Source organism: Tachypleus tridentatus, chromosome 11 (assembly GCF_004210375.1).
Source record: "Tachypleus tridentatus isolate NWPU-2018 chromosome 11, ASM421037v1, whole genome shotgun sequence".
NCBI lineage: Eukaryota > Metazoa > Arthropoda > Merostomata > Xiphosura > Limulidae > Tachypleus > Tachypleus tridentatus.
The window spans coordinates 91,744,831-92,033,188 of NC_134835.1; the positions used below are offsets into that span (position 1 = coordinate 91,744,831).

General features: G+C 32.6%; 5 protein-coding genes across 9 annotated transcripts; all 5 read right to left on the reverse strand.

Annotated features, from left to right (window-relative positions):
* Nucleotides 1-46,034: 46,034 nt before the first annotated feature.
* Nucleotides 46,035-53,381, reverse strand: LOC143232755 (uncharacterized). The gene is made up of 2 exons (XM_076468565.1): nt 53,187-53,381; nt 46,035-48,892 (listed from the first exon to the last, which is right to left on the reverse strand). The coding sequence occupies exon 2, from the start codon at nt 48,888-48,890 to the stop codon at nt 48,354-48,356; it is 537 nt and encodes a 178-aa protein (XP_076324680.1). The 5' UTR covers nt 48,891-48,892; nt 53,187-53,381; the 3' UTR covers nt 46,035-48,353.
* A 12,155-nt stretch (nt 53,382-65,536) lies between these two features.
* LOC143232756 (uncharacterized) lies at nt 65,537-118,251 on the reverse strand. Of its 2 annotated transcripts, none has more exons than XM_076468567.1 (2): nt 117,689-118,251; nt 65,537-66,359 (listed from the first exon to the last, which is right to left on the reverse strand). In XM_076468567.1, exon 2 carries the CDS (start codon nt 66,355-66,357, stop codon nt 65,788-65,790), a length of 570 nt encoding a protein of 189 aa, XP_076324682.1. In that variant the 5' UTR covers nt 66,358-66,359; nt 117,689-118,251; the 3' UTR covers nt 65,537-65,787. The 2 variants fall into 2 exon arrangements, with proteins under 2 accessions (XP_076324682.1, XP_076324681.1); XM_076468566.1 differs by lacking the exon at nt 117,689-118,251 and adding an exon at nt 84,392-84,619.
* Nucleotides 118,252-134,841: 16,590 nt separating this feature from the next.
* On the reverse strand, nt 134,842-196,094 carry LOC143232757 (exportin-6-like). The gene is given in 27 exon segments (XM_076468568.1): nt 134,842-140,930; nt 141,800-142,030; nt 142,336-142,434; nt 145,175-145,333; nt 145,778-145,889; nt 147,024-147,086; nt 147,564-147,678; nt 148,580-148,735; nt 149,038-149,227; nt 151,318-151,464; nt 158,717-158,867; nt 160,313-160,405; nt 161,447-161,682; nt 164,838-164,930; nt 167,694-167,802; nt 176,812-176,921; nt 177,444-177,570; nt 179,388-179,641; nt 180,179-180,402; nt 181,527-181,652; nt 181,988-182,147; nt 184,879-184,911; nt 184,913-185,077; nt 185,231-185,343; nt 188,942-189,032; nt 190,076-190,208; nt 195,885-196,094. Coding segments are annotated over 26 exon segments (3,462 nt in total). The 5' UTR covers nt 190,079-190,208; nt 195,885-196,094; the 3' UTR covers nt 134,842-140,828.
* A 10,281-nt stretch (nt 196,095-206,375) lies between these two features.
* LOC143232758 (uncharacterized) lies at nt 206,376-226,625 on the reverse strand. Of its 2 annotated transcripts, none has more exons than XM_076468569.1 (7): nt 226,304-226,625; nt 219,534-220,716; nt 214,835-215,041; nt 213,753-213,800; nt 213,269-213,344; nt 209,036-209,106; nt 206,376-206,684 (listed from the first exon to the last, which is right to left on the reverse strand). In XM_076468569.1, exons 2-7 carry the CDS (start codon nt 220,548-220,550, stop codon nt 206,634-206,636), a joined length of 1,470 nt encoding a protein of 489 aa, XP_076324684.1. In that variant the 5' UTR covers nt 220,551-220,716; nt 226,304-226,625; the 3' UTR covers nt 206,376-206,633. The 2 variants fall into 2 exon arrangements, with proteins under 2 accessions (XP_076324684.1, XP_076324685.1); XM_076468570.1 differs by having other exon boundaries at nt 213,269-213,340; nt 213,749-213,800.
* An 8,204-nt stretch (nt 226,626-234,829) lies between these two features.
* Nucleotides 234,830-262,135, reverse strand: LOC143232759 (2-oxoglutarate and iron-dependent oxygenase domain-containing protein 3-like). Of its 3 annotated transcripts, XM_076468572.1 has the most exons (9): nt 262,087-262,135; nt 260,453-260,621; nt 250,977-251,185; nt 249,376-249,451; nt 247,653-247,760; nt 246,409-246,468; nt 241,627-241,780; nt 239,468-239,591; nt 234,830-238,544 (listed from the first exon to the last, which is right to left on the reverse strand). In XM_076468572.1, exons 2-9 carry the CDS (start codon nt 260,536-260,538, stop codon nt 238,387-238,389), a joined length of 975 nt encoding a protein of 324 aa, XP_076324687.1. In that variant the 5' UTR covers nt 260,539-260,621; nt 262,087-262,135; the 3' UTR covers nt 234,830-238,386. The 3 variants fall into 3 exon arrangements, with proteins under 3 accessions (XP_076324687.1, XP_076324688.1, XP_076324686.1); XM_076468573.1 differs by lacking the exon at nt 262,087-262,135 and having other exon boundaries at nt 239,468-239,533; nt 260,453-260,980; XM_076468571.1 differs by lacking the exon at nt 262,087-262,135 and having other exon boundaries at nt 260,453-260,980.
* Nucleotides 262,136-288,358: the final 26,223 nt, after the last annotated feature.

Genomic DNA, 288,358 nt, shown 5'->3' on the forward strand with positions numbered 1-288,358 from the left:
CAAACAAATGAATGCGAATAGAACATGCCACGTCCTGGAAGGTTATTAGAAGTTATACCTTGTTACGTTTCATGTCATGTCCTCTAAGGTTAGCAGTTACATCTTGTTACATGACTATTACGAATCTGAAACTATTTTCTCAGTTTGTTTAACATGACATTTCCGGGTAAGTACTGACTGCCCTTTGTCTTATTCAGTTTATACTAAAATATGATAATCAATACATTTCTACCTCTATATGTTTATTATCACTAATACAAGGCTTTAAAACGTACATATTTCTACACTGTACCTTTAAAATTAATATATCTCTATAATGGATCTTACTTTTTTACAAGGTTAAGTGGCAATTGCATAACAGAGTTTATTACGAAATGAAATATTATTTAGCTTGCTTTTGTTTGTACTTCACTTATTGAAGAGACACAACTGGTCAGAGAGTACAAAGAAACTACGTTAACTATATAAACATAAATGGAATCACTTCTTTAACTCACCTGTTACAAACAAGTTTCAAAGAGTTAATATAACAGTTAGTTTCAGAATGATTTACTTGGCACAACATAATACACTAATACCGAGACAAACGTGATCTTATGGTATCATTTGTCAGTGTCTAAAGTATTTTAATAAAACGTTTGTGTGTTTTTGAATTTCAAACAAAGCTACACGAGGGTTATCTGCACTAGCCATCACTAATTTTGCATTATAAGACTAGAAGGAAGGCAGCTAGTCATCACCACCCACCACCAACTCTTTGGGCTACTCTTTTTACCAACGAATTCTGGAATTGACCGTCACATTATAACGTCCCCATGTTTGGTGCGATGGGGAGTTTTATAAAAAAACAGTAAATTATACCTCTGAAAAGTAATGAAACAATACACTCAAAGTGAATTCATAATGTTTGATTAGCGATTCGTTTGAACTAATATCACAGAAATATTTATTAAAGATTAACTATTGTCTTACAAAAAACAAAGTTATTGCTAGCTAACAAATATTAACCCAAGAAGCCATTCTACAAATCTCGAATACGAAATAAAATTAAAATAACTAACTTTTTGATAGCGTCATGCATCTTGTAAAAGGTTCAGTAAAATTGTTTAATGGTGATTCCCAAAACAATGAAAAATAACTGTCTGGAGGCTTGGAACGTGATCTACGTCACTAAAATAACTTTTAAACAGTGATCGTTGCTTAGCATTTCTTCTAGTTCCTTAATGTGTTCCATCAGAATATTACTGTGGAAATGACTTAGAAACAATGATAAACATACTGTAACATATATATATTTGTATATAATTATTTAATTACATTAACTAGATTTCTTTTGTGTTTATTCAGATGTTATAGCTTTAAAAAACACAACACGTGCTGAAATATATTAACATTTACCGTCTTTGTTGTTGTTATTAAATGTGTATTGAATTAACTCAGGTTGCCAGGGGTTGAACTGTGAGATCGTAACGTAAGTAGAATTTTAATATAAAGCTCATATTTAAAATGGTGTTGATCAGTTTTCCCATAGTGTGTCAACCACATCTTTAACACTAAACCATTGAATAACATTCTTGACATACCCTATATATACTTATAAATTCGATAAAAAGTGACGGATGGAAACCATTGTTTAAAATGTCTTAACTCTTTTTCAAGTAAGTTTCATTTAGGGTTACCCAAACCCAACCTACTTAAAAGAGAACATTATTTTAAATACTATGTATTCGTAATAAGGTAGGGTATTTGTATTAATTAAAATTGCTATTATGAGTTTATTATTAAGTTGAAATAGTTAATTATTTTAGGTATTAGTTGTTTACACGAATAGATATTACAGAGAACGACATGTGTGTGTGTTTTCTTATAGCAAAGCCACTTCGGGCTACCTGCGGAGCCCACCGAGGAGAATCGAACCCCTAATATTAGCATTGCAAATCTGTCCACTTACCGCTGTACTAACGGGTGTCGAGGAATGACCTAAAGAAACTTATGATAATGTGTCATCCATATCATATTTCAGATAATTAATTACATTTATTTACATATTTCGGTAGTTTTAGAAATCAATCAGTAGAGTAACCATAGACATAAATGTTCAATGGATTCTGATAATATTCTCTATCTCTTACTATAACATTGGTTTTCTTTTACCGTAAAGCTATTCATGCGCTACCTGATGGTTCAACTAAAAAGCCTAAGAGCTTATAACACTATAAACCTGGTTTTCATATTCGTGTTGTGTCCACGTAGACAACTTACAAGAGGTGAATACTCAACATACAACAAGTTATAAGTAGCAAAGAATTATCATTGAAATAAATATTTTCATTTCAATGAAAACATAAACATCTATCGTTCTTTTAAAAATAAATAAAGATGAAATTGAACAAGCATTTAACATGTTTTGTGAGATTCTTTAACATTTTAGTCCTACAGGCAATGATCTAAATGTTTAAACGTTCTTATTAAATGTTTGTTGTATTTAAATAATCGTCCTTTTCTTTAAAAAAAAAAGAAAAATTGACCTTTCTTCTAAGGTTTCTTAAAATGTTTTAATGCTAGCTATTCCAACGACAATGATTAATTCATTATCTTTATAAAATCGCAAATTCGTGGCAGATGCGCGTGTGATAGACACGAATAAATATTTGGAGAAGCTGAACAGCCATATAGAAAACACGAGCTCCTGACAACGTTGACACAAGACTTTCAGGTAGCACTGACCACATGTTATTTTACAATACACGAACTTGAGCTCCTCAGAATTAACAATATTCCTAATTTATTTGCCTTAAGGTCAAAACACATCCACTTTTATGAGTTCAAATACTTTATATGAAGAAAAGTTACAATCCTTTTACCTCTAGTAACTTGGCTCTGGACTATTAACGTTTCTTCTTAGATTAAAACAACAACAGCAGACAATTATGACTGATGAAGTCAAAAACATGGTCAATCTTTTCTGGGAAAATACTCTTTCGTCTACGATTAAAATACAAAGGGTCTATGAAGTAATATAATTACTACGATCTATGCTTAACTCTACAGCTGCAGCCAATTTTTTTCTGATTCGTGTTTAATAAAAAAGATGGTTCTTTTGGACTCATTCTAGATTAAATCACCTGTGCATTTCCTATCGATAGAAAAAGTTCGCAGAACAACAAAGTTTTACACCGAAGAAAATATTGAGTATTCTTTTTCTAATTTCTCGAATAAATATGATAAATGTACCTTAACATTAGTTTTCTCCAATTTTAGCTTTTATAATATAAAACAGTAACGACAGTGCTGTAACGTCTTAACTGTTCCGAAAATATAAAGTTAGCCTCATTGTCGTATGTAGCAAATATTTTTGTTATATATATATATATATGTTATTCTATTGTTTTTGTGATTTTAACGTTCAATGCAAAAGCAAGCTGTATAAATATTACTAAAACGTTTTAATGTGTTTCCCTCCTTTAACTCGCATTGTGATTACAAATTAGAATTTCTTAACACAGAAAGGTAAATATACGAAATATTTAGAGTCGGTAAATAAAATAAGATTTACCTATTGGAACAGTGACGTTTTAAGTACAACTCGTTTACAGGATTCCTAGCATAACGTTGTTAAGCTTATTTAATACATGTTGGTCATTGGCTCAAATGTTGTTTGGTTTCTTAAAATGCTGAGTTCACGGGTTGTTTATTCTAATTAATCATAAATACATTCTTCTATAAGGCGTAATGTATAGTCAACCTAAAAACGTTTTATTATATTTGAAATCTCAAAAAACAGTGATGCAACGTATCCTTGATAAGCATGTTTGGTTGGTATGATTCACCTTCCAATTATACTATGCCTGAGTGCCCTCTAGACTAAATTTTTGTGACTAAACATTGGAAGCTTTGCTGGTCTATAACATCTCAAAATTAAGTTCTTAATGGAGACAAAAAATGTTGGTCTGTAATAATTTTCTTCAGTAACAGAGGACAAAGCGATAAAATCAAAGCCTTGTTGTTACAACAAACACTATTTTTTCGAAATACAAAAAGTTATAAATAGTTTCGAAAACATTGTAAAAGGATAACAAGTAAATCTATTATTTATTCTTTTCTAAGAACGATTAACATAAAATGTTTACTGCAGTTTCACAAGAAATGGAAAAGTTTTAAATATCATACAACAATAAAATAACTGGAAATGGTATATCTGACTTTTAATCATTGCATTATTCTGTTTATTCGTACATCTCCACTTGCGCAATTGATTAGCGCACGGTACTTCTAAGGCACTAATTGTGAGATATGCCGGTGTTGTGAGGTCGTGCCTCACTTGGGGAATTTAGGATTTGGCCCGGCATAGCCAAGCGTGTTAAGGAGTGCGACTCGTACTCTGAGGGTCATGGGTTCTCATCCCCGTCGCGCCAAACATGCTCGACCTTTCAGCCGTGGGGGCGTTATAATGATAAGGTCAATCCCACTATTCGTTGGTGAAAGAGTAGCCCAAGAGTTGGCGGTGGGTGGTGATGACTAGTTGCCTTCCCTCTATCTTTACACCACTAAATTAGGGACGGCTAGCGCAAATAGCCCTCGAGTAACTTTGTGCGAAATTCAAAAAACAAACAAACTGTTTGTTTGTAATAATGAAACTTGTAGACTTGATGTTGTTCTTGTTTAAATTAGAGCATTATTTTGTTTAATAAACAAGTATCAAAACTTTCCGTTATTTTACTTGGATTAATAACTTATAAAATGACAGGACTGTTTTAGGGTTATTAGTGCAGATTTATAGCTCTATAGTGTGTTGCGGCTTAAAACTGCTCAAAACATACTCAGATCAGGAATTTAAAATTTCAAATATAAGAATATCAATTGATCTTGAAGGCATTGGAAAATAAAGGAATGTAAATCACACTAGGTAAACATACAATACCATACGAAGTGATCTAAAATCAAATTTAGATCTAGTTTTACGGAACACAAAGCGACACTCTTACGTGCTCTTTTCAGTACAACTTTTGTTCACACAAAGTTAATATACACATAGCTTATTTTGTATCGAAAATCCCAAGTTGTCTTAGGGCATAATACGTCAAAAAGTAGCTAGCTTAAAGTTACCTTGGGAATGTGACGGATTTACTATTATATATCTATTTCAATATCGACGTTTGTTTAAGTTAAATTTATATTAGAAATACACGTAACGAAAATTCTGAAGTATAAGAATCAACAATATATGTGATTACATAAACGACGGTGTATCATCTATAGTGTTTTGCAGACTGATATTTCTAGAAACTTTCCTCACGCCTATAAATGTAATCAACATGACGCGCCAAGAGATAGTATATATTCAGTGATGACGAGAAAACCCACTTGTAGAGAAAAATGTATATGTAAAAACGGTTGGTTTGGATTGAGAAAATGTTTATGTAGAGAAGCGAACAACGTTTCGACCTTTTTTCGGTCATCGTCATGTTCACAAAGAAAGAAAGTGGTAACTGACTGATAGCTGACCACATATTTGAAGGGGTTTGTGTAACTGAGTGTATGAATGTAGAGGGTGTGCTTAAATGTTGAATTATATTTATCAGTATAAAGGTGTTCCTTTGTATTGGTTTTTTTGGGGTTCAGTTGTTGTATAAGTAAAGCTTCTTTAATTTTGCGTTTATTTATGTTTGTTTCTTTGTTTAGTATTTGGGTGTTTGCTATGGTTATGTTGTGTTTATTTGATTTGCAGTGTTCAAAAACGTGTTTGCAAAATATATTTGTATTAAAAAACTGTATGTAACAATTTTGTTGGCAAGTATCATAAATTGGATCCATAACGACATTTATTTAACTTCTAAATCCAAATTACAACTTAACTCAGATTTAGGCTAGTTGAAACTGTAATACGTAACCCGGCATGACCAGGTTGGATAAGGCGTTCGACTCGTAATCTGAGGGTCGCGGGTTCGAATACCGGTTGCACCAAACATGCTAGCTCATTCCGCCGTGGGGGGCGTTATAATGTGACGGTCAATCCCACTATTCATTAATAAAAGAGTAGCCCAAGAGTTGGCGGTGGATGGTGATGACTAGCTACCTTTTCTCTAGTCTTACACTGCAAAATTAGGTACGGCTAGCGCAGGTAGTCCTTGAGTAGCTTTGTGCGAAATCCAAAACAAAAAAACAAATAATACCTAACAGGAGGTGTTTAAGTTGGCAATCTTTAAATTAGCGAACTTTCCACAGTAATTTGTTAGACATAATATTTTATTTATGTATTACATTGGCTGGTTTCCAGTTGGCGTGATTGTACAGATTTTTCAAGTGTTGAAAAATAACATCAGTCGACTAGTTCTTTTATGTTCTGCGAGTCTTGTATATACATTTCTTCCCGTTTCACCAACATGTACTTTTTTCACAGAACTGGCAGGGTACTACATAACACTCCTTGTCGTAAGGTGTAGCCTTGTTTGAGGATAAGACATTTTATCTGCCTTTATAAAACTTTGAAATTGTAGTTCCTCAGACATTTTTCTAAAGCCACAATACTAAAATTGCAGTTGAATCTAAGTGTTGTTGTTTTTTGTTCACACATATATATTGTTCTTCGTTGGTTATTTCTTGCCCCTTGATGGACATGTTTAATAAAGCCTGCAGGGTATTGTAGCCACCAAGAAATTGTACAAATGGGGTTTATTTCTACATGAATAGTCCTGTGGTGGCATATTTTATAAACCCTTACAAACGCTTGTGTTATAAATGATGTATTATGTGAGTTATGTTGAAAACAAAGAAATTAAACATGGCTTAAACAGTTTGTCAATTTTCAAGCTAGAAATAACGAGTCCTACTTCTACAATACTTACGAGAACGTATAGAAAAAGACCTGTAATAAATCGTATCTCAGCCATGGTAAGGAAAGTGTGGCATTTTGTAACGAGTAAGGATTCACAAACTTAAAAATCCATAGTAATGGTCATCTACGTGTCCCAAGCACCAGTTTGCAATATAATGAAGAAGAGCCTACATCTATAAATCCATTACAAGTCACGTGCATACAAACTGTTTTCATGACATACCATTTCAACCATCGCATACCTCAAGTAACTGAAAAATGAAACAAGTATTCATACTATTCCGTATGACAACATATTGGTCAAGTCATTAGAATCTTTGGGCACTATGACTATTGAAATAGGGCACTACAGTACCATTGTTGTCCTCGTACGCTAGATGGATTATGGAAATCAACAAGAAAGAGTGGGGAATTTACACATGATGAGGCTCTTATTCAATGCAGAACTATTGTCAAAATATACAGTTTCGACATCGTGAGTCTCTAAAGTTGTTTTAATATAACGTATCCAACACCTGTGTGTTATAAGGATCACAATTTAATTAATACATTATTCACTATCTTTTCGTACTTGAATGTGTATAGAGACAATCTTATATATATTCCAAACCTCGGTGTCTTCTCCTGTTTACGGCAAACATTTCCCGTGCTGCGCTTGAAAGTCTGCACATGCAATTAAAGCTCAACATTCGCTTGACGGACGAACAGACATGAGTAGCACTGATGCCAAATTTTAGTTCACAAACAGGTTATTCTACACTAAACTGTTATGACTTAATCACACTATCATTCACATTTCAAAATGTGACGTAACTTACAGAATATTAATATAGATTTACTTATGTTACTGCTGAGCCACTCTTAGCATGACTGAAATGCTCTACAATTACTTTTCGCGGTGGGCGGTTTAAGTAGCACAGAGCTTTGACTGTGAGCAAAACCAAGAATTAACACAATTAACCTTTTCAAATTATGAGAAATAATTTAAATTGATAGATTAACTTAAAGTTTTCCCACTTTTACTTGTAGTTTATTACATTCAATGAACTAAGACGTAAAAAAAAGTCGATTTTTCATTTCCGCCTAGTTACTCCTATATATCCTTCAGTATCTTACCAGTTCGTGGTGAAACCAGTTTTACTGTTTGTTTGTTTTGGAATTTCGCACAAAGCTACTCGAGGGCTATCTGTGCTAGCCGTCCCTAATTTAGCAGTGTAAGACTAGAGGGAAGGCAGCTAGTCATCACCACCCACCGCCAACTCTTGGGCTACTCTTTTACCAACGAATAGTGAGATTGATCGTAACATTATAACACCCTCACGGATGGGAGGGCGAGCATGTTTAGCGCGACAGGGATGCGAACCCGCGACCCTCGGATTACGGGTCGCACGCCTTACGCGCTTGGCCATGCCGGGCCGAAACCAATTTTACACTGGGGAGAGTTGTAAGGAGCTGCTGATTTCTGGCGTTATAAGCTCTCAAGTTTACTATTGACCCACCAAATTAGCGATCTTCTCACACCTTAGTTAGCGAGAATCTGATGACTAGAGGTCAAACGTGCTCAAAAATTAAAGCTTGGCATCTGATCAAATATTAACCGAAGATTCAAGTAAGTGATTCGCGCTGCGACATATTGAAACTTCTCGCAGCCACAAAGAAAAAAAGATACTGTGTTCTTGCCAGTACAAAACTTTTGTTTGTGTTCTTATTGATTGTGCTCAGCGCTCTTGATACTTGGAGCCATTTCTAAAGGAGCTCTAAGAATATAAAAAAATTCATCAACAGATGTATACATAGTTTATTATCTTCTAGCCAACAGTTTATCTTTACTGACACACGCACATTAACACTTTGTGACCATGATTCAATCCCAGCTTGCTTGACACAATAACTAAATAATTCAAGGTTTACGAGAAACAAGCAGGTAGCAGATTTCTGTGCTAATCCTGTGTATGACGCAACCATTACGGGAAAATTATCTTTAATATTCTACACAATAACCTGGAATCACGATGGTTTGGTATCCTTATTGGCCTCTTTTTGCTGCTTTTCGAAAGAAAAAAAAAAGGTTTTTATGGTAGTTTCATTTTACGCAATACACTGTCCTTAGATGAAGTACTACAAGGAGAAATCTAAAGATAGCTTTCTGAATTTTGTCTCTTAAAATACATTTCACTGCACTACAGTAGTCATGTTTAGATTAGTTATATGATACAAAAGTAAAGCAAATTTAGAGAATTTATTTGACTGAGAGATTCTTTATAAAACTGAGTTTTTATTTTATGAAATGGCCCGGCATGGCCAAGCATGTTAATGCGTGCGACTTGTAATCTGAGGGACGCAGGTTCGCATCCCCGTCGCGCCAAACATGCTCGCCCTCCCAGCTATGGGGGCGTTATAATGATAAGGTCAATCCCACTATTCGTTGGTGAAAGAGTAGCCCAAGAGTTGGCGGTGGGTGGTGATGACTAGTTGCCTTCCCTCTATCTTTACACTACTAAATTAGGGACGGCTAGCGCAAATAGCCCTCGAGTAACTTTGTGCGAAATTCAAAAAACAAACAAACTGTTTGTTTGTAATAATGAAACTTGTAGACTTGATGTTGTTCTTGTTTAAATTAGAGCATTATTTTGTTTAATAAACAAGTATCAAAACTTTCCGTTATTTTACTTGGATTAATAACTTATAAAATGACAGGACTGTTTTAGGGTTATTAGTGCAGATTTATAGCTCTATAGTGTGTTGACTCTTAAAACTGCTCAAAACATACTCAGATCAGGAATTTAAAATTTCAAATATAAGAATATCAGTTGATCTTGAAGGCATTGGAAAATAAAGGAATGTAAATCACACTAGGTAAACATACAATACCATACGAAGTGATCTAAAATCAAATTTAGATCTAGTTTTACGGAACACAAAGCGACACTCTTACGTGCTCTTTTCAGTACAACTTTTGTTCACACAAAGTTAATATACACATAGCTTATTTTGTATCGAAAATCCCAAGTTGTCTTAGGGCATAATACGTCAAAAAGTAGCTAGCTTAAAGTTACCTTGGGAATGTGACGGATTTACTATTATATATCTATTTCAATATCGACGTTTGTTTAAGTTAAATTTATATTAGAAATACACGTAACGAAAATTCTGAAGTGTAAGAATCAACAATATATGTGATTACATAAACGACGGTGTATCATCTATAGTGTTTTGCAGACTGATATTTCTAGAAACTTTCCTCACGCCTATAAATGTAATCAACATGACGCGCCAAGAGATAGTATATATTCAGTGATGACGAGAAAACCCACTTGTAGAGAAAAATGTATATGTAAAAACGGTTGGTTTGGATTGAGAAAATGTTTATGTAGAGAAGCGAACAACGTTTCGACCTTTTTCGGTCATCGTCATGTTCACAAAGAAAGAAAGTGGTAACTGACTGATAGCTGACCACATATTTGAAGGGGTTTGTGTAACTGAGTGTATGAATGTAGAGGGTGTGCTTAAATGTTGAATTATATTTATCAGTATAAAGGTGTTCCTTTGTATTGGTTTTTTTGGGGTTCAGTTGTTGTATAAGTAAAGCTTCTTTAATTTTGCGTTTATTTATGTTTGTTTCTTTGTTTAGTATTTGGGTGTTTGCTATGGTTATGTTGTGTTTATTTGATTTGCAGTGTTCAAAACGTGTTTGCAAAATATATTTGTATTAAAAAACTGTATGTAACAATTTTGTTGGCAAGTATCATAAATTGGATCCATAACGACATTTATTTAACTTCTAAATCCAAATTACAACTTAACTCAGATTTAGGCTAGTTGAAACTGTAATACGTAACCCGGCATGACCAGGTTGGATAAGGCGTTCGACTCGTAATCTGAGGGTCGCGGGTTCGAATACCGGTTGCACCAAACATGCTAGCTCATTCCGCCGTGGGGGCGTTATAATGTGACGGTCAATCCCACTATTCATTAATAAAAGAGTAGCCCAAGAGTTGGCGGTGGATGGTGATGACTAGCTACCTTTTCTCTAGTCTTACACTGCAAAATTAGGTACGGCTAGCGCAGGTAGTCCTTGAGTAGCTTTGTGCGAAATCCAAAACAAAAAAAAACAAATAATACCTAACAGGAGGTGTTTAAGTTGGCAATCTTTAAATTAGCGAACTTTCCACAGTAATTTGTTAGACATAATATTTTATTTATGTATTACATTGGCTGGTTTCCAGTTGGCGTGATTGTACAGATTTTTCAAGTGTTGAAAAATAACATCAGTCGACTAGTTCTTTTATGTTCTGCGAGTCTTGTGTATACATTTCTTCCCGTTTCACCAACATGTACTTTTTTCACAGAACTGGCAGGGTACTACATAACACTCCTTGTCGTAAGGTGTAGCCTTGTTTGAGGATAAGACATTTTATCTGCCTTTATAAAACTTTGAAATTGTAGTTCCTCAGACATTTTTCTAAAGCCACAATACTAAAATTGCAGTTGAATCTAAGTGTTGTTGTTTTTTGTTCACACATATATATTGTTCTTCGTTGGTTATTTCTTGCCCCTTGATGGACATGTTTAATAAAGCCTGCAGGGTATTGTAGCCACCAAGAAATTGTACAAATGGGGTTTATTTCTACATGAATAGTCCTGTGGTGGCATATTTTATAAACCCTTACAAACGCTTGTGTTATAAATGATGTATTATGTGAGTTATGTTGAAAACAAAGAAATTAAACATGGCTTAAACAGTTTGTCAATTTTCAAGCTAGAAATAACGAGTCCTACTTCTACAATACTTACGAGAACGTATAGAAAAAGACCTGTAATAAATCGTATCTCAGCCATGGTAAGGAAAGTGTGGCATTTTGTAACGAGTAAGGATCCACAAACTTAAAAATCCATAGTAATGGTCATCTACGTGTCCCAAGCACCAGTTTGCAATATAATGAAGAAGAGCCTACATCTATAAATCCATTACAAGTCACGTGCATACAAACTGTTTTCATGACATACCATTTCAACCATCGCATACCTCAAGTAACTGAAAAATGAAACAAGTATTCATACTATTCCGTATGACAACATATTGGTCAAGTCATTAGAATCTTTGGGCACTATGACTATTGAAATAGGGCACTACAGTACCATTGTTGTCCTCGTACGCTAGATGGATTATGGAAATCAACAAGAAAGAGTGGGGAATTTACACATGATGAGGCTCTTATTCAATGCAGAACTATTGTCAAAATATACAGTTTCGACATCGTGAGTCTCTAAAGTTGTTTTAATATAACGTATCCAACACCTGTGTGTTATAAGGATCACAATTTAATTAATACATTATTCACTATCTTTTCGTACTTGAATGTGTATAGAGACAATCTTATATATATTCCAAACCTCGGTGTCTTCTCCTGTTTACGGCAAACATTTCCCGCGCTGCGCTTGAAAGTCTGCACATGCAATTAAAGCTCAACATTCGCTTGACGGAAGAACAGACATGAGTAGCACTGATGCCAAATTTTAGTTCACAAACAGGTTATTCTACACTAAACTGTTATGACTTAATCACACTATCATTCACATTTCAAAATGTGACGTAACTTACAGAATATTAATATAGATTTACTTATGTTACTGCTGAGCCACTCTTAGCATGACTGAAATGCTCTACAATTACTTTTCGCGGTGGGCGGTTTAAGTAGCACAGAGCTTTGACTGTGAGCAAAACCAAGAATTAACACAATTAACCTTTTCAAATTATGAGAAATAATTTAAATTGATAGATTAACTTAAAGTTTTCCCACTTTTACTTGTAGTTTATTACATTCAATGAACTAAGACGTAAAAAAAAGTCGATTCTTCATTTCCGCCTAGTTACTCCTATATATCCTTCAGTACCTTACCAGTTCGTGGTGAAACCAGTTTTACTGTTTGTTTGTTTTGGAATTTCGCACAAAGCTACTCGAGGGCTATCTGTGCTAGCCGTCCCTAATTTAGCAGTGTGAGACTAGAGGGAAGGCAGCTAGTCATCACCACCCACCGCCAACTCTTGGGCTACTCTTTTACCAACGAATAGTGGGATTGACCGTCACATTATACACCCCCACGGCTGGGAGGGCGAGCATGTTTAGCGCGACGTGGACGCGAACCCGCGACCCTCGGATTACGAGTCGCACGCCTTACGCGCTTGGCCATGAAGAATTTTTTATGAAAATGAGTGAAAGTGTAGATTTTAATTCTTTCTCAGCAACTTATTGTACTAGTTGTGATGTTTAGGGCACAAAATGGAGAAGCTATTGATAAATGAAAGATGTTTTTCGTTCTCCTTCCCTATAATATTCCATTTAATCTAAATTTTGAACAAGAAGGAATGGAAATTGCAATCTTCAACCTATGTTGAATCCTATTTTTGAGCCTTTGTTATTAGGCTTTTTAAATTAAATAAACATGTTGGCTGTCACTTCTATAACGTGTCCATAGCTGTAAATGCGTAGAATATCCATCGGCATCACACAAAGGCATGTATTATAAATATATATATATATATATATCACATTTTGTACCACGGACTCTTTGCTTCGCAGCTCGACACCTTAACCATTGAGCCACACCCGTCCGTCTAAAATGACACAAATGAAGAAAAGTTTCAAATGTGAAATAATGACGTGATACGAATCGAGTAGATGATTTTCATGATATTTATGAGTATGTTCCAAAAACTGTAAAATACGTGGAATAAAAGTAGTATAGCATAGCGTGACTTCAAAGTCGGTAATAAGTATATTGGCTAAGTTGAGAACAACTAAGTTACGACCCATGTGACCGCATGCTGTCTTACGTCTTTTAAACTTAACGTATACCAGTAATTTGACAAAACGGTAGGTAGCTAATGTTAAACTTTACTAAGTTTAAGTAATGTAAGAACTGTTTATCTTGGCAAATATTAATAATGTATTTATTAAGTAAAGGCTTAGGAGAGAGAAAAATAAAATATATGAACAAATATTTAATTAATTAATTTTTGTTGTTTGTTATAAAGCACGAAGCTAAACAAAGGACTATTTGTGTTCTGCTCAACACGTGTATCAAAACCCGGTTTCTCGCAGTTTTAGTCCGCAAACATACCGCTGTACCACTGGGCGGTATAAATTTATCTTACAACAGTTATCTGCTAATCTAACATGACTGCCGATATAACATTAAGTTATATGTGACAATAATTATATATACACACATTTAAATATATATGAATATTATGATAGAGAAACAAACTCTTGCTCTATAAAACATAGTACTATGGCCCGTAATTTGCGGTTTTGAAATCTTTAAATGTGAATATTACATTGCCCTTTGAAAACCTAAAATAAGTTACACAAAAAGACCTCATTTAGAACATGAAATTACAAAAAGTATGTAAAGTCAACACATCATGTTGTTTGTAACATTGCTCGCTTCTACATTTGATAAAATAAATAATTGGGTCTTATAAGTATAGAATCGTTACATGGGGCAAAACTTTATCGTATTCTTACGTCACAACAAAGAAACGTTTCTAACTCTAAACAGTGATTTATAATAGTACTTACTGTAACTCTAGTGTTGCAGCATTGTTAGAACAGTGATTTATGATAGTACTTACTGTAACTCTAGTGTTGCAGCATTGTTAGAATGGTGATTTATAATAGTACTTACTGTAACTCTAGTGTTGCAGCATTGTTAGAATAGTGATTTATAATAGTACTTACTGTAACTCTAGTGTTGCAGCATTGTTAGAATAGTGATTTATAATAGTACTTACTGTAACTCTAGTGTTGCAGCATTGTTAGAATAGTGATTTATAATAGTACTTGCTGCTGAACTTAATGGCATCCTCTTTATTTAATTGAATAAGAACTTAATTGTTTAGTTGTGAAACGTCAGAACGTTTACTGGTGGCCAATGTTATAATTCCATCTCTTTCAAGGATTAGTTGTATATTCTTATAATACCTGTAGTCGCTATCTGCTTTGATAACCTACTGTGTTAATTTTTATATTTTTCTTATTTGTACGTGACTCTACTAATGTGTTATCTTACATTTTATTAATATTTCTGGAATTAGTTTTAACTAATCTTGCGTATTAACTTATACATACATCAGCAGCAGACTGTTAACCCTTGCAAGATCCTTAAACCGAATTGCTGGATGTTAATAAAAACATTTCCTTCTGAACTTTCTTTTTATATTTATAAAACTTCTAATTTCCAGCTGAACATATAACCCCTAATAATTTGAATGTGTTGTACTCTTTGTTGTTCATCATCTTTTTGGCTCATTCCTTACAGTTTGTTTGTTTGTTTTTTGAATTTCACATAAAAGTACACGAAGGCTATTTGCGTTAGCCGTCTCTGATTTAACAGTGTAAGACTAGAGGGAAAGCAGCTAGTCATTATCATCCACCGCCAATTCTTGGGAGACTCTTCTACCAACGAATAGTGGAATTGACCGTCAGATAGCGTTCCACGGCTGAAAAGGTAAGCATGTTTGGTGTGACGGGGATTCAAACCCGCAACCCTCAGATTACGAGTCGAGCACCCTAATCACCTGGCCATGCCGGGCCCATTTCTTACGGCATGCTGTTTATAATTTCTTTAACGTTTACACACTAATTTTTCGCTAAATTATTATATTACTTTTTGGATCGTTTTTTAGGCTGATTATTTATGACGTGTTATTTTATTTTTCTCTAATGCTTTTACTCTGAATTTTTACAAATCTAGTTTGGAAACTTTTATAATTCACAAGGATTTTCTTTGTAAATTATATTTATATGTCGTTATCTCTCTCTGACTGTATGTATGTAGAAAAATTATAGTATTATTATGGCTATCAAAATAGGATTTATATATATAATATTTTTATTTCATTTATTTTTTGGCCCGGCATGGCCAGGTGGGTTAAGGAGTGCGACTCGTAATCTGAGGGTCGCGGGTTTGCATCCTTGTCGCGCCAACCGTGCTCGCCCTTTTAGCCGTAGTGGCGTTATAATGTTACGCTCAATCCCACTATTCGTTGGTAAAAGAGTATCCCAAGAGTTGGCGGTGGATGGTGATGACTTGCTGCCTTCCCTCTAGTCTTACACTGCAAAATTAGGGTCAGCTAGCGCAGATATCCCTCGAGTAGCTTTGCGCAAATTTAAAAAAAAAACAATCATTTATTTATTTATATTCGAACAAATCAGCAAGTTCACACGGAGTTTTGTACAGTTACGACAGAAGTGTTCGTACTCCTGCGTCGTGAGTAGTTTCTTCCTTATAACTTAAAAAGTATCACGATTAGGATAATGAAAGTACAGTGTATTATAAATATTATACTAACACACATCTATATAAATTTTTATGTAAATTTGACGACAAATAAACTGTTTATAAACAAATAACCAAACATAGGAGAGGCAGAAAGTGTTCGTGCGTCAACTTTAATGGTGCCCCCCGCTAGTACAGCGGTAGGTCTCCGGATTTACAACGCTAAAATCAGGGGTTCGATTCCCTTCGGTGGGCTGAGCAGATAGCCCCCTGTGGCTTTGCTATAAGAAAACACACAATACTTTAATGGTCAGTTGTGTAGCCTTTCAGGTGAATTACTTGACGCAATCTCTCCTCATAGCCCTCCATGATCGTTTGATAGTACTCAACTGGTATTTTCTTCCATTCTTTTTTAAAGAAGGCCTCCAACTCTTGCACGTTTTTTGGATGACGCTGATGAACCCTGGTCTTCAACTCATGTCAAACGTTTACAATTGGGTTGAGATCGGGTGATTGCGATATATCAACCAGGATTGCACATATTTCGATGTGTGCTGAGGGTTATTGTCGTGCTGGAAGATCCAACGACGACCAAGCCGCAAGTTCCGAGCATCATTCTTGATATAAGTGACTAATATATCAACGTACTCTTCTTTTTTCATGATTCCGTTGACGCGGTGAAGGCTGCCTACACCAGAAGAGCTGAAGGAACCCCATAGCATGATCGAGCCATCTCCGTGTTTGAGATCCCCGTGTAGGGACGGGGTTCTTTGGTAGATTTCGTTCCCCCTTCTTACGGAAAATATTGCGAACATCACTTTTGTGGCCGAAAAGCTCGATTTTAGTCTCGTCTTACCAAAGAATACTCTTCCAGTAAGTAAAGGGTTTATCTACGTGCTTTCTTGTATACCTCAATCGTGCTTCTAGGTGAACAGGCTTTAAATATGGAGTTCTACGAAGACGGCATGCTTTAAACCCAGAAGAGCGTAACATGTTCGTAACTGTAGAGGTGCTTACTTCAATCCCAGTTTCCCTTACCAGTTTCTGTATGTCATTACGTGTTAAACGAGAGTTCCTACTAACTTCCCTGAGAACCTTCCTCTTGGTTCTCTCTGGAATTTTGTTGGGACGTCCGGAACGAGGAAGGTTAACAGTTAATCCCGTAAGCTTAAACTTGGCAATTATGCTTTGAACAGTAGATTTCGGCACATTAGGTTGTGTAGCAATACCGGAAAGAGACACACGAGACTTGTATTTTACAATAATTCGGTTTTTTAAATCACTGGACAGTTGTTTCCTATTCGCCATGATGACCAAGCAGATAATGACGGAGACGGCGCTAAATTGGCGGAAGTACAATTTTTTGCTGGCTAAATTCCAATAATTATGAACCTAGTGTCTAGTTCTGGAATGATATGATGTAGTTCATTCGCCAAACTAAACAAAATTTTTACGGGAATATCAGTTTTTACACACGTTCTGAGCTGTACGAACATTTTCTGCTCCTCCTATTTTTGGTTATTTGTTTATAAACAGTTTATTTGTCGTTTTATTTACATACAAATTTATGTAGATGTGTGTTAGTATAATATTTATAATATATTATACTTGTATTAGCCTGCTCGTGATACTTTTTTTAAGTTATGAGCAAAAAAAACCACTCGGGACGCAGGTGTACGAACACTTTCTGTCATAACTGTAGATTAACAGTGTAAGTTTGTTCGTTTTTTAATTTCGCGCGTAATTACATGAGAGCTATCTGCGCTAGCCGACCCTGATTTAACAGTGTAAGACTAGATGAAAGCCAGCTAGCCATCAGAACCCACCGCCAACTCTCGGGTTACTCTTTTACCACTGAATAGTGGGATTGATTATAACATATAATAACGTCCTCACGGCTGAAACAAAAAAGAAACTTCGGAAAGTAAAGGCCTCTGGATTAAGAAAAAAATTAGTCCAAATGTTATGCTTGATAGATCTTGCTTATATTATTTAATTTATTTACCAAAATCTATGTAGCACATTTGAACGATTTAGACTGCTAAATCTTCGAAAATTTTATAGTGTTCATAAAACTGAGAAATTAAATCGATTCTAATGAGGAATAAAAATTCTTTTTTTTTATCTCACTATAACGTTTGAATAAATACGTAAAATCTGAGCCTTATTACTTATCAAATCAATAACAACTATCAAAGCCAACATTGCCGAAACGTGACTACAGCGCCATCACGTTCAGTTCGATATGGAACAACAAATAGTTCAGTCTTTGATCTATCCGACAGGAAACAAAAGTCGTATAATATTTTTCAGTACTATATTAACTAATGTAAGTAAATGTTCTTCATATCTTCACAAATCTTACTTAAATCTTACAGAAAATCTAATTACATATAGAAAAATTACCAACTTTACTTTCTAATTATCAGATGAAATGCTCATTGCAAAGGTACAGCCACAGGATACAAATATCTAATTGCATAAGGATAAATGTTGTAACGAAAGGGGGTTTGCCTCTGACGTTTCTGCAATAGTAGAGACAATAGCAGTCACTCGCTATGATAATTATAAGTTTATCGAGACAACAATTAACTGTAGTTTACGTGTTAGGTGTTAATGAGTCAAGGGAATAAATGGGAAACTGAACAAGTACTTGAATATTTAATATTGTCAGAAACAAAATGTAACATAAAACTTTAACGGTTTTAATCTGTATATTTTAGTAGTAACAGTTGCATATCTTTCTCATTTGCTTATGCAGGCAGTAATTTTAATTTATATTAATTCTAAACATTTTAATATTGCATTGTACACCTAGTTGTGTAACACAGTACGATGCTGTTGGTGTCTGTAAAACGTTGTAGGCTTTATGTCAACATTGAGGAAGTAATATAAAGAGTTACTTCGTTTCATTTCAGTTGAAATGTTTTCCTAAACATTTAAATTAAATGGATTGAATTCCCGATCAGTGGGTATTATACTATACTGTTTGTTATTAATTTCGACATAAGTATCATATATTATATTGTCAATGAAGTGAGGTTGGGTACAATAAAATTACAACACCACCTGTAATTTTTTTTCCTCTTTGTTAATAATGACGTTGTTAAAGGAAACAACACTGAAGATATGCTTTTGCTAGATTGTATAAATAAAGATTTTTTTTGTTTATAAGCGCGCCTTTTTAAAAGTATACTGTTTACTTGTATGTATTCATATTTTTTATACTTTTGGTTGCTTGTGGTTCTATGGTTCTAAGAGAGACTGTGGTTAACAAATCATCCTATTCATTCCCACTGTCCCTATCTACTATCTAGCGAAACCACAGCCAAGGGAACGGGCTTGGAGAAATTAGTTTATTTGTCATTAAACTAATGGTTTCACAAGAAACGGTTGATTTAACCCTTAGTTCTTATATACAGTAAATCGTTGTATATGTTAAACAAAATGGCTGTTCTGTGATAATGAAGTGATAGAAGTCAGAAATTGATTTTTTAAATTCCAAACAGATTCGTTTCCAGCATAAGCTGAAAGTAATTTAAGCGAACATTCACCTTTCTTTAAAGAACATTTATTGTTACCTCTAGCGTCCTCTATATAAAAAATATCCGACTTCTAAGGTCGATATTAGACAATATCACGTGCTACCTTTAACTACGCACAAGAGCATGATCAACCATTAAAAAAATATAAAGAACTATTGTTATCAGCTACAGAAGTTTTACAAAAATGGTTGGTTTGTGATACAGGTAAAACAATGGAAAGCCATCCATGGTGCTTTCTCTAATCGAACCTCTTTGAAAGGTGAATGCATGTTTTGTTTTTTACACACTTAGTTTTATCACCTCGTAAATAATAGTGGATTGTTGTTGTTGTTTCAGTGCAAAGCTTTGCAATTGGATATGTGCACTCTGTTCACTATGGCGAATCGAGCCTCAAATTTTAGCTCGTAAATTCGTAAGCTTATCACTAACCGCCGGGAGATAAAAAGTTTTCTTCTTTGTTTAGCATAGGTTACACAATGGGCTATAAACTCTATGACTACCGCGGAGATCGAACCCGGATTTTAGTACTCGAAATTCTTTAGTTTACCGCTCACCCATCTAGGAATTATAATAATTGAGATAAACGTTTTATAAGCGAAAAATAAAGTACAAAACAATTAAATTGCACTGATAATTTCCTTGTATTTTAATTTTTACCAAAGTTTGCATGCAACAGTCAGCCATTCATCATTTTGATAACAAAGTACAAACATTGAAATTTAGGACAAATGAACTAAACTGAACACTTTGTTCATAAAAAGATAAAAAGACAAATGTTATTAAAATTATTATGAACAGTTTTCTAGATATAAACCTTGATCAGCCACACAACTAATGAATACTATACATGAAATCCATCTTTTTCTGAATATTCACTCAGAGTTTGTTTATAAATATCCGTTCGTATTATAATTGAGTTACACAAAGGAGATATATTCAACCCTTATTATCTGTTAACATTCTTTCAAAGAACTTTGTTAGCCTATGAAAAACAATAAAATTGACGAACCATTTATAGTTGGCTTACTGAAAAACACTACCTGATATGGGTTTATTCGTCTTAGAAATTTTGCGCAAAGCTACAAAGAAGGCTACTACGCACAACCGGTCGTAATTTGAATTGATAGATTAAATGGAAGGCAGAGCAGCTAATCAATAGCATTCATTGCCAACTCTTGGGCAACATTCATCTGCCCGAATTCTGCCTCAACTTTCGCTGTTATAGCGCACCTACTGACTCAAAGTACGAATTCACGTTCCAGACACAACAATCACTAGAGTGTACCTGATCAAGTTCGTGTCAGCAAACAGATAAAGAAATAAGGCAGAATCTCGACGTACTAATTAGTACGTAGTAAAACATATGTCTTGTTAGAACAAACTTTATGTTCGGAACATAGCTAACTTTTGTATTGTTATTTAAAAAAACAACAACAAAGAAATTAAAAAATAAAGACAAATCAGAACTATGTTGCGGTTTCAAGCGTATTATAGTTAACCGAAACACCAATTTATCAAACAACACAGTTTCTACTCACATTAATCAATGCTTTGAAAGTTTTGTTTTGTTTTGCAGAAATAAACTGATTGATCCTGTCGCTATATTACTCATTATTTCTGTTTTTTCTAACTTTCTTCAGTATATCATTCTCTCATTAAGCACTAGTTCTGTTAGCAACTACTAAAATTTAATTTCCTTTTTTTTTGGAAGTTTACTTATTGTCAACAGTACAATTATATATTTGACACAAGTGATTACTCAAGGTATTATACAAACATGTAGTGACTCTGAATCTGAAGGTACATGGTTTACCTCTCCTTGTTGCATATCGCTTCTCCAGACTTTGGGGTCTTGGATGGGTTATTAATTACACAGTCAAACCCATGTATTTTATTAGAGTAGCTTAAATGTAAGAGATGTGTGTTGTTGACTAGCTGCTTTTATGTACATGAGGATTTATGGGAATTTCCGAAACAAAACAAACAAAGCTGAATGTCAGGTAGAGATTTTTCTACAATATGTAACTTTGTTTAGTTTTATATCAATCTCTGTTATTCTAAAGTTCGCAGGAAACTGTTGTTTTTTCTTCTCCCAAATTTGCAATATTGTCATATTTTGCTTGAACTGTCTGGTATTATTTATATTCCAAATTTCATTTATATATTCACTACTTTAGTCCCCCAGGTGGCACAGCGGAATGTCTGCGGACTCACACCTCTAGAAACTCCATTCAAATTATCGTGGTGGACAGAGCATAGGTAACCCATTGTATAGCTCTATGCTTAGTTTCAAACAAACAAAACTACTTTAGCGTTTGTGTGTGTTATAGAAATAGATTATCCACATGAAACGTTCTTATATTGCTAAACGATATAACTTAGTAAACACACATTACAATATTGGTAATAACGTAGAACACCTAAAAGTCTCCTTTAAAGCATGTTTCTTAGTTTCATGTTCCTAGCACAGTCACAAGAAGTTTAATTTGTAAGTGGTAAAATAGAGTTAAACTTTTATTTTTCTAAATGTATTTACAAAGTCACATCTGAACATATATTTTATTGTAACATTATTGCTCTACTTAAGTCCCACTATAAGCGACACATGATACGTAGGTCTATTCGAAGTAATCTATGTAATTTAAATGACTAATAAATGTTACAATTTAGCCTGCTGCCGTTCTTATTGGTTGGTATACTTCTGTAATTTGTAGCATTATATAAATGACATTACATAATGGTAACACGCAATGTTAAGCTACAACCTTCCTAGCTACTTAAACGAAAAGAAAACTTTGAAGTCAATAAATAACCAACCACAGACCTAATTCCTAAGTTTGTATGTTTCACCATGTATTTCACAGTCCATGAGCGTCTCCCAGGCGCTGTCAACATATAAATTTATGCTAATATAAAAAAAAGCGATAATGACGAGGCAAGTAGAATATATGACACAGATCATCAGGTACAGAAATATACCTTAGGTTTCTCATTTCAAACAAGTCTTATTTTTGGCTTAAGCAGATATAGCAAATTCACCTTGTTACACCATAAAATTAATGTTGCGTATACAGATCTTGGCAATAGATATTTTTTTAGAAACGCTGACCACTGCTATTTCTAGACAATAGTAAGTTCAGATTGTTATTACTAAGGAAAACATATACGTAATTATTTTCACTAGTAGCTGTAAATCAAGTTATTTTATACTTTTAAATAAACGACCCTTTCTGTGAATCTAAGGTTCACGGATCTTCTCTGTCCTTGATACACCTGTATTTTTCTAAAGAAGTATTATATGATATCTGTTAATGTCAAGGTCATCATTATATCTGTCTAGAAAAATTTATCTCAATATAGTTACAATAATAAATTAATATCATAGACTTTAAATCAAGTTTAGTTTCTACATACAACAGACAATTAAATCTGGTGATATAAAACTCACTAAACTACTGACTTAAAAGGATCTCTATACTTACTTTGCAGCTTTTCCTTAAGTTTAAAACGCTACTTCTGGTAACTTTTCGATTTTTCAGTACAAACATAGAGTTACAAAAAATAATTGGCCATTGTTCAGGTTCCTTGGCATTAATTCTCTGTTTTGTTACCGAATTTACTTTCTTATATTGTTGTTTTTCCACCTGACATTTTTCCATAGCAGTGCTTCCCAAACTGTTTCCCGCCGAATCTTTGCAATTATCAATCAATTTCTGTTTAGTAATGTATTTTTATTATTTATTTGATACTTTTTTAAATTTAAAATTTTAGGGTGCTCGACTCGTAATCTGTCTATTGAAAGTTTAATGTTTAAATAGAATCTCAGCTTTCAACATTATGCCTTTTCTTTAGTTAATTTTAGAATATTACTTTTATGATTATACTGCAATAGAGTAACATTTTACTGTAAATTCCGGTTCTATTTGTTTTGCAAATGATGAATCCAGTACTGTTTGGACTTTATTCTGCATGAGAAGTCGAAACACCTTAGTCTGCTATGTGATCATCAGCCGGATCAAATGATATATCCACTTGATTCATTGTCTGGAATTAAGTACAAAGCTACACAAAGGGCAATCTGTGTTCTGCTCATCAAGGGTTTGAAAACTCGATTTTTAGCGGTGTAAGACCGCAAGCATCTCGTTTAAAATATTTTTTCAAGTTCAGTAGTCATAGCCTTTTATTTAGCAATATTTTTTTCCTAAAAGTTGTTTGTTTACTTTTTTATAAGCTGGTGTATGTAGGTTACTAGGTTATAAAGTGTGTTCTTAAGCCTTACAGGTTTTGCATTGAATAATAAAAAATAGATAGCCAAAGATCGTAGATCTAATAAATTACCGTTACTACCAAAAGAAGGTAGACGCTAAGCCTGTTGGATAAAAATGATGATGAACGAAATTAAGAAATCTTAGTTTTGGCTGTTTATCAGTTTTCAACAGACGCTCTGAATAAATAAAAAGCGGCACATACTCCAGAGATAGAGTGATTATACTAATTAATTCTTCATAACCAGTTTCTTATTATCTTATTTATTTTTATTTGTTTGTTTGTTTTCGAATTTCGCACAAAACTACTCGAGGGCTATCTGTGCTAGCCGTCCCTAATTTAGCAGTGTAAGAAGGGAAGGCAGCTAGTCATCACCACCCACCGTCAACTCTTGGGCTACTCTTTTACCAACGAATAGTGAGATTGACCGTAACATTATAACGCCCTTACGGCTGAAAAGGCGAGCATGTTTGGTGCGACGGGGATGCGAACCCGCAACCCTCAGATTACGAGTCGCACGCCTTAACACGCTTGGCCATGCCGGGCCTTATTTATTTTTACTCTTTTACTTCATACATAATATGTTAGTTTGCTCCTTGAAGACACCGATTGTGTAACATACAAAGCACTGAGTATTATACATGCTAGAGTCATTTAATGTTCATATATTATTGCCTGTTAATTCCTGTTTCACCCTGTATGCGTAAGATTCTCTTTTAAAGGCACACAATATTTCTTTAAAAAAACTTCAAAGGGTTATAATATCGTTTACAGTGTAATTTTGTTTTTTCGATTCTGCATAAAATAATAATTTACTGGACAATCAAAGATCGTGAAGATTATATTGCCCTATCAAATAATGACAAAATTATAGTTACTGTTGGAACTAGGTAGACGTTAGGCCTGTTGATGAAAGATTATGGTGAACGAAAATAAGAAATTCAGTTTTGGCTATTCGCCGGTTTTCAAGTTTGGGACCCATTGGGTAGCTGAAAAGAACAAATACACCGAAGATGGAGCGACATCGCCAGTTAGCTGTTCATATCGAGCTTCTGACGACCTGGTGAAACTCCAGATGACGTATTCTTTGTTTTAATACAAGCGCTTGTACCACCCCTACATAAATAGTGCTAGCGCACTGTCTAATATCGAATTCTTGCACATTTTGTATTCGCCCTAGTTTGGTCAGTCATAGAACACCTAATACTATTACATCATATAGCTGCAAGGCACTTTGACCTCAGCTTTTGTTCATGAGTAACATTTCCAGTAGTCTCTAAATTGATTGATCAGCTATTAACTCTAATCTATAATTTATTTGCTGTCACATAAAAAAACAACAATGACCTCATTCGCTCCTATTTCCAAGTTTAATTAGGAGTACATTCTAAACGTAGCAATCAATCAGAATCCTAAGTGCAAGTTGACCATACTCTGTATCGGAGTTTTTTATAATGATTAAAAAATATTTAACCAAAAAATATTTCAATAAAAATCTATTGAATTAAAAATATATTGAATTACTCTGGAAAATTATTGATTTTATTTCCTTCGGAAAAAGCACTTAGCTGATTGCCATCTCTTGTCTCATTAAGATTCCACCACTGGATGTTTTAAGACAAGAATGTTAATGACGAAAGAGCTAGATAAAGCAAAATAGATTTAAATTGTTTATAAAAACAAGTAAAGGCTAAACATGCTTGCTTTAATTGAACTGATTTTATGTATTACTACACCTGACTTTATTCTGGTCTTAATATTAACTACAAAACATTGAAGTGTATATCAGTTGTAGCTCTGTATGACTAGGTCATCTTTGATAAAGTATCACAAATATGTTGTGATGTATTGTGCTGTGATCAACTAAAAGTACGTTATTATTTAGCATACTTATAATTGGTACCTAAATTATAAATTCGTGTGGATTTTTAAGAGTTATACATATAGTATTGTTTTGTGTGTTTAAAGTTTTTGTAACAAAACATTTTTTTGCTCCATGATAATTTTTGTTCACTTGTTCGGCAAAAAGAACTTCAGTACAGACAAACATTACAAAAGCTGGCCAGACTTGGTTGTCACGAAGAAGAATATAAAGTGAAGCTTATGAAAGAAACAGAAGATATGTTTGTTTTTATCAGATCGTTATTTCATATCATGCACTATTTGCACGAATAAGAACCATCTTTTAAGAAACGCAACTATGATACCTCAGGATTATAGGCACGATTTCAGGAATATTCAGAAATAATCGTGACAAAAACACTCTTAGTTGATATCCCTTAAGCCGTGGATCGTCCAGAATATCCTATTAATCCCATTATACAATTCAGCTATTTTCATTGGTGTTCATTTCTTCTTTATTTTCAACAGTGTGACTTTTCTTTACACCCCAGATTAATCGAGAACGCGAAATGAATAATTATTTCTGCTGACACCCAAAAGTTCTTTCTGTTATCGAAGAAGTAAGCATACTGAATAATAAGGATTCATTTATATTGATTCTTTGTTATTACGGACCCAATAATTGGGATGTACCCTCAGCAGGAACCAATCCCTGATTATTGACATTGCAATCCCTCAAGCTTAACAACGATTCATTGGTGAGACTTATAAAAATGCAGTAATATATAATCACTGTATGAATTTTTCATCTTTTGTAATCTATACTTTTGAATACTATGTGACATAGACTCGTATATGATAAAACAAATGGTGTTCATATTTTAAAACAATTACAATTGGATTAGACCTTGAGACTCTGTGTGCTCGTTTTGACATCATCAGATCTGGTAGAAATGAAATTTTTCATGAGTTAATTATTTCTTGGAAGTTTATCAGTGGAAACGAATATTTTCGTATCTTTCACATGAAGTAAAGACACGTCAGGAAGCAAGTACGAACATCTTAATGCATAAATATAGAGATATGTCAGTATAAAAAAATAACTGGAACTTGACAACCTTCTTGTCAAAAGTACCCACCGGCTCTGATTTATTGTCGATGTAGGTGGCGCTCGAGTTATATGCTAATTTATGGCAAAACGTTATAATCTCCATCTCCAGAAAAGACGACATTAGTATCACGATATTGACGGAAAAGGTAGATTATTTCTAACCAAGAATAAAATGGTTTGTCAACTTTTCTCTAAGCTAAATGAATTTAATCATTAAAAATGGAAAGTGAAATAAAAAATAAAACTGTTTGAACAAATACGTAAGGCCTGCATGGCCAGGTTGTTAGGGCTCTTCGAATCGTAATCTGAGGGTTGCTGGTTCGAATCTCCGTCACACCAAAAATGCTTGCTCTTTTAGCCGTAGGGGCGTTATTTAGTGACGGTCCAATCGTTGGTAAAATAATAGCCTAAGAGTTGGCGGTGAGTGGTGATGACTAGCTGCATTCCCTACAGTCTTACACTGCAAAATTAGAGATAGCTAACGCAGATAGTCGTGGTGTAACTTTGTGCGTTTTCAAAAAACAACAAAAAATACGTGAAACAGGTTACACATAAATTAAGTTCGCAAACTATACAACTACAAGGAACAAATCTGTTAATACAGAAAATTAACGAATATTGAAGCTTAAGAAATATTAATTTGTTACTTTAAAGTGAACATATATGCATGTGGTATTTGAAAAATACTATATCTTTTTTTCTTTCAGGTTAAAAAACAAGGAGTGTATCACTTGTTTACCAGAAATTACGAAATATTTCAACAATACAAGAGTTAGGAGCAACATTTAGGTAGGAACATTTGCGCTACAACCACACATTGTTATAGGTCATTTCCCTTTTGGGTATTGTTAAATTTTCCGACGTACTTTGTTGCTGGATAATTCTTTAGATTTGCACTAATGCAGTGATTCTGATTTTTTTTTCCTTGTCTGTGCGAACTACAATGATATATATACATAATGATATATGCAGCTGCGTTCTTTCTGTAATCACATAAGCTTTCTATGGACCAGTGGTGGTCCGAAAACCACAGATTGTGACCCGCTGCGCTAATGGATTCTATAATGGCATTGGTTATTTGGAAATTAATAACTGTTTGAATACCGTATCCCTAGTATTTGTATGTCATATCTCTCGTATTGGAATATCATATTCCTCGAATTTCAGTTTATAGGACGAGCAAACGACAAGGGTGGCAAAGTTACTCTGGAAGAATTGCCCTTATTGTGATAAGTTTTCTCAATTTAGCTCAGAACTTTATATCTTTCTGTGAACTGTTAATACGTAACTAGAGCCTAATGCTGTTCTGTGTTTTGTGTCCTAATCCTGCGAAGAGTTATAAGTTGAATTGTGATAATATAAATAAACCATTTTTACATTTGTCTAATCTCTTTTCTTCAGCTCAGGAATTTAGTTGAACTCTGCATTACGATATTTGTTATATCAAGATTTTTCTATTTCAGTTCTGAACTGAAAGTTATCGATGTGCCTGGGAATGCCACATTATAAAATGTGTTTGTTTTCCTAATAATAGTGTGCGTTTTTTTTCACCAAGTCTTTGTTCATATTTTAAACAGTTTTACATCAAAACAGTTCTTTAAAGTATAGCAGTTAAGAAACGATTAAGCAGGTCACATTTAAAATTACGTTCTTATCATACTTTTTGAAAGCAGAAAAAGATATGTCACAGTGAAGTCTTTTTACTGTTTCTATTCTAAAGAACCTGTTCTTATTAACCAGTCCCACGGTGGAGCAGCAGTAAGTATTCAGATTTACAACGCTAAAATCGGGGGGTTTGGTTCCTCTCGGTGGACACAGTAGACAACCCCTTGTGGTTTTACTATAACAAAACACACACACACATACTTATTAACCAGAATTGTAGGGGTATGATAATTACACTTAGCCACTAAAAGTAAATCATTAGCAGCCCTCAATGTCTGCACCGAACAGATATATTTTATAACATCAAAAAAATCAGTTTCTTTTCAATTTCGTGCAAAGCTAAATAAAGGATATCTGTGCTGACCGCCCATAACTGAGCAGTGTAAGACTAGATGAAAGCCAGCTAGTCATCACTACTCGATACCAATTCTTGGACTACTCTTTTACCAACAAATAGCAGGTGTGACCGAACATTATAACGTCCTCACAGCTGAAAGGACGAGCATGTTTCGTGTGACGGAGATTCGAACCCGCCACCCTCAGATTACGAATTTAGCACCCAAATCACCAGGCCATACCGGGCCGCGAAAGAAATTAATATAAAATTACATCGTTACAGAGTTTATATTTTTATTATTCTGGTGAATTATAATAATTAATATCGTGATCTTATAAGTCTTAAGTTTGCCTCATTGAGAATAATACAGTATGTGACGTTAAATAATACAATCTGTGACGTTAAGTAATTTAATTTGAAACGAAAAAAATTTAAAAAACGTCTAGAAATAATTGATATTGATAACTATGATATAAAACTGACGAAGCTGATAAGAAATAAAAGCATCAGATATTAGTTATTATATGACACTTTTGATGCCACGCTTTGCAGACATAAACTATTCAAGAGTGTCTTTTATTCAAAATTATCCCTTAATTTTGAAACTTTAGATTAAATCTCAGATCTTACAGAAGGCGCATTTACTGAATGTCTAAAACTGCATCCTGAATGTTAGGAATTTTATTTGTATATTGTATACAATATACAACAAATATTGTTGTATTACACACAAATTTAATACAATTTTTGATTGTATTATGTAATCAATATTACAATAATATTGTACTTTTACAATAAAAGTACACTTAGGTGAACTTTATCACCTAATGCTTGGTGATTAAGCATCAGTGAACGTTGCTTCACTGGTATTGAAGCAATATTAATTGCTTATTATTGTCACAGTGTGACAATTTCAAGTAAAGTGAAATATTACTTCAAAAATTATACCATATCATTTTCTGCGTGTGATCACTGCTGTCAGCACTAACATAGTTGAAGAATGAGACAGCGAGCTCAGTTGTACCTCTGTAGTAACCGTTTGTAATTCACTACGTACTATGTTTTAAGAATATCGAAAAGGGAAATGGATACTGTAATTACATTTCCAATTAAGTTAATGTTGTTTTATTTTTTATATCAATAAAAATTTCGAAATTAGTTTTCATGAGTCGTTAGATATCATTGTAATAAATACTACCAGCAAGCGGGTCAACATGTCTTATCATATAAATCCGTATGATACTTGTAGACAATGCTTAATTACTCGAGTTTCTTTACAGTACTTATGCTCACGATGTTTTACGAACTAATGACTGCACAGTTCTTGACCTAGTTACATGTTTTAAATGTAATTTGGGTGAGGAAGCAAATTCATTTGTAAAGGGAGGTTAGATATTTTAATACATTCTTTTGGAAACGTGTATAGGTTGCTGTTTGGTGGAATTAATATCTCACGAACAGAATACTAGTAATTGCAAACTTACAAAAGCTTCCTTGGTGGTCAGTAGAAAAAATTCCCTGGCGGGACAGAGTTAAGTCTTCGGATTTATAACGCTAAAATTAGGAGGCTCGATTCCCCTTGATGGACACAGAAGATAGGTGTATGCAGATTTGCTATCAGAAGACACACACACCGCCGAAAAAGTCGATATATTTAATATTTTTTTCTTTCTTACATCTTAAAGAAAAAGCTAAACTATCTGAGCTGTCTAGAGTATGGAGCACCGATTTTGAGCGTTGTAAACTTACTGCTGAGTCACGGGGGTAAGGGAAGAAGAGTTTTACTTCAAAATATGTGCGTAATTGTGATTTAAGAAAGAAAACTTTGAGTTCATTGAAATTGAAATCGTATATACTAAAAAAAAGAATTCCATTATGTTACGATATGGTTCATATGGTTATGAAGTCCATGTAATAAAAATTGCATAAGTTTGTGTGAACCACAAACAACGGATCCCAACAAAGTGGATAAATTAAACATGTCTTTCTTTTTTCGTTTGGTTCCATTAAATACAAACAGATGAAACATGGTAATTATACCATAACTATTATTCAAAATAAGTTCATAGATAACTTTAAGCTATATATTATAAATTCGGATGTTTATACCATTGTCGCAAACGCAAACTAACGGGGCAGGGAGAAAGAAATCTGAAGAATTCTCTCTCTAACTGGGGTGGCCAGGAACGTTGTGCTTCCTCTTCGTCCCCTTTCGTGATAGATTATTGAAATTAGCAGGGGTTTTTGTTTTTCTTTTATTTTGACTCTTGGGTGGAAGAGTGAGGTTGGTCATAATATTGATGAGCGAGACAAAGGTAGCACCGGAGAAACCAGTCAGACCAGATCCCGAAAAGTAGATATCAAAGTAAATATGAACATGAACAAAAACGCGAAACGACCGATTCAGGTCATGGCAATAAAGTTGCCTTGGCTGGGATCTAAAGATCCAATGCCTAAGATTTGGCTGTGGGGGGAAACGGGAGTGCCCCGAGTAAACCCACTTTCACAGGACAGGCGCCGAAAAAGAGACCTGAAAAAGAAATACATATTATATACGTGAGGTTTGTCCTTTATATAATTTGTTGCGTGATTTGTAATTGCTGAAATATGTTGTATGGTGAAATATATTTGGTTGGTGCCCTGGCTAATTTACAGAGTGATGCAGTTAGTTTGTTTCTGTGTTCTGCTTTTAAATAATATTTGTATGACATTTCTGTTAGTCTGTTTTTAAGAGTTGGTAAGTTACTGATTTGGTGCATATAGTTTACGGGAGTGTATGGTGGTAGTCTTTATGCTGCTCTTAGTATTTTGTTTTGTTGTACTTGGATTTTCTGAATTGTGTTATTTGACATATTATATGTTATACCATTGTCATGTGATCTATGTACTACTATATCTCACGGGAGTGTATGGTGGTAGTCTGTATGCTGCTCTTAGTATTTTGTTTTGTTGTACTTGGATTTTCTGAAGTGTGTTATTTGACATATTATATGTTATACCATTGCCATGTGATCTACGTACTTTTATTAAGCTTGCGACGATCGGATCTGAGCCGCTGAGTCTGATTGTTAATTAGTAAATGTTTATTAACAAAAATATTACTAATTCATAATTAGACTTGGATGGGCAATACTTAATTTATCACCATTATACAAATACAGATATTTTCAGTGATGGATATACCTATATATAATTGTGGTTGTTCGCAATTATTAGAATCACTGTAACAAATATTCAACAATGTTCATTTCATCATAATACCAAACACAAGATAAACTTCCAGTCTTAATTGATGAAAAATTACATTATTTTATCAGTTCCTACTTAATACGTAAAATGTGTAGAAACCGAAAATAGTTCATTTACAAGAGCAACATAAACTCAGCTTGTGCTTTTAACTTAATATACCTCATCAGCATTAGCTATGTCCGTGTACTGGAAACCTAGTGGTGAACACACTGAAGCCACTCCGATTATATACATATACTGGAAACCTAGAACCGTTCGTGCTTTTTAGCAGTCTTGATATAATTACATTCATACGAGTACATGTAAAAAAGTTAAAGTTCTTTATGCTCTGTAAATATACATTAACCTATATATATAAAGTACAGTAATTATTGCATTTAGAATAACACGAAAAGTGTGCTGAAAATGGTTCAGTAAGTTTTATGAAAGGATTCAGAAAGGTCATTACAATTTGATTTTGTTTATTCAACATAAAAACTTACTCTTAAGTAAAATGGTGTTTCAAAATTACAAATACTGTTAGAACATATTCAGAACATTGACAATAACTATGATAAGAAACACAAACTAACGTTTCCATTATCTATTGTTGGACAATCTCAAATGAGCTCTAAAAATATTTAAACGATTTTGAAGCAACACTTTAATGGCAAATGTTTTTTAAATTTATTTGTCATTATTTTGTCATTTAATGCAAATTGTTAGACTAAGGCTTGACTTAACTCTCTTCTAAGAAAAAAAACTGTCTACTTTTTCCTCTTATGTACTATCCTCTCTAATTTGTGAATATTTACTATTCTGCCCTGCGTAATTACAATTTCCACCAATTTTGATTAATTAGCCTAGTTGTAGATGGCTCTACCAGACCCTCTTCAAAAGAGCCTCCGTCCTCCTGCTATAACTGTATAACCGCAATGAGCAATGTTAAACCTAACGAGGCTTATTACATCGGCATGGCTTGTATGAATTTTATATAATTTTATTGTGTTGCTTTTCAAAATATTGTGAAGAAATACAAAAATATTTCCGCTTAATCTTGGCTATCAGTTTCTAAGAGAATAAAAAAGAAATGATTCGGTGAAATGGAACAAATACGTGTACAAATAAAAGACTTAACGTTCAAAAGATTCTTTTCCTAGGAATACCTTTATCTCTTAAACTAGTTAATGGCTTGTAAAAACCAGTTACTAAAGGAAGTCAATTATCTCAAAGCATACAGTGTGGAAGCAGTCGTGATCCAAGGTGGTGAGATAGAGAAATGAATTAACATGACTCGTGATTTTACATAATTTAAGGTCTATTTGCATAGTCACTTCCGTTTTTATGTAATTTCCTGTATATGCTTTAGTTTTGAGTTTTTACTTTCTTCAAAAATTTAATATAGGACAGAATTTTCTTAGAAAACCTTTATCAATTTTCTTCTCTCTATTTTTGCTGGGAGTGGGGTAGTTAATGAGTTATTTTTCTTCAAAGTAAAAGCTATTTTTTACATTTCCAAAGTAAAGTTTAACTATTCAAGTCACGAATTAGTCTTTATTAACATACTTAATCAGTGAATATTAAAAAATATTTTACTCATAGTAAATCAATATGGAAGTGTTTGTATGTATTAATGGACAAACTTTTATTACTTTTGTTTTAATTTTGGTTAAATATTTTCTATGAAATTAATCGGAATTAAACATTTCTCGAATTTTTCAATCAACTAGATGTTTGGAAATTTTGACCAAACCAATGCAACTATTTAGGGCAAATATCTAACCACCGTATTACCTAGATTTTTACTTTAATCGTACCTTATACAAGCCTTGCATAACATAAAAACACGAGATTCAGTATTTATAAATGCTGAGACAGATGTCATTGTTAAAATTTAGTTGGTATTACACTAATAAAATAATAACAAGCTACTGGAAAAAAAATCTTGATTTCTACAAACATGAACTCCTGCACTTAGCATACATAAATCTTGCATCCTATGAGACTATGTTACACACCTTTTAATTTTCGCATAACACGAAGGAAACGCCCGAATTTTATGCAGGAATGTACCAATATGGGTAAACTGATAATCGTACAAATAGATAGGCTGAACCCTTTAAAATACCATATTTTAACTACACAGGTAGACTGATAGGTAACTGGACGGATAGACCGGTTGGCAAAAAGTTTTTCAGTATATTTATATCAGAATAAATGTAAACGTTCCATACAAAAATTTAAAGAACTTCAGCTTTATACAATGGCAAGAATTTATTGTTGTTGCTTTGTTCATCTATTCATTCTATTGAAAAGTTTAACATAAGAGTAAGGCGATATTTGTTGTTGTTGGAGCTTTATTCAAATATTGTGTGCCTAAAAGACGCTAAGAAAAGTTTAAATATAAAAGCAAGACGATACTTGTTGTTGTTGGAGCTTTATTCAGATATTGTGTGCCTAAAACACGCTAAGAAAAGTTTCACGCAACGGCAATACAATATTCGATTTTGTATACGTTGTCAGTATTTCGTTTTCTTCTCTACATAAAAATAAATAACTAAAACACCTTTTTTAAAAGAAGGAAACCTGTACAGGCAGCTTCACTGTCTCATATTGCACTAATGTGTATTTAGTGATACAATCTTTATAAGTATATGTTACAGTGTGCCTTTTCAATGAGAACCAGTTTAAATACGATAAATTAAGCACGACATTAAGACTCCCACGTTGTATTCTGGCTAAAAAGGAGTAGCATTTGTGAAGAAGGTCAGAGGTTTTTAAAATATGGGAGTTCACTGGTATAAGTTTATACTTGTCATAGAAGTCGTGATCGCTTTTGACCTAGGATCATGAAGGAAAGGGCGTTTTAAGCTATTTTGTAAAACACGTTCTTTATATCAAAGTAATTTCAGTGCAGCCTTGTGAATGATGAAATAGTCAATATAATACAAATATGGCAAACATATATTGTCGATCGATTGTTTAAGTGTAATTGCTTATTTCACTGAATAAATAATCATTTGAAATAAAAGGTCTAGGCACGTCTCGTGAGGTTTGTCAAAACTTCCATATTCAAACCAAGTAACCAAAACTCTCTGAAGAATACTTATTTGTATCAATCTAATGTTTCTTTAATTATCTATTTATACTTCAAATATAACTTTGTATACATTGTTAACTGTAAGACTCGAGTTAGTGTGTGTTTACACGTTAACATCCACACTGACATGGCAGTATTAAAAACATTAGTTGACTGTTTTATCTCAATTAATGATTGTTTAGTAGTCTGAACGTCTAACAGTTAATAAGGTAGATAACAGTTGCGTAAAAATCGAGATGAAACATTTTTAATAAAACAAGATCTATTTCAGTAAGCTATACATACATCTATTATCTTAAAATAATAAAAAGAAAGATTCAGTGCAGGAGCACATGATGACTAACATATCATGATAATTCTTGATTCTTATCAATAAAAGTGTTAATACCCATACCAGCCGTTCTGAGATACATAGCAAGAGAATACTTTTTCGATATCACTGTTGGCAGAAGAAAAAGTGCGAAACCTAACTATTTATTTTAAGTATTATTAACAAATAACTTATTATATAAGCATGAGCACATACATATAAATAACCACAAATGTAAGCTAGTAAGAATTATTTACGAAGGTTAAGAATGGACTTGGTGAAAATATATACCCGTTTATGAATATATATTATTTCATTCATGCATTTATTGACTCATTGTAAAATCATCCAGCCGCAAGCCCTAAATTACCCTAGATTTTAAGAGCAATTAAAACTTAAAAAGATGTAGATGTTAAATAAAATTAAACCATGATTATGAAGGTTTTTCAGAAAAGATTAGTTTACTTTTCTGGATAAGCACATCAAATACCTTTTGGATTAAGTGACTATCACTCAGAAAGACTGACTTAATATTTATACAACAGGTAAATACTGAAGATTTAATAGATCTAAACTATCTACAAGATCAAATATCTATTGTAGTCATCCAATTATATATATAATATGTAAACACTACAATTTTTTGAGTGTCATTAATATCAAAACCATTTTCACTTTTTACGTTTCTTACTCTGATATGATCTAATATGTTGCCAAGTTACTGTACTTTAACTATTGTCTTCTGAAAATGTGTCTTATTTTGACTTAAATATATCTATCAGGTCATTCCATAAGTAATGTCCGAAAATTTAATACAAAAAATGCATCATCATTTCTTTCTTTGTAGAAGGCTTTAATGACTAAAATATGTAATAGGACTGTGTATAAAAATGTTCAGACAAATAAAAGACACTAACCCAACTCCACTTTTCCAGATCATTAATCAAATAAACCCTTACCAAGATGGATGTATCTGAGGAGCACATTAGGCATATAATGCTTTATGAGTTTAAAAAAAGTCAGTTAGTGCAGCAGAAACTACATGAAACATTCAAGGTGTTTATGGTGCAGAATCTCTCAGTGAAAGAAAATGTCGAAGTTCAGATCAGATGACTACAGCTTAAGTGATGCGTTGAGGTCGTCCTGTTGAATTTAATGATGACTTGATGCTAGCTGCACTTGATGAAGATTGTACTGTAACAGTTGAAGAACTAGCACAGAAGCTTAATTCAACCCATTCAACAGTTCACCGTAATCTGCAACAGCTTGGAAAGGTGATTTGACAGAAACCAACCTCAGAGCAAGAGTAGACATTTGCACTTCTCTGCACTCTTGGGAAGGTAACTCACCTCTTTTGGACAGGTTAGTGACTGAAGATGAAAAAGGGATATATTATAAAAATGCTAAGCAGCGCAAACAATAACTCAATGCAGGTAAACTGGCTAAAGCACAGCCCAAAATGGACCTCCACCCTAGGAAATTCTTATTAAGTGTTTGGTGAGATTTCTTGGTGTGATCCACTTTGAGTTGCTGCCACTCAATGTAACGATTACATCGGGCTTCTATTGTCAACAGTTAGAGCACTTGAATGTTGCACTGAAAGAAAAGAGGCCTGCTTTGATCAGTCGTAAAGGTGTTGTGTTAGAACAGGCTAATACATGGCCCCATACAGTAAGGATCACATCTGTAAAGATTGAAAAAACTAGACTGGGAAAAACTTCCACATCCTCCTTATTCTCCAGACCTTGCCCCATCTGATTATCATCTATTTCGAAGTTTGCAGAACTATCTTGATGGAAAAGAGCTTGGAACACATGAAGACATCAAAAACTACCTTCTTTACATTCTTTTCCTACAAACCCCAAGAATTTTATAGAACTGGCATTCAGAAGCTTGTGAATCGTTGGCAGGAAGTAATTAATAATAATGGAACATACATTATTGATTAAATAAAATGTTTGAAATCCTTTCTCTTCTTCTGAACCCAAAATAGGACCTTACTTAAGGGATGACCTCGTATATACAGACATATTTTAAAATCCACTTGGAAATATTGAACTCAATATTTCCCATTTTAGGCGTGTCGTTCATGGTTAGCACACATTACTGGTCCATTTCCTTGTAAATTGTCAAATTAGGTTTCGGTTTGTATTCACTTTAAAGACACTTTCAGGTTTGAGACACGTGGCCTATTAACACTCTCCTTTCAATTGGATACAATCAATGAATACGTAAAAAAATCTAAAAAACATGCTATGGCGCGCACTTTCTCAATTTTTTTAAATTTGTATACATTCATATGACCTATATCAATAGCAAATTATTGTGTTTCTAGGAAAAAAAAGCTGTATAAAAGCATTTAAGATAAATATGTAAGACGAATAACCTTCAGAATAATAAAATGAGGCCGTTTTATGTCATTGTCGCATTCACACTTTACCAACGGACTATAGTCATTCATCACCATACAGTTTTTCTTTGCACATTCTCTGAATTTATTTAAAGTGTCAGTTGATGTTTCATTAGTGTAAATTATTAATTACTATATTTTCGTTTGAAGGCAGAACATTACTGAAAAAAGTTCCTTAACTCGATAAAATTAGTCATTGCTGATGGTACTAGTAGCGCTACCTATTGGCCAACCTAGATAAATTTCATGATTGAAATTCATTTATATTAGATATATTTGCAGTTTTAGTTGGATGTTTAAATTCATTTTGTGGTAAAACAAATTTAAACATTAAACTAAAACTGCAAATATATCTAATTTTAAACGAACTAAAATAAATAAATCGTATCTATATTTATCAAACTCTTGTCGAAAGATAAAGTACTGTGTTCGTACACTGCAATATAGGTATTTCTGAAAATAAAGCTTAAAATTCTATTTTTTTTTTGCGATATTGATCGGAACTCTTCATAGTAGGTATTATACCTTGTATTGTTATTATACAGTAGCACAGAATTATTACATGTAGAACAAACTTAATAACAAATTTAATGTTACGTTTTCAGCTGCTATGAAACCAAGAACACATAATCCACGTTATGGTTTCTGTTTTTATAAGGGAATAAGTGACTGCTGTTGTTGTATCTAAGCAACGTGTGATACGTTATATTAAAAACATAAAAACATAGCAACAATAAAAATATATAACAAGAGACAAGGAAAATGAATGGCAAGACAATGGGTGGAAGGAAAGAAGCGTTAGAAGAAAAATAAATATTTTGGAAAATATACTGAGAAATTAAGAAAACAAAATAATTTTAAAGTGAAATATTTATAATTCCTCAGGATATACATGAAATATATATTAATACAATCGACTGAATAAGATATTATTACTTCACTATTTTTATTTCTCAGCTTTTATCTTCAATAGCTTCATTAGTTTCAGAATAAAGAGATCCAGACAGTTGAAATGTTTGCAGTTCAGAATTGAACAGAACCTTAGCAGATATAATAGTCATTTTATATTTATTTATTTGAATCAAAGATATGATCTTTCAAGACACCTTTTTCAGCTATAGAATTAATTATTATCGCCACATCTCATCAAAACATCCGTAAATAGAAATTGAAATATTTAAATTTTCACTTTCTAAAAGGGTCTTTGTTAACAGTTCGTCTGTACATTTGTTTGTTTGTTTTGGAATTTCGCACAAAGCTACTCGAGGGCTATCTGTGCTAGCCGTCCCTAATTTTGCAGTGTAAAACTAGAGGGAAGGCAGCTAGTCATCACCACCCACCGCCAACTCTTGGGCTACTCTTTTACCAACGAATAGTGGGATTGACCGTCACATTATAACGCCCCCACGGCTGGGAAGGCGAGCATGTTTGGCGCAACGCGGGCGCGAACCCGTGACCCTCGCATTACGAGTCGCACGCCTTACGCGCTAGGCCATGCCAGGCCCTCTCCTGTACACTCGCGTGACAAAATAATGCTATCTAAAATAGTTCTCGTTTTCCAATAAATATTATGTTTATATCGAAGGAACTGAATGGTGACAGACATTTATATTGCAAAGTGAGAGTTTTGGAAAAGTGAGTTTCATCAGAATATTCCAGATGTTTCAGAAAAAAGTGTGAAAATTTTGCGATCAGAACATAAAACACGTTTGCTTTGGTATTAACATTCTTGGTTGTATTTTATTTCATTGGTAAAATAAATATTTCAGATTATTCCAGCGTGTTAATGGTTGTATCAATGTAAGTAAGATATTAGTGTACATGAAATCGATCAATTTTACCACATACCATAAAGTATTTTTTTTTTAAATAACGCTCGCTCTTCTTTTAAACCTCAAAAAACTTGTAGCTTAAACAATGCTGTTGAAATAACAGCACACTTGATTATATTTGTTCCACACAAAAATTCATGTACGACATATAGTGCACACAATATAGTGCTACACATATTAGATAAACTGGCCGTCCCTCACATAAAACAGCCCGGCATGGCCAGGTGTGTGTGTTTTTTTCTTATAGCAAAGCCACATTGGGTTATCTGCTGAGCCCACCGAGGGGAATCGAACCCCTGATTTTAGCGTTGTAAATCCGGAGACATACCGCTGTACTAGCGGGAGGCTAGGCCAGGTGGGTTAAGATGTTAAGATCGCTAATTTCGTGGGTCAATAGTAAACTTGAGAGCTTATAACGCCAGAAATCAGCAGCTCCTTACAACTCTCCCCAGTGTAAAATTGGTTTCGGCCCGGCATGGCCAAGCGCGTAAGGCGTGCGACCCGTAATCCGAGGGTCGTGGGTTCGGATCCCCCTCGTACACGTAAATTTTCGTGTAGGAATATTAACAGTAATAGCATCTTGAAAAACAAACATATTTAACTGAAGTTCGTAAAACTTACCACTAGAAAAGACTCTATAATGTTCTCAGTTAATACCTAAACTAACAAAGCCCCAACCAGCTCGCTCTCTGTGGGAAGGGAAGGATTAAACTCTCTGGTACTTAAAGGGTAAATTTAAAACATTTTATTACTTTTATAATTCATTAGGTTTGTGAAATGAAAAATAAATATTCCTCAGCATAATAAATCTTACTGTAGGCGTTCTTTCGTGTGTTTATCTGTGACTGATAAATTATGAAAGATTATTGATGTGTTATAAGACAAATTTTGTGTTTTATTGTCATATTTCAACAATGGAGTAGGTGCACTCTTACTAAGTTTGTTATTTTTATTATTAATGAGATTTTCCAAATGAAAGTGTTTTAAAGTATATGTGGATATATATATTGTCATTAGAGTTATTTCACATGTTGGTGATCACTTCCTACGACTTTTCTGTAGCTAAATATATAACTTACATATAAACTTGTTATCCTAGCTAGTTACTAAATAACTGGGACTGCAATCTAACAAAAATATTAGTTATATTTTAATAGCAGATGCTCACTCTGTTAAATACTACAGGTCTGCAATGGTTTTATTGTCCTAATTTTGTTACATATTTTACAGTAATTCCTATACTTTGAGTCTGAAAAAGGGTTCCCATTTTTCTCCATCACATACATATTTTTCACAAAACCTCACATGTACATAAGTGAATCAATTTCGTTGAAATCGACCCACATTTTGTTATGCTTAAAATGTTGAAAACCACTAACTATAAATTTCTCTAGACCAATTGCAACGTCAGAGTCCTATCGAACGTATTAGAACCCACGAGAAACACACCGCCAATAAATGAACGGTTAGCAGACCGCATGATGTATAATTTCTGGATAATATTTGTTTGCGCAAGTACTTTGCCATTATTGTTTTTTCTTTAAAATATTATTTATTCGTTGTAAATCACCCAAATACATTCTGTTATATTTGTGGTAAAGTTGTTTTAAATTTGATCTAAGTAACAGTTTTGTTTCTTTCCAATTTGTAAAAAGCATTTACATGATAGAAAAAATTAATACTATTTTCGAAATTTGCGTAGCTGAATTATAGGAAATCCGTTATGAAAAGCAAAACAACTTTTATGAAGTTTAAATTCGCAGGCCTGTATCATCGCAATAACTTTACACACTAATCTCCGCCAAAAAGGAATTAAGCGAATAACACTGATTCTTTTCTTCTACCTAGAATAAATCGAGAACAAAGGCTTTTACACGAATTAAACGTGATATATAGATCCTCTATTACATGTGAAGTGAACATGAAATAAACGTGAAACATACACTACGAGGGCTGTTCAAAAAATACGCGGACTGACGTCATAAAACAAAATGTACTTTAATTAGAAGTTACAGGTCTGGGACCCCTTCAAAGTACTCTCCTCCCCAACGCACACACTTATCCAAACGGTGTTTCCACTTGTTGAAACAGTCCTGGTACGCTTCTTTTGTAATGTCCTCCAGCTCCTTCGTCGCATTTGCCTTAATCTCGGGAATCGTCTCAAATCTTCTTCCTTTCAAGGGTCTTTTGACTTTGGGGAACAAGAAAATATCTCAAGGAGCAAGGTCAGGTGAGTAGGGGGGGTGGGGAAGAACAGTGATCGAGTGTTTGGCCAAAAACTCACGAGTTCTGAGGGCTGAATTTCGCAGCAACGCGGTGCATCTTCAATTTTTCGGTCAAAATCTCGTAACAAGATCCAACTGATATCCCACACTCTTCAGCAAGCTCCCTGACAGTCAGACGTCGATTTGCCCGCACGAAGGTGTTGATTTTGTTGACGTGGAAGGACGCCCAGGACGCTCATCATCTTCAATGGACTGTCGACCATCCTTAAAACGTTCATGCCACTTGAAACATGCCGTACGCTTCATAGCAACATCACCGAAAGCCGTGTTAAGCATAGCAAAAGTTTCAGTCGCAGAGTTTCCAAGTTTAACACAAAATTTCACAGTGAGTCGTTGCTCCTTCAGGTCATTCATTCTGAAATCCGCCAAACGAAAAAATCGCACTTCACTTAAAACCGCGTAGCTAATACACAAATGAAGATATCTGCAATCGAGAAATGGCGTCGTAATCAGCTGATCTGTGCGAAAAAATAAAGATGGAGAATTAATGAGACATCATACAGTCACCGGTAACGTTAGTAAAGGAACTCTTTTCTACCTCGTAGGAAGAAATCGGTCTCCACATAAGGGATTGTCACTTAATGCAAGTCAACTCATATAGTTTTTGTTTTAATTTTTATGAGTTATGAATTAAGTCTTTCTAACCTTATCAAGAATAATCGATCTGTCTGATGTTAAATTTTCTTTTAGCTTCAATATCTTGTATAAAAAACTATTTATATATTTATGACACATTCTGATCATATTTGGTAGTAATAAACAGTTACATTTGTCTTAATGATTACATATTCCCACTGGTTTCGATAAAATCATATATGTACCATCCATGATATAATTACTTGAAGCTTTATGAATAGCTTTCTTTGTAATTACCTCGAGTGACATATTTAGTATGGTTTAACAAAGCTTCTGGGAATTATGTCTTGATAATGGTAGTGGTATTGCTACCAGCTTTGAGAGACTCTGTCTTTCCTTTCTTGGTGTTCGCTGTTTCCGTAATTTCCCAACTTCATCTCATCTTTATAAAGTATAACGGAGGAAAGAATTATGGAAGTTCAAAGGTGATTTATCAACAGTAGTTTAAAATGATCAGTAACAGCATGTAAATGGTCAATTTTTCATTAATACAATACAAAAAGACAGAAAGAATTATAAAGAGCAGTAAACCTTGACCCTATACTGTCGCGTTTATCAATGTATGATTAAGAAATAAATGTCTTGTGTTGTCACTGGACCTTTCCAGTTTTCACATAAACCTTTTAATAATATTCGAAAGACAAATTTATCCAGGCCAAGACATTACATGTTTTGCTTCCTTTCAGATATTCTGTCACCACAGAAGATGTGTCTTAATGATGTGGTGGATAAGACAATGCTGAAGGAAACATATTATACTGGTCTCCAAGCATGCTTCTTTGTTGATGTTGTAATATTGGCATCATACCAATTTTCTGTCTCTGCCATCAAACAAACTGTCGCTGAATGTTGGTTAACAGTTTGAAGTTGGATTTATCTGTAAACAGTGTCCTTCTCTAGATATATTCATCATATTTCTTGAGGCCTGGCGCTCGTTTCACTCTTTTTGGTTTGGCATCTCTCCTAGACAATGCATTTTTTAACAGGTACACATCCATTCACGTGACTTTGTTATAATACATATCATACCATTCTGGAGATAATATACACTTGTACTTACATTTGCGTCACTGGCAAGATCTTTACTATATAATCGAGTTACATGTTAAATAACACATAGTGACTTACTTAACATCACACGTGGAGAACTTGAGCTCCATTTTTCGACCAACCCTAATCAACAGTACTAGTTTCATGTACATTTCTCAGAGTTTCGACACATTCTCCAAGTGAAACAGGAAAGTTCGGCTCAGTCTCTGACATGGAATACTCTTCGATAACTAAACCTTAGTTTTACAAGTTTGTCTCGTAATATGTCAATTTTGTGAACCGCATTCACTACATTAATACTACTAGGAGTAGTATGATTCCCTATTCTTTTGTAATCATTGTACTGGCGTGGTACTGTCTGTTTGAGTTTGATTGGATGGCTACTAATAACAACGAAGAATGTGAACATATAGCTGCATCCCGGAGCGGGGATAGGAACAATCCCATAATACTTCCATTATCTACAAGTATTGTTTTAAATATTTCCGATAGTATAAAACGCTTATTTCTTGTTGTTGAGTGTGTGATTAATATATACATATAAGGATAATATCTGGTATAATGACTTGATAAACGAATAAATGGTTTTATTATCGGGGAAAAAAAACTTGCATGTCCTCTTTATCCTAAATAAATTATGATTTTTTCTTTATTCCTTTTTCGTTAGGAGTATTTCGACACACAACACATCATCGCTAAGTCATATCAAGTATTTGAAGTGATATAAAATATTTTCATAGTGTACGAGTAAAAACAGCTAAACAAAGGATTCCAGCTGCCAATTGTCACGAAGCTAATGATTATTTAATGACATAGCTGCTTACTATTGCGTTATTAGAAACGTCGTTTGTGGATCGAACACTAGACTAGAAGTGAGATTAAAGTCGCATTACTAGTCACGCCTTATCTCAATATTCGAGTTACTTCCTCGCCAATACAAGCTGTGGCTTTTTATAATATGGCAATTTATAAAGATAAACAAACTTTGATTTTAGTTTAAAGTAGCTTGCAATAAAACAGCTCAGATTTTAATATTGATAAAATAATATCTATATTAATAGGCAAATGTGAATTTGTTGGGTTCTTTCGATTTGATATGGATAGTACACACACATATATATACGTATATATAATCTATGTAAAGATATGTCTGATCCATCTGAGTTTTCAACTCAATTACCCACACATTAATGGATATACATACATACATATCTATATGGTATATGTTTATACTTTCAAAAAGTATTAACAATTTAGAAATGTACAGTTACGAAAACCTCGTTTACTAATTACAATAACAATACGTTCAGTGAACAAACTCTTCTAACATGTGATTCTCGTCATTATGTGTTGCTAAGCCATGTGCTGTTTTCACACATTCTGTACAAACGAATGTTCGTCACACTCATATTTATGTATATGTGTGCGCGGGTATGTCTATATGGTATAAAGGGACGAATGGCAGAGTACAAACAGTGAAAACAGCATAAAAACAACAACAAAATCCACTATATACGTCATAGAAGGAGACACTTGTAGGTTTCCTTCTCGTCACTGAGATTTCATCATTTCTGTTCAATCACAAAACAGAACGCATTCATAAAGACTGTAGATAGGAGTTCGATAAAGTTAGCAATTCTTGATGGCGAGAAACCAACTTGAAATAAAAATGTATCTCAGAACGGCTAATATGGGTTTTAATGCTTTTATTGATAAGCAGAAAAAAACGTTTCGACCTTCCCAGGTCACCTTCAGAGAATTCTTAAGAAAATTTATATGCAAAAACGGCTCGTTTGGGTTGAGAAAATATTTTACATAGAAGTTTAAGAAAATTTGCAAGTGGCCATTGCCGGTGAATTAACTTCGGACATTAGTATTTCGACAAAGACTTTAGATATTGTCTTCGGGAAAAAACTTGTATGTGAAGAGAAAAGCTAGCTAGCATTCCCGTCAAGTAAAGTATATATATGTATCAACATAAAATTAGTTCGCTCGTCATGCACCTGGACCGTCGATAAAATATTCTGTTCCAGACGAGATAGAAAACTGAATATTGTTTGTGAGTCCGTAAAACTCTTGTATATAAACCGATATTTTTAATAACTATTTGTAATAACCGTTGTTATAAATTGTATTGTTGTTTGTATATTAAAACATATTTGTGTTAGGAAAGAAAACTGTGCATCAGTCTTGTTTGCAAATATCATAAATTTAATATATATTGACATTTAATTAAGTTCTAAATTAAAATTAAAAGTTCCGGCTATTTGAAATCTTAATACATAGTCTACGTAGCATAATAAATTGAAAACTCGTCCGAGATAAATTATAATATGTAATATTTTTAACACCACAAAAATAAGCTTTAGTTACATACTTTCTTACTGCCCAATGTGGGATCTCACGTATGTATTATTGTTTATATACAATATTTTCATTCTGTAAGAGTTTGAACACAGAATCAAAGAACAAAAAGGTTGTGCAGTACATAACCATATAATTATGTGATTCCATGGTGTAAAGTTAGCATGTTATTGAAACGTTATATAACAGAAGAAAAAAAAAACACTTTAGACTCAACAAATTCTAGATTTAATAATAATTCAATATCAAACTTTTCACAAACAGTGTAGAAAGCCAAGTACCAGTCGGTCAATATACATCTGATGACACTTCAAGAATAACACCTTCCAATGTCAGTGTTAGAGCTGAAATAACAGTTTTTAATAGATAGATATAAAAATCATTCGCGACTAAGTGTGAGAGTAAAGACTTTTAAAAAGTAGATTTCAAAAATATTTTAAGACAAAAACATTCAAATTACTATTGAGAATCAAATAACGATTTGCAAAACGTATGTTCAAAAACACTTAGAAACATTTACAGTTAGGACAAACAGTGAAATACAACTTGAAAACACTTCCAGTAAGTATCATTAACACTTCGTGAGGGAAATGAACCAATATATTTTCTAAGATAAACCCAGTAATATTTCATGTTTAAAATATTTTGTAGTTAGTATTGTAACATTACAATATTTCTCAACCAGCGTTAAAAATAAAGTAGCAACTTGTAAAATAGAAGTATTTATATGAATAAAAAATTAACTTGTTTGCAACAAAAAGATTATTCATAACACTCATCTAGTCCTCACACATATAGAGAAGTAATATAGAAAACTGATAAAATCTGAAACAAATGGTTCATTTACACGTTTTATTCACAAGTATATATATTTATTCATCACACTTCAAAAAGTTGGGTTTTTATTGTGCTATCGAAAAGTACTTTGTACACGTTTAAGTTTCTTTAGACTTAAATCTCAATTAGTACCAGTCAACAATGTTTTTTAATACAAATTTTAAGGTTTCTTTGTTTGCGTTGCTTATGGTAAGTTGCTAACGCCACATGTTTTCAGAAAAAAAAATTAAGTTAATCATAATTATTCGCAGAAGAAGAAATTCTGAACACCTTCAGTGAATATGTTCAGAACACGTTTTAGTTTCTTACTTTTCATAATGAACGTTATATGGATTTCACTAATGTTATTTGTACATAAACTCTTCACGTCATTCAAGTGTTATCATTTTAATTGTTTAATTTATTTATGTTTGGTGACTTTTTTACATAGTTTTTATCTATAATCCTAAACAATGAGAATATACAGCTATTTGAAGAAGAATGCTTTATACAGCATGACTTTGATCTCAAGTTCTTGTAGCAACCTATGAATAAATAGAGAGAATGCAAAATGTTTCCATTTATTAGAGTCTTTTAATTATGTACACATTATTAATTTTCATTAGCTTTAACTTTGAGCCTACAAATCTAATTTACTTCATCATTTATTCCTCAAAAACATTATAGGTTCCAAAACAAATCTTGCTAAGATCAACACCACTGTAATTATTTCGCGCCTTTTATGTTGCTTATTTTTCAAGTATCTTTGCATAATCAAAGTATCTGAGGAAAAAATCACTTTGTCCTCTATATGCATGAAGCACTTAACTCATTCGCTCCACGTTCAGTCTCTGGGAGATAGTATTCATCTGAATTCATTTTATTTATACTAGGTTATAATAATGATTATCTTGTGTTGTAGCTCATAACGTTGGTTGGTGAACTAAAAGGTGAAGCCATAAGCGGAAAGAGTGTGACCCCACTAAAATTCCCAACGAAACCTTTAAACACACCTTAGAATTCTGTGCAAACTTGTAAAAGAAAAGGAATTCACTCTCAGATATTTGCGTGTTTCAGAGAATATAGCAAAGATGTTTTTTTTCACGGTGTTTTATTCGTATCACTGTGGATCAAAAACGTAACGATATTTTTAAATCTTGTAATTTTACTGATAACTGTTACTTTTAATTAGGAGAATAATTTCAACTTTGGTCATCAAATCTTTATATTTATACCTTGATTTAAAATTCTAAATATATGACTTTTGATTTTTGTTGTTTCTATTTTGGCCTTTTCCCTTGTTAGTTTTGGTTTTTCTAAAATGAAAATGCCCAATTATTTCTTTCTGATAAATAGAAAACATTAATTTTAGGCCAAGAATTAAATCTTAGTTGTTCTTTAAAGGTTACTTTTATGTATTAAATGTTTTACAAGGCACTTTAACATGATAAAGAGGAAGGGTCAAGAACCACGGGATTTGTTGGTTCCACTGTAATAGTCGACTGCCTTAATTGGTCAGGAATTTCGAATTCCGTTGCAAGCGCACCCTGATTGGTGGTTTGTTTACAAACATCTTGTTGACTCCACCCGTTTAGTTTGGAATTTCTAGGAGCCTCGTCTTCAGAGTCTGAGTCCTCAGAAGGTGCCACCTTTCGGAGTTTAACGATGATTTCAATAGACAGCAGTAGTACCAAGACACCTACTATGATGAGGGTCGGACCGGTTACTATCCAAGGAGTCTTGTTGTCACGGAACTCTGGCAGTAGTACACCAACACATATAACAGCAATACCCGCCATGACAAGGAACGAACCACAAACATAGATGCACACGAGTATTCCACAAGCGGCTGCGTTTCGGTTACTTGCTGCCACTTCTTTGAAGACCCGCCCGTTACGTCGTATGTTAATTTTTTCTACATTATGAGCCTGTTTATCTTCAGCTTGCCTTTGTCCCATACGCAACAGTTGTAGCATGACTAAAAAATATTGTAATCAAACTCTTAATTACATGTTTAAAACACAGTGAATAAGATACATTTATCTGAGGATTATCAATAATATCACGAACATTATGACTGCGCTTAAGGCACACCGTTGAAAAAATGCAAAGGCTGGACAAAGTAGAGGAAACACCTGTTAGTTTTTAAATGTTGTTTACTAATATGGAGTTATTTCTGCACAAATAAGCAGTACAGCCTTAATACAACGTAAAATTGATGAAATAAGATGCTTCGTCTAAGTACGACTAAGTACCAAGCGTACTGTACTGTTTTTATTGTTTTAATATATTAATTATACAAACTTTTGCTACTGAGTGCCACTCGTACTGTACTGTTTTTATTGTTGTAATATATTAATTATATAAACCTTTACCTACCGAGTTCTACTCGTATTGTGCTGTTTTTGTTGTTGTAACGTATTAATTATATAAACCTTTACCTACTGAATACCACTCGTATTGTATTGTTTTTATTGTTGTAATATATTAATTATATAAACCTTTACACCCTGAGTACCACTCGTGTTGCACTGTTTTTATTTTTATAATGTATTAATTATGTAAATTTTTACCCGCTGAGTACTTACTGTTTTTATTGTTATAATATGGAGTTTACCCACTGAGTACCACTCGTGAATAACTGTTTTTATTATTGTAATATATTAAATATACAAACCTTTACCTACTGAGTGCCACTCGTGATATACTGTTTTATTATTGTAATATATTAATTACATAGACCTTTACCCATTGAGTGCCAAGTTCACAGGGTATTCAGTCTTTAGAACCTAAACCATGAACAGTTTTTTCTCGCAGTTTTTCAATACTGCAGTCCATTACTGAGCACAGAAAATGGACTGAAAGAGCTCAGTGTTCGGGATAACTTTGCACGGATGACATTTGCAATTTCATGAACAAATTTTCTAGCTCTGTTACTGTGCTCTGTTCCTTAAATTAACTTGACTCCATTTGCTTTCATAAAAGTCTTGAAAGTGAATAGTGGTGATCCGTTAACAGCCATGAGGTAGGCTGTTCTCAGGACCTTTCTATAACCATGTTGGTGGAAATCTGCTCCAAAACTTGGTTTTAAAAAATGATCATAGAGTGTCAGAAAGCTTTAAACCTGGTAAATGTGGTATCCAAGTTAGTATCTAAGCCTTTTCTTATGTTCCTTGCACCAATAATTGATAACTTCAGCACCGTAAATCATTCATTGCATTGTATTCTGAAAACAGACCAGCTCCACTTGTGAATAAAGTATTCATTATAGGGTGACCCCGGCTTGCAATAAGGTTTAATTTAACATTTTTTTGTTGGCCTTAAACTAATCCAAAGAAAAAGTTGCCTATACCATAATAGGGCTTCTACCATGCTTAACTGATGGCAAAGACATTCAGGATTGTAAGTTTTTGTAGATTTTCACAGCATATGAAAGTAAGTTAGTTTAATGGGGAAGATACAAAAGATGGTTTATCTGATCAAGTCACATTCTTCTGTTGTTCGTTAATCCAATGTTTATATTTTACACCGTTTTCCCTTTTGTTGGTCTGTTTTTTACAGAACTTAGTTATTATTGACTAATATTAAGTTATTAAATAGTTTTTATTGACTAACATTAAGTTCTGAGCACACTTTTGACACTACATTCTTGTTTTCGTCTTGCAACTCATCCATCAATACTTCTCAACTTTGTCTAACAACCACTATTATATTTATTAATACGAGTTTATTTTTCGAGATCCATGCTGATATCACTTTTTACTCGGATACTCAAGATACATTCCTTGTTTCAAGTGTTCGTGTTTCTGAGTAATCACCTAGACGTCTATCTACAATTATGCTTCTTTGAAAACCTCACAGATATTTTTAAATCGATATTTTTAGAGCTTTTCTTTAAAAAACCATGTGCTATTCATCAACAAACAAATTCGAAGGTATAAAATAATTTACTGCAAAATTAAATCATAATATTATTAAATTCCCTTCTTTTAGGTAAAAAAAATTTGTAGTTAGAAAAATGAGGTGTTTTCAATATTTTGTCAACAATTGTGCAAACAGTTAAGATATTAATTATACTGTCTTTGAATAGGAAGTAATAATAAGCTGATATGTGAAGGTAAAGAAGTTCTCAATTTCCAAGTCTTGAATCAGTCATTATTCATTTTGTCTTTGAAACGTGACGGAAAAGTGAGTTTTTTATTGTTTGCTAGCTTCTGTTGTATCCCAAACGATCAGTGTTCGAAGGATCATAGTGTACTAACAATATGTTATTATTAGCACAGTATTGGCTAAAATGTTTGCACATTTTGTATCACAAAAGATCATTATTATTAAGATGGAATGCAAATAAACTGAGCGTTATCAAATAAAGAAGTGTATGTTATATTAAATATTTGCATGTGTAATTTGTATGATGAGCTAGGTTCTATGGACACAATAAATGATTTATTAGAACAGCAAACAATTTGTAATTCAGCGTTTCACCTATCACGACAAAACTTTACCACAGAATATATAAAATGACAAAACATAACATAGAATTGTTTAAAATAGTGCTTTTTAGCTTTAATAATTTCGTATTAGACATTCAATAATTGATTGGTCCTCCTCGTACTATAATAACTACCGCACAATGGCGTGGGATGTCGTCGATGACGTTACTGTAAATCAATTACAGTAACTAGTTTAGGGTTGTCGTCACAAATTTTCCGGCTTATTTCTGGCAAACAGTTTTCAGTGAGATTTCAATCTGGCCACATCAATCTTGTAATGTCCTCCTGGTCGAGATAATTCTGTACAATAAGTGCGCTGCAGGCAAAGATATTGTTAAACTGAAACACAAAGTTATTACCAAACCCTTCCCTAGCATATGGCAGAAATATAGTCTCCATGTGGTGCCTGTAGGAGGCACCATTAACGTTTCCCTTGAGAATATGAAGAACAGTTTTTCCGTTATGAAAAAATAGGCGTTCATACTTGTACTGCACCATCTCCTGTGTGTTCCTTATAGGAAAGACAGTATGCCTTCATCTGTTCTCCAGAAAACCGACGAACACGAATCCTATCGCAAGGTTTAACAAGCCATAAAAAGATTCATTTGAAAAACGATATATCGCCATTGTCCTAAACATAAGTTAGCATGTTGTTAATGACAGTGAATTCTGGTTAATATCGATTTACAGATAGTCCTTCTTGCAAAATAACCTTGTTTGATCAGTTTCCTATTCACTCTTTTTCTTGATATCCTGGGATGAATATGTTTGTGTCATTCTTTTCGTAAGGTGTTGCAATACTTCTTTCCTCCTTAACATGTTAACTTGATCAAAGTACGGTCATTTCGGACAGTAGTTTTCGACGTCTGCCAGAAAGCTTTCCTGGAACAACTTTTCCTGTATGTCCGATGACATTTCAGAATTCTGGATACAGTACACTTGGAACACTACTATCTGGCAACGTCCATTTGCTCCATACTGTTTATGGATAATAAAACTATTTGACACAATCTAACTTTTGGCACGTGACATGACTATTTGGACAAATTGTTGATTTGTGTCGAAAACGAATATACTAAAAGCTCACCCTTTTTGTGTGTGTGTGTTTACAAAGAAATGCTCAAAACAACTTGTTTGTTCAATCATACGCAGGTACATTTACTCAATAACTACTCCATGCATGTAGACAAATAAAATCAAAATAGAACAATATGCAAATATTTTGGTCAAGACTGTATTACTAGTAGCAATCTAAACTGCATATATAAAATAAAAATGTCATGCTTTGAAGTATGAAACAGAACGGAAAAAAATTAAGTTATATTGAAACTTTTTGACATTGGCATTGAGACACTTTTGAAAAACTGGCTGATGAATATTTGAGATTATATCTTATCTTATCATATCCACAAAAGGTTTTTATTCAATATAATATGACCTTTTATCTACAGTTATTCTGCAATAATATGCATAATTACTTCCATGAACCACGCGTATGAAATACATCAGCAAACCGTTAGCCACTAAAGTAGTTTTTAAAAGATGACTTGTTATGAAACTATTAATTATCAAGTCAGAAGTCACAAAAATGCATTTACTTGCAAAAAAAAAAAACAATTTCAAATCAGTTAAACCCAAATCCTTATCAAAGAATAATTTGTTTTTGATAGAATAACAGTTTGAAATGTACGTGGCAGTAGCGTCATCAACTCTTTAGTTAACCGATATCTTGTAAGTCCCTTTCATGTGTATTTAAAAAACCATTTATAATTGACTTACCTAAGCTTGATAGTTTCTGAGTTTTAAGGACATATAGAATAAGACAACCCTTTCTGAGTGAAACATTTCAGAATAAAAAAATGGAACTGATTTACTTTCGTTGTTCTGCATGGAAACATCCAAATAAACTGGTATTCCATTTTACTATATAGGAGCGTGTGTAGTGATCTTCGTTTGACGGTCGTTGTTTAGCAACAATATTTAGGTTTCTACGCTGATCTCCCATAGAAACAAACAACACAGCAATCGATAAGCAGCTTAAAAAACTAGTTATTCGATTAGCACCTCTTGTCTGCCTTTCGTGTCAGAAATAATGGTTTAGTTCAAGTATCGACACAGGAAGCATGCGCTGTTTGAAGTAGAAAGTTCCCTGATTTTACAGGCCGTATTTAGTAAACCATGAAGATAAACTCAGAGTGTACACATGATGAAAGTGCCTCCAATATTTACCGATATGACATTTGAGATATTAATGCACATAAATCCAGCATGTTTTACATAGCGTTCAATAGAAAATCTTTACACACTTCGGTGATATAAAGATGGAATCAGAGATTACGTTCTATTCTTCGTCGTCAAATTATATCAGTGAAGACGTAACTAGTCATTGTTCGTATATTTTATAATCTCGTTTAAGGGTAAAAAAAAAAATTAGTTTTTTTTTTTCACTTCCTCTGTAGTCTAGAACGGAAAGGTTTCTGAAACTATATTTGAAAGCAAAAGCAATGTTACTGCAAGCTTCCATTGACATGTTAGTTAGTTTACTTAAACTATATCGCTACAGACGCCACGGTACTCATTTTAAGTAAAAACATCTAACATTCGTATGTGTTGCAGTTTGAGATCATGCAAAACGATAAAAATAAAAAGTCGTAAACGCAACTGAAAGACAACTATTCGCTTTTAGTTTTCTCTCACGATTTTAGATATTCTGTTATTTATGGTTAATAAATACTGTTTCTTTTTTTTATTTATTGGTTGCTTCTCGCTCACTGACTCGCTCTCCGAAACGTTATCTCAATTACTTGATACCAGATTTTATTTGTTAAATAATTTTAATGCGAGAAAAATAAGTTGCACCTTTTTCTTCCTGGATTTTTATATATGTGTAGTAAAGTTTATCGTACAATATAAAAGTAAACAACCTCTAACGACGACCAAGATAGATATTGGATTTTTATCATCGAAGTGTAATTTTAGCTAATTATTATTGTGGATAAAATTTTGTTAGAAGCTAGAGACACTTCCAAACTAGTGAACTGAAAAGATAAATGCTTTATTAAAATAAAAGTTGTATACTAAGCGGATACATTTATTGAATTATTAAAAAAAAAATCGATTATTGTCACGTGTCATTCTCTTTTCCAATATAAAACAACTGTGTCACGAAAATGTTATAATCAAGTTTTAACAGATTAATTTCAAGTAGACTTAACGTCAATTATTTTCCCAAAGGGGGCCAAGGGACGCTAAAGAGAGGTCACCTGTTTTAAAAACACGCGGCGCCACTATACAGTAGTGTGTTTTCTCCCAGTCACTCAGTGTACACTAAAATGACGTTATAAAAAAAAAACTCTTAATTTTGTAATTGTGCTGTCGTGAAGTGAGTAAAACGTGCGCATGCCATGAATCATGAGAAGAATTGTACACTCTGTATGCTACAACACATCATGACATATGAACTTCAAAAGCAAAAAATAACATATTTTTTACTCTTACTTTTTGTTTTATTTATTCTTGAAACAGAACAATTTCGGGGACTTTGAAAAAGAACATCTAATTTTAACATATTATTTCGCTCAAGAATGATAAAAATATTGTTCACTTATAGTCCAACACACACACATACAGATATATATATATATACTCTGACGAGTAAACACAACTGTTAGCAGATGCTATATTATCTTGTAAACTGTGAAAATCACAAAATGAATATTTATACTATAAAAATAGTATTTAAAGTATAAAAGTATTAATTGTGTAATGCAATGAAATATAATGGCAAAAACTTGACCATCTTATTGTTATATTTTCTTCTACATCTTCAATGTGTGCACAGGACCAATAATGTAGCACATGTAGGTACTTATATAAACAGCAAAAGAACACAAAAAGTCATCTTCACACGTTTTCAAACACTGCAAATCAAATAAACACAACATAATCATAAAAACACCCAAATACTAAATAAAGAAACAAACATAAACAAACGCAAAATTAAAGAAGCCTTACTTATACAACAACTCAAGCCCAAAATAAACCAATACAAAGAAATACCTTTATACCTATATTAATAAATATAATCGAACATCTAAGCACGCCCTCTACATTCCTACACTCAATTACACAATCCCTTCAAACATGTGGTTCTTTTTTTGTTAACTATACATAAATATTTTCAGCAAAAGATTACGTTTCGTCATAAATAAAAATACAACTGGAATTGTTGAACTAACATTTTATACACGAAGAATTAAAGTGTTACTTAACTTTTAAAACAATGTTTTTCTATAAATAATTTCAATTTTAACCTGAACCACTATAAAATCTGTACATATACTAATCAAGCCTCGCTATCTGAAGAATACCATAATGAAAAACTATACATTATGTAATCGAGGCGTGAAATCCGTTACAGAGTATAAAAACAACCTGTACATTTAGATTTAACCTTAGAATCCACCATATATCATAACAGGAAGCTGCAAATATTGTAAGTGAACGATGAAATCCATCATATATAACAATGGTCGATTCGTAATATCGTAGTTCTGACGTAGTCGTGGGGCGTCGGCACAATCGAGAGGATTCAAGCGCCATATTTGTCTAGTTGTTTTCAGTGTTTGACAGTGTCAGTTTAACAGAAAACAACAGTATACCGCAAAGAGGATGTTGTGTTCCTTTGTGCAAAAATCGTGGTGGGCACAGACACAGATTTCCGTCTAATACGAGTAAGAAAAGAGAGAGTGTTTGAAAACGCTGGATTCTGGCTATCAGAAGAGTTTATCCTAAGGACAAGTTTCGTGTGTGGGAGCCTGGATCAAGCTGTGTCGTGTGCCATAATCACTTCGTACCGACAGATTACTACAGTGAAACATCTTTTGGTAATTATCATTACAGTATTTAAAAAAAACAAACACCCACTACTTCCCCTGTTACCTCAACCACCACAGGGGCCGAGGAACATAAAATAAAATTTAACTTTCAACTAATGAACAACAGCACAAATTTTTCATGGACATCTTGTAAGTTCTATTCATTAGAAATAAAAATATTTTATGACTAAAAACGCATAAACTGGTAATTTTGTACGCTGTATTATACTTATTTTAGCACTACCGAAGTAAATTCTGAAAATAGTGATTCATACGTTTATTTTCATATATTTTGAAAATATAACACTTTCGAAACATTTAAAGCTATTTTAATCCTGTAAAATATGTTACTAACATGTACTACATATTATTTTTAAATCAATAAGCTTGGTTAGTATCATTAATGTCGAACTACAAAATATGTCCATGGATTATTTAACATTTAGTCTGAGAAACAATAAATAAGATAAAAAAGTGAAAAAACAATAACATAAAAAATAAAGTGATAAAGATTACCTTGACAGAATTATTAATATCCTTGTATGCAGTGCGAGGTGGAGTCTGGATGTTGTACTGGTTCTCGTCATCTTGTACAGTCCTGTCAATGTTGCTGTTCTGATGATAGAACTCCAATCCATCAGTAATGCAAAAATAAATTACATTCATCTTAGACATTATTATGTAATATTATACCGCATGAAAGACTGGCGTCATTAAATATAATATAACAGCCACAAATAGGCAAAACATAACTAATTTCAGGTATGTCATCAACATATCAACTGTTTGACTTCTGATTTTTTATTAATGACTACTTTATCATGCACATTTTCTACAGGAAGAAAAGGTTGATATTTAATATTTGATATATACAAAACAATATCATCAGTACATTTATCTCTTTACAAGATCTGCCTTCTTTCCTGACTTTCTAGCTCCTCTCTTTCCAAGCTCCTCTTTCAACTGGGCCAGTGTCCATTGTCCATAATCTGTCCCCGGCATGCTACAATGAATCAATCATTTTCGTAATTAAAATACTCATTTATGACAAAATCGTAGCCTTAGTAAGCATAAAAATCATGGAATGTCACAAGCTTACTATCACCATAAAACTGACATTGTTTTGTTTCGTCATGCACCTACTTTATACTTGTTTTTTTAGCCCTGGATGATACTAAAATCAATAACAAGGCCTATACTATCGCCCATTTAAAAGTTCATGATTCACCTGAGAAAAAGAAAATTTGTCGTAATATATAAATACATTGTATGCATTGTTCCTAAATAAGTTACATGCAACATATAAGGAACAAACGTTGTGTACTTACACGGTAATAGTCCGCGTCCAGAGAAGGAAACAACAAACAAGGTGAAGGGCCCTGACGATTGTTCTGCTACCGTGCGAAAGCGGAAACGCGCTAGTTACGAGCTTACCATTAAAACTGTACATAACTAAGTCTACCTTGAAATCCGTCATATTCCATTATGAATATTGGAGATGAACTGTAAAATTCGTTATAATGTTGTAAACTAACTACTTTTATAACCAGTAAATATTTACAGAGTTTGGGATACTACAGAAACTGAAGGAACAAAGAAACGTCTTCCAAGCAACAGCTGTGTCTGGCAGGATTAGTTAAAATCACTACAGTTTACACCACATTAATAAAGCGTATCCAAACACTTGACAAGCAAAATAACTGCAATTTATTCTTCCATTAGCAACAGTTATTTATTCTGTTATCATTACAATCATCCTTCCGTTAGTAATAATTATTTATTTTGTTATAATTGCAATCATGATTCCTCTAGTAACTGTTATTTATTCTACTGTAGTAACAATCATTCTTCCGTTAGTAACGGTTATTTATTTTGTTATAATTACAATCATTGTTCAGTTAGTAACGGTACTTTATTCTGTTATAGTTACAAAAATTCTTCTGCTATTAATGGTTATTTACTCTACTGTAGTTACAATCATTCTTTCATTATTAAGGTTATATATTCTCTTATTGTTAGAATCATTCTTCAGTTAGTAACTCTTATTTATTCTGTTATAGTTACAATCATTCTTCAGTTGGTAACGATTATTTGTGGTATAGTTGCAATCACTCTTCTATTAGTAACGGTTATTTATTCTACTGTAATTGCAATCATTCTTCCGTTAGTAACGGTTATTTATCCTACTGTAATTAGAATCATTCTTCCGTTATTAAAGGTTATTTATTCTGTTATAGTTACAATCACTCTCCATTAGAAACGGTAACTTTTTGTTATTGTTACAATCATTCTTCAGTTAGTAACGGTTATTTATTTTATTATACTGACAATAATTCTTCCGCTAGTAACGGTTATTTATTTTACTGTAGTTACAATCATTTCTCCTTTATTAACGGTTATGTATTCTATTACAGTTACGGTTATTTATTCTGTTATAGTTACAATAATTCCTTAATAACTAACTATTATTCATTCTGTTATAGTTTGAATCATTCTTCTATTAGTGACAGTTATTTATTCTATTCCAGTTACAATCATTTTTCCGCTAGTAACAGTTATTTATTGTACTATAGTTACATTCATTCTTCAACTATTACGGTTATTTATTCTGTTATAATCACAGTCATTCTTCCGTTAGTTAAGATTATTTATTCTGTTACAGTTATACTCATTCTTCCGTCAGTAACGGTTAGTTATTCTGCTATTGTTTCATTCTCTCTTTCTTTAGTAACCGTTATTTATTTTGTTATAGGTACAACCATTCTTCAGTTAATAACGGTAATTTATTCTATTATAGTTTCAATCATATTTTCGTTAGTAACAGTTATTTATTTTTTTATAATTACAATCATTCTTATGTTAGTAACGGTTATTTATTCTACTATAGTTACAATCATTCTTCCGTTAGTAATGGTTATTTATTCCGTTACAGTTACCATATTTTTTCATTTAGTACTTTTTTCTACGAAGTTATTGAATTATGTTACAGTGAATAAAATATACATCATTGTTGACTAAAGTTTCATCACGAGCTAATCCGTGGATTGATTTCATGGTTAAGATTTGGACATTAGCTTTTCTATGATTTTATTCAATTATTTAATAACTAATAAATCCTACAAAGTCTCTGCAGTCATAGCCAGTCCATTTTTTTATATTTACGCTAAAACAAGCAAACAAAGAAAAAAATAACAAATATTTGAGATTTAAAGGAAAAGTAAATGTGACTGGCACTTCAACGAATTAAATCGTTAAATGAATAGTCCGAGTCACAAGATCCAGGTAACATAAAGAACTGTTTCTAGTCTTGACATTCTTTAACACCAAAACAACTTTTAATATGTTGACACACATGTTTTTATGTCTGTACATACTTTCCTTCAATATTTAAAACAGATTAGTTAATGTTATCACAATATTGTGATTTTTTTATCTTTGTATATATATTTAATAAATAAGGTTACATCCTGATCTTTGTTACCAGTATTCAATTGCCACGGCTCTTTATTTTCATTCAGTTGGATATTTTATATTCCATTAAGGTTTAACACCACCACTCATGAAACTGTGTCACACTTCGATAGAGACTCCTGGTTAATTGTGACTAAAAGATTTGTTGAATAATAAACATTATTAAGCGATTTTCGATAATTAGGCAAAGTTTCGGTAGTTTACTAAAGGAAAATTATAGATAATTTATACTATGTAATTATAAGTTTATGTGTTAATTTAAAAAAATATGTTTAAATTAATGTCATTTAATAGTGTAATCTTAGGCAAAAATGAAGATGGTGTTTGAACACTAATTGGAATTTCCTATGATATCTGTTTAACTGTCAGATGTGACCAATACGAGACAAGCTCTTACGAACATGCTTAAGATATTAATATATATTTTAATCATTTGGCAAGTTTTAGTTAAATTATATTACAGTATTTTTTTTAAAATTCTGACACTGTGAATGTGTTATAAGGAAACAAAAACTTTCATCTCAACTTTATGTTTTTACCACATTAGAAGTGTAGTCACGTAGTTCTTTGATTCTCCGTTGTGCTGAACTTGTTTTAAAGTATAATAAGTATCTTATTGAGTTGGCAGGCTCTATGAACGATGTTAGAATATTTTGGAAGCTCTGACGCTAATGAAGCAAACCTTTTATTTGAGCTTTTACGTTTTCATCACATTAGAAGTGTGGACACGTGGATGTTTGACTAACTTGCGGAACGATGTTGTCCCCCGCTTCGCTTCTATTGTTTCTTTGTCCCTATTGTACAAGAAAGGTATGTGTGTATAAATGCTCCGTGTAACGTAAACTGAAATGGAACAAAGATAATTTTTCTGCTGATTTATAAATAATAAACATTATTTTTATTTGTTATCAAACCTAGAGGCTGTAGCTATGTCCTCGTGTTGTAATTAATGTGTATTATTATTATCAACTTCAAATGTTTTTTTTAAAACACATCAATAAAAGTGTATAAAATGAAAAGTTTAACCACAGTTAGTTCTTAAATTTTATATTAATTTATTTTATACCATATGGTACTAGACCTGTATCACGTAAATCTTGTAGCTTGGAATATTCTTGTACTGGTGTCTTGAGTAACACAGTTTCTGTCTATCGCTGAAGTTATTTTACAAATGTTTTTCACTAATGAAACTTATAAACTATTTATATGGGAATTCTAAAGTTCCTCTCTATTAATAAGCCCCGGCGTAGCCAAGAGGTTAAGGCGCCAGACTCTTAATCTTTCCTCTAGTCTTACAGTACTAATTTAGGGAAGACTAGCGCAGATAGCCCTCGTGTAGCTTTGCGCGAAATTTCGAAAAAATTAACAATTGTGTTAATAAAGGACGGATATCTTTCGAAGATGGTAAAAATATTAATACTATTATCATTCGTTGTGGAATAAAACTATGAGGAGTTAGTTTGTTTGTTTTAGTGCAAAGCTACATATTAAACTATATGTGTTCTTCCCACCGTGGATAATTGAACACTGTATTTTAGCTTTATGAACCCATAAACTTACGGCTGAAACATTAGGGAATATAGGATATTTATTTGCATCCTAATGGTTTCGTCAGTTTTTGTTCCATAGATTGTAGCATGTCAAGAAAGCCCTAAAAAAATAATAATAATTCCTTGCAACTTGATATCAAGAATTGTTAGAAATGTAAATTTTTATCAGTCACCAAAATACTGAAACACTTTTACTGCTAATGGCATGCATTTTAAACAAACAGATTATCAGTGTGATATGTTGCAGCTAAAGGAACATAAAACTGATTTAATGTTTTTCAACAGCTAATTTTACTCTATCAAAATTAAGTGAGCACGTGGATAAAACATCCCATATGACACATGACATTGAAATCAAAACTGCCAGAAAATAATAAAATGATAATTATAAAGTAAGTACACAAGCAGGACATATAGGTAAGTAAATTCTTTACATTTGATGTAATTATGTACAAATTCTGCCAAAAAAAAACTTCGTAATTACAGTGTTGTAATGACTTTATATGTAAAGTGCAATAAATAGGTCAGCAAAACTATAATTTTATTCTAAATCAAAGATTTTATTTCAACCTCAATTATAAAATGTACTCAAATAAAATAACATATTTTGTTGATAAAAAAACAATAAATATTTATTTGGTAGCCAGAAACTTAATTGCTTTAGAAATATTTCAAATGCTAGTGTAAGTGTTGCTATAAACAGCCAATTCTGATGCAAAGAGTCTTGAAAATAATTTATCAAGGACTGTTTTCAAAATGGTAGCTTACGTTAATTAACATAGTTATAATTTCTCAAATAAGGTATTGAACATTCCAGTGAAACATATTCTGATATTTTCTATCTAACGATAATACAACGAAACTAATCTTTAAAGCAACTCTTATTTTGAATAAATTGTACAGTCATGTGAAAAAATTAGGGCACTCTATGAAAGCCTGTGTATATATATAACAATTTTGGATAAATGGATATGTAATCTCAATTGTAACAATACTGAGAGATTAAAATAATATACCTAAACAATTACAACTGAAGAAAAGACTTTCAAGATCTTCTGTAAAACGTAATTCGACAAAAATGCATATTCTAACTGAGGAAACAGTTAAGACACCCCCACATTTAAACCCACATAAAATGGCTCAACTCACACACAGGTGTATCACACCAGGTGCACGTGATTAGAAGATCGTCAAATAGTCAACAAGTGGAGGGCTTTCAAAACAACCGCCAACATGCCCAGGTCTGGTCGTCCAAGCAAGTTCACCCCGAGAGCAGACCGCAAGATGCTAAAAGAGATCTCCAAACACCCTAACATGTCATCACAGGACCTACAGCAGGCTCTAGCTACTGTAGATGTGAAAGTGCATGCCTCTACAATCAGAAAGAGACTGCACAAGTTTAACTTGCATGGGAAGTGTGCAAGGAGGAAACCTTTGCTCTCTAAGAGAAACATCAAGACCAGACTGAAGTTTGCCAGAAAAAATTTAGACAAAGACCAGGACTTTTGGAATAATGTTCTTTGGACAGATGAGTCCAAAATTGAATTATTTGGACACCAGAACAGAGGACATTTTTGGCGTAAACCAAATACAGCATTCCAGGAAAAGAACCTCATACCAACTGTGAAGCATGGAGTTGAAAATGTCATGGATTGGGGCTGCTTTGCTGCAGCAGAACCTGGACAGCTCACAATCATAGAATCCACCATGAATTCTACTGTGTATCAGAGGGTGCTTGAGGATCATGTGAGACCATCTGTAAGAAAAGTAAATCTGAAGTGGAACTGGACTCCGTAACACGACAATGACCCAAAACATACCAGTAAATCCACCAAGGACTGGCTGAAAACTAAGAAATGGAGAGTCCTAGAATGGTCGAGTCAAAGCCCAGATCTTAATCCCATTAAGATGCTGTGGGGTGACTTGAAACTAGCTGTACATGCAAAAAAAAAACCTCAAACATCTCACAGCTGAAAGAATTCTGCATTGAGAAGTGGGGAAAACTTTCTTCAGACCGATGTCAGAGACTGGTAGATGGCTACAAGAAGCGTCTCATTGCAGTTATTTCAGCCAAAGGGGGTAACACCAGCTATTAGGGGGTAGGGTGTTCTAACTTTTTCCTCAGTTCGAATATGCATTTTTGTAGCATGACATTTACAGAAGATCTTGAAAAGTCGTTTCTTTAGTTTTAATTGTTTAGTTATATTCCCATAATCTCTCAGTATTGTTGAAATTGAGATTAAATATCTATATATCCCAAAATGTTACAAAAATACACAGGCTTTAATAGAGTGTCGTAATTTTTTCACATGACTATCTATACGGTGTCAGTCTCACGGATTATTTTAATTATGAATTAAAATTAACTACAATGACTAATAACAATAGGATTTATGCAGATGACGTCATCACACAATAAAAGCATTCATCTTAACCAGGCGTCTAAAATTACATGTTGGCTTTTATTGGAAATAATTTACCTAATTTGGACGTTTTGACAACGTTCATTAGTCGTATATACCTGCTTAGATGTTAGTTATTAATTACAAATACAGTTATGAAAACTTGAATAAGTGTCGTTTCTCTTATAGCAAAGCCACATCGGGCTATCTGCTGTATCCACCAGGTGTAATTGAACCCCTGATTTGAGCGTTGTAAATCCGAAGACTTACCCTTGTTCCGCCGGGGGACCTTAAATAAGTTAAGCAGCACTAAAAGTAGGAAAATAATAGATTGAAAGAATTATCATTTGTAAGCTTATTGAATTAAGTGGTATTTGATAAATAAAACTCAGTGTGACGAAATGTAAAAATACGAAAAAACGGTTAAAATCGCTTTAAAGGAAAAGTGATTATGTGACTAGTGTTTCGGTCAAACAACTGTTATCAGATGTGTGGTGGGTAGAGTAGCCATCCTAAATTCCATTTCCTGGTAGATAGAATAGTCATCCTGACTTCATGTTTGTGGTAGGTAGATTAGCCATCCTAAATTCCAGTTTGAGTAAATCACAGAAATAAAACGTTAATTCATCTACATCTCAAATTCAAGTATTCTATGGTTATCTGGCAAGGTTAACGAAGAAGTATTTTTCATGAAATATTTGTAACATTTGACCAGAATTTTGATAGTCATGTATGCGATAACTCGATGTTTTGCAGCATCTGTTGCTAATAGCACCGTTATACGGTGTGGTTGCACTATTTAGATATACTTACCTCTTTGTAAGCACTGTCACACCCTAGACAATCATAGCACAATATGTTCCAAGTGACAATAGTGTGATATTAACTTACTGGCTGTTGGCTGTTCGAATTTTTGTTCAATAGAAAAAATTAAATTTCTTGACTTTTAGTTGAAACCTTCAGCTCTAATAACATAAGCTAATCCTTTATCCCACATTGTTTTTTGTTTGTTTTGTTTCGAATTTTGCACAAAGCTAAACAAGGACCTTCTGCTTTAGTCGTCCCTAATTTAACAGTGTAAGACTAGAGGGAAGCAGCTCGTCATCACCACCCACCGCCAACTCTTGGGCTACTATTTTACCAACGAATAGTGGGATTGACCGTCACGTTATAACGCCTCCACAGCTGAAAGGGTGAGCATGTTTGGTGTGACGGGGATTCGAACCAGCGACCCTCAGATTACGAGTTGGGTGCCTTAACCACCTGGCCATGCCGAGCTCCCACATTGTTCAATCGAGTACAAATGTCAATCAAAGAAGTTACCATAGAAACTATTAATTAATAATTAGATCACGTAGCAGGTCATCAAATTACATTGAAACTCTAGAGAACTAGATTAAGAATGAAACTTGTGGCTTTGATTCCATGTAGTTTTATGACCGAAATTACGTCCTTATATTTTCTTGTTTTGGAGCTTAAAAAAAGATTCCATAAAAACAATTAAATTTTCCCGATTAGTCAATTTATTTTGTCCAAATGAACTTTCATCAAGATTAGACAGTAGATCCTTGACAACTAGCTTTAGTGGATTATCTCGTAATAACGCAGATAATCCTCCTATAGCTTTGAGCGAAATTACAAAACAAACAAACAATCGAGTCCCCATGATGAGCACAACAGACAGCCAAATGTGGCTTTGCTCTACAAATGTGGTGTATATCCTCCTATCACGTGACAGAACAAATCGTACGACATCTGAATGTAAATAAAATCCATTACAATGTTTATTGACATTTATTCCAACAACATGATAATTTTTTCATGTTTGGAGTTAAATCTTAATAATTTAAATACATTAGTGTAGCGACATAACGCAAGGGCATTTCCCAATTAAAACAATAACTTCAGACTATTTTTTTGCAATGTATATTTACCTAAAAGAGGAAAAAAATCACTTTGAGGTTTTTATGACGGGAAAAAATCGGAGCACAATAAAGTTGTGGTATTTTTAAAACAGCACCGATAACACATATAATATATTCATTTTGTATTAAGATTTACTTAAAACGGCATGCTGATTTTATGGATTTGAAGCTTGTTCCAAAAGGGTTGGGTTCAGAACGAGGGATAGAACACACTTTTGCTCCGACTGCAACTTGTTGTCTTGTTCTATAGAAGTTGGCGCTACCTCTTTATCATTTATAGAACTATGTTCCTGTCCTATCCATCCTCTTGCTAGCTTGCGCTTATGTCTATACTTCGAGCCCTCAACCTCTGAATCCGAATCGTCTGATGTGCTTCCAACTTTACGTCGTTTGATAATTATTTCAATGGACAAAAAAAGCACTAAAACACCTACCACAATAAATGTTGGTCCCGTCACCAACCACGGCATTTTTTTATTTTGAAACTGTGAAGCGAAAACGCCTGTGCAAGTCAAACCTACTCCAAGTAGCACCAGCATAGAACCACTCACAAAAATATATATAAGAGTTCCACAGGTTGCCGCTTGGCGGCGTTTTTCTGCAAGCTCTCTTTGTACAGCTCGTTTTTTCATGGTTCGCTCCATGGCGTTGTTATCATAATTTTCCAAACTGTTGTGTTCAGTTTCTTCTCGACGTTGCTGATAATATCTGGCTAGAATGAACATTTCTGTAAAATAAAATGATATTTTTTTTACTTTAGTTTTGAGTTTCCAATCCGTATACCCTAAAATTGATTACTTTCTTTTACATAATATATAATATAATATAATATAATATAATATAATATAATATAATATAATATAATATAATATAATATAATATAATATAATATAATATAATATAATATAATATAATATAGGACACACGAATACGTTTCGCTATTACCTCAAACAACCAACTATTTGCAAACGTTCTGTGGGCCTTAATGGAATACAAAATTATAATAACTGGAAAACATGTTAATATTCGACAAAATAACACATTGAAAAATGCATTAAAGTGTTAATAATCTTTATACTTTAACAGTTTCTTATTTTGATACATTACAAGCGGCAGCTAACAGAATCAGGTTTATTGTAGTAAGAAATTAGTATACCATGCAACATTAACCTTCATCAGTACACCTGGAGACCATATGAGCCCCGACGATAAATATTTGTAATACTTTTTCACTGACCAGTTATATTTTATTTATTTTTATGTAATTGTCACGTTATCTTCCTCTGACACAAAAATAATAAATCTTTAGATGTTTTGTAGTCGAATACTTTTTGTGAATAAAAAGTTGCATGTGGTATACAGATTTGGAGCTCTGTCTCTTTATCAGGCATTGTGTATATGGACTCACAGAGGTTATCCATTTTGATACACAGTGATTACGTACGTAGATCTCTCCTTGAGTGAAGTAATGCGCACAACTTACTTCAGAGATGTCTCCAGAATCCCCGTGCAATGCAGAAAGGCCTCAAATCTGCCTTTGTAGATCTAGCATTGCTTGACAGAAGACAACATGCTGGTCAAGGTGTTCCAGCAACAACAAAAAAACAATGTTATCTTTACCCAAGAATCGTGGACAGGGAAGTCCGTCAAACCTGTACAGCATTTGGAAACCGTGTCTGTACTGATCACTCCACACCCAGTGTACGGTGTGACGAGTTTGCAAAATGACTGGTAAAAGATATTAGAAACACTTTATGTTCACTCAGAATAAGTTTTGCTTAGATGTTTTCCAAAATTTGGTAATAGTTTAGCTCTGAAACAAAATTTAATGTGGTTCGATCCCCTTGGGTTCGTTTGGACCCCAAGCACATTTTCGCACAATTTGGTGTGTTTTTTTGTTACATATTCGAGAAATATGTTTCTTCATTCAGTAGTTTATTAGTTTTAATTGTGAAATGTCGATCAAAGAAGAAGTGGTCCCATATTATCGAAACATATGTCAATGATAGCAATATTTTGTCTAAATATGATAAAATGGATATAAGTAAAATTCATATTTTGTAATAATAAATCACATATTATATACGTATAGTACTCAGTCTTTCTTACAGTTTATCTGCACAATACTATGAGAAGCCAGTATGCTAACTTTTCAAAATCTAAATCATCGCTTTAACATTATGATCATTAAATATATGCGGGATCAGAATAGACCCCAGGTGTACTGAAAGGTAGATATTTTAACGTGTACTGATGAACGTTAAGATTATTTTGTCTTATAGAAAAAACAAAATTTTTATTCCAAAATGTTATTGTTGCTTACATATATTTAAATAAACGTCCAAATAACACAGTGAATGCAGTTTTGTCCTTTAGAAACAGATTCGTTTCTGATTTGAAACGGTCAAATTTTTCGTATTAGATTTTGTCTTCATTCGTGCCTCTTTTACTGACCTACTAATAATGTGTAACTGAATTTTGTTTCTGATACCATTATTTTGTTTTTAGATACAATTGCCTGTCATTTACTTTACATTTTTATCCATTTATTTTAATTTAAGTCATAATCATGCCCGCAAAAATCGGATTTCGATACCCGTGATGGGCACAGTACAAACAGGTTATTGAGTAGCTTTGCGCTTAACAGCAAACAAACAAATCTTGTAACCTTATTTTTACTTTTGAAAATATTCTTTTACATATGTCCAAGAAACGTTCCATTTGACTTAATTAAATGATATATACCTTTTATAAATCTAAAGCAAATTTTGATGTCATTCGGTGAACAATTTCGAAAACTTATGATCAATGAACTTCTTGTATTTTGTTCCTGTCTTATACGTTACAGTAATTTTTTGTTCTGAGTAATAAAGTAAGCCTAAAATAGGCTTAGATTAAATAATGCTGATATCCGTTTTTAATACCTGTATAATTTCTAAACGTAATACTGGCTTAGTAAGTATGACTAATTTCATATCGGTTTGGTTTGTTTTGAATTTCGCGCAAAGCTACACAAAAGCTATCTGCGCTAGCCGTCCCTAATTTAGCAGTGTAAGACTAGAGGGAAGGCAGCTAGTCATCACCACTCACAGCCACACCTGAGGCTACTCTTTTACAACGAATAGGGTGATTGACCGTCACATTATAACACCCCCACGGCTGAAAGGACGAGCATGTTTGGTGCAACGGGGATTCGAGCCCGCGACCCTCGGGTTACAAGTCGAACGCCTTAACCCACCTGGCCATGCCAAGCCATCGTTAACTGAACGCTAGGAAAAACCGCTAGCGAATTGAACGTTTTTTGACAGTTCTTTTTTCTATAAGAAATGCTAAAGGGAAAATATTAATTTCAGTTTAAACTAATTTTTTCGATATGGTACATTAACATAACGTGTGTGTATAATACCGACAAGTTAAAATAAGAGGGTGTCCTCTTTAGCAACGACGATAATTAAATCTCAGATAGTTCAAGAGATGAAGCCATAAGTTGAAAGTCTGTGTTTTTTAAAAAAGGAACGATTCTATGAGCCTCCATGCCTCGACTGAGAAATATATACATGACCAAAAATAAATATATAGTCGAACACGTTCCTCTCTCTTCACGCGTCTTTTTTGTCAATAGTCCTATCTTCAAAATACTTCTTTCAATCAGTCTGTAATGTTTAATTGAAAATAAACATTTTGACATTTGTTTTCTACGATGAACTGTTCAGAATATACAAAGTGTGACGACAGACAGACATTTGACTGTTGTATGTAGATATACTGTAGATTGTTTACTTACACTGGAGATCACTATGATTTTCTTTAAGTTTGTTTGTTTGTTTTTTTTTAATTTCGCACAAAGCTACTCGAGGGCTATCTGTGCTTGCCGTCCCTAATTTAGCAGTGTAAGACTAGAGGGAAGGCAGCTAGTCATCACCACCCAGCCAACTCTTGGGCTACTCTTTTACCAACGAATAGTGGGATTGACCGTCACATTATAACGCCCCCACGGCTGGGAGGGGGAGCATGTTTGGCGCGACTCGGGCGCGAACCCGCGACCCTCAGAGTACGAAGCGCACGCCTTAACGCGCTAGGCCATGCCAGGCCCTTTCTTTAAGTATTATTTGAATTAATTATCAGTGAAATAGTAGAACATCCAGATTTATGAAATATTTCTGCTTCTGAAATATTAAAATGGTATAATTACCATTATACTATATGGTAACAGTAATAAAAAAGTAGTGTTTTACATTTTGAAGGTTTTGATTCATATTAGAAACGTAGAGTTGCTTCGAAATGACATTACATAAAAAAGCAAGAAATGTTTCCGTCTTACAAAACGTTTATAATTACTCAGAGATTTCTTGAAAGTATCCTCAGTGTAATTCACTTATTAACATGAATAATACCCCCCCCCCAAACTGACAGAGGATTTATACTACTTATGCATAGGTTACTTTGATTTTTGATGTAGACCAACGAAAACTGTGTAAAATCAACACCTTTTAAAATAATAATTACGATAGGTATATGAACCAAATTCTCTCGCCAGAAACATTTGTTATTGTGAATAAATTCCATTAAATTGGAAATAATAATTAATTATAAAGTATACGTATATATTTTTTGTGAACTCATTTCCTGTTGAAGTGATTCAACATAATGGTTTGTATGTACGTGAAAAATTTGGTCTCTCATTAGACTGGGTTGAAACTCTGAAGGAATAAAAGCAAAAGCTTAGTTCAAGTGAAACTCGTGTTAATTGACTTTTAAACAAACACGTGCAAATTTTACCTATGTATGTAAGCATACCTTTTTGATATGTAATGAACTTATTACATTGTACAGTGGCAACATGACAAACTAGAATAGATTTTATAAAATGACAAAAAGTTTATCATCTGTAATTAAGCCTATTATTTAAATTGCATGATATGTGGATAGGAAATAACATGAATAGAACAAAAGCTATTCATTTTTGAAAAGTTAAGTGATTGAAATGTTTTAATTTGTAGTTCTGATATTAAAAAGTTGGTTTTACTAAACAAATGTGTTATGTAAGTAAACATTAAAACATTTTTTTAGAAATTATAGACTTGTAGGTGAATGTCAGAGTCCCTCCCTTTAAGAAAGAAGAGGTAAACAGTTCTATTAGCATGTGTTTAGCCCTGCATGGCCAGATGGTTAAGGCGCTCAACTCTTAATCTGAGGATCGCAGGTTCGAATCCCCGTCACACCAAATATGCTCGCCCTTTCAGCCGTAGAGGCATTATTATGTGACGGTCAATCCCATTATTCATTGGTAAAAGAGTAGCCCAAGAGTTTGTGGTGCGTGATGATGACTAACTGCTTTCCTTCTAGTCTTATTACACTGCTAAATTAGTGACGGCTAGAGCAGATAGCCATCGTGTAGCTTTGCGCAAAATTCAAACCAAACAAATGTTCGGCATTTACAATTATCCTAGACATTTCTTTGGTCATCATCCAACCGAACACGTGCAAAAATTATCTTTATATCTTTGTAAAAGTTATTATTCAATGAAAACCCAACGTGACCAATAGGTTAGCGTGCCCGAATTGAGGATCCGAGAATTTGTTTTTCGTGTCTCATTACTGCAAGAACGTGTTTCGCATTTCTTAAGCCAGTGGGAGCTATTGACTAGCTTCCTTACCTGATCTTTAATCAGTTGAAGTATGAAAACGACTAGGTACAGGTAGCTCTTGTGTAGCTATGTGCGAAAATCCTAAAACAAAACAAATAATCCTTAAACCAGTCACCTATAATAATTATTTTTATGGCGAATACGGCATAGCCAATTATTATATGTAAAAAATGTATTTCGGAATCTCAACATGCTGATAATTTATCCACAATCAAAACATAACTCTTAGATTCAGCAACCTGAGTACACACGTAAAGTCAAAGCATAACTTGTAAGTTTAATTGCTGTTATTAGTTGGTTTTTAGCGCAAAGTTATCTGCGTTCTTTCAACAGATTCGAACCTGCATTTTATAAATCTGTTTATATTTAGCACGTTAATCATATATTCATTACTAAAGCATAAAATGTAGTTTAACAGGGAAAATAATAGCAGTTTATAAGAATAATGCTGGAGGTCCCATGTTACCATTGGAACCATTTCTTCCTCGTCGATAGTGCCAAGACCGGTGACCACGATTTCACACTACTGCCTGAAACAATAACTTCTATTGCAATAAGTTTCTACCAGGAATGACATCTTAGACCTTATGCACATTCTGACATATTTTACCCCCTCTGTACGCATACGCTCACTTCCGAACACATGTTTAAGTACATTAAAGCCATAAAAGTATGTGGAAACTGCAACAAATATTTGGCACGTATGTATGTGGTTGAATTGGATTGTTGTGATTTCTTGAGAACTTTTATTTTTTTCTTTTCTTTCTGATCCTTCGTCGACTTTATTTTCTTGCTTTTGTTATCTTATTAACGATATCAGGACACATGTCCAGCATACCAGAACACATGTCCAGCATACCAGGATACATGTCCAGCATACCAGGACACATGTCCAGCATACCAGGATACATGTCCAGCATACCAGGATACATGTTCAGCATACCAGGACACATGTCCAGCATACCAGGATACATGTCCAGCTTTACAACATTAGCTTTTGAAGTCAAAGAGGTTTTCTACTTCAACTGTAGCCATTATTTTGAAAATGCTGATCTTTACTTCAGAATCAGATGGTATATGCTTTCAAAACCCTCTAATGTCCCAAAAAGCTATATATACCAGGTTTTCAGTTGCTAAAGATAACATTTACGATTTCATATACGGCAACAACCCACTTCATTACGAATTCTAAATGACACTAAACATTCATCTACTGCCAAAACATAGTTTGTATGTTTAATACACTAAACATATATCTAATACTAAAACATAACTTGTATATTTAATACATTTAACGTATGTCTATTACAGAAACATAGTTTGTACAATTAATACACCAAACATACATCTAATACCAAAATATGTCTTGCACATTTAATATACTGAACATATTATCCCCAAACATAACTTGTATGTTTAACACATTGAACATACCGCTATCATTAAAACATTGTTGACTATTATATATGTACTATCAGAAAACTCTCTAAGTTTGCAGATGACTGATTAGATTCATGTAACCCAGATTTTTTTTAATTTACGTGCAATAAAACACATTTATCAGAGTTTTTTGCATGTTTTCGCAAGTGTATTCCAGTTTCAATTTTCACTTTTAACAATAATAGGCTTGAGATAATCTACACTAAGTGTTTGAAATGTATGATAATACATAACGTAGATGAAACGTTTAATTTATGTAATCAATACGGCGACTTACATTCAAAATGTGTGTCTTAAAGAAGTGGCTCGTATCTTAAAACTAGTATTCTATTAAATAAATAGACTGTCGGTTCTAACATTTGTTGCCACAATGGTCAAAATTTTAGATTGTGAATTTGTGGATACATCATTTACGTCTGGTTATCGAAATAATAAAAATAAAAATCGCGCTCCACGCTTTGAGCTGTGGGTGTGTTATATATATCATGGTCATATCCACTATTCACTCAAACAAAAGTAGTGCAGGTGCTTTAACTTCTCTCTAGTTTAACAGTTCAAAATATTACACGCATTCATATTTGATAAATAAACTGCAAAAGGTATTTCTGTAAAAGTACAAACTGCAATACAAATAGAAATAAGACCACAAAGGGATTTTTGTTTTGGGTTTGTTTGTTTTCCTTTTTACATTAGTATTTCTAACAAAGTACTTTTACGTTGCTTAGTGATAATTTGTAATATTTTATATTTAACAAATTACAAATTTTACTGTCTATTTTATTAACATGTAAATAAAACATATATTTAATAACATTGTGTCTTTATCTTCGTATTGAAACATTTGTGTATTTACTTTAAGTCAGCCTGTTGCTGGGTGACCAAGGGTTCAAACTATTGTAAACGTACAAAAGTTTCATACAGAAATGGTCTCCAAATACTTCATAGCATTAATATTTATTTTGCTTCTTGTCATTTTTCATCCATGAAGGAAGAGAAAGATTAATAATATTGCATATAGCATAGCTAAATTAAATCATATCCGAAGTAAAAGTAAAAACGAAATTATGTGATGATAAATGAAACTAGTGAAAAGAGAAAAAAACGAGTATAACGTTCTATGGTGCCCTATTATAATATGGACAATACAGATGTGTTTGTAATTAAAGCTCATAGAACGCCGTTCGTATCGATTTCCATTCCGTAAATGAGCATGCTGTTACTTGCTTTGAATGTCGTTCCTAATATCTGTATTTAAAGGTTAATATAGCATTCACGAATTTTCACGTGTATTAATTCTTTGCACTTTAAACGTCAGAAAAAATACATAGAGGTTTTTAACAATAGAAATGTCTTCTTCAAGACGGTCTTAATTCTCTTGCGTGCTCTATCCTAAAGATTCTTCACGTTCATTTAAACAACTCCAGCGTATCACACAACTGACGTTAATTTCGCTATCTCTACAAAACTATTGCTTAATCACAGTATTTTAGCTCACAAAGAACAAAGGTGTATTAAATTACTGTTATTAAGTTTTTCGTGTCTTTCTCTAAACTCTGAATGATTAGAATTTGTTACACCCATCTTTTACAGGCTCCTCACGAACCAGTGGGAGATATTCTGGTTTATGAAAAACTACCTAATCCATTTTTCTTCATTTCAACTGAAATTTTTTGAACATGTATATTGAATAAAAAGAAGTCATTTCTTACACTCTTTCAGCACTGTGGCTGCGAAAAGTGATTTGAAGTGGTGAACTGACTGAAATCTGTCAGCACGTCACGAGCTTAACGGCAAAATCCAATAAACATGAAAGTATCCAAATGGCACGCAGAGGTATTCAGGAATCGTTTAGAACCATCTTGGTAGATATTCTGCAGTAAGCCTGGTACAATGTTATGCCTATAGCTGCTTTCAAAGTGTTGCTATATGCTTATCCTACTTCTAACTATAATGATGCTTCGACCTTCCCTACCGAATCGTAGGTTAAGTTATTTGTATCTGAATTGAAAGCTAAACATAAAAACTTAGCAGTTGCTTAATTAACGATGCTGAAAATGTGGCTTTATTGATATATAACAAACAGAAACCTGAATCGTGCAGATAGTCCGAAACCACCCTCTTTAGGAGTTTCTGTAATATAAAAACACCCCTTGACTTGGCTCTTGAGGAACATTGTCAAAATATAAAAACTAGTGCCATTTTGCTATATAGTGACCTGTTTAGAAAAAAGTCTGAAATCATTTTTACTCGTATTTGTAGCGCAATAAGCATTTCTCCTCTACACTCTTGTATTATTACTGTTCTACATTAATTACATCAAATAATAACTTAATATAAACACATAGTCTCCAAAATACAGAGTTAGCAGAAAGCACAGAACCGCCCCTCAGTGGCACAGCGATATGTCTGTTGACTCACACCGTTAGAAATCGGGTTTCAATACATGTGGGAGGCAGAGCACAGATAGCTCATTTTGTAATTTTGTGCTTAATCACAAATAAAGCACAAGACTGCATGAAACAAGTGTTGTAATTTCACTATTTAATTTAAGCAGTGGTTGAAAGCAAATACCTACGTAGGTCTTAGGTTTTTTGGTAAAAATTGAAAAGAGACCATTTAAGGTTAAAAATAAATGTATATAAAAAATAAAATAAAATCTGTAAGATAGCCACAACAATTTTATTTTAATTAAAATAAAGTGAAACCGTAGCTGAAGTTAACTTGTTCTATATGGTTTTTGTAGCCAAGCAGAAGGCTTTCTGTGTTGTAGCTATTGTAAGCCACCATAATTGAAACCTGCTCCTTAGCGTTAGAAGTCCAAAGAGTTATATCTCAGCTATTGGAAATGCCTAAGTATTATACTCCATTCACTTTATTAAGTTGTAGTAAATATTTAAAAAAAAAACAACATTATACATTGTTTCTAAACGTGTTTACTGATGTTTATAACATTACTCAAATTTCTATGCCTCACATATTTTTGGACTGGCCTCACATTAGCTAAACACAGATTTTGCAATACGTTAAATTTATCTCACATTTCCGCAATAGGATATATACTTTATTTATGAAACAATCTGATGACAGCTTAATAAATAAAAACATTCTAATACAACATTAATCATTTTTTTGCAATATGAAACAATCTGGTGACAGCTTAATAAATAAAAACATTCTAATACAACATTAATCATTTTTCTGCAATATGAAACTATCTGGTAACAGCTTAATAAATAAAAACATTCTAATACAACATTAATCATTTTTCTGCAATACTGAAAAAAATACATACAACATAAACATATTTTACTGGGATATTTATATTGTTTGGTGTCATATTTACACGAAACGTTTACGAAAAAATATGATAAAATTTAAATTACAGTCCAAACAGATAAAACATTTTTTATGTGCGGAAACTTCCAGTATCAGGAACATCGTGAATTTTTCAAAGTGAGAACGAAACATACTGGTTAAAAATAAAAATTCTTTGCTCAAAGAAAACCACCAGCTTATCCTAACACTGAAAGCTTCGCTTTGGCTTCAGTAAATGTTACTAGAAACAATGACCTCAGTAGATAGTACTGAAAACAATGAACTGCTTAAATATTACTTGAAGCAATGCCCTCAGTAAATAGCACCAGAAACAATTACCTCAGTAAATGGTACTTGAAACAATGGCCTCCGTATGCGGTTGTTGAAACAATGGCTAAAGTAAATGATCTTCTGAAAAATGGCCTCACTAAATAGTACATAATACGAGGGCTGTTCAAAAAATACGCGGACTGACGTCATAAAACAAAATGTACTTTATTTAAAAGTTACAGGTCTGAGATCCCTTCAAAGTACTCTCCTCCCCAACGCACACACTTATCCCAACGGTATTTCCACTTGTTGAAACAGTCCTGGTACGCTTCTTTTGTAATGTCCTCCAGCTCCTTCGTCGCATTTGCCTTAATCTCGGGAATCGTCTCAAATCTTCTTCCTTTCAAGGGTCTTTTGAGTTTGGGGAACAAGAAAAAATCGCAAGGAGCAAGGTCAGGTGAGTAGGGGGGGTGGGGAAGAACAGTGATCGAGTGTTTGGCCAAAAACTCACGAGTTCTGAGGGCTGAATTTCGCAGCAACGCGGTGCATCTTCAATTTTTCGGTCAAAATCTCGTAACAAGATCCAACTGATATCCCACACTCTTCAGCAAGCTCCCTGACAGTCAGACGTCGATTTGCCCGCACGAAGGTGTTGATTTTGTTGACGTGGAAGGACGCCCAGGACGCTCATCATCTTCAATGGACTGTCGACCATCCTTAAAACGTTCATGCCACTTGAAACATGCCGTACGCTTTATAGCAACATCACCGTAAGCCGTGTTAAGCATAGCAAAAGTTTCAGTTGCAGATTTTCCAAGTTTAACACAAAGTTTCACAACAAATCGTTGCTCCTTCAGGTCATTCATTCTGAAATCCGCTAAACGAAAAAATCGCACTTCACTTAAAACCGCGTAGCTAATACACAAATGAAGATATCTGCAATCGAGAAATGGCGTCGTAATCAGCTGATCTGTGCGAACCTAGCGACACCAAGCGGATTCCCCTGGAACCAACTGGAGCCGCGCAATTCAAACAGTCCGCGTATTTTTTAACAGCCCTCGTATATACAGTCATCCCCGAAAAAACTTATTACTTTCAACTTAGTTGTTCCTAGGTTCCACTTCTAATCTTAGTTAGTTATCACCATTAGATTCCATCTAGGAACATAGGGCCGCAATCGCTTGCGGATTCTTCAACAAGTATTTAAGTGAGTATGTTGTTAGCCAACTGGACCGAGCCGTCCCTAATTTTGCAGTGTAAGACTAGAGAGAAGGCAGCTAGTCATCACCACCCAGCCAACTCTTGGACTACTCTTTTACCAACGAATAGTGGGATTGACCGTCACATTATAACGCCCCCACGGCTGGGAGGGCGAGCATATTTGGCGCGACGCGCGCCCGAACCCGCGACCCTCGGATTACGAGTCGCACGCCTTACGCGCTTGGCCATGCCAGGCCCACTTGTAATCTTGCTTTTTATTTTATTTTAACAAAACTTATGTTACTAACATGTGTTTTAATTTACAAAAAGTGCAAACTTTGTGTTAAGATATATCTAATAAATTCTATTCAATTGTTTAGTGTCAAAAAATAATAACATGCCGCTTTCCAACACACAATCTATTCACAAGAGCGTAAACATTGCATCAATCTTTGAACGACTGAAGACGGTTATATTTTTTACACCTTTTTCACTCTGAGTATTATCATCGAAATATAAAAGCATAAACTGTACGATGAACATTTACATTAGTCAGGTTTTGTGAATACTTTACTCTACCCTGCATATTATCAATGTATTATAAAAACATAATGTATGCAATGAAAGACTGTAGTTAGTGAGGTTGTGAAAATATACTCTTCAAAAAAAGAAACGCAAAAGGCAAAATATGAGATAAATTGTTAACAAGTTTATTCCGGGTAGTTCTATACGACATGTGTGTAACTTTGCACATTCACTGCTGAACATCCAAAGTCTGCAAAGGCGACGTCCACGCTCACTAGTTGAAGTTTAACGTCAGTCAACGTCAATAACGAGTATGCCCCCCGTGAGCATCAATAACTGCTTGGCATCTCCTGCCCATGGAAGCGATGAGATGATTCTGTGGAATGGCTGTCCACTTAGCCTGCAAAGCTGCTGCAAGCTGAGGTAGAGTCTGCAGTTGAGGTTGTCGCCGTCGCAGACGTCGGTCCAACTCGTCCCAAAGATGTTCGATGGGGTTTAAATCTGGTGATCTGGAGGGCCAGGGAAGAACGTTGATATTGTGGTGTCTCAAGAAGACAGTGGTGAGTCGGGCTGTGTGAGGACGCGCGTTGTCATGTTGAAAAACGTCGTTGACGTTCACCATGATGGGTTGCACATGGGGCCTAAGAATCTCGTCGACGGTTGCGTACGGTCTGATCGAAAATCCTATGCAGCCCCGGTATGGTTGAGGCAGCAGACGTCGCAGTGGTGGTCCTATCCCGAAGGTGACGTAACCGGATGTTGCAATCTTGTGCGGGCGTGGTCACACGAGGTCTGCCAGATTGTGGACGGTCACGAGTTGATCCATATTGTTTGTGACGATTCCATAGCCTTGTGATGGTGCTTGGGTGGACATTCACAGCTCTGGCAACATCTGATCGAGATTCGCCTGCTTCCAAGCGACCAATGGCGTTGTTGCGTTGTGCTTCAGTCAGTCTTGGCGTAACTGTATTGCGTGTCGGTGGTTTAACACTGAGCTATGGAAACCGAGAACCCGTCACTTTTATAGGGATTTTGCACATGTTGCACTTGCAGAACATGCAGATCTCTCAAACAAGTTTATTGGACACGTATGCGTTTTAGCGAAAAATTCGATGTTTTCCTCCGTTTTCAAAGTGCACAACTTTTATTGTCATTTTGGTCTGACAATCAGTGCCTTGACACGTGTAACATCACATACTCTGAGCTTGTAACGTTACTACATATATTTCTTTTTAAAATAAAAAAAAATATCCCTTTTGCGTTTCTTGTTTTGAAGAGTATACTTTGATACTTTGTACAATATAAAACATTACCTTTGAAATACAAAGGTACAGGATGAATCATTGAGAGGTGTCACACTGATTTCTTATGGGAATAATATAACACACTAAAGTTTTAAATAATCATACATTGTGTTGATTTTAGGTGAAACGTTGATAGAATGGCTCCATAGCTAACACTGGAGAAAAATATTCTGATACTGTGACAAGTCGAGGCTCGATTTCAGTGACGTACGTTTGTGTCATTAGTGTATTATATTCTTTTCATAAGAGATCAGTAGGATATCAGCAGTATGTATATGAGATTTCTGATTCACCTACAGGATATAAATCCGGGTTTCCCTTTTTACTGACGTGCTATAATAATGAAATCTTGTATCCTCATATTTTTTATAAACATTTGTATATTTCCGAAAGGGATTTGGATAACAGGCTATTCTAAACTAAGAGAAAATTATTTAATAAAGTTCTTTATTCGTAAGATTCAAAGAAAAATATTTTCTAAAAAATACAAGTTTCATAAATATTTAACTGCTACTCCAAGAAACTTAAGCAGAAAGAATAAAATGCAATGAATGTCAAAAATATCACAAAACATCTTGTAAGAATTCTCATATCGAAAGTAAAGAGCATAGGGAAGCAATACATAAAAACGAAATTATTCAAGAAATAGAAACAGCTTGCAAAGGATAATAGAAACGTATTTACTAAAAATCTTAAAAATTATACTAATGAATATAGAAATATTGTTCTTTCTAAAATTGATGAAGTAAGAAAATATAAGGATTTAAAAGTTAACGTTAAATTGTTTTGTGTTTACAAAGGCGAGAAGAAACAGAAGAACTTTTTTTTTAAAGTAAAAATGAAATAATTCTAAAGTCGACTGATTTATAAGATTATGACAGAGGTGTCGCTTACATATTTTTAAGGGAAATGACTGAGTTTGATGTAAGAGGTTTAGTTTTATTTGTTTTGAAATTCGTGCAAAGCTACTCGAAGACTATCTGCTTTAGCCGTCCCTAATTTAGCAGTGTTAGATGGCAGCTAGTCATCACCACCCACTCTTGGGCTTCTCTTTTACCAACAAATAGTGGGATTGACCGTCAAATTATAACCCCTCTCTACGGCTGAAAGGTCGAGTATGTTTCGTATGAGGGGGATTCGAACCCGCAACCCTTAGATTACGACTCAAGTGCCTTAATCACCTGGCCATGCCGGGCCATTGATGCAAGAGGACCTGGATGGACCTTTAAAAGGATAGTAAGTTTATTATTTCGAATCAATAAATATAACCCATTAAGAGACTCATCATGTATTGAATTACCTAAAAAGATACAAATTAAATATTAAAAATGATGATAGGAAATATTTCATGTATTGTATATGCGCATTTTGCTTCCAATAGATAGAAAGAAAATGAAAATCCTGAACGAGTTTAATTATAACAAAAATAACAACTGAAAAATATTAATTAGTCACTTAAAGTAATTAATTCCACAGTTTCTATAACTGCTATTTCAAATTTTGAAAATAAGATCAATACGCTATCAGTAAATGTCTACAGTTACGATGAAAACTTTAATATTTACGATCGTACTTAAAAAAGTATGTATTTAGCTTATAAGATACTTATAATCTACATGAATGGAAAATGAGTCAACATTTACGTTATGGAGAACTTAAATGGAGTGGTAAAATACTGGTGTTGTGAAAGTATGTAATTTTTCTGAAATATATTATATTTCAGAAGTAGATTTACAATATCAAAACAAACTCCGTGACAATCATTTAAATACACCTTTATCACCAGTAAACGGAATAGTAACTAAGGAAATGGAGCTAATGGTAATGTTGTGTGATAAAAATAATTATGTGCTTTATTATAGAAATCTGAAACAATATTTATCATCAGGAATGAAACTAAATAAAAATTGCAGAGTATTAGAGATGAAGCTATGTCATTGACTTACAAATATATTAATCTGAATACACAAATGAAAATTATAACTACTAATGATTCTGAAAAATATTTTTTGAACTCTTAAATAATTCTGTATTTGGAAAGACTGTGATGACTTAAAATTGTTATACCAAGATACTGATTTTTATCCAATGAACAATCTTTATTTTATTCCGTTAGCAAACAAAAAAGTATGGAATTAAATGAAAGACAAGAATAATGAAAATATAATGACTGAATTTGTTTAGGGACTATATCTAAAATGTACACTTTAATAGAGAAGACCTGGTTAATAAGAAGTCTAAAAGAGAAAAAGAGATGTGTTTGAAAAATAAAAGTATATTCGAAGAAAGATTGTTTATTTGACCAGAAAAATATATACTCTTCAAAACAAGAAACGCAAAAGGGATATTTTTTTATTTTAAAGAGAAATATATGTAATAACGTTGCAAGCTCAGAGTATGTGATGTTACACGTGTTAATGCACTGATTGTCAGACCAAAATGACAATAAAAGTTGTGCACTTTGAAAACGGAGGAAAACATTGGATTTTTCGCCAAAACGCATGCGTGTCCAATAAATTTGTTTGAGAGATCTGCATGTTCTGCAAGTGCAACATGTGCAAAATCCCTATAAAAGTGACGGGTTCTCGGTTTCCATAGCTCAGTGTTAAACCACCGACACGCAATACAGTTACGCCAAGACTGACTGAAGCACAACGCAACAACGCCATTGGTCGCTTGGAAGCAGGCGAATCTCGATAAGATGTTGCCAGAGCTGTGAATGTCCACCCAAGCACCATCACAAGGCTATGGAATCGTCACAAACAATATGGATCAACTCGTGACCGTCCACAATCTGGCAGACCTCGTGTGACCACGCCCGCACAAGATTGCAACATCCGGTTACGTCACCTTCGGGATAGGACCACCACTGCGACGTCTACTGCCTCAACCATACCGGGGCTGCGTAGGATTTTCGATCAGACCGTACGCAACCGTCGACGAGATTCTTAGGCCCCATGTGCAACCCATCATGGTGAACGTCAACGACGTTTTTCAACATGACAACGTCCGTCCTCACACAGCCCGACTCACCACTGTCTTCTTGAGACACCACAACATCAACGTTCTTCCCTGACCCTCCAGATCACCAGATTTAAACCCCATCGAACATCTTTGGGACGAGTTGGACCGACGTCTGCGACGGCGACAACCTCAACTGCAGACTCTACCTCAGCTTGCAGCAGCTTTGCAGGCTGAGTGGACAGCCATTCCACAGGATGTGATTCGTCATCTCATCACTTCCATGGGCAGGAGATGCCAAGCTGTTATTGATGCTCACGGGGGGCATACTCGTTATTGACGTTGCGTGACGTTAAACTTCAACTAGTGAGCGTGGACGTCGGCTTTACAGACTTTGGATGTTCAGCAGTGAATGTGCAAAGTTACACACATGTCGTACAGAACTACCCGGAATAAACTTGTTAACAATTTATCTCATATTTTGCCTTTTGCGTTTCTTTTTTTGAAGAGTATATTTAAAAGTATGAATATAATAACAAGTAAAAAGCATGAAATATATTATGCTAATAAAAAAGCATTAAGCCCCAATGATAACAAAAAATATGTATTACCGAATGGTATTAATACATTAGTCTTAGGTCACTATATAACTGGAAATAATCAGTAAATTTAATGTTTATAAGCTGGTAGAAAGTGGTAGATATATGGGGTCCTTAATATTTTCATCTTAGGTTGGTATACAATTGACTTAAATTAATTAATGTACTAAAGAAATTATGCGCTATTGGTCAATTTAATGTTGAAAGTCATAGCTTGAGTGAGCTAAACCAAAGTGATGAATATTTTGTCTCAAGTCTAAAGTGAAATGAAAACTCGGTTTAACGATAAAATTGTTGCTTTACTAGTGAGCAACGAATGGAATGAATTCCAAGTATTCTTACATGATCTACTTGTTTAAAAGTTAACCGATAAAGCCATTGAGAATATGAATGAAATGGAAAATCTTTTCCTTGTTTATTACTATAAGGAATGAAAATTCATGAAAATAAAAGAATTCGTATAATTAAATTTATGATGTAATATTTTTGGGGTATTTTTGAGATGTGTATTAAAGAGGTAAGTCTCTATCTGACCCTTTATATTTCTAAGTGCTTTTTATTTTAGAATTTTTTGCGTCCAGCTCTATGCCTCTGGTGAAAATTTGTTTGTTTGTTTAATTTCGCGCAGAGCTACACGAGGGCTATCTGCGCTAGCCGTCCCTAGTTTAGCAGTGTAAGACTATAGGGAAAGCAGCTAGTCATCATCACCCAACTTTTGGGCTACTCTTTTACCAACGAATAGTGGGATTGACCGTCACATTATAAGGTTCCCACGGCTGAAAGGGCGAATATGTTTGATGCAACGGGGATTTGAACCCTCGGTCCTCATATTATGAATCGAACACCATAACCCATCTAGCCATGTCGGGCCCTCTGATAAGGAGAGGACAAAATTAGATAAGGGCAACGAGATGGATTTTTAAATAATTTTTCGATATTTTTGGTTATTTTTTGTAATTTCCGATGATGTTAGTTATTTTTTGATGATTTTTGGTTAATTACGTTCTATGTTAAATATTATAGTAGTATAAGGGGTTTTGCGATTCCTGGAGGGAAACAAACTAGGATTTTATTTCAGCCAAAATTCTTAGAAAAATTCTTAAATTTTTAATTTTTTGCCTTTTCATTTACATTAATTACATACATACAATAGCTAATGTGTTCTCATATGACAAAAAAGAAAGATATGTGAGAGAAAAGTTACGAATATCTTTCATTTGAGTCCTTTTGATAACGATTATTTGGAATTAAGCATAAAGCTACACCATGGGATATCTGTGCTGTGCCCATCACGGGTCTCAAAACCCAGTTTCTAGCGCTGTGAGTCCGCAAAAATACCGCTGTACCACTGGGAGGTTTGGTAACCCCTTGATATATGTATGCTAAAAAGAGTTGACTTGATATTCAGTAAACAAGCTGGACAGACAAAACCTGAAGGTTCAGCATACGACAGAATATAGGATCTTAGAAAAACTATTCCAAAATATTAAGTCTTACCTATCAAAACAGTAACGGCAAATGTCTTCCAGAATGTCTATTTCTTGACTGTCCATTATCACCTGATACCATGATATTAACCAAGACAAAGACAAAGTTTAGTAAGCTTATCTATCTAAATCTATTTTATTCTAACTTTCAGTTAATACCCAAACCACCGAACTTAGTTAAAGTCGTCAGACAATATCACTGTAGCTTCGCTACGTGTGACAGTATAATAATATTCCCACGTGACTTTTACTACCTGTAGAGCCTGGCATGGTATGGTCTATCGCCATGGCAACTTTCCAGGATTTATCAGGCAGCACGCTTGTTTCTAAACCAATAGAGTGATGGAACACGCGTTAATAAATGAAAATAAAAACATTGAAGGTTAACTTTTAATATAAGCCCTTAATTTACAAGGATGAATTATTTGGTTGACGTATTATATTGTGTTCTGTTTCTTGAATAAACTACTATAAGCTTTTAGTTACATTTAGTCAAATGTTTATAAGGAGGATGGAAACAGTCTTCCTACATGGTCCGTTCCACCGAAACCCTGTTTGTCGTTATTTTCCACACCATATTTGCTCTCCTATATTCACTGTGTTACGGCTTCACTATGCAAACCTCATAAACTGGTTCTGTTACGTCGACTGTTTGAAGCTACGTTGGGAATTTACTGTTATTTTCAGTTATTAAAGTTTAAACAAGTCAGATTGAAAATTAAAATACTAAAAAACATACTGACTTAAACTATAAAATTATACTACTAACTCGGGATTTAGAAAAAATATATACTGATATATATATTCTCCAACTACATAAAACCAGCGTCTCGTTCCAAGAACCGTTTCAGTTCTTCGGGTAAGCAAAAAAATATAAAAAATAAGAAGTTTTGTATTTTCAAGTTCGCCGAGAACTTAGCAGAATTAGGTTACTCAACTAAAAAGAGTTATTTTGACAAAGTTATAAATTCTCTATAGTTTATCATAGAAAAAGCTCTTTAACAGAGTTGGGTGCATTCGTAATTCCGTACATTCCTTAACAACGTTTTCCTTACCAAAATCTGACTTTTCTTTATATCTCTAACCTTCATTCACTAATATTTGTTTTCATTTCTCGATAGTAGGTGTAAAGAGTATAAATATATGCGTGTCATCTCATACGTTCCAAAATTGTGCTTGTACCAGTTTCAAATTTTCCCAAAAGCTTCACACATGCACGTAGTTATCCCATGGATTCTGTAACAAAATCATTAAATCTTAAGAACCGTCAGTGCAACCATCAAAGCTCAAAATAATCTTTTCCCGCCTTTTGTCTTATGCATGTTTTCACTTCAAATAAAAAGTTACTACAGAAAATAAAGAACAATAGTATTGTTCTTTTAAAGTAAAATACAGGAAGAAATAATACTTTTCTTCATTGTAGAAGAGAAGACACACTAGTGTCGTTCTTTCATTGTAGAAGAGACGAACCACTAGTGTCGCTCTTTCATTGTAGACGAAAGGAAACAATAGTATTGTTCTTTTAAAGTAAAATACAGGAAGAAATAATACTTTTCTTCATTGTAGAAGAGAAGACACACTAGTGTCGTTCTTTCATTGTAGAAGAGACGAACCACTAGTGTCGCTCTTTCATTGTAGACGAATAGTGTTCTTTAAAGTAAAATACAGGAAGAAATAATACTTTTCTTCATTGTAGAAGAGAAGACACACTAGTGTCGTTCTTTCATTGTAGAAGAGACGAACCACTAGTGTCGCTCTTTCATTGTAGACAATAGTGTCGTTCTTTTAAAGTAGAATACAGGAAGATATAATACTTTTCTTCATTGTAGAAGAGAAGACACGCTAGTGTCATTTTTTCATTGTAGAAAAGACGAACCACTAGTGTCGCTCATTCATTGTAGACGAAAGGAAACAATAGCGTCGTTCTTCATTGTACACGAGAGGAAGAACTAATGTCTTCCGTCATTGTAGAAGAAAGGAAACAATAATGTTTCTCTTTCATTGTAAAGGAGAGGAAAAATTAGTGTTATTCTTAGAAGAGAGAAAACAGTAGTGTCAAATCCTTTTTTCATTTGTACAGTGCGAACTTCAACTTTAAGCTAAAGGTTTATTCGAAACTAACTAGGTACATAATACCAAAGTGGGGACTTCTCCTGGACGTTTAAAATTCTAAGTACATGTGTGTGTTTTAAATAATTACCTGAAAACTCATCTTTACAAAAAAAATAACTATGGTTGTGAATAATTTTAAACAATTATTATATCTTGGACGTCTAGCCAAAAATTGATGTAATGATTTAACATTCTGAGCAATTTGAATAATGATATTTATACTGGAGTGAAATCTCTATGGCCTAATTTCTAGACATTTTATTATCGTTCTTATAAAGGTGGAAAGTAAATTGACTCACGACTTAACATTATTATCTCATTAATCAAGATGTTTATGAGGGCGTTAAATCATAATTTTCTTGTATTTTTCATACATTGAGTGTGCACTTCAATATTGGTTTTCACAAGAAAATGTTCTTCCTCCAACTGAAAACAAAGTTAGAATTTGTAAAGACAGGTGACCTTTACAATGATAAATCACGTTTCCAGAATGTTGGTAAGTTTCATATAATTTGAAACAAAAAAAACTGTCAAAAACTGTTTGTTAACTCATTGTAATACTTACATCTCATTACAAGTCCTAATTTAAATTCAAATAAATGTATGTAAATATAGGAATAACTAATATCAATCGTTCAAAAACAATGGAAACTAGATAGTAGGGATGACATTTGTATCATCACTACATAATATAACAAACACTCGGTGTAGTACGATGTTAACAGACAACAATAAGACAAATTAAATTTGTAGCTATATGTGTTGCTACATGACAATTATTACCTGTGCAATTACGTAGGAATGATGCAAATGCCATCCCTACTACCTTGTTTACCGTTTTTGAAGGCTTGATATTTGCCATCCCTACATAAACTTGTTTTTTTGAAAATATTTTTCTTTAGTTGTTTTTCATGCAGTGTTTCAATAGACAAGGAAGGTTGTATTTATAATCAAGTTCTAAAGACAGTGATGTTTCATCTGTAGTATTTATTGTTTATCTATTATTGGCTGGCAATTCCTGTTTCACACTGTAGTTAAGTTTTTCAGATGGACACAAAATTTCTGTAAAAAAAAGCTAACTTAAATGGGCAATGATAACATCGTTTACACTAAAATTATGACTTTTTACAGTTAATACTAATTATTAATAATACATTTTGCTGTGATATCTATAGACATTCTCAAAACTTGTGACTCAGTCATTATTTATGTTATAAAAGGAAACAGTATAGTATTGTAAAATTCTGATGACCTATTGGAGATAATTAAAATGCCATTTAGATGAACAATCCGAGCCACCCCTACATAGGCAGTGCTACTGCTTACGTGATGAAGTAACGTGCATTACTGGTAATTTTAATTCGTCATCACTCAAGCTGCGTCCAATATGATACAGGAGTTTGATTCCTCCCGTTACCCAGCTGAGTCGTCTGTGTCTCAGGAAGTTTCACACTTTTTTACACTAAGTAAATTTATTTTATACCTAAATAAAGCATTTTCTATCACTCTATTCTCAAAGACCAAGCTTAATAATAAATAGTGAATTAAAATATCTTATTACTGGACAAGTACTTAATCTACAGTAAATGTGCTTTAGCACGTATTAATAGCCTACTTTTTATTGTGACAAAAGTATATACACTTTTCTGGTGTCATTATTTTACACTCATGATTTTTAGCTTTTCCTAAAACCTGATCAATAATTCATTGTATTTTATGATGTTGTGTGTGATTTGTTTGTGAAAAGTAATTATCTTTGTGGTTGTATTATTTTCGAATCATCGAGTTTGTCGCATTTGTTTGTTTTATTTCGCTGAAATTTTAAATTCGTGTGGAAACTTGTAAGTAAATTTAAATAAAACTCTAAATGGCGGTGAAAGTTTTACATTAAACTTAGTTGATTTGCAGTATTTTGGTATTTTGAATGTCTGATTCATTATAGAAATTATGTCACAAGGCTATTATGTAGAAATTACGGTTAATGTCGTAGGAAAATATATTACTGTTAAAATGTATTTACTTATATGTCACAAAATGTTTTCATCTACATATTTAAATACCAATTCGAAAGCTCTGAACGAGTATGTTAAAGTTAACATTAATTTCATAAAACTATTCCTTTATGTTTCTTCTATTTATTTTTAATATAAATATTATTTTTCGTTTTTTGGGGAAATTTATAAGCTTAATTATTTGTTCACCTAAACAACACCTCATCATTAAATTGTAGGATCAGAGACCTCTATATTTCAGGCTTAGCTGTATCTATGAAATACAGGATAAAAAGAAGACAACTAGCCAACAGCACCCGCTGCTTGAAACAGCCATCTTTAACCGAATAGCGAGATTAAGTGACACTAACAACGAACGTAAAGTTGAATGTTTTGCCAGTTTCATACTATAAGTACTAGAGCTCTCTTGAGCCGATAATTTTAAGATCTACTAGATATATATATATATATATATTTATAATAAGTGTAAAATATGTTACTCGATTTCTTAAAACTGAAATGTTTCTTAAATTGCTTTATATAAAGATTTATTCTTTCCTCTGTTAACTCAGAACTGTGAGCTACTCTTTTATATATGCTAAGAAATAATACACCGACGACTCAGTTGTAACTTATTACGCTAAAGATCAGAGTTCGCTACTCGAGACTGGTACACTGCAGATAAATTATTGTGTAGCTTAACACTTAAAATTAAACAAATAAACTAAGGAATAAAAATGAAATATTTCAAAAGCATAACTTTCATAAAAAAAACATTTTGTAAGGTTTTCCTTTTCATCAGATTTCACTCGGTTTGTTGTTTTTTAGCACAAGGAATCGACCTCGGATTTCGGCATATTAATTCTGAAAACTTACCCACTGACCCACCGTAAACTTTCGCTAAATTGTCAAAATCCATCAGTCATAGTATATATGTATAATATAAGTATATTATATATACTTGAAATGCAGTTAAAGTATGAAACGTTTCTGTTTGAGTATTCATTGATCCAAAACCGTATTTTACCATTTCACAAATGTCATATATTTGAGAATAGTGTTTATTGAATTATAATAAGTGAATATGAAATCCTATTTAATTGTGATGAAATGGTCGGAGTAAAGTTTACGGTAGAATTTAAAATGCTAAAATTATGGGTTCGATTCTCCGTGGTAGACAGAGTACAAATAGCTCATTGTGTAGCTTTGAACTAAAAAACAACAACAATGAAGGATTGAAGAATAATAACGTGTTTAACCTAATGTTTTTTAACGTGTTCAACCTTATGTTTTTTTTAACTGAAACCTATATTCCTGAAAGAAATAAACACTGTTACTTATAGTGGTAGAGAAACAAGATTGCTGTACGATGAATCATCATATCTTCTACACCTTAACGCAGCTTTGATGGGTGTAGAACATTGTTATACAATATTCAGAAAAGGTAGTCCACGTTTTATTTAAAGCTACATACGGCTATGTGTTGTGTCCACCGAGGGGAATCGAACCCCCGATTCTAGCATTATAAATTCGAAAACTTACAGCTGTCCCACTAGGAGACCAATAGCAGTCTTCCTTGTGTTCGGGGCCCGGCATGGCCAGGTGGGTTAAAACGTTCGACTCGTAATCTTAGGGTCGCAGGTTCGAATCCCGTCACACCAAACATGCTCGCCCTTTCAGCCGTGGGTATGTTTTAATGTGACGGTCAATCCCACTATTCATTGGTAAAAGAGTAGCCCAAGAGTTGGCGGTGGGTGGTGATGACTAGCTGTCTTCCCTCTAGTCTTACACTGCTAAATTAGGGAGGGCTAGCGCAGATAGCCCTTGAGTAGCTTTGCGCGGAATTCAAAAACAATCCTTGCGTTCCTAGTGTCAGCACTTTAAGCTATTAACTCGAAAATGTTAACGCAATTTTCTTGTGGGTAAATAGCCCCAGTAACTTCAAATTTTCTTTTTTGCTACTTTCTGCATCTTTTATGGTTATTAAACGAGTTTATTCCTCAACATCTACACATGTGCTGTCATTTATTTTCTAACATTTTTTTTAATTTTTTTTCAAAACAAAATTTGTGTAGTGCAAAAAATTCGTTAAAACACAATAAAAAACTCAAAACATAAAAGATAACTTTTGAATTTTCTACTTAAAAAAAGAGAAGAAATATAAAGACACAATTCATTTCATAACGTAAATCCCAAGTCCAGCCTTACTAAATTAAATTAAATAAAGTAAAAACAGTTAATCTTAGATACTAAAGCCCACTAGACCCACGAGATGCAATCACCCTTTATTAATGTGTTTTTGTGTGTTTTTTCTTATAGAAAAGCCACATCGGGATATCTGCTGAGTTCACCGAGGGGAATCAAACCCCTAATTATAGCTGTACCAGCGGGAGACCCCTTCGTTAATACTGACTCAAAGAAACCAAAGAGACGCATACTGCAAAACGTACAACTAAGGAAACAGACGTTTTTATTACCCAATTTATATCTGCTGAGTCCACCGAGGGGAATCAAACCCCTAATTTTAGCGTTGTAAATCCTTAGATTTACTGCTGTACCAGCGGAAGACCCCTTCATTAATACTGACTCAAAGAAACCACATAGACGTATACTGCAAAACCTACAACTAAGGAAACAGACGTTTTTATTACCCAATTTATACAAACTATGATTGTTTTTAGAGATAATATCCCTGATAAAATACCTTTAACATGATACTACCTTTGTTTGTTTTTGATTGTAGTAACATTGCTTTCGTGATAAAAATACGAATTTACGAAAGTTAGTTTTCACTTTGTATTTATTTTATATTTAAAATTTGTTTATTTTATTTCCACGCAACATATCGGATAGCATGACTAACTTTTAATTCACATCACATCTGACGTCATGGTAACAAGGAGTTAAAGTAAACACAATTTTTGTGTGCTTATTTGTCTAGCTAGAAAAGATTAATTGAAAAAAAAAAAAAGAGCTGAAATTTTTCAAAATAAAAGTCAACGTTTTATATAGTTATTTAAAATCATTAAGGTTAACATTTAAGGAGAACATCATAATAGTTAATTAAATTATTCGTTTCGTTTACTGGCATAAATATTATTTGATTGTATAATTGTTCTATCCATTCACACAGATCAAGGCTGAAACATTAATTTCCTACAAAACATAATCCTCTTAAGTATCACGCGTATCTAAAAGTAAACACAAACAAACTTCCCACTTTCGTACATACAAGTTAACATTCATTACATAAAAACTTATTAATTTGCTTTAGTTTCTTTATTAAGTCACTTTTTTTCGCCAAGACAGTCTAACACATCGTGATTAAGCTCATGATACACGAATTTGATTGTTAGTTACTACTGCTTATTGTGTATTATGATTAGTCTACATGTGAACAAAATACGGGAAAAGAGCAAGAGAACTTTGTTGAGTAAAAATTTATAATTACAAGCACACTGTATCTTGTAACATAGTTGTAGCAATAGACGGAATAGCCCAAGTGTTGGTGGCGGGTGGTGACGACTAGCTGCCTTCTTTCTAGTCTTTCACTACTAAATTATAGACGGTTTGTTTGTATTTGTTTTCTTATAACAAAGCCACATCGGGTTATCTGCTGAGCCAACCGAAAGGAATCGAACTCTTGATTTTAGCGTTGTAAATCCATAGACTTACCGCTGTACTAGCGGGGGCCATTACAGACAGCTAGCGCAAATATTCCTCATATAGTTTGACGTGAAATTTAAAACAAACCAATGAAGTTTGTGATTTAAACATGGCTCTAGTTCGTTTTGTTATAAAAGGTGTAGATTCATTTCTAAGTATTGTACTTCGTTTTTAATACATTAATATTTTCGTGTATATAATTCTTAGGTTTAAAAGATCTGAAATACAATGTAGTACGTTGTGCTTCAATATAAAAAAAAATTCTACATATTGGTAAAGATGTATTTATACTTACATAAACTATAACATTATTTCTATAGCCAGGTGATTATATCAATAGATTTTCACAATTATCTCGGTCAGAATTAGCATAATTTTTTTGGTAAAATTCAACAGGTTCCTCAAGAGCCAAATGATGTATTTACACAACACTTTGTTGAATATTTAAACTAAGTTCAATCCAGAAACTTATAAATAGGGTGATTTTGGACGTATCTTTACAAGATAAGTTTTATCTGTTAATTGATAAATTTTAAAGTGAAATAGAGCATCTTCAAGCCTAAATGATAACTAGTCTATCAGCTAGCAGCAAATTTAGTATATATCAATAAAGCCACATTACCAGCATGATTAACTAAGCAATTGCTAACCTTTCATGCTTCTGCTATCACCTTTTTATGTTTAGCTTTAAATTGAAATACAATTGAGTTCATCTTGGAAGGTCGAATTATCACGAAAGTTAGAAGTAGGATAAGCAGACAGGAACACTTTAAAAGCAGCTACAGGTATAATATCGCACTGGATTAACTCCACAGTATCTACCAAGGTGGTTCTAAACGGTTTATGAATACCTCTGCGTGTCGTTTGGAGACTTCCATATTTCTTGTCTTTGGCTGTTAAGGTCGTGATGTGCTGACGGATTTCAGTCACCTTACCATTTCAAATCACTTTTCCTAGCTCCAATGCTAAAAGAGCACATGAAATACCTTTTTTTTTTAGACAGTATACATGTTCAAAGAACTACAGTTCAAATGAATAAAAACTGGAGTGGACTGGTTTGTTTGTTTTTCTCAACATTAATGTTCCCCACTGGTTCGTGAAGTGCGTGCTAATATCTTATAAACCTATATACCAGCACCACTAATGTTTGTAAGAAAATAAATTACTATAAATGTATAATTATAGATCTGAGTATTATAACAGATTTTATCATTAAGTGTGATTTCAAACAGTTATAAAGTCAGGCAAAACAAACATTTGTAAGAAATTATTTTATTTTATCATATGTACTTATTTTAGAAAGATCCTTATGTTAAAATCAATAATTAAGATATTTTTAGTTTTCTTAATTAACACTAATCTAGTCGATTGTTGTTGTTTGTAATTAACCACAAAGCTACACAAAGAGCTACCTGTGCTCTGCTCACCATGGGTATCGAAACCCAGTGTTTAGGATTGTACGTCCCTAGACATTCTGCTGTGCCACTGGGGGCACTAGTCTAGTAAATGGCTCATTTGGATAACATTTACTTGAATAACTAGGAATATTAAATCTATATCTTAATTTTTTTTTAATTGACATAAAATTATGATACTGCGTAAGACAGGGTCAATAAATCGATTCTTTCGACACAATATGCCGACTAATTTATCATCATCAAACTCATCAAATAGAAAAAAAAATGTGATTTATGCAATTTCGATATTTCTAATTTCCAGCTATATTCTAATATTTAACATAGTTCAGATGTTTTTCGTTTGTAATTTATATGGCACCAACTATGTCAAATGGTATTTTGACTTTTTCACAAGAAGCAGTGCACAGAATACATGGATATTCAATCGCTAAACAAGCCTTGTATTACACCAGATCTCCTAAACCGATAAATAATAAATGTTAATGTACACAGTTTCATATTTGCATGAAAATAAACTGAGGAAAAGTGTATTTAAGATATACTTCAATAAACTTTTCCACGTTCACGAAGTTGCTAAACGTAAATATCGTGAAGAAAAACAAACAGAAACATTAATAATATATGATAGTAAGTTGACAGAAATATTAACAGTAGAATTAAGATAAGAAACAATCTACTGAATCATTGAATAAAGACGGTATATATAATAACACAATAACTGATACTGATGAAGTCTGTGATACATCTAAAAATTGTTTTTCTTAACATTGGTCTTAACATAAGGTTCGTAATACAAATATATCTTTCAGAAATTACTTGAATGATGCAGAAGAGAAATAAATAGTTTCAGTCACCATTTTTCCAGGAAATAATCAATATTATAGAACTTTAAGTTTAATAAGTGCTTCTATATTTCTACTAACTTAATGAAATAAACTGGTGATATAATTGTTCCCATGTTGTGATATATATATACATATACATTGCTGGCCAAAATCTTAAGGCCAGTGAACATAAAGAACAAATATGCATTTTGCGTTGTTAGACTCAACCACTTATTTGAGTAAAGCTTCTCAAGATTAAAATAAGAAAAGGGAAAATAAAAATAAAAAAACTTTTTGAGCATTTAACAGTGGAAATGTGAACACTATGAAATTAGCCTAAATACTAGCTGGTCAAAAGTTAAGACCATACCAAAAACAAGTCCTAAACATGGTAGGAAATGCCCAACAAGAGGTCTCAGTAGTGAGTTGCACGGCTGTCATTGCGAATAACTTCAAACATTCGCTTTGGCATGGTCAATATAAGCGTTTGCAGAAGGCGGGCTGGAATATCATTTCAATTGATGAAGATGGCTTCACGAAGATCATGCACTATTTGCAACTGACGTCCATTTCTATAGACTTCCCTTGCCATCCACCCCCAAACATTTTCAATGGGGTTCAGTTCGGGCGAACACGCAGGATGGTCCAAAAGGATCACGTTATTCGCCATGAAAAAGTCCTTTGTCCTGTGAGTATTGTGGATTGCAGCGTTGTCCTGCTAAAAGATCCAGTCATTTCCACACAAGCGAGGGCCTTCATTCAATAAGGATGCTCTCTCCAACATGCCAATGTAGTCAGCTGCTGTTTGACGCCCCTGTATAACCTGAAGCTCTACTGTTCTATGAAGGTAGAAAGCACCCTAGATCATGATGGAACCTCCTCCACTGTATCGTGTAGAAAATGTCTCCGGTGGGATATCCTTATCGTGCCAGTAACGTTGGAAGCCATCTGAACCGTCCAAGTTAATTTTTTTTTCTCATCAGAGAACACAACCTTCATCCACTTTTCTATGTCCCATGTTTGGTGCTTCTCAGCAAAGTTTAACCGAGCTGTTTTGTGGTGTGGAAGGAGGCGTGGCCTTTGAGGACGTTTACAGTTTTTATAGCCGTAAGGGTCCTAATCTGGTTCGACGATCGACTGGTGTCTTGTCGGACAACCCATCGAATCCTCCTGCTCAACACCGGCGAAATTTTCTTGGGCCGACCACTTGAAATTTTCGTTCCGTATCCCTCAGGGTCTTTTAAGAAATTTGCAACAGCAGTTTTACTACGCCTAATCTCACCAGCAATGGCACGTTGAGAGGGACCTTGCTTTTGCAGCTCGACAATTCTGCCACGTTCAAGCTCTGTCAACTTTTTAGCCTTTGCCATGTTTTTACTAAATGTAACACAGGTGATGTCAGTGGGAGATGTTGACAACGCTAATGTTTGAACACAAATGACTAAATTTCGTTACGTGTTTACCGATTAACGCTTCGTTTCAGTATGGTCTTAAACTTTTGACCAGCTAGTATTTAGGCTAATTTCATAGGGTTCACATTTTCCCTAATAAATGCTAAAAAAGGTTTTTATTTTTATTTTCCCTTTTCTTATTTTTATCTTTCGAAGCTCTACTCAAATAAGTGGTTGAGTCTAACAACGCAAAATGCATATTTTTTCTTTATGTTCATTGGCCTTAAGATTTTGGCCAGCAGTGTATAAGTACTGTACGTTAGTAATGAAGTATCCAACTTACCTAAATGTTTCTAAAGTTATTATAATATATTAACCAGTTAATATAACTATAGACCAATGGCATTTTTGTCGCATTCTCAGTAGTAACACCGAAAACTTATAACGCTAAAAATCTGGTTTCGATACCCCGAAGGGCACAGCACAGATATCTCATTGCGTAGCTTTGCGCTAAATAAACTCTATTCTGAAAAATGCCCAAAAAACATATTTATACTTGGTTAGAATGGTTTTCTAACCCATTGTAATCTATTACCCAAACACCAATTACGACTTCAAAATTTTCATTTTACATTTTTGACAATATCAGAAACTTGTGATAGACTACCTAATTATGCAGATAAGCGTAAAATTACATTCGAAATTTTTGTTCAATTATCGAAACTATTTGATACAGTACATCATCTTAACGACAAAAATTTATTATTATGAAATAAGGAGAATTTCTCTTGAACAGATCTCAATACACAAGTGGTAATGGATATAACTCAGGATAATTAGATATTTCTGCCTGAATAGTGCAGAAAGCTTTTCTTGGATCTTTGTAATCAGCCACGGCGTAGCAGCTCATAGAAATGGTCTGAGTTTTCTCGTTTGTTGTTGTTGTTTTTTTCAAGTACAAACTCTAATTGATGGCTCCATCATTTCTCGATCGATTTGAGATCTAATTACAGTTCTAGACTCAGAGGGTCAAATCCTTTCGATTGATGCAATTGACCGAATCCAAGATCTCATAAAATAATTTAATCTGATTCTGCCTAAAATAATTTCGATTTGAAGGTAGGCTGGTATAAATCTTTATGAGTAATAAAATCTAATCGAGTGTAAGCTCACCACATGCTTGGTATTGCTGGCGCACTAAAACATAGCTAATAAAAAGGAAAAAAGAAGATTTCATTGATTAATTTACTCTAACCCTGCCTTAAAAAATTTCAAGTGCCGTGACTATTGAGGATTCCATCCTATTTTTATTTTATATTAACGATTTATCCGAAGCTTCCCTGCTTAATATACGTGTGTTTGCTGGCGATATTAGTTTATTTTGTTGATAGTTTGAAGCATTTGGAAAACGTTTAAATACTGAGCTCAAGAAATGTGATGAATTAAGAGCAACAAACTAGATCGCAGTAAACCAAATACACTTTATTATAATACATAAAATAAAGGACTGAAGTTATACGACTTTAAAATTATTTTTGATAATAATACACTTAATCTAACTAATCTTATTAAAAATCTTAGTCTAATGTTTAACAATAACCTGAAATTATCTTTTCATATTAAATGTATTGGTAGAAAACTAGAGAAAGCAGCCTCTAATAAAGATACCTTTTGATTCTGCTCTGCTTTCCGTTGTTCTTATATTAATTAATGTATACTGAATTACGTATATGGTTAAGTAAATATGTCACACGTTTTAAACATAATTTTTACAGTATCTAATAACTAAGTTATACTGGTTTAAAACTTGCTAAGATATGCCAGATGAATTTACAGGCCCCCCACTGGCTCAGCGGTACGTTTGCGGACTTTCAACGCTAAAAACCGGGTTTCGATACCCGTGGTGGGCAGAGCACAGATAGCCCATTGTGTAGCTTTGTGCTTAATTCAAAACAACAATAAATTTACAGTTAAACAAAAACGTGGACATCAACAACTCACGCATATCTATAGGATTTATACACAAGAAAACATGAGTTTTATATTCCTAATTACTTTCCTATTTAATAATTGTATCATTTTGTATTTAATTTGTTTCATGTAATAGTTGTAAAATTTAAATTACAATTTGTTAGGTTTGTTTGTTTTTTAATTTCGCGCAAAGCTACTCAACGGCTATCTGCTCTAGCCGTCCCTAATTTAGCAGTGTAAGACTAGAGTGAAAGCAGCTAGTCATCACCACCCACCGCCAACTCTTGGGCTACTCTTTTACCAATGAATAGTGGGATTGACCGTCACACTATAACGCCCCCACGGCTGAAAGGGCGAGCAAGTTTGGTGCGACCGCGATTCGAACCCGCGACCCTCGGATTACGAGTCGAACGCCTTAACCACCTAGCCATGCCGAGCCGTTTTGTAAGAAGTATGGTAGACTAGGTAGTTATATGGCGCCTGTGCTATAATAAAAATTAATTCTTGTAATATTTTATATTTTCATTTTATATATTTCCTGAGAGCACAAATAAAAAATATTGAGTTGAGAGATATGACGTAGTTGTCATAAAAAGTACGGAAGCCACTAACTAAAATCTGTGGTCAGGTTAGAAAATAAACACACAGGAATCGATCAAATTCTGTTAAGTAAATGCAAAGCAAGAAATGCGTTAGCCGTAATAAATAACACACAGTTTTAGGAAACAAAAGGTCGCCAAGCAATGGTTACTCTCCTGTAACATTTACATCCTAAAGAGACCCAAGATCGCTGCATACTTTAGGGGAACGTGATAAAACATTGTTCATAATGGCGACAGGAACACTGAGATGTAAATACAGGAAATGAAAACAAGGGCAAACAGTGATAGATCGTAGTGTTACAAAAGAATTGACATGGACATAGAAACCTGAAACATTAACGACATATATATTAAATTATCTGGCAGATTAGAAAATTATGGTGCACATATAGGGATATAAAACACAGTCAACACTACATGTGGGTGGATTACTGTTGCTGGTAGGAAAATAAACATGTAGCACATATCGTAGAGCTTTTATTGTTTAACTGTATGCTGTTTCCCGTTTCGTGGCCTGGCATGGCCAAGCATGTAAGGCGTGCGACTCGTAATCCGAGGGTCGCGGGTTCGCGCCAGCGTCGCACTAAACATGCTCGCCCTCCCAGCCGTGGAGGCGTCTAATGGATCGGTCAATCCCACTATTCGTTGGTAAAAGAGTAGCCCAAGAGTTGGCGGTAGGTGGTGATGACTAGCTGCCTTCCTCTAGTCTTACACTGCTAAATTAGGGACGGCTAGCACAGATAGCCATCGAGTAGCTTTGTGCGAAATTCCAAAACAAACAAACAAACAATGTTTCCCCTTTCAGCAATTTAATTTTCGCCTCAAGGGTTTTATACAAAAAATATTACTAAAAATAAAATTCGTTCACTAAATCAGTAGACCAAATATTGTATAACAGTATTAGATATTGTGTACTTAGGTTCAAATTATTACTGACTTGTTAACACTCACACCGAGCATCACATTGACACATCTGTTTGATTAGGAGGTTTGCCTTGACTCATTTTTCTTCTTTCTGCATATGATGTATGGTAATTGCACTTTATCAGTTCATGGTAACCTATTGACGTCTCTTGTAGGACGTTACATAATGGAACTTGCATCTTCTGAAACCATCCAACCACAATCAGATGATATGGCAACCCTGGATTATTTTGTTTGTTCCCATACGTGACTGGCCTGCTGGACAGCTCTTATGATTTACTGAATTAATGCACACTGAAGGAGTAAGTTATCGATTTGTTAACTTCCATATGTAAACGTATGTTTATGTGTGCTTCATTTGCGTCTCAAAAGACAAATGAGTCTTTGGACACAAGAAAGCCACAAATTACTATTGACATATCATAATCAGTTGTGCATTCTTAGGCTTATGATAAACTCTGAAAGAGGGTGTTTGATTCATGATGATATCTTCACATGTCAAAAGTGTCTCATCTAGAGACAGCAGGATAAAATGGAAGGCCCGTAAGTGTTTTAGCACAACCAAAAGTAAACACGCAATTGCTATTGTTAAAACATCAGTATCAGTTGAAATGTCGTCTGTTCTTTGCACATATTATAACAATTTTTCTGTCGTGAAACACTATAAATTTTCAAAGGTTCAAAAAATGCCATTTTCATCATTAAGCCCATTCAAATTAAACTCAAACTGCAAAAATATAACACTTTTAATGTATTTAAATATCTGGAGGTTAATTCATATCCACTTTCGTGGGATGACGTTTTTGTCTGCGATGAAGTAACTGATGAAGAATCCGATTGTGTTTGGCATATAACACAAGCAACAAGTCAGTTTTTCTCATCTTGGTTTGGATGACCCACTGCAAGAGATTCACACCACTTTTCTGGACATTATTAATGTTCAAATATTGTTATTTTTAAATATTACAACAACTGCTACCACAAGACTTTTACTATTCTATTGCTGTAAGTTATATTTTAAATATTGTAGTTTGGTTGTTTACCGAAGGGAGCGAGCTACTGGTCGGGACGATAGCGCTAGCTCTATAGGGTTCATGGGGATAGTTCTGGATGGTTCCACCTCATTACTAGGAATGGAAATGTTAACTGTAGATGTAAGTGACTGGTGAGAAAATATTCAATGAGAATTCAGCAAAATAGTCAGTCAGTGTTTCAGTTTTATTCTGTTGTTCATTTCCTCGATGCGTTACGATCGCATCTAACTAAATAACTAAATAACTTTTTCTATCAGAGTTATTTATACTTCTCGCAGCTTATACCGAAATGTTGTATTTGAAGTTAGGCTTATTTTCAGTTGCGGAGCTTATGTTGAAAAGTGACTACGAAATTAGGTCTAAAAGTAAACGTAAATGGTTTACATAATGTTGTAAATGTTGTAAACATAGCCTGTATTACAAATAAGAGACTTGACATGAGAACATATAAGGTACAGTTAATACTTACATTGCAAGAAATATTACTCCTTTCTCTAAAAGGCTTAATAGAAGTAAAACTAATTTACACACATTTATATGTAAAACCTGTACTTTTCTACTATCAGTTTCCAAACCAAGATGTTCTTTTCAATAATACAGCATACGTTCAGCAAGCGACCATGATAATGTTTTTACATCGTGTTTTTTTGTATTGTTAAAACACAATAACGTTAAATCAAGAATACAGCGTCTGTTCAGCAAGCTGCCATGGCAATGTTTTACATCGTTTTTCTTTTGCATTATTGTAACACAATAAAGTTAAATCAAGAATGTACGGCGTGTGTTTAGAAGCTACCGTGGAAGCGATATTTACATCGTTTTAGTGTATTATTTGTAATGTAATAAAGTTAAGTGCTTTTATCGTTTTAAACACCAAAGAATTACATTATTTTGAAGAAAAATATTTCTATCGTGGGTGTACCTAAAGCATTTCAACTCAACCAGAATCAGAAATATGCTAAACCATATCTAACACAATATAACTTACGTTTACCAAATTTTAAAGAAACTGTAAAATACAGACAGCTTTGTAGATTTCATAAACATGCACATAATTGTCAGAACAAAGGTATGACTAATAATTATTTGTTCTTCTACTTAGTAGTATTATACCTTCAAAATCTTATGTTGTTTAATAATGTTTCTCACGATTTGTATTACTCATTAACTTATATGTTACATAAGTGTGTCTATGTTGTTTTTTTTACATGCCAACATCCTAATCAATAAAATTAACTAATGACTGAAAATTTAACATCACTTTAACAGTTATGTTATTCATGCTTTTTACTGCCATCTATGGACAACTTTAAAAATATAGCAACTTTTGAACATTAAATTTTCAGTTTAAGAACAAAATTCAAAATGAATTTTTCATGAGCAAGTAACTTTGATTGACAATTAATTGTATGCTATTCAAACGAAAGAAAGATTTCGAAGTATAGAAGAACATAGCCTGTATTACAAATAAGAGACTTAATTTACACATTAACCAACAACTAATAAGATTTCAACCCATGTAAGTTATGTGGTTTTACTAGAATCATTAACAATTAGCTTTTATTGCACAAATCTCGTACGATAGAGACGTGCTAAATCTCAAATGAAAACCAATCGTAGTTTTTCAAATCAACAATCAGAGAATTGTCTCGAAACAAGACAGTGACCGACTACAATTTTATAACAGAATGTATAAAACAAAATGGGTATCATCTATATTTCTGTAGAGAATAATCATGCTTAAAATACGGAAATAATATAACTGAATAAGTCTACGATTGTAATGTTATATGAACACCAAGTCACTGCTTAAATTCAGTCTAGCCATATGATAATTGATTTACAACACGAAATCCTCAAGGGAAACTGTATTAACACAATACTTAAGACAGTTCTGTTGAGTTCTTTTCGAATAGTCATGAACAATGAAAAATACAAGCCAGTTAAGAACAAGTTGCGTTAGAAACATTCCAAGACACTGCTGTATTACAGCACAAGTTCAGCTCAGAAAATCATATTTTATATCCACGAGTTGCATTAGAAACTTTTCAAGACTTTGTTATATTACGACACAGATCCTTGTTCAAAGACAGGTGTTACCAATCAAAAGTAAAACATCTTAGAAGCTTTTCAAGATATGGCCACATTATAGCATGTAAGCCAGTCTTATTATGACACAGAACATATCAAATCAATCGTAAGCTGTAAACTCGTATTTTTATTAAGAACCACTTATAAGTTGTTTTATTCAATAAAGTAATAATACAGTGCCCGTTAATTTTACATAACAGCCAATGACAAGTCGTTTACCGATATAAATGTAAAATGCTGACTTATACCACCAGAAATAGGGATTTAATTTCCGTAGTGAGCAAAGTACATATATAGCCCATTGTGTAGCTTTGTGCTCAGCTCAAAACAAACAAATCACGGAAACTCAGTTCAATTATATTTACAGTAACTATTTCATCGAAACTTTAAAAAGTTTACTCTGATTGAAAATTGTTTCTATTACATCACCGTAAGCAAATAGTAATATTTGACAAGAGTTGTAAATAATGACACATTATGTGTATCATATTGGATCACTATAGTGTCAAAGATTCTGGCCTTCAGTATTAGTTCATTTTTATATTATTTATAAAGTTGTATGTCGTATTGTTAGTTGTAAATACTATGCTTCCCGTGAAGGAATGCACTGAACGATTTAATATTCAGAAAGTCGCAGAAGAAATTAACCTGTTGATTGTTGGTACTCCGTAAAATATCCATTAGTTGTCGTTACTACAATATGAAAAGTATTTTTCTTGCGTTATATACAGATATATCCTTGGTGGATCAACGGAAAATTTTACAGACTTATAACGCTAAAATTCAAGATTTGATTCAACGCGATAGATCGAGTGCAGATAGCTTATTGTATAACATCGGTCTAAGAAAACAACACAGATGCAGCACAATTGATTATCGATAATTACTAACAGATATTTTGAAACTCATAATTTTAACGACGAAATAGTTCAAGTTGAAATTACTGTTAAATTATGTGTGACATTGTTATCCACATTAATTTTCTCAGCAAATTACAGTTTTAAAATTCTATAAGACATAACTCAGCCACGTAGAAACTACATGGCAGGACGATTGTCAAAATGCAAGGTTGTTATATAAGCATGACCGGACTTGGCGACATAAAATGTAACGACATGGTGAGACTCTAAAATCGTTTTAATACAATAAACGCAACCTTTTATTGTGTAACGTGTTTCATATCACAACATGTTTATTATTATAAATAGTGAATTTCTTTAAGTAAGTTTTATGTTTATGAAATATGTCTTCAACTCTCTTTATCTATGTTCCAAATATGATTAGTTTTAATATGACTCTTTTTGGCTCAATTTATATAAAATTCTATTAAGTGACTTGTTAATTACTTATTTAGTGCGTTCCAGTTAATTTGCTTATTGATAATAGTTAATAGGAGAGTGCATTTATGGAATACATGGTCAACTTGAGAATAAATATAAGGAGACGAATTTCATTGCACTGAGAGGACAAAATGTTACCTAAGATAATTATTGTAATTAGAAATGATACCTTCTATGACTCTCTTGTAAGAATCACTAATAGTAAGGTATTTAATATGGAAATGCTAGGTAGTAATTGTTACATAGAAGTGTCACTGACAACACATTATAATTTAATTAGTTCTATACTTCAATCAATAAAGAGTATTTGTGCTTTATATTTATGACAAAGTTGCTAAGACTTTCTACCGCCGTCCATAAGTTTAAACTGTTGACTAAAGGTTAGAAACCTGTCATTAGCATCTACCACCCACCATATATGTCAAGGGATTAACTGTGGATCTTATAATGCAATTTTAACTCTACTATAAGGCCACTCCACGCTGTCAGTAAATGTAACTGTACGATTAATCTTTTTTTTTTGTTCATTTGCAGTTGCAATTTTAGGTTTAACTGATGATAAATAGCAAGAAATAGCCATCAAAGCTCATGAAGTACTATTGCAGATATATATTTTAAGTTTCTGCTATTTATTGTAGAATTAGGAATAAATATATAAAATTCAAGAATTAATGTAAAGAAAAATGAAAATATATATCTTTCGAATCGTTTGTCTTTGAAATTTGCGCAAAGTTACGCGAAGGCTACCCACGCCAGTCTTCCCTAATTTAACGGTGAAAACTAGAGAAAAGACGGTCAGTCATCATCACCCACGCCAAGTCTTGGGCTACTCTTTTACCAACGACTAATGGAATTGACAGTCACTTTGCAACGCTCCCCCCAGCCGAAAAGGCGAGTATGTTTGGTGGAACGGGAATTCAAACTTACGACTCCCAGACAGCGAGTCAAGTGCCCTAACCACCTGGCCATGCCAGGCCATTTTTTTGCAAGTAACTGTATAACATGAATAATCTACTCAAACATGGTAATCAAAAGTAAGTGTGTAATCTAGTTGATCGTGCTTATATTATTATAATACTTTGAAAAGTTTTGAAAGTTGGTGACCTAATAGTCAAGTAAAAATAGTAAAAAAAAAAAGAAAATAGGTGTACGTAAAAGAAAGCTGTGTGCTTTAGGGTTTCAATGAACTTAAAGCAGTTTATGGTTTCTGAATTATCTATCATATTATTTGTTATTTGTTTATCAGTAGTTAACTTTGTATTTCAACACAACAAAGACGCTCTTCTAGAGGTTTCTTCTATATTTAGTCTTCATTCGGGTGCTTTATCTTATAGGGACAACTTTGTCAACATTTACACGTATGAATGTGCTTACTACAGAAAGTAGTTTTATAACACTGACATTTAATACTTTTGGTTAATATTTTCCTTTTCAAAGTTTGCAAAGTATCTTACACAAAGAGATTTAATTCTTATTAAGCAAATTGAGAATATAGACATTTCACGTTAAAGTATTAGCATAATTATATTTTTAAATACTTGGTATAAAATAAGAAAGCATGATTAAAACATGTGCTTTTTCACTTTTTTCCTGTTTAGTAATTAAAATAATTTTACTCATAAAAAGGACATGTCCTTTTTTAACACATATCTATCAATTTCTAAACAAACGTGTATTATTTATCATAGAATGTCTCCTTCGCAGACTTGATACCAATGCTTCTATTTTATGTCTTCATAGCTCATTATACAGGTGCTCAACCCATGTGATACTGTGCCTGAAAATCAAAATAGTTGTATGAAAATTGATGTAAACCTGGAGGAAGTGTTTTTACACTTTGAGGGTTTAATTAACATCATTTCCTTAAAAATATTAAGATCACTGAAAAGGAAGCCTAATAACCAAGAAACAAGATGTTAATCTTGCGTTTTTCTAGTGATACGAGGTTTTTCTGCTCATTTACTATCAAATTATTATACACCTTTGGCTCAAAACAATAAAAGACATAGATAGGTAGTAAATGAATAATTCTGTGTCATTTGAACGTAACAACACGGTGAATGAATTGATAAAGGTCACTTCACAACAAAAGGTTTATAACTTAGAAGCAGTGTAAAGTAAGAAAATAAAAATATAGATCCTGAAATAGAATAGTGTTTGAACTGGTTCGCCATTAGATATTAACTTAACACTTCTTACAAAGGGTGGTGTAGCTTGGTGGATAGTGTTTTGGACAAGTTAACTCAGCATTGTAGATTCGAAGTCGTCTTGCGCCTAGTTGTTGTATCCTTGAGTAAGGCATTTTCCAGTGTATATATGTGTGTGTAAAGGCTATGGACTGGCATCCTGTCCAAAAAGTATGTGAAACATTCTCATTTTGTCGTAGCATTAGAAGACGATTCTAAACATCGCAAAAGATTTAAAGACCAAAAACAATAAGCCATTCTTTGTGCTTGAATGTGTATATCATATTGTAATAAAAATAATGTGATTTTAAAAAGTTACGAAACAATCAAGCTCATGTGGCTCCAAACCACACTTGATGAGGTTGCTAGCTTTATGAAAAACTAGGGAAAGCGCCACATAGCGAACTGTGCGAGCAAACCTACGTCACACAAGGTAAACAAAAATAGCAACAGCAGTCAAAGATGAAGATGGATATAACGAGTGATCACACCAAATGCGTTTCAACCAGAGCTTGCAGACGATAACGTGTCTAATGTTGAAATGTTGGCCTAAGTGGACGAGGGATGGTAGTTGTTTGATTTTTCATGGTGTAGAATTTTATCCAGAGTTATATGCTATAATGTCATAAAAGAATTGTATACACTTCTAATGTCATGAAAATATGAAGAGCTTTATAACCGTCAGTATGTTCACATATACTAAATCAATTAATAAATTCTAGTCACTACTTGTTTTTTTCTAGTGATGGACCTATATCTAGATGTAGATCTAACATCAGTTGATGAACTACCAGTACTGTAATCAGCACTTGCCCCGACTTGTATGCATATGACTAAGTGTATATAAGGACTGGAAAAGCAACTTTCGTTGAGGTCACATTTCAATAATCGATATTGTATATATTGCATTTTGTATGTTGCATATTGACATTTTTATGACATTTCATAAAAATGTGTTATAAACATAAAAATTAATTTTTTGTTTAATAGCAGCTGAAAGTTTCATAAACATTTTTTGTTTTAACAGATCTACTGATGTTTTATAACGCTCCCACGGCTGAAAGGGCAAGCATGTTTGGTATGACGGCGATTCGAACCCGCGACCCTCGGATTACGAGTCGAACGCCTTAACCACCTAGCCATGCCGAGCCGTTTTGTAAGAAGTATGGTAGACTAGGTAGTTATATGGCGCCTGTGCTATAATAAAAATTAATTCTTGTAATATTTTATATTTTCATTTTATATATTTCCTGAGAGCACAAATAAAAAATATTGAGTTGAGAGATATGACGTAGTTGTCATAAAAAGTACGGAAGCCACTAACTAAAATCTGTGGTCAGGTTAGAAAATAAACACACAGGAATCGATCAAATTCTGTTAAGTAAATGCAAAGCAAGAAATGCGTTAGCCGTAATAAATAACACACAGTTTTAGGAAACAAAAGGTCGCCAAGCAATGGTTACTCTCCTGTAACATTTACATCCTAAAGAGACCCAAGATCGCTGCATACTTTAGGGGAACGTGATAAAACATTGTTCATAATGGCGACAGGAACACTGAGATGTAAATACAGGAAATGAAAACAAGGGCAAACAGTGATAGATCGTAGTGTTACAAAAGAATTGACATGGACATAGAAACCTGAAACATTAACGACATATATATTAAATTATCTGGCAGATTAGAAAATTATGGTGCACATATAGGGATATAAAACACAGTCAACACTACATGTGGGTGGATTACTGTTGCTGGTAGGAAAATAAACATGTAGCACATATCGTAGAGCTTTTATTGTTTAACTGTATGCTGTTTCCGTTTCGTGGCCTGGCATGGCCAAGCATGTAAGGCGTGCGACTCGTAATCCGAGGGTCGCGGGTTCGCGCCAGCGTCGCACTAAACATGCTCGCCCTCCCAGCCGTGGAGGCGTCTAATGGATCGGTCAATCCCACTATTCGTTGGTAAAAGAGTAGCCCAAGAGTTGGCGGTAGGTGGTGATGACTAGCTGCCTTCCTCTAGTCTTACACTGCTAAATTAGGGACGGCTAGCACAGATAGCCATCGAGTAGCTTTGTGCGAAATTCCAAAACAAACAAACAAACAATGTTTCCCCTTTCAGCAATTTAATTTTCGCCTCAAGGGTTTTATACAAAAAATATTACTAAAAATAAAATTCGTTCACTAAATCAGTAGACCAAATATTGTATAACAGTATTAGATATTGTGTACTTAGGTTCAAATTATTACTGACTTGTTAACACTCACACCGAGCATCACATTGACACATCTGTTTGATTAGGAGGTTTGCCTTGACTCATTTTCTTCTTTCTGCATATGATGTATGGTAATTGCACTTTATCAGTTCATGGTAACCTATTGACGTCTCTTGTAGGACGTTACATAATGGAACTTGCATCTTCTGAAACCATCCAACCACAATCAGATGATATGGCAACCCTGGATTATTTTGTTTGTTCCCATACGTGACTGGCCTGCTGGACAGCTCTTATGATTTACTGAATTAATGCACACTGAAGGAGTAAGTTATCGATTTGTTAACTTCCATATGTAAACGTATGTTTATGTGTGCTTCATTTGCGTCTCAAAAGACAAATGAGTCTTTGGACACAAGAAAGCCACAAATTACTATTGACATATCATAATCAGTTGTGCATTCTTAGGCTTATGATAAACTCTGAAAGAGGGTGTTTGATTCATGATGATATCTTCACATGTCAAAAGTGTCTCATCTAGAGACAGCAGGATAAAATGGAAGGCCCGTAAGTGTTTTAGCACAACCAAAAGTAAACACGCAATTGCTATTGTTAAAACATCAGTATCAGTTGAAATGTCGTCTGTTCTTTGCACATATTATAACAATTTTTCTGTCGTGAAACACTATAAATTTTCAAAGGTTCAAAAATGCCATTTTCATCATTAAGCCCATTCAAATTAAACTCAAACTGCAAAAAATATAACACTTTTAATGTATTTAAATATCTGGAGGTTAATTCATATCCACTTTCGTGGGATGACGTTTTGTCTGCGATGAAGTAACTGATGAAGAATCCGATTGTGTTTGGCATATAACACAAGCAACAAGTCAGTTTTCTCATCTTGGTTTGGATGACCCACTGCAAGAGATTCACACCACTTTTCTGGACATTATTAATGTTCAAATATTGTTATTTTTAAATATTACAACAACTGCTACCACAAGACTTTTACTATTCTATTGCTGTAAGTTATATTTTAAATATTGTAGTTTGGTTGTTTACCGAAGGGAGCGAGCTACTGGTCGGGACGATAGCGCTAGCTCTATAGGGTTCATGGGGATAGTTCTGGATGGTTCCACCTCATTACTAGGAATGGAAATGTTAACTGTAGATGTAAGTGACTGGTGAGAAAATATTCAATGAGAATTCAGCAAAATAGTCAGTCAGTGTTTCAGTTTTATTCTGTTGTTCATTTCCTCGATGCGTTACGATCGCATCTAACTAAATAACTAAATAACTTTTTCTATCAGAGTTATTTATACTTCTCGCAGCTTATACCGAAATGTTGTATTTGAAGTTAGGCTTATTTTCAGTTGCGGAGCTTATGTTGAAAAGTGACTACGAAATTAGGTCTAAAAGTAAACGTAAATGGTTTACATAATGTTGTAAATGTTGTAAACATAGCCTGTATTACAAATAAGAGACTTGACATGAGAACATATAAGGTACAGTTAATACTTACATTGCAAGAAATATTACTCCTTTCTCTAAAAGGCTTAATAGAAGTAAAACTAATTTACACACATTTATATGTAAAACCTGTACTTTTCTACTATCAGTTTCCAAACCAAGATGTTCTTTTCAATAATACAGCATACGTTCAGCAAGCGACCATGATAATGTTTTTACATCGTGTTTTTTTGTATTGTTAAAACACAATAACGTTAAATCAAGAATACAGCGTCTGTTCAGCAAGCTGCCATGGCAATGTTTTTACATCGTTTTTCTTTTGCATTATTGTAACACAATAAAGTTAAATCAAGAATGTACGGCGTGTGTTTAGAAGCTACCGTGGAAGCGATATTTACATCGTTTTAGTGTATTATTTGTAATGTAATAAAGTTAAGTGCTTTTATCGTTTTAAACACCAAAGAATTACATTATTTTGAAGAAAAATATTTCTATCGTGGGTGTACCTAAAGCATTTCAACTCAACCAGAATCAGAAATATGCTAAACCATATCTAACACAATATAACTTACGTTTACCAAATTTTAAAGAAACTGTAAAATACAGACAGCTTTGTAGATTTCATAAACATGCACATAATTGTCAGAACAAAGGTATGACTAATAATTATTTGTTCTTCTACTTAGTAGTATTATACCTTCAAAATCTTATGTTGTTTAATAATGTTTCTCACGATTTGTATTACTCATTAACTTATATGTTACATAAGTGTGTCTATGTTGTTTTTTTACATGCCAACATCCTAATCAATAAAATTAACTAATGACTGAAAATTTAACATCACTTTAACAGTTATGTTATTCATGCTTTTACTGCCATCTATGGACAACTTTAAAAATATAGCAACTTTTGAACATTAAATTTTCAGTTTAAGAACAAAATTCAAAATGAATTTTTCATGAGCAAGTAACTTTGATTGACAATTAATTGTATGCTATTCAAACGAAAGAAAGATTTCGAAGTATAGAAGAACATAGCCTGTATTACAAATAAGAGACTTAATTTACACATTAACCAACAACTAATAAGATTTCAACCCATGTAAGTTATGTGGTTTTACTAGAATCATTAACAATTAGCTTTTATTGCACAAATCTCGTACGATAGAGACGTGCTAAATCTCAAATGAAAACCAATCGTAGTTTTCAAATCAACAATCAGAGAATTGTCTCGAAACAAGACAGTGACCGACTACAATTTTATAACAGAATGTATAAAACAAAATGGGTATCATCTATATTTCTGTAGAGAATAATCATGCTTAAAATACGGAAATAATATAACTGAATAAGTCTACGATTGTAATGTTATATGAACACCAAGTCACTGCTTAAATTCAGTCTAGCCATATGATAATTGATTTACAACACGAAATCCTCAAGGGAAACTGTATTAACACAATACTTAAGACAGTTCTGTTGAGTTCTTTTCGAATAGTCATGAACAATGAAAAATACAAGCCAGTTAAGAACAAGTTGCGTTAGAAACATTCCAAGACACTGCTGTATTACAGCACAAGTTCAGCTCAGAAAATCATATTTTATATCCACGAGTTGCATTAGAAACTTTTCAAGACTTTGTTATATTACGACACAGATCCTTGTTCAAAGACAGGTGTTACCAATCAAAAGTAAAACATCTTAGAAGCTTTTCAAGATATGGCCACATTATAGCATGTAAGCCAGTCTTATTATGACACAGAACATATCAAATCAATCGTAAGCTGTAAACTCGTATTTTTATTAAGAACCACTTATAAGTTGTTTTATTCAATAAAGTAATAATACAGTGCCCGTTAATTTTACATAACAGCCAATGACAAGTCGTTTACCGATATAAATGTAAAATGCTGACTTATACCACCAGAAATAGGGATTTAATTTCCGTAGTGAGCAAAGTACATATATAGCCCATTGTGTAGCTTTGTGCTCAGCTCAAAACAAACAAATCACGGAAACTCAGTTCAATTATATTTACAGTAACTATTTCATCGAAACTTTAAAAAGTTTACTCTGATTGAAAATTGTTTCTATTACATCACCGTAAGCAAATAGTAATATTTGACAAGAGTTGTAAATAATGACACATTATGTGTATCATATTGGATCACTATAGTGTCAAAGATTCTGGCCTTCAGTATTAGTTCATTTTATATTATTTATAAAGTTGTATGTCGTATTGTTAGTTGTAAATACTATGCTTCCCGTGAAGGAATGCACTGAACGATTTAATATTCAGAAAGTCGCAGAAGAAATTAACCTGTTGATTGTTGGTACTCCGTAAAATATCCATTAGTTGTCGTTACTACAATATGAAAAGTATTTTTCTTGCGTTATATACAGATATATCCTTGGTGGATCAACGGAAAATTTTACAGACTTATAACGCTAAAATTCAAGATTTGATTCAACGCGATAGATCGAGTGCAGATAGCTTATTGTATAACATCGGTCTAAGAAAACAACACAGATGCAGCACAATTGATTATCGATAATTACTAACAGATATTTTGAAACTCATAATTTTAACGACGAAATAGTTCAAGTTGAAATTACTGTTAAATTATGTGTGACATTGTTATCCACATTAATTTTCTCAGCAAATTACAGTTTTAAAATTCTATAAGACATAACTCAGCCACGTAGAAACTACATGGCAGGACGATTGTCAAAATGCAAGGTTGTTATATAAGCATGACCGGACTTGGCGACATAAAATGTAACGACATGGTGAGACTCTAAAATCGTTTTAATACAATAAACGCAACCTTTTTATTGTGTAACGTGTTTCATATCACAACATGTTTATTATTATAAATAGTGAATTTCTTTAAGTAAGTTTTATGTTTATGAAATATGTCTTCAACTCTCTTTATCTATGTTCCAAATATGATTAGTTTTAATATGACTCTTTTTGGCTCAATTTATATAAAATTCTATTAAGTGACTTGTTAATTACTTATTTAGTGCGTTCCAGTTAATTTGCTTATTGATAATAGTTAATAGGAGAGTGCATTTATGGAATACATGGTCAACTTGAGAATAAATATAAGGAGACGAATTTCATTGCACTGAGAGGACAAAATGTTACCTAAGATAATTATTGTAATTAGAAATGATACCTTCTATGACTCTCTTGTAAGAATCACTAATAGTAAGGTATTTAATATGGAAATGCTAGGTAGTAATTGTTACATAGAAGTGTCACTGACAACACATTATAATTTAATTAGTTCTATACTTCAATCAATAAAGAGTATTTGTGCTTTATATTTATGACAAAGTTGCTAAGACTTTCTACCGCCGTCCATAAGTTTAAACTGTTGACTAAAGGTTAGGAAACCTGTCATTAGCATCTACCACCCACCATATATGTCAAGGGATTAACTGTGGATCTTATAATGCAATTTTAACTCTACTATAAGGCCACTCCACGCTGTCAGTAAATGTAACTGTACGATTAATCTTTTTTTTTTTGTTCATTTGCAGTTGCAATTTTAGGTTTAACTGATGATAAATAGCAAGAAATAGCCATCAAAGCTCATGAAGTACTATTGCAGATATATATTTTAAGTTTCTGCTATTTATTGTAGAATTAGGAATAAATATATAAAATTCAAGAATTAATGTAAAGAAAAATGAAAATATATATCTTTCGAATCGTTTGTCTTTGAAATTTGCGCAAAGTTACGCGAAGGCTACCCACGCCAGTCTTCCCTAATTTAACGGTGAAAACTAGAGAAAAGACGGTCAGTCATCATCACCCACGCCAAGTCTTGGGCTACTCTTTTACCAACGACTAATGGAATTGACAGTCACTTTGCAACGCTCCCCCAGCCGAAAAGGCGAGTATGTTTGGTGGAACGGGAATTCAAACTTACGACTCCCAGACAGCGAGTCAAGTGCCTAACCACCTGGCCATGCCAGGCCATTTTTTGCAAGTAACTGTATAACATGAATAATCTACTCAAACATGGTAATCAAAAGTAAGTGTGTAATCTAGTTGATCGTGCTTATATTATTATAATACTTTGAAAAGTTTTGAAAGTTGGTGACCTAATAGTCAAGTAAAAATAGTAAAAAAAAAAAGAAAATAGGTGTACGTAAAAGAAAGCTGTGTGCTTTAGGGTTTCAATGAACTTAAAGCAGTTTATGGTTTCTGAATTATCTATCATATTATTTGTTATTTGTTTATCAGTAGTTAACTTTGTATTTCAACACAACAAAGACGCTCTTCTAGAGGTTTCTTCTATATTTAGTCTTCATTCGGGTGCTTTATCTTATAGGGACAACTTTGTCAACATTTACACGTATGAATGTGCTTACTACAGAAAGTAGTTTTATAACACTGACATTTAATACTTTTGGTTAATATTTTCCTTTTCAAAGTTTGCAAAGTATCTTACACAAAGAGATTTAATTCTTATTAAGCAAATTGAGAATATAGACATTTCACGTTAAAGTATTAGCATAATTATATTTTTAAATACTTGGTATAAAATAAGAAAGCATGATTAAAACATGTGCTTTTTTCACTTTTTTCCTGTTTAGTAATTAAAATAATTTTACTCATAAAAAAGGACATGTCCTTTTTTAACACATATCTATCAATTTCTAAACAAACGTGTATTATTTATCATAGAATGTCTCCTTCGCAGACTTGATACCAATGCTTCTATTTTATGTCTTCATAGCTCATTATACAGGTGCTCAACCCATGTGATACTGTGCCTGAAAATCAAAATAGTTGTATGAAAATTGATGTAAACCTGGAGGAAGTGTTTTTACACTTTGAGGGTTTAATTAACATCATTTCCTTAAAATATTAAGATCACTGAAAAGGAAGCCTAATAACCAAGAAACAAGATGTTAATCTTGCGTTTTTCTAGTGATACGAGGTTTTTCTGCTCATTTACTATCAAATTATTATACACCTTTGGCTCAAAACAATAAAAGACATAGATAGGTAGTAAATGAATAATTCTGTGTCATTTGAACGTAACAACACGGTGAATGAATTGATAAAGGTCACTTCACAACAAAAGGTTTATAACTTAGAAGCAGTGTAAAGTAAGAAAATAAAAATATAGATCCTGAAATAGAATAGTGTTTGAACTGGTTCGCCATTAGATATTAACTTAACACTTCTTACAAAGGGTGGTGTAGCTTGGTGGATAGTGTTTTGGACAAGTTAACTCAGCATTGTAGATTCGAAGTCGTCTTGCGCCTAGTTGTTGTATCCTTGAGTAAGGCATTTTCCAGTGTATATATGTGTGTGTGTAAAGGCTATGGACTGGCATCCTGTCCAAAAAGTATGTGAAACATTCTCATTTTGTCGTAGCATTAGAAGACGATTCTAAACATCGCAAAAGATTTAAAGACCAAAAACAATAAGCCATTCTTTGTGCTTGAATGTGTATATCATATTGTAATAAAAATAATGTGATTTTAAAAAGTTACGAAACAATCAAGCTCATGTGGCTCCAAACCACACTTGATGAGGTTGCTAGCTTTATGAAAAACTAGGGAAAGCGCCACATAGCGAACTGTGCGAGCAAACCTACGTCACACAAGGTAAACAAAAATAGCAACAGCAGTCAAAGATGAAGATGGATATAACGAGTGATCACACCAAATGCGTTTCAACCAGAGCTTGCAGACGATAACGTGTCTAATGTTGAAATGTTGGCCTAAGTGGACGAGGGATGGTAGTTGTTTGATTTTTCATGGTGTAGAATTTTATCCAGAGTTATATGCTATAATGTCATAAAAGAATTGTATACACTTCTAATGTCATGAAAATATGAAGAGCTTTATAACCGTCAGTATGTTCACATATACTAAATCAATTAATAAATTCTAGTCACTACTTGTTTTTTTCTAGTGATGGACCTATATCTAGATGTAGATCTAACATCAGTTGATGAACTACCAGTACTGTAATCAGCACTTGCCCCGACTTGTATGCATATGACTAAGTGTATATAAGGACTGGAAAAGCAACTTTCGTTGAGGTCACATTTCAATAATCGATATTGTATATATTGCATTTTGTATGTTGCATATTGACATTTTTATGACATTTCATAAAAATGTGTTATAAACATAAAAATTAATTTTTTGTTTAATAGCAGCTGAAAGTTTCATAAACATTTTTTGTTTTAACAGATCTACTGATGTTTTATAACGCTCCCACGGCTGAAAGGGCAAGCATGTTTGGTATGACGGAGATGCGAGCTCGCGACCCTCGGATTACGAGTCGAGTGCCTTAACTACCTGGCCATGCCGTGGGAGCGTTATAATGTGACGGTCAATCCCACTATTCGTTTGTAAAAGAATAGCCCAAGAACTGGCGGTGGGTGGTAATGATTAGCCGCCTTCCCTCTAGTCCTTACACTGCTAAATCAGGGACGGCTAACGCTGATAGCCCTCGAGTAGCTTTGCGCGAAATTCAAAACAAACAAGCAAACTACTTATCGTAACAACATATATATGTTTAATGCAAGGGGTTTTCCCTTCTTGAATTTGTTTTAAAAGTCTCGTTTTTTTTTCATGGCGAAGAAGGGGGTTGAGATGAACAGTGTTTATTTTGTAGAACTACAGTACAATTATTTCAGTGACAAAATACGGAGAAGCAGTGAACTGTCTAAAACGACAAAAGAATTAAAACAGTTCTAAAAGAAGTGAACTTTCATTCATATTTGGGATAATTTGAAACATTTAACAGATTTCATGTAACCAGTTAAAAAGCATTCATTCATCTAGAGATACGAGTTATAAACTATTTTGTACCTGAAAAAATTGTTTTCTAAGAATATATGTGATTTTCTGTTATGGAAATGTTAATTTAGATAAACTAGAAACGACAAAATACTAAGGTTTTGAAATTATACAAGCACAGTTTTGTGTAACTATTAACAACAGTTTCTATACTGTTAGAATAATTTGATGTATTAACTCTTGATAACGCAGTTAAGTGCCTTCTCTTATCTCATTATAACAATAAAAATTACTTAACTGTTGATGTTCAAACAAGTAAATTATATTACTGTTGTATTACTAAAACAGTTATACCCTTTTGAATCAAGTGCCCGTTTATAAAATCTAATTGGGGTTGTTTTTCATTCCATTAGATTTAAATGAAGTCTCTTGACCTGGATAAAAAGTAAAATATAATTTAAACAACACTAAGCTACCTGCTTTATCTTGAGGGGGCAACGAATATTAACGTTTTAGCATTAATATTCATTAAATGTTATCATTATATAATAATAAAAGAAACTAAATGAATTTAATAAGAGGTTATGTTAACTTGTTTGAGATAATATTTCCCTAAACTCAAGCACGTCAGGGAATCTAGTTATTTACAGAATATTAAAAAATTCCAATCTGAACTGAACATATGGCAGAATAAAAAATACTCTAGAAAGACTAATAATTTGTGATATTAAAATACCACAAAATAGTTACTTTCTTTTTAAAAGCTGTTCGTTTTATTTTGTCACCGCTGTAATAACCATTTTCTTTTATTAGAATAGTTCTAACAATTATGAATTCTAATAAAACTAGCGTTTCGTATTTTTACCCAAAACATGTACACAACTGGGTGTAGTGGTTTGGAGGTTGAGGTAAATTCTGTTCATCACACTATATTGATTTCACATTTAAAGAAGGTGCAGTCGTAAGTTAAACTTAGTTTTTTTTATTTTCTCCGCTTGCAACTTTTCTTGTTTTTTCACATTATGATTGTTTTGCCTAAAATATTATATATCATTTATGTAAATAATTCGTAATATTAACCATGACTTATGGTCACTACAACTTTCTTCTGTATATCTACATAGTGCCTACTGTTGCACTTTCAAAAAGCCGTGTCGTTGTTATAAAACCTCATTTAATATTACAAACAATAAATGTGTTATAGATGTTTGTTTTTCTAAATTCGAATTATATCAGTTTATTTTTTAAGTATATCTGTTCTTCTATAAATTAATAACACCTATTCAGACCTACCTGATTATATAAATGAATCCACAAAAACAGGTCCTTCCTTCTCGTTTCAAAGTTGATATTTACTGACTTGTGTTTAAAGACAGTTCTTGTCTGTTCTTAAGTGTGCGTTTCTTCCATCGGGTTCCGTATCATACAAATTAACAAAGTTGGGCTACCATAGCAACCAGTCAACATCAGACTCGGTGACAGTTTATGGTTAGGTGTCGTGTTTTGGCAGTAAAAAATTGTAATTCTCTCTCTCCGTCTTTCTAGTCATCCGACTCTTCTGTTTTTGTTTGAATTTTTTAATACTCGCTGTTAGTTCTAATTTTCTTAGTATCCAATCAGATGCAGAGTATTCATTTAAAAGAATTAATTGTATTATATATTATTCCTAAAGTATAGTTTGATGTTTAATAATCTTAAGGTCTAGAAGATAATATTTATTCTCTTTAGACGCCTTCGTCAATTACTGCTTAGAACAGCTAGTAAGTCCGTTATAACACGAAATCTTCGTTACGCTATTCATAGCTATTGTAACTTGTGTTATCATGTTGGCTTGTCACCAGTGTGGCTTCCTCGTGAGATTTACTACAGAAGGACTTGGTAGCTACCTGGGCGATATGACAGTGATATTTTCTGCTTGACACATAGCACGTGTCAGAGACGGTTGCCATTGCTGGATAATCAATAAAACCACCTACTTATAACCTGTTGTGTACCCAAACCCATGAGCATTTATTTCACTGCTACTGAACATTTCTGTATGATGTATTATTCATATGTATTTATTTTATTGTGATTCATAGCAATTTTGCTCTTCAGGCAATTATTCTTCAATAAGCAAAACATGTATCATTAAAAGAGATTCAGTCAATAACTCTGATAGCAAAAGATAAAAAAATGTTATTTTCATGATATGCTGTTTGTTTTCAAGATGACTTATTGATTGTTACTTATGTTGTCATGGAAACGTGAAATCCATATAATTTTATCGAATTACAGCTGAAAATTACCGTTGTAAACTTCAAAACCACTTAGCATATTGAAAAATAAGCAAAATATAAACCATTGTTTAACAAAAGTCTATGTGTATGTAACTGCCGAATCGCTTGCTAGACTGTTACCAAACCTAAAATGTACCATGAAGATCTTACGTAGAGTGGCATACTTGGGTCGGTGTCCTGGTCTATGCTTCCTGTACCTTTTCCTATGTTGAACAGGTACATCAGTTAGTATTAATATAAAATAATACCCTTTGTATACATATATTTACCTTTAGGTGTAGCAGTTTATATTACACATTTTATATATTTCTTTGTTAAATTTGACTGTTTCATACAGTCCTTCGTCTTTCATGTCCCTCTACTTTAAACTCGTGTCATTCTTACTAGATAATTAACTATGACCTTTGTTTTTTTTAAAAATTACAATAAATTGGTAAATTCGATCATATAAATGCATTTCTTTTTATTTAACAAGAATCGATATTCATAATTATGTTCCACATTTTCAGGCGTAAAATCTATGAACATTTTGTCTTTATTATTAATCTTGATGGAAAATAATTTCCATTAACTAATGCTAGTTGGTTTAACTTTCAAACAGAAATGCATAAGTGATTTTAAAAATATCAGACTTGTATAAATAAAATAAAAACTTATATTAATACATATAAATAAGCGCAAGTGTCTTCTCTTTGTGTGGATTTGTTCCTCATGCTTGATCACATCTTTAAACCTTCAAATTCTCATCTCAGGATATAGACATCAGACACAACTTTGTGTGGGAAGTAACATAGGCTGTGGCCGCTATGCCTTAATTAAGGCCACAAAGGAAGATCAAAGTGACCATTATAGCAATTTATTGATAAACAGGACGACCAATTAGTCTCAAATTAAAAAGTCCGAATATTTCTTTTTTTGGAATGTGTGGTCAAGATGGCTATAATTCACGTTTCTCCTCTGTGTGAGGGCTTATAATCATTCTATCCGTAATGAATTATGTGTTAAAACGAACTAAAAACTTCGTGAAGCTTTCATTTGCTTCCATTCTCGTAATCTCTTCTTTGCTCCTGAAAACAAGACAAAAATATTGTTTACAGAAAAGCTTTACAGGAGATCAATATATTAGCATGTAAATAAAGTACTAGTTAAAGACATTTTCTTCTGAGTAGCACTGGGTACTCTGCTAGCTCGTAACAATAGCCGAATAAAAGGACGAATGGAAACATTTACCGGCGTTATATTAGCATAATGTAGTTTTTCGCATGGAATAATTGTGGATGTGAAGTTTAGCTGAATACATAAACAAGATACGCAACATTAATATCTCTAAGTTTTTCCATGTTCACTAAAAATATTATTAAAAGAATAACATTATAGAAAACAATAATAATGACCCAAATATATTCTATGTTTTACCTACATTTGCTACATTTCAGAATTTAAGATTTGCAGAAATGCTAATATTATTTTAGTAAGAAATAAGGTTTTCTATGCCCATTATTATCATGGCAGAATATTAACTACAAGCGTAGCAGGAGTCGAATCCCTTTCTACCAATTAGCAAACAAATGTAAAAACATTACAAACAAAATGTAAAATTCGGAACGTTAATGAAAAAAATAAAACTAATCTAATTTGAAATAAATAACTCCTACAAACAAACCGATCTCTTAAATCACCAAATTGGCATTTTTTTAAAGGAACGCGCAATAAATTAATTTCAATTTTAATGTCTTTCCAAACATTTTACGTGTGAAAATTACAATAATTTGAAATTTAATGACTGCTTAAGTTACGTGTATAATTTGCCAAAATTCCAGATCTAGAGCATAAAAAGTCTACTCTTAAACAACTACTTGCTTTTGATAATAATTTACGATTTTATTTATTTGGTTTGTATGAATGATAGACTATAATAATACAAATATTTCTACGTTTTATGAAAAACATCTTGCAATAAATATATTTACTTGGTCTTTAAAAATAAAATATATTGTAGGAACAATACTTTTGAATTGTAAAAACATATTATAGGGTCATAACTATTCATTTAATTACTAGAAAAAATATATTATAATAATATAAAAACTGCATGAATGGTAAAAACAAAAGACACTATAAAAATAAAAATATGTGTTATGTTTTAAGAAAGCTATAATAGAGTAAAAAAGTAATTGTTTGGATTGTCGAAAGGACAAAATGTGGGGATATAAATCCTCGTTTGATTGCTAAGAATGAAATATTATAATATATTATAAGGTTCTACATATTGCAGAAACATATAATTATTTGGATTGCAAGAAAAACAAAAAATAGGTTCAAGTATAGAGATCCCTAATTTAGAGTCACAGACTAGAAGGAGTCCAACTATTAAGCAACGTCCGCATGATTATAACACCATTACCCAGTGCATTTCTTTCATGTTCTCTATGGTTTTAAGAATCAGGTCAGTGGTTCTTTAAAGAACTATAGAGTCTAAATAAGAGATAAACATAGACTTTTCTACAAAACCTTCATAGAAAACCCTGTGAACATCTGCTGTTCTGTAGAGTTTTTATAAAAGGTACCTGTAAAACCCAGGCTGTTCTACTGAGCCTGCATAACATGTATCTGTAAACCAAAACTAGTCTACAGAACCTGCAAAAGAGGCATCTGTAAAACACAGATTACTCTACACAGCCGGCATAAGAGGTATCTGTAAATAAAGGCTGTGCTACAAAGCCAACGTAAGAGGTAACTGTGAACCACAGACTGTTCTACAGAGCCTGAATAAGAGGCATCAGTAAACAACAGACTGTTCTACAGAGCCTGAATAAGAGGCATCAGTAAACAACAGACTGTTCTACAGAGCCTGAATGAGAGGCATCAGTAAACAACAGACTGTTCTACAGAGCCTGAATAAGAGGTATCAGTAAACCACAGACTGTTCTACAGAGCCTGAATAAGAGGCATCAGTAAACCACGGACTATTCTATAGAGCCTGAATAAGAGGCATCTGTAAAATACAGGCTGTTTAACAAAGTATACGTAAAATATTCTTCATGAGCATGAACTGGTCACTTATCAATTTAACATTTACTTTAAAAATATAAAAAAAGAAAACATTAATGGAATTTAGGTATTTTAAAGTGATAATAGAAAGTGGTTTGAAAGTCAGGAACTAACAGCAAAATGATTCGTGGTGACAAGAAACCCACTTGAAGTAAAAATGTATTCTCAAGAACGGTGGTATGGGTATTAAAACTTTAATTAAAATAAAGAACAGAAAAACCTTTCGACCTTCTAAGATCATCTTTAGGTTAACAAAGATAGATTGAAATTAACTGTTACCGGGCACATGTCTCAGGGATGAGAGAGTAAACGGGTACAAAATTGTAGGGAGCGTTGCTGTTCGCACGATCGTGTACGGTTAACATTGGCGTAATATAGATGTGTTCAGGCATAATGGAGTTTAAACAGATAACACAGTACACAAAGAAACACTATGGACTTACACTTCTCTTATAATCGCTGTGCAGTGGCGGCGCCAAGAGGAGGCTTGACCCCCCAAAAAAATGAGCCAAGCCCCCCTCAGCCCCCCAAAATTGTTACCTGCATATACTCATAAAATATGGAAAACACAATTGTCGTTGTTGCTTAACAATTAACATCAAAGAGACACTGGTGTGTAGAACTCAACGTCTTCATTAAGACGGAAGTATGTGTCATGCATCCCAAGCAACGTACTGAATGCATTGAAACTCATGCGCTGTATTGCCGCTCTCTGTGTAATGCCATTCTGTCTTGAGCTTTGACGAAGATTAGACAACCACGTTGATTTCAAGTTACAACAGATCATCAGGGATTTTACTTGATAAACAAAAGGTTTCACATGTATTTACCCATTAATTTCATTTATCTTTTATTGAAAAGTAAAACATAGCATGCATGTATAAGTGAATTGTGTATAGGTCAAAACTATGAGGCATTTAGCCGGTGTTGTGTCCTCTGTGAGATCATTTTGCATTGTGTATCAGCCATCCAAAATTGTACTGATGATTGTGGCATACACTTAAAATTGTGACTTGCAATCCAATTAATGTTATACTTATGTTTAGATAATAACCTGACATGTTAACTGACCAAATAGTATTTCTAAGCAATTCTAAAATGAATTTTGAAATTGTCATTGGGCTATTTAGAAGTGCCTAATTTAATGTAATGTAGTAGTTACATTATTGTAACAGGTGCTTGTCACACTTATAATAAGAACAATATCACAATCACAGTTTGGCCTGTATGAATAATGTGATCTTATGAAGATCTGTGAAGGTCAATTGCAATTTAGACATTTTGTTTTGGTGCTACATTGACCATTCAATATCCAGGCCGCGGGTTTGCTTTGTTCGAGCGCGTGATTCCCGCCTCGAACGCCTTAAACGTATGATCACCGAGCCGCTGACCATGGTGTACGCTCTGCGTACATGTACGCATATTTTCATGAACAAATTATTTCTATTTTTGTAATAATGAATTATTAATCAGAGTATGAGTTTTCAATGAAAACTGCATTGAAAACGCAGTTCAAAATAGCACACCTTTCTGAAATGTACCTTGGTATTTACATTATTATAATTTACCATCTATATTTCATATACTTCATCCACCCCACCCCACCCACCCCCCAACGAAAATATCTTGGCGCCGCCACTGGTGCTGTGGTGAAGTAATTCGCAGTGACGAGAAACTTTAGAAAGTGTCTTAGTTTTTCAGATCTAAAACAGATAGGACACTATAAATTGCTCGTAGATTCCCGACTATAAAATGTGTGTGTTTTTCTTATAGCAAAGCCACATCAGGCTATCTGCTCAGCCCACCAAGGGGAATCGAACCCCTGATTTTAGCGTTGTAAATCCGTAGACTTACCGCTATACTAGCGGAGAGCAACTATAAAATAAACTGTGTTTTGTTACCATGCATAGTATCTTGGTTTGTTTTTCTGTGAAACGAGTTCCTTGTACAATCGACTTCCGGCTTTCACACACAAAACCAAAAATGAAGATACGACTAATGTAATATAATTTTTATAATCATATCCAAACGAATGCTCACTCTTCAGCTAATGAATCCGTACAAATGCAACAATAAAATAATCTGTATCTCAGGTTAACCTGAAGATGATCAAGGAAGGTCGAAACGTTGTTCTTTGGTTATCAGTAAAAATGTTAATACCCATGCCAGTTGTTCTGAGATACATTTTAATTTCAAGTGGGTAACTAGTCATCAAGAATAAAATAATTTCATTTGTGACCAGTTAATCACATTAGCAGATCTATGAGCGGTGTATAAAACCAATTTGGCTGCACGTCATGTAAGTTAAGTGAAACACAGTTTTATTTCTGGAAATCCATTCTAGCGTCTGCAACTGCGTAACATACGTTTAATTGTTAAACTAGCAAATGCAATTTGAAACAATTCAAAGTTAAATTTTCTAAAAATAGTGATGAATAAATAAAAAATGTGCAGTCAACCTAATGCCTTGGATCACAGTGTATATGCAGTATAATTTATTATCTAGTTGGTCGTTTACAACCGTGTTTTTTCTTTCCATGTGTTATTTTAATAAGAAAAATTGCATTGTGTTTATTTTTAACAAAGAAAACTAACTCTACTGAATTATTGGCAAAATCCCTAGGTTTTGATGCAATGGGCGCATCAAACACATTAGAACACTCAGCTTCCCTAAGTAGCCACTGGGATTTTTTTTTTCCACTGGATGCCACCATTCTTTGTAATTCAATCGAGTGCAAGGAAAGACCGCTACGGAAGGGAGCGCTTTTTGACAGTTGTTATTTCTATAAAAAGTGTCAAAGGAGAGATTTAATTCATTTCTAACCAGCTTATTCGACTTCGTACAACGAAATAATACATGTATATGTATACCGATATAAAATACATATATATGTAAACCAAACAACAACAAACACATGTACTCAAACACATTACTCTCTTTATGCAACCTTTTCATCGTTCATACTCCAATATTCGAAACATTTATTTAAATCTGCTGAGAAAGAAAGTCCCTTTTTTGTTTTCATTAATTCCATTACAAAAGGTTTAGCATGGCTCAGTTGTTAATGCACTCGACTCGTAATCCGAGGGTCGCGAGTTCAAATCCCCATTACACCAAACATATGCACCCTTTCAATCGTGGGGGGATTTATAACGTTACAGTCAATCCCACTATTCGTTGGTGAAAGATAAGCCCAAAAGTTTGCGTTGGGTGGTGATGACTAGCTGCCTTCCCTCTAGTCTTGCACTACTAAATTAGGGGCGGCTAGCGCAAATAGCCCTCGTGTAACAAAAAGAAACATTTCTGTTTTTAATAAGTTTTTATCTCAGATTGGCCGTTTAGCAGATACGGAAACAGACAAGTGAATACTGATATGAAAGTTTAGAAATATGCAAAAAATTGAATAACTTTCCTGTAACGTATTCTTGAAAATAACATTTTGATAAGTTTTATTGTACAATTAACGATTTCGGAGATATACGACGTTGTAAACAAGAATTTAGCTACTACATACACATGTTTATATAGGGAAAAAGATATTCATCACTTCTTATAAAGTAGCACATTCTTTATACCTCACTCAATGAGTAAGGGTTGCTTTATGGATTAGAGGCACTTTCCGTATTCTGTGGCTTATCTGTGTGATGAGGGAAACCACCACTTTGAAAAATATTTTTATTGTAGGATAAGGGAATTCGAGGCAATAGGATAATTAAATAAATATTTAATGGTTACAAATATAATACATTTTCAGTGTAACTTATTTTATTATTTGTACAAGGATGAATATCTTAAAACATCTTCGAAAGAGAGAGGATTTTATGTCATGTTAGACACTAAAGAAACTTAATAAGATACGAACAGCATCTAGAAACGTAAACCTTCAGAAACCAAGCTATTAAGAGTCAAAGTTTGAAAACAGTTATTATTATTCTAAATAAAGGTCTAAAAACTTTAAATATTAGTTCTTTCAAAATCAAGAAAAGATAAATACAAATCATATGATTAAAACAAAGAATCCCTTTATAATTGATGTGTTGTTCTATAAAAGTTCATACACTGGAAAAATAAATTGTCAAACCAGGAGTAGCTAACTCTCCAAAGGTCTTGTAAACGTGAAGATTCGCATAACGTAATCTACTAACAACAAGGGACTGTTTCTTCCAGGCTGTTCTTGCACTTCTACTCTTAGAAGAAATAAAATTCTAAACCTGCTCTTTCTTTATCAGGGAATCATCGAATTCCCTCTTTAATTCCTGTAAAATATTGACCTCCACTACTGCTGATGACAACGCGTCCCGTCAATAAGTCACTGTTTTAGAAAATTAAAACGGTCTTAATTAACTGGAGTCTAGCCTACCTTTTCCGAATCTTAAACTTGTGTCCTCTCAGCCTGTTATCTTCATAATATACTGCAAAAAAAAATGAGAAGCCTTTATCCTTATCCATCTTTAGATAATCTTATCAACTTTAAAAAGATCATATCTTACCCTTATTTCTGAAAAAAAAAAAAGTTAAAAGAGCTTAATGTATCCATTAGAGATAACCTTTCTAACCTTGAAATCATCCTAGTGGCCCTTTCTTGAACATTTTCAAACAAGTCACTATCGTTTAATAGCTAAGGGGGAATGATTTTATACAGTATTCCAAATAAGGCTTAATTAGTGATTTGTATAGATAAAGAATTACCTCTCTTGTATTGCAATCAATATGCCTATAAATACGCTCTAAAATTCCGTCAACTTCTCCCAGGAGAAGAACACTGCTTTGACAGCTTGAGTGATTTATCCACCGCTATACAAAGCTCATTTTCTTCAGCCATGCTACTGATTTGGATTCTATCTATATTAAACGTTCGATTCAAATTATAATAAATTTGCATTTAGTACAATTAAAGATAATTTTCTAATTAATTGTCACATTTGCCAGTTAATTCAAGTCATTGTATAATACATCATCTTTAAAACAGCTAAAAATATACAATAATTGGATGTCATCAGCAAGCTTTCCTAATTTACTAGCTATGATTCTATCAATATCATTAATATAAATGAAAAATAATATATGTATGTGTTTTCTTATAGCAAAGCCACACCAGACTATCTGCTGTGTCTATCGAGTGGAATCAAACCCCTGATTTTAAGAGTTGTAAAACTGCAGACTTCCCGCTCAACCAGCGGCGGACGGAAAAAGAGTAGAAACACAAGCACTAACCCCCGAGGTACTACACCAATAAAAGGTTTCAGTTTAGTTGGACTCCATTAATAAAAGCATTTTGTTTTCTCTTAGGCAACAACTCTACAGCTGAATTAGCTTAACTTTCCATAACCCCTACCGATACGATTTTTTTAGTTGATATTTTATGTATTACCGAACAAAAAGTTGTTTTTTTAATCCAACTATACCAAATCCATGCCCTTTCCTTCATTTAGATAAGATGTAACGTCTTTGGTAAAATGTAACAGTCTATACATGTCAAATATAATTTTCATAAACGTGCTGGCTTTCAATTATATAATAATATTTCACCAAATGGTTTTCGAGAGCTTCTCTTGTAAGATTTTTCCAATTTCCAAGGTAAATCTTATCCCCTTTAAAAATAAAAGAAACGTTAACAGCTCTACACACTTTGTTTGGTCCTGATGCTTCATCTGTTATTAATCTCCCAGTCTTTCTACTCGCCACTAAGGAATAAATATCTACACGAAAAAGTTTAATTCAATTACTTTTTATAAAATGCTCAGGGTCAAAAATATTGTTAATATATTATCTTATAACAACAAAGCGGTGGGTTTATTTTTTTCAAACACAAAGCAATATAACAGGCCATTTGTGCTGTGCTAACCATAGGTGATATCGAAACCCAGCTTTTAGCATTATAAGCCTTCGTACTTTCCGCTGAGCAACTGAGGACAAAACAGAAGTTAACACAGAAGTTTCAACAATAGTCTTGCCTTCATTATCTATTAATGGCCCACTCCCCATTTTACCAGTTTACTTTATCACGTTTTTAAAACTTTGCTGCAAGTTCTATCAAATCATTCATTCTCTACTTACTCTTCTCAGGTTCCAATAATGCTGACTGCAGCTTATTCCCTTATTCTATCAGCCCCTCAGATAATATTTAAAAAAAAATTCAATATGACCACTTCTTACCCTACTTGTCTCAATCGAAAAAAAATTAAAGAATCTTAAGTTATCCCTATAAGACAACTCTTCCATCTATGGAATCAGCGAGGCAAATTCCCATATTTACAATAGAATGTTCATGGTAAGAATACTGTTCTTATGTTTTCTTGCAAAAACAAATAAACCCCTTTCCATCCCTATGTTAACATACTAACATACTATGAAATAGTCTCAATGTTAATTTTAATATCAATCAACTGTTTTTCATAAGCCTCTTTGGAATTACAATTCACTTATGTCTTCACTCCTAACAGGCTGAAGTTTCATCCCTTGTATAAAGAACCATCCCATATTTTCTATTAAAAAGGTGTATCATTGTTAAATAACTTATAAATTAAAATTTCAAAAGTATTATTTGTACTAGTTTTTCGAATCTAAACAAGTTTCAGTAATACGTATTATATCAAAGTTTTCCATTTGAAACTACAGCTCTGAACTCACCTGTTTTATTTCTTATATTTCTAAAACTAGAATAATGACACCTACGTTTATTTTTAACCTTTTATATGTATACTTCAATCAGACAGATTTATCTTTAAGCCCAGCGTATCTCAAACTTTCTTGGTTCACGGCGCTCTTAATGTCTCAGTAATTTTTTCACGGCGCCCCTAAGTAAAAAAAACAACAAACTAACAGTTCTCTTTATTAAGTAGTTAGGTCCAAACAACTTTATACTTAAGTATTTATGTCCTAAGAACTTAGTAGCTGTTTGAAAGAATAATACACATAAATTGAAAGTAAACACAATATTTTATTTCATTTTTTGAATAACTACAATTATTAATGGGATGTGTGCGCCTGTTTGGCACTGCTCAACTTCTCAAACCTTGGAATCAGATTGGACACCGTCATCTTCACTTCCTGCTCCACATTGATTTTCACTCGGTACTTGCTTTTTATCACAGCAACCGCCGAAAACTAGCTTCGCAGATATATTACGTCGCAAGTAGACTTAGGATTCGCTGAGCTTTAGCACTTAGCACCGGATATTCATCTTTTACTGATATCAAAAACTCAGTTAGTTTAAACTCAGTTTAAAGTATTGTCACAAGATAGCTCAATAATATTTCCTTCTTCTGCAGAAGTAAATTCAGATGGGGCCTTAGCCTTGAATGGGTCTTGGATCCATGCAAACTTCTCCATATCCTCTGGAAAGTAATTTTCAAACCAGTCCTGAGCTGCGTTATCTGTTTCTCAAAAACAAATTTTAGTTCGTGGGTCAAATGAACTTCATTATATGTAACAAACTGCTGCAACAGGGGAAACAATCTTTGCCACCATTTTCATTTATTTTTTCTCCACAGTAGTAACTTTCCTCTGAAGGCTGAAACCTTCTCTGTGAGAGTTTCAGAATGTGTGTATTGCTTGCTTCTCTACAAAGATTCAACAACTTTCAGTTTTTCAAAGAGATCGCACAGGTATGCTAATTTTAACAAAAAAATCTGTATCCCAGAAGTTTTCAGCACATTCGTCTTCTTCTTCGAGATAAGAGTAGAGTTCTTGTCGTAATTCAAACACACGGGACAGTACATTCCCACGGGAGAGGCATCGCAATGTACAGTAGTAAAAAAAAGATGCATACTCAGATTCCATATCCTCACAGACTTTTATTTTAAAAACCTCGTCTTCTGCGGCCGAGTTTTTATAAAGTTCACCACTTTCAACACACTTTCCAGGACTAGGTTCAGTAGAGGACTCAGGTGCTTTGAATCAATGGCTTCCCTGTGGATTACGCAGTGGGTCCACAGTGCATAAAAAGCTTTGCTTCTTTCACTGATTTCAGTGAAATCTTGGCACTGAAAGTGCCAACAACACAAAAGATTCAACAACACAAGAGGCTGTTGCAGTCCTCTATAACAGCCAGACATAAAGCGACCACCATCGGTACAAACGCCAACGCAGTTAGTCTAAGTTGTTTTCACACATAAAAGTATCAAGGACCTCAAACAAGTGTTGAGCCTTTGTACCTGCAGTGATACGTTTACAAAAAAGATCTTCCAAAATTTTATCACCATCCACAAACCGTGTGTAGCAAATCAAATGAGCATCCTTGTTACTATCCGTCGCCTCATTTAGCTGTAACCTGAATCCCTTCTCTTTCATTTTTTCAAATAGCTGATCGTTAAGGTCTTCAGCCATATATTGGATTCTACGACTGATAGTACTGTTGATAAAAGCACCTTTTAAAGTAGTATTCCCACAGATTCACCAACTGTAGCTGGTAAAATCAGTTCTTCTGTGACGGTGTGAGGCGTTTTACATTTTGTGACTCTATATGCCACCTTGAAGGATACTAACAAAGCATTGCTTGGTATTCATGCTTGTTTCAAAAATGTACTTTTTGTTCTTTCAATTCTTTTAACTTTCTGATAAAATATTCACGGAATTTACTGGCCATGTTAGAATGATTGCTCTCTAAGTGGCGTTTTACTTTACTTAAAAGCGTGCACTCTGGAGCCAGAACCTTTGGACATAATACACACTGCGGACACTCTTCATGATTGACATCTACCGAAGTAAAACCAAAATCTTGATAACTTTCGTCATATTTCTGATATTTTCGTTTCTTCACAACTTTGCCACTGGTTCTTATTAATGTTCGAAAATATTTCCATTTTTATGTACAAGGACTAAAAAAAAATCAACAACTGAACTTCGCTGGATCTCGCAGACATTTGACCGTAACACCATTCATTATTTCGATTACTGACGGACCCGAAGAGTCGACAGGTATTTATATGCAAAATCTAAAAAACGACAAAGTTCGACAAGTTACTGGTGTAGCCGAAAGTACAAGTAAACAAAAACATTTGAGAACGTCATCGAAAGAAATGTAGTGCGATATAATGTTAAAACTGTGAACTACTACGAGCTAGTAGTTCGTGCAGTGTTCGACAGATGCCGATATCGATGTTTCCCTCGAACATTTGAAATATCCGGCAGCGCCCTGGAGCACTTCTGCGCACAGTCTGGAAATTACTGTTTACAACTATTATTACCTCCATCAAGTGACGGAGATTACGTTTTCACCCCTACCTGTGTTTGTCAGCAAGATTTTCGAAAACGGCTGAATAGTTTTGAACGAAAGTTGGTATACGTTTCAACTACAACCCAGGAGGAAGAGGTCTAGTGTACCTGACCCTCCTGGGTATACAAATTTATATACCCAAACACCTAGAGAGAGAGAGAGAGAGAACTACAACCAATCTTAAAGTTTGTTTGGAATTTCGCGCAAAGCTACACAAGGGCTGCCTGCGCTAGCCGTCCCTAATTTTGCAGTGTAAGATAACCGCCAACTCTTGGGCTACTCTTTTACCAACGAATAGTGGGATCTTAAAGAGTTTGATTTTAGAAGTTCAAGGTCAAACATTAAGTTCAGAATAAAGTCACAAAAACAAAACCAAAAATCCATACATATATTAACACAGAAACGGATTTTGATTAAACTTGGCGAAAGTGCGTATAATAATATTCCACATTGTTCTGCCAAAAACGATCCATGTCTGTCGGGTACAACAGATATCCGGACGCTCTACTGAGCAACTTTTTGGTTTCCATTTTTATTTTCCGTTTACCTAGTTATCTTATGCCCAGTTTCCTAAACTACTGTAATGCTGTACAATTTAATTTAAACTTCCCTTCTTTTAATTTTTATACATTTGGGGAAACCATGATTTCCATTCGAAAAAAAGGGCATGTAAAGTAGTGGCACGAGCCTAAATATGATATGTTAAAATAGAATGCTCATTAAACCATGATACCTAATATGTTAACCCTGAAACTGATGAGCTAACCTGCATAGAATATGAATAAAAACACTATAACCCGAGCGCTTTCGAAAGGTTGACCTTTCTTCTTCAGCGGCATATTAGGACAAAATATGTTAAGACTTTTGACGAGCTACACAATCAGCCTAAACACTTTTCTTTTAAGAGTTTATTTAATTTTTGTTGTTGTTTTCGAAAACAATATTCCAAATAACATATTCAGGGGAGATAACCTACAACTCATTACAATTTGTACAAGTATCTATATTACCCGTTCAGATGGTCTTCCCCCTCCCAAGCAAATACAACAAGCACAATACCAAATTGGTAGACGTTTCTATGACATATCTGTTACCATATTTGCGTAAGTATTAACACACATATATACAACCTTTCAAACATACGGTTACTAACATCACAATTACATACAGATATCAACATCAACAGTTAGAGAATTCACACAAATTTATCTTAATACAAACACATCCTGAACTATCAGTAAATAACTGTTTCGAATTGAATAACATGTTTACATCACGGTAGGATATGTTCAAATATTTGTAAAGGATTGTGTTTCTTAAGATCTGGGCTCTTCCATCTCAAAATTACCGCTGAGCCACCAGGACTGCAAATGAAGGTGGGGGAAGGGGGGGAGTAAACTGGTGTTTTATTTCCAAATGTTTCTCAGTAACATCTACGTTCTTGAGATGTTACCTAGGTATTACCCAGGAAACCGAGAAAGGCGTTAACAATTTAGTATTACTTCATTCTGTCAGTTTTGTGATCAATGAGGCTTCAGTTTCCCTTCGTTAATCGGATGACCAAAGAAGGTCGAAACGTTGGTTCTATGCGTTATAAGTAAAAGTGTTAATACCCACACCAACTATCCTGAAGAGCTTCACTTAGTTAAAAATAACCAAACCTTGTTTTGAACAATTTAAGCTTTCTTAAAAGACGGTGGAAAAACAAATACATAACTTAAAAGTTATTGTTTTGAATGATCCTTTAAATGTCTGTGACAATTTTAATGTAAATTCATGTAATCAGTTGTGATATCCTCCACCACTACCCTTTAACTAGAAATTACAGTTTGAAAATTTGGAAAACTTAAACGTTATATACTTATTTGGAACGACTCCTTACACACTCATTGCAATTTTCACAAATCCAGAGCCCCAGAACTCTTTTTTTTTTTAAATCACGAATATAAAATATTTCCTTGATTCTATTTTGAAGAGTATAAAGTGACCCTAAATGCAAAATTCAAGTTGTTTTGTCAAACTTATGGTTTGTTTTTTTTTAATTTCGCGCAATGCTACACGAGGGCTATGTGCCGTGCACTACTAATTTAGTAGTGTACAGAGAAGGAACCTATTCATCACCACCTATCGCCATTTCTTGGGCTAGTTTTTTACCAACGAATAATGGGATTGACAGTACATTATTATGCCCACACGGCTGAAAGGGCAAGCATGTTTTGAACTCGCGACCCTCAGATGACGAGTATAGCGCCCTAACCACTTGGCCAAGCCGGGCCTCAAAGTTATGGAAGAAGTTCAAAAATCATATAAACACATAAAAACCGTAAGTAAAATAAACAATTACAATGTAAATACCAGATATCACATCAAAGGAAAACTTTTAAAAGCGGTTTTACACACAATGTCGACCTATTGTCATTGAAACTGCAAGTGGTGACAACTAAAACCTGTTAGAAAAAGTAAACATGAAATCAGTTATCAAATATATTAACAAGTACATCAACATGCTAGCGGAAATTTGTTTTTGTTAGCACTATTTATTGTCTTTACAATAATACATACTGTTGTTCACAAAACAACGTATCGATATATTCAGTGTCGCCGGCTTGAAATTATTTTACCCTTATACTCATTGTTTCAACCAGGTTTTGTTTATTAATTTCTCGCAAAGCTACAAGAGGGCTATCTGCGCTAGTCGTCCCTAATTTAGCAGTGTAAGACTAGAGAGAAGGCAGCTAGTCATCACTACCCACCTCCAACTCTTGGGCTTCTCTTTAACTAACGAATAGTGGGATTGACCGTAAATTATAACGCCTCAACGGCTGAAAGGGCGAGCATGTTTGGCGCGAAGGGGATGCGAACCCGCGACCCTCAGATTACGAGTCGCACGCCTTAACACTCTTGGCCATGCCGGGCCAGTGTTGAAATGTAACGGGTCAAAGTAGGAAATAGACTATCTATGATATGCCTATCACAGGTACCGAAACCCAATTATTTAGCGTCAGCAGGGTTACGTTGAACCATTGGGGTAAAGCCATTGAAAAGCGAACGAGATGAAATTAATAGGTAGTACTATTCATATCTTCCAGGAAAACGCCTCAAACCTGTCTATATTTTCGACTGCCTCTCTTGTCGTTATTAACATGGCAGAAAAATGTGGTATAGTATAAACAGGTGATGTTGCTAAGACTAAAGCATCCTGCTTACGACTCACGTAACTTATAAACACAACACATACTAATACAATTCCTAATCATTCACAAATTCTCATAACTTGAAAACTTGGGCGATATGATTGTTTCGTACTTCATCAAAATTACGAAGTCAATATAAACAAAGTGAAAAAAAATGTTACATTGTCCTATATATGTAGACAAATTAATTATATGCAACGAGTTTTGTCTTTTCTAAAACATGTTACCTCTCGTTCTTGTATACGGCATTCGTCTTAAAGGCCCTTATCTCTTAGTTTTTAATTTCTGACCAGGTGAAAGGTATAGGATTGACCGTCATGCACACGAAGCTTTAAAGTGGATGGAATAATATGCTCTCCTGAAAGAGCACATTTTATTTTTTATTATTGAAAATTATTTTATTCAATAACATAACAGAAAATGTTAACAAGTTCACCCCGCAAGTTTTTTTTTCCGCTCACACAAAAAGTTGTACTTACAGTATGCAAGAATTGGGAAATAACTAAAATGTCGTGGATTATAAGTTCTTTATAATCATTATATATATGAATCTGAGATACACTTCTGTCATCAAAAATACATAAATTTCTTGTCTATCAATTGAATGTTCAATTTGTGATTACGTCAAAAACGTCGATATTACTAACTTTACTGAAAATTCTCACCTATTATATGTATTTAAACCAGAAACAAACAATATTCTAAGTGTTAACAAGACATTCATTTTATTATAAAGCAATTTAAAGGCCTTACAAACAGTGTACACATTATTTACACACTGAACTTTATCGGTGGTCCATTTGCCTCACAAGGACAATTTCTTTCACTTCAATTTAACTACTTCATTCCACGTATGTGAGCGTGAAATTGCCACTGTAAATATTCCCAAAGGATGTTTGAGAATCAAATCACGTGTTTGTCTAGAAACTTCAAATATGAAAGGACATAATAAATGCAACACATTTAACGCTATTTGATAAACTGTTTTCACAAAGAGAAAATCAGAATATTTAAACAATTAACATTCATAATAATGCATATTTCAACTGCCAAAAATTAATACGTTAACCAGACTTTGTTAAGGTGTAAAAAACAAAATTATAATGAACTTGGATAAAGATGTAACCATTAATACAGGATTAAAATGATAAAAACATTATAGGTTTTTTACACAGAGAGAGGTTAACCATTGCATCTTTTCCTTCTGTACTAAAAAAATGAATTCATCATCACCTCCATCTGAGCTGCTTTATTAAGTTTCTTTTAGCATCACAGAGGAATCTAGTAAAATACACTAACACAAAACTCTTTCCGATTTACTTAACATTATAATGCAATTTCATTACTGAATTTACTAGAGTTAAACAGAAAACTGGAGATTATTCTCAATACACAAAAGAAATAAACAAGGATTTTGTCAGGTAGCCAGATCCACACCATTTAAAATATCTGTAAACCCTAAACAATCAATGTAATGAATGGAGGAAGATTTTAATTTTTAATTACCTAATTAAATTCACTGGGCAGAATTGCAGAATTAGCATAAAGCAGACCCAAAAATCATTTTTATATCACATCAATGCATATAAACTAAATGTCTACTTTGTTGCACAGTTTATAAAGCAAATTCAGCTCTCAACAATAAATGAATGCTTAGTGTGTCAATTTCACCTTATCTTTAATACCCTACACTGTGATACTGACTTCACAGTTGGATTACTAATTCTTAATGACACATCCTGGCCACTTAACTAGCAATATTTACACCTTCAGTTTTTACTAACTATCATAACAATAATTCAATAATCTCAAATGTGCTTAAACAAAGATGTGACACATGATAATTTACGTACTAGTACAGTCCATGAAAGTTTACTTAAAAACTATATATCTGGAACCAAGTTTATATTTAAATATACAATGATAAAAAGTACTAGTTTTACTTTTAAACAAACTGATACATTTATTAACTTTCATCTTGGAATGGTGTTTAAACCTGAAGGAATATTATTCTTAAAAATGATCATCACATATAAACAACTTTTGAGGAAAATATCTAAAAATGCTAATATTAAGATATGGATTATCCAATATGAATTACCCTGCATTTGTTTTGTTATCATTACCCATCAAGTAAACATTTTCACAATAAGAATGTTACTTCAAGTTTGGAATTTATAATCACAAGTGTTATTTTATCCTCAAGATCAATGATTACAGATTTCTAAACCTTTAGATGATTGTTTTCTTATAGCAAAGCCACATCTGGATATCTGCTGTATTCACCAAAGGTAATCAAACCTCTGATTTTAGCATTTTAAATCCAATGACTTCCAGTGTATCACCAGAGAACAACTTTAAATGAAGGTATCTCTAATGTATTCTTTAATGCTTCTTATACAATTATGGATCAAAATCCTACAAACTGTTTCTGCTTGTTACAAATAAACTGAACTATTAGTAATGTGAATCACTACAAACAAGACCCATTTTCTAGTTGGAGGCTAGTTAGTGAAAATCTTGCACTGAAAAAAAATTTAAAATAATAATCTGTTATTTTTCCTGGACAAGAATCTATCATCTAAAGAATTATTAAACATTGATAATACATAACAATTCTGGATTTATGATATATCAAATGTAGGGATAGTTACAGAGAAAAATTAAATGGCCAATAACTTGAAAGTACAGATAACTTACAATATGCAAAATACAATTGGAATGAAAATAATACACAGTATTTCACACTATGTACACAACAGATATATTCATTCTCATATTCATTTTGGTCCCTTTAAAAAAATAACTTTCAGTACTCTATATATACATTCATTTCATTACTATCACTGCACAGTAGGAAACTGTGTGTTATCTTCAAACTGGTTCAAACCTTTCCGTAGACCAAATATGTACCCTCAACACTGACTTTGTAAATATAATCAATAATGAAGTTCTTTTTTCCATTTGTAATATTTGAATATTCATCAATCAATTAATCCACAAACTTCTGTTTCCAGCACCATGGATGCTGAAAATACTCTGAGTGTGTTTAGAAAGTGGTATCTATCTTCTTATAAAGTCTCTAAGAAGTATATTTATTCTTGCACAACACATGCCATTCAGAACTAGACATTTCTTTGAAGCTGATTAACTGTTGACAAAGGCACTCATTACACTAGAACTACACTTGTCCTGACAAATAACCAAGTTCAAGCATTTGATAACATTATTTACAATGTTTATTACCACTGTCAAATAAAATTATGTCAAGTGAACGTATTGTGTACAACTTGTCACTCTAATCTATAAGAAATGTGATAACTGTACTAAAGTTAATCACAACTTGATTAAATCTTCTTAAAACTATAGCTTTTCTTCTCAAAGTTACAAACTCATTTCATAAAGACTGTCTTACTAAAACATGTAAACATTTCCATGATTTAAACTAGGTAGTATCTTAAACTTGAATTCTATATTTTAAAGTAATTTAAATCTAGTACTTGTAACAACTTGTAGGCTGGCAAAATTATTTCCTAGTTACTATTCAACGTAGCCTGAGAAATACATACTTTTGTGTATTCCCATTTCATTACACTTTAGGAAGCCAACATGCTAAATAGTTAAAATAATAAGTTCATGGCTTAACACAAAAATACACCATTAATGTGCAAAAAAAAAAAGAGAGAGAGAGAGAGAAAGTGCAATAATCAGATTCCCATGAACAGTTCAGGAAATTATATTAAAAATTTTAGACAAAATTCTTAAAGGTAAAGTTAAGATAAAAGACTCCTAACACTGTTTTCTCTGTATACATTTCTGATAGAGTTGCATCAATAGATGACTTCCAAGAGCTTTGAGAGAGAGAGAAGTTCCAACTTAATTAAAAATTGTGAGAAAAACAATAAACATGTCAAATTACACAAGTGACATTAGATCATTACATGTGTGATAAAAACTGTTGATGTGAAGGAAAACTGGGTCATTGAAATTTTTATTTTAAGCCCATGGCCATTGGTTTGTAAAGAACTTTAGAAAATCTTAGACAACAAATACAATTGGAAAATATTCCTTGTGATTCATAATGAATTACTATGGACTAAACAGAATTAATTCAGCATTATCAGACTAAGACAAAAACAGGGGATATCAGTAAGACAATCCCTGTACAAAATATTACTAGTTACTGTTTTCAATGAAAATAAGATGAAATTATAACATTACCAAACCTGTAATTTATGAACTTCATTACTCCAAACTGCATTCACTACACTGCTAATTTTGAACATCTATTTTCATCATAAAAATACAACCAAATACACTAATATCACCCACTGTTTACCAGTAACATTAACTGCTACAATAATCTACAAGTTAACTTTTATCACAATTTTTCTCTACAGTGATTCTCTCTCTATTCACTACGTACAAGTTTATAGAACTCTCAAAAACAGCATCCTAAAGATACTTTGTAAAATAATATCTTTAAATCTTACCCCTACTTTTATATTAGATTTTTATATGCTTAAGTGCAATTAACTGCAAGATTAAAAAATATGTGGAAAGCATGTCAAGAGTGGTATAAACATTTTTAGTATACCTAATACAGCCTTTGAAAGCCATGCCTTAGAAGCAAATATTTTCTTACAAGTTACATAAAAATGCAGGAAAAATTCAATTAGTTATTTCATCCAGATTTATCAATCTCTATCCTGAGATGTTTTCTGGCTACTAGGCTTAGCAACTAATCTAAAATATATTTTCTACTGTGACACTGGAATATAACGTTAAATAAGCACAAAACCCAAAGAAACAACAGATTAGCCACTCAAGGTAAGACAGAGTTACTACATTACTTACACTGTTCCCTCATTTTGAAGGTACTGTCAGTCTTTGACAATATGCATACCTTATCACTGTATTAGGAAAACTATAGCATTATTATTCAGAAATAAATAGGTTCATTTAATATTCTATAACTATGTTGTTATTGTTATAAAAAATTGTTGACTGAAACCAATATAAAATAGCAGTTTTTTCAGTTCTGCTGTCATGTAATACTGACAAGTCACTGTAGAATATTTTAATTTCATAAAAATGTAGTAATTGTTACCATATAAATTAAAGCCAGAAAATATTCTGGAAAGAGAGAAAAATAAGAAAAAAATAGACAATAAAAGAGGTAATATAAGCAACATCATAGCAGCATTTTTGAAACCTAGTAAAAAATTAAAACGAACAATTTTCAAAATATAAATAATGAATTTCTTACTTATAACGTTTTTTTGTACACGAACATAATAATTTGAAATGACTGCATAACTATTAAACCAAATTATGAAACTCAACAGGCACACAGGCAAAAATGAAAATGTCTTATTTTTGTTGTTTTGTTTTATCAAAAAAAATGTTTTTTATCAAGACCAAGTAGCTACTTGTGAAACAGATGATGCAACATCAGCCTTTAAGGGTTTAAACAACAATTCTATTTTATATACTTTCTGTGACTGTAATATTGAATTAAGGCTTTATAAAATATGAAAGATTGCAATCTAGGACTAGTATCACACAAACTAAATTATATGCCACCACCACCCCAACCCTTAAATCCCTGAGACTCACAAGTACATGGTAACAGGCCAGAAAATAACTGACTGTTGCCTTCAGAACCAGCTGAAAGGCTTAGACACTTAGCAGGGTCCCAGGATACCTCTCAAGCTACATCTCCAACAACCCTTCATAAAATAAGAATACTAATAAGCAGTGCAGTAAGTTAACACAGCAAGATGATAGGGATGCTACTTGATCCACTTCTTACCACAATGTAGCAAAAAGCAGTCTCTTTATGAACCATCAGATGAGAAGATAATGCAATTTAGAAAACAACCCAATAACATTTTAATATTGTCATTATTTCAACATGAGCAGCTTTTAAAATACCAGCTGTTCAAAAGAAATACAAATCATCCAAAACTTTTCAAATATTTAATATAAGCATTTCTACCATCTCATACAAGAAGTTGTTTGGCACAATGGTACAGAAGTGCCATGAAACCCTTGAACTGCAGATTTATTGTGGTACAAGTGCTTCTTCAGACTGTTACAGTTTTCTATGGCACCATTTCAGGTTTATTGTATACAGTACGAATACTTCACGATTTCTAACAAGAGAAATTTCCACACTAACACGAAATCTTCAGATTGGTTAATGAAAATGTAAATATCTTTATATTACCAGGAATCCTTCATTTGCTGCCTGCAGAAAGTAGACATAATGCTAGGACATTTCAGAATGTTTTCTGTGAATGCACATATCTGGAATATTGACAAGACTTCCTTGGATTCCTACATGAGTAGGTCTAACAATGCAATAGGACATCTACAAAGTGTTCAATGTAAATATACAAGCTTGAAACATCATCATTACATCTTTAGACATGTAGATATCTTAAACATCACTTTAAGATATTATTTATAATATGTCTGTAGTTCATCAAACTTTAAAGACATATCCAAATGTGCAAAATACTCCACAACTGTTAAGCACAGGTATTTGGCACAAAAGCCAGGAAGTCATCAGGATGGTAAATATGTGGTTATAACAGAGTGAGGAGAAATATTCAGATTAGTAAAATACATACAATATGTTAAAAAAAAACATAAAACATAGTAGTTACTAGTTTTTCTTCATCAATCAAAATTGAACTGATCCAGCTGGAAGGCTAGTATTGCACAGTCGATAGTAACGGATGTCATTCACAAGCCTATGGATGCTCTGAGTGAAAGATGGAAGATCCTGGAAGTTGAGAGAAAATACCTCAATTAATAATAAATACTTTTTTTTTATTACCTTTGTTCCAGAGAATCTTATGTTTGACACTTATCCTAAAACAAAATTTTTCAAAATGATAAAAATATTTTAATACACACACACACACACACACACACACACACATTTTGAAGAAATTTAAAGAATAGTTTGATTCTTCTTAAGTACCAGAGAGAAAGAGAATACAAAAAATTGTGCACTTCAACTTTTTTCTTAATAAAAATAAAAAAATTTAAATACATGGACTTCAGATTTAATAATAATTGAAAAATATCAGTTCAACAGAAAAAATGAAAATTTATTACACTACAGTGCAAATAACTGATCTTTAAACTTTCAACAGTATGCTTCAGTTTTTTATTTATTGTGCACTTTCATTTTACTTTTGGCAGCCTTTGCCACATGAACTTGTCTTCATATGATCAAAATTACAGATCAGTTATCAAACAAGCTGGTTTTGGGGGAAATATTTACATATACTAGATATAAATGTTTATAATTTCAGTATAAACTGTCCATTTTATTACATACTGATGTAACAGTACCACAAAAACCAATCTTTTCAAACCAAATTTACATATGTAAAAGCTTTGAAAGCAGACATTTAAACACGATGTGGTTGATATACAAGTAAAACCAGAGAAGAATATGCAATAAGTACTTAGATGTTTAAACTCTGTCTGATAGTTGCAGCTGTCTAATGACTTCAAGTAAATTCATTCTGAGGCCATAATTTAACATACAAACCTTTTCAAAGCAAATGCATTATAAAACTAAAGTTGCCAAAAAAAGAGTTTTAACATTATATAATTCAAATACAAAAAAACATTTCATACCGTATCCATTTTAAACTCTCTGTTCAACAGGTTTTTCTGATTATTGTCAATGCCATCAAGACTTGACAGGAACTGAGGCAAAAATACATGATAGAAGTTAGAGAAGTCTACAGATGCCATATTGTAAATCGTTATTCCTATCTCTTCTTGCAGGAGATCATGAGACTTGTGCACTAAAACTTGTAGCAGGACATTCAGAAACTGGTTCAACATTTCAGATCTGAACAAACCCTAAATGAAAAGGTTCAGTAAATTATTTATAGTTCATTTAACCTTCAGATAACTTGCAGTATACTTTTCCTTCCTAGAAAAATTTAAGGAATCAACATATCAGACTAAATCCACCCTGACTCAACAGGCTAATAAATCAGTGAAAAAAAAATTTCCCTCGACAATTACTTATAACAAACATCTAATTTTTACAATTCTAACCAACTACACACTATTTAAATTAAAAACTAGTTTACTTCATGCATACTTCACCACAGATAAAAATGATTTTTAAAACAGTATTACAAATATAACTTTACTCTCACCGTACTGTACAGCTTCCATTTACTATGAAGATTTTCCAAGGCTTCTAGGTTTTGACGAAAGATATTAATATCAGAGTGCAGAAATGACTGTCCATAGGCCTAGAATAAAGAAAATGAACTTTAACAGATCTTTGTGATATGATACAAATTCACCGCATTAAAAAAACTTAAGATAATAGGTAATATTACTATGCATGTACACAAAATACAAGGTAACAATGTATTTTAAAGAATTTTTAAGGTTAAATCTGTATAGTTGGTTGGTTGATTTAGTGTTTTATGGCACAAAGCAGCTAGGCTATCTGTGCCAAATATCTGGTAAAAAGTTAAAATTAAATTTCATAAAATTCATAAAAGAAACTTAAGGTAGAACAAAACAAAGTTTAAAAAAACATATAAATAGCATAAAATGAATGTTTACATCTAGTCTACAAAGTTAAGAGATAACCTACAGTAAGTCAAGTTGTAAAGGACTTTCTATAGCATAACTGTAATTATCATAACTCACAAAGAAGACTAACAGGTAAGTATTGGGTTGAGGAATAATTCGTGAGCGTTTTTTCAAGTTAAAAAAATATATTCATAAATGAAATGCTTTCGCAAAATATTTCATGTCATTTGGTAGATAATGTTTTGCTCTAATAGATGGTGTGTTTGATTTTCATATGTCTTTAATTTTTGCTTTCATTTTCAGCTCATTAAATGGAATGTCAAGTGGAAAAAATCGAGCATTTTTGACACCATCTGCTTTTCGCATTTAATTTCTTGCAATTTCGTTTAAAACAATGCATACTATATACCTAAGTATTACATGAAATAAAGTATCATAATAAATGTTTTGGATGTAATGTGTTCATGCATTGAAGTATTGTATAGTCTTGCATGTAATGCTTGAATGAAATTATTTAAAAACGCTCACGAATTATTCCTCAACCTAATACAAAAACCACCATCAGTCACCTGAAGTTGGCCTTTCCAGTCCTGGTTTTGAGTTATTTAATGTTAAGGCCATTTTTTAATTTCAAATCAAACTAGATGAACTGTGATTCTTAAAAGGGAACCACTTTAAAAAAGGTGTAGTGTATAAATTAAAAAAACTTAAATGGCATTAAAAAGGTTAATGGCCTTTAAAAAACTAAAAATATTACCAAGGTGGACAGTGTCACCATCACCAATAACACTGTCTAATGTTATGGACAAACACTGGGACAGAACATGTTTAAAATGGTGCCGTCCTTAAAAGTCATAACAACGGCAAGAAAGTAAAATGTGGCTTATTGTGATCTGAGTGTCACTCAAACTACACACATAAGTTCCAGATAAAAAAAAACGATGAGTTAAAAAATTGTGACCAATGCATAATATAGTTAGAACAACTTCCTCTTTCCGATCCTTACAGAAGCAAGACGACCAAAGTCCAATATAGGGTTTTATTTGGAAAAGACTGTTTTCGCATTGCTCACTCCAAGTCAACTGCCAGCTGGCACAGAACTGAGTCTTGAATACAGGACCATAGTCCATGTATGGAACAGGCACAGCGGTGATAGTGTCACAGCAGATAGATTTAACTACAATGTCAGCGAGCTCATTCAGCGAGCAAATAGCAGAGAGTATTTCCAATCAGGAGTGTCTACTTTTCTCAGATGACTTAAAGATAGGTCACAACTGGGGACAGTAAGAAGCCATGGTGGGATGGGCTGACCAGTGGATACAGCTAAATCTGTATAAGCCATAAAAAGAATACCTCTTATTAACCTTTTGTTCACCCCCTACAGGAGCTCCAGTTACTCAAGGAATCATAAAATACTATTCCAACAACTTTAGTTAGTGTACATAGTTTATATTATGTTCTTTCACAGTAGTTAAACCATTTCCTATAACTATCTTCAAAGCTTAGCTTCATTAGTAACTGTTCAGACCACATATTATAAAATCATGAAGGGTTGTAGTAATAAAACTACTAACAACTACTAACAGAGAAGGAAAAGTATAATAAACAAGCCAAGGATAATTACACTCTTAAGAAATGAGGTTTCTTAGCAAATATAAACCTATTACTACTATAAATAAAGGACCTTATAACACCAAATTGTTGTTTTTCTTTAAACAGACATTTCAAGCTTTGAACTATTAGCCTGTGTTTTAGTGAATGCTCTTGAAGAAACTGTAAAATAAAAGACGAGTGCTTAATTAAATAAAAACAAGTTATATGTCTTTATACACCAATGTGCACTATAACAAATAAATATAAACCTATAATTTTGGATTGGCTTTCAAAAAAAAATCAATAAATTTAGTGTTTATGTATACAAGACTCCTCAAAGAAATACAATAAAGAAAGTTGAAAGATTGTTTTATTTTTCTTTGTATATTATATTAAATATATGTTATAAAAATGGCAAAATATCAATTCTGAAATATCTCAGTTAAAAGATTTTTGAAATAAAATTATAATTATCAATTTTTATAGAATTTAGAGTTTGATATACAGTACTTGCTGAACACCTGAAAGATGCTTACTGGTCCAGATAAGATTAATATAAAACCATATCTGGCTGAATATTCTAAACGAAGCTTACAAAGCCAGCAAAGGAAAAATCACTCACAAGTTACATATGTATTTTTCAATGTCAAATCATTTTAATGAAACAAGTCCTAAGTATTTAAAAAAAGAGGTAGAGAAAAACTGGAAGTAATTGTAAATGACTCAGCAGTAGTTCCATAACATACAACCAAAACATTACCTGGGAATTAAATTAATTTTTTCTGTTAATCACAGTACTCAGTTTCTTGTTATTATTAAGATACAAGCATGTACATCACTTATTAAAAAACATACAGCCATGATCTTGGTAAAGTGTTCCTTGTTTTCCATCACTTCATTTCCTGCTTGTCCTAAGGAATCTACTACACTGGTCTTGAAAAAGTACTTCCAGTTGTTGAGCAAAAGTTGGTATAAGAGTTCAAAAAGTGCCTGCTTTACTTCTGGAGAAGGCCTCTAAAAAAAAAAATAAACATTTTTTTCAATAAGGTCTGTAAAAATGTTTAAATTCTGTTTTAATTAGATCCAGAAATATCATTAAAACTACATACACACACACATGTATGCGTACACATATATTTAGAACATTACAACTGGAAAAATGGACTTTTGTGTACTTGAAATATTGTACATTAACATTTCAAGAAGAACACCAGCTATTTCTTTACCACCACATTACATAAAGTATGCTAAAAATATCATCATTTTGTACATTTACCTCACATTAGAAGTACCACTGAATTACTAAATGTTTTTATAACTGTAATGTTTTCAAGTCTACCTAATGAACAGCAAAATCTCAACTATAATATGGAATTTCTCCCAGTAGAAATTATTAAATAACCATATTACATCAATGGGCACAGACCACTAACAATAACAAATTCCTGGTATGCATACCTCAGCAATTACAGGATAAATTTGGTCCATACACAAAGTTATTGTACTTGGAATAAAAGCCTTGAATGCAGAGCCAGGTTCTTGTATTACTTTTTCCAGAAGGTTAAGAAACCTAGAGAAAAAAAAGATTTAATTTTATATCATTAATGTAATTTAGTTCTGCTTTAAGATATCAAGCACTGAAAATATACAATCACATAAGGAACTTGATACATTTTGTACCTACAAGATTATATCATGAACAACAAAACCTCATCTATAACAGAATTCCTCCCAGTAGTATTTTAATTATTATCTTAGAACTCTAAGTTCAAAAAACTTAATTTTATTAACTTATTATAATGATCTGAATACATACAAGTTAGGTGTACAAAAAATATTTACAACATATATATTGGTTTTAAAAAAAATTTGCACAAGAAATATAACAGCTTTATTTTCTTAACTTTATAAATGGATAACATACATTCTTGAAACAAACATTAATTATACTAAATTTAATTAACTCCAAAACAACTCCTTGAAAGATTATTTACAACTTTACACTATCTTACTCTAAACTTCAGTTAAAACAAAAGCTTCAGCATTGTAATCAATTATCTCTGAAATTAAACAGCATTTTTCTTACTTAGTAATGTCTAGCATGCAACAGTTAACACAGTTTAAAATTTTACTCTGTTCAAACAAAAAAAAACTACATTTGCAAAGGTCTCAAAGTTACATGAACAATTATTAAATATTCTTGTAAATATATTAAGAAATACATTTATATTTGTTTGTTGAATTTTGCACAAAGCTACTTTTCCTTAATTTTGAAGTAACAAACTACAGAGAGTGCAGCTCGTCAACACCACTACCAATTGTTGTCAAATTAAACAATAGGGTTTGGTCATCACTTTTGTAATACACACCTACAGCCTGAAAATGTGGAGTGCATTTCTTTTTGTGATAATAGATACAGCATAGAACCACAAATCCACAGCTTAGTACTGGGAAGATATATAAAATTTAATTATTTAAATAATTACCTGAATAAAAATTAAAAACTATACAAGAGAAACCTCAGTACTATGGCTGCTAAAACATAAATTACAGTCAAATCCTCATTTATTTTTATATCAAAAAATATTTTGTTATCAATATATAATTTGTAGCTCATTTTGGAAACTAATACTAGAAAAAGTGTTACAAGGCTTAACAAATGAAGGAATCTGTTATTCAATCTTGAGAAAAAAAGACAACTTACTTTTCAACAACTCTGCAACCAGCATTTCTTTCATGCGTAATGCACCCTGACAATAACTGTTCACTATACAAAAAAATAAGACAAAAATAATCTTATTACAATAAAAACTAAATGCATACAACAGAAGAAGATATATCTATCACTACTGAATAACAAATAACATTTTCAGTCACCTAACAATCTATAACACACCTACAGTCAACTGTGACACTTCATTATTTGGGTTAAGGTTATTAAATTAATTATCTATTTGGTTTTAATAAACTTAATAAATATTTATTTTACTTCTAAAACCTCCCATTCAAACTGATATTGTTTTAGACACAATCTAAAACCAACTGTATGTTAATGAGTAAAATTATCTATACATACATTTTTGTATTTAATAAACTATTATAAAGTAATAGTTTAACCTACAAGTTCTTTAAGATGACATATCTACATGAAACAAATTAACAATTTACATCTATAATTTTTTTAATACATACAATGCATTTTAAAAATTTATTTGACTCTTATTAAATCAACATGCTAACAAACCTGGTAAAAAGACCTAAGAAAGTCTGAATTGTTTGTTCTGCAAAAGGAAGCCCCATCTGACTTCGAAGAACTCCAAACAGGGCCAAAAATAAAGCTAAAATGTCCTCACTCACATCTACAAAAGTAAATATGAAAAACTTACCAGATAGTTAATGCAAGTATTAATATAATCAGCTAAGAACTAAGGAAATCTAAAGATATAATTTTTATCTTATGCCCAGCATGAATGTGAAATGGAAATCAAAGAGGAACATTGTTTAACCTCACAGCTGATATGATTAAATTATGGTATGGAGAGACTTAAGGGTGGCAAATAAACATAATGCACTGTGTGCTTTTCATGACAATTTAGACATTCTTCTATGTGCAGTCAGAAATTTGCCAAACATCTGATTAGACCCATCTCTAGCTCCACTATAAATTTATGAATTTGCAAAAATCTCAGGTTTATATATATATATATATATATATATATATAAACCCATGGATTTTCTCAAATGTGCAATTTTGTTCACATCCTTGATCCAGAAAAGTATTACAACACAGGATAATAGAGTTTTGAAGTTTCCAAGGGATGTTTCAATAATATTAAACATTAATATTGGTAACAACAACAAAATATGCTAAATTTGCTTATTTGGGTTTCTCAATCTTTTCCACCACAAAGCCCAATTGATTATATGTTATAAAGTAGTCCATAGTTTTATCTTACAGTGTCATCAGTTGAAAATCACTCTTATAGATAACAAATATAAATGAACAAAATACACAGATATTTTAAGAGTTATATGTACATGTATTTTCAATATCCATATTATGAAAATAGCATGATTAAGATGTTTAAAACAAGTCTGTCAACAACTTTGTACTAAAACACCCAAAATAATTAAGTTTCTATAAGAATTATACAATCCAGTACACTGTCACAAAAAAGTGCACAACATTTTATCTGAAGAGAAAAAGGTATGAAGTAATGTAACTGGATGCTATAATAAATATCAAGCTACTCTTCTTACCTGGCTGATCTAGATAAATAGGAAACAATGGAATGATATGCTGTATAGTTTCTTGTAGGCTGTGGTAACACAGTTGTTTTGTTCTAGTGTTAGCATCAGTTATATTCTCTACCAAATCATGAAGTACTCTTATCATCCATTTAACTGCAGGTTTAGCTGTAAGGGACAGAGAGAGAATTACAAAATTCACAAAACTTCTATTTTCATGTATTTAATTACAGGTTTAACTGTAAGAAAAAGATAACCATTAAATTTACTACAATAATCCATAATTTGGAGAGAGAACTACCGATATATGTGACTACCAAAGTTCTCTATTACCTGAATGAGCTTTTCATCACTGACAGAAATAGTACCATCTAATAACCATTACTAATAAAAAATAACACTACCTTATATCAAGCCAATATAAAGTAGAAATAATATTCATTATCACAAACTATATATTCTGGCACAACCTTGTAGATGAGCTCTCTTATCCTGTGAAAAGTTTGAAGATTCCACAATCTGTCTAAAAGGAGAAGTGACAGCATGGATAAACTGTTGATAATGAGTTGACCGAGAATCCCATTCTTGCTCATTATCTGGTACATTTGGCCATGGTAAGAGCAACATGTTAGAAATCGCTCTGTAAGCTAACTGTTGAGTCTGAAATAAAAAACTGAACATCAGACAAAATTAAAATATTTAGTTGAAAACTTATCAGTGTATTTTAACTTGATACATCTCACAGAAGGTTTTTTTTAGTTTCCCAGGGCAAGTTGTATGGTATATAATGCTAAGCTGGCAAAAGAAAGATCTGTTAAGAGTTTTAGATGTAACAAAATAATAAAGAAGTTTGATTATTTTAATCATGTGCTCTTGACTGGTTCAGACAGTAGATGAAATTCATCCATGTGACTATATTTTCTACTCAGTATTCAGAAATTTTACAGATGATTGAAAACTCTTTGCTTTGCATGTTATCTTTCAACCTAACAAGTGCTAAAAAAAACTGGTTTCCAGTGTTGTTCGTGTTCTTTATTTATAGTTGAACTCAACAGTTGTAAGAACATAATTAAATGTCTTGTAATTTTCCAAGTCTGTGTAGTTGTGTATAACTTCATCTTCTTCAAAGAACTTCTTAATAAAAACTGAATGCTACTCTGGTGCTGGGCTTTGTGAGTTACAACAGTATTATCCTTGTTTCCCTTCACTGCTAGCCTTAATCAATTCTTCAAACAGTGCTATATCTTTTGATAAATGAGTCTGTTTTGGACTTGAAAATGTCACTTTCATCTCTGTGATCTCTCAAGCTTAGCAAGTATTGAAGAGACAATGTCCTTCTCCAGGAAACTATGAATTGGTTTGGACCCCACAACAAATCAACAGAGTAGGATTTTAATATATGATCCGAGATGTAGAAAACATAAGTAGAAATGTATTTCAATAAATATTTTCTGACGTGTCAACCGACACATTTTACATTAGTTTCACAAATTTAAAAATACCATCAGCAACTCTAGAAATAGTGTATCAGCATGTATTTTAAAATTTCCTTGCTGAGATGATATTTGTATGTCCTGTACCAATATCATATATTATTGAAATGTATTTCATAAAACATTAATAGCATTTAAGTTGTTTATCACTTAGCTAACTTGTTATATTCCTATCACCTTATTATGGAAAATATTTAAATTATTTTGACAGCATTTAACCCCACTACACACCATTCATACTACATAAAGAGTACCATGACTTATCAATGACATCTGCATGCATGCTAAATGTAGCCCAGTTTTAATTACAATGTCAAAGACTTTTGCCCATGACATCACCCAAATATATGGCACAAACTACTGCAATATTCTATGATAATTATCTTTCCATAATCTGTCATTTTTGTAGTCAGATTCTCCATAAAATGACAACAAATAAGGCTAACTGTTGTGAGCTGCCATTTGTCTCTGCATATCACAATTATCCACTTTCCTCCATCAAAGATTATTTTGGAAAATTACACACACTGTTCTGAAAACACTTTGGTTCATATCACTGTGTTCCTGATGCTTTCAAGTTGTGTTTAAACAATACAAGTTGAAAAATAACATTTATATGTAGTAACTTTGCATGGCTTACAATCAAGCATTAAAAGGTAAAGCAATGGAACAACAAGGGGTAGTATACAAAATAAAAATTATGCCTGACTGCAAATACTTTTTCTCTACTTTTCTTTTCATTTTTCATAATTACAAACTGCAAATCAGAAGTGTGTGTAAAACTAAACTGTAGATGTATCTTTTATCAGCTATAAACCACAGAATGCGAGACTTTTCATTCACTTTTCAGAATATATCAACCAGGCATTCAAATGTTTCTCTGCAATAATATTTATATGCAATACAAAAACACTTAAATGTTAGTATTATAAACATGAGTTCTTTTGCCAACTTCAAGCATTTAACATCATAGTATTAAGTTTTCTTTTAAGCAACTCTGATTTAGAATATGTAATGGACTATTTAAGAGGAACATGAAGAAAACATTTGCAGTTCAGGATACTCTTTCTCATAGATATGTTATTGTTTGTATAATGACTAGAGAAAAACAACAAGTTTCATACCTAATTTTATTAATATCTGAAATTACAATAAAAAATTACCTCACAAAATATAAGTTTTGATTAAACCAAATAAGCAAACATAACATCTATACAATGTCTGGAGAAAAGAAGATCTTATTAGTTTTATACCTACTTCTATAGGTAATGAATACAGTTTTCCTTGAGAGGCAGAAGAATACAGATCTTTAACTGTTCCCATTGAAAACAGAAATGATGGTCTCACTGTAAATGTTATAGACATCAACAAGTGAGCTGAACTATGAGCTACCTTCCTTGGAACCTATAAACCAAACACATCATAATAATAATATTAGGCAATTCTTTTAATTAAGTTTAGTAATGTAAATTCACTTGACTAAGTTTCAGGAAGAAAGAAAAATGTTTTCTAACTTCATACATTAACTTTTTCTATCATTAATTCAGATTTAGCATCTTTTTTTATCTATTTAATTAAATCACAGAAAATACAATTTCATCTGTAAACAAAATTTAAATATGTATATTTTAATTGACCTTGTAAGCTGAGATTAGTATAGTACAGATTAATAATCTTTCGTGACCAGAAGGATGTCAAGAATATTCCTCCAATTTTTCCTGTCTTAAAGGGAAAATACTTAACCAAACTGCATGTAACTTACTATATAATACTGTTTTAGCTTTAAAGAAGTTATATAGTTTGACTGTTTTTTCTACTTTTTGTATGCCTCCAAATTTTCAAAACTTTGTTGACACTTTTTTGAAAGTTGGTTGGTTGGTTGATTGGTTGATTTAGTGTTTTATGGCACAAAGCAGCTTGGCTATCTGCACCAAACATCCAGTAAAAAGTTAAAAGTAAATTTAGTAAAATTCATAAAAGGAAATTAAAGTAAAATAAAACAAAGTTTAAAAAACAACATAAATAGCATAAAACCAATGTCTACATCTAGTCTACAATGTTAAGAGAAAAACTACAGTAATTCAAGTTGTAAAGAACTTTCTGTAGTGTAACTGTAATAATTGTAACTCGTCAGGAAGACTAACAGGTAAGTACAAAAACCGTCAGTCACCTGAAGTTGGCCTTTTCAGTCCTGGTTCCAAGTTATTTGACGTTATGGTTATTTTCAAAAAGGAAAGTAATAAAAAGGTTTTAAAAGATGTGGATCAAAATTATAATAATAACTCACCAGGATGACTAACGGGTAGTTCAAACGGATAGTTCAAACAGCAGCCTTAGTCATCTGAAGCTGGCCTTTCCAGTCCTGGTTTCGAGTTATTTAATGTTACAACTATTTTCCAATTTGAGATCGAACTAGATAAACTGATTTTTTAAAAAGAAGCCACATTAAAAAGGTGTAATGTATAAATTAAAAAACTTAAATGGCATTAAAAAGATTAATGGCCTTTAAAAAACTAAAAATATTACCACAGTGGACAGTGTCACCATCACCAATAACACTGTCTAACATTATTGACAAACCTTGTGACAGGACATGCTTAAAATGGTACCGTCATTGAGAGTCATAACGATGACAAGAAAGTAAAATGTGGCTTATTGTGATCTGAGTGTTATACAAACTACATACTGGTGCATCAGTTCCAGATAAAAGAAAACTATGAGTTTAAAAACCTGTGACCAATGCATAGTATAATTAGAACAACTTCCTCTTTCCGATCCTTACAGAAGCAAGACGACCAATGTCCAATATAAGGTTTTATTTAGGAAAGATTGTTTTCGCGTTGCTCACTCCAAGTCGACTGCCAGTTAGCATGGAGCTGAGCCTTGAATACAGGACCATAGTCCATGTATGGGACAGACACAGCAGTGATAGTGCCAGAGCAGATAGTCTTAGCTGCAGTGTCGGCAAACTCGTTCCCACAAATACCAACATGGCTCGGTATCCAGAGAAACTGGATAGAATTAGATGCTAAAGATAAATGGGCCAGTCTATTTTGAATATCAGTGAGAATAGGGTGTGAACCAATGTGAAGCAATTCCAGAGCCAGCAGACAACTAAGCGAGTCAGTATAAATAGTGTAGTTTGAGTACTGTTTTGCTTTATGTGACCCAGGGCAAGAGAAATGGCATACAGTTCAGTAGTGAACACAGAGACTGTAGAGGGGATTCTGCGCGTAACCACCAAACCACAACAAACCATGGCAGAGCCCACACAATCACCCGATTTCGAACCATCTGTATAAATAGGAATAGAAGGATGGTTCAAAAGATGTTCAGCAAATAGCAAACAGTATTTCCCATCAGGAGTGTCTATTTTTCTCAGATGACTTAAAGATAAGTCACAACTGAGGACTGTAAGAGAAGCCATGGTGGGATGGGTTGACCAGTGAATACAGTAATGTTATCCAAGGACAGACCCAATTCATCCATCTGCTCCTGAATACGAAGGCCAAAAGGAGCAATGACAGGTCGTCTGTTCTGAAAAAGTATGGCCCTCTGAGGAAGGAAAACATTACCCCAGGTGGGATGCTTTGGTAAGGAATGAAGTTTCAAAGCATACAGTAAAAAAAGTTGTAAACAGCAGAGGTGCAAAGAAGGTTCATGAGACTCTATATATAAGCTCTGAACTGGGGAAGTGCAGAAAGCCCCAGTGCAGAGCCAAAGTCCTTGATGATGAATAGGGTCTAGTATCTTTAAGGCCAATGGTCTGGCACAGCCATAGACCAATGATCCATAGTCAAGTTTTGATCGAATAAGAGCACGATATATCTTTAGCATAGAATATTGATCTGCTCCCCAAGTGGTGAAAGAGAGGACACAGAGGATGTTCAGTGTTCTTGTACATTTGACCAGTAGCTGGTCCCAAGAACTTAGTCTCAGGGACCACAGGCAGCATAACTTCACCGATATGGAGTTCAGGATCAGGGTGAATACCCCATTGGCAGCAAAAGTGCATGCAAACAGTTTTACATAGAGAGAAGTTAAAGCCATTTGCTGTAATCCACTTCAGTAAACAACTGAGGGCAGTCTGTAGCTGCCGCTCAATATACCTCATGTTCGACAACTGACATGAGATGTGAAAGTCATCGACAGAGAGCCCATTTGCAACAGTGAGAGGGAGTTGTTCAGTGATGGCATTAATCTTTTTACTGAAGAGTGTGACACTCAGAACGCAGCCCTAAGGGCCTCCAAGTTCCTGTAGAAAAGAATGGGAAAGTGTCAAACCCACACGAACTCAGAATCTTCTGTCCATTAAAAAATTTTTAATAAAAATGGGCAAATGGCCACGTAACCCATATATATGGATGTCTCGCAAAATGCCATACCTTCATGTTGTATCATAAGCCTTCTCAATGTCAAAGAATATTGATACAAGATGTTGTTTGAGAAAGGCTCCTCTGATTGACGTTTCAAGTCGAATCAGGTGGTCAATGGTGAAGCTCTGTCGCCAGAACCCACACTGGATGGGCAAGAGGAGGTTGTTTGATTCAAGGAACCAAACAAGACAAGTGTTAATCACTCTCTCTAAGATCTTACAGAGACAGTTCATCAATGCAATTGGATGGTAGTTTGAAGGAATCTTGGGATCCTTCCCAGGCTTGGAGAAAGGTAGGACAATAGCCTGGCAACAGGCATCAAGAAAAACGTTCTCCTGCCAAATCCGGTTAAAAACAATCAGAAGAATAGCATAAAAATCAGGAGATAGATGGTGCAGCATCTAATAGTGGATATCATCAGGTCCAACCAATGTACTGCCAGACCAATGAAGGGCCAGTTTGAGTTCCACCAGTATAAAGAGATGATTATAGTCATAGAGAAAATCAGCTCAAAAGGAAAGAGGTGATTGCTCTGCCCGAGTGTTGATGATTAAAAAAGTGGAAGAAGCAGAAGTGCTAGATACCCAGCAAAAGCTTTCACCTAGAGTATCAGCAATGCTCCGAGATCGAGAGGGGGACAGAGTTATATTGCCCACTGACCTTTCGAATCTTGTCCCATATGACTCTGGAACTGGTGGTAGAAGATATGCTGATTGTGAACTTAACCTAAGATTCCTTCTGGCTTTGACGTCTTACCCATCAAGCACGTGAATGGGCCTGCTGGAAAGCGATGCAGCTCAATAGTGTGGGATATCTACAGAAAGTATCCCAGGCTCATTTTTGAGCATTCTGTGCCACGTGGCAGGCAGGATTCCACCATGGACGAGGATATAGTGGAAAACATGTCAAACAGTTTTAGAAAATACATTGAGTATAATACAGTCAGTTACTGCTGCCACACAGTCGTCTATTGATGACTTACAGACGATGGCAGGATCAAGTTCTGCGAGAGCAGTGAAAAAGGACCGGTTTGCCTGATGCAGCTTCCACTGGGGCACGTGGGTCAGGTGGAATTGACCACAGCCAGTCTCTCTCAAAATTATAGGAAAATGATCACTGCCTCATGGATTATTGTCAACTCTCCACGAAAAATTAGAGAATAGTGAAGGGAAGCAAACTGAGGGATCAATAGCAATAAAGGACTGACTAGGTGCATGAAAATAAGTAGAAGTACCTCCATTAAAAAGAGAAAGGTTGTTATCAGAGAACATAAGCTCTACAGAGCATCCCCTCCTATCAATATCAGCACTTCCCCAGAGGGGACAATGTCCACTGAAGTCCCCCAGGATTAAAAAGGAAGATGGCAGCTGTTCAATGAGAGCATCAAGGTCCAATTGATCATGGATCTCTCCAAGTGACAGGTAGAGAGAACAAACAGTAATGGTATGACACAAGGAAAGATGAATGGCTACAGCCTCCAAGGGTGTGTCGAGTGGCAAAGACAGGGTGAGCACATGCTGATCAACCAACACTGCCACCCCTCCATGCACTCGTCCATCACACAGCCGGTCATTTTCGTACAAAGAAAACCACCAAAATGTGACTGTATCAGCATGTCTAAGAAATGTTTCTTGTAAGGAAAGACATACTGGATGGTAGGAAGTAGTGTTTTAATGTCATCCAGATTAAAATGTAAACCTCAACAGTTCATGGTATCAAGGTGGCCATTTTTATTTATGTGTAAGCAAACTGGGTGGAGAACCCTTCTGTTTACAACCACATCTTTTTTCTTTACTCTCTTTATTCTATGGAGGTCTATCGACCTCCATAGATCCCGCACTGGGTAGACTGGACAGGTCTTTGCTGTTGAAAGAGTATTCCAACAACTAAGGATGTGAATGAATGATCATTTTGCATCTTGATGTGGGAGGAGAAGATGTACCCAGATCCAAAGGAAGTAAATCTTAGAATTTGCTGGAATGTATGTGATGGACAGAGATGGGTGTTGAAATTGATTAATCAACTTTTTTAATCATAAAGGTCAAAAGACTTTTCATTTGGTTTGAGAAAGATTCTTTTGGAGGCACAGAGAGATTTGTCTGCACTCCCACTGCAGTAATGGAACAAAGTGCAACAGCATACGTTCGAGACAAAGTAGTGGACAACAACTTTCAAGCCTCAGGGTAAATAATGTTATCAATCGTTTTCAAATGCTGAATCTCTTTTTCTTCCAACCATTTAGGACAAGAACGAAAGTCGGACGGGTGAAAGATATTACAATTGACGCAATGAGAATCCATTTCACACTCCTAAGTATCATGGTCCTTGCTACCGCAATGACCACATGTCAAGAAACCACGACACAACGTCTTCGAGTGAACGAATCACTGACACTGAAAACATCTGAGAGGGTTTGGAATGTATGGCCATACCCTGCAATTAAGATAACCCATCTTGATGGTGGCAGGTCGACATGGTGATGTAAATGTCAGAATGAGGATGTTGGTCAGCATCATAATTCCATCTTTGCGAGTAGAGATATACTTCACTGCAGAAGCTCATTGGGTGGAGAAACCAGCAAGAATCTAAGACTTGGGAATGTTCTTGAGCTCAAGCTTTCCAGTGTCTTCTAATATAAGAAAATGTCTTTAACTTTACAACAAATACACATTAATTCAAAAACATTTTGAAAATGAAAAAGAACATCTCATGTAACTATAAAATATTCCAAGATCTGCAGTTTATTTTCAAGTAATCTAAACTTTCCACTGTTCATCCTTGCAGGAGTTGGGTCTAACCCATAAAATTAAAAATTGCTAATTATTCCACTTTATTCACTCTACACTGAAGTAAGTACTTTATGATATGTTCTAACCAATGGTATTTAAACTTTAGCTGTAGGTAGCTGCTTTTGCAGCTTAGCTTCTTTAGTTCTTATTCAGATTGCACACTGTGAGGCCAGGAAACAATGGAAACAAGATCCTGTACTAATAAAACTAATGTAAAATGGGGAAAAAATTGTGTTAGAAATAAACTATGCACACTTATATTCTCAATGGATAACATCTTCTTAACAAATGTAAACCTTTACTTTTAAAAGAGCAAAAAATGTTTAAACAAATAACAAATGCACAGTTTACAAGTAAAACTTGTTAGACATGTGCAGAAATGGAAGTTTGAATGTTTTTTATTTTTCTGCAAATTACACTAAATAAAATCAATCCTAAATATTTTTGAGTTACAAATTATTGAAATATAATTGAATTTTTATACTCATGTTTTCACTCAACATCTGAAAGACACTCAACAGTAGTAATAAGGTAATGGTAATATTTCAACTAATTGAAGGCAATATACACAATTCCATTTTTTCTTTTCTTATACAGTAAGAATTGGCAGTTCAAATGAACTAACAATCAGACATCTGAAATAGTGAACAAATTCCATATATTTTATTTCTCCCAGGAACTACATATTATTATTACAATATTTTCCAAATTGAACATACATTTTCTTTATATTACTACTGAATAATTATATTTCTTGATCATATAACATGTTCTAAAGAAAAAGTAATTACAACTGCTTAGATTAAGAAGAAATTTTGTTCCACTCATAATTTAAAGCCTTCAAAAGTCCTAGTTTATCTGTCGATGTTTGCTGTACATAATTTACTCACGTTTTGAAAACGATATTAATAATCCCAAAAAAAATCAACTTTCAAATTTTATGCCAGTTCTCTAACAGTGCAAAATTCCAGATTTTTACAAAACCCAGTAAAAAAAAGTATCAGGTTACTAAAGAATTACTTCTTAAACACATTGATAGGAATCACTCTCAATGTCAGATATCATGAATTTTTGGTAGATTACTCTAAACTTGCTTTTCTTTTCAAAATACATAACATTATCAATTCATAATAAACTTCAATCTATGCTATCAATTAGTTTTTTTGAATATTTGTTATGGAGAACTAAAATTTCTATTGGTACATCCTCACCAAGCTCAGTAATGTTTTATGCAAACTTTTCCCACAACAGTATTTAAAAAGTGCCTAAAAAGCAAAATATACATTTTTGTTATCTACCATGAAAAGATATGAACACAAGTAACTGCTATCAGGATTAAATTAGACAGAAACTAAAATAATCAAATGCAAAACATGTAATAGTATGTATCACTACAGAAGTTCATATTAAACTTAGTAAAACTAACTTGTCAGCTTATAATTTTAATATAAAATTATACAGCTACTGAAATTCAACAATTTTATTACCAACCTCCTCAGTAATATTTGGAATGGTTGACTCAACTGAGCGAGTTATTAGTGAAACCACCTCATCTTTGAGTTCATTCTTCTGAAAGCAATCATTGTAGTACTGGGCCAACCAATGACAGAAAGGTTTAATAGCTGCTAGTGTTTGGGCATGTCTAGAATAGGAATATTTTAAATATTTAGTCTCATACATTTCCACAATTTTTTCTCATACACTGAATATTCAACATTCGTGCACCAAAACTATTATTCTTAATAAGTGAGCCAAAGCTAATCTTTCTCTAAATGTAACACACACATTGGATGTTGAGATTATATAATTATATTCTAAAACTAAGTTTATAAACAAATTAACTGACAGAATGGCCTAATATTGTGCTCAATATTTAAGCAGAAAGTCAAAAATTACATGCAATTTACAAATGAGATATAGCCTGAAGATAAGCCTTGTTTATGATTAATTGAAATTGGCTTAGGGAAGAAAGCAGAGGGATGCTATATACACAGTTTAATAAAACTGGTTTAACATCACAAGTGGGGTAACTCAGAGATCAGTGTTAGGACCATTGTTCTTTTCTATTCACATCAATGACATGGATAAAATAGTCAATCAATTACTTAAATTTGCTGATGATAAAGGTCTTGGTGTTGCTAGCTGTAAAGAGGATGCTGCGACTGCTTTACAAAAGGATTTAGATAATTTAGTGAGTTGGGTAAATAAATGGCAGAGGAGTTTTAATTATGATAAGTGCAAGTGAGATTATCAAAATATAGTGTGGATGTCAATAACCTTAACAGTGGTACGAAAGAAAGTGATCTTGATATTCTGGGTGTTAAGTCCTTTTATTCATTCAAGCAATGTGCTGTTGTCAGTGGTAGGACAAACAGGATTTCTGTGTGTACTTACAGAAATATTGGGCATACACCTAAGAAGGTTATCATTTCATTGTATAGGTTACTTGTCAGGCATCATTTAGACTACTAAATTCAGACTGTGTACTACTTACTTTAAAAAGAACACTGAATTGTTTAAAAGTAAAGCTAGCAGGATTATATCTGGGATGGAAAGATTATTATACAAAGGCAAGTTATAATCTCTCAAATTGTTTCTCTTGAAAAATGAGAAGCAAATGACGCATTTATGTTTATTAATGAAATTGGTATGAAGGGGTGGATGGAATAAATTTAATAGTCTGACAGAAGGTTTCAAAAATATTTGAATGATCATTTCTGGATTTAATTTTCTTCTAAAGTGTGTGAAACAGTTTTAATGAACCATAGGGTCCCTTGTTATTCTTAGATGTTAAGTCAATTCTGTAATTATATACAGTATATAAACAATAACTGTACTTTCATCCTATAGTGACTGAACTATCAACTCACATACAACTCTTCCGATAATAAAAACTAGGTGGCTCAATACTGATTTCAGTATACGAGAATTCTAAAACTTTTTAGTTTTATACATAAAACGAATTACAATTTCATTACAAGCACAAAAAAATTTAAAGTATCCTCAACAATTACTACAATATTTTAAAAACTTGCCTTTAGATATCAAATTTATGAGCATAAGTGAATGAAAAAAAATGAGACTTACACTTCAATAAAATCAGGTTTAAGAACAGATGGGGCTGGAGTTTTAACAGTGTAAAATCGCATCTTGTTGCTATACACTGCCACTTGAGAAAGTCTGAAAAACAGAGAATATAAAATTTAAACACATACAGACTTCTTGCATGAGATATAAAATCAATCAGTTATGTAAATTTAATCTTCTCATTAGTGTACACAAGTGTAAACAGTAATAATTGTGTAACCTTAATAAAACTAGTTATTTCTTCAAATTTTTACCAATTTAATGTGTTTTTCTGAAAATAAAAACAACCAAACATATCCAAAAGCCTATATGTGTAACTTTGCCCAAACCATTTTGAAGTTCTTAAGTACAAATGTGTTCGTAATTTTTCAATTGTAGGCTTCCTGGTGTTAGAAGTACAACTCCAAATCAGCAGTTTGCTATTAAAAAAAATCTTGATAACGAAAACCTTTTGCTTCACATTACATGTTGGAGAAATGGAACTTAGTTGAATGCAAGGACTTACAAGTGATGTAATGAAACCGAGATACGATGAAAGACATTTTGTGATTATGTTCATAAACAATCTTTCAGAGTTAATATTTTTCACATTTCAGTTACCATTATTATTACTTCCATACCAAACATTATTAAGTTTGTTAATTAGACTTAATTACAGCATTCTGTAGCTTGTATTAGAAACATGGTTACTTTACAGAGGTACCTAAATTTGATTTTTCTACTTTATTAAAATCATGTGAAGGTTGTTGTTTAAGCAGTAACACTATCTTTCTAATTTCTTTGCAGTTCGACAAGTTGGACTGATCTATTATTTTATTGTTAGAGCGTTATTTTAACACTGTGACAAATCTAATGAGAACTTAAGAGAATTATTTTATGAAACTACTGAAATGTAATATTAAAAAGATAATTTAATTGTGTATTTCATTCTAAAACATTTAAATATCAAATATAGACACCGAGTCAAATCGTCACCCGTAAACTGACAAAAATTAAATGGTTAAATATAAATTCTAACTTGAAATAATTCATCAAGTCTCCTCAGAATTACATTATATACAGATGCTTTGAAGCTCCTCTTTTACTTGAAAAAAAAATGTGTGTTCAATAGCTGAAATTCAAGACAATGGTTACCTTTGAACAATGTTTGATGCTGTTGGAAAACGGTCCCAGAAACTTTCCCCAATGAACTGGTCTGCCATCCTTCCAATTGCTTGTATTATAGAAGACAGGTCTCGTAAGGCACAGTGTAGCCGACGACACTCATTCTCAGCTGTAACACGGAGTTGTCTCGATGGTGACCCATCTTGCAAGTGTACATATGGTTCCAAACCAAAATACAAGTCTATATTTTCTTGGAATAATGGATACTGAAAAAAGGTGAATTTTTTTTATTCACAAACATAAAAGGTATTATTCTACACTATCTTAAAAAAAAAAAGCAACTGTTCCCATTCTAGCAACAATCTTGTTTTTCTGAATGTACCACATTAGATTCAACCTACAAACATATAGTTTGAAAATAATTTGTTATTACAAGTATTGCAAAATAATTAAACACTAGTTCTTTACTAGTGAGAGAAGAAAAAACAACATCAATGAAAATAGGTTATTACATCAGATATAAACTGCTGGCCAAAATCTTAAGACCAATGAACATCAAGAAAAAATATGCATTTTGCATTGTTAGACTCAACCACTTATTTGAGTAAAGCTTTGAAAGATGAAAATAAGAAAGTGGAAAATAAAAATAAAAAAAATTTTTAGAAATTAATAGGGAAAATGTAAACACTATGAAATTAGCCTGAATACTAGCCGGTCAAATGTTTAAGACCATACTGAAGCGAAATGTTAATCTGTAAACACATAACAAAAATTTAGTTATTTGTCTTCAAGTATCAGCATTGTCAGTATCTCCCACTGACATTTCCTGTGTTACATTGGGTAAAAACATGGAAAAGGCTAAAAAGTTGACAAAGTTTTAACATGGCATAATTGTCGAGCTGCAAAAGCAAAATCTCTCTCAATTTGCCATCGCTGGTGAGATTGGACATAGTAAAACTGTTGTTGCAAATTTCTTAAAAGACTCTGAGGAATACAGAACGAGAATTTCAAATAATCGGACCAAGAAAATTTCGCCCGTGTAGAGCAGGAGGATTCGACGGATTGTCTGGCAAGACACCAGCCGATCACCAAACCAGATTAAGGCCCTTACGGATGCAGAATGTGGCTCAAGAACAATAAAATGGCATCTACGAGAGAAAGGCTTTAAAAACCGTAAACGTCTTCAAATGCCATGCCTCCTTCCACACCACAAAACAGCTCGGTTAAAGTTTGCTGAGAAGCACCAAACATGGGACATAGAAAAGTGGACGAAGGTTTTATTTTCTGATGAGAAAAAATTTAACCTGGATGGTCCAGATGGCTTCCAATGTTACTGGCACGATAAGGATATCCCACCAGAGACATTTTCTACACGACACAGTGGAGGAGGTTCCATCATAATCTGGAGTGCTTTCTCCTTCCATGGAGCAATGGAGCTTCAGGTTATACAGGGGCATCAAACAGCAGCTGGCTGCATTGGCACATTGGAGAGAGCATCCTTATTGACTGAATGCCCTCGCTTGTGTGAAAATGACTGGATCTTTCAGCAGGACAATGCTGCAATCCACAATGCCTGCAGGACAAAGGACTTTTTCATGGCAAATAACATGATTCTTTTGAACCATCCTGCGTGTTTGCCCGAACTGAACCCCATTGAAAATGTTTGGGGGTGGATGGCAAGGGAAGTCTATAGAAATGGATGTCAATTCCAAACAGTGCATGATCTTCATGAAGCAATCTTCACCACTTGGAATAAGATTCCAGCCAGCCTTCTGCAAACACTTATATCAACCATGCCAAAGCGAATGTTTGAAGTTATTCGCAATGACAGCTGTGCAACTCACTACTGAGACCTCTTGTTGGGCATTTTCTACCCTGTTTACAACTTCTTTTTGGTATGGTCTTAAACTTTTGACCAGCTAGTATTTCAGCTAATTTCATAGTGTTCACATTTTCGCTATTAAATGCTAAAAAAGTTTTTTTATTTTTATTTTCCTTTTTCTTATTTTCTTCTTTTGAAGCTCTACTCAAATAAGTGGTTGAGCCTAACAATGCAAAATGCATATTTTTCTTTATGTTCATTAGCCACAAGATTTTGGCCAGCAGTATAAATCTGTAATCTTCAATACTGTTCAATTAACAAAATTTTTCATGTTCATAAGAATTAATAATATTGTTTCTTTATAAAAGTCAACCATTTCTCACACAAACAACTGCATAGAGATCAATGCGCATACACAACTTTACAGAATTGTCTCGATTCTTTATGGTATTTATTTGCTAACAGGTAGGCTATTAAATTAAAATATCACAGCAAATAATAAATTTGCATAAAAAAATTGCATAATAAGGTGCTGACACCTACATTAAAAGCAGTGAATCATCTAAAAGAAATTACAAAATAACACAACTTTATTAAACTGTATTTTGCATTCAAATCAGAGAAATTCAGTTCATTCTTTTTAATATTAAATTTAACTTAGGAATACTATTCACTTACTTGCTAGATTATGATGTCATGCTCATTTGTTATAACAGTAGGCCTAACTTTCAATGTTCTATCTGGCATCAGCCCAGATGCAGATATGAAACTACATATGGTCAAAGTTGCTGCTGTTGATGAGTGTAATTTATGCATATTAGCCTCACACTTTTTCCCTTCACATGGCTAATCACCACAGACTTGCCCATAATGCCAACATTAAACTTTTTTATGGCACAAATTGCAACTAGCTTCTTGGCAATGTGCATCTGTAACGAGCCATTCCCTGTACTCGTCCTTCATAAGCCATACATTGTTAAATACACATCTTCCCAGCATGTTTTATGCAAGCAAATATTTAAGTCATTACCAAGTAACAAAAATTATGACAGAAAAAATTGAATGAATTGCAATTACATAACAGCTTGAATGGTGAGCCTCAGATATTGACACACACGCTCAACTTTGTGCTGCTGAAATTACTGAAGTTTCTACTCACACAAGCACATGTGCAGCACATGCTCTTCACTAAGGGAAAACACAAAGAGCTCACTTGGAAGATCATCGTCATCAGATATTATACAATTTAATAAACAAATTATGGGAAGTACCAGTTTATAATACTAACAGAAGAAACTCCTAAACTGGGTATTGTTAAAAAAAAAAAAAAAAAGCCATTGTACACTTGTGATTGTAAATACAGTAAAAATGTGTATAGTTTCTTAAAATTAAAACAAATACATTTAAATGTTTGAAGACAGCTTGACTGAGTAATGAAAATGCCATAATATTGCTGAATCATCATGCATTTACAATAAATAACTTTTAATTACCAGTATAGCTTTATCCAAACTTTTATTTCTCAAAAGTGGGTTCTTCATCACCTAATTCAAAGGATAAAATTTACTTACCCCTTAATAATCAAAGCTTCTAACTTACCATTATAGAGTAGGTTTCATCAGGAATTAGATCTGCAACTTTTGCTACAGTTTCTATGGACTGCCTCAAAAAATGCTGCCATTCTGTTTCTGACTGTAAAACAAATCATCCTTTTCAAAAACTCACAATGTTATCTGGTGGCTTCTCTCAGAAGTTATATTGCAAACCACCTCATACATTTTTCTCATTAAAAATGTATCTCCCAGTACAAAAAAGATATATGTAATATCTTTATACTGACTTCATATTTGGAACAAACCTTTTTGTCTGAAAATATTTCATATAGCAATTAATACAATCACAAGCCTAACAATGCCATGCATTATCCAACTTTATTCCAGCAAATTCTGCAATAAAATGTATTGTTAAAACCAATATAAATACCTATATCTTATTTTATTTATTAAAGTCATCACTGTACTTCTTTTCGAAATTATATAATCTGATTCAGAAATAATTCCCACTAATTATAGAGTGAAAGCAAATATTACTTCCTTAGCCCTAAACTACAAGCAAGTTTCTTTATGAAGGAAAAAACTGCTACAGTGAAAATTTCAATAAAATAAGTAAAACTACATGGGAAACAATGAAGTTAATTAAGTACCTAATGTTGAATAGAAATAAATACACCGTTATTTAACTGAATTATCTTAAGGTAAATGATCAAAGAAAGGCTTCTAATATAATAAGTTTAGAAATCTACATTTCCATATAATGTAGAAAAAGAGCTTTAGAGGAAATAGACTGTAAGAAATGAAATAATTTCAGCTTTCATACAATAAATTTGAAATTTTATGTGCCAGAAGGTTAGGAACAATTAAATAAAAAAAATTCAGTTGAGTTTTTTTCGAACTTTGACACCAATAAATAATAATAAAAAAAATTCCCTGTTTTAAAACTGGCTGAACTAGAAATAAGCAACAAACAAGTACAAAACTACAAGTCTACAAGTTTTATCTACACCAACTGGAAACTCAAATATTTCTATCCTCCCCCAAACAAAAATTACAATTGGGGGCAAAGAATTGAAATTAAGGTCATCCATACAGGTTCTTTATTTTATCAAAAATTTATGTTAATGAAATTCATATCAAGACAAATTTTATGTCTGAACATTTCAGTTACAATTTTATTTTGAGATGATTTGAAGAATGGAAAAGATAAGAGTTTTTGAACAGTTAATGTTGTCACATATCTCCAAGAAAAGAAACTAGACTGGAAAGGGTTAAATAATTTGCAATTTATTAGCAACACTTAATAAAAGTTAGTTAGAAACACAAATCAAAATTTTATAATATTTTACTTTGTTAATATTTACATGTAGTTGCTAAGGAAGATAGGCTAGTTTTCATTCAAAACTGGCTTAGATGACAAAGGCTCTCTCTCAATCACACTGGAAGTTTCACAGGTCTATTTAAAGTTTCTTTTTGGAATTTCACACAAAGCTAAATGAAAGCTATATGCACTAGCTGTCCCTAATTTAGCAATGTAAGACTACAGGGAAGGCTGCTAGTCATCACTATCCACCACCAATTCTTGGGTTCCTCTTTTATCAACAAATAGTGAGATTGTCCATTACTTTTTAATGTCCCCACAGCTCAAAGAGTGAGTATGTTCGGTATGACAGTGATTTCAACCCTCAGATGAGTCAAATGTCCTAACCATCTGGTCATTCCAGGTCCTATTTATAGAGTATAATCTACTGATTTAATCATTAGCATGTACATTGTATTTTTATATCAAATGATCTAAAGAAACTTGGTAAAAACCCAACAAATATGACACATTCTCAACACTATAACAATACTAAAAAAATTGAAACCTAAAACAAACATTATCTAAATCATAACAAAGTACTGATTCACTCCTTTTCAAGATAGCTCATTTTTATATTTTTTTTCATACTCAAGTTCAATATAGCTCAAAAGCTCACCAATACTACCATACTTGTTTAAAATACTCTCATAAAAAAACATAAAAGAAAAAAGTGTATGAAACCAGTAAAAAATAATTAAGAAACACTGGAAGTAAATTATGTATTTGAAAAAGTTACAGAAATTCTGAAGATTTATTAATCAAGAGAAAGAATCTATGGAATACAAATTACCATTCTCCTTTTACAACACACTGATTTAATTACATAAGAACTTTTCAACTTATGTCAAAATTTACATTAAATAATTATATTTATCTTAAAGTATAAAACAGTATTCAGGGATGACTATAATAGTTGACACTCCTTCAATAACAAAATCTAATTATAGGCTTTTTAAACAAAAATATTTCTGTAGATGTTAGGGAAATTTTCAAAAATGTTAATTTAGGGCAACATTCTGCCCAAAATTGTAATTGATTCTCATATAATAGTAATAAAGAAACTTTCAAAATAAAGTGCTTGCTAGTAATAAGCAAGATTATTAAACTATACTGACTATATAAAGCACAAATCTTCCTTAGCTGATCATGCCAAACTAGCTGGAAATGTAGACACTGGTGATGGTGTATTAATTTTACACATGGTAATATTCTTAAATTTTATTACCCAAATAATTTTCTGCTCAATCCACATGCATGAAAGTTATTTACACCAGGTCAAAGTCAACACCTTCATCAGATCATCTCCAGATGACAGCAATCACAATATTTGTTTTATAAGTTTTAGGGATACTTGTTAAATGCTTGAAATATTTAGGGAAGAATAAAAAAATTATTCATTCTATTTAATATTATGGATCCTGACGATATTATTATAATTTCTGAAAGTGTAATATGCACATACTGCAGAAAGCAGCAGTTAATGACTAGTTAATGATAAACATAAGATTTTCAATTAATGGAATGGTCACAACTACTTACATCATCATCTAATGTTTCATCATCTAACTCTTCAAGGTTAGCCTGATTATAACGAAACTGTATTTTCTTTAGAACCTGAGTAACTAAAGACACCAATGCTTCTTTGTATCTATAATGAAAGATTAAGAAGTTTAAAACACAAGTAATTATTCAAATGCTTTTATTCAGAATTACAGAATGTTCCTTTTCATAACAGGAAAAAAAAAGCATGAAAATATTTGTAAACACCAAGTCACAGTAAATCAAAATAAATGTCTATTTTATTCAATAGTGCATCAATAATAAGTTTTTTACCTTCTTGTACAGAAACTACTAATAAACTTATTGAAAAAAAAATTCAGGATATATGAAGTTATGTTTATTTGTATAAGTACGAACTAGAAACACTCATATCTGACAGAAACCAAATAAATCAATTAATACCACAAAGAGTAATAGGATGAATAACTAACAAAAAAGCTTTTTATTTCTTCAATGAAATATCAAATATCTCCCATATGATTTACAGAGACCAAGAGCAAGCATATGTTGCACTTCCTTTTTTAGAACAAGTTGGTTTTCATACATAACTTTAGTGTTTATCTTAATATCATAGTTATTATCAGGTCATTCCTTACATAAGAGAAAGGATTTCAAACGCTTTTAATGTTCCTTAAACAATAAAGTATGTTCCATTATTATTAATTACTTCCTGCCAATGATTCACAACCTTTTGAATGCCACTTTTAAAAAATTCTTGAAGTTTGGAGGAAAAGAATGTAGACAGGGTAGTTTTGACATCTCTATATGTTCCAAGATCTTTTCAATCAAAATAATTCTGCAAACTTTGGAATAGATGATAATCAGATGGGGCAAGGTCTGGAGAATAAGGAGGATGTGGAAGTTTTTCCCAGTCTAGCTCTTCAATATCTACAGATGTATATCACATCTGATGTATGGGGCCATGCATTATTATCCTGGTGTAACACAACACTTTTACAATTGATCAAAGCAGGCGTCTTTTCTTTCAGTGCAACATTCAAGTGCTCTAACTGTCAACAATAGAAGTCTAATGTAATCATTACGTTGAGTGGCAGCAACTCAAAAGTGGATCACACCAACATATCCCACCAGGGTGGAGGTCAATTTTGGGCTGCACTTTAGCCAGTTTACATGCATGGAGCCACTGTCTGCAGAGCTTAACATTTTTATAATATATCAATTTTTCATCGCAAGTCACTAACTTGTCCAAAAAAGGAAAGTAGCGTTCACAAGAGTGTAGAAAAATGCAAATGTCCACTCTTGCTGTTAGGTTCGCTTCTGTCAAACCATGGAGGACTCATTTCCCAAGTTTTGACACCTTTCCAAGCTGTTGCAGATGACAGTGAACTATTGAATGGGTTGACTTAAGCTTCTATGTTAATTCTTCAACTGTTACAGCACAATCTTCATCAGGTGCAGCCAGCATCACTTAAGCTGTAGTCACCTGATCTGAACTTCAGAAAATATCTTTGACATTTTTTTTCAATGAGGGACTCTGCACCATAAACACCTTGAATGTTTCATGTAGTTTCTGCCTCACTACTGCCTTTTTCAAACTCATAAAGCATTATATGCCTAATCTGCTCCTCAGACACATCCATCTTCATTAGGGTTTATTTGATTAATGATCTCAAAAAGTGGTGTTAGGTTAGTTTCTTTTAATTGTCTGATCATTTCTATGCACAACTTACTACATTTGTTGATAGATTGATTTGAAGAAAGGCGGAAAACTTTCAAAACATTGTCCTCTACATTTGTGTCTCCACAACAGGCAGTTGCAATCCATTATAGAAAGTTTTGTCCTACTACATATTTTAGTCATTAAAGCCTTCTACAAAGGCAGAAATGATGATCCACTTTCTGTATTAAATTTTCAGACATTACCTATGGGATGACCTGATACACATGTGAATAACTTTTAGTCCTAAAAGTGCAAAGTGGAGTTTTGGGGTCTCATATTCACAGTTTAGATGTCATCACTATAACTTAAATAAAATAGACATCTAAAGAAGCATTTTTACCTTCTGTGTGTGATACTGTGTGTTAACCTTTTTTATCACAATTCAGCTATATAAGTACAGCCTTATATACTGTATATATCTGATCCCTAAAAAGAAGACAAGTCAATAGATTTTCAAACTCAGATAATCACTAAAGTCTGTTTGATAATTATCTCATTTTTAAAATTTTGCACCATCAAAATACATTACAGATGAGGTTCTACAACAGAATCTTTAACACTTTCTATTGAGAAGCAGCCTTGGTCTGAAATAAAATATAATCCATTTATAAATACATTTCAAAAATGAATGTTTTGAAATGACAAATATAAAGCAATTAAATAAATGTAATGCTCTCAAACATATTTAACACATGGAAAAATAAACACAGTATATTTTGAGAAAGACTGCTCAAATGATTTTGGCAAATCCTTTTTTTAATCATTTGAATTAATTTTTAATTTGTGAAATAAAAGTCCTGGAAAATATATTCATATTTGCTGGTCAACAAATACACAAAATTTATCATAGAAAACATAAGCTGTTTATTGATAATAAATCTCAAACAGACTACTTTAACAGCAATTTTTGTGGCTTTTTTAAATTGTTATTTTACAAAGGTAAAACAATTTCCTTACGATATCATGGTTAAACATACTGAATGGATGGCAAAACAAAACCACATTTAGATGTTATCAACATAATCAAATTTCAGGTCTTGTACTATTAATATTAATTAATAATACTTTAAATGCCCCAAGTACATTTGTTACTATTTTGGGTTTTTTTTCCATCTGCTTTATATCCCAATGCTTACACAGATTGAAGAAAAGAAACTGTTCTCTTTAGGTACTGTAAAACTGTCAATAACACCAATATGGTGATAAACAAGTGTCACTTGTTACATGGGAGCCTAAACAACACAATACACGATTGGTGGATGGTGTCACTTAATGTGAAATTTCCAATTCTCACTGATTAACAGTTTGGAAAGTTGAACCGAGTAAGAAGAGGAAAAAAAATGATTGCCATATGAAGAAAAGCAAGAAAGAAAACGAGAAAAAGATCTAAAAACCAAAATAAAAATATTGTTATTCAGTTGTGATAAAGATGACAAAAAACTTACCTGATGTCAATTTTAGCATGCACAGAAGGCTCATATAACATGGTGACAAATACATTCTTAGTTCTATAGTAGTAGCAACATTAAAAAAAGACAGTCATGTGTCACAGCATGAGTGGCATGCATTAGAAAGCTGTCAAAACTGGCACCATACATTCTTGCACTCAAGATAGAGATGACAGTTTGATCTCAGCTACTTAAATGTTACTTTCAAGCAAGATGACAACAACATTAAAATAAACACACCCTTTTCCACAAGTGACTTATTTCAAAGCAAAATATGTTCATTTTAAAGTTAGAAAAGACGTGTCGAGTCAAACTGGAAGATAGCTGTTACAATGATAGGACTTGGTCAGAATGTCTAGAATCATTGGAAAAGTTGATACAGAGTCACTCTTACATATTACAGCTTACTGATAAATCCTGCACAAAGAAAGAAATGGTTCTCATAATTTACCCCATGATTGGTCAACCAACTATCAAGTTTAATTTGTAAATGCATTAAACTTGAGTTATAACATTTCATACAGCAGATTCAGTACATAATAAAAGATTCAATTAAAAGCAGAAAAACATTATTGCAATTAACAACAAAAACTGCAATGTTTTCATAACAATAACTGTTACTATTATTTACTGAATTTCTGGAATGTGATGTTTGATCATTATAATTAATGACAATATAAAAATTTACAGAATATATAGTATAATAACTTTCATATATGTAAAACTGCAAATTATGTTTTAAAAAAAAATAAAATATACACATTCCAACAGTAAAACATAAAACTACTGAAAAAACATTAATAGGTAAAATGTGCAATTACTGTACAATTTCAAAGGTAAAAACTGAGTATATGGATTTTTTTTTTCAGCCTGGAGATACTGGCTTCAGCATCAGCTGATGAATTATTTCTATCTTGATATGAGAAAGTTGCTTCCTGATAATCTTGAGAAGTTCAGACTAGTGGGTAATGGTCGTGACAATGCCAGCATCAATAACTGCATAAGAAATGAAGTCATTGTAAAACTTCAGAAGCCAAGGTCCAAAGTGACTAATGGGAGTTTAATATAATAGCTATAGACTTGAACACACATTAAAAGACGCACTTTCCAAATCTTATTTTATAAAAAAAAGGCAAGTTTAGATCTATGTACCATCTTTATGAAAATCTCTAAATAAAATCAGAAAATTAAAAGCTGAGAGACGTCAGACAAAGTATAAAAGGCTTTTTGTACATTTAACCATTTAGACATGACTGTTTTCATTTATGTATTTAAAAATGGCTGGTATGAGTAGAGAAAGCACTAATAGAGGAGCAAACATTTCGACCTTCTTCGGTGACAGTTCTTCTCAAGTTCATCTCTAAAACCATTTGCAATATCTCAAGACACATATGGAAACATCTGTTCAGTAGAACTTGAGAACTTAAAATTATGCAAATAATTAGACCTAATTTGCATATGATGACTTCACACTCAGAATATAGCCACCATATTTGAGAAGTTTCTGGTTTATTCTTTTTTCTTCTGATGTGGCATAAATAAATTATCTGATTTCATAACAAAGTTATTATTTACTTTTTTGCTCTGTTGTATTTATTGTTCACCAACCCTTGAAACAGGGAAAACATGTAATTTTTAGGCAAGTCTTTTGGAGGTGATTTATGAAAACAGATAATGAAATAATAAATCAATTACATACAATCAATTTCATTACTCACGAACAAAGAATTGTCACCTTTTCTGAAGTACAACAGCCAGTTTCAAAGCTGTCAGCATACAATAGCAGTTCTCATTCACAGTGTTTACACAATTCTCATGTCCTGATTAGTTTATGAGCCAAAAACACACTTGTTTAATAATTGTCTATATACAGTGTATATATAGTGTATGATTCTATCATGTTACAAAAAAACCCTGTGGTGACTGATATGTCAATCACCCTCATTTGCAACATTTTCATTTTTACCTGCACAGAGTGAGCCCATTCATAAAAGAGCCACTGTTTTTTATTCAGATAATAGAGAATCCCCATTTATCCCATTCCTTAGGGTTGCACTGTTTCATCTAGTGTAAATTCTTTTTCAAGACAAAATAGTTATCAATTATCATGTCAATCAGCAGATGCACCTTGAATAACCTGTTATGACAAGAAACACATCTAGTAATTTGATCATTATCATTTGCAAAGTGCAGGAAGATCAAGAGCAATTCAAATCTATACCAAGCGAGGACATGGCAGAAACCAGGAGAGGCTGTAAGCCAAAATGTACACTCTATCTTAGGTTTATCAACTAAGGCCACTAAAAGGTACAAAACAGGATGTTTCATCTCTTGATGGTTCATAGGCACCCATTTACAAAATTGTAAACATAATTTCAAATTATCACCTTTTCTTTGTTATAGCAGTTCTTTTTGGGTTTTTGTTTTCAGTTACAATGTGATCAAACACAGCATCATCTATGAATAACTGGACCACACAAAATTGATAAGGTCTGCATTATTTAGATTTTGGCCTTGTATTTCTTTCATTAAAGATGGAAATCCAAACCTGAAAATGTTCATCACCTACGACTAACATCCACCCATCATTATTTCCATCAAGTCCATGTCATGCTTAATTGCTATGAATAAGTCAACCACAACTACATGCAGGTTGTTGTGCCCTTCCATGCACCTGATCTTTGGAAGATTTGTATGTGTAATTGTACACCTGTCCACAAGCAATGATAAAAGGTACACTGTTATTACAACTTACACCATGTCCACAAGATCTTTGAATTCTACCTTCAAATTTAGCCCTCTTAGAAATAAAGGTCTCATAATTACTGTTACCATCACCACTTGTCTTCACAGCCCAGCTTTGGCATTACTACTATATCACTCACTCAACACTCATCATTTGATAATTCAGGTTCAGAACCAGAATGATCATTAGCTTGCACAAGTTCAAGTGCTTCTTCAAGTGCAAAAACACTAGAGTGATTTGATGCCCTCTTGGGTCCATTTTCTCATAAAAATGAAATAACTTTCAATTTAAAATATGATTTTTTTGAACAGCAACATATTTCAAGTTGAATATGAATTAGCAGACAAGATTCTCATCTGTGCAGATTAGGTTTTGCCTACTGACTTTGTGCTCTTAATTTGCATTTCAAGCAAGAAACTTAAAAACTTCATTATGTGATCATCACACAGCAACAGGCTTGTTTAAAGGATTAAGGTTAGCAACAGTGACTGATGTCCTACAAATATATTAAGTCATAAGCATCAACTCTGGACAGCAGACTGGTACAGGGAATAACACAAATGAAGTAAACAGCACTGCTGGTCTTGTAAAAGCTAGTATAGAAGACTGATTTGATAAGGATCCCTTGGAATCTGATTTTCAAAGCATAGGCCTATGTTTCAAAATATATAGTTAGATGGTTAAAGGACTTTGCTACTCTACCAGGTTTCAGTAAAAACAGCATGCTTGTATTGTTTAATACTTATAATTCTAACTATTGACTTAGATTACACCAACCACATAACTTCAAAATTACCATCTAAGTTTTCTTAATATAAATGAATGTTTTATCTTTTTAAAACATTGTTCATGCTTTTATTAAACATTAAAAGTCTTGTGCAGACAAAACAATCAAAATTTTTAAATGAGTATTTTAGAATAAACTTATCTCTGAATACATGGAGTCAGAATATTAACTACTCAGAGTGCAACATGATTTTCATGTTAACATCAAAAATATTTTCTTCAGCAGAAAACATTTAAATTTTACTTGCACAGTCTTAAAACCTTTTAAATAAAAATAAAATATTTTTGTTAAAAAAGTATTTCATCTATTACTTTCTCTACTCTAACTTTATATATGGTTGGTAATTTGACAGATCCCGTAACCACCATAAAACTTTAAAGGTCGAAAAATGGAAAATTAAATTAGTAGTACCATTCTGTTATCTTCAGTATTGACCACAAAGTTCCAAAATACTTCCAGGACTTTCTTTTTCTAACCTTTACATTTCTATTTTCTATGTTTCTGTTAATGTTAGTGGTTGAAGTAAAACCCTGCCAATCATACATCACTAAATTACTGCTTCTGTCCCTACTGTTTTTATATGTGACACAATAATATGACACCATCAGTAGCAAATAAGCTTATGTAGCAAAATTACTGTACAGTTTATTGTAATCCTGGTTCCCAAAAACAGAGGCATTTTTGTTTCTTATTTTCTTTGGAATTGAGAAATTAACATATGTAACGTTAAAATTTGAATTATCAACTACATTGCGATGTCAATTTTAATGACATGCAGCAATAATACTTGATAATTAAATATTAAAATAACTCTCTGAAACAGTATGGCATGCACCCTCTATCTGATGAAGAGAGGATTAAAGGATTAATCCTGCAGAGCAACCAGAAGGACCTGTAGCCTAGTGTATTGTCGCACAAGAAGGCTAAAGAAAGTTAGAATGGAAATGTTGTTAATGTTTTGTTACTTGATTAGTTTCAGTTTAAAATGCATATTATCAAAAGGTTTTGGGTTACTTAAAAAATTACTATTGACAATACTACTGCTGTAATTATAATAAGCACAGAGAAATAATGCCTAGAAAAATGGGGTGGGTACAGAATAAAATCATCAGCAAACACAAGACAGGTGCAACAGATGCAACATTATTAAAAGATATTTATGAATAATGTTAAAATTATTTCATTAATATCCATGCCATACAATAAGTCAGCTGTAAAATAAATCATTGCTGCTAATGAGAAGAGAATGATGTTATGTGAGGGAAAAGTTTAGAAGAAAATATGTTATTTTGCTTACTTTCTTACTTAAATGATGAACTTTGTTGCAAATTCTCTAAAAATAAAAACATTACTACATTAAAAACAGTTGCAAAATGAAGCGTAATTTAGTTTAAGAGCATTTTTATACATTTAAAAATTTTCCAATCAACATTCTAAGTTGCTGGACAACCTACAATGTATATGCAAGTTTTGCTAGTCAAACTTAAAAACAAAATCCAAGCCTTGTGAAATATCTAAAATATCAAATAACAACACTAAAGAAGTTCAACAATAAAACAGTTTTCCAAAATGTATTTATCTTCAGTTCTTTTCAAATACACCAGTCATTTCAAAATAAATTTTACTTTACCCAATGCTCATACAAAAAAAATGGTTCAGGTGTCATTTACACTCTTTCTGCTTCTGTTGCCAAAAGTATTTCCCATCAGTGAATGAGGCTGGAATTCTTATTCTTTTCTCCAAGGACATATGCACAAAAAAATGAAGCATGCAAGTGCTTCATAAGTGCATGAGAATGTCATAAAAACAAGATATAGCTCAACTTCAAGAGTACATCTTTGTATTTAAAAAAAAAAAGGCTAAACAACAACCAACTGAATGAATGATTTCTGTACAATGACTTTAAACTGAAATCTTAAAATTAAAAAAAAAAATACAAGACCCGTGCTAGTGAAGAAGGAGCAGCTACCCCAAAAATTTAATGTTACCAAAGTAATTTTAGGTTTGGCTCCATTATATGTCCCCCCCCTAAAAAAAGTTAAGAGCTGAGAATGAAAAAAATTACTGTAATTTTTATAGGTTTTATAACTAAGAAAAAGTATCTTAATATCAAAAGCTCTCAACAGTTCTTTGGTAAAACATTCTAAGTAACATACCTGATTTATAACTAGACAAAGTACTAATGTATATCATATTGACAGTTTTATTTTGCTGCAGCCAGAAGACTGATCACAAATACACAACTGGTTTTTATTCTTATTATAAATATACATACCTCAACATAAATTTCAAAATAATGATATAATAATGCAGGATTTTTATTGCACTATTATAACAAGGGTTCAACTGAAATGATTAATAGCAATCAATCTTTTAAAGGAAACTAGCACTCATGCTAGATCACCTCATTAAAAAAATTTACAAAATCTTTTTACCTGTGAATAACTGTGGAACTGTCAATGTGCCTGTTCTTTAGGTTGGTACTCAGGTAATCCAAGAAAATTCCCCAGATATCTAAACAGGCATAAAATCCTTCTAGTGTAGGCTAAAGGAAAAAGTTGTGAACACATAAATCAGCTCTTAAATTCATTGCAATGTGTTTCAACAATTAATATACATACAATTACTCTAAAAAGAAAATTTTACCCAAAAAAATTAAATCATTTAAATCCTACTTTTAATGTAACATACTTATTTTTTAACCACAGTGCAAACCAGATAAACTTATGATAGCAATCAAATGTCTTGTAATTCATATTTATGATCAATTATTGCCAATTTCTTACTTTTGAATAATGCTTTCTTCATTACTAATATATAAAATTTTAATTACCTGATAACATACAGAATTATGGTTCTCTTATCATCCATATCTTGTTTTTAAGATTTTTAGTAGTCTTTGGTTCTCAAGTTCCTTCTTTTACCAAATGTCAACTTTCTCAAAGTTTTGATGAGCATAAAGACAAGATAAACTTACTAACTGTACTGACCATTATGTTGATTTTTAGTTTTGCTCTAAATACATAACTTGTTCCAATCAAAAGCTAAAATTAATAACAAACCATACCTGTTGAAATGTATATTTGAACAAAAGAGCAAGAAATTCTAAAACTGGAAATTGACTGTTTCCTTCAAATCTTCGTAGATGAACACTAACAAATAACCGCAAGAAATCTGTGAATTTCTGGATATAGCTAGAACATGAAAACAATAATAAAACTATTTTTCAATAAATATGAACGTGTTTGTAAATTAGCCAAAGTATTAAAAGTTACTACACTTGATAGGTAAATATAATTCATAAAATTGAAATGCTTGATGACACTATAGATTATGTAAACATTCATATTTTTATTAAAAGTTTAGTTGTTCATAACAATATATCACTTAAATTACAATGCTTTTAAAGTCATACACATCACATTGTTGTCTTCTCAATTTATTATTTCTGTGCACAAAAAAACAACAGTTACATAAAAAATACTTAGAATTTGGATTATGTTTGCTTTTTCTAATTAACTAGTAATTCTGTGTCTTTAAAAAAAATACTACATTAGGCTACTTGTTTTTGTATTTAAGAAAGCATTTTTGTATATATCTGTAAAAAGCAATGCATTAAAAGAATTGGTAAACTAAAAGAATTTTGGAATGTTTGATCACTTCTGTATAATTAATATTAGATGATTCAAAAATATATTAAAATCTAGCTTATTTTTATAACAGTGATAATGATTTTCCTTTAATAGTAACTAGTAAAACGTCTCAACCATTCAAACACTTCTGCACAAGTCACCATGTTACATTCAAAATTTTTTAAACACTTTTACTTTCATTTTATGCAAATTAAATTAACATTGTAATGTATGGTAACTTATTAAAGTTTTACAATATCCAAGTTTCAATTCCCTTATTTCAAAAGAAATTTTTAAAAGCTACTTAAAACTTCAGATGTATTGTCATGTCATAATGAAAATTCTCTATTTTGTTTCTCTGAACTTCAATAATACAATGACAGTTACATAGATGTATTTCTAGATAATTATATAACCTTTTGACTTGTACATTTCAAATTCCTCTGAATGAATGCAGTTGAAATACATTTTTTCAACTTCTGACAAATTCATTTAAGCTTTGTAACCTATATACACATGTATAATAATTAGAAAAAGTTATCTTACACTGATTTCTTACAACAGTTATTTTAAAATTCAAGGGCAATCATCATCGAGTTTACGTAACTGACTGTATTATTGTTGGCTGCTTAATCAACTATAGCACTTACAGTTGTTTCTTACCCAAATATGCAAGTTACAATTTAAATTGTATTTAGGTCTAACTATTATATTTCAGTTAATTATCTATTACTTGTGTTTTAAAATGCATAACTGAAAACTGTAAACACATTTTTAAACATAGATCATTCTTTACAAAAGTTCTCAAGGCTTACAATGTTACACAGTACAGAAACATTTTGTCGAAGTGATGTGCATGTCTGCCATTCTGCTATTCATTTAAGGGGTTCAAGATATTATACAAATGAAATATGAAAACTATAAGATAAATAAAAGTATTTTATACTTAAAATGAAAATCAATTTGCATTTAAACTATTTTGGCAGTTTGAGTGCAAAGAACTACAGCAGATAAGTTTTTCATTAGAAAGATGTAATTAAAATAATGTAATTCTTTGCATATAAACTTGAACAAAATCTTAAATTTTATGAGGAACACTTAGAGCTACCATATGTTTTTTGCATAAACGTCCTTTTCCAGTCAAAATAATACAAACTGCATAAGGCTGTGTTGAAAGAGTTAAATTCACCACATTTACAAAAATATCATTATCATATATCTTCAAAGAACAGAGGGAGTTACAAATAGTGTTTTGATATAATGTAAAAACATCCACTGGTGATCAAAAACGTTTGCTTTAATACATCATGCACAAAAAGTCACGGGAAGATGAGCAGCAACATCATAATGTACAAAGGAGAAAAATATATAAACCTTACTTTTCATCCAGTTGAGAAAGTCTGTTATTACCAGCACTTCCTACATTAGCTGGGGTTGTATCAGCAATGTCTTTGGTTAATCGCTGAAGAATATGAAAGGTATTTTGAAACATCTGTAGTAAAAAATCTTCAAAGTCTGCTGGGACACAGTTCTTAGACATTATTTCATTAATACAACCCATGGCCAAAATACCTAGAGTAGATTTGTTAGTAGTATGACGAGGGAAATAGGTTCCAACATCAGAATTCATGTGCTGAAAAAAAAAATTATACAAAAAATGTACATTCCAAAAAAAGTATTAAATATTGTTAAAATAATCATACTTAAGACACATTACAAGAGGAGTTGTAGTTTGATAGAACAGTTAACCTAACATAAAACACAGATTGTTTCAACTTTTTAAACTTTTATTTATAACTTTTATAGCATGTGTGAAAACATGAAACAAAAAATAATTTCCAATAAATTCTTCTTTCTTCAGTTTAATAGATACGACAAATCTGATCACCACAAAGGAAACCTAACATGCCAATCTTAAATGTATCAATTTTCATATCTTTCAAGAAAAATTAAATTTATGTTTTATGATTTCAAATTCAAGTGTATGTTTCTCAAAATAATTATGAACTGAGTAAACGACATAAAACCACATCCAGGAGATTGTGCTACTTTACAGAAAATAATAATCTAAGCAGAAAAAGTCAATACACTATCTACAACTTCTAAAACAAAATCATAAAAGATATAGCTAAATAGAGTAAAAAAGTGGTGAGGGGGCTTAAATTCATACCTCAGGTAATGGCAAACTTGGATCACATCCAAAGCTGGCAAAGTGGAATATGGTTGTCAGTAATGAAGATGTGATATAATAAGATAAAGGTATCCAGCTGAGAAAGTGAGCCAAGCAGTTAAGTCCTTGTACACACAGCTGATGAGATTCTAAGTCCAGGGGAGGCAGTGACTGAAAAGGACTCTTGTCAGAGAGGGACTTGAACATACTACTCAGCAAACTACCTGAAAAAAAAAAATTATGGTAATGAACCAAAGCTACCACAGATATATTTCTACATGTACTAACAAACACAGAACAAGAAATCCAACTGGTTCTATTCACTATCCATAATGACATTTATGAAACAGTTAGTCCAGTTCCAAAAGGTTTTTAGATTACTAATATTCACTTACGACTTTATTATCATCTCACATTCATACTCTGTTCTGTCTCAAGTTATTCATATAATATTTACATAAACCTTAAGTGATTTAGAAAAGTTAAATACTCATTTTTAAGACATTTTTTAAAATCTTGGAACCTGACAAAAATCATTTAAACACAAAGAAATTATAGGTAAATATTTTAGGCTTAGCATTTTTTTGCTTTATAAATTTTACATTATATTTAATGATATAATTAAATACCAGCAAAGCAATATATGTACAATATAATCTAGTACAATAATATTGTTTTTAAATTAATAAAAACATCTCTAAAGAAATTACCCCAAATAAGAGAACATTAAAACTTCTTTATAATGAATGAAATAAAATCCATAGTCACAGAAAATAAAAATATAAAAATAAACCTTAGTTGTAACTCCTGAACTTTTACTTCACACTTTTTGTTTTGTTACATTAAGCATAAAAAACTTTTCTAGGGATCTTTTAAAGTTACTTTTGTAATTCTGAACACTTGTTTTATGCATTACTTGTACTCTGTAAATGAACACTGCCAACTACAGAAGCAACAAAATTATCATCACACTCTTAATTCAGTTAGTGAGCTCCTCCCCACTACCTCAATTTCATTTACTTTTTTGACTCCTGGGTACTACAAAGTTTAATGGGTTTCAAATTAACTACAGTGCTAGTACAGCACAAACAATGAATCTTTAAGCCACTTACAGTAAATGAAATAATGAACTAAAAACTAACAAGTAAAACTACAACATATGCTATTTTTAATGATGTACCCAGTGTCATGATGTATTGTCTTAGTAATAAGCTTAGGTCCCTTCCAATTAAAATTTGTAATCATTCTCAAAAGATATTTTGCACAAAACAAAGTTTACTTCAAGTATGGGTCTACAATACACTTAAATGTGTTTGAGAGATAAGATTGTATACACATTTAGTGTTACCTGTGTGAAGAGGAGAAGTACTGAACAATGATTGACTTGAATCTACTGACTGTCCATGGGTGGGAGAAGGTGGTGGAGTAGCCGTGACTAGGTGCCGATGTTTCTCAAGTACAGAATCTAAAATATCTGTAAAGTCAGTGTTCAAATCATCAATAACAAATCTGAGATTTAAAATATACCATTTAATTTATAAAATCTACTGACAAAGAAATTACAAAGTTTAGAAATCACCTACATGTTTTGGCTTTATATGTGTATGAAAAAAACTAAAATTCACAATTCTCAAAAATATTAATGATTTCCCCTTATTCAAAATTGTGGGTACAACCTATGAATAAATTACACAGTACAATATTTAATTTACATTTGTGAAAAATGTATTACTGTCTTTTACAAGCAACTGTACATAACAAAACAGGCTGCTACTGGTGCACAATGATCACCCACTCTTCTTAACGTACTTGTTATAATGCTAAGCACAGTTGGCACTTGTTCCAGTAAAAGTCGATGAAGTTCTTCTTTTCGTGAAACACTGAGATCCTCTCGAGGGCACGCCAATTCCTCTGAAGCAGTCTGCAGCAGCATTAATCCTAGAGAAATCGTCTCGGAAGACTGGGTAAGCTGAAGGTAATAACGTGATGAATCAATACAAAATGAAATATTACAATAAAAGCAGTGTTTACTGTAGTAATGTCATAAGTGAAAGTTATAATTTTCATTAAAAGCAAATAATTACTTCTGAAATAGACAATGTTATTACACTTGAGAGTGTAAAATCAGTAATTACAAATACTGAAAAACAAATCCTATATGTATTATACAGACTATAAGGGACGTCAACTGGTGAAACAAAACTTTTGCTTTTTTTTTTAAAGATTTTACTGTACACTTATCAGTTATTTTCTCTGGGATCAAGCACACAAGCTGTGCTATTCACTACAGTCTGACTAATTTTTACATTAAATATAGTACTCTATTTCAAACAAGAAAATAATTCCTATCTACTATATACTAGTACCTCACTTTTCAACAAATAAAATTTGAAATGCAAAATAGGTACACATGATGTGACCAACCTTACTACCAATAAGATCAAAAGCTACTCTACTGCGATGGAAAAAAATAAAAGATAGCATTCACGCATTAAGAATGGTTTAATACATGTTTTATTATTGACCAACACACACCATGATATTAGTATTACCTGTTACTCAGGGTATGTATGGAAGAAAAATTATCAGACACTGAATAAACTAAGAAAATAACTTAAGTTGCTATTAATTACGGAAGTACCTTGGTTGGATTTTCAGCTAAGTATTAGGTTGAGGAATAATTTGTGAGCGTTTTTAAATAATTTCATTCAAGCATTACATGCAAGACTATACAATACTTCAATGCATGAACACATTACACCCAAAACATTTATTATGATACTTTATTTCATGAAATACCTAGGTATATAGTATGCATTGTTGTAAACGAAATTGCAAGAAATTAAATGCGAAAAGCAGATGGTGTCGAAAATGCTCGATTTTATCCACTTGACATTCCATTTAATGAGCTGAAAATGAAAGCAAAAATTAAAGACATATGAAAATCAAACACACCATCTATTAGAGCAATAAATTATCTACCAAATGACATGAAATAACTTGCGAAAGTGTTTCATTTATGAATATATTTTTTTAACTTGGAAAAACGCTCACGAATTATTCCTCAACCCAATATAACATGCACACATACAAATAAAGTTCTAGTGGCTTCTTTTTTTCTGTCTTAATTAAAATTCTAATGGATGTCTAGTTGGCATGATTTAGTTTTATTATTTCTAAAATTTTGTTTTAAATTTGGTCATAAACAGATTAGTATGGAAAAACTGTATTTATGATCCCGAGGTAACAGAATAGAAACATCAAATTCTAATTTTAAATGGTGCTATAAGGAGAAATATGAATTTTCATATGTAGAATATTTACTTAAGTATATTCAAGTATATTATATAGTATGAAATAATAAATGATTATGCACATTACATTATAGAACACTTGATATTAAAGATAACTTAATCTTTATACTTATAAAGTAGCATTGTCCATATGTCATGCCCTCTATGTGGACAGTAGTGAAATGAAGAGAAAAATTTTTCTGACCAGTCCCACAGTGAAAAAAGAAAATTCTACAGTTAAAAATTCTCCCAACTATAATAAAGAGGGAAAACAAATTATCTAAATTTGTGCTCCAGGTTGCATTATTACTTTATGAGCAGAAAGATAGTTGCAATGTTTTTTTGAAGCATTAAAATATAATCAAAAACAGTAATTGTAAAGCAAGCTGGTCAACATATCAAGCAAGAATTTGAGAAAAGAATGTTTCTTGTAACAAATATTGGCAGCAAAAGATTAAAAAATTAAGAGATAAAGAAGGTTGCAACCAAAACTTCACTTGAAATATTGCTGGCAGGTCAACTCTTTCATCAGACTTCAAATATACAAAGTTTTATCTCCACAGTTTTACACTAAACATCATCTCTCCACCTTACTTGTATATACTTTTAATATATAAAATTTTAACATAGTATGTGTATCTTCACAAAATATGGCTGACTTGGTAAGTATTACAAGTCATTTGTCTACAAAATATCAGTTTTTTAATACAGTATTTGTTTACATATAATTTGTTCATGTAAAATTAAAGTGCAAGAGAAAAGTAATTATTATATTAAGATTAAAAATACTCTTTTTTGACTCAAAAATCTCAAACTTCATGTGTAACTGCTAAAACCTCCTAAGTAAATATAAAATGTTATTCATAGTAAAATTTATATTTTATTCTTAAGCCAGCAGACAAATCAAAGTATAATGAAAAGTTTTAAAATCAGAAGTTACTCAGTAAAATTGTGAAAATAACTCTAAAATATCATGACTTGTACACACTCACTTTGACCTGTTCAGAGCAAAAAGGTTCAAAGATATCTGTGATTTTTATTTTTGAAGTACAAAACACTCGAGAAACGTATCTCTAAAATCCAAGAAATAGGGCTTTAAATGCATGTGTTTGCCCTCATGTGTTTTTAAGAATTTGAATACTTTGCTTACTCAACTTTGTTAGTATATGAATAATAAAATAAAAAACAGTGAATTTTGATTAAGACCAAACACACATTTACATGCTATGTACAAGTAACAAGTTGTATGAAAATTAAACTTCATAAGTATTAAGAAAAAACTAAATAAAGAAAATGGATCAATTTTGCACATAAGTCACAAACACTCACATACTTGTATGTCACAAACTTTATTAAAATAAAGTCTTTGGATCTGCATATGTAATTGCATATTGTATGCTAACTCACCTGTAGTATGTTAGTAAAAAAATCAGGATAAAAAATGAGGCCAATCTAACCGACCAATATCAACCACCAACTTTCCTAATTTGTTACGAATAAATGGGGGTACACTGGAGTGATGGCTAAGCAGAAATCTGTACAAAGTGCTTCGTATCTCCCCTTTATCCTGACCTAGCATTCCAACCCAACGTTTGTTGATTAGTTGCTACAAAAAATAAAATCACACTTCAGTTTTACATACTATAGCTGATTTGTATAAAAAACTATCATAAAATTTACTTATGAAGTATGTAAAAAATAATCTCATAATTCATAATTATTTAGAGAATATCAAATATAAAAATATAGTTCAACCTACCTCCAGCATTGTTAAACAATACATGATTACATATTCATTTCTAGTGTTTGACATAAAATAAAGAGAGTGTCTCCATGCTCCTTCTTGGTAACTGAAGTTGTTTAAAAGTTCCTCTATAAAGATAAAATATGAAACTGCTTCAACTATTTCAAACTATATTAAATTAATGTTAAGTTACATAATTGTGTTATGTTAGCATAGGTTATTTTTTAAAGAACAATATTCATTTCTAAAACTTATGCACCAAACAATGAACCTGATATTATTATAGTTAGGTGTATCTGAAGGCGTATTAAGTATTATTTTTCCATATGTGATTACTGTTTTTGATATTCCAACAGTCATAAACTTAAAAGAACAACAATAACTAATAAGACATGGCTGCAAACCACAGAATGTTTGCAAATCATTATGCAAAGACTGTACTGCAAATCTCACCTGTATAGCACTGTATACAAGCAAGAGCTTGTAGTGGTAGATTTGATTGACTGATACATTTTCAGATCATAGTTCCACATACACAATATTATGTTTTAAAAGTTTTATTACAAAGAACAATAACTGGTAAACATGCTATGTGGCTGACCAATTATTTTACTTTACTACAGATGTCAAATTCTGAAGCCTATGGCTACACAATAACTACTTATATACTACTGTACTACTTTGAATACATAAAAAAAAATTAATATAAAGTTTTGTCTTGTAAGGCAATTAAAAGGTACTATTGATATGACTGATAGGTCTTGTATACAGTTTAGAATTTTTCAATAAAGTATTCAGTTTTCAAATATGTTCTCAGTTGTGCATTCCAATACCAACACTTATTTTTCATTTAAGTCCAGTGGATATTGAAAAGCCACACTTGGTGTTTACTCACTTAACTGCCCCCATCCCATCAAATTGAAGTGCCTTGCAAAAATATTCACCCCTACCAATAATATCACGTTTTGATAAAATAAAAATAATGTCAATTTTTTTAACGAACTTATTTTTATTCAAAGCTAATGATCGAACTTAACACTACGTGTGTGAAGGAAGCTGTATGTTAGCAAAACCTACAAATAAAAAGGTATAAAACTAAATTTGCTGATTGCATAAGTATTCAGCCCCTTCAGTCAGTACTTGGTTAAAGCACCTTTGGTAGCAATTACTGCTGCAAGTCTTTCTGTATAGGTGTCTACCAACTTTGCACAATGGGATGGTATAATTTCTGGCCATTCATCCTGGCAAAACTGCTCCAATTCTAACAAGTTTATTGACTGACTGCAATCTTCAAATCTTGCCAAATATATTTCTGTTGGAGTAAAGTCACAACTTTGACTGGGATATTCCAGGACATTCTCTTTATTCTTCTGAAACAACTTTAGTGTGGCTTTGGCCTTGTGTTTTGGATCGTCATACTGAAATGTGAATTTCTGGCTCAGTTTTAGATTCCTGGCTTGCTCAAGCAAGTTTTTGTCTAGGATTCACTTGTATCTTGCACCATTCATCTTCCCCTCAGTCCTGACAAGCTTCCCAGTCCCAGCTGATGAGAAGCATCCCCACTAACATGATGCTGTCACCACTATGCATGACAGTTGGGATAATGTTGACTGGGTGATGTCCTATATTCGACTTGCATCAGACAATGCTTTGAATTTAGATGAAAACATTCAATTTTTGTTTCATGTGACCACAAAACTTTCTGCCACATATCTGTAGTATCCTTTACTTGCTTTATTGTGAGCTTCATACAATATTTTCAATGTTTATTTCAAATGTATTTTGTTTTCATTCAATACAGTTTAAACTGACACGTAATGAACACTACATATAAATGAACACACATTTTCCTTTCAGTCAAATGGATACCTGCAATTACTAAAAAAGAAACACTAAATTAAACCTCTGTGAATAGTACCGGTGCATTGCACTAACTTATTTCTGTGAAGGTATATATAACAATGTTTACTATAATTCCAAATTTACTCGGTGCATCCTCAAAAATTTGGCAAGCTTTCAGTAAACATTAGGAGTCATTATATATAAAAAAAATCAAAATTTTCCATAAAGGATTTTTAGTACAGATTTATCTGTAAATGTGTGGAGTCAGTACAGCTCAGGCTCTGACTAATCCAAGTAGGTGATTTCATATTAAGATTAAAAAATACCTTTTATCAATAAAACTGTCTTTTACTTTATCTTAATACTAACTGTTGCCAAATCAGCAATGTAGGTAAAATGTAAAGATGAAAAATACAAAATAAATACAAATTACCTTTCTTTTCTAGAATGAATGCATGTTGGAACAGATGGTAACACAAAATATACTCTTACAGCCAAATCTAACAGATTTTTAAAACCTCGATTCATTTAATTTTATTGCTTTACAGCTGTGTTCAAACTCTCTGACAGCCAAATATCACATCAGGACAGTTTTGTGTAAACAAACAACTAAGCTACAAGCACAAATGGGTAAATTACAACATGCCTTGTAATGTGTGTGCTATAACAGCATCATAAGTACCTTTCACTATCTTCTACAAAGTTTTCATATCTAACCTAACAAGTTTATTATTTTAACATTTTATTTACTTTTATAACAATAAATATAACAGATACATTAAAAAACAAAAAAATTTAGTTCTTACATCTGGAGTTCAAGCATTTTACTCTCATTCACCAAAGCAATGTAAGTAAATTTTTGCAACAATGCTGGTGTTGCAAAATATTTTTCATTTCAAATATTATCATGCACAAAAAAAATATCCTAAAACTACTAAAATTTAACAGGCTTTCAAACTAAGCTATAAATGAATTTTAAAACTTTTCTTAACTGGATGAGCTAAATACTACTAAGGTAAAAAATGAAACTAAGACTAAATATTTTAAAACCTATAGAATTAAATTATTCTTGCAAAATATTTAGTAAAGTAGAATCTTTTCTTTCTACTTAATATGTAAAGCTAAGTTAGTGACTGTTTGTCTGCACCTCTCAACCACCTGTTCCTTATATCTTTCAACATTTTTTGATCAATCAGTATCAAATTTGACAATGATACACTATGATGCGAGGAACATCATGAAGAGGGTAAGGACTGGATCCCCAACTTCTATATAAATGAAAATCAATATGTGGGTGTATATCTGTTCCTTATACATTTCCATATTTCTTGATCAATCAACAGCCAACTTAGCAAGAAGATCATGGTGGATAAAACAGTACATCTTTTTATGATTACTACTTTTATGTATTTTTATTGCACTTCTGACATTTATTATGTTAAGAAAAAAGAAAAACAATTTCCTATCTTTGTTGCAAACAAGGTTTTATTTCACCTTTCAAACAGATGGGTACTCCAGATAGTCATAAATAATTCGACAGAAAATTTCACAGAGAATTACTGACATTTTTTGATAAACAGATAAAAGGGTTGTGGCGCATAGGTTTGACTTTCTTGTTAATATTTTAATACCTGCACATTCTTATATCTGGGTTTTGTTCCTATGATATCTAAACCTCCCCTAATATTAATTTCATCGCCTTTATAAAATCTCTATGTAACTAATATTCATGAGCAAAATAAAGTTTTTCAGAAAGCAAATGAAATTTGTTTTCTGTACCAAACTTAATATATATTCTAAATAAATAACCCTAATCTCCTCATTTCTAGAACTAAATTTTTTCAATAAACAAAAAAGTTTTTTTAGAAGTGTGCATCCCCTCACCTATTTCTCGTTTCCTTCCATTAGTTGTAGAAGGACTGAAGAACTCTGTCATCAAGGACTCGAGAGCTCTCAATGAGCTTTGGTCAGATGACTGTAGTAAATAGAAATTTCAAAAACAATACCTTTTCATCTACAGAATCCAAATAAAAATCAAGCAGTATTATATTTAAAATTAGCAATTTAAAAATTTCAATAAAGCATCACAAATTTAACATAGTATTCCACTGTAAAACAATACAACAACAACTAACCAAGGTACAAAATAATTAAAAAAACTAAAGTGAATGCTAACGATACTAACTACAAAAAATGATTTACCACTAAAATTCTTATTTAATACTTGTAGCTTTCATACTTGTTTGAGTCTTTTCTTTCATTTTAGCAGTTAAATTCAAAGAAATGCAAACTGTTAAGATCTTCAGACCCTCCATCATATACCTCTTTCCAGAAAATAAGAGAAAAAAAATGTATGTATATATCTTGTACATATTGGAAACTATGGGGTCTCCTATATACGACAGCATTTTCTACCGCATTTGAAAATATGCACCTGAAGCAAGCTCAGAGAAAATAAATTTTCTATTCACATACTTACACGTAATGAAAAGATACTCAAATCAATTTTCAAGCACCATCACAACATCACATATGTAGATTTTATACAATGTTTGTGTAAACAAATGGGTTTTGAAAAAAAAATTGATCTTATAATTGACTAGTTTTTACAGTTATTTAGAAAACTAAAATTTGAACTTAAAATCAGATATGGTTTAACTGAGTACAGAATAAAAGATGCACTGTAAGTAAATATGAAAATATACAAAAAAGTAAATTATAAAACATTAGATGACAGAAATCTAAATGAGGTCATGTGCAACTTTTGTTACAATCAAAATTAATAGTACATGCACAATAAACAATGTAATTCTTACACTGTATGGTATATGGAAAATCTTCATGAAAATACAACCCAAACTTACTTCTAAAAATACTTATCTTTAAAAAGTGAAAATATTTCAATAAAAATCAATACAGACATTTTTAATATAAATTTTACAAAGCATTTATCTGAAAACAAATGTTTTAGTTGGTTGTGATATTAACTCTATATCAAATAAAAATTTTAAATCTTACCATTTTAAACAGTGACTTTTGGTAATATTAAATCAGTTGGGTTTGATGATTAATAACAACCAAAGATAATTATTAAAACTGATGAGATAACCTATAGCAAACACTGAAGTCTGAAGTATTCATTCTTTGTTTCCTAGAAAAAAGAATATTTTTTTTCAGTGCAAAAAAGATAGTTTACCATTAACATAAATGCAATGATAAAACACAAGTTAAAGTAATTTTTATAGATTACAAAAAAAATATTTATAAATTCTTACGAGTAAAATTTTCTTGGTAACTAAATACAAAATTTTAATTCACAAGTATTGTAAAATGATTAATAATTTTAGTAATAAATCATAGAAAAGAAAAACAAATATTTTATAAGTACAAAGTTACATAATGAACTATGAATGCTGTACCCACCACAGGTACTGGAACTCACGTTTTAGCTTTATAAGCATTTTTATATATAAAAACAGCTCGTTTGGGTTGAGAAAATATTTTATGTAGAAGAGCGAACAATGTTTCAACCTTCTACGTAAAATATTTTCTCAACCCAAACGAGCCGTTTTTGCATATATTTCTCTACAAGTGAGTTTTCTCGACATCACTGGTTTATAAGCATTTGATTTGACTTACTGCTGAGCCACAAGGAGGTTGAAAAATTTAATACAAATGATTATTTATAAGTTTATATAGTGATTTTTCCTATTTGATATAACCAACACAATATTTTAAATGCATTATACTATTTTTTTTTATGTTTGAGCACCTGAAAAACTTCCCCTATTATAAAAACAAAGTTTAACTATATTCGACATCCACCATTAGGGTGCTTCGTGCCTAAACACTTAGTGTTTTCTATAGGTCTTATACTTGTTTAAATAGAACTGTATAACAGTAAATTATAATTGTATGGAATTTAAAAGGGGAAATAATAACTGTAAAGAAAAATGTTTTGTACTAAAAATGCATAAGGTGGTGATATATGGCCATTTACACTGTAATAAATTACAAATGGTGTTTCTCTATTGTCAGGTTTCGGATTTTATAATTCAAAACGTATGTTAATGATCAGGATAGTTTTCAGATGACATCAATTGTATGCTATCTTTATGGCCAACTTACTAACATGAAACAAAACAATTAGGTCAGTCAGACTTCTTTGATTTGAACAATAACAAAATAATACAATCAAGTATCCTATTTTTTCACTTAATAATGGTGAATGTTCATTGTATCACCAGATGCAGTAATTGATCAAACAGAAAAAAATCATTTCACCATATATTATTGTCATAAAGCAAAGATAAAAGAATCTTGTCAGAAAATTGATGGATGTTGTAACTTTCCTATTTTGATAAATTAACATCACCTTGCACAGCAAGATATGTTTCAACTATTTTACAACAGGCAAGATTTAATTTGAGTAAAAAATATATAAAAACTCCATCATTTATAAATAAGGTATTTCCACATTTTTTTGCACTGTTGAACCAAGTAAGGCCTGGTCCTAGTTGTCTTAGCAGTCAGGGTAGTAGTCAAAGATTAGATACTAATATATGACCAACTTAGTGCATTAAGAAAGGCCTATAATAAAGTTCAGTTTTAAAATTTTTAAAATCCACATTTAGTTGTTTTTTTCAGTATCCCTATATACTATATCTAGTATTTACTCTCTTCTATCATGAACTGTCACTAAATCAGTAATGAAGGGTAAGTTAAATAATTTATAACTCTGACATCATATACATAATACCCTGTAAATGGTCATGACATGCACACTTTGATCCCTCACCTGAACACACAGTTAGAAGACTTGTGTATGATGAGGCATAGTTTTATTTACTACAAAGCTTAAACTAACAGCATACAAAATTAACTTCATCCATATGTTAAGATGGTTGGATGCAATGCATGTGGGATATACCAGATTATTTTAAAGATGGAAACAGGAAAATAGCTTACAAACTACAGAGGACCTTCTTGTCGTTCATAAAGGCCATCCATGCATAGCCACCCTTGAAAAAAGCAAAAATTTAAACCTATCATTTATTTTAGTTATAAGATTCCCTTTTAAACTTCTGTAAAGCCCTAACCTCCATTCTGCCAACAGCATCTAATTCCATAGTCTGTTTAATCAAATAAAGCTCTCTTAAATGGAAACTAGCCTTTTTCAAATCTTGAGTTTGTTTCACCTCAATGTATTGGCTTCATAACAGTGGATAAAGAAATCATACACCTTCATCTCATCAATACCACAAATAATACTGAAAACTTCAGTACTGCCCTAGCTTTCCACTCTTTTAACAAGAAAATAAGAAATATTCACCTATCCATATAGCACAACCCATCACAAGAATTATCCTAGTAACCCCACTATGAAACCCTTCTAATAAATCAATATCAGTTCTCCGTTAAGGAGACTAAAACTGTACACAATATTTATGCCAAATATAACCTAACTATTGAATTTTTATAGACATAATTACCTCTAATTACATCCTAACATTCTTTTAGCTTTACTACTAACAGCAGTGTTTCAATGGGATGACTGACTTATCCACCACTATACCCAGATCCTTTTCTTCAGTCACAATACAGAGTGGGTTACCATCTATATTAAATATGATGTTTTATTACATTGCACTTACTATAATTAGTCATTCCCAAATATCTGACCAAATTATCAACTGATCTGATTGTTCTCTAATAATTCAACATCTTTGACACACCTAAAAATATCTGAAAGTCTAATGTCTTCAGTAAACTCTACTAATTTATTAATTAGACCCACATCAATACCATTCAAGCAAATAACAAAAAACCAAAGGCCAATCATAAACCAGTAGCAAAAAGAATTTAATTTCACTAGACTCCACTAACAGCAACCTTTTGCCTTCTGCCACCTAACCACCTTCCCTTTTCCCAACTATTACAAATGCATTTTCTTTATTAATCTTCCATGAAAATCTGAGTATACCAAGTCCACTCCCCTTCCATCATCTAGAACAGGGGTTCCCAACTGGTGGGTCGCGACCCCAAGCCCTGGCAGGGGGGTCGCGAAGCCTAGTTAGAAGTAGCTTGGGATAACATTAATTTTATTTCATCAATTACATTTTCATGTCGCGAGTGCCAAAAGGTTGGGAACCCCTGATCTAGAAAATGAACAGAATCATTGAAAAAAAAGTTAACTTGACAATGCAAGTAATTATTGCTTTCACTTATATTTTCCAGGAATAGTAGCAATGAGAAGTTGAACTGTCTGAAAATACTCAAGGAAGACATATACAGGAGGTGAGAACCTGCAGAACTTCAAAATAGGCTGTAGTGTATGGTAGCTATCTAGGCCCCAATCTGGGTCTTGGAGCAATGCCCTGGTGGGGATTTCAAGAAGACTTTACACCCTTGAAACTGAACAGCTTTTACACTGAAATACAATCAGAGCCATTATATGAAGATTATGGCCCAGAGAACTGTGCTATTAAAAGATCACATACATCAACTAAGTTATTAACAAAGCAATACTGTGATTCATTAAGTGCAACAAATAGAACTGAAACTCAAGATCTCAGGTTTCCAGTATTTTTCATTCCAACTCCACATGAAAAACGAGTTATCACAACATTCTTGTTAACATTTTACACTGTCATTCTAGAAGCCATATCAAGCATCTTTAATATTTTAATGTATATTAAACTATGAAATTGATATTTAACAGATAAAAATTTGCTAACTATGGACATATCATGTACACCTGAAATTTACTTTTTCCATGAAAAAATTGTAACAATTTATAGATAATGTTAATGAATCACATTTTCCCAGATCTTAACCAGTCCATGAAGTCCAAACTCTTTTTTTTTTCCTAGATGGAGGCAGTGCTTCTGCTGGTAAATTAACCACATCACTGATGTTAGTGATGCTGGCTGTTTTGTTTTATGTGATTAATTGGACACTAACCTTTCTGATACCAACTTTCATCAGCTGCTTAGCCTTTGCATAAACTAATTTGAGTTGTGCATTTGTAGTTTCTTTTTAAAATTTTCTGCAGCTTCTTGCTTCTTTTTTAGATTTTTCTCTGCACTTTTTGTGGGCTATATGGCAAGCCTTTGAAATGGTAGGATCCAATTACTTATTATTTCTAAGTAAAAACAACTAAAACTACTTTGTAATTTTCAATAGTCTAGTTTTACCAATCACTCTCAATGGTACCGTTCATTATACTATATGCTACCTCCAAAGCTGCATATTGGTAAACATTCAAATGAATGTTTAAAAATAAACATATTTGCAGTAGCCATTCATCCAACAGTTTTGGGTATTGAAATAAAGAAGTCGGATTTCTTAATTTAATAATTTTATTGATTTCAACAGATAGAAATTCATCCTGAGATGGAACTTAGCCTTTCCTATGTTTTCTGAATAATTCTGTAAAACTTAATTTACACTGCCCAATAACTTTTCCTAGTAAATAAGTGACTACTTGGCCTGTAACTTCCAGTTCAACTTTTATCATATCCTTTAAAAGTCACATGAGCAACTCTTAAATCCTTAAGCTCTTCCCAACTATTTACTTACCAAAAGGAAAAAGAGAAGCTTACAGTCACACTTCTGATCTCTGACTTTCTTTAATTAAAACCTTATGAAAAACACTGTTAAATCCCAATGATTGATTATTTTTTCTTTAAATTTTTACAATGGGATTAATATCTACATGGTTCACAACAATTCTAATATTTTCTGTATGTCTCCAGATTAATATTGTTAAGATCCACTCTCGTACAAATGATGAAAACATCAGTAGCTCAGCAATCTCCAAGTCCCCAACAATAGCCTTTCCACCAGCACTTTAAGGGTCCAATCCACATTCTACTCTTATAACAACATACAAAATGTTTAAAATCAATGTCACTGGTTTATTATTATTAACCAGCTGTTTTTCATAAGCCCTTTTTCAATTTCATGATTTTTTTAATACCACACACCCTAGTTTTTCTAAGTTCTATAAGTTTTCTTACCTATCTACAAAATTAAATTTTTAAAACTTAAATTACATATTTTCCTCACTTCCTCTCTTATAAGCAAGTTGCATTCTATCTTCCCAACTGTCTTATTCTTGTCTTTAAGAACACAGCTATCTAGAACTGAAAGTAATTTATTAAATCTGCCCTCCATTACATTGACTCATTATCTCACAGAAGTATAGTCAGTATTACAAATATAAAAAATATACAGGTTTCGACAAACAATCATTTTATATAATTTATCAATCAAACTCAATAAACCTAACAAAGTAATTTCTAAAGAAAAAAACAATTATGATGAATGAGGAATGCAATGTGCACAGCAACCAGGGTAAGAAAATTACTTCAAGTTTAAAAATATTAATTTCATATCAATCTATGTCTAAGTACCACTGGTAGTCAGTTAATAACTTAAATACAAAGAAACCACCAAGTACTATTCCAAGTTCAGGTTTATTTCCTCCAAGAATTTATTAATTGTAATCAGACAAGTAATCATTTTTAAGTTTCTATTCTTAACTGACATAATAAATTTGGCAAAATAAAATTAAAATATTATTTTCAATATAATAACTCAAATGTAAGTTTCAAAATGTAATTACGGTCTTTTCTCAGCAGCTTACAGTTAAAAACAAAACCTTAAATCAAATATTACTACATGTAGCCCTTCAGAATTTTTGGTCAAAGTAGCCATATTCGTAAGCTTGAGGCAAACGATAAATTAAAATTAAGTATCGAGACCACATGATTTACATAATTATCATAACTAATCAAACTTTTAATAAAACAATAATACTTGCTAGTTGAATTCAGATTCAGCCTCCACGGAAGGTACTCTGTAGAAAAAAATGATATAACATACAATAAATCCTGAAGTTTGATTTCAGTGTAATATTCGACATTACCCAACACTAGGCTTAGAAGAGTACATCGAGTATTTAGAATTGGGTTTACAGAACTTCTGACACGGAGCATCGATAGCGTCATCTACTCAATTATTAAAATAGTTACACCTTATCTTGATCGAAGTTAAGGAGAAAGAAGGGTTAGTTCCTCTGAGTTACGTCAAAAAGTTATAATTCACCTAATTATTAATCATGAAAGTTTTTTGTTGTTGTTGTTTCAGAGCAAAATCACATTGTTCCATCTGCTGTGTTATTTGTTAATAAGTCAGAATTTTAGTGTTGTAACTCCGTAAACTTACCTCTGTCCCACTGAAAACTTATGAAATTTACTGTTAAAACTTAAAGTTAACGTAAACCTGTTTAGAACTTAGCTTGTAAATATCATATATTTAATGTTAAATTTAAATAGCCTATTATTCGAACATGTGCCTACGCACTGACCACCGAGATCACCATCGCTTTTATAGTTTGAATCAAGTATAGAGTATCAGAAACCTATTTATAGCGTTATAAAATCAAAACATAAATGACAGTATTTAGAAGTTGTAAAACTTAAATCTTGGGAAGTTCGTTCAATTTTCGAAACTTCTGTCCGTGAAAATTTCAAAGTAACTCCCTTTAACCATCAAAACAAGCAATAAAACCTTATACTGACTATAGCCTGTGCTCTGACTAATAGCAATACATGCTGACAGACTGTGACAGTGATACAGTTAAGCTACAATACACGTGTCAGCCACTAGTAATTATTAAACAAGAAGCATTGTAAATGTTACAACATTTCACTTTCTTGCCCGAAATCTCGAGTACTTTTAAGCTTTAAAGCTTCTAAGTTGATTTCAACATCTATAAAAAAAATATTTTGCAATCATATGTGGTACTTTCTTCATTATGGAACTTTATAAGCTTGCCTAGTACTAGAACTCGCTGTAAAACATGTTGTAAAAGTAGAAGTAGCCCTATGAAGCAAATTGGTATGAGTTCCATATAAGAGTAGCACTTTTCGAATAAAGTTATTCGATTTTTGCTATATGACTTTAATTAAGGATGTTAATAAGTAGCTTAACTACATGGCACTTCTGTTACTGTTAATTTTTATAGAAGGTGAATAAGTGTGAAGATTAGCTTTATTCAGAAAAAAGCTCAAATACAAGTTTTTGAGAACAGGCTTTGATTTTAGTGTTTTGTTGAATTTCACGCAAGGCTACCTGAGAGCTATCTGCGTAAGCCATCCGTAATTTTGAAGCGATAGACTAGAGGGAAGGAAACTAATCGTGGTATGAAGACATACCATGCCTCTTACCATCTATCATAGCTTTATTATCATTAACCAAGTTCGTGCTGTGATGGTGGCAACACGTGGTCCACTGTAGTTAATATAATATTGTTCTAGCTACCTCAGCCCTTTGTTCTTTTGTTAGCTGGCTTCTTCTCGCAAGGATGCTGTTCGCTAAAAAAACAAAGCAAACTGATGTTTGAAATCCAGGCACACTTTCTTTGTACAGTTCAGTTTCAGTTTGTCTACAGGAAAGACCGTTTGATGTTGGAGTATTTAATCCGAAGAAAAAGTAAACCTCAAAACCAAGAATGCTTACTAGCCTAGAGTGAGGACTTTCTGTTGTCAGTGGGTACGCGTGCTAAGATTTCTTCCTATTTGTTGTTCGATTAAACCCATTTTATCCAACTTGTTTATTCATGCATCAAACTAACGAACACTCAGTTCAAACATCTCAGTCACAAGCAGCTATATCACTTTCCTAAAAAGACTTCGTTGTTATTATGGAAAATTCTAACTTTTATCAATAAATCGGTTTTAAAATGAAAATACTGTATAGTCAGCAGTACCACCCGCCAACTTTGGAACTACTCTTTACTAATGAAAGGTGGAGTTGAGTCAGTTGACCATCATATTATAACACCCCAGAACTGAAAGGGCAAGCACGTTTGATGATAGGATTCAAACCATCAGATCGCGAGTTGAGTGTTCTAATCATCAGACCAATGAAATTAGAGTACTTAGATATTTAGAAAGCTTTTGATGAGGTGCTTCAGGTAAGACACTAAGGAAGATTGCATCTGTTGGGCAGGAGATGAGCTAGTTAAGGGTTAAGTGCTGCAAAAGGGAGAATATTGAAATAAATGGGATAAAACAACAGCAAATTAATCTATAAAAATATAATTGGTAAGTCTTATGATTCATATGGCCTTTTGTCACCTTGACAAAAAAATAATTTTATTTGCGTTTTTTCACGGATATAACAAAATAAGGCAAACAAATTAAAGCTACTAAAATAAATGAGTTTAGGAGGACCTATAATTTGTACATGTGTTATGAATAGGTGCAAAATGATGTTTTATTCCAAGTTATTTGTAAAATAAGTGTGTCTCTTAACTTTCAATTCAAAACTTTTTGAAAATTTTAATTTAACTACTACTAGCGTTATGTAAGTTTTCACACAAAGATAATGCCATTTTGTTGAATTAAAAGGTTGGGTTTGTTTTGTTTTGGAATTTCACACAAAGCTACTCGAGGGCTATCTGTGCTAGCCATCCCTAATTTAGCAGTGTAAGACTAGAGGGAAGGCAGCTAGTCATCACCACCCACCGCCAACTCTTGAGCTACTCTTTTACCAACGAATAGTGGGATTGACCGTCACATTATACACCCTCACGGCTGGGAGGGCGAGCATGTTTAGCGTTAAAAGGTTGGGAATGAATGTGTAAAGAACATACAATTAAAAATCCTTTCTAATGTTAAAAAGGAAATTGCAGGGTATGAAAAGTGCTGAAAGCACTCGAACACCAATTACGATAATTAAACAAAATGTCAGGCTTTCAGTATTATAAAACTTACTATAAAGATAAAAGTTTACTGGTTCTTTTTTTTTTCTGAAGAAGAGTTTAAACAACTACGGTTCAGTAGCGTAGAAGTTTAGATCTAAATTTGTTCTTTCATCGTAATGTTACTTCTCTCTTGGTGAAGAACATATCTTTGAATTATTTATAACGCATTATAACGTCGCTACAGTTGAAGGGTTGAGCATGATTACGAGTCGAGTGCATTAACTACTTGGTCATTCCGGTTCTTAATTCAATTTTACTAACAACAAAAATAATAAACTGCACCAAAAACAATAGCTGTGCTTTGTTATTCTGTTGGGTGAGTTATACACCATTCACTCACTGATGAACTTAAACAAATGCCTAACATTTACCTCAATTGTAGAAAAAAGTCAAATGTTGCCCGCAGAAACGAAAGTGAAAAGTTTCAAAGTTCTCGGAAAATAAAACTACATATGATACAAACCTGTTACTGGCAATCGAAAGTCAGAGTTCTCACTTGGAAGTGAAAGTTTAAAAACACTGTGTGTAAATCTAGTGAAAGTCTGATGTAATCTTTGTAATTAATATCTACGCCCCTGCCCTTGAGTATCTTACATAATAAAATAGTGATAAGTGCTCAATAGGTTAATGCGTTGCAAATATAACAGGCAAGTACACCAGCAATTACTGCATGTTTTGCCAACAAGTTTTTTTGTTTGTTTTTTCGCGCAAAGCTACACGTGGGCTATCTGCGCTAGTTGTCTCTAATTTAGCAGTGTAAGACTAGAGGGAAGGCAGCTGGTTATCACCACCCACCACCAACTCTTGGGTTACTCTTTTACCAACGAATAGTAGGATTGATCGTAACATTATAACGCCCCCACGGCTAAAAGGGGCGAGCATATTTGGTTCGACGGGTATTCGACATCCGACCCTCGGATTACAAATCGAACGCCTTAATCCATCTGGCCATGACGACAAGAATAGCTTGTTGTGCTAATTAACAAGCACGTTTTATTTCTGTAAGAGAAAGAGACAATACGATGGACAATTTACATTTGACCCAACTAGCATTAAGTAAAAGTTAAAAACCCTCTTGAGCAATACCATGATCCAGCATTAAGTATTATAATAAAAAGAAATTTAGTACTAATCTTATGAAAATTAACGTTTAATTAAAAGAAATGGAAAACATGTAGCACAATCTGGTACTACAAGGCTAGTAGTCTTGAAATTTGAGGGCAAATAACTCGGGTTTAATACAACTAGACAGCTTTTCAATTTTTATCTCCTATTATGACTTTATGCAGTCAAATGTTACACACACAACTTAAATTGCAATTCCCTTATATATCTATAAATCTCAGGCAGACTTAACAAGAATATACCTTTTGATAACCCACACAGACAGATATAAAACTTGTACCTTCATGCAATCTTATAAGAGATAAAAGGTAACAAAAAACAGAATTTACAATATGTGCAATGCAATGCTACAAAATTGGAGACACTGTCTGCATTTATAAATATTACAAATTGTTTTGTATGTAAACATATGTGTTTTCTACATCCTTGTATTAATATAGAAATCCTTATAAACTTGTTATTTATGTGGGGCTGTAGTTTCCATGTGGCATCTTGGTCAAGAAGGTAGTTAAGTTACTTTGGTCTTCTGTGTGTTTGTGTTTTCTTATAGCAAAGCCACAAAGGGCTATCTGCTTAGCCCACCGAGGGGAATTGAACCCCTGATTTTAGCATTGTAAATCCGGAGACATACCGCTGTACTAGCGGGAGCCTTTTAGTCTTCTCACCTCTCTTTCTGTGTCATTTACCTAATGCAGCACCTTTTTTTTTCCTATAGTAAGAGTAACTACTTGGTTACCTGTGGTATGTGAAGTTACTTGGGTTTTAATCAGGAATGACAAGTTGCATGTGTATCTCTAATCACTTAGGGTAAGTCTGACATTACAGAATTAAGTTATTTAAATAATGTGAACTTTTTTAAGTTGTGGATATGATCTCTACATAGTTAGTCTAGTTTGAGAATACAAGTTATTTGACCTATAACATCATGCAATGACCTGAAACATAACTCTCTTAAGTCAAAGTAACTATCTATTGTGACATGCAAGATACATATACACGTTTTCTACTTTAATAAAAAAAAATTACTTTTTGTGATTGTACATCTGTGTTCAGTTTCATCTTATTCCACAAAAGCTCAGAATTACCTTAAGCATCTGTCTCACAACATGCCATTCCATATTAGTGACACTCAACTGTTTATGCTTCTCTTTCACCAAGACTGATTTTAAGGGGAAAGAACAATCTTTCATTCTGGTGGCATCAGACATAGCAATTCTTCTTCAGTTTTAGGTTGTAGATAGATTCAAGTCATGGATTTTCACCACATCAATAAAAGTCTGAAATCCAAGATAGGACTTCTGCTAGACCTAACAGTTCCTTCATACATTCATCTCTCTCAACTTCCCCTCTTGGCTTTGGGTAGTTTTACTTCCCATATTTTAAGCAGAAAACATTACACCAGGGGTTCCCAACCTGTGGGTCGCGACAGGGGGTTCGCAAAGCCTTGGCAAGGGAGTCGCGTAGCCTTGTTAGAAGTAGCTTGGGATAACATTAATTTTATTTTATCAATTACATTTTCAAGTCGCGAGTGCCAAAAGGTTGGGAACCCCTGCATTACACTCTATTACACAAAAGCTCAGATAAAGTTAATACATATGTTAAAAAGACAAAGTTCTATATTAATATTCTGCCTGATAGCAGAGTTTCTTCTTACCTCTCCTAAGGTATTTCTGGTAAACTGATTTTGCTAGGTCTGCCATATAACATAAAGTTTGACAATACAGTTTATGCTAAATTTCACTAAAACTAACTGATTTTGTGTGAAGAAACAAGTAGACTGGACACAACTGTGACACATGAAGAAAACAATATTTATTAATATCACATACACACATGGTCTGTGTACTTATAGTGGTTACTGGAATCTTTACTGGTGTTTTGAATTTATCAGACTGACTGTACTCCTTCCAGACTTACTTCCATGCTGACCAATTCACTGACAATGACATCCCAGACTGCTTAAATTTAATGTGATTCAGTTGAATTAGTAATGTCAAACTTATCCAGATGAAGTGGTGCTACTCATGTGACTGGTTATTATCATTCCAACATATGGGAGATTGTAAACTGATGATATCACTTGGCCTAGGTTTGATTTTTTTTTTTTTTTTAATTTTGCAGAAAGCTACATAAGAGTTATTTGTGCTAGCCATCCCTAATTTAGCAGTGTAAGACTAGAGGGAAGACAGCTAGTCATCACCACCCACTGCCAATTCTTGGGATACTCTTTTACCAATGAATAGTGGGATTGACCATAACATTACAATGCCCTCCATAGCTGAAAGGGCAAGCATGTTTTGTGTGACAGAGATTCCAACCTGCAACCCTCTGATTATGAGTCAAGTGCCTTAACCACCTGAACTACCACTGAAAGACACCATTGTCACAATGCGCAGCATTACAAGTTATTCTCTCAGTGATAGAATCGGTGTAACTACAATAGAATGACAAAGGAATCAAAACAACAAAAAACAAAATCAATTTAATAACTTTTTGGCCATTATATGGTAAAGTTGTACAGATTTAATGTATAAAAATTTCTTTGTATAAAATAAGAAGGTAGAAAATATACAATAGGTATACATACTACATTACAAAGCTACAATTCATGAGGGTTGCTGTCAAATAGTTCATACTTGCATACATGAGGCTATCTTGTGAGCCTAATGAATGTATAACAAATAATGTTATGGTATCTATAAAAATTACTGATGCTTCTCGTATGATGACAAGCATGCAAACTCAGACTGTAACAGCATTTGGGAAGTATAGGCCTCCAAGTTAAGATAATTTAAATACTAATTTTTAGAGCAACCCTCTTAAAAAGACAGAATTCAATAAGTACTAGTAGTAACTATATAAACAAGTAATAGTATAATAATACTATAACAATACATCCAAGATCTGATTTTGAGTATAAATAAATGTGTTTATAGTCATTGAATACAAATAAAGAACTTCATTTTGTTCATTAATCCAAGCATGAACTCTGTCAAGCCTATGTGATTATTAAGGTATGTCTCAGATAAGGTAAGCAATGCCATAAACAATAGCAGCCCTGTTAATTTCAGTTTCACCTTTCAGTAAACAGTTTATAAATTCACACTTAGTGTATACTAACAGTTTTACACATATATGGTTCACACCTATTACCCTTCCAAGTTTCTCACTTTCTTATCTAACAGATTGTTTATGATAAACTTTTATCATCTCATTTACTATTAAAAAGATGTTAACTTTCTGAAAGAAAAAATTAACTCAAACTCAATAAACCTGCATATTTAGATGTATGCATATTTGTGTTCCAAATTAAGAATGACTCAAACACAGCTTACATTAAAATAAATCTTCATTTTTTTTTTCACCCTAAGGATTTTGTTATAGTTATATGTACAACTATCTTACTTGCACATGTACTAATACTCCTGGTGGAAAAAAATACCTTGACAACATCTATTAAATGATATAAAAACATTTAATAATGCATTTTGAATAGAAACCATTGCTTAAAATCGTTTCCTTTCCATTTTGAGGATTAGAAGACATTCTTCAGGAAAATTTACTGAAATACCATAGTTGTAAGCTGCTTAAAGATTTTGTATGTCACTTTCAGATATGTGCTACATAACCCATGTGAACTCATGTTTAAAAACTAGATATGGGATTTCAAAGAATACACATCTCACATACAAGTATCTTACACAACTTGTACCTAAAGTCTGAATTCAATTTCTCTGAAAAAGACCATCAATCACAGACACAGGAAATGAATAATTCACAATTGTTCGTAGTGTTTAAACTGACACACTTTAGATTTTGTTAAAGTAAATTTCTTTAGTTATTTTTCAAGGATGAAAAGTACTCAATAGCTTAATGTTCAAGTATTAGTTTGAAAGAAAACCATTTCAAAATTTCTTTCAAGTTTTACCAAGTAATAATCTAACAAGTTTCTTGTAATTTATTTCTCTAGTCAGCAGTTCAAAATATCATTTTAAAGCACAATTTCTATATGTATAACATTTGATGGCAGAGTAAACACAATAAATTGAATATCATGCATACTAAAGCACACACCTTCTTGCCTGTGTAATGTGTAATTCTATGCAACTTTTATAAATCCACATAAACCAACTTATAAACAAGACCTACTGCTGGGAAAATTTTCTTAAACTTAGATATGATGGAATAAAGGATATTCCTTGACACTGACAATATTGTTGAAGCACACGGAACAACTATACAGACTACCGACTTAATTATAAATAATAGCTGATCAAGAGGTTTGTATTTTACCTGTGTATATATTTTGGGATTCACATTTTGAGGTATAAAGTGTGTCTGAAAATTCAATATTATACCTTCAAAAAGACTAATATTTGTGATAAAAAAAATCTAAGATGCCTACTTGACTCCAATGCTTCAATGTTATTCAGCTTTAAACTGTAACTTATCATATTCAATTTTCTTTTTATCTAATCAGCTTGAGTTGCTTGACAAGTTTTTCAGATTACAACAAATTCTTCCCTATTTTGAAACTTTTTAAGTACTTAAATATTTTAAGATGGTTATCACAGCCCATATAATTTACAATTATGATAATATGATCAAGCTCAACAATTAATTTCTCAATTGACACATAGGTTTGAGCATGTCATATAATATGATTTTAAACATACAAAGCAGGAAATCGTATGACAATGGTGAAGCAGAATGTATCAGAAATACGTTTGATGTCCGTATGTACTGTGATACTACCAAAAACTGACCACTTTTGGGAATGGTCTGTAATAAACTCTCCAGCATAAAATATTTATAGACTCAGATTTATAATTTCCAAGAAAGGAATATTCCTTGTACTTAATAGTGGAAAACAAAAGAATATGGATCAACTTTGGCACTTAGACCAACCAGAAAGAGACCTGAAACAAATCATACTTGAGCCATGGAAAGCTAAATGTGGATTCTTGTAACAAGTTAGGAGCAATGAACACAAAGGTCATTAGCCAAAGCCAATCTACATGCTCCAGGAAAAGGTATGCAACAGAATTGAGAAAGGTCTCCATAAAGAAATGGAACATAAGTCATGTGTACATAAATTACTTCCCATGTTTGCTCAAACATCACACATCTCAAGCAACTAGAGAGTGACATATCAGACATACCAGTAAAGTTGCTAGATCCAGTGTCTATGGGTTTTTGTGTGATCAGACTATTGAGATACATGATGAGGAACAATCATTCTTATACACCAGGCAGTTTAAGAAAATCATGCAGGAAGGAAGGGTGTGCTTCAGACTTTATGAAAGAGCCTTTTGCAACAGAAACTGTACTACAGGGTTTCTGCCAATATGTACAATCATTAGGTAAAGCATGATTGGAAGTGGTGATAACTGTAAAATCATGTAGAAAGCTACAAGATCATTTTAATATCGTGTATACTCAATCTCTGTAATTTTTCATCTTTTAATAGTAAAAGTGAATTTTGTATGTTATTGTTTTTCATAATCCTTTTATACAATGTTATGGAAAATTAGTTAAGAAAAATATTCATTCAAAAAAGAAAGATTTTTTCATCTGAATATATATCAAACAAGGTTGATACTGGATGAATCACTTTGAGATAAAATGTCTGAAAAGAATCCACAATACATATTTATAGCAATTAGTTATAAAGTAAAGAGTTAATTCTGAATTCATATAAACAATTTTTATTTGAATCTCAATTTATTCAAAGCCTGATATAATTTTTCATTGTACATTAATTTAGTGTCATTTACTTCTTTTCTATGTATAAGCTGATATGTTATGCGATTCAATATATCTAGCATGTATTTAGATGGCATATGAATACAAATTATTTTCAAACATACACAAATCCAAATATTGTATTGTTTCAATACGCTTATTTTTTGTAGTATAAAAATTATAAAGGTATAAGGTTAAATCAACTATTTGGACTTCAGGCTTGAAAATAAACTAAAATAAGACTTCTACATATATTATTAATCTCTACTTTATAAAACCTATCTATACAAGCATTTCAAGTCCTACACAACACAATACTTATTCCCACAAAAGTATAAAGACTTTCATGGTATTACATATTTGTGAATGTAAAAAAAAAATTCTTTTTTCAAAATATTATCATATTAAAGCACTTTATAAACTTATCAGTTAATTAAAATGCTTGAGAACTCATTATTAATTATTAATGAAAATTATGGACTGAAAACCTTGTTTAATATAAGAATATGTAAATCACTATAAATTAAATGTTCTCCAAACCTAAGTAATCAAATCTTTTAGATTGCATTGTAAAACAGAACTACAAAGGACCAAAGACATAATTTAATATTCTGTTCAGCTGTTACCATAAAGAAAATGTATAAGAATACAATTTAACAACTGATACACACATACTAAAACATCAACTTTTATTGTTGTGTAATACAAAGAGTCACCTGACAGAATGAAAACAAGAGACAATACTTAGGCAGAAGGTTGAGCTGTGTGTTAAAAGTACAGGCTCACTTTTAAACCTGGTCGATTAAAAGTGATTCAGTATAAATTCATTTTTTAAACATAAATCACACTTTATTCTAAGTCCTTGTGCAATATAATGATTCTAATTTATTCATTTCAGGACCTTCACATGCAGGTACATGTTGCCTTTACTTATGACGAAAGGAGCCGAGGTTCAATCATTGATGTCCAAGCAACTTCAACCTGAAAGAAAGTTTGGTACAACGTCACACCAAATTACTATGACAAAGTTATGTATTATTTTCCTTCAAGGACCAGATTATCTAGTTTAAAAATTTTAAAAATTGAAAGTCAATGTTTGTGATTATGTTAATATTCAGTATGATTTTCATATAACTTCTAATAAGATTTTATTAGCAAAATTACTTTTATATTGACATACATGAAGTACAAGTCATAGCTCCAAAAATGTTCATATAATACTGTCCAAGCCACCATCAGGAATATGGAGAATCTTGTTACAACTAAATTAACACTCCTGAAAATAGTGGATATGGTTATTTTACCCACAATATCAGGAATGTAGGCCATAAATGTCATGAATCATATTATACAAGCAACTGTAAAAAATGCTATGGAGGAAAGCTTAGATATACAAACAGAACTATGTATAATATCATTTTTCAGTTTCATGAGGCATAAATTAGAGCTTCTAGCAACCATTCTAGAAATTATCAACATGAATCACTGTATAGTTCAACTTTTTCTGTAAAAAAACAAGGTTACAACGATCACACTCAGCAAAGAACCCAACAGAAAAAGGATGAGCCCAGCATATAATGTATGGACATATAAATCTCAATTTAATCAATTTTCTCTGACTGGATTTCTTAGTCTAAATAGTCTCAGTTTTCCCAAACTGAGTGTGGGAAAAGGCTGATCAAGATCCAATAAAAAATAATCTATCATTTCATTTATACGTAAGAGAGATTAATATTTCTCATAAACAAAAGAAGAAATAAATTTATAAGGAAGATCAAATATCCAAATAATTACCATAAGTTAATACTAAGTATGAGGAAACCTATTTTTTCCTTAATAATGAGATTAATTAGGCCCACTATCTCTTACATGATAAACTTTTGAGGCTATGAAAAAACACTAACCTCTAGAGAAATATTTCCATAAAAGTCTTTTTTAGCTTTTTACTATCTAAGCAATCAAACCCATAATGTCTGAAATATAAAAAATGTTCTGCCTATAATTTGCCCCACCTTTGAAAACAAAAGTTCTAGAATTTCAAACTGCAAAAAAACAAACAAAACATTCTTTGTAAACCACATATATAATTTAATAACAAGCAAGGTTGTCTAACTTTGAATGTGAGGAGGCAAAAAAAATAGTAGCTACCAAGTACAGCAAAGCCAGATTAGTTTTGATGATAAGTTATGAAAACTCCAAGTTTTACTGTCTGATTTAAAATTATAGTTTGTAGCACTAAGCCCATAACATTGGATAGCAAACATTTTAGCATAACCTTCAATATGTTATTATGGTAAATTTAAAATCAAAGTGGGGAAGTCATGTGTCCCTTTTATCCCATGGGTTAAGGACCTGTGTTAGCAAAACATGAGTAAATGCTTTAAAAATGGTACATTGCAGTTAAAATCATAATAATTTTAATATACTATGATTTACAATTATGCACTGAGTTGTTAAGCAAAAACACTTAGAAAAAAAGGGCAATCAGATTTCCACACTGAAAAAGCAGTACAGGCCAGCCCTTGCTCCTAATTTCAAAATGTTTCTTGTGCTTTTTCTTGACAGTATGATACATGATGTTCAACTTTAACAGTGTGTCATCAAAAACACAAGCTTACAAATAGTGCACCAACTTTGTTATCTCATTTACCTTTAAAACCAAAAAAAGGGGAACCTGCTTTCAAAGTTCCCTTTTTTGTCATTTTGACATTATGATTGGTTAAATATTTTCAACAATAAAAATATCTTAGCGAACAGTCTGATGTTTCCAAACATTCCCCAACTGCTCTAGTCCTACAACAGTACTATTAACTAAATAGTCTGTAGGGACATGGGTTTCTCATCATACACAAATGGAACTTTCAAGAGAGTCTAGCAACAGAATAATAGATGTTATGACAATGGGCAAGTCAATCAGACCTATCACATTTGTGATTTGATTCAACTGACAGTTTAATGTCTTTTGTCTTTGTCATAAATCCAGGATGTTTTGTACTTCAAAAACTTTTCTCTGTACTTGGGACAAACCAACAAAAAAAATGGGACTACCATACAAAGATGGGATGTCTGGTCACACTATAAAAAAATCAGAATCAAAACAGTAAGAATATAACAGGCTCATTAATGTTCTTCAAACTTTATGGTCAAAATGGTCTTACAATAGGAAGTACGATTAAAAAAATGATAATAGATAAATACAGGTTTATTTGGGAGAAAAATACTACATATTTGAATGAAAGTAGTCTTAATGTTGGTTCAGCATCTCACCTATTTATACATTAATAAAATCCTTTAATTTGTTAAATAACTACATAACTGAAAAAATTACTTACTTTGTTAGTTTTTTCTCCTGTTGCTTCATCCTCATCATTTTGTACAGGCAAATCAAACTTCCCACTTCCAACTGACAAGATAGAAGTATGCAAATGTGTGTTTGTAAAAATGATACATACATATTTATGTACAGTAGTGATAAACATATAAAACAAGTGCTGAACATTGTCATGTGTAAGTAAGTAAAAGCTGCACATCTTAAAATGTAATCTAAATACATGCAAAGTCAAAACATACAAAAATAAAAATATCAAAAACTTGTACAGTTGAGTGGCGTACAACTGCATATTAGCATTCAAAAAACATGAGGACAGCTCATACCTTCAATTATGCAACAATACAGGTAAGAATATGCTGTGCAATAACAGTTGAACATATTCAAAATTATTAGTGTGTGAAATTCAGGTACTTAAACTTAACTACATATTCACTATCTGCAGCTGATTATGGAAGATAATTGTCTAGTAGTGAAATCAAAGGAAGAACAAACAACCCAATCTAAAGATACCAAAATATGAATAGCAGAGAAATAATATAAAAGATACACATAATAAATAAAAGGAATGCACTCCCCAACTATACATAATAAAAATTGGCTTATCTTCCCCCTTTGAATGTGAAGTTAGAAGAAGGACACCAAAGAAAAGGACACTTTGTAATTAAACATAGTAAGAAAAGTAAATAAAACACTATTTGTTTATGAAACACTTTAGCAGACAAGGGCAGGTTGAAATATCCTTCCATCACATATAGGTTGGTTTTTCCTGTTCTACTTTACTTGCATTGGAAAGTAAAATAAATACACGAGCTTGAAGCAAGTATGAAAAAAATAAAATCATCTGTTCTTAAGTCTGCAACAGTGAAAATAAAAGTCAAAGCTTTCCTTCAACATGACTAATGCCAATGACAGTAACAGAAGGTCAACACAAGTTCACAAGAAAATTATCTTTGCTGGTGAAAATCATATCTTTTAGAATAGAATTATGAACATACTTATTTAGTGCAATGATATAAACACTGGAAAATAAGCTGGAGAGTTTGATTACAATTGGAGAGCCGTAACTATCAAATTTAAGTTTTTAAGTTAATAACATGGAATAAAGTGAATTAATTTGTTACAAATTAGCATTAATCTTTTCAGTGGTATAATTATAACATTGATAAAAGAACAAACCAAGTGGCTTTAAAACAGTTTTTACTCAGCTGGTACTAAATCTGAATTTAACAGGAGTTTTGCGTAATTTTCAAAATACAAAAAGGAAAAGATTTAAACAGTTGTACTCAAAGCAAATTTTACACATTTTAATGTTGATATAAATTATCCAAAATAGAAATGATAATTGATTTTTATTTTAGCAAAGTGGTGTTACTGCCATATTTCTTTTAAGATAGAAAGAGTATCAGACTTTTTAAATATGACTCAAAAATTGCATTCATCTTTACGTACAAGCAATGTCACAAACTTTGAGCTAGTGAAACTGTTTGTTTCAACATTTGATACAGAATGTTAAGTTTGAGGATAGAAATATCTAAAACATTGAATTTATATTTAGCAAACACAAGAAACTAATTTTTCAATTCATAAAAGTACTTTGGTGGGTAAAAATTTTTATACTAATTTTCAGAATATATTGTTCAATATTTGTTTTACAGAATTTAAGAATAGTAAATCTGTTTGTATTCCTAAAAAATATGAATTCAGAGCCTTTTTATAGAATGTTTTAGAAGTTCATCATCACCATTAAGTATTCTGTGATCACTTGTAATGAAATGTTGATGATGATCATCAGTCCAACTGTTATGAAAATAACAACATTGTAAAGCATCAACAACAGCAAGATTTAAGGTACAAACAAGAGCCTTACAATTGTTAATTAAAGGACTAATTGGTGCCCTGTGTTTATTACTATGAGTTGAAAGTTTTTAATCAGTAAAGAATTATCACTAACAACTGTATGAATTAAAGATAGTAAAGACAAATCATTTAGTATTTTATGCTTGAAATTATTACTATGAAGTCAGAAATGATTCTAAACAAATTTCAATTTTATAAGGTCAATGATTATATATTTGCATGTGTATTGCTGAAAATAAACACATGTTTGGATAAGACTTTCATGAAGTTGAACTACTTAACATATTGGGTATCATATCTTTGTTTGGATAAGACCAGTCTTAGCAACATTTATACTAAATAAAGCATTTATGAAAAGTAATGCTGTTAGGAAATATAAATATTTGTCTATGGTCTTATACAATTCACTGAAATCAATCTTTTACACATGTTATAGCTCTTTCCATTTAATTTTTTATGCTTGTGTAAGCTAACAAGAAAAAAGAAAGCAAATGCTGTTATTACAGTGGAACTTGGAGGTGTCTGTTCTGATGCAGTTAGGTCTACCAAGGTTAGCAATGTAATTTGGGAAGTCTTGGTTAAGACCACAGAAATAATGATTATGATAAAGTAATCCTCTTTTTCCATTAATTTATTAAAGTAATTAATATAATATAAACTGGTAATTTTAATATTAGTAAAAGCATGTGTGTGAAAATGATAAATTTTCCTCAAGTGAGAAAAGCTTTTGTTACACCATCAATTAAGAAGATTAATTCTTAAACATAATAAACTAAACTTCTGTTCTAAATACTAGAGCCAAAAAAAATAAAGGATAATAAGTAGGTGAGATGATAATGTTTACAAAACAGGTTTACTAGGAAGTATAGGTTGCTTATCTGCTGCCACGAGAAAGGTTACACACCTTTTATATTTAAAACATGATAAGCTTCATATTATTTAATATCTTTATAGTAATCTTTTTTATATGTTTAATAATTACATTGAATTTAACCATAGTGTCTGTATACAACAATTCTAGTGGTATATAAATACTCAATAAATATGCCTAATACATATTTATTTTATGATGAGCATTTACTCTTTTCAAAATCAGGAAATCTAGATAATTATTGTTTTACTTTTCTTATTACTTTCAATAATCTAGACTGTGAATCAATATCTTCTTTTATTTATCCTGTGGAATTGGAACTTGATATAATCAATGAAATGACAGCTTCTTGTCACTGACTTAACAAAAATATCTAATTTACTAACGGCTATTTGAACTTAATCATTTATGATTGAAGATACAACTTCAAATTCCAAGTATATGATCTTCCTTCTGCTAATATCTTGATTAAAGATGTTGTTCTTTCATAACTGAAAAAAAATTGTCAACCTGCAAGAAATCTGAATACTTTTTGTTAAATGATGTTAAATTAACTGAAAAACTCAAATTCAATGGTTACAGCATTTCAACTGTAATCCAAATCTACAGATTATTTTTTAAATAAATATAACATTGCATTAAATAAATATGTTTGTAATTATATCTTAAAACACAACTTATATATTTTCTAATAATCTGATAGTTAATTTTCTAAAAGCAAAATAACAGATATATGCATATGTAAACAAAAATATTTTTAATATTTGCAGAAAATAAATATTTCAAAAATTAATAGACTTTACATGAATTATCATAAATGAAGTTCTTAAATAATGATTATCACACTGATACCAATTTTTAGACAAAAGCATTTATTTTACGCATGAAAAACTACTTTATCTTTAATTACACTTCACTAGATAAATCTAACAGACACCATTACAGTTACTGTTTATAAAATTTCATAAGTAAATAAAGTCAATCCACTACTGTGTCTGTCATATCTCAGCCTGCCTGATGATTTGTTTTGTTAATAATTTAGTTACAAAGCTGCATAATGGGCTATATATGCTGTGTTCCTCACAGGTATTGAAACCCAGTTTTTAGTGTTATCAGTCTACAGATTTACCACTGAGGGGCCCTTGCCTGATAAGTCCTGGTATAGGGTAAATGACCTCATCAGCACTGGATATAACAGCTATAGTGTGGCTGACAAATTGTTATACATTCTTTTTAATTTCAATTCTTATGTTCTTAATGTTTCTAAAGAGCAGTTTTTCTCTTTTTAAAAATGTTTTACTTCTAAACTGATTATCTATACTTTGAAATTCTTTATAATTTTAAATCTTCCATTTTTTAAAATATAAAAATTATTTGTTATTGGAAAAACATAACTACAGATAATACAACACATTGATTTTTGTTTTGTGTTTGCTTAAACAATTAAACTATTTCAACAAAATATTTAATGGGCTTAGTTCAAAACAGTTTATGTAAATTACTTACCAGTTGATACCTCATCACCAATTAATTCAACTTCAACTTTGTCATTTGTAAAGTTATAGTTAACTACAGCAGCTTCCTGGAAAAAATAATTTTACAGCAATATTTCTTTTATTCATGTAATTACACATGTTCCTGTTACACAGTTTATAAAGACTAACTAAAAATTCAATAATAATGTTACCTTTTTGCAACAGTAAAAGTTACTTAACTCAAAATACTAGACACTAACATTTTATGTTTTTATATTCTAAATTATTTAATCTTTGGTAAGTTAAAATTAAAAACAACAACAGTCCTCACATCAACAGGAATTAAAAAAATAATAAAACCTTATATTATGACATATATTTACTTGCACAAAGAAGAAAAATTAATGTACAAGATACTGAAGAAACAACCTTTTACTTTATAGACTATCACAATACAATTCAGCTATACATACACAAACATACCTATACATTTCTAATAAAGTAATCATACTTGCCTTATATTCTGAAATCTCAGGACAGTAAGATGCAGACAGCTCCAAGATCTAAAGAAAAATAAACCTCCCATGAACTTGATGTTTAGTCAATTTTAATACAGAATTCATCTGTTGTTTAGTCTTAGTAACCTGAAGTATCTTTTCCTTGCAGAGCAGGCTATGTCACATTTAATATCTATGCAAAAATTATAAGCAAAATAGTTTGTATTTTTTGTAGCTAAAGAGCATAATTAGAGAGTATTGTAATTATCAAGATTACCAACTCAATAAGATAGTGTAAACCTAAGCAGGTAATGTATTGTGGTTTTAGGCCTAAAAAGAGTGATTAAAATCTCAATATTTTCCTCATATTCCTGTCAATTAGCTCATTACTAACTTTCATTCATATATCTTATTATAATGGAGTTTGTGATGTAAATGTCCAAAACTTGGATCTCAAAAACTACCTCACCGATCATCACCAATTGTAACTGGGTAATATTTTTATAACTGGGAAGTATTTTTATAGCTAGGCAGTAAATAAAACAATTGAAATTTCCACAAAAATGGTATGTTACACATTAAGCAATAAAAACTACAAACAAAAAGGAGTAAGTTTCAAATATAAAACAATAAAAAAACATTCTAGTTATATCACTAGAATCAATGAATACCTCCACCCAAGATATTTTTTTCTACTTACTTTACAAAAATGTGGAAAAAATTATGGACAGCTTCACTGAAGAACTTTCTATTCATTATAAATCAGCACAAGTTTTTCCCTTTTTAAATTTATAAAGTAAACCATCCAATTTAACTCTTTCACTGTAATGAGCCCATTTAATTCCTTATCTCAAAATAAACCTGGCACTGGAAGATTTATTTTTTAAATGTGGCAATGAAAATGTTAAAGGTTCAGTAATTCAATACATCAATAATAAGTGTTGTGCTCTTGAGACACTACATAAAAAAATTGTGTTGAACCTTTATTTCAAAAATAGTACAATTGTTTTTATAGTTCATTAAAAAATGAAATGATTTATGAACATGATACTAAATATTTTTTCTTTCTTCTTTACTGTTTCATATTTGTCTACACATACCTTGTAAGCAATTATATCTCCAGACCTAGGTGGACCTATAAGAGGAGGATATTGACTAAAGTTTTTCTTGTGGGGCTTTGAATTTTGAGCTACCACATTTTTATTTTCCCCTGTTAGATTTGGAGGTGTTTTAATGTCTTCTTCATAATATTTTTGGATGAGTTCATCCTCTGTAAGGACAGGAGGTTGTTGATCTTTTGACTGACACTACAAGCAAAAAGTTATAAATTAGCATCAAGAAAAAAAAATTGTAAAATATGTACTTTTTTGCACTCAATATTATACCCATTTAACTGATGTGATAATATTATAGTATGATTTAATATAGCTCACATAAGAATCTAAACATCAAACATTGAATATTAGGAAAGCAAGAAAAAAAGGAAGCCTAGAAACTACAGGGTGTTCAGAAAGTCACTGTGCACTTGTATATTTATTAACAAACATGTTTCAATATAGAATACAGGAGGTAAATATGAATGACAATTATAAACAATGTTGAAAGTGACCCCCCCGTTGGCATCAATACAGGCCTGGATCCTTCTTATTTTGTTTCTAAACACCACTATCAGTTGCTGGCTTGAAATAGACTGAATACAATATGATTACAAAACTGCACAGTGACTTTCCAAACACCCTGTAGAATGGAAATGGTATAGACAAACTGATCTTGACATGCAAATAAAATCAAAAGGCAAGTCTAAGAAATAAGAAAATCATGGAAAGATTATGAGAACTGAACTCAAACTACAGTCCAGGTGTCCAGTGAGAAGTGAATACCACCAAAAACGTTAAAGCACAGAAACAGAGCTTGATGAAGACCATGTACACAGAACAGGAATAAAAACTGATACAACATCAGAGGAACTAAGTAAGGAGACAGAGTAGAAGTGGAATAGGCAAAGCTGAGAGAGAGAGAAGGAAACAAACCCTCAGAAAATCCCTCTGAATCCTGATGAAATGCCTGAAACAAAAGGTAAAGAGGAAATACATGAGTATGGCAACAGAAAGAAAAAGATATAAAAATGGGGTTCCAGAAGGAAAAATGGAGAGGGGATCTAGAAGGGAAAGGAAGAATGCCTGCAAGTCAGGACAAGAGAATCATAAATGTGAAGATGAGACATGTGGATATGAGTAAAGAGCTGTGAAAGAAAGGAAATAACAATCTTGATAACAAGAAAATAGGAAAGACAAAATACTTCCACAAATTAGATTCATGGAGTGATGAATAGGTAATATTAAAGAAGATACATGAAAGATAAACAAAAGAATTATACCAAAGTAGTAAAAAAATGGCCAGTGTGTAATGCCATCACTCAAACAGAATTAAGATATCACCATTATTTGAGAACTCAAGATAATGAACATTTTTGAAAAGAAACTAATGTAAAGCAAAAGCCAAAGTTTTGTTAATGAATACAAAATCTCATAAAACTGAATTTAGGTGAGAAATTTGCACATGCCTGTTCAATGTAAAACGAGGAAAAGAATAAATCATCATGAGTGTAAGTACATAGGAGGAGTTACTGACCATGGAGGTTGAGTTGCTCTTCTACTGGTGAAGAGCTACTGTCACATGAAGATGTCATTATGTACCAGTATAGTACACATTTAACACACAACTTTAGGTAGCAGTTAGCTCAAAGTTAGTGTCACACAAATCTCCCAGGCAGATGTATGATAGAAATAGAATCTGTGTATTTGATGAGTTACTGTCTCAGAATTTAGTAATGGTTAAAATGTTTCTCGAGATATTACAAAATTTTAATACAAGTAACTATAGTTATCCAAATATTTATTGTTATTTTGGATAATTTTCATAATGCACAAAACTAAAAGCTAAATGCACATAACAAATCCAAGTGAAACATTTCTTAAATTAACCTGAGATTATATTTAAAAGTTTAAAAATTACCTAATTTTACGTGTGAATACTAAGGAAATGTCTATAAAAAGGTATGCATTCATAATCTAATTTTTTTTTACTGTCATAGATGTGTAAAATTTAGATAAAAACTAAACCTCTACAGTACTACATCTAAATTCATCAGCATACTTCTATTTCTTCTTCTTAGGCCTGCAGAAATAATGGTTCAAATCTCAATCATTTTAAAATTAAGACTTACAAAGTGATCAAAATTTATTTTCACTTCTAAACTTTTTATCACACAAGTTCATATGCACCAAAACCAAAATAATTTATCTAAAACTTTCAGTGGTTGTTTTTAAATCTTAAAAGAAAATCATCATTTAGAAAACTGCACATGCTAGAATCATATACATTGCTTCACAAATGTATCCTAATACCTCTTTAGAAAAAACCTGCTAAGCAAACTTTTCACAGAAATCACCAAGTATAAGAAGAATCTGTAAACTGGATGAGCATAAATATATCAACAGTGTTTAAGTGAGTACCAAATGAAAAGCCACAAACTGAATTATGAATTTTACAGTTAAGATAATAGGATGCTGGGAGTATAGAAATGCAAAATATCACTGCAATGCTTGGTCATACCCAATACGCTATATACGAGACCATTCAACAACATAGGAAACTTAGGAGTATAATATATATAAAAAAAATATTTTCAACCAAAAATGCAACTGGAGAGTGGCAAAGATTTTTCTGTTACAACTGTAAAAATGTTTTGTGAACTATCTCAACAACAAAAACAATTCATGCTATTGAATCCAATGTGGCCATTGCAAATGAGCAACATTTGTGAAGTCTGTACATTATGTTCCTTGCAAGTGCTGGTACTTTAGAAAAGCTTGAATGCAAAAGCAATTCTTCACTCTCCAAAATGTTTCATACTCTCTTGATTGATGTAAAGGTCATCAGCACTGGAATATGGACAAATTATAATTTCTACAGTGTAAAAAATACAAAAAACTTCATTGATTTTTGCAACAATTGTTGAATATGAGTTTAAAGACAAGCATGAAGGTGAATTATTTATTTAACTGAGATAAGGAAAAGGATTATGATGAGTAGCTTTAAGGTAGCAAACACCCTTTAACTATTAAAAAATACCATAACTTAGGTTTTACTTTTCATAGTTTTCCTTAGTTCAGACTAATTCTTCACATCCCATCAAAGTCTGAACCCATTTTCAGGAGCATTAAGTTACGTTTGTAGAAATTATCAGGAACATGAAACATTTCTTTTGTATTTGTTTTTTTTTTATAGTATGCAAATTAGCCATAGAGGTAATGTTACATAATATGTGCCAGAATATGACTTGGTACCTATTTCAATACATTTTTACTTTTTTTTTTTTTGACAAAAAGGACAAAACCTATACAATACTATGTAAAAGGTATGTGCTATCTTAACTGAACAAGATCCATGCACCATGAGAGTTTTTAGACATTAACCTATTGAACTGTTCTAGTATTTTAGTGCTTCCTATCATATACTCTTAATCTAATTCTCATCTAGTGCTTTCTGGTCAGACAGTCCTCTGGAAAAAGTAATGACCACCTTAGAAGGGAGTTACATTTTTGAAAGGCATTATCTTCACAACCAAGATGCACACTTAACTTTGTTAATGCATTTTTTCTTTACATTCTTATACGTTAGAGATCTTAACCAATGCATCAAAACATAGTTGTCTATGATTTGCATAAATATTTACATATTGATAAAACAAAACATGAACATAATAATAGGAAACATTTTGGAATCCTCAAAATTCCTTCATTAGTAACCTAGAGGTACAAAACAAACAAACATAAATGGCTACCCCATGCATTTCTTGGAAAAACTTTCTTTTTTCTTCATAACTAATTTGTTTGTCAAACCATTTGCTAAATGTCCATTATTCATATCTTGTCTACTTATACATGTACAGCGACTATAAAGCCTCCTATATTGGTGAAACCAAATGTCACCTGAAAGTATAAGCATGTAAACTGGAAGGTTACAAACACTCTCAACTCCACTATTTATTAACACAATACAGAAACAGGACATCTCATTTCTCTTTCTAACTTTAAAATATTCTCAACAGCCAAACATGATACAAAACTTCTTATAAAAGAAATGCTAAACATAAAAAAAATCTCCTTCCTTTCCTAAATAATACAGTCTTTACTAGATTTAAAACTATTTTAACTATTTCAATCATGCCACATTTACTTTTCTTGACTTGTATTGTTTGTTTTTCTTATAGCAAAGCCACATCGGGCTATCTGCTGAGCCCACCAAGGGTAATCGAACCCCTGATTTTAGCGTTGTAAATCCGGAGACTTACCAATGTACTAGCGGAAGGCACTTGACTTGTATCTGTTTAAGTGTTTACCCTTATGTATTTCTGTTGTAATTACAAATATTGTTTTTCTTTTGTACCTCTAGATTACTGATGACAAATTTGTGAAATTCCTGAAATGTTTAATACATGCTTCCTGTTATCATGTTCATATTTTTTTCAGCAATATGCATTCCAAAAAATGAGTTAATTACTAGTATATTTACATATACATTACACTTCAAATATGATTTGTTACACAGGAAAAAGCCAACAAGCTTTCTTTTTTTTTTTTTTATAAATCACAGTGAAAAAAATGAAATCCACTTGCATTATTTTCATTTAACTTATATGTATTAACTGTAAATTATGTGTATTTATCAAGTTATAACTTATTGTTTTACTAACTGCAACCTCAGCTCGTAAATGGATCAGTATCTCTAAATCACCTTTAAAAAAATTGACTTGTTTGTGAGCACAGAATTAAGTTGTTCTTTTTTGCTTAATTCCCTGTATCTCTGCTTTGCTTCTGGAGCCTTTTTCTTCTGTATGCAGTCAAAAGAATAACTTCTCCAATTCTTATTCACATCTGAATTATCTGATACTGCAGAGGTTGTAACTGATGGTGAAATAAAATTTTTACATCTAGAGGATGAGGTTTCTCTACAGTTAATATCTTTATCTGTTCCAATTTTCTCTGGCAAACCACAAGTTAGGTCTGAGGTGCAATTTTTTAAACTATTGCTTACAGAGCTGCTCACTTCTACTGTTGAATTAAAGGTACCACTGTTTTCACTTATTCTGTCTGAAGTGCTCTTCACAGATGATTTATAACTTAAACTATCAAATGGAGTACTGGTGGCTTTAGGACATAGTCCAGTATACTTTTCTTTGCTAAGGTCATCTTTATCATCATAATCAAATTTAATACGTTTGTTTACATGTTTCTTGATTTCTTTTATTGCCAAGAATCTGGGATAAAAGGGCAGTATTTCCCTGGTGTTTTCTGTTTCTTTTTCTAAGTTATTTCTTAAAGATGTTTGTAAAATTTTCACTGAACTATCATTATGCACACTGATACTTGGATCAATTTCTGACCTATTCTTTCTCTTCCTCTTACGTTTTCTTTTATGCATTTTCTTATCCAAAATTTTATGTTCTTTTTCTTCCTCATTGGTTTTGATTTCCCAGTCATCAGACTTACTAGATGGAAAACTTTTCATTTCTTCCTGAGTGTTGTCTTTGTTTAATTCTTTAGATGAAGAAGTAACATCTCTCTTTTTTGTCTCATTTTCTTTCTTTTCTTTTATTACCTCAATTCCTTCCTCACTTTTATCCCAATTATTAGTATTTTCTTCAATATCAGCAGTAACAGTCCTATACTCATTGAAGACAGGTGTTTTTCTTGAACATTTAAAATCTTTATGTTTTTTTGGAAACATGGACCCAGGAGAAACTCTTTCCATTTCATCTTGATTTTTATCATGTTTTTGTTTCTTCCTCTTGTGTTTATGATGCTTTGATTCATTATTTTCTAAGAAAACATCAACTTCTTGGATGGGAATATATGCACAAAGTTGTTCAGTTTCAGATGATGGTTTGGAACATGAATTTTCTGTTGCAGGAACAACTCTAGGAAAAATAAAGTACACCACATCAAATACTATGAAATATTACAACTACCAACACCTACTTGTGCATATTTACTTTATACAACAGGAGATAGATTGTCTAGTATTGCATCACACTTTGAAATCCAAATCTGCTTGATTTGTGATTCAATCTTATCTCACAAAAAATAAAGTGCAAAATATTTTTACTATGTCAATGGTGCAACTTAGATTATCCATAACTTGTGATTCCATACATACAGTATCAAGGTAAGTAATGCTTAGTTTTGTAATAATATTGCCATATAAAAAAACATTTTTAACCCTTTTGTGGTGGGATCAGTATAATATATGAGACCATATATACATATACACACATTCACATTAAGTATTTATACTATAACTTTTAATGCAGCACATGGATCTTCATAAAATTTGATATACTTTTATTAAAGATTGCAAAGTTTTATACACAATAATTCAGATTTTTCAATGAAGTATTTTTACTAAACAAATATTTGTGAAAACATTGATTATTATTCTTTATTATACAAGTGCAAATTTATAATGTTATAAGTAAAAAACTATTCTTTGTCTCAAAAATATAAAATATTATTCATTAATCTCTAAAACCTACTTAATACATTTCAAATGTTTGTTTTCAGTAATACTATATTTTGTCTAATATTTTCTACCCTAAGTTAAAAATTCTTAGAAATACTGAGCATAGTATTAAAATATTTTTTACAGACAATAAATGTTTTTTATAATGTTTTTCACACAATTCAAGACATTTAAATGCAATACTTTTGTTTCAAAAATACACACATCTGAGATTTGCTGTTGCAATGCATGCACACTTTTCCAATTACTAAGCAAAAATTTTTTATGTAGCAATTGTTCCTATGCAAAATTTATGAAACAAATTATCCTCTATACATATTTAAGTCTTACATATCTTGGTTAAAGCATTTTTTCCACGTAAAATGTTTTACGGTATGGAATTAAAACAACAAAAATGTATTAAACCTAAATCAAATATATTTCAAAAAATAATTACTAAAGTGTACAAATTATAAAGGTTATGATTAGCCATTGGAATATTGTGATTTAAATATAAAACAATTGAAAATTAAAATTTGAATTTATATATCATTTCTTTTTGTTATTATTAAGACAATAATTGACTTAAAAGAGCAAAAAATAATCCAATTTTCTAAACTTCAAGTCTTGGCACATTGCTGCAGCAGAAAAAAATATCTTACTTGAATATGTGCTCAATAAGACGACATTTAAAAAGCAAAAATAACTACTGAATATACATGTACCATGAGAGGTGGTGATTAGCAGAATTTGCTAATCAATTAATGAGCTCAACTAATTGGTTATTCTCACATGAGATAGCTTAATAAAAGGATTGCAAAATATCAAAAAATGTTTTGCATAATTTTTCGAAAGATAATCTGAACATTTAGCAAATCACTAAAGTCAATACAAGTATTATGAGATTGCCATTTTGTGTTTTTAAAAGACGCCATGATAACTGAATGGTCTTTGTAATTTCAATAGATTGATAATTAAATAATGTTTTATTATCACTGATATCAGTATTAATATTTATATTGAAAACATATCACAATTGTAATTAGAAATCACTTAGTAGCCAGTTAACCAATTTATTTATGTACGTCATTTGAATGCTACAGCCATAAAAATGTTAGAAATAAGGAATTGGGGTCACCATTAGGGTGGGCAACATGAGCCCCTTCACACATGAACTACTAAATCAATTTTAGAAAATAATAAAATATGAAGTCTAACTATTTTTAAGCAAAAGTGGTTGAAACAGAGCTAGAAGTAAAAAAAGTTACTTTAAAATTTGTGTAAAAAGAATACATTTAGCACAAAATGTTTCAAAAGCCAAGGAAATCCTATCTTCAGGTATAATAATTCAGAATTAAAGCTACTTTATTACTCTTAAACTTTGTACATTAAAACTACTTTATTAATCCTAAACTTTGTACATAAAAATGTATTATACAAGCAAACACACAACAAACTGAAAATAGAATTAACAGCATTCTTTTGGTTTCTCCCTACAAATTTCCACAAGACAACTGTACTGAAGCTACTGAATTTTTGTTGATAAAATTAAACAAATTACTTTTTGACATTTTCAAACAACTATTTATAACCCTAAAAATACCTCACAACTCAAATATTTAAAAAAATAACTAATTCTGGCCATAGACCTACACTCATATTTGTAATTGAATACATCTTTCATTGTTAGAAATATTTTTACAAAACTTAGGTAAGATACACAACATATAACCATCAGTGCTAACATTCATAACAAAATTAAAAGAAACATCACAGCACACTACATATCTTAAATATATTTTCAAACATATAAAAAATATTAACAGTAAAACCACTCTGGTAGTTAATTTCTTTCTTTGAAGAATGTTTAACAAGATCAATTGAGTGATCTCACTGATGTTTATTGAAAACTGAATAACATTTAACTTTCTAATTTAATATATGATTGAAAAGCTGATATGACTAACTGAATAAAGAATAATCCTTCATAATCATTTCCTCTATTTTCAGAAAGTTACCAATTCTACACATGCCAATAACTATCACAAATTCTACCATAACACAAGTTCAAGAAAGTAAAAGGTGTGTTGTTACAAACATATACAATGAAGAAAAATTAAATTTATAGCTTATTCAATGCTAGAGTAAGGTAATGCAGAATATAACTTACAATATAACAACATTAAAACAGATTTTAATCCTTATTAAACATTAAAGAAGTTACCCAACTATAAATTATAAACATACCATAGTATCGAAAAATGTAAATTTACACTTTATTTAATACTAAAGAAGTCCAAGAATTGGCAGTGGCTGATGCAAGCTAGTTGTCTTTCCTACAGTCACCTTTTCAAAATTAGGGATGGTAGCAAATTAGCTTACTCACTAAATAAGGAAAACTTTTGCAATTAGGATGTTGAAAATAGTGCAAATACAGATGCAAACTGAAATCCATCTCTAAAAATGAATTCCTTGCCCTTGAAACATTATCAGAGGTAACTAGTGATCAACCAATATTTAAGGTTCCTTTTGAGTTCCTAGATGAGCACTTTTCTGAAGGCACCTGAAGAAAACCCATGTATAACCCTAATGTATAAGGTAACAATTGCAAGAGACTGCATTCCATCTGTAACAGGTATATTTTTCATTCATTGTAAACTAAACTAAAACTATTAAATAAATAAATTAAAAAAAAATCTTATAGCCAGCCCTTATCATTCATAAAGTTATTAAACTTTCTTTTAAACTCACTAAAATTTACTGCCTTCACAACATCTGAAAGCAACCCATTCCAGAGGCCAGCCATCCTATTTGAACAATAAAAATTGTTTAAGCTAAAGATGACTCCTTCCCAGCCAAAATTTATATTTGTGTTCCCTAGTCTTACACCATTAAGCATGAAAAAAGATGATGCATCAAAACTATAAATTCCATTAACAATCTTAAATACTTCAATCAAATTTTCTCTAACTCATTTTTTTTAGAAGAAAATAATTTCAGAGATCTCAACCTTTTCATTCCAGACAATGTCCTTAATAAGGTAAAGAGCCAAAGACTTAACACAATACTACAAATGTGGAATAACCAGTGACCTATACAATGAAATTATAACCTCTTATACAGCTATTCAGTACTTCCATAGATACAACCTAAAATTCTATTTGCCCTACCACTAACAACAGCATGCTGCTTGGATGGCTTAACACTCCTATGAAAAGTGGGGCCTAATAGGCTCCAGAGCAACTTGAAAGGTTATTAATATTAGGCTAATAAATTTGTATTTAAATGAAATTGCCATTTCATTTCATCAAATGATTCATTTGATGAAATGAAATGGCAATTTCATTTAAATACAAATTTATTAGCCTAATATTAATAACCTTTCAAGTTGCTCTGGGGCCTATTAGGCCCCACTTTTCGTAGGAGTGTTAAGAAACTTACCAACCACTACACCAAGATCCCTTTATTTCATAACACTGTTAAGGTTATTAAGATAAAAATTATATTCATAATTCAAAATTTGATAACTCGCATGCATTATCTTGCATTCATTTTAATTAAAACTTATCTGCCATTTATTTGCCCAATTCACTAAACAATCTAAATTATTTCATAAATCAGCAATATACCCTTCAAAGCTAACAACATTAATATCTTCAGCAAATTTATGTATTGACCATTCCATCATCTTTGTCACTGATGTAAACCAAAACATTGTATCTCAGAATGGCTGCTATGGACATTAATACTTTTACTAATTAAGTGGAGAACAATGTTTCAACCTTCTTAGGTCATCTTCTGATTAACAAAGAGGTTAACCTGAAACATTGTTCTCTGTTTTGTTAGTAAAAGTGTTAATACCTATATCAGCAATCCTGAGATACATTTTTACTTCAAGTGGGTTTCTCATTATCATGGAAAACGAAAACATTGATGTAAACATCCTACGACTGAGCCATATGGTACCCCACTTGTGACATTTATCTAATTTGACTTAACTTTATTTATAACAACTCTCTGCTTTCTTCCATCCAGCTACTCTTCTCTCCAGTTTGCTAACTTATCCCCTTTTATGTGGCACCTTGTCAAATGCTTCCTGAAGATCCAGATACACCAGATCTAAACCCTTATCCTCATCTATATAAGCAGTAACTAGTCAAAAAATGTTAAGTAATTTGCAAGGCAAAATTTCCAAATAAAATTCTAAACTTTGTTAAACAGTTTTGTATAGCATCTTTTACCAGCCTTTTAAAAAACTTTTCCCACATTGATTTAAGATTAATGGGCCTATAATTACTAGGGCAATTTTTATTGCCTCCCTTTAAAAGAGGAGTGACATTAGCTAACTTCCAATCCTTTAGGTATCTGCCCACTATTCCAGGGACTCATAGAAAAAATGTATAGCAAGTGGCTCGCATATCCCATTCCTAATCTCCTTCAAAATCCTTGCAGAAATGTTATCTCACCCAGAAGCTTTATCATTCTTTAATCTTCCCAATTTTTTCTTAACAAACTCAGAATTAATGCAATTATCTTGTTTTCATCTATAACATTCTACAGGGTGACCCATAAGTCCCTACCCATCCATATGTTATTATGTCATATTCAATAATACTAATGATTAGTTGAAGGCAGCTGTTACTGCAGCATTTGGAACAATAACCCCTGCTATGTTGAGGAAAATGTCTCACAGAACATGGCATTGCATAATATTATGCAGCGAGAATGGGGGACAGCACACAGATACACTGGATACATAAGATATATGGATTGGTAGGGACTTACGGGCCACCCTGTACAAATAAAACTGTTAAGAAATACTTATAGGGTTAGAGAAAACATTACAAATTTGTTTTTGGTGTTTGCAGGTATTCTGGAGTTAATCTATGAACCCTGTCAAAAGAATCATAATACAAGAATTTGTGCTTGTGAAATACGCACACTAAACTATATTATCAGAAAACATCAAAAGCAAGTCATAAAATCGACGTGATGGTTATACCTACCTCACGAGATCATCATCCCTTTAGAAGAAATATAGTTTCATCAGAAGGTAGTAAATAATGTTTCACATAAAGTTGAATTTTATGTTGAGGATTTAGCTTAAACCTCTCTTTTATGAGATTTTCAAAATCTGACACTCTTTTCACAGTTGAAATATCAACAGACAACCAACAAAAAGAACTTAAACTATTAATTTCTGTTGCTGAAAGATCTACTCTAACCCTCATTATACTGCTACAATTTGCCATTGTAAATTTTAAACGGTAAAAAACTTTAACCCTAGACAGGCTGGACTTACACTTCTAGCAATTGTATTGAAAGCCCATGAAGACACGACACCTGTTGTAACTATCTATAACTATATGAGCAGAATGGCATCACAGTTTTTAAAATTAATGAAGTGAGCGGTTAAGTATAAAAATATTTGTTAATTATGACAAAATTTTCAGTATAAACAGATTTAGAGACAGTAACAACATTCTTTAGTGTATCACTCTGTAAATTATATATGAATCGACATCAAATATTTCATCACTTTTCAAGTCTGAACAATAAATTAAGAAGTTTATGTTTTGTTATGGCAATTTTAATGCAATGTGTTAAAAAAGAAAAGTATACATTCGGACACTAGAAAGTAGAGAAAGCCCCCATAATTAAGCCATGCATATTTAATTTTCGGTTATACTTTAATCATAAGAGAAATAACCAAAAAATATATAACGCGGATAACAATAGATCATTTGATCCTCAAAAGCTGTCCTTTCGCACCCACCTTTAAGAAAAGTAAAAACATTAACGACACCTTTATTTGTCCTAAATTAAATCACCATTTCCAAATTTTTGGGCCCGGCATGGCCTGGTGGGTTAAGGCGTTCGACTCGTAATCCGAGGGTCGCGGGTTCGAATCTCGGTCGCACCAAACATGCTCGCCCTTTTAGCCGTGGAGGCGTTATAATTGGATGGTCAATCCCACTAGAGTTGGCGGTGGAAGGTGATGACTAGCTGCCTTCTCTTTAGTCTTACACTGCTAAATTAGGAACGGCTAGAGCAGATAGCCCTTGAGTAGCTTTGCGTGAAATTCAAAAAAACAAACAAACCAAATTTTTTACCCCTACAGCCTTTACAACTAATTCCATAAGTATATTACTCTGTTAGAAAAAATAAAATCGTCGTAGCTGTTGACCTCTTATCTTCAGATAAGCATAAATGAAATCAGGTATTTATCTTTTTAATTACCCAGATACTCTTGTGAATTTCAGTAAAATCGATCATCAGCTGCCTTTATTTTCTCTAGAGAAGATAAATTAAATCTAAATTTATCTCTATAAAATAATCATTACATACCCAGAACCATCTTGGTAGTTATCTTCTGAACCATTTATTATGAGCCAATAATCTTTCTTAGACAAGTTATGAGAACAAAACTGTACACAGTATTCCAAATGAGGCCTAACTACTGGCTTATGTATAGAGATAATTACATTTTCTGATTCACAATCAGTATGTCAATAAACACATCCTACAGTTCTGTGAACCTTAATTATTTCTGTGATACATGAATATATTATGCGTTTCCACAGTGGCACAGGTATCTCTTCGGAGTGATATCGCTAGAAACCGAGTTTCAATACTCGTGGTGGGCAGAGCACAAATTGCCTGTTATATAACTTTATACTTAACTACAAACAAACTTATTGTATTATTATAGTAGTTATTTTAAACTTATATATACCTTTTAAATGTGTTCAGGTTTCACGTTACATGTGGTCGAGAAAACAATTAAGTTGATTTAGCTTTAGCTGCCCTTGTTCCTTTTGTATTCTCGAGTAAATAATGCCTGTTTTTCCAGTGAATGGACTTCTACAGTACTACACGGTATGGAAAATTTTGACAACAGTGCCTTTCAGTGATAATATTTTGAGGTAACACCCTCATTGTTTGAATGAGAATGCGCTGTTACGTGGATAGCTCTCGTTTCTTTCAGTAAATACAAAGTTTCTTGCCAAGTGTGAAATGTTGGATTTCGTCAGTCTGGTATGGGTATTCAACCTGATTAGTTGAATACAAAATATCCAGTAAAAACAATCATCCTATGTTAGTGTAGTAAATTCACATACACACATACTATGTTTCTGTTAAATGTAATACGAACAGAAATTGTTCATTTATGTTCCACTTTATGTCCAGTCTTTTTATTTCATTCATTCTCACAGTGTAATTACTTAGAGATATTGCATTAATTAGTAGTAGATATCTTGACAAAATCTACAGTTATTAAGCACACCTATCCCATTGTTCTAAATCTAGCTTAGTTTCACCGGAATATATTATATTACCAGAAACAAAGCACTACTTCAATGGTTTGAGTAACTTGTGTTATTCTGAAATTGCTCTGATTTCTCTTAAAGTAGTCTTTAAGATTCGCAAAATAACAGTGGGATTCAATAAACAGTAATCACGAACAGCGTCTGTATTTGATATGCATTTGACTAAGTCTTTACACAAAAGAAACTGAACATGAGATTGTAAACAACCACAATCTTTACTATAAACGAAGTCGTATTTAAATGAATATTTGTATAAGTACTTATGCGTTTGACTGAAGAGAAAGATAGCATTATTTGTATTCTCTCATAAGTGTAATTCTAGTTCACTTACTAAGCTGACTAACAAAGACCTCACTCACACAATTGTAATGAAACAACTCAGAACGATATGTGTCTATGAAAATCTCTTAGTACCTTGTAAAATGTAGCAGTTTATATTAGTGTGAAAAATCTGGCTGAATCTGTCTTAAACAAAGAAAACTTAAAGTATATAGAAATTTCCTCTCTCCAGGCACATGCGTCATCTAACTAACAAAAAGGGACATTTTCATGTCAACAGTAAGTATCCCATTCTTGGATTGTGATATGGCTTGCTGGCAGAGCAAATTACTCTTTTTATCTATAGCATATTTCACGAAACAGCAGTCTATGTTAATGGATAGTACATGTGGTACTCTTAGTAATTCATACAGTTCCACAAACAACCACGATTAGAGAAATTTTGTGATTCTATATTAAGAATCTATATTCTATATTAAGAATAAAACCTAAAGTTCAATGAAAATTAGAAAAAAAATATCTAGTAACCGTTTGTTTGGTTTGAATTTCGTGCAAAGCTACACAAAAACTATCTGCACTAGCCATCTGTAACTTCACAGTGCAAGACTAGAGGGAAGGTACATAATCATCACTACCTACCGTCGACTCTGGGAATGCCTTTTTCTAATGAACAGTTGGATTGACTGAACATTATTACACTCTCACGGCTGAAAGGGGTGAGCATGCTTGGTGTGACTGTGATTCGAATCCGCAACTCTCAGATTGTGAGTTGAGCGCCCCAAACACCTGCATACCCTGGATTTTTAAATAAATCTACTACAAGTGGTGTCTTATCACCCTAAACTACGCTCTCTTGTTCTCACCACAGAGCAGATAGTTACAAGAATAAATAACAGATAAAACAGATAGAGATACTGAAAAACGATAGATATGCATTTCAAGGGCTCTTAAATATTATGCAAATGCAATGTAGAAACTGTAATATAGACAAAACTGTTTTTACACATACATAAACATCACTTTGCACTCCAACTTATCGGAGTCAAAATCATACTGACGTCAGCAGTCTACAGACACATCTTGAGAACAAATACGGTTATAACACATTTGATTTACTCACGTGCAACAGGTGTGTACATTTAACTAAAAGCTTGCCATATTTCATGTAGATACACTTAGTAAATTGGGAATTACGGTAAAAATTCTTTCTCTAATATGGTGTCAATCCATTGTATTGATTTGGTGCACATAAGATTAATTTAAGTAAGAAAAGCAAAGGTTCAAACACTGACATTTGGGGCACTTTATCAATGATAATGGTCCAGTTTGACTGGACTCCATTAGCAGTAACCTTGTTCTTTCTCCCACCTAATAATCCAATAATTTTATTAGCTCTTGTTAACTTTTTACAAGAGCTAATAACATTAGGATCTGCTGTACTTCAGGTCCAACATTCATAAGCATTAACATTAAGTTCTGTAAGTTATGGAAAATACAACCAATGTTTAAGCTAATGATTTTTAAACGAGACCCTAAATTCGAACGCTTCCGAATAATTCCTTGTTCTTCTTCACGAGAATAAAGCAGAATAATGAACTATTCGAAAATGCTGGTATTTTGAATCTCGCTTGAAAACCATTACAACTTTTGTACAAGATCCTATATGTTAACTTTTTAATCAGAATTATTTAAGCTAGGTAGACTTACAACATTCGATAACATGTTCCAACAATATCTGTCTTCTCATTCTGAGCCTATGTTTACCTAGCGAAAAACAAGTTTAAGTGTAAAAATAAGTATATTTTCAAACATAATGGTTACATAGATAAGTACAAATAAATACAAGAACGGGGCCTGGCATGGCCTAGCGCGTAAGGCGTGCGACTCGTAATCCGAGGGTCGCGCCAAACATGCTCGCCCTCCCAGCCGTAGGGGCGTTATAACGTGACGGTCAATCCCACTATTGGTTGGTAAAAGAGTAGCCCAAGAGTTGGCGGTGGGTGGTGATGACTAACTGCCTTCCCACTAGTGTTACACTGCTAAATTAGGGACGGCTAGCACAAATAGCCCTCGAGTAGCTTTGTGCGAAATTCCAAAAACCAAACCAAATACAAGTACGTTTCAAATATATTTAAATTGTTGGTCCAGCTTGATCGAAAACAATCTCTAAATTTGGTTAAAGTGATTTCTAAGCCATTTGCTGAAGCTAGTTGTTAGGCAGTTGCATGTACTTATCGATAATTATTGTTTCTCAACCAAAGTTTAAATGTAAGATGGCTTTCATGTTTCAAAAATTCATTATTTAATAAGTCAATGCCCACTACACCTTCATCATATCATTATATACAGTAATACAGTTGTATTACAAGTTGCAATGTGCTGTTTTCATGATTACAAATTATTTTGTGTGTGTGAGAAGGGGTTTCCTAGTGTGCATTTGGTCACAAATCATGCACTTGTAATGTATTTATGCAGTTGAAAATTCCCCTATATGAGTAAATTCAAGTAGACAAATTAAAAAGGAACATGTGTATGTAAAAACGGCTCGTGAAAAATTTTCTCAACCCAAACGAGCCGTTTTTACATATATATTTTTCTCTACAAGTGGGTTTTCTCGACATCACTGAAAAAGGAACATATTTAAGATTATAAAATTCAATTCCAAGGTTGATAAATGAGTGTATTTATTGGAATACTCTTCATTTTAAGAATTATTAATAGACCTCTATATTTGAGGTACAATGAGGCGTCGTGTATTAAAAAATGCTAAAGTTAAAATATAACTGTGCTGTTAAAAAAGAAACTTAAGAAAAGCTCTTGAGTGTGAGATATATGTATATCAGATTTTTAAATAACGTATTTTTGTTTATTTCTCTATCTAATGATACGTTGTAGTATGCGCAAAGTTTACAATACATATATTGGGTTGAGGAATAATTCGTGAGCGTTTTTTCAACTTAACAAAATATATTCATAAATACGCTTTCCCAAAATATTTCATGTCATTTGGTAGATAATTTTTTGCTCTAATAGATGGTGCGTTTGATTTTCATATGTCTTTAATTTTTGCTTTCATTTTCAGCTCATTAAATGGAATGTCAAGTGGACAAAATCAAGCATTTTCGACACCATCTGCTTTTCGCATTTAATTTCTTGCAATTTCGTTTGCCAAGCGCGTAAGGCGTGCGACTCGTAATCCTTCTTCGGTCATCGTCAGGTTCACAAAGAAAGAAAGAGGTAACTGACCGATAGCTGACCACATGTTTGAAGGGGGTTGTGTAACCGAGTGTAGGAATGCGGAGGGCGTGTTTAGATGTTTGATTATATTTATTAATATAGGTATACAGGTGTTCCTTTTTATTGGTTTATTTTGGGCTTGAGTTGTTGTATAATTAAGGCTTCTTTAATTTTGCGTTTGTTTATGTTTGTTTCTTTATTTAGTATTTGGGTGTTTTTTATGGTTATGTTGTGTTTATTTGATTTGCAGTGTTCGAAAACGTATAAAGGTGACTTTTGGTATTCTTTTGAATCTGGTTTACATTTTTCTACTTGTTTCTCCAATATAGAAGTCGGGGGAGTTATCACATTGTATTTTATAAATAATGTTGGTGTGGCGTTTGTCACTGTAGTTTTTACATAGTTACCTCTTTCTTTCTTTGTGAACCTGACGATGACCGAAGAAGGTCGAAACGTTGTTCGCTCCTCTACATAAAAAGTTTCTCAACCCATACCAGCCGTTTTTACATATAAATTTTTCTCTACAAGTGGGTTTTCTCGTCATCACTAATTATTATTTGTCTCATCATAGTTACGCGGGGAACAAGGCTACTCCAGTGGGCCATTAAATGTACTTTCTAATAATAAATAGAGTTGTAACCTTACAAGTGATATAAAAAATAAGACTACTGTCTTTTCTGTCGGTGAAATTGGTGATGTCCAAATGGCATGATCTATCACTGGACTGAATTAAAAATGATTTTGAGTTACGGAGGTAACATGCAACCCTTTGGCACCCTTAATCTTGTTTATTTTACCAACATAGAGTTAGGTTTTCTCTCATATAATAAGAATACTAAAGTGATATTGGTAATTGATTCCAATCCACTTTCATCCAAAAAGATACAATATTTGCTTTAAAGTAGATAAGATGAAAAGCGGAACTGAAGTGTTTTAGCAATTTTTAACGAAAGTTTAATATTTAGAGTTAAACTTTTAATATTTTTATTCAACTTTAAAATTTATAATGTAGTAGAACTCTGTTAGCGACATATTACAAAACCTTACCTTGTTTCAACTTTGATTGTGTTGCTTAAATAACGATGGTTACTACGTGTAAACTTGTGCACAGTTTTATGTGTGTGTGTCATACAGGAAAAGTCAAGCTTCTCCAAATTAAAGTTCCTTTCAAACCTCACATCTTACTCTGGAAACTGAGGGAAATGACTGAACATGAGAATACCATAATATAATCGATTTTTCAAGTTACTAAGTTCTAATTGTAGCAAAGTATACTCATTTCACATTTTTTGGCCTTGTTTTTGTATTAAAAGTACGGTATTATTTATTAAGATAACACTGAATTTTGACATTTGTTTAGTTTCTACTGTATGTAGAAGTATAAATGGCATTAACGAGTGTCATTTTCGTTTCCGCTAAGCTATGAGGAACCAACGAAATCTCTTTTCATTAAAGACGCTTATGATGTGGATATCCCTAGTATCTAATGTTCCTTAATGAAACAGGTATATGGTTAGTTTCCTTGATAAGGCTGTTGTAGAATTTTCTCCTCAAAGAAAGGCTGTAAGTTAATGTTTCTAAACTTTGAACGTGACCTAAGGCTACCGAGATCAAAGCAGAATAACTTCCTCAGAGAGCAACTTCAGAGAAATTATTTTAAAACTAAGTTGTTATATTTAACCTTGCAGAACTCGAAGATACTTACTCCTTTTGAAGTAAACTGCAGAGTAACTTGATATGACTTCGTTTATTATCAGAGAAACTCCTACTTATATTGGTTTATAAGAGTTGATATGTTCGAAATCCTATGGATGACAAAATTTATAAGAATTCAAGCAGGAAAAATCAAAGAGAAATTTTAATAGGAACATTTTCCTCACATAAAATTTAAAATATATGAATCCTTGAGGAAAAAATGAGTAACTTTAAGCATTAAATTGTAATGACTGAAACTTTAAAAAATTTACTCTTCTGTAACTACTATTGAACGTATCTTTATTCTTGCTTATTCAGCGGTATATTTTCTGCACTTTTACACGCAATATTTGCATGTAGTTACGGCATTTTCCTTAACCAAATGTCTCAAAGTCGTAAACGTGTGATAATCCTTTTACAAAAATAAAGGCTTCACACTGTAACATTTTTCACTTAATCACACTAGTGTGTATGTGTTTCTATGCTTTTGCTTTGTAAAATTTTGCACAAAGTCCCTCAAGGGTTCTCTTTGGTAGCAATCCCTAACTTTGATGTGATAGACTAGAGGGATGGAAAACAGTCAACACTATCTGTTGCCATCTTTTAAGCTACTCTTTACCAATGAATAGTGGGATTAACTATCCAATTATAATGCATCCACAGTTAAAAGGGTGAGCATGTTCAGCTGCGGGTTTCGATCTTACAACCCGGAGATTTTAAGTTGAGCAACCTAACTACCAGATCATACTTGGTCTATTTCTGTATGTATTTTTTTTTAAGGTAGCTTAGTTAAAAATATAATACAATTACGATGAAACTTTGTAGAATGGACGACAACTGCCTGTTGTGGAGACACAAGTGTAGAGAACGACATTTCAAAAGTCTTCCGCCTTTCATCTTCCAGTCTTGAAGGAAATGAACTCATTTTTTTAAAATCTCAATATACAGAGAACTGATATTTTTAATTTTGTCAGAGTAATCAATCCACTATTCCACACTTCAAGCATTTATTAATTAGAACTTTGCATTTTTGTTGCATGTCAAAATACAATAAAAATCAATTCATCAATTTTAAAACAACTTTAGCTGCTGTTAGTTACATTTTGTTACTCTTTCTTCTGCAGATGGTAAAATACCTTCCATTATAAATCAAATTACTAAACTTAAAAACTGACTAAAATATTTTTAGTTTAAATTTATAACACCTTGTTTTGAGGAATAAAATCAGGTTTCTAAATACAAATTTCTTTCAAAAGTCACTTAAGATTTAAGGGGAAACAAATGGTAGGTTAATAACAAAATTTAGACGAAAATGCAAATTTGTTAACCTAATCTTTATTGTACCAAATATGCATAATAAAGTGACTAATGTCTCAAAAATTAATGATTATTTGAGAAACTATAAACAAATTGAGTAGCTCTATTCTGCCTACTCTTAGGCAAGGACAATTTTATCAATTGTAAGTTTCTTACTAAATATTTTAAAGTATTATACTTTGTCTATATGTTTCCAAATACAGAGGCAAAATTCTGCTGGCAATGAGTCCTGGAACTTAAGTTAGTACTAGAGGATTGACTTGAACTGTTTTGTCCTTTTTTCACATTTACAAATATTTTTTCATTTTTTTCAAAAACAGGTCCACTTCACCCTGCTGAGTACCTCTACTTTTTTTTCTTTGAAAATTTCAGCCCTGTCCTAACATATATCACTATTACAGTAAAAAGCTGTCACAAAAAGAAAGAATGCTGTGGAAGTTAGTTTATATGTTTAAAATCATATTCCAACACATCAGTATAACAGTTTTATAATTAAAAACCTATAAAAAGTAAAATGATTAATATTCTCTAAACAATGTGGCATTAAATCAAATCCTGAAAAAATTACTATGTTAGCAAGTTATTTGGATAAAAGAAAAAAGAAAATTATGTTCACAGTAACTACAAAAGATGTCATCCATTAGAAAAGGATGTTTAACTAAATTACCCAAATACGAACAAAACAATTCAATCAACAGAAAAATTAAATTAGTCTTTCAAACGTAATTTGAATCAAGAATTCTTCAATCTAACATGTGGTATTTTTAACAGGCTTGTATCTTACGTTTTGAATTGTAAGATTAAATTAAATTAGTCTTTCAAATGTAATTTGAATCAAGAATTCTTCAATCTAACATGTGGTATTTTTAACAGGCTTGTATCTTACGTTTTGAATTGTAAGATTTTTTAAAGTAAACTATCTGTGTTGTTTCATTTTAAATTTTAATACAATAATTTTGTGGTTTGAAAAATAATTAATTTTGTATGTTAATTATATTTCATGGTACAGTATATGATATGGATAAAAGAAAAACAAAACTAGACTATATGTTTGTGAAAAAAAACTTTAACATGAAACTGCATTAAAGACAAATGTAATACATAAAAATAAGTGGGAAAAATAATTATGGATAAATAGGATAGGCAGCTAGAACTAAATTGAAGTGGCAAGTGATTAGCCCCTGTATATATATTACTACAGAAAGTTCTAGGAAATTCTTGTAAGTTCTACAACATTCTAGAAAGTTCTTGCAAGTTCGAGAAAGTTCTCTATCAGCTACTCAGCACTGAATCTACCTGGAATTTTCTGGAAAATGCGTAAATTTGAAAATTTCATTACCCAGGTCACAAAAGTAAAGTTTGAAGAGCAAAATAGGTCTTTTCTATTTACTTTAGGCATAAGCAACTGGGAAATAACACTTTCTGCCCAGGAACAAGAAAAAGTAACAATTTTGTTACATAATGTAATAGAGGCCTACTGTTGATATATAACTATGATACAGTCAATGTATTAGCTACATTTATTTTTGGTCAAATTTTGCTGATATTGGTTAGTACCAGCAGAATTTCACTCCTGCAACTACATATTTGGTGCTTGACATGATTAAGACATCTTTTGTGGATACTATTAGAAGGGTTACAAATGTTAGAACTACTGCTAATGCTATGGTTCAATCTGAAATTTATTGAGGAAAGTTGACTGCAACAATAGAAAGGTAATTTTCAAGTTGAAAAGAATCAAAATCTCTAAAGAAATACTATGTTATGACTGTTTGTAGGCTTAATAATGTATTTATGTTATAAGTGCACAAATCTGAAACTGATAAATTAGATCTCTCTGCAGTTGCCAAAGAGTTTGTATCACTCAACACTTGCAGAATTCACTATTTTGGAAAGCCTTAATTATTTGTTTTGTATTTATTTTTGTACAATAACTGTAGTTAGATACTGATACATATGCTAATTGTGTTTGTGATTAATTTTAACCACTTCTGGATACCTACAAAAATAAAAAATCTTCAGTGTCTAGGGATGGGTTTACCTAGTAAGGTAACTTCAGATTTCAGATCACCCATAGGTTGAAATATCTTTCTATGCTTTTGTCAACCACTAATTGCACAAAGAAAGTTTGTTTCAGCATCTGTGACTTTGACAGAATTAGTTTTGTTGCTGCTTGTTACCAGTGAGAGACAATTGTCTGTGCTGAAGAGAGAGAGGATGAATTAAACAGCAACAGTGGCAATATAGGCCTACTGTTAGTATATAACTATGATACCATCAATGTGTTAGCTACATGTATTTTTTGTCAAACAACATGGTGTTAGTTTTCAAATATTTATTAATGTAATTTTTATTATTGTGTGTTTTTAAATATACATATAGGTAATGGCATAATACGACTGTTATATTAATACATTTCAACAGTGCTTACATTCATACCCCATGAGTATAATTGCTCTCTGTTATAGATAGATTTATGTCAACACATTTTACAATAAATTCTATGCTGAAATGATGATATTAAGTGGTTCTTTATTTATTTTGAATTTCAAGAACAATGTAAGATCTGATTTAACAAAAAATGAAAGTGAAACCACATAAACTAGTTGAAACATATCTAAAAAAAGGCATCATAGAGATACCAGATTTCAAAACATTTCCAGGACCTTCCCCCTAACAGCCTGCCATACCAGGTATACATACCAGACCTAAGGAACATCCTACAACACTGATTTAATAATTTACAATCTAGAAACTTTAACAATAGTGTAAGGGATTATTTTTATTCAAAGTAAGATTAATAAATTATTAGAAAACTGTACGAATGCTTGTATCTAAAGATGTTTTCAGGCAATATCGAAATTGTGAAGTACTTTTGTTACCATTTTGCATACATTTGATGTACCTACTATTTACAGCTCTCTCTTTCTCTCTATGTTTTCAACTATAGTATTTTTAAGTCCAACTGTATAAACAACATTAAACATTTCCCTAACTTACAATGAATAGTTTTTCTCACTCACTGATTAATGGAAAATGTGATCTATGCTATTAAATGTTTTGTGATCTACAAAAGTACCAAAATGTAGAGATATATTTGATGCATCATTGGTCACACACACATTAATCTAAACATCTCAGGACACCAAGTAAAGATTACATATGTCACAAATCTATTTTGCAAATGCTAATATACAGCTTTTATCTAAATTATTCAGTTCATCACAATTTTAGGAATGTTGTTGGTCCAGGTTATTTGTGGAAAGGTCATCTATAGAATACTTCTTGTTGCAAGTAAATGACACAGTAAGTGCGTATCTTATGCCACTGGTTACTCTCTCTACATAATGGGGATTTTCTGATCCTGAAGTAAAGGCCACAACCCTACCTAAAATGTCATTAAACAACACTAATTTGCAACTGCTTAATACATGAGTTTTAAAAATAATATTTTAAAAATAATAAAAAAATAATTTTTTTATAACTACAATTCTTAATTATAAATTTGAGCACATTTAAAATTGCATGAAAAACTTTAATAGTACCAAGAAACATTCCCAAAGTTGTTTGTTTCAAATTTATTGTAAAATGTGAAATTAACCCATGATTAGTACCTGCATGCTATAATCTGTTTTAAAGACTAAAATGTTTTAGGTCATCTCACTCTTCTTGGTTTATCACTTTACTTTCTGTTAGTAGTTTGAAGCTCATGATTTTCTTAACTTTTTTTTTAAAAACAGGTGCTTTTCTCTATTTTCATATGGATAAGACAGTATTTTATCTAAGAGCCAAAGTTATAGTTACAAAAAAAAAAACAGTCAATTAAAGTCTATACATTTGGAAACAATTTGTTCAATACCTGAAACACAATAGATAATAATCTCTCCATGATTCTTAAGACTACAATAGTAAGTTTGCCAATTCAGTGTTTCGGTCAATTTAATTACACAAACTATGTACAAATATCAAAATGGTTGTGGTTTAAAAGGTTTTCCAACTGTAACCAATCACTTTCATAGTTCTACTAGTAAGACTACCTGTCTAAACAAAACATGTTTATCAGAAACTTTTTTTCTAATGATTAGTATAAATACTCTCTTACAAATATAAATTAACAATTTGCTTGCATTAAAGACATATACAGTATATATTTAATAAAAAGATTTATTCCATAAAAAAACAAAAAACTTTTAGCATGATTACTAATACTTAGGTTAACTCATTTATTAAGCAAGTCCTGAACACAATTTTTACACCTGATATATCTAATATGTTAACACTAAATTTGGGATCAGAAATCACTAAACTCACCCATCTTAGGTTCAAGAGTAAGGTTAACTGATTTATCCACATAAATAAGTCTTCCCCCAGTGAAATCTACATCATAGTCAGAAAGATAAAGAAGAGAAGTGTAATGGAAAGACCCATAGGTTTCCTGAATGGAAATAAAAACCACGGTAAACCTAAATTATTTGGTGTTATCTTACGTGTAATGTAAAAATTGTAAGAAAACAACCTAACAGCAGTTGCTTAAAAAAAAGCTTTTTGACCAATGGAAAGAGTTCCTTAGCAATGTAGCTAGTAATTGCTTTATAATATATATATATATATATACAAAACATTAAGTATTTTATCTTGTTGACTTAATTGAATAAGGAGAGTAACAACATGTACACAATAAGACATTCAAAAAACATTATTTGGAAAACAACTAGATCATTGAAATTAAGTTTTTCCTTTTGTATTTCTTAACCTCTTCAGACATACCAACAAAACATATTACCATTAAAACTTTAGGTTTGATCTTTTCTTTTAGGCATCTGATTTGTTAACTTTTATGCTGCTTTCTTATCCACATGAGAATTACAACCAATACAAAAACTAAATGTTAAAAGCAGAAGCTGTCCTAAGAATTTAAATAATTGGATAAAATCACTATAAATGAGTGTCCATTTAGATTGCTTTAGTAGCTTTTCACTAAACAGAAATTTATATAGTGAAAAAGAATTATATAACATTCAAATTGCTTATTTTTACTACTTGTCAATACCTTGAAGTACTGTTGCTATATTATTTATTTTATGTATAGAATATTCTGTTCAGTATTTACAAAGTATGATAAACCACATGGAAGTTATCTTAAAAAACAAATAAATCAACTTCCCTTTAGCATAGTCAGTAGGTCTGCAGTGTAGTCATTCATCTTAACATACTTTTACTTCCTTTTTAAAAATTTGTGCAAAAAAAATTAGGCTTAACTAATTTATTGCCTGCTTAAATTTTCTAAAAACGTGTGATATTTGGCACAATTTTTGATTCAATTCAATTACAGCAAAACATTATTCATAATTTAACTATTAGACAGAACTATTATCTAAACTTCACACAACATTTTATTGGTTATAGATAGTAAAACTTTTATTTTATTCACAACATCTCTCTGGATTTACTTAGAATCATCAAGTAGAATGAAAACTGAAATTTTATTAGCTTTAGTTCTTATATCCAAGCTGATAATACCAGGTAAACCTGGTGAAAAAGTGAATAAAAGTATTAAATTACACAACCAATAACAGCTTGTTGAAACAATTATTCAGTTCTACAGCTAAAGTGTAAATGTATACTTTTTATCATAAGAAACTTTAATATCAAAATCTTAGAAATTTTTTTTATATTATAAAACAATTCATAAATGTTTATTTGAAAATTAACTATTGTATTTTAATTATACAAAAGAAGTTTAACCTCTAAAACCATTCATTTACTTCAGTAAAATATGAAACTTTGTCTAAAGTACACATGCAAAATACAAAAAAATACAGGTTGATTATCTTTTTACTGAGGGCAGAAGAATAAAAAGAAGGTAAATGGAGTTCCTTCCTATATTTCATTGTTTTTGAATACATCAAAGATGTTTATGCCAGCTTGTATTCTTCAATTTTTTATTGCTTCATTAGTTTTTAGTTTAGGCATCTTTTTTTTTGTTCTAGTGTTCATCAGTGTAATGGAAGTTTTTGACACTTTTAAAATAAGGATATAGATAAGAAGATCTCACCATTTAAAACTTGATTGATGTTTTATAATATATCTATGTTATGTGTCACAGCTGTATACAGTAGCAATACCTCATCTGGTTTATGAATTTATTTTTTGCAGTCTCTTTTCAAAACAAAAGTTAGAAACAGATATTTTTTCCTACTGTATAGGATTCAATTCATAACTACAATAAATTTTCACACAAGCAATGTGACATGCCTTGCAATGAATTAAATATTTCACACAGTAAATGGCACCTAATGTAGGTCTGCATTCAAATTAAACGTGTGAATAATATTAATGTGAGAAATTTAAACTAAGTGAAGTTTCTCTTTAGTCTACATGCAAAAAATGTTTAACATTAACATAAAAACCTAGTCAACACAAATAAAGATATCCCCAGATGTTACAATAAGTAATGACATATAACTTACTTTGTCAACATGAATATGCCAATATTCATCATGCTTAGTTTTAGGCAGTTTGTTTGACATTTGAGAGAAAAATGTTGGATGGGTAAGATAAAGTTTCTGTGGAAGGATTCCAAATTCTGTTGCAATCATGTGGTGAATTTTGTCTTTCACTTTTCTGAAAAAATGTAGAATTTTTTTCCTTTCATTTTCACATTATTTTATATATGCATTTCATACATTGTTGAATTCTAAATTCACAGTACCAAAACTAGAATATATAGTTTTTCATAAACATACTTTGAGATATTTATCAACAAAAAACTATGTATATATATAGACATGTACATCCCCCATATACATATGTACACACTGCTGGCCAAAATCTTAAGGTTAATTAACATAAAGAATAAATATGCATTTTGAGTTATTAAACTCAACCACTTATTTGAGTAGAGCTTTGAAAGATGAAAATAAGAAAATAAAAAATAAAAATAAACTTTTTTAGCATTTAATAGGGAAAATGTGAATACTATGAAAATAGCCTAAATACTAGCTGGTCAAAAGTTTAAGACCACACTGAAACGAAGTGTTAATCAGTAAACACGTAACGAAATTTAGTCATTTGTGTTCAAACATTAGTGTTGTCAACATCTCCCACTGATATCTCCTGTGTTACATTGGGTAAAAACATGGCAAAGAGGCTAAGAAGTTGACAGAGTTTGAACGTTGAAGAATTGTCGAGCTGCAAAAGCAAGATCTCTCTCAAAGTGCCATTGCTGGTGATATTGGATGTAGTAAAACTGCTGTTGCAAATTTCTTAAAAGACCCTGAGGGATACGAAACAAGAATTTCAAGTGGTCAGCCCAAGAAAATTTCACTGGCGTTGAGCAGGAGGATTCAACAGGTTGTTCGGCAAGACACCAGCCGATCGTTGAACCAGATTAAGGCCCTTACAGACGCAGAATGCAGCTCAAAAACAATAAGACGACATCTACAGGAGAAAGGCTTTAAAAGCTGTAAGTGTCTTCAAAGACCACGCCTCCTTCCACACCATGAAACAGCTCAGTTAAACTTTGCTGAGAAGCACCAAACATGGGATGTAGAAAAGTGGAAGAATGTTTTGTTCTCTGATGAGACAAAATTTAACCTGGATGGTCCAGATGGCTTCCAACATTACTGGCACGATAAGGATATCCCACTGGAGACATTTTCTAGATGACACAGTGGAGGAGGTTCCATCATAATCTGGGGTGCTTTCTCCTTCCATGGAACAATGGAGCTCCAGGTTATACAGGGGCATCAAACAGCAGCTGGCTGCATTGGCACATTGGAGAGAGCATCCTTATTGACTGAATGCCCTCGCTTGTGTGTAAATTACTGGATCTTTCAGCAGGACAATGCTGCAATCCACAATGCCTGCAGGACAAAGGACTTTTTCATGGCAAATAACATGATTCTTTTGGACCATCCTGCGTGTTTGCCCGAACTGAACCCCATTGAAAATGTTTGGGTGTGGATGGCAAGGGAAGTCTATAGAAGTGGATGTCAGTTCCAAACAGTGCATGATCTTCATGAAGCCATCTTCATCACTTGGAATAACATTCTAGCCAGCCTTCTGCAAACGCTTATATTGACCATGCCAAAGTGAATGTTTGAAGTTATTTGCAATGACGGGTATGCAACTCACTACTGAGACCTCTTGTTGGGCATTTCTTACCCTGTTTAGGACTTCTTTATGGTATGGTCTTAAACTCTTGACCAGCTAGTATTTAGGCTAATTTCATAGTGTTCACATTTTCCCTATTAAATGCTAAAAAAAGTTTTTTATTTTTATTTTCTCTTTTCTTATTTTCATCTTTTAAAGCTCTACTCAAATAAGTGGATGAGTCTAACAATGCAAAATGCATATTTGTTCTTTATGTTCGTTGGCCTTAAGATTTTAGCCAACAGTGTATACACACACACACACAGTGTTTCAAATAGTAATAAAAATATGACCCAAAATAAGCCTAAAACGTTAAAAACAAAATATCTTTAGTCTTTCTTACACTGTCAAAATATTGGTTTAATTATTATACTGAACAAAAACTTATTGTTCTCAATCTCTTGTCCACTAAACATTATAGAGTAATATTTTCCAGTCATCATGAGAATTTGGTGGCACTAAATATTTACATTATCTGAAATTACATGTAGGGTTTGGAACAGTGTGGAAACAAAGGACAAAAGTGAGGACTGATGAAAGGTAATCTCAGCCTGTGATTCAATCAAACCAGAAATACCCTAAACACTTCAGTGTTAAAAAAAAAAAAAGGAACAGGCAAAGATCTTATGGAAGGGGAGTAAGGATATCCCACAATTCCTAGTAGAAGCAAAATGGGCCACAGTGGAAAAGTAAATGGAACACGAATTGTCCTAAGATTTATCTGGGACACAGTGGAGTGCTTCAGACTTTGAGTATAGAGAGGAGAGGTAAAGAAGTATAGTGAAAAGGATCAGGAAATGCCAGGAGTACTGGGCACTGCATAATGACATTATTATGCAGTAGTGCAATTCATGAGCAAATCTCATGAGATTAGATGAGACTTCTTTTAAAGATAGTGGCATCCAAATCTTTAAGGCAGACACACAGGGAGGATAGCTTAACTGTGTGAAGAGGTGCTTATCTTTTGGGCAGTTCAAATAATTTGCCCATTTACATTAATTTTAGTTTTTTCTTGTTTTTAAGTGACATCAATGTCTTGACGTAAAATATTATCATGGATTAAGAAATGAGATAACATGTTCATCACCATGGAAATTGGATTAAACAGTGTACAAGTAAAAAAAAATTTTTCAAAAAAAGGAACTAAATGTAGGGATGGCTAGTATCAATCCTTCAAAAGCAATCTGCACAGTAGTGATGGTATTTGCTACATCCTTACATAATAGCACAAGCACACAGTGTAGTAGAATATTAAGACAAAAACAAGATAAATTAAACTCAGTTGTAACTGAATAGTTATATATATTGCTTTATTATAATTCTTGCAAACAAGATAGTATGGTTGCACTTGCATGATCCATACATAATAGTACAGTCAATATTTAAATAAAATCCAAAGCCCCACACTTGCCAATTTTTCCTATATCAAATATATCAATGTAATTTTTTCTTTATATATATTTTTCTAAAAATTAATGTAGGGTACATATAGTATGACAAAACACAGGGGACAAGGGCACATAACCTAAATTATTGTGAACATGTATATTTCTAGAATATACACAACTTACCAATAAGTAAACAGATACTAGTTCTAGATGGAATGTCATTTTATTGGATAAAGAAATAAGAAAAACAGTTCAAAATTATTATTATTATTTATTGAATCTGCCTTTTGTAATATTTAAGGTAGAAACATAGTTTAAACAAATTTACAAATATGAAATCTGAGCTTCTTGGATTGAAACCCACCATAGATGAAGAAAATGGATGAGAGTGTCCCTTGAAACACTTACAGGAAATGATCAAGAATGGACACACATCATCAATAAAGCTCATATTCAGTGATTAGCCTGGCCATGCGAGAGTGATAATGCTCTGATTTTTGTGTCATCATTTTGTGACTCAGACTGAATAAACTAGAGCTCCACCTTGTATGAACACCCAGCTTTACCTGGTATGTTAGTCACTAGAATAAGGTACAATGATTATCCTTTTCTATACTACCAGCTGTGAAATATTTACTGTTCAAGTAGCATAACACATCACAACAGAAATATCTGGGAGGATAGTCATCAAACCCACCAAATGCATTCAATGTGCAAATATGAATTGCAAGTAAAAACTTGAAACATCCCAAAAGGCAAGGTGTAACATCATCTGCGATGCTCACTGCTTCCATCTCACTACTTTTCCATTGTAGCCCATGCTGTGAATATAATTTCTGATGGTAATAGTGCACATATGCACCTGTCCTACAACTAGTAGAAAATTAATGCAGGTCATTCTTTACACTTCTCCTCACAGTAAAAAAGCTTATTCTGTTATTTAAGGCACTTGAGCCATGCAGAAATTGTTACTTCCTGGCACATTTGGCACTGCATTGTACCTTATGTAATATGACACAAAAATTACAACCTTTCCACAAGACTTCATGAATATATAATATATAGTTTGCTTCCAGGATTCTTTTGTATCTGGCACTTGTTCTGTAGGCTTTCCGTGCTATATCAGGATAATTTATATATGGCATCATAAAAATGATTGGTTTGTATTATTGAGGGTGTCTATTTACTTACCTATAGGCTGTATGTACTTCAGATGCTATACATTATTCAATAGTTAAAATAGTGTTTGTTTTTTTTTACTTAATACCACATAGTCAAAAACTAATCACTAAAAAGTTAATTTTTGCAAGGTAATAATAATTTATTCATATTTCATAAGAATATCTTTAGGGAAATGTGAACTTAAGTTTTAATTGCTTAAAAAAGACCCCCCCACTCCAGTGACATAGTAGTATGTCTGCAGACTTACAATGTTAAAATTTGAGTTTTAATACCCATGGTGGACAGAGCACAGATAGCCCATTGTGTAGCTTTATGTTTGACTCAGAAACAACAGCTTAAAAAAAGTAAATATTTTAGTATAATCTAATGAACAGTTGTTATAAAAATATTCAAATACCATTTGGTAATACCTTTTGAATGTGCATAAAAATACAAATTCTTTACATGTATTGTGTGAACATAGTTTTTCTACATGAAATCATGTACACTCCATAAACAAATATGCATGAAGTTTCAAAATACACTAACCTGTAAATCTGAAAATCATGTTGTGTAAACAATGCTTTCTTTCCTTCTTTCTTTATTAACCTAGTAACATACATATAGATTAACATACAATACATTAAATAAGTCTATTTTGAACACAGTACTATTTTTTTTTAAATACCATCATTAAAATATAACAAATTTTCAAAAAAAAGTTCCATCTTGACTTTTCTCTATCAATAGTAGTGTTGTTATTACATTATGCTATTAATACCCTAAAAAAAAGCTTAATATTAAAAGAAACTAATTAGCTGACATTGGCAATTTCTAGCTTCAGGAATCCCTGGATAAATACATTAAGTCATATACAAACTCATTATATACATATGCTCAAGTAAAGCAGCATCCAGCTTTGTTAAAGCCTAATTTATGCACAGGAATCTGGATGATTTACTTCTTTTTTTTTAATGCCTACCTCTGAAGTAATATTTTACATTCAAGAGCTTCAAAAATATGTTGCAAATAAAAATAATGTATGCCCTGCAAACAGTCAAGTGGAACACACACAGATATGTCTTTTCAAAGTTATGAAAGTCTAGGTTTGAAAAGTTGATACATTTTCTTTATAAAGTTAACAAAAAAAAACAACAAATTTACACTACTTTTTATAATGAACTTTGGAATTAATTTTTTCCACATGCTTTAGCACAGAAATAGTTCTGATAAAAGTTTAAAAAAATTATTTATTTATTTACCATAACCATCTGATGTGTTAAACTGTCTACAAATTGTTTATTTTTATAGCAGATATTTGTTTCTCTTCTTTCTTTTTTTTTTATCTTTCATTGATTAACAATGATGGAAAGAACTTTTTTTCTTTGAGAATTTTTATATCAATTGAAAACTAACTTCTAATAATTGAGCAGAATCGGAGTGGCATCAATACGATACAATAATAAGAAACCTATTTAAATACTGTACACTTTTAATGCTATATAACAATAAATTATTTTCAACTCTTAAATGCTAATGACTACAAATAAGTTACAGATGAAAAAGAAAAGTGTAAATAATAATAGTACACTTCAAATCTTTTTTTATAAACACTGAAAAAAATATGACAAAAAAAAGGTCATAACTGTCTCTGATAAATTTCTCATCCCAATTCACATAATACACATTAAATATCTTAATACAAGATATTCTGCAGATTCTTAAAATGGAAATATTAAATAAAAGCATAAGATGTGTTATAAAACTACTTTCTGCAGTAAGCAGGTTCATACTTGTAAACATTGACAAAGTTGTCCCCATAAGATAAAGCACCTGAATGAAGATCAAATATAGAAGCACCTCCAGATGAGCCTCCATGTACTAAACCTTTCTTTGCTATGCTGAAATATAAAGTTAACTACTGAAAAATACATAAAAAATACAACAAATTATTTAGAAACCATAAAATGTTTTAAAACATACAAACAGCCTTCTTTTTTTGCTGCCTTTACTTAATTGTATGGTTACCAACTTTCAAAACATTTCACATTATTGTAATACCATAAGCATGCTCAACTATATTTCACATTTACAAGATTACCCTGTTTTAACACACAGTTTATACTCTACAGTAATTGCAAAATATATACATTCTATTTTCATGTTTACTTTCATCCTGGCAATTATTATATTTTACTTTTACTTCCAAATACATAGCAGAAACTTGAGTGTTTTCCAGTACAGTATACTTTGCAGCATTACAGGACTTTTAAGTGTAGCTTCTAACACAGTTCTAGAAATCATACATAAAGCTGAGTCACAGCATCTTTGTGTGACATCATATTGATTTACTAAAAACCAGCTAAGATAATACTGGAAATGTTTTTTTTTTAATCTAAAAATTGTACTAAAGTACCAACTTATCTGACTAAGTAAATTTATATGTAATTTGTAAATATTCACATTCGTTAACACAACAAACTAAAAAGCAAACAAAGCCTAAACATATATAATTCAATGTTTACATAATATATGGCATACAGTTGGTCAAATAAATCCAAATTCAAACTATCTTCGAGCAGTTATTTGACCTAATCAGGTGTACATTATTTGGCAAATTAACTGAATTCAATTTTATTCTATCTTATGACACAAAGACTACTTCAAAAAATTAGTTAGGGGTTTTGGATACACCTAAAACACAAACTAATTATTTAATTAATAGATTAATTTAATGTTATTTGCAATTTTTTTGTCACATATTTAATGTCATTTATAGAAAAACTTGGATTAAATTGTGAAACAAGTGTCGTGTTATTAAGAAACAGAAGACAAAAGATTAAAGATACACCGTCCCAGAAAATGACTAAACTAATATTTATATCACCAAACAGGTCATCAGCATACTTTCAGTTGTCTCATCAATTTTAGTTCAATAATTATTTATTTCTAAACTGTTTGACAAGTTTTTGGTTGGAAACTTATTGATGTTTGAAAAATACAATAAAAACAAAACCAAGTAGCTTTTATGACATTCATAAAATAATACTAGGTATTTAAAATAAATACAAATTGCAAACAAAAAATGTGTTCATGTCACTTTCTGAGTACACTGTGCACACCTGTCTAAAGATTCAATGCAATCTAACCAATCCAAGTTTAAACTGCTCATGCACACTGGCTAATTCTCAGGATCCTTTTGTTTGTGGCATTTATTCTTCTTTGAACTTTATAATGCTATATCTGTATTTATATGGCAGGGTTATTTGGATATGGTTGATTTGTATTCTTGAGTGTCTATGTTAACTACCATAATTTATGATTACATATAAATTTTGTTAAAGTATTTATACTGCATGTCATATTATAATTATTATTCAACTTTCTTTGATTTGTACTACAGAGTACAGTAAAATATTTTATTTTAGAGTATTATAGTTACAATAACATTGTTTGCTTAATTGTTACAAAATTATCAACAATAACTAACTAGTTTTTATAATTACATGCACTTACCTCAGAAGTTGGGCTGCTTCTTGGGGTGAAACCAACCAATCAGTAACAAGGCGACCACAACGTTGAGGAACACAACCTAAAAAGGGGAGTACTGTTAATTAACACAGTTTGTGATGACCCATCAGTTTCGTTAAAGTATTTTGTTTATTAGCTACGAAAAAGTTACATAAAATTATTCATATATTTAATAGATGGTAAACTATTACTTAATTTGAATAATTTCAACCTAAAAAAAATTTTCGTTTATAGGTTTTTCCACTCAAACAATACTTTATATAGCACATGGGCTAAATGTATAGGTTAGAGACTATAAATTAACAGACAGAGCTGATTGAAAACTACTGACCAGAGGTACAAAAACACTCAACAGTGCCTGTCAATGTTTCATTCTGTAACAGACTATTTTTTGTTCCAGCAGAGGAAAAAAAAATCTAAAATAAAATTATAAAAATTGGTATGTCAAAGTGGCAGGAATTTTAGAAATCTATTTAAGATAACCAATGATTTATTTTTTATCATAATAAATGTAGAATATTAGGTACAATAAATGTTAATTCAAATAAAGATGATTAAATTCTGAATTTGACAACAGCCACAAATTTAAAATATCCAGGTTTGATATACTGATATTTTAGATTATATCACAATGCATGTAGAATTCAATGAGTTAATATTTTGAAAAAACATTTTTACACAATGCATATAAACAGAAGGAAAAAAAAAATTCCCTCAACAGAAACAACTATTATATATCTTCACTATGATGCTGGGATAATTATATTTAAATAACTACAAGACTTAAAAAAACACACTGATATTCAAATAAGCCAATTAAGTAATAATAACATTACAAACTCCACATACCAGTAATAAATAGTGTGAAACTCTATCCGATGTTTCACTTTTTCTTTGAACTACAGATGTTCATTATATAAATGTACTCAGTTTGTTGGATGTGCCATTTTAACTATAATAAAATGAGTTAAATGAAATATACACATTTTGAGCAAAATTCACTACCAGTAAAACTTTTTAGTTTTGTCTGAATATAAGAAACATTAATAAAAATAATTTATTAGTAGTTGAAACTAATGGCTGAGCAAAAATATGGTTATAGAAATAATTAAATATTAATATTTACGTAACATTTTACTTGCACATAATAAATTTGTTTATACAGACTGTTTTGAGCAAATACTTTAAGAATTCATTAATTCTGCCCTTCCTTTCTTTATTTAACCAACTTTATTTCTGAATCTCTTGTTACTTTTTCACTTGGTCTTCTTTTTAATCTCTTTTAACCCAGCCTGTACTAGGACCAAAGTCTGGTGTCATTATTAGTCACTAATAAGCTATATTTGTATTGGCTGGATCAATAAAAGTTTTCTCACAGGGAACCAACATACATACTGTTGAAGGAATGTATAATTATGTTGCACAAAGCTTTATTTAAAACACACATTACTGCAGAACATTTTGATTACTTAACAAATATTAACATAGTGTAACTTCTATACATTTAACTTTCAAATAACTAACATTACTGAATATTACACTATACATACAAAATAATTTTTTAAATTACCATTTGACATTCTTACCTTTAAACTTTGTTAATTCATTCTTATAATCTTTGGAGCATGCAATCTCCTGTTTCCTCCCTTGCACAGTTTCTGACTGCTTAGCAAACACCTGTTCAGAATCTTTTTTGTGTGTAATATAAATTATCATCATTACTCCCACACATAAGACAATTCTTCCACAAACACGACGCCATGTTAGCAAGCTTCCTTCTGGAGATTTGCCTTTTCTACAAATAATAACAGTTAGAAGTAAAAATCTAGATCTGTAAAAATGATACAAGTTTCGACCAATATCAAACACACACTCACAATAAAAAGATCAAATATTATGACTTAAATAGTTTTAACTGGCTAATACCCTTTGATCTATCCAGTAAAACTAGAAAGGCACCCAAGAAAAACAATAATAATCACTTGCATAATAATTAACACACAGGATTAGCAACAATTAACAGGTATAAAGCTGATAATTATATATTTATTAGCCATATGTGCTGTATCATACACTGAACTTATGTCAAAAATCAAAAACTTGTGCCAGCTTCTCGATACATACTGTACATCACTAATTCACAACAGTTATCAAGTGTAAAATTTGCAGGTTATGTCACAAATAAGTACTTTGAACACACATTAAAACATATAAAACTCAATGATCACAACAAAGTAACAAAGTAAGTAGTTTTAACAATTATCATCTGTATACAAGATTTTCTAATAACACACAAACAATTTGTAATCAAAAACACAAGTGCTGAGCAGAGGTTTATTTAAGAATTATTTATGTTTTGATCATATGTAATTTCCAAGCATCATATGCATGTTCTAATCACTTAATTTCTATCACCTGAAATATATATATATAAAAAATAAATACTTATTAGGTGTGAAAAAGGCATACACAAAGTATACTACTACTACCAGAACATACACCTTAATTACAATATGTGCCATGTATATTCATTTGCTATGCAGCAATTTATAAAAATCTAAGTTCAAAAGTTATAATTTTCCTATACTGGAAATATATTTGCAATAAGTACTTACCTTCTCTCACAAAAGTAGCTATTCTCATTTAGTACTGTCCTCTGTTTGCATTTTTTTTTTTTCACATACCACAATCCTCAAGTTCCCACTTACCCCAAATCAAATATAGTTCAACTGCATCTTGCTTACAAATCATCATGTGACAACCCTCCACCAATAGGTGAGCAACACACTCTGCTGATGCATATGGCTCCCTCTATTCAATTCTAATGATCTGTCAAGTTTTGGCAGAAAATAGAAGCACCATTTTTCAGAAGGGAGTAAGTGTAAGAAGATGTAAGTACTTATTGGAAATACATATTCAGGATAGGAAAATTGTAACTTCTGAAAGAGTACATTATCTACACTCACAAAAATAGCTAGAATCCCACATTGAATAGGTGGAGGAACCAGTGCAAGGGAAAGAAAGAAGCATCCTTATCCTCACAATACAGGATCATATATGGGAGGGTGCACCACTACTGTACCAGGTGTACTTTTCACTCATTGTGAAAAAAAGGTGTTGCTGACATGGACAAAAATTAGGAAGAGCATATCCAAAAGGAAGAAAGCAATGGATGGATAGTGATCCAAACCACACAATATTGGAATGTCAATCCTATAGAGTACATCAACTTGGGTGAGAGTGAAAGTATATGTCTCTTGGTGCAGTGCAGCTAAGTGCAATCAACTGTTCATGGCAAGTGAGCTGCATCTAAAACCCAGCTGCCTGAGAACTGACATATGTGCAAGGGTAGGATGAGCATCATACTGTTGGTAAGTTACTACAATCTAAAACCATTGCCACCAGGAACTGACATCCAGGTAGGGTAGGCACGAAGATCAAAGCATCTTCACTTCAAGTTCAGCAGATTGGAGGAAATCTCATACCCCCGACATATGATAGCAATGTGACAACTTGTTTAACTGATCCAGGAACTCAATATACGGATGATCAGTAAAGATGTCATTGTAATGTAAAAAAACTATCTCACTTAAAACTAATCCAATAGGAACCATCCCCAGTTCAGTACCATCCACAGTATAAGAAAATCTTTAAGAGATAGCATAAGAGGAAGCACTGTAGTAATCTGCAAGTTCCATTACTGTGACCCACAATATGGATTGAGGAAACAGAAGTATAATTGAGTGAATAAATACACACACCTATAACACAAATGTGAAAACTTAGATTGATTGGTCCAACTCTGAATCCAAAACCCAACCATTAGGAACTGACATACATGTAATAGTAGGATGAGAAATCTCAACTGAAGGGGAGAACTGCTATTTTGACTACTCAATCTAAGTCTACAACTTCCACTCAGATAAACACGTACAGAGATAAAGCATTAGACTGGAGGAAATCTCATCATCTACACCAGCAGAACACTACTCCCCTACCCTAAACTGAAGATGACCTAGGAAGGTTGAAATGTTGTTCTCTGCTTATCAATAAAAGTGTTAATACCCATACTAGCCTTTCTGAGATACATTTTTATTTCAAGTGGGTTTCTTGTCATCAAAAATGAACAGTTTTACCATTATTTGTATTGTACATTATCATTACATTCAGGAGAATACCTCAAGAATCCACCATCCTAGTGGCTTGGAACTGGAAAGTAGTAAGAGCTCCTACACTCCAATGGAAGAACAAAGGGGAAGAAAACAAGATGGAGAGTCTGGAGAAAGATCAATACCAGAGACAGTGCAAGGGGTGACCATGAAAACCCTATTCTGAAAAGCAGACCATACCTGATTTATTCAGTGGAAGAGATGGACAGCTATTTCCTTCTGCTCTACCCAAGAAGTCCAAGTGTGAGCACATTCCAGAATGGGCACATGAATAAAGCAAATATATCACGAAAAAAACCTCTAAGAGATCTTATGGAACACCTCATCTCAACAGTGTGGACTCAGTGGCCATGGAAATTATAATTAAGTCATCATGGCCTTACAGTGCACATTTGACTGATTTAAGTATACCTGAACAGGCACCACTCACCATAGATCAAGATTCATAAATAAAGCAAAAATAAGAGGTATATACAAAAAATGGAATTGATAATGGGATAAAAGAAACAAGGAAGAAAAGACTAATTAAATCAAAGCCAAATCTAGAGGGTAAAGGAAAAGGGAAGAAGTCACAAACAAAGGAAAGGTACAATGGAATGAATAGCAGAAAAAGGAATAAATGGAAAGGAGCCTTGAAGGCAATAAAGCAACCAAGAGCAGGTATGGAACATACAGGGTGTTCAGAAAGTCACTGTGCACTTATATATTTATCAACAGACGTTTCAGTATAGAATACAGGAGGTAAATATAAATGACAATTATAAACAATGTTGAAAGTGACCCCCCGTTGGCATCAATACAGGCCTGGATCCTTCTTATTTTGTTTCTAAACACCACTATCAGTTGCTGGCTTGAAATAGACTGAATAAAATATGATTGCAAAACTGCACAGTGACTTTCTGAACACCCTGTAGAAGACCAACCATATCCAACAAGGGTTAACGGTGAGAGATCAAACAAAATTTAAAAAAAAACATGCAGCGTAAGGTGCCAAAGTGAAGGGTAAGAAAAACTGATCCAGAACTAGAATGACAGATTGAGCTGAAGCAGCTAAGAAAAACCAAATCCTTGTCAGCCAAAAAGGAATGATTGGAAATACCTGATACAGAGTGGCAAGAATTAACAAAATCACTGGGGAGAATATGACAAATGAGATGAAAAAATAAAGGTATAGAGAAGTTACAATCCTGTGTGAACACACTGACAGCCAAAGCAAGTGGATAAGGAACCAAAGAGAAAGACACACAGATCTAAACAAGCTTAAAGGGCAAGGCACAAAGCTCTTACCCAATCCCATAGTGAACAAATTTAAGACAGTGCCACAAGGAATGAAATATAGGAACATGAGCATCTTCAGTCCTGGAGAAAAGGCCCATTATAGTGTGATAAAAGGGAAAGAACCAAAATGTGTTTGAAGTGGGACAAGAATGATCACAGAACTCCAATCTGCATCAAGACTAATGAAGAAGCTTTTAGGTGAAGGACATGTAAATGACAGGAATGCAATGGCTAGAGACAAAGAGCAACCAAAAAAGAAAATAATTGAATGTAGCAAGACAGATACCCACATGATACAAAAGTCCAAAAATATGGACCACAAAAGTTGTCTGTAAGCCCCAATTAAAGTGGAAAAGAATTGAACTTGGTACAAGACAGTGCTTCACCCCAGAACATCCCAAAAGCAAAAACATATTTGTAGAGAAAGAGCCAAAGACGGCAACTGCCCCAACATAGAATTAAGGAATAGGAAGGTATCCCATGAAAATCTCACGAAATAGATGGGATGCCTCAGAAAGTAGGTGTATAGTGGTTAATACAAGTAGGAGAGGCAATAGGTGAAGATGTAGGCTGGAAAACTTGATTAGGGAAAAAAAAACAACAGGATTAACAGATCATGCTCACTACACAGGCTGTAGAAATTCAAGATGTGCAAAAAATCAATCTGCCTTAGGGTAAGCTAAGGCAAAACAAGCCAAAGTCCATGAAAGGCAGGGCATGCCAGAACCATCTCTTAAAAGAGAAACAACAAAAATACTCATTATAAATCATGACTGGAAAAGGATGAAAAACAGTCTGTGAAACATTAAAAACAGACTGAAGTAGGCATAGCAAATTCTACAGTAGGAGTCTAGAAATGACAATTCATAATCAAGTGGAAGAAAATTGACAAAAGAGACATTACCTTGAAAGTGTTCATTATTTTGAGGAGGAAGGTGAGCAATATTAGAAGAACACTGGACAGATCCTGGACCCTGAGGTCCTTAGAAATGAAATTACTTTTAAGAAGTATAAATATAATTAAGAAAACTAAAAAGTCATTATATTGTAAATAAGTATATATTGACAATAAAAAATTTAGTAGATGGTATTTATTGATGAAACAATGCATTTAACCTAATTTCCAATTTATCAGTAAAATTAATGACAGGTAAACCTAAAATTACAAAGACATGTGTTAAGCCTAAACTAGTATTGCAGTACAAAAGGATATTATTAAATGAAAAACCCAAACCTTAAAAGAAGTAGGTACAAATCTAAGTAAAAGTATGTTATTGAAACCCAATAAGTAGCAATAATAATATTAATACTGAAGTATTACTATAGTTATAACAGTAAAACAGCTTATCTGTCCGTAGTCAGCAGACCCAAAGGTATGGGCCAACATATTAAATTTGACAATTCCTCAGCTGAGTACCATCATCTCAAACCTACATAATTATGTAGGAAGTAAATAAAAACATTTTTAAAGTAGAAACATAAACTTTGGTGAAAAAAACAATAAAGGTAAGTTACCACTTAAAATAGGTAAAGTTGAAAAAATTGAAAATATCTCCACTTTCTATGAAATAAACAAACAAACAGAAGAGCATGCAAATAAAAAATATTATGATGATGGCACTGCCAAATAAGAAGTAAAAGATAGTCCAGCAGAATAAAATAGAGGGAGCTACATTGTCAGGAGGGTGTGTTGCACTCCTCTCAGTGGAGAGTTGTCACATTATGATTTACATGAGAGAGAAATAGTTGAGCCACATTGATCTTGGGCTACATATGAACTCAAGGCTTGCAAAAAATGTTGTTGGTATATAGAGAGCAGCACTGAACAAAAATAGCAATTTCTGTAAGAGGAAGTAATACACCATATCCAAATTAATTTTCATTTTTCAACAGATTCTAGCTCTCTCCTCCCCAAAAAAAGAAAACATCATTCACATTATTGCATGTAACATAAAAAGAGCTACAGGATAATATATATCAAACACATATCCTTTGTTTCATGTAGATTTGGAACTTTAAACCTGTTTTGGTGTAAAATGTACTAAAAAGTTAATTTATAGTTCTGGGAAGGTGAAAAGTTTCTCCTAATTTATAATTGCTCATACATTATATATAACATTTTGCTTAATTTTAATAATGTACACTGTAGATCCTTTGGTTACATGTGTGAATTTATATTTCCATTTTAGAAAATGTCCAAAATAAAATTGGTTTTATAACAATTTCAGAAGAACTGGACAGGTAATGAGCAAAAACTTAAAATATAATTTTATTTTAAAAATATCTGTGTATATTAAACGTGTGAAATATCCTACAACTTACTCAACAATAACTGAAAATATAGTTTGCTAGAAGTATCTGCTACATTATGATAGAATGTGTAAAACACAGAAGTCAACATTGAACTTTTTTCTACATTTCTCAACTATTTTCAATACTTTTTGGAGCATTAAATAATAGCATGATATCATATCTATATATTTGTTGCAAAAAAACAGTTTTCAAAAATATTTTCAGTCTCAACTTTTATTTATACAGTTTTTCAAACATGATTTTTTTGATAGAGCTTTAATATTTCTTGGTGAATACATCTCAGTGAACCATGTGTATCAGGATATTTACAATATTCAATAAGATTACTCACAATAAATTGTTTAATAAAACAAACCTAATAACACAAGTTAGTCTTCAAGAACACAAATTATATTTTCATGAAAGAAATTTTCATAATTCATTAAATTGTTATAGTGCAAATGTTGCTAAAAGAGATCCCTCAAAAAGTGGTTTTGAAACTAGTCATTAAGTATTAGAACCAAATAACATGCTTAAATTTGGAATGCTGTTGTGAGCTATGATGAAAAATAAAACAAGTTAAAAAGTGCTAAAACTTTCAAATTAAAAAAAATGTTATTTTGTAGAATATATTCATTTGGTTCTACTTAGAGTACTGTATTCAGTTCTTACTTCCTTAATTTATAGAAAAGTTAACAAACATAAGAACACTAGACAAAATACTTGACAGAAGACCTTTCAGTCCACTGACATCACCAATAAAAGAAACATGCCAAACCTAAATGTAATTGTTTGCATAGATATGTAAAATTATTCTACAAAAATGTTCATTACTTGAATAATCATATCACATATTAATACCTCTAACAGTGAAAAAAAAATCATAATCAGTCTGGATCTGGACTTGCACAGTTTACACTTATTTCCTCTACTTTCAGAATAAGATCCCAAAGAAACCTCTCACTGAGCAATTTATCCAAGTCCTTTATGCTTTTAACACTTAGAATTGGATGGAGTGGATCAAACTGTGCTTGCCATAACCTTCTACTATGATTTCTCATTTGTTAACCAATAACTTAAGGATTTTATTTGTGAACCACTAGTTAATAATTAGTAGTGGAAGAGTATTTAAAGGAGGTGAGAAACAATTCTCAGGCAATTACAGAACAGTCAGTCTTACATCAGTAGTTGTAAAGGTTTTGGAGAGTGAGATTAAAGATGCATTGCAGAGTCACTTAAATCAGTTTGATATTGTGTCAAAGTGCCAGCATGGTTTCACTACGGAAAAGTCTTTTTTAGCAAATCTGACATTCTTTGAGGATGTTACTGCAAAAGTTGAAATCAGTGAATTTTGGTTTACATTGATTTTCAGAAAGCATTTGATAAGGTGCATCACAAAAGACTCGTTACAAAAATTAAATCTGCGAGTGTTGGGGAAACATTATTAAATTAGACAAAAAATTGGCTGGAGAGTGGTAATAAAATGGAGTTAAACCTGACTGAATCACAGTTACAAGCAGTGTGCCTCAGGGCTCTGTGATTAGTCCTCTGCTGTTTGTAATTTATATTAATGATATTGACTGTGTAGTGACTAATAAAATTTTGAAGTTTGCAGACAATGTTAATATTTTTTGGGTGGCTTGCTGTAGATCATTTGAGTCAATAGGCCAAAATGTGGCAGATGATGTTTAGCTATCCAAAATGTAAGGTGATGCATGTAGATTTTCACAAATCAAATTATAGTTACAATTTCAATTAAAATACATTAAATACTGTAGTTGAAGAAAATGATCCTGGTGTTGTATCAGGAAAAAAAATCACTTAAGCCATCTAAAGAGTACATTGTAGCTAGCAGTAAAGCTAATAGAATTTTGGGTAGCATCTGTAAAAATACCAAATACAAGACAAGAAACATTATTGTTTTGTTGCATCAGGAAAAAAAATCACTTAAGCCATCTAAAGAGTACATTGTAGCTAGCAGTAAAGCTAATAGAATTTTGGGTAGCATCTGTAAAAATACCAAATACAAGACAAGAAACATTATTGTTTTGCTGTGTTAATAACTTGTAAGATCTGATTTAGAATACTACGTACAGTTTTGGGCTCCATTCCTAAAGATAGACATTGAATTTTTGGAGAAGGTTCAGAGAAAAGCCACTAGGATGACACTTAAGATAACTTTGTGTGAAAGAGGTAAAATCATATTGAAAAGATATTCAAGTGTTTACTGTTAAACAAAAATCTAATACTGAACGTCAAGTTTAAGAATATTTAAGCCAGGAAGCCTAGTATCAGGTTTTCGTTATGTACAAATACACACATTTTAATATGCTGTCTTGCATTAATATATTAAATATTACAATATATATTATTATATATATATAAAGCTTCATAAGTTTATGAACAATACAAAGTATTTCACTTTACTGTGATAACTTTTTTGTACTGTTTACCAGTATAGTTAGCTCCTGTGGCAGAATAAATGGTAAAGAAAGTTTTTTAGAATATAACATGTCTTTATAACAGGATCATGGTTTTTCAAGAATCTCCATGCACAGTCACTTTTGAGAAAAGTAAAAATCTAAACCTCTTTGTTAACATTTACAAAATCACCAATTTCCCTCTTTAAAACTTTTATAAATTTCTAGCCTCCACCACTGCTGACAGCAACTCATTCCATAAATTAAACATTGTTAGAAAAACAACTGCCTAGCCTATATTTTCTAAGCACAAGTCACCTTGTCTTCAAAATATGGCATGGAGATATCAAAGGCCTTTACTTCCTGGTTAATCCTATAATGTCAATAACATCATTTCTTACTCTTGCTTATTTTCCCAAGAGTTACAAGACCCTAAACAATCCCTAAAACTTGAATTATTACATCTAAAGGGTCATCCTACTCTCCTTGTACTCTCCTCTGAATCATTTCTTAATATCAATAGCCTTTTTTTACCTTTTAAGTAAACCAAAACTAAACCCATAGTATTACAAGTGAGGCCTCACTAATAGATGGAATAAAGAAATAACTACCTCTTTTCACTTATTTAATCACCATCAATTAAATTATTAATGCTTACATTTAAATCTGTTAAGTCTGATAACCATCAGGTCTGAGAAACTTCTCATTTCTGATACTATCTGAACTAATAATTTCAAAACTTGTAACCTACACTATAAAGCTATGGGTATCGCAATAACTGGAAAAATGTAAATTTCAATAACTCTATATTATAGATATAACTTATAATTTAAGGCTGGCAATGAATGTTTACTATCGTTATACTTCACATGTTCAGACTTTGCTGTTGTTATTGGTACTTACCTTTCTGAAGAATTATCCGATCCACCATCGTCTATTTCTTCTGATCGGCCTACATTACTGGATACCTTTCTTTTTTTAGTTGGCATTTTAGTTCCTGCTTTTTACATTCAGTCAAGTATCAAAACGCATCACATGTATTTTCCTATCCTCACACCGTTTCTATACGTAGCTATAAAATGAAAGGTGTCGCTTTACAACTAACGAAAAGCTAAATCAATTTGAAGAGCTTATTTATGTAATTTTTTGTTTGTTTTAGAACGAAGCTAGAAACCAGGCCGATTTATAATAAAGTTAGAAAATCTAACTTTACACTCCAGTTCATTAAAAGAGAGCTTTTATTTTAACCATAATAGGCTACCTCTGCTCTGTCTACATCAATAAATCGAACACAGGGATTTATAATTTATGATATTTTTATGTTATATAAAATCGACAGTTGTAACTTAATCTAAATTTGCCCCCCAATGACAAAGTGGTACATCTGCAGACTCACACCGCTAAAAAACCAGGTTTCGGTATCCGTGGTGTGAAGAGCGCACATATCTCAGTGTGTAGCTGTGTGCTTAATTCTAAACGGCAACAATTAACTCGATTAGTGTCAATTAAGAAAACTAAAAATATCTTAATTATTGATTTTAACATAAGGATCTTTCTAAAATAATAATAATCTAGCTTTTAAAATCATATAACTGTATTCCATATGGTCTTAGTACATATATGGCTAAATCCTCAACTATAACTTTAATGTAGTCCTACGCATCCATATACTAATTTAACAAAAATTTACGTGAATTTAGTATTTCATATTATTAGGCAAGCAGACCACAAAGGTTACAGTTTGAACGCTGAAAGCTGGCAAAGTTTTAGAAACTACATTATTCTCAAGTTTACCCTTTCGGATTCAAAATTAGAAATATGTAACAACAGTGTTTTAGATCCGTCTTTTATTTTCAACATTACTTCGTTTTTGTCGTTTTGAATTAAGCACAAAGCTACACAAAGGGCTACTTGTTCTCTGCCCACCACGGGTATAGAAACCCGGTTTTTAGCGTTGTAAGTCCGCAGAGTATAACGCTGAGCCACTGGGGGGCCTCAACATTACTTATTGGCAACTACTTCAACTGAAAGTCAAAGAGATTACCTTTAACCTTTGTTTCTTTTGTCTTTAATTTCGCTTCTCGGTAAAACAGTGGCATGTCTAAGAACTTCCAACGTTAGAAACCGGGTTTCAATATCCTTGATAGGCAGACCACAGATAGCCTAGTGTGTAGCTTTATACTTAAACTCCACACAAACAATCATTGATATCTGACGTCACACCAAACATGTTCGCCCTTTCATCTGTGGGGCGTTAAAATGTGACGGTCAATCCCACTATTCGTTAGTGAAATAATAGCCCAAGAGTTGGCGGTGGGTGGTGATGACTAGCTGCCTTCCCTCTAGTCTTACACTTCTAAATTAGGGACGGCTAGCGCAGGTAGCCCTCGCGTAGCTTTGCGCGAAATTAAAAAACAAATTAATATCTAATGCCTCAACAACTTTTGACGTTCAAACAATAATTTTTAAAGTAGTATATTGCATATATAAATAGAACTTCATAAACTTTTTTCTTTCGCATTGTCCAGCCTACTTACCTAGTTCTGGTATTTGATAAACTGCATCTTCGGGCAGTAGTTTGTGAAAGACAAATGACGGATCTGAAATGCTATTTATACACACCTCTGAATTATGGGCGTCAGCAGTGGGGAGGGGGCAACAGAGGCACTTGCCCCACCCTCATCCCGGAAAATGAGAAACATAATCATTTTTTATTCAGTTATCATATGTATATACATTTTTTATTCAATTCACAAATTCACATTTCCCAAAAAAATTCTGCAAACGCCCATGCTCTGAATTTGTTTTGAAATTTACAGATTTAAAGGAATCAGACACAAGTGTTATAGTTCCCCGCTAGTACAGCGGTAAGTCTACGGAGTTACAACGCAAAATTCAGAAGCTCGATTTCCCTCGTTGGACACTTGTTTGTTTGTTTGTTTTTGAATTTCGCACAAAGCTACTCGAGGGCTATCTGTGCTAGCCGTCCCTAATTTAGCAGTGTAAGACTAGAGGGAAGGCAGCTAGTCATCACCACCCACCGCCAACTCTTGGGCTACTCTTTTACCAACGAATAGTGGGATTGACCGTCACATTATACGCCCCCACGGCTGGGAGAGCGAGCATATTTAGCGCGACGCGGGTGCGAACCCGCGACCCTCGGATTACGAGTCGCACGCCTTACGCGCTTGGCCATGCCAGGGCTCGTTGGACACAGCAGAGAGCCCGATATGGCTTTGCTCTAAGAAATACACACACACACAAGTGTCATAACCATTTCTATAATAATCTGTGTCTGATTTTCCATGGCTTAAAGAAAGTGTTTTAATACAGCACAGGCTGAATAACATTTTAAACAATTCATTATGTGAATATTACCTGTATAGTAATTAGCATCATAGTGCAATAAAATTAAACGTCTTTATATTAATTACAGATTTTTGATAAAATCACGGTTCACTAACTTTACATATACAGATAGACTGATGCTGTATTTCGATGTCCTTCAGAAAGCTATAAGTAACCACTAAAACCAAGGTTCCAGAAATGTTATGTAGAGTAATGTTTCAAACAGAAACACAAACACACAAATGAGCAATATCTTTATTCATACACAAAATAATAGGTAAGTTTTTATTCATTGGCTTGTTCGTTATTCGTTGTTAGAATTGTCACCAGTTGCTTGGATAAAAAACAATCTTTTTTACATCTACACAAGACCAGGACTAAAATAAAAATACTTCCCGTCCGCTTCATGAGACAAGGACGAGAACAAGAATAATGAAACACTATATTTTCGTGTGAGGTCATTATCCTATTACAGTATTCCATAGCACTTAACATTCCTTCATCAGCAATTACTTCAACTACACACATACAAGAGAAAGGACTTCAACTTTTATAAAGTTGTACAAGTCTTTCTATCATCCCTTGAAATGTGTTCAACCACATTAAAAGCTCAGACACAGTGCAGTATATTTGTTTTGTTTCTTTGTAATTTCACGCAAAGCTACTCGAGGGTTATCTGTGATAGTCGTCCCTAATTTAGCAGTATAATACTACAGGGAAGGTAGATAGTCATCACCACCCACCGCCAATTCTTGGGCTGCTCTTTTACCAACGAATAGTGGGACTAAGCGTCACATTTTAACGTCCACACGGCTGAAAGATGCGACAGGGATTCGAACTCGCGACCTTCAGATTATGAGTCGAGCCCTCTAACCACCCGGTCATGCTGGGTCACACAGGGCAGAGCAGATACAAGATGCTATGAAAAGCATTTAGTATATAACCGTTATATAAGTAAATATATTAATGCAAGTTTATTATAATTACTAGGAATACGCCAACTACGTGAATAACACCTACGTGGAAATTTAAAAGAAAATACTGTGCAAAACTCTTAGGGCAAGAGAATATTATGTCATTATTTTCATTTTATGGGGCTAATTTTTCAATGCCATTACAAAATGTAAACTTCAACATTATGGTGATACTTCACTGATCCCTGTTGACAACTGAATGACCCAGGGTGATAATACTTATCATTCGTTATAATTTCCGTGTACTTGTACTAAGGATATGTTATAAGGGTTCTGCTTTGAATGAATATATTGATCCAGTTTAGGGTCTGAAATGACTGCCACGGTACCCCATGCGGTGTCTTAACTGTATAGAAAGAAACTTGCAAATAGTACCGGCAAATGCTAAAAGAAATCAATTTAATAGCACTCCATAAATAAACCTTGGTAAAGACAGTATTTAACATTATATATTAAGTGTTGTTGTCATGCCACAGCCCGAGAAACACGGAAAAGTGTCAGTAGAGTAAAGATTTCGCATAAACACTTTGCGTGAGACTGGTTAGACTCTAAGAAATTGCTGCAGACTTGAAATACTTCCCAAACATTGTCAAGTACACCTAGATCGTAAGACCGAGACATGTGAATTTGAAAATAGAAAAAGAAGAGGTAGAACACTTAAAGTTAATGATACTGATGTTAAGTATCTTCATTTATGCAGACTTCAAGACAGAAGAAAGCCTAACATTGATCTCAAGCATCAGATAAACAACCATGCTCCAAATGACAGAAAAATGTCCAAATTTACAGTATCAATACAGCTCAACGAGAACGGAATATTTGGTCATGTAGCGGTTAAAAACGTTTACTTCGATTTCCAAATATTTTCAAGAGATTGAAATTTGTTAAAAAGTACAAAAATTGTCCTGTTGAAGATTGGGAAAGGGTGTTATGGACGGATGAGTCCAAGTTTGAAAAATCTGGTTCAAAGTGTAGGTTGTACGTCTGGCGGAAGAAAGTTGAAAGATACTTACTTCAATGCATAGCACCAACCATGAAGCATGGAAGAAGTAGTGTGATAGTTTGGGGGTGCTTTTTTGAGGAGGCAACAGGAGATATTTGCAAAATAGATCCATTAATAGACCAGCTAGCTATGAACCATCAGATACTAATCCGTCATGGTATACCCAATGGTTTTCGTATTATTGGTAAAGGATTCTACTTCCAAGAAGATAACGAACCATAAAAAAGAGAAACTTACAAGTACCAACCTATTCTAACCTAAAACATTAGTGAGTTAGATACTAAATATTTTATCTTTAAAATGTCGTTTAGTGTACGAGATTGAAAGTGTCTAGAAATTATTTGTTAGGTGGGTAAGATATATAAAATAATAACACCATGTGACAAAATTTTTATTTTTTCTTGTTCCTGGGCAGAAAGTGTTATTTCCCAATTGCTTACGTCTAAAGTAAATGGGAAAAGACCTATTTTTCTCTTCAAACTTTGCTTTTGTGACCTGGGTAATGAAATTTTCAAATTTACCCATTTTCCAGAGCATTTCAGGTAGAGTCAGTGCTGTGTAGCTGATAGAGAATTTTCTCGAACTTACAAGAATTTTTAAAGAACTTTTTAGAATGTTGTAGAACTTACAAGAATTTTCTAGAATGTTGTAGAACTTACGAGAATTTTCAAGAACCTTTTAGAATTTTCTAGAGCTTTCCATAGTAATACAGGGGCTCACCACTTACTTCTTCAGTTTAGTTCCAGCTTATCAGTAAAAGTGATACCCATTCCAGCCGTTCTGAAATACATGTTTGAAATGTTGTTAAGTAACGCCCCCTTGTTGGTCAAAACATTAACTTTCTTTGTAGCTAGTTTCAGGTTTCATAAATATGCTTACATATCAAGTTACGAGTGTGAAAATTTTACCAGTTTTAATTGAAGACCATCGATTACTAATGTTCTGGTTTCTAGCGTTACAGAAATCAAAATTCGGTTTTCTCCTAATACATAAAACAAATTTCTTGTGTACAGATTAAATCATTTTTAGGTTTCAAAAGCTAGTTAGTAAACGATTTTCTTCTGCTATGCCACTTCCCCTCACAAGATTGAAGATGAACAGTTGTAAAATAATAGTCCTTGACTGGTTCAACAGTAAACCTGAAGGTTAATAATGTTGAACATTTGGTTTTGATACCTATGATAGGAATAGAATAGACAGCCTATTGTGTAACTTTGCGATTAGCAACAAACAGACAAAGTAACAAAATATTTAGAAAAATTACATTTACGTGATATAATCTAAAAATACAAACCAATAATTAAAATGCTATGACAGAAAGTTAATTACGTGACTAACTTTTCAACCAAGCGACCTTTGTGTTACATTATAAAAGCCGTTAGTTTGTCATGGAATCATGAAACAAGTAACGTTAGTTTGAGTTTTTGAATTATTTTTCGAATTTTTTTGTGAACTTCAACACAGTTTTTGTATTTTTTTCTAAGGAATAAAAGAAATACTTTCACAGAGATCTGATTTTTATGTATTAGTAAATTCAAAGTGTAATGGAATGTTGACGACCAAAAGTTGAGTGGATTGTGGTTTGTGTGAAGGTATTATAGATCACCCAGAACGAAGGTTGGCCATATAATTATTTTTCATTACAACGATATTGATCTGTTTCTTTGTATTTTTCAGATGCTTCATGCTGTAGTTGCATTTATTTGTTTGGCTAAAGTGTTAAATATTAGTTACGTGCAACAAGTGTAATAAATTCCGTCTAATTAAAACATAAGTTTAATGTATACCCGAATAAAATAAAAGCCTTTAAAACAGAGGCGTCGTTAGGCACTGGCTCATGGGATCCGTGTCCCGATTGTATTTAACAATAATTCACAGATGGTGTTTTGAAAAATCAGAATAGAAAACTATGATCGATATCATACGGAAACGCTAAAAATTTCTGCATCTATGGGCCCGAACCCCTAATCTTTTAAGCACGACGTTTCTGTTGAAATACATGTGGTTAATTTTCTGCACTTTATTGAAAATTGGATAATGCTTTGTTGTTAAATGCTCTTTATGTATTGAGAATGAAAAATATTATTCGTAATAATATAATAAATCAATAAAATCCAGTACATTATAATTCACGGAGCCTTTGAGAAACATGAAGTGAAGCTAACAACTTGTGTGTTCCATAAGTAAGGCTAACTCTACCATTTCTTTGATGTTACTTTTACCAACAGTATTCGTTAAATGTTTAACATTTCTAGTTTTATGTTTTTAATTTTTAATATTACACTTTTATTATAAATTTTTTTTCATTGTTAGCTTAGTATGTGGATTTAGGAATAACTTAAATCTCCTGAACTGCACAAACTTTACGAGATATTATTGGATTTACAGTCGAAAATATCGCTAACAGCGAAGGTACTCAAACTGATAAAACGTTGTACTCTAACCTTTATTAGTAAGTGTTTAAAATAATTATATTTAATTAGATGTTAATTACCGGGTTGGTTTTTAATTTTGATCTATGTAGGTAGCTTAATTTCTTTAGAAGTTAACTATTAAAAATGTGACTTCATTTTCGTTTTTGAACCTCAAAGATATACAGATTTAGCTATTTATTTATATTAATTGAAATAACCAAACCAGTGACAAATTAATAACTTCTTAAAAATATAATAATATTTAAATCAAAGCGGATTTTATAGGTACACGCGCAATGAAACAATCCTTTGTTCGCGAAAATTGTAATCCGTTACATGGGTTAAGTTAAAAGACAGCTTACAACACGAGACAGTTCTGGCGTCGTAAGTCCTGTGCCAGGGCTTTTATCCATAACTAGCAACTCCATATAGGGCATTGCGTAATTTGTATACAACAAACTGTGTGTTTTCCATTAGCTCCAATATTACAATGTTTCATAGTCATTATATCATAATAATTCATGTTATATCAATTTTAATGTTTAAATTTGTTAAGCCTCGGTTAACCTAAAATGTTTGTTATTAAGTTTCATAAAAATAAAAACAATTTTTTACAGAAACATGATTGACCTTAGAAGCATAAATTTGCAGTACATTAGACTAAAACTGACAAAAAAAAAAAAAAATGCGCATGCGCTTAAGATGTTAAGCAAGTTGTTAGTGCTTTTACTGACTTAGGTTATTGTCTTCTTAGTTTGTTTGCAATTAAGCACAAAACTACACACTGACTGACTACCTGTTACCTGTTACCTACCTACCATAGGAATAGGAACCTGGATTCTAGCGTTGTAAATTCGCGAACATGTTGCTGTGCCGTTGGGGGCATCTTCTTAGCAGTATTATAGTAAGACAGCAAAGTCAAAGAAAACAAAATCACCATGTTTCAAATAGTGTAGAATTAAATTTTAATATACAAAATGTAACTCACGGCCTAAAATATCAAAAGGTTGTTAGCGTCATAGCTCAAATACAAAAGTGGTCTGAGGCTGTCATGAAGACTTTTGCCGTTTAATTAGTTGTTTTGTTGAACTTCGTGCAAAACTATTCAAGAATGATCTCTGCTAACCGAACTTAATTTTAAAGTGATAAACTAGAAAGGCTATAGCTACTCAACACTGTTCACTGCCAAATCATAGACTAGATGAAAGGACAAGCATGTCGGCGACTGGTTTCGATCACCCTTACCATAAGGCAATGCCAAAACTTTGTTTGAAAACAAGAATGTATTTCTCTCTATTCTTATCAAATATTTGTTGAAAAGGAAATTACGGTGCTCCATCTATAATTGCTCTTCTATATTTTGAGCCATTTTAGTATTTTTCTAAAATTACTGCCTGTATGGAAGTCGACAGGTGGTTAAGGCACACGACTCGTAATCCGAGGGTCGCAGGTTCAAATCCCCGTCCCACCAAACATTCTCGCCCCTTTAGTCGTGGTGGTGTTATAATGTTCGGCCAATTCCACTATTCGTTGATAAAAGAGTAACTCAAGAGTTGGCGGGGGTTGGTAATGACTAGCTGCCTGCCCTCTTGTCTTACACTACAAACGTAGGGACGGCTAGCGCAGACAGCCCTCTTGTAGCTTTGCGCGAAATTCAAAAACAAACAAACAATTCACAACTACATTAGGGACAACTAGTGTAGTATAATTTTTCGCAAAATTAAAAACAAATAATTTATATGGACGTCATAAGCTAATTATAATAGCATATTCTAAAGTATCTCACTTACATCATAAGATTTATTATTATTATACTGTTGTTATTACATACCGTTTGGATGTAATATGATCAGATTATTTAAATATATTCTTATCTGTTAATCCTTTTTAATCAAAATATTTTGATAAATTTAAAAAAATAAGAGTTCTTTTAAATTTAATATGTGGCGAAATATAAGCTCATTATTTAAAAATTTGCTAAAAAGCATGCATTGGTTTCATGTATAGCGTTTTTGTTTAATGTTTTTTACCATTGTGAACCTACATGTTTATTTATACTGAATTTAAATAATTAATTGTTTACAAACTGTTATAATCATAATAATATTTTTATATTAAGAAAACATTAAAAACGCCTTGTTAAAAACTTGCTGTTGTGGTGAGGTTTCAATTTTTTGACACTGAAGCAATCTAATGTAGATTTTAGATGTATGTAGGCGTAGTATACAGTTTTGTAAACAAAATATAACAATTTAATCACAAAAACAAACAAACAAAAATAATTGTTTGCTGCGAAATTACTGGCTAATAGTTTAAGAATGTTTTCAAAGTTTTTGTATTTTTATTGTTTCTGAGCAATTGAAATACTTTCAATTAATTAGTAATATTTGTTTAGGAATATTTTAAAGTAGGGAAATACTAATTTCAGGATCCCCCAGTGACAGAGCGGTATGTCTGCAGAATTACAACGCTGGAAACCGGTTTTCGATACCCGTGGTGAACAGATCACAGATAGCTCATTGTGAACTGATGTGATGAAATAAAAGGACGATTGATTTTCTAAGCTACTTTAGGTCCAGGCCGGTAGATGGCCTTACTGGGTGTTCTGTTTAAACAATCTTTTGCGACTGTAGCAGCCCGTATAGTTAGTTTCCTTTAAGTTGTGCAATAGAAATTTTGTATGTTTTTTTTTGAGACAATTATAAAACCAAAAATTCGTATTTCGATTTGCACCGAAACTGCTTTATAAATGTTTTCCAATGTATACGTTATAACAGTAAATACTTCAAGGAAATATTTATTTCAACACTACACGAAATTCCAAAGAAGTTCTTGTTTTCCTCTGGACTTCTGGGAATAGATCAAACACAAAGAGGTCACAAACAAAATAAAAGTTTAGGTCGTTATTATTTCTAAACATCTGATTCTCATGAAGGATAAAACTTGTCTTAATTTTAAGCAGCGATAAGTCCAGCGAATAAAATAACTCTGTCAAGCTAGACCAATAATCTTATTTGTTGAATTTTGCGCAAAGTAATTTGTGCTAGCCGTCCCTAATTTAACAGTGATAGGCTAGAGGGAAAGGAGATAATAAATACCAACTCTCAGACTACTTTTTGCTAATGAATAATGAGATAAAATTTATAACGCTCACACGGTTGTAAGGGTTGTTGTTATTGAGCACAAAGATATAAAATGGGCTATTTGTGTTCTGCCCATCACGGGTATCGGAATCCAGTTTCTAGCAGTATAAATCTGCAGACTTGCTACTGTGGCACTGAGAGAGTTGTGAGGGCGAGAATATTCAGTGACAGAATTTGAGCCCGTGACCCGCAGAGCGTCCTAATCAATAGGCCATGTTAAGCCCTGCCAATATTTTTGAACTCTTTTATTTGGTATACTTTTATAAGAGCTTATTTATGCTTGCAGAACAGCATATACTGCTTTAATATCCAGTTTTATAATACGATTTTATTTTTGACACAGCATAATCTAACGGTTAGAGTGCTCGGACTGTGAATGGGAGAATTCGTGTTCCGAAACTCATTTCCTCAAAAGCACGTTTCGTCCATTGGAGGTGAGAATGTGCTATAAGAGTAATTATTGAGTGCTGGTGGCTAATTAACTGCCTGTCCTCTAGTCTAAAACAGTTGAATGCGAACCGAGTGATATACGTGTCGAGTCGGCCTGGCATAGACAAGCGTGTTAAGGCGTGCGACTCGTAATCTGAGGGTCGCGGGTTCGCATCCCCGTCGCGCCAAACACGCTCACCCTCCCAGCCGTAGGGGCGATATAATGTGACGGTCAATCCCACTATTCGTTGGTAAAGAGTAGCCCAAGAGTTGGCGATGGGTGGTGATGACTAGCTGTCTTCCCTCTCGTCTTACACTGCTAAATTAGGGATGGCTAGCACAGATAGCCCTCGAGTAGCTTTGTGCGAAATTCAAATAAACAAACAAAACAAACGTGTCTAGTCGAGCGAATGACATAGACATAAAATCCACTTTCAGTCTCTTGCATCAAACAGTTATATAAATTCGTGAACTAGAATGTATTTATGTAGTTTACATGCATTTTACTGATGTAGGTTCATAAAAGTTTTATTTTTTGAAAAAGAAGAATAAAAAGTAAGTAACTAAAAATGACCTCAGTCGGACTACAGATAGTTTTAAACTTTTGATATCTTTTTTTTTCAAATTCAAAAAAGGAATACAATACATTCACAATAAAAGTAGAAAATAATAGTTTAAAAATATATTATAGATGCTCGTGAAAAACAAAAGAAAATCCGCGAGGTTACTCGAGTGTGTATCATAAATAAATATATAGCTAAACAATAAATTAATTAATTAACATTTCCTTCGTTCTTTTATGCAGTTTAAACCAATTTTAATGTTTCTTGATTCCTGAATATGAGTTATCCATTTCTTTAATACTAACTTAATATTTATCATAGAGTTAATAAACTCCATATGTAGGGGTCATCGGCATGGCCAGTGGGTTAGGGCTCTCGACTCTCAATCATGCTCAAACATGCTCGCCCTTTCAGCTTTGGGAGCGCTATAATTTGAATGTCAGTTCCACTATTTGTTGTTAAAAGAGTAGCCCAAGAGCTGGCGGTGGGAAGTGATGACTAGTTGCCTTTCCTCTAGCCTTACACTACTAAATTAGGAACGGCTAGTGCAGATATAATCCTCGTGTAACTTTGCGCGAAATTAAAAATAAATAAACAAAACCTTGTGTCGAGATGGTCATGGTACTTAATAGGCATAATACAAATATACACGTTTAAAATGTATTCTCAAGATGACTGGCATGGGTATTAAAACTTTAATTAAAATAAAGTACAGAACAATGTTTCGACCTTCTGGGCCATTTCAGATTAACCTGAAGTAAATTTCTCGTCATCCCGAAATATACACGTTAAAAATCAGTAATGAAAGAGTTTTACTTTAAAAGATGATTGCCACTTGCTTTTATTTGTTTCTCCACTCATCTAGTCCAAAAACAAAACAAGATACCATCTCTAAGATACCAAACCAGAAAGCGACTAACCACCAAACTGCTCATCTTTCTTCTTATCGTTTCATTTGAGATAACTCTACAACTACTTTATCAACTAAACCCACTCTATGTGTTTACTGAGAGTGCCCATGTCATCACTTAGACGTAACAACTAGTAGTAGTTTTACAGAAAACATAATTCTAGACTTTTCTAAAGTAAACGGTGTTATCCTTACTTCGTGAAGTTAGTTTTTTTTTTACAGAAATTATGTGTTCCTTTGAAATAGTTAAAATAGGATGAAACAGGTATTACCAGCCAGTAATAGATGAACATTAGATGAGTGTAACATTTAAAATACTCAATGTTTTGTATACTATACATTCGATGTAAAAGTAAATAAATACACATAATATTAAACACATTCCTAGAATACACTAATTTTCAGTCAGGGGAAAAACCGGGTTTCGAGACCTGTGGTGAGAAAAGCATAGATTACCCTTTGTGTAGCTATGTGCTTAATATCAAACAACAACAAACAACATTAAATTTTAATAATGAAGTTTAACGCTGAAGAAGAAATGCTCACCTTTCAAAAGCTTCGGGTTATAAGGATATTACTTTTGTATCAGAAATTCTAAAGTCTACATATTTTTCTAACATTATCAAGTTCCCCGCTAGTACAGCGGTACGTCTCCGGATTTACAACGATAAAATCAGGAGTTCGATTCCCCTCGGTGGGCTGAGCAGATAGCCAGATGTGGCTTCGCTATAAGAAAAACACACACAGACGTCATCAATATTGAAAGACATGTCGGAATTATCTATCTATAGCTGTATCGACCACGTGTTATTGTTTGCATTCATTTTGACACTGCTATTTTAAAATCATTTTACATCTACAAAATCTGAAAAGGTCATTTACAGGTTAACCTTGCTAAACCTGAAGATGATCTAGGAAGGTCGAAACGTTGTTTTTTACTTATCAGTAAAAGTGTTAATACCCATACAAGCCGTTCTGAGATACATTTTTACTTCAAGTGGCTTTCTCGTCATCAATAATCCATAGTTTTATCTTTTTTTCTTTTTCGTCTCTTTATTTTTAGGAATTCTCTGTCGATGGTGTGAATATATTTTTCAATTTTATAATAAAATCTTTGCCCTCTTATGGCACAGCGGTATACCTTTTGATACTCCTGGTGGTTAGAGCATAGATAACCCATTGTGTAGCTTTGTGCTTAACTACAAACAAACAAATAAAATCATTAAATGCATCTTGTGTATTTGGTTTTTGATAGATACTACTACAATCAGTGTGTTTTATTATTATATTAGTCATTTTGTAATGTTATATTATAATAGATACAATAAGGATATCAAATGATATATGAACTTGAAATTGTGCTTTCAAAAATGCATTCTGCGCTTTGGGGTTGCAAGTGTGTTGTAAGACTGGCGGTCAAGTCCCGCGGCCTGTACCTAATAACGCCTTTACTTGCGAAACCATGGTCATCAATAAATGATGTACTTATGAAATGTACAGTTGTCTGGTTTTCCTCAGTACTGTAATTATGTAATAATCAAGTATTAGCGATATTTGTTTGTTTGTTTGTTTTGGAATTTCGCACAAAGCTACTCGAGGGCTATCTGTGCTAGCCGTCCCTAATTTAGCAGTGTAAGACTAGAGGGAAGGCAGCTAGTCATCACCACCCACCGCCAACTCTTGGGCTACTCTTTTACCAACGAATAGTGGGATTGACCGTCACATTATACACCCCCACGGCTGAGAGGGCGAGCATATTTAGCGCGACGCGGGCGCGAACCCGCGACCTTCGGATTACGAGTCGCACGCTTTACGCGCTTGGCCATGCCAGGCCATTAGCGATATCAAGTATCAATTATATCGCATTATTCTTTCAGATTAATGTATCCCAAGAGATGGCGGTGGGAGAGATGTTATTGAATAACAGCCTTTCATCTATTCAAAATTAAAGATGACTGTAAGCAAATAGCTATAGCTCATGTACGGCGTTGAACTAACATTGTGAAGCAAGCAAACAAATATTATCAGAATGAGCTCTTAATTGGATAGCTGTATCGAGCCACTTATTAGGAGCATCTTAAGAAATATTTTTACTTTAGTCTTATGGTTTTGATCTCATTTTCTATTTTACAAAATGGCAAAAAAACAACAACAAAAAACCATGTTTGGCCAATGTCGGCGTTAAATACTACTTAACTTGATAAATTGTTATGCTATAAATAACATAGATAATAAATTGTATAATGACCTGAATATAAGGTAAAGATGGATCCTTTTATTGTAGAAAAAAGGTGAAAAAGAAAATGCATTGTCTTATTTCATTTTGTAATATATTCAAAGAACATTTAGAGAACTAGTATGTGGGTAGGTACGTAAGACCTCTATAAACGGAGGTTCTAAAAACTTGTGAAGTGAAATGAAAAGATCTGACTTGAGTGCAAAGGATAGACTCAAAAACATTGTACATAAAAGGAAGATCGAATATTTTGTACATCCTGTGTATATACATATATGTAGCAAAATGTTAATACAGCGACATACTTATGAAAATTACGTGTTATATTCACAAAGAGGAAAGCAGTCCTCTACACTTCCTCACAATGTCTTTTTCTCTTAAAGCATCTGATGAAGGTTTCACTTTACTTTCCAAATATAACCCTTCAACTGACATACTTTTTAGTCGTGTTAAATATCAAGTAGTTTTCCTTTGTAGTCTATCTTTTTATCGCCGAACCACGGACCAGACTTCCGTCCATTTAAATGTCTTGATGTGATAATACTCCTTGAAATTAATTATATCTTTTATTCCAATGTAAATAAGCATGGAGATAGATGCCACTGAGGGGTGTTGGGAATCATTGGTAGAATGTATGAAGCTGACCATCCTAACAATTACTGGGATTTATTTTCCCTCTCTTTTGGATTCTAAAGCCTTCTTTAGGTCTGTAAACATGCTATTTTCTTTCAGTCACTCTTCCATGAAACACTGGAGTCATAGCTTTCTATGAGTATTGTAATGGTTAAATGAGTAATGTCACTTCTTCTGCTATCATCTTTGTGTACAGTGAAGTTACAATTGGAGATAATTTGTATGTTTTTACGTTTTTCCTTGTTTCTTTCATTTTTGATTGTTTTTTTTAAGATGCTGGTAGTTCTGGCTTCAAGAATTATATATCGACAGCCTCTTCATCATCTGCAGCTAATCTAGATATTGATGACAACTTTGAAATCTTTAGATATACCAGCAACTTATTCTCACTCAAGCTTCATGTTTCCTCCAATTTCTTTGGTCATTTTCAGGTCCAGTTTAGTGGACCTGATAGAAAGTTGTTTTTTTTTAATAACCAAACTTAATATTGAAAGTTTCCTGTCATCTCGAACTCTGGAGATCAAAATTTAGTCAGCAATATAGGATTAAATACTGTAACTTGATTCATTTCAACCAAATGTATCTTAGAAAGATTCCAAGACAAGATACAAGGCAAAAAAAAAGCAGATTAAAATACTACTCAAAAGTGTTAGGATAAAGTTAAAAATTAGATTTCAGGCTACTTTCAAAGAACAATGAAAAATAAATTAATGCTGAAACATCAAAATATTATTAATCTTCATATTCAGTTCAACAGAAAGTCAGTGCAAGTACTTGAGTTTAGCAAACAGTTAAAATTTTGTCTGTGTCCCTTTTGCTTTAATAACTGCGGACAGTATTTGAGTTTTTGTTCCAACATGCTTAATCAAAATGTTCTTTGGGATTTTTATCCAAATGCCTCTAATACACTCCCATAAAGTTTCCAGTTTTTAATCTTTCGAATCCTTGTTTCAGTGGGGCTGAAATTGGGGTCCTGCATCATTTGAAGCAATTTATGCATAGGCTGGATAAGTGTTTGGGGTCATTATCTTCTTAATAGTAGAAGCCTTTACCAATAATACACAAACCAATGGGTATACAATGACGCATTAGTATCTGATGGTACTTGTGCTGTTCCAATATTCCATTTATTTGGTTACTATTTCTTGTTGCCTCAGCAGAAAAATCACCTCCAAACCATCAAACTGCCTCCCCCAATGCTTCGTGGTAGATACTATACATTGAGGTAAGAATCTTTCACTTTTCTTCTACCACACATACAAACTATGCTTTGTACCAAACATTTCAGACTTGGACTCATTCGCCCATAACACACTTTTCCAATCATCACAAGTCCAGTTTATGTACTTTTTTAGCAAGTTCCACTATTTTAACAATATTTGGAGATTGATTTAAAGTTTTTCTTAGAAACTGCTACTCTACCAAATATTCCATTCTCGTTGAGTCTTATTGAGAAGCCCCTCGCTAGTTCAGCGGTAAGTCTACGGATTTACAACGCTAAAATCAGGGGCTCGATTCCCATCGGTGGGCTCAGCAGATGGCCCGATGTGGCTTTATTATAACAAAACACACATACAACACAGTTGTTGAGAATGCAGATCTAGACACTTTCCTGTCACTTGGTACATAGCGGCCCAACATGGCCAGGTGGGTTAAGGCGTTCGACTCGTAATCTGAGAGTCGCGGGTTCGAATTCCCGTCGCATCAAACATGCTCGCCCTTTCAGCCGTTAGGGCATTATAATGTGTGGTTAATCCCACTATTCATTAGTAAAATAGTAGCCCAAGAGTTGGCGGTGGGTGGTGATGACTAGCTACCTTCCCTGTAGTATTATACTGCTAAATTAGGGACGACTAGCGCAGATAGCCTTTATGTATCTTTGCGCGAAATTCAAAAACAAACAAACAAACAACTGGTACACAGCCATTTATCTCATGCTTCAGATCAGTGACAGTCTTCCTTCTGTCATAAACGAAAATACTTAATATCAGTATTTTTTAATGTAGGTGTTCTGCCTTTTCCTTTCCTATTTCCAAATTTGCCTGTCTCGGTCTCACGATCTAGGTGTGCTTGACAGTGTTTAGGAAGCATTTCAAGTCTGCAGCAATTTGTTGGAGAAACCAACCAACATCAGTTAACGCTTTTATGTGAACTCTCTGCTCTACTGACAATTCCCTACGCTTTTCTAACCGTGGCATGACAACAAAACTTAATATATAGTGTTAAGCAGTGTTTTTGATCAAGGTTTATTTGTGTAGTGCTATTAAATTGATTTCTTCTGGCATATACAAGTACAATATGCTAGCTTTTTTTCTATATAGTTAAGACACTGCATGGGGTATCATGACAGTTATTTCAGACCGTAAATTTGAACAGTGTATTCGTTCAAGCATAAAACAGGTGGTTAGAGCACTTTACTCACAATCTGAGGGTCGCGGGCTCAAATCCCAGTCCCACCAAACATGCTCTTGATAGAAGTATACGGGAATTGTAAAGAATTATAAGTATTCTCACCTTGGCTCATTCAGTTGTCGACAGGGATCAGCGAAGCGTTACCACAGTGTTGAAATTTACATTCTGTACTAGCATGGAAAAATTAACTCATGAAATAGAGAAAATGACAAAATATTCTCCTGTCTTACACATTTTGCACGGTATTGTATGTATCATTTCATACGCAATTGGACAATACTGTTGTGTACTTGAGATGCAAACCTTCCACTAGATGACATACTGATTTCTGTTTTTAAGCACCATTTCTTAGACCAGTGATTTTCAATTTGTTATACTCTCACCCGTGGATGTAAGCAAAAATCTTTGAAAAAAATATTAAGAAGAAAAAGAAAGACACTTTGAAACTGCAGAATAGTCTCTGTGAGTTACCCGTGTATTCCACTAGCCTGCACTCAACGTTCTCGTATTGTTGACTCATCTTTGAATTATTTATTCTGATTTATTTATTAGCAAGTTATATTCGTCAGAGTTATCCCACTGACTCATTGGTCTGACTGGAGTACACGGCATAAAAGGTTTGAGAACAATAGTTCTAGGTCCACTCTCCTTCGCATTGGCGACTTCACTCAAAGAGCCTGGGAGTACTGGGTAGTGAGAAGCTGGTTGCTCCAGAAAAACAAAACAAAAAAAAAACACTTTCCCAAAAAGCCTTAGGAATCTCAGGTTCAAAATAATTTTTACAACTTTCAACCGCCAGGGAATTCGAGCGTAGTAACCTTAGAGTTCCCAGTCTATAGTTCTATTTCTTGACTATGCATTCAGTTCATAACCTTTTACATAATCTCGTGGAGCACATAGCTGCATCCACATACAATAAAAGACGTTTTCAAGGCCCCATTCAGGACTTTCAGTCTGATTCCCACTCGTCTTTAACTTCTTTATTCTGGACAATTCATGATCAAATACAGTTTTGCGGAAGTACAAAAGGCAACAGAGAAGCAGATTCATTTCAAGCTATACGATCACAGATCCTGGTCAGGGTATAAAGTTTATTTATTTCTTATTTCCTCTATGCACTATGTTTGGTCAGTGTATAAGTACGACCATTAAAATTGAAGGTTTGAGAAAATCTGTAAGGTGAAAAAAGTGATTTGTTTACAAAGAAAAACACGACATTTATTTCCACCACACGGATCAGTTATTTTTATTTGTGGTACAAAACATACAGCAATAAACATGTTATAGTGTACTGACTTTAGCATTTTTCTTGTGTTCTCAATGGCTTTGGAGTGAGGGATGTACAGACTTTGCTTGTATCCTAAAACTGGTCCAAGATAAGCAATACAATTTTCTGGATTTACATTTATGTGAAAAGGAAGGAGTTTCCATTAGAGAAAAATCCGTTATTTTCTATAGAATTGAAGAAAGGCCAAAGCCTTTCCAATGTACCAAAATCTTGGATTAAAAGTTCCACCTTAAGTCATACTCTTGATAACTAACATTCAGTAAACTTGCACCAAGAATCTTCGAGCAAGTTAATATGGCAAGTTCAGCATTGATCACTCCTTACAGAAGTTTAAAGAAATGTAGAAATGTTAAAACCAAATAGTCAAGCACTCAATTAGGACGTTTATTAGAACTCGGTATAGTCAGGTCGTTCGGGCATTTGACTCGCAATCTGAGGGGCACGGGTTCAAATTCCCGTTCCACCAAACATCTGTGGGGGCGTTATAATGTTCAGTCTACCCCACTATTTGTTGGAAAAAAAAAAGCCTAAGAGTTGACGGTGTGTGATGATGACTAACTGCCTTCCCTCTAGTCTTTCACTGCTAAATCAGGGGACGACTAACGCAGATAGTTCTCGTGCAGCTTTGCGCGAAATTAAAAGAAACAATATAACTTTTATTACAACAAACTACGACCATGCTTTAGGAAATCACAGTGACAAACGTAAAATAGTTTAAAGCTGGATAGACGAGGCTTAACTGTGAACTTCATCAAATATACTTTATGGAGCAAAACTTTGATTTTTTGTTACCTAAATATTTAAGAATAGATATATATTCAAATTTTCAATTATAGAAAGATTCAAGCTTTTTATATTCTGAAGCAAGTGTGCACATAAGGATATTATGACTAATAAAAAGTGCTGTAAATGCTGCTGTTTGTCAGTTTTAAAACTTTATTTTAATACAAAACAAAACGTAACAGTATCCTGACGTTCGACTCGTAATCTGAGGGTCGCACCAAACATGCACGCCCTTTCAGCTGTGGGGGCAATATAATGTGACGGTCAATCCCACTATTCGTTGGTAAAATAGTAGTCCAAGAGTTGGCGGTGGGAGGTGCTGACTAGCTGCCTTTCCTCTAGTCTTACACTGTTAAATTAGGGACGGCTAGCGCAGTTAGCTCTCGAGTAGCTTTGCGCGAAATTCAAAAAGAAACAAACAAACTTAACATAGGTTTTTTATCATCATAATTTATGAATTTTCATATTCTGTTAATTTTAGGCCTAAAATAACAAGTTCGATATTTTCATAATCACAAATAAAGCTGTGTTTTACGAAGAAATATTAAATAATTTTTCATGTTTGTAAATCATGTATTTACAGTTGCAGTATGCAGATAATTTTGTTCTTATCCTTTTCATAACATAAAAAATAACCATCTTTATTGAAGTATTTTAAGATAATTTGTCTCACAACTGTAATACAGATTGTCTGTGCTTTCTGTGTTCAAGATAACTAGTTGTATTCAATTGTGAGACTCGCAAATACTTTGGATCTGTTTGTTTAATTTCGCGCAAAGCAAAACGAGGGGTATCTGCGCTAGCAGTCCCTAATTTAGCACAAGACTAAGAGAAGATAGCTAGTCATCGCTATCTACCGTCAACTCTTAGGCTACTCTTTTACCAATAAACAGTGGGATTCACTGTCACATTATAACGCCCTCACGGCTGAAAGAGTGAGCATGTTTGAAGCAACGGGGAATCGAACTCGCGACCCTCAGATTACGAATCGAGTGCCTTGACAACCTGGTCATGTCGGGCTCTTTGGATCTGTTCACATACTTAAAATTTCGATAACTTAATCTAGTTCACACCGAAACAATTGTTGTTCAAGCAACTTATCATATAAGAGTTTTTTTTTCTTTTTAACTACAAAGCTACACAAAGAGCTGTCTGTGCTGTGCCCAACGAGGGTATCGAAACCTGATATTTATCGTTATCAGCCTTCAGACACCGCTGAGCCACTGGGGTCATGACCACTACTGTGTCTTTCGTATCCCAGCTAACCTAATGAACTTTGGCACTAGATGAAAGTCCTCGTCGCTAATGAATATAGCAGATATAGTGCGTTTAGTGTAGTATTACGTTATTTACTTCCTAATTGTCTGTTAATAAATATATAAGTGCACAGTGACTTTCCGAACAGTCTGTATAATTACTGTTATAGTTCCGCAGAAGTTGACGTTCCGGATTGTAGATTAATGTTTCAGTGGTTCACGCCTTGCTACTGCCAAATAAAAAATAAATAAATAAAAAATCACGAAAATGACGTTACGCTTCCAGTTGACGCTTTGAACCCGCACGAAAATTTTATAAAAGAAAAGGACTAGTTTATAGATTTGTCCGTTTTTCTAGAAGATGTAGTAAATTAATAAAAAAATATCAATAATGAAGAGAAAATAATTTAATGTTGGAAATGAATGATGTGTAGTAACTTTAATAAACTGATAAAAAAATTCAGTTCACAGATTTTATCTGAGTGACACTGAAACAATCTTAAGTTTACGGATAGTGCAAGTACACATCTGTGACCAGTGCACAAAATATGTCATTAATTTCTCTGTCACAACTTCTGGCTTACTGGACATATGACTAGGATTAAATTATAATTCTTCAGTAACAGGACTGGTCCACTAACATGTGTCACAAGGGCTTCTGAGAAGTATTGCGAAGGTTAGGTTGAAAATGAACTTGAATATATTTCCAAGAAAAGCTAGCATTTAAGGTCAGAACTGCCTCATTGATAAACTTGAATTGCTGACGGGAAAATATAAACTCCGGCCTTTAGTAGCGAATGTTTTAGAAATCTATTATTAGTTTTAAGTGATGTTTACGACTTTTCTATAATCTTTCTTCCTTTGGTTGATTTTAATTTAATCTGCATATTTTTTGAGCTTCTTCTTGTTTTGAAGTAAGCACAAAGCTACACAATGGGCTATCTGTGCTCGACCAATCACTGGTATCGAAACCCTATTTTTAGCGTTGTAAGTACGAAGATGTGCTGCTGTGCCATTGGGGGGCTTAAGCTTCTTGATACTGCAGTACGCAATTTACTTACCCATTGAACCAGTGTATCCTGTAATATCACACTGTATTAGACAAGACAGATTTGAAACACTTTATAATACACATCATTATAACATTATCCTGAGTTCAGTTTGCCATAATATGATTTAATATAGCAATTCTACAAAAATAAACAAACTCTTGTACAACATTAAATGAGTTCAGCGTTAAGCCTGATTGAGGTACTCACCAGTAAGTGCAGACAGGTAGAACCATTGTCTATGGGAGAAGTTACTTGATATTTTTTTCACTTTAAAGACTTAAGAGTGAAGAACAAAGCATGTTACAGCGACTGATTGTAAAGGAACTTGTTCTTGTGTAGATGTATTGGATATAGAACAATTATATTTTTCTTGTACATTGTATAATCGCTGTTTCCTCGAGTTTACAGTTTTTTGGGGCTAGCCTGTACCAGTCAATACTGAGAAATTAAAAGGAGAAACACTTATTTTTCTTTTACACTTGGAACAACGTGCAAAAAAGGCAAACCTCGTATAACGCTTGAAGAGCACACAATGCCCAAAAACCAATTTTTGTGTCTCACAATTATCCTGAGTTAAGTGTTAAGTGGAAAAAAATATAGAATTTGTACATTTACATTAACGTCACTTGATTTATGTAAAAAAAAAAGCTGGTAGAAACTTTAATAAAAACTAGTGTACGTAGTCTACATCCACAGCTAGATCTGGACCATCCAACCTGTAACTCATTACTCAACTGTGACTATATCATTTCACGAAATTTTAAATGAAGTTGAAAAAAAAATGAAAGCCCGAAAAAATCACTAATAAAAACAAATAAGTGGTAGGCCATGATATGACTTTAAACATAAGGAGTATGTAGCCATATTCAATATGGTTACCAGATATTCTAGTGGTACAGTCCTAGTATATTAAATAAAGTACCGACATTTGTCTTTATAAAGACACCTGTAAGATTTTTTTGAAAAGTCATACAGAGCCTTACATAAAATAAATCCTCAGAAAAGTTTGATAAAATCACTGGTTGTTGCAATCAATGTCCATGAGAAAACATTATTTCTCACAAAATTAAAAAAAATAAAAATATTGTGTATTCTGTAACTTGAACCATTTCAGTGAACTTTGGATTGTTTTTAAGGGAAATACTTCAGTATACAAGCTTTCGTAAGAATAAACAAAAGCTATAAACAAGTTGTTTTTTTTTAAAGAACAAGTTGTTTTAATGACCCATGTTTATGAAAAAGGTTATTTCACACAAACTAATAATGGATTCTCACATTCAAACTGTTTACACTGGCGTTAGCCTGTTCTTAAGGTAGACAATCATTGTAAAAAAATGTGCTTGTGACAAGTAAAAACTTCCTAACAGCCAGCATGAAGAATTATTCAAAAATTAGATCTTCCGTTGCGAATTCTGACTTTCAAAACAGCTGATGATCGTCTTAGGACTAAAATACCTTTTATCTTTGTATGTGGGTCAAATTATTATGATGAATTGTGAGAAGTGGGTGAGTTGGCATTTCAAATACAGGGTTGAGCACGTTAGATTAAAAATATTTTAAATATAGAAATTAGCAAGCCTCGTGGCAACAGATATAGAGTCGCGGTGGAGCAGGGTGTATTAGAACTACAGAAATAAATACTGACATTGTCTGTCGTTCGCGCATGGTGTGGTGCCACAAACAAAAATTATTGCTTTTTAGAAGGTTAGCAAAATTATACCTAAATAAAACACACGTACTAAGTCACGTGCGAAAAATGTTAATGAATAACCTTGTGTTTAAAGCACCGAATAACTTTGTGAAAGAGGTTTGGTTTGGTTTGTCTGGAACTATGAACAAAGCTACCCAATGAGTTATCTGTGCTATGCTCATAACGGGTATCGAGATCCGGGTTATGGTAGTATGAGACCGCAGACATCCCGCTGTGCTACTAGCGGTAAGGGGCAGAAAATAGGTGCTAACTAGGTTTATTTGCTCTAAAGTTTTCGCGCAAAGGCAAAAGGTTTCCAGCGCATAGCTGTCCGTAATATTGAACTGATATACTAGAAGGAAAGCGGCTGATCATCTGCCGTCAACTATTGGGTTAATCTTGTCTGCTTGAACATCATTTGACTGCTGCTCTTACAGTGGGCTAAAGTTCTTGAAGTTTGCGAGAACCAGCTATTTCAATCACGATGAACAAGAGGTGGCAGTAAGTAGGGTTTGGGGGCTGAAGTTACCCCAAAATGAGCCTTAGCTCCCATATCCAACGAAAAGTTTCACTTCCTAAATAATAAAGAAAATGTGTCCGTAAGATGTAGGTGGCGATCTCTTCAAGTTTTGATCTTGCTCACATAAGTCCCCTCACAAAGAAGATGCCGGTGCCGCCTATCCTGTTAACCAACTCACCACGCCTGAGAACGTAATAAAGTCTGAAAACAGTGGGATCAAATCGATAGCACTATTCTTAAGTTTATCGTATTTTTAACGGAAAGACCACTATAGGGTGATTGTATAGAATTAGGGCTATCATATAAGGTACTCTGAAAAGTGAGAAACATGTAGCTCACAAAAATGTAGGAACACGTGTCTTTTATTTAATTTACGACGTAAACTGTTTAATGTCTTGAGTATAATAAGACTAAAAAAATGGGAGGACTAACGGGTATGCATAAAATAGGCGTAAAGAATAAAATGCGAAGTTCTCAAAATGAAAGAGAAAAAAGTAGATATGGTGATAATTTGAACGTTTATTACAGGTAGAGCTGATGTTGACAACACAACATCCTTGTGATAACAAAACCGAAATCTATAGGCAACCATGGAAGAACTAGTTGGTAGAGCTGTTACCTTAAACCAGTTTCTCCAAATTAACTCTTGTTGTAAGATCCATGAAACTCCTTATTGTCATTGGATTCTTGAATCAAAGTGTACTCAGCACGAAAACTAATATAGGAATCCTTCTTCCCAAACAACTGCCAAAGGACCAGTCGCTAGAAAAGTAAGAAACGAAGTAATGTTAGTTAATTATTCAATAAAATTGTTGGGTAGTATCTCTACTAAAAATAACCAAAACTACTTTATAAAAATATCAAATCAAAAGTAGACTCCTCTCCGTCAGACAACTAGTTTTAGATCAAGTTTATCGCAACTCATGTCACTTTAACCACAAGCCCAAAATTGTATTTAAAACTGTGACTTAGAGCCGAAAATACTGTTAACAGCGAAGACACCCAGTCGATGACCTAAGTCCGTAAAAGTAGTCACAGAAGTGTTCTATGATTTGTATTATACTTTTAGTTGAGTCAAATTATTATTAATTCTTACTGTAAGCAAACCGTAACAACTTTTCTGGAAGTTATAGCATAATTATCTTAACACATTCAGTACCCACTTTCCGGTGTTAATGGTCTATTTTAAATTTCAGGATTGATATTTTCAATGCTATCAGTTATACATAACAAGATTGCTTCTTTTAAATTTCATGAGCAAGTGGTTAGGGCGCTCGACTCGTAATCTGAAAGTCGTGGGTTCGAATCCCAGTCACACCAAACATGCTCGCCCTTTCAGCCGTGGGGACGTTATATTGTGACGGTCAACCACACTATTCGTTGGTAAAAGAGTAGCCAAATAGTTGACAGTGGGTGGTGATGACTAGCTGCTTTCCCTCTAGATGTACTCTGCTAACCTAGGAAAGGCTAGCGCAGATAACCCTCATGTAACTTTATGCGAAATTCAAAAACAAACAAAGAATATTTGGAGTTTCTAAAGCTACTTTAAACCTTTGTTATATAAAATTAATTGCAAGATAAACTCTGAAAAGGTACTCTTCAATATTTAATATGGTTAGGAAGTTCTCTTCAATGTACTAGACTAAAAAAAAAGAATTGTTTAGACTATTCAAAGATTTTAACTAAAATTTTAGCTCACCGCTAGTATAGCGGTAAGTCGACGAATTTCCAACGCTAAAATCAGGAGTTCGATTCCCCTTGGTGGGCTCAACAGATAGCCAAATGTGGCTTTGTTATAAGAAAAAAAACACAGACACACACTTAAATTTTGATTTTTAAATACATGAACTCGGATAGCCGGACTCGTAAGTCTCCTTGTTCAACAGCAGTTATCCTTGGAAAGCAGATTTACATGTATTAAGTTTAAATTACTTTTGTCTTCCAGTTAAATTCATGATGTTTACATTTATAACCTTTTGATACACTCGCGTCAATAAAAAATACAAGTAAACGAACTGCAATATACAGTGTGATAAGAACACAAGTGAAAATGGACATATGAATGTGCAACCTCGTGCACAGAATTACAATGGGACTAGCATAAGTCACAAACTTTCTAATAATAAAAAAGGCCACAGTTGGCACTAAGCAGTCAGAAAACTGATATATAATATACGAAATTAAGTGAATTAAACGAAAAAATTAACATTTAACTTTCTGACAATAAAAGACAGAGTTAAACCACAGTGAACAGAGAACTGTAAGAAATTTTCCACATATATCAGTATTGTAATTTCTTGTTGTTTTTCTAAGCTTCTAAAGTTTTTGATAGCAAATCAATGATAGTTGTTAAAAAGTTGACTATGACATACATCATGTATTTTGAAAAATAAATCCAATTAAAACAAAGGATTTTCAACATATTAATGTCCTTAAATTACTTCCAAGTCCAAACATTAAACTAGATATTTTACTTTTAATCTGAAGATGATCTAGGAAGGTCGAAACGTTGTTCTCTGCTTATCAATAAAAGTTTTAATACCCGTACCAGCCGTTCTGAGATACATTTTATTTTTTGTTATATATTCTTTTAATGTAATAAGTACGTTTATCGCATTTATTTGAAAGTGAACATGTTTTTGTTTTAAAATGCAGGTTATTTTTTATTCCCAAAATAGCTCTTATGGAATCTTGTAATCATTGATATTTTAATAATAGATTTATATGTTACCTTTTATCAAACAGATAATTAAAAGTTATTAACAGGTGATGCAGAGAGTGATTATTGTAACTTATAGTATAAGTTTATAATAAATCTTTCAGCGGATACAGTTAAATTGTGATCCATACATTTATTCCCATTATTTTGTTATGTACTTTTGGAACAGAAACTGTTTTGTTTTGAATTTCGCACAAAGCTACTCAAGGGCTATCTGCGCTAGCCGTCCCTAATTTAGTAGTGTGAGACTAGAGGGGAGGCAGCTAGTCATCACCATCTACCGCCAAGTCTTGGGCTACTCTTTTACCACCGAATAGTAGGCTTGACCGTCACATTATAACCTCCCCACGGCTGAAAGGGCGATTCGAACCCCCAGCCTTCAGATTACGAGTCGAACGCATTAACCCACCAGGCCATGCCAGGCCTCAATAGAAACTGTGACCCATACATCTACTTTCATTATCTTGATCTACATTTTTTTGAGAAAAAAACACAAAAAAACGATGAAACTATAATGTATGGATCTGTTTCTATTATCTTTACCTGCACCTTTTTTTTTTTTTGTCAGAAATAGTGAAACTGTGATCACTGTATTTATTACGATGATTTTGATATGCACTTTTATGGTGGTGTTTAAGCTTTAGCTCATTTTATATTTTAGCTATTTTAATTGTTAATCGAGCCCTTAGATTTAAAAAACGTTTTTTTTTGTTATATCGTCTTTTCTTAGATGTTTAATGTTTTCTATAGTTTTCAGGCAATATTGAAAGTACAGTGATACCACAAACTTTGAAAATACTTTGTTATCAATGACACACGTGAACAAGAATCTACTTTTACTTCGCTATTAGTGTTTTTAAAGTTGCTTGAAGTAAACTAAGTGTACTATTTTCCACTAAACTACTGTTAATGGTGTTATTTTGTTTTTGTTTTTTTGGAACAGTTTTGTATGGTTACCTCGTGGATTTTCAGTCAGTTCCTGGATCCTATTTCATTTCGTCAGCTGTTCACAGTACGTCCTGATTTGTGACGTTATATTTGAAGAATCCTCATGGAATAAATTGAACATATACGTTTAGGAGATCACTAAGCCTTACTGTTTGTAAACTGCGGGCTCTCAACTGCTGCTTAAGCCTAACCCCTAACATTGAATTTTTAAAAAGTGGACAAGCGCACGGTAATATATATTAATAAATCTAAAAAATTTAATCTACGTTAATTTAGAATTTGTTCTATGAACATAAACCAAGCGAGTTTCAGATAAATCGCACTTTGAATACAAGCGTTCACACTTATTACTAAATTCATTAGGAAACAAACAAAGCTTGTTACAATACTACTTCACAATAATTAACCAGAGGGCGACAAAACATTTTATACTAAAACTGGAAACGAATGCAATGCACTTTTATGATACGGATACATAGTGCTAACTA

Coding starts and splice junctions, on each gene's coding strand:
- LOC143232755 (XM_076468565.1), bottom strand. CDS start 48,890: ATGCTACAACTGTTGCGTATGGGACAAAGGCAAGCTGAAGATAAACAG.
- LOC143232756 (XM_076468567.1), bottom strand. CDS start 66,357: ATGTTCATTCTAGCCAGATATTATCAGCAACGTCGAGAAGAAACTGAA.
- LOC143232758 (XM_076468569.1), bottom strand. CDS start 220,550: ATGGAAAGAGTTTCTCCTGGGTCCATGTTTCCAAAAAAACATAAAGAT. Junction 215,042..219,533: donor ACAAGTCAATTTTTTTAAAG/GTGATTTAGAGA, acceptor TTTTGCTTGTAG/TGTCAGTCAAAAGATCAACA. Junction 206,685..209,035: donor CAGGAGAAAAAACTAACAAA/GTAAGTAATTTT, acceptor ACTTTCTTTCAG/GTTGAAGTTGCTTGGACATC.
- LOC143232759 (XM_076468572.1), bottom strand. CDS start 260,538: ATGCCAACTAAAAAAAGAAAGGTATCCAGTAATGTAGGCCGATCAGAA. Junction 247,761..249,375: donor GAAGCAGCCCAACTTCTGAG/GTAAGTGCATGT, acceptor TTTATATTTCAG/CATAGCAAAGAAAGGTTTAG. Junction 239,592..241,626: donor GGCATATTCATGTTGACAAA/GTAAGTTATATG, acceptor ATTTCCATTCAG/GAAACCTATGGGTCTTTCCA.